A 243,793-nucleotide genomic window follows, 5' to 3' on the forward strand; every position below is an offset into this window, starting at 1 on the left:
TACTCTCAAAATTTTACTTTGAAGGCCTCCCACTTACCAAGTACACCTTTGTCAGAAAACCATCTGTCCCAAACCTCTCTTGCCAGATCCTTTCTGGTACTGAAATTCCTCCAATTCAGAACTTCAACCTGTGGACCAAACCTATCTTTTCCATATTTACGTTGAAGCTAATGGAATTATGATCACCAGATGCATTGTGTTCCCCTGCACAAACATCTGTCACCTGCTCTGTCTCATTCCCTAATAGGAGATCTAGTATCGGATGGTCTCTCGTTAGGGTCTCTATGTACTGATTAAGGAAACTTTCCTGAACATATTTAACAAACTCTATCCCATCTAATCATTTTACAGTATGGGAGTCCCAGTTAAAATCCCCTCCTATAACAACCTTGTGTTCCTTGCAAATCTGTGATCTGGTGGGTGGTCTATAATAAAGCTCCATTAACGTGATCATACCGTTCTTATTTCACAGTTCCACTCACAAAGCCTCACTAGGCCAGCTCTGCGGTCTGTCTTAACAACATCTGGCTCCACAACCTCTCCACTCTCTGTTCTGGCACTCTGGTTCCCATCTCCCTGCAACCCTAGTGTAAACCACCCCCACCCTGTGCAACACTAGCAAACCTTCCAACTAAGATATTAGTCCCCCTCCAATTCAGGTGCAAACTATCTCTTCTGTACAGGTCCCACCTTCACTGGAAAAGAGTCCAATGATCCAAAAATCTTATGCCCTCCCTCCTACACCAGCTCCTTAGCTGTATGTTAAGCTGTATGATATTCATAATTCAGGTCTCACTAGCATGTGACACAGGTAGAAATGTAGAGATCACAACGCTGGAGGTCTTGTCCTTTAACTTAGCACTTATCCCCCTGAACTCACTTTGCAGAACCTCATCACTCTTCCTACTTATGTCATTGGTACCTACATGGACTACGACTTCCAGCTGTTCACCTTCCTACTTACGAATGTTGAGAACTCAATCCAAGATGTCCCAGACCTCAGCTCCCAGGAGGCAACATATCATCCCAGAAACCCATTCTCATCCACAGAACCTCCTTTCTGTTTCCCTAGGTGGCAAATCTTCTATCACCAAAGCTCGCCTCTTCATCTCACTTCCCTTCTGATTCACAGAGCCAAACTCAGGGCCAGAGACCGCTGTGACTTTTCTGTGCTAATTCATCTGCCCCTCCCACCCTCACAACAAATGTAAACCCCTTTCCCCTTCCAATCATGCAGTCTCCTGTGTCCTGCACTTTGGGTGTAACTATCACTCTATATGTCCTATGTATCAACACTTCAACCTCCCAAGTGATCTGAAGTTCATCCAGTTTTAGCTCCAGCTCCTTAACGCAGAGTGTTGGAAGCTGCACCTGGGTCCACTTCTTGCAGATTAAGTCAGCAGGGACACTGGAGATCTCCCTGCCTTCCATATCCCGCAAGAGGACAATTCAACTAACCTGCTTGGCATCCCTAATGTTCTAAATGTACAAGTATAAAGAAGGAAGCAATAAATAATCTAGAAGAAAATCTACCTACAGCTTTTTGACTTCTCTCACACATGCCTCTTCTTGCCGAAGCCTCAAAGAATTCAAACCTCAAATAACTACTCTAATACTGTCCACCCTAACAATGCCACTCCACTTGCCCTGGCCTTATTTTTATTTTTTCTTGCCAATCAATCCTGATCACTGATTGGCAGCTGTTCAAACAACAAACTGCCATGAATGGATGCCTTATGTACTCATTTGGTGAACCTGAGTGAGTTAAGTCTTCTCATGTTTCCAATTGCTGATTGGCCTCTGTTCAACACAGCACCTTACCGAAAAAAAAAGGAAACCCAAATAGACAATTATCCTGGATCCTGTATTTTTCTTTTCAATTATCTTCTGGACTATCAAAACTTAACAGTGATGACAAGGAAATTTTAAAGTAGACCCAAAATGTTGAAGTGCAACATGTTTCTCTTTGGATGGGAGAGAGATTTTTGAGTTTAAAAAAAAACAAGCAGAAATTGGGCGAAATTAGCAAGCAATGAGTACAACCATGGGTTCATAAGCAGTGAGTACTGGGTGTTATTTAATAAATAAATAGAAAGCAGAAATGGCCAGCTACATTGGAAAGATAGATGTGTTTGATTGCACAACGGATCACTGGATGATGTATACCGAACAAAATGGACAGTATTTCGAAGCAAATTGAATAGCCGATGAAAGCAAGTGCCAGTGTTGCTGAGTACAAAACATTGAAAATATACAGTTTGCTTAGAGTTTGAACTGCTCCTACTAAACCAGCAAAATGAATTTTGCTGATATTGTGAACTTAATGCAGGAACATTTAGAACCAAAACCATTGTTGGTTACAGAATGCTTTAGGTTTCATAAGCAGAATCAAAAGGAAGGGGAGTCCATTGCAGCTTACATGGCTGAATTGAGAAAATTGTCTGAGCATTGTCAGTTCAGTGATGGGCTTAATGATGGACTGAGAGATTGTTTAGTTTGTGGAATATTTCAAGAAAGTATTCAAAACTGGTTCCAAATTGAAGCTCAACTCACATTTAAAAGATCAGCTAAAATCACTATAGCAATGGAAACAGCTTCCAGATGTGGAACTAGTTACAGTCAGGAATGAAAGTGATCATAAGTAAAATTGCAATGTCTGAACAGAACCCTGTCTGTCAAAAAAATATTGTTACTGTTATGGCAGGGGAACACATACATCAGATCATTGTGGGTTTAAAGGCGAAACTTGCAGAAAATGCAAGGAGGAAGGACACCTACAAACAGCATGTTGGGAAGACAAAAATAAAGACCCTGCTCAGGGAAGAGAAAAAGATAAAAAGTCAAGTTGCAGTTTAAAATAGGGCACTAATCTGCATGCTGTTGATGAAAAATATGATAATGATGAGAGCGACACAGAACTGAGTAACCTTGAGATTTACAGTGTGAAAACTAATGTAGCCCCCGGCCACCCTCAGGGTCGCTCGGCTCGCTGTCGTCTAGGGAAACAGCCTCGGCCCTGCCAAACTGGGTAATCAGTTTGTGTGGATACTGTGTGATGTACCCCACCCTGCCCAAATAACAGACAATACACCGGATACGATTAAATGATTTACAGTTTATAGATATTACTGGAACTATATAATTAATAGAGAATAAAATATAAAAGGTAAACAAAAGGCGCCACACTTATCAAAGTTCAATCTCTTCGTGCAAAAACAGTTGGAGCTCAGGACCCTTCTTCCGGGTTCCCGATTTTCGTGTCCATGTCCTTGCCCTCAGCCTGTATCCTAGTCCTGTCCCTAGTACCTCAGTGTCTGTGTCTTGCACTTGGGTCTGTTCCCAGCCATCGCCCGATGACAGAACAATCCAGCCAACCATGGACCCAGCAACACAGACACTCTCGTTTTCTTTGTGCTCCCTGGGGTTCCTTTCTGTTAAATACCCTCCCACCCGCCCAGCTCGTCCACAGTCTGGATACCCTGTTTGGTCGCCAGGAGGTTCCCGTGGGGGGGCGGGGGGTGGGGTGTACTGTCATAGTCCAGTCCGTGAAGTCCGTATTCTGGGTCACAGACCCTTGCTCCTGGTTTTCCTGTCTACCCTGTTTCTGTTCTTGTTGAGCTCTAATTGTGTCACCTGATGCTCATTGGGGCTGGCTGCATAAATACCTTCAGAGACCAGGGCGTGGCTGCTGGATTGTTCTTGTCCTTACTCCTTGTATCCCTGCCTTTGCCTTCTGTTTCCTTGCCTGAAGCCTTGTCTTGTCTTGCCGGTAACTCTCGCCTCATCTGAAGTTCTCGTCTCGCCTTGGATTGCCTGAAGCCTTGCCTTGTCTTGCTGGTAACTCTCACCTCGTCTTGCATGCAGTCTTGTCCTGGAGCCACCCTGTGCCTAGCTCCCTTCCTGTCCCTTGCCTCTGCCCAGGTAAGCCAAGCTGTCTTGCCATTACCTGTGGTTGGTTCTGTCCCTTCCTGTCCCTTGCCTCCGTCGGGTAAGCCAGGCTGTCTTGCCGTTACCTGCCGTTGGTTCTGTCCCTTCCTGTTCCATGCTTCCGTCGGTTGGTGATCCGCGCCCTGCCCAGGAGTACTGCGCCCTGCCCGGGAGTACTGCGCCCTGCCCAGGAGGAGCCTCAAGCCTGAAGACTCCAGCCTCCTACCTAGCCTCAAGCCTGAAGACTCCTGCCTCCTGCCTCCTGCCAAGCCTCACCTCAAGTCTCTAGCCTCTAGCCTCAAGCCTGAAGACCACAGCCTCCTGCCTCCTGCCAAGCCTCATCTCTAGCCTCTAGCCTCAAGCTTGAAGACTCCAGCCTCCTGTCTCCTGCCAAGCCTCGTCTCTAGCCTCTAGCCTGAAGACCCCAGCTTCCTGCCTCCTGCCAAGCCTCGTCTCTAGCCTCTAGCCTCAAGCCTGAAGACTCCAACCTCCTGCCTCCTGCCAAGCCTCGTCCTTGCCTAGTTCTGGGGTCCGAGCCAGAGGCAAGACCCAGATACTGGGTCCTTGTTCAGTCTCTGGCTTGGAGCCCAAGCCCGGGCTCCTAGTTCTCTTGTCCAGTCCTGTTCCGGGTTCCCGGTTTTCATGTCGATGTCCTTGCCCTCAGCCTGTATCCTAGTCCTGTCCCTAGCACTTCAGTGTCTGTGTCTTGCACTTGGGTCTGTTCCCAGCCATCTCCGTATGACACTTTCTCAGCATTTAACATAACAAAGAAGCATTCCCAAGTATAACATAAGAAAGCAGCCATTTTAATTAGCTTACGCAGTAACATAAAAGACGAAACCCCCTTTCACTCTCCCCCCGCCAAACAAAGTCATGTCCTCTTGACTTCTAAATAACTCGCCAACCAGTTCTGCAGACACACAACACACACATACACAAATACACACAGTGACAGTCCTCCCCAAACAGTGGACCTTACTCCCGTCCCATGGGCGCTACATAGGCCAACCTATCTGGGAGCTTCCTAATCCTCCGAGACCTCCGTACCCCCTCACCTAAACCTTAAAGGCTCAGACACACTACTAGAGATACCTCGGGCCTGCTTGCCAACTCCTCTCTCACTCAGGCCACCATTACAACTCGGAGCCCCCTGTCCCGTGTCTGGGGCCCACTTCTTTTCCTTCCTGGTCCTGCCACAATTCAGACTGCCCACAGCTAGCCCTCCCCACTACACCTGACTCAGTGGGAGAAGGGCCAAATGTCTCTTCCTCAATCACAGGGAAGATAGCGAAAGGCAGCATGTACCACATGTCCAGCACATCATCCTTCGAATCCATATTCTTCCTCATTCCCTCGATTGGTAGCTGCTGTTTAAGTTTCTCCGAACTGAAACATTTAGCCGGGGCTACCCCTTCAGCCTCCTGCAGTCAAGACGTCAGCTTCTTCGGGGACTCCTTCAACTCTCGCCACAGCCTCCGCAGCTCTGACTCAGGGTTCTTGGCCATCTCAATCTGGGATGCAGTTACCCCACCAGCTTCTCCCACCCTGACCTGAAAAGCAGCAAATAAAGGATGTTCAGCCTCCAATTTTTTCTTCCTGATGACGTCTTCCAGGTCAACTTTCAGTTTTTCCACTTCATTTAAACTCGCGATAGTCATCTTCGGGTTCCTTTCAAGCGTCCGCCTCCCTTTTCCGAGATTTGTCCTTTATTTCTTCACCTCCTCGGGAATCTAGTCAAACTCCCCTCCCTGGGCTCTTGGTTTTCTGTTGGTCTTAGTCAGAATACTTCCTTGATCTTCCCCAACTTGTAAGTCTTTCAATCTTTTCTGGATCGATGTCTTGAGTTTCTGCTGATCCCTTCGCAGGTGGGTCATTGTTTCTTCTTGTTGGATTAATTCATCAGTACATAACCGCAGTGTCGACTTGGAATTCCGTTGCTCCTTCTCCACGTTGACCAGCGTGAATTCCAAGTCTGCAATGGTCGTCCCACAAGTGCGGCACTCAGTCTCCGGCCGGCTTTTCCGAGCACTAAGTTCAGTGGTGCAAATCCCCTCTTTCCCCTGTGTCTCATTCAGATTGACGACCTGAGTTTCCATCCCCAGGTCCACCACCGTCTGTTCCAACACCAGGAAGTTCAACTGGTACGTCGGGTCGTTTTTCTCACATTGCACCAAACTCCTCCGGGCAAAAACTCCTCCACATTTGACACTTCGCTTCGGTCGCCCGGGCTCAGCCACTCGCCTCGCCTCATAGTCCCCCCAGGCGAATCCAAGCTCTAGGCAGTCATCCACATACATCAAAACTCCACACACCTTCACTTCCCCCATGGTCTTCCTCATGCCCCACGGGAAGGATGCAGGGGCTCCGGATATGCCCTTGGGCATCTTTTCGGATCGGAAGAATCCTAAGGAACTAGTAACAGCCGCCTTCAGCTCAACAGCCGCACTCCTCAGGATCTGGCAACATCCACCCCTCAGATGCAGCACATTAAACCACATCGCATAATCCACACACACGCTGCCTTCATCTTCCACGCCGCCAGGGTCCAGTTGTCGCGACCTCTCTCTCACTGAGGCATCTTCAGCAGTCAACTCCCCTCCCTCGTGGTAGTTCAGAGCGTCTACTAAGGAAGGTCTCACCCTCAGCTACTTTCCCCAAGCCGTACCACCGCTGGGTCTCGTTTAAATTCAGTATCGGCTCAAGGCTGCTACACACGTCCTCAGAAGCAACTCGACACGCTGGGTGCCCAGAAAATGCTCCCATGAACTCCAGGGTCATTAACCAATCATCGTCACTGGATAACTACTGCCACTGGTACCCAAAGTCTCCGGTGCCCTTGCGGTTGTCAAGGATAAATGCTTCAGACACCGGTTGTAAAACGAACTGTCCAACAACTTGACCTGCGCCCCGGGGTCGAGGATAGCTTTAGCGTTGCTTCCCTCTATCCATAGCGACACCCTGGGGCGTGGCCCCTCTAAGCCTTCAGGAATAGGGTCTTTTCCTTTCGGAAGTTCATTGGTACATTGCTGAGAATGTGCTTCCCCAGAGATCCCAAGCCGTTCCCCCACTGGGCCTCCACTAAGTTTCCCGACACCTCTCTGATCAGCTGAACAACTGAAGGAGGGGTCGACCCCCTGAAATGATCCCCTGGCACTGCAAGCAATTTAGCTGCCCTCCTCACCAGAGAAGACACACTGAAAACTTTCCCCTCACTTTCAAATAACTGACAGCTGTCACTCCGGTGTAAGTGAACCTGACAGCTCTAACACCGTCACCAGCCTGCCTACTCAAACTTTCAACCAATCCCTGTCGCTCTCCCTCAACCGAGCACTGCCACTCATCTAACAACTGAGAGATCCGCTCCGCCCATGTCTTGCACGTCTCCGCCCCCTTAGGGTGGACATTATCCCAAACGCCAGGCGGAGCCTGTCAGAGCTAGAACATTTATTCGCACACGCTACCTCCAAATCTTTCCTCTCTCTCCCAACAGCATGGACAGCCCCAAGTTCCACCTCCAACTTGTCAATGCTAGTCTGAACTTGAACAAAGACCTTACCCACCACGCATACAGCAATAACCAGCAAATAACCCACAGAGACACACATTACTGATTTAAACAGGGCACCCACACAGCATACCAGTAGATCCAATCCCGGACAAAAGCCCCCACAATGCTGCCCCCCCAGCCAGCCTCAGGGGCGCTCGGCTCGCTGTCGTCTAGGGAAACTGCCCTCGGCCCCGCCAAACTGGGTAATTAGTTTGTGTGGATGCTGTGTGATGTACCCCACCCCGCCCAAATAACAGACAATACACCAGATATGATTAAATGATTTACAGTTTATAGATATTACTGGAACTGCATAATTAATAGAGAATAAAATATAAAAGGAAAATAAAAGGCGCCACACTTATCAAAGTTCAATCTCTTCGTGCACAAACAGTTGGAGTTCAGGACTCTTCTTCTTCACCCTGCGACCACTTGGACCACCTCGACCGACCACCTGGGACCAACAACTGTGGTCGACCAGCCTCTCCACACGAGTCTGCCTCTGTCTCCTCTCCTCGCCGAACGTCCCGCTCGGGGTCCGACCCCGTTAGCAGACATCACGGCACCTGGTCCATCCTCTGTCTCTCTCCCGCCTTCTGCCCCAAAACCCCGCGCATACAGTATCTTCAAATACACCAAAAACATAACAACTATCCCAATTGGTTCGTAACATATTCTTATCACACTCTAACCCAAAACAAACTGCTAGCGCAAGAACTTTCTCAGCGTTTAACATCACAAAGAAGCGTTCCCAAGTATAACATAACAAAGAAGACATTTTAATTAGCCTACACAGTAACATAAAAGATGAAACCCCCTTACACTAACAAGAGACAAGCAATAGGGTTTATACCAGAAGAGAACAGCAAATTAACTGAAATGGAATTGGATACTGGCTTAGCTGTTACAATCATTCCACAAAATGAGCTTGAATGGCATTTCATAGCAATGAAATACAACAATGAGCAAGCTTGCACATAGGAAAAACAGGAGGGCCAGCATTATGGAGCCACGATTAACTGAGGCAACTACTGCTTAACTGGAGATCCATCTACTATTTGCAGGCCACATCCCTGCAACAGGGTCAACTGAAAGTGAATTATGAAAAGTACTGGATAATGCTTTACTTCCAGCTATGCTATGCTAAACTATTTTCACTAATCCAGCACCATTGGGACCTGAGGAGTGCCGGATTAGTGAAAAGGCCGAACTACAGAAGGATCACATTAAGCATAATCAGTGTCGGATTATCAAAGGAACCCGATTACTCGGATTAGTGCAAGTCGACCTGTATAACACACACACACACACATTACATATCTGAGTTGAGATACATTCTATATTGAGTTGGAATCTAATCTATAGCTACTATAGCTAAGCAGGGAAGATTGTAGTGTATTTAATATATCAGTAGCATTTGAAAAATATTGTGAATATGTTGCTGATTAAGCATTTCTTTATTTATATAATTCATTATGGGTTATATGTAGGAAGTACATGATGCCACCACATCATATGTGAGTGCCTCACAAAAAAAAAGGAAAGAAAAATTAAGAAGACAGTTATCCCAGTTCCTCTGTTTTTCTTTTGATTCATTTCTGGTGTACCAAGACATAACAGGTGCTATATGATTTTATTCTGTTGGTATGTGAGTCCATTGGCTGTGGGAATATTTCAATGAGGAGGTAAGTGAAGATGACTGAAGTTATCACCTTTGGTTCAAGAGCATGATGATTGAGGGGTAGTGACTATTCCTCAGCCCTGTGGTGTGAGTCCTGAGGCTCTTGTGCCTTCATTTAAAACAGCATTATGGAGTGTTTCAAATCCATCTGGATCAGAATATCATTGGCTTCCTCAGTGATTCACATGGTGAGCCCACGACTTTGCTTATATTTGTCATGGTTAGAGTCAATGAGATGAAATTGAAGGTGCAATCCTTTGTCTCCTATGAGGGCCAAAAGGTATCAACCTAGATTGAAAAGCGTGGAGTGCTGGACTGTGGCAATAGGAAAGTTTCATCGAATTACAATCAGAATCATAATCAAGTAAATTGTCACTGACATAACTTGAAAAAAATTGCTGTTTTGTAGCAGCAGTACTGTGCAGGCATAGCAAAGTACTGTAAGTTAGAATAATGCATAGTAAAGAAGTGTTCATGGGTTCATGGACCATTCAGAAGTCTGATGGCAGAGGGGAAGAAGCTGTCCCTAAATTTTTGAGTGTGTGGGTCTTCAAGCTCCTGTGCCTGCTCCAATTGTAGTGATGAGAAGAAGGCATGTCCTGGATAGTGAGTTGCTTAATAATGCATGTTTTCTTCCTGAGATACCACCTTTGGAAAATGTCCTCGAAGGCAGGGGGACTGGTGCCTCTAATGGAGTTGGTTGAGTCTACAACCCTCTGATGCTTCTTCTGATCCTATGCATTAGCACCTCCATACCAGATGGTTATTCGGCCAGTCAGAATACTCACCACTGTACATTTGCAGAAATTTTCTAGAGTCTTTGGTGACACACAAATTCTCCTCAAATTCCTATTTAAGTATTGCCACAGACATGTCTTTATGGTGACTGTGGGCACAGATAGATCCTCTGAGATGTTGACACATATGAACTTGAAGCTGCCCACCTTTTCCACCTCTGACTCCTCAATGAAGGCTGGTGAGTTTTCTACCAAATTCCCCTTCCTGAATCCATAATCAATTCCCTGGTCTTGCTGATGTTGTTGCAACACCACCCAACCAGTTGATCTCTTTCACTCCTGTACACTTCTTCACTGCCATCCAAGACACTGCCAATGACAGGGGTGTCATTAGCAAATTTATAGATGGCATTTGAGCTGTGCCTAGCCACACAGTCATGAGTGTAGAGAGTAGAGCATTGGGCTAAGTGCTGATCCTTAAGGTATGTCTGTATTGATTGGCAGTGAGGAGGAAATGTTATCACCAATCCATACTGATTGTGCTCTCCTGATCCAGTTGCAAAGGGAGATACAGAGGCCCAGGTTTTTAACCTGGTTGATTAGTTGTGAGGGGATGATGGTGTTGAATGCCAAGCTGTAATCAATAAACAGGAGCCTGAGTTAAGTATTGTTGTTGTCCAGGTGAAGAGCCAGTGTGACTGCATCCACTGTAGACACGTTGTAGTAGTAGCTAAATTACAGTAGGTCTGGGTCCTTGCTTAATAGGAGTTAATTCTAGCCAACCTTGCAAAACACTTCATAACAGTGGAAGTCTTTGAGGCAGCTCAACCTGCTTTTCCTGGGCATTGGTATGATTGATGCCCTTTTGAAACAGGTTTTCGGTACAGGTACACCATTGGGGCTGGAAATCTCACAAGGGTTCACCCTCTTGAAAAATGCAGTTTTTGTGTTCTGGGTTTTTTGTGGTCTGGCACCAATCAGTCCCAAAGGGTTCCAGAAAATGGTGTTTCAAATTGAAATTTTAATCTAGAATTTTGAAGTATGCAACTGATTTTACTCATGATGACCACACTGTTGCTGGATTGTCATAAACACCTGGCTTACTATTGCTTTTCATGGAAGAAATCTCCCATATAATCCTCCATGACACCAGACCCACCAAGGTAGTTGATTCTTAAATGGTTTAACCATCAGCTGCATCATAAAAGCAAGATTAAAACAGAAACTAAAGCCAGACAGATCACTCTGCATCAACCTATGTATTGAATTCAGACATGGCAAAATTGCTCCCAGTTCAATAGATCTTGCAAAGCTTTTTACACAAAAACCAGAGAATTGCAGCCAAATTTGGTGAGCTCCTGCCTACAGCCTTGACAAGCTACAGTCTGATATAGTCATACTCAAAGAATCACAGTACAGTGAAAGTCCAGCAGGAAATACCAACCAGAGAGGGATGCTGCACAGTGGTATACCGGTGTAAGGGAGAAGCCCTTGGAAATCTCTTACATTTACTGCAGACTCCTTGCAGGTGTCATGTGTTCCACTTACTCCAACAGCACCCTTTAAACCTGAGACCTCTATCTCCAAGACTAGAGCTGCAAGTGCATGGGAATGCCAAAACCTACACTTCCCCTTCCAGTCTCATTCCTGACTTGGCACCTACTACTTTCTGTGTAAAACCTTGCCTTGTTCATCTCCTTTAAACTTACCTCCTCTCACTTTAAAGCCACGACCATGAGTATTTGACTATCCCACCTTGGGAAAAATACTCTGACCATGTCTATGCTTATCATGCATATCAAAATTTTACATCACCCATCAACTTCTGATACTCAAAAAAAAACACATTCCAAGTTTATCCAGCCTTTCCTTATAGCTAATTTCCTCTAGCCCAGGCAACATCCTGGTAAAGCCCTTTGGCACCCTCTCCAAAGCCTCCACACCATTGCTGAACAAGTGGCCTAACCAAAATTTTGTACAGCTGCAACATGACTTGTCAATGTTTATACTCTGTCATGTGATGGGTCGAGGCAAAGAGGCTGTATGCATTCCTTAATACCCTGTCCTCTTGTGATTCCACTTTCAAGTCTGCCACACTAAGATCCCTTTGAAAATAAATGCCCTAAGGATCCTGTCATTTACTTTAGGTTTTCCTCTTGCATTTGACTTCCCACAGTGCAGCATCTTATATTTGCCTGGATTAAACTCCATTTGCCATTTTCCTGACATTTAATTTCCAAACTGTATCTTTTGACAACCTTCCTCACAGTGCCATAATTCTACAAATTTTTGTACCTTCTGCAAACTTACTAACCATACTACCTACTTTATCATCCAAATCAGATTCAGATTTAATATCACTGGCATATGTCATGAAACTTTTTGTTTGGCAGCAGCAGCACATTGCAATACATAATAATAAAAACTATAAATTACAATATGAATACATAATTAAATTAAATAAGTAGAGAAAAAAAGAGAGGGAAAAATACTGAGATTATAGGTTCATTGTCCATTCAGAAATCTGATGGTGAAGGGGAAGAAGCTGTTCCTGAAATGCTGTGTGTGTGTTTTTAGGCTCCTATACCTCCTCCTTGATGGTAGCAATGAGAAGAAGGCATGTCCTGGATGATGTGGTCCTTAATGATGGATGCCGTCTTTTTGAGGCATCATCTTTTGAAGATGACCTCAATGCTGGGGAAGTTAGTGCCCATGATGGTGCTGGCTGAGTTTACAACTCTCTGCATCTTGTTCCACTCCTGTGGATTGGCCCTCTTCTTACCAGACAATAGTCAACAGAGGTCCTAGTGCTGACCCCTGTGGAACGGTCTGGTGTGGGGAACTCATTGGACTCATCTTTCAGTCAGAATGACATTTCTCCACCATTACCTTCTGTCTTCTATAGAAAAGACAAATGTGAATCCAATAGAACAATTCACTATTAACCCTATGTAACTTAACTTTCTGCTGCCCTACTCTCGTGACCATCTTTATCAGCTCCTCAAAGTACTTGATCAAATTCATAAGACATGACCTCCCCTGCACAAAGCCACCTATTCCTAATTGTCCCCATTTTTCCAAGTTTGAGCAAATCCTATCCAAGATGATCTTCTCCAATAATTTCCTTACCCGTAGTTAAGGCTTACCAGCTTGTAATTTACTAGATTATCCCTATTGCCTTTCTATAAAGGAACAACATTAGCTATTTTCCAGTCCTCTGGGACCTCACCATGGCTAAAGAGGATACAAGCACTTATGTCAAGTCCCCAGCAATTTCCTAACTTTCCTTTCTCAATAATGTGGGATAAACTCCATAAGGCCTGGGGACTTGCCTACTTTAATGTTCTTTGAGAGGACCAACACCTCCTCTTTATTCCCTAGAGTATCAGCATACCTTCCTTGATCTTACTATCTTCTGCATCCTTATCCTTAATGAATATTGATACTTATTTAGAAACTTATTCACTTCCACTAGGTCCAGACATAAATTTCCTCATTTGTCCTTGAGTGGTCCTATACTTTCCCTAGCTACCCTCTTGTTTTTAATATATGTATAAAAAGCCTTGCAATTTTCCTCCATTCTCCTTACTAAAGACATTTCATACCAACTTTTGGCTCCTTGTTTAAGTCCTTTCCTGCTTCTGGGAATTGGAATTTATTTATTATTACATGTACTGAAGTACAGTGACAATGATAAACCTTTACATCATTTATGTTCCTCAAGGACCCTGTCCAATTTCAACTTAAGCTCTACATACACTTCCTGGTTCTTTGTGACTAAGTTTACATCTCTAGTCATGCAAGTTTCCCAAACTTTGACATGCTTGTCTTTCTTCTTCTTCTGAGTTTTTATGGTAGTTGGCAATCCAACTTAAAGGTGCATTATCGCCACCAATTGGACTGGAGTGTGATGTTGAGAATTGGGAAAAAAATCCTTACTACTTCTCCTTCAAATGAAAGCTAAATGACCCCAAAAGAGCTCTATAGATTGTAAGTAACGAAAGATTATACTATGAATTAAATTATAACTTAAAGTTTTAAAATGAAAACTATCAGTTATTTGTCCTTCTTCTGATCAGTTTCTCTTTAAACAATTCTCACATCAGATGTGAATTTACCAATAGCAGCTACTCCCAAGCTACTTGGCCTAGTGCCTTCCTGATGCTGTGATATTTAGACTTCACCCAAATTAGCACTTCCACAAAAGTCCAATTTTATCCTTATTTATAACTATCTGAAAACTTCGAGAGTTATGATAATCGTTCTCTAAATGCTCTCTCACTGAAACTCCAAATCGCCGGCCAGGCTCTTTTCTTCTATAGATGATGCCTGACCAATTGAGTTCCTCCAGTGGTTTTTGTATTGGTTTCCAATTCCAGCATTTTAAATCTCTTGTGTCGCCTCTATATTTTAAGCCTATTTTGTTGTTGTTATATCTAATTGAATTTTGTTCTTTACTCACTAAGCTTGTAGTTTGGATAATGACTTGCCAATACTTATATTCTGTTAATGTACATGACTTTGATTTCATGGAATATAGTATTTAAAACCTCTTCTTTCTAAATGTTTTTTTCCTAAATAAAGTTCTGTGGCCATGAAGGAAAAGCCAGGCCAATGTATTCCTCCCAGGTGCTTGGATCCAGGATGCCTCAGACCAACGAAAGATTCTCAAGAGAGAGAGAGTGAGTAGCCAGAGGGCATGGTGTATATTGTCTTGAAAGACATAGATAGAAAAGGGAGAAAAGGTCCTGCATAGTGAGTATAGTGAGTTAGGAATGAGGAAAAAGAGCAGGACCTTCAAGGAAGTAATCTCTGAGTTACTCCCGGTACTATGTGCCAGTCAGGTCAGGAATAGGATGATAGCATAGATGAATGAGTGGCCGACGAAATGGTGAAGGAGGTAGGGTTTCAGATTTCTGGATCATTGGGATCTCTTCTGGAGAAGTTGTGACCTTTACAAAAAGAATGGGTTTCCATTGAACCCAAGGAGACCAATGTCTTTGCAGAAAGGTTTGGTAGATCTATTGGAAAGAGTTTAAACTAATTTGGCAAGGCAAAGGAACAGGAGTGATAGGGCTGAGGGTGGGGCAGTTGGTATACAAGTTGATGCAGTGTGTAGTGAGATTGTGCGGAAGGACAGGTAGATGATAGGGTCGATACAGTCAGTGGGATGATGTGAAGTATAACATGGGAGAAGATCAGTAAGGGTAATAAATACAGACTGAAGGTGTTGTATTTGAATGAACACAGTATACAGAATAAGGTAAATGGTCTTGTAGCGCAGTTAGTGATTGGCAGCTATGATGTTGTGGGCATCACTGAGTTGCAACTAAAACAAGATCATAATTGGGAGCTTAACATCCAAGGATAGATCTTGTATTGAAAGGACAGGTTGGTGAGTAGAGGGGATGTGGTGGCCCTGTTGGTAAAAAATCAAATCAAATTTAGAAAGAGGTGAAGTAGGACTGGAAGACGTAGAATCCTTGTGGGTCAGTTAAGAAACTGAAGGAGCAAAAAGATGCTGATGGGAGTCATATACAGGCCCCCAAAACAATAATCAGGATACAAGATATAAATTTCAACAGGAAATAGAAAAGGCATATAATACAGATTACGTTATGGTAAGTCATGGGGAATTTCAATATGCATGCATTATATTTGTGCTGGATCCCAAGAGAGGGACTTTGTAGAATGCCTGAGCCCACTAGGGGTCACGCAGTTGTGGACTGAGTGTTGTGTAACGAAATAGATTTGATTAGGGAGTTTAAGGTTAAGGAACCCTTTGTAGGCAGTGATCATAATATTGTGGTAAGCATTTGGTCCATGATAACAGAGGAGAAAGGCTCATCTATCTCAACTGACATCTTTATTGCGACAAGCACAAAAACCAACTGCATGCTGTGATTCGAGGAGTGAGCCAGTGCAGTCACATCCAGTTTGGGGAGGTGATTATTACACACTCTGCCCAGTTACAGTCAGGGTGTCCCACAAAGACACAAGTGAGTAACTGTATAACCCAAACTAAAATGTAATAGCAAATGAACTTGAACATCCCACCATAAACCCACAAATGCATTTTAAAACAAGAACAGTAAATAGTTCTGGCCACTAGTGAATGCTGGGGTGGGCTGTCAACCATGCCTCTGGAGCACCACACTGCCCCAACCTGAGAGGTCAGCCGTCCCCAGCAACCCGAGAGTCCACAACAAAGTCCAAGAATCCCAGCAGTGGTTGAAGCCCCCCGCCAAGGGAGGCACTGTTTGGTGAGACAAGAGGCAGGGCACCCAGAGTGTCACTTCTTTCCTTCAGCCTCAATGGGCCGGTGGTGGCCAAGGGCCAATATGGAGCCAGCCGATCGTCGTGTAGCGCGACTGCCTTCCACTGTTCAGGCAACCGCACCCGGTATACCACATCGGAGATGCGGTCGAGCATCTCCACCGGCCCCTCCCAGTGGCTTACTAGCTTGGGGAATAGTCCCTTCCTCCAGGTGGGGCAGTAAATCCATACTCCATCCCCGCACATTAAACTCCTGTCTCTGGCTACGGGCATCGTAAGCCTGTGTTTGATGGCTGATGGCTGCGCTTTGCTTCTGCCGAGTCACATCGCGAACAGCCCACAGGCACCCCCTGAGGTGCTGCAGTTACTCCAACCCGGCCTCCCCAGGAAGCTCTGGCCTGGGGGAGTGGGGGACAAACTCCAGATCCATCGACGTGCACAGCGCCTGTCCGAGCATGAGCACAGCTGGTGTACACCTGGCAGTCTCCTGAACTGCAGTCCGGAATGCCTACACTACTAGGGGTAGGTGGCGATCCCAGTTGTACTGGTGTCAGCATAGCCAAGATGTGGTTAAAGCACTCCTCCACCCTATCATTTTGCAAGTGAAGGGAAAGTGGTCAACGTTTTGGTGATTCCTAGCCACCCGCAGAACTAACCAGACTCCTGCACCTCAAAGTTGTGTCCCTAGTCACTGAGAAGTTCCTCAGAGGCGGCAAAATGGCAGAACTCCTCCACGAGTCACTCAGTGGTGGTGGTGCATTGGTCCAGGACCACGTACGCCTCTGGCCACTTCGTGAAGTTTCCATGGCCGCGAGAACATAGTGGTTCCCATCATCAGTGTGAGGGAAGGGGCCCAGGATGTCCACCCCTACGTGCTCCACTGGGGACACCCCCAGGTACTGCTGCATTGGCACCCTAGACTGGCCGCCCAGCCCCTCCTGGGACATGCAAGCGTCACAGCAGTGCACGAACAGTTCCACATCCTGCCTGTACCCAGGCCAATAGAAGCATTCGCACAGATTGTCCAATGTCTTTGCAACCCGAAATGGCCGGCCCTCACCAGCCCACGCACTGACCACAGCACCGTGGTGTGGAGCCCTGGCAGATCGCCAACTGCGGGAGATGTCGCGCACCTCCACTGTGCCCCACTGAGAGTATAGGGCTTTGGTTTGTGGATCCAGGGTGAAGACCTCTGGCCATTCTGGCTGCCACCCCACGCTCAGCCATCCCCTCTCCTGGGGCAGCACAGGACCTCTCCCCTCTTCGCTGCCCAGCTGCTGGTGGGCAATGGTGGGGAGGTTGCTGCCTGCTGCCATCTGAACTGCCGCCACCGCCACTTGCCCCTGGCTCCATTCCTCGAGGTGGTGAAGTGCAAACGAACTTGGAGGTCCCCGTTCAGGATTCCCTGAATGTTGAGTCAATGGTAAGAAAAGCAAGTACAAAATTAGCATTCATTTTGAGAGGACTGAAATATAAGGGCAAAGATGTGATTTTGAGCCTTTATAAGGCATTTTACAATACCAGCTCAAGTACAGCCTCTCCTCTTGTAGGCTTATTTACATATTGTGTCAAGAAACCTTCTTGAACCCAGCTAACAAGCTCCACCCCATCTAAACCCCCCTCTCTAGGGAAATGCCAATCAATATTTGGGAAATTAAAATCTCCCCTGTCATTAAATCAACCCTGTTATTATTACACCTTTGCAGAATCTGTCTCCCGATCTGCTCTTCGATGTCCCTGTTACTAATGGATGGTCTACAAAAAAACACCCAGAAGAGTTATTGACCCCCTTCCTATTCCTAACTTCCACCCACAGAGACTCCATAGACATCCCCTCCATGACTTCCTCATTTTCTGCAGCCGTGACACTATCCCTGATCACAGTGCTACACCCCCACCTCTTTTGCTTCCCTCCCTGTCCTAAAGCCTGGCTCTTGAAGTAGCCATTCCTGCCCCTGCACCATCCAAGTCTCTGTAATGGCCACAACATCATAGCTCCAAGTGCTGATCCATGCTCTAAGCTTGTTCATAATACTCCTTGCATTAAAATAGACACATCTCAAACCATGGGTCTGAGCGTATCCCTTCTCTATCACCTGCCTATCCTCCCTTTCACATTGTCTCCAAGCTTTCTCTATTTGTGAGCCAACCTCCCTTTCCTCCGTCACTTCAGTTTGGTTCCCATCCCGCAGCAATTCTAGTTTAAACTCTCCCCAGTAGCCTTAGTAAACCTCCCCGCCTGGATATTGGTCCCCCTGGGATTCAAGTGCAACCCGTCCTTTTTGTACAGGCCACTCCTGCCCCACAAGAGGTCCCAATGATCCAGAAATCTGAATCCCTGCCCCCTGCTCCAATCCCTCAGCCACACATTTATCCTCCACCTCACTCTATTCCTATACTCATTGTCGCGTGGCACAGACAGTAATCCTGAGATTACTATGTTTGAGGTCCTGCTTCTCAACTTCCTTCCTAACTCCCTGTAGTCTGTTTTCAGGACCTCCTCCCATTTCCTACGTACTTCGTTGGTACCAATATGTACCACAACATCTGGCTGTTCTCCTTCCCACTTCAAGATATCGTAGACACCATCAGAAACATCCCGAAACCTGGCACCTGGGAGACAAACTACCATCCACGTTTCTTTCTTGCATCCACAGAATCACCTGTCTGACCCCCTATCTATAGAGTCCCCTATCACTGCTGTCATCCTCTTCCTTTCCCTACCCTTCTGAGCCACAGGGCCAGACTCTGTGCCAGAGGCGTGACCACTCGTGCTTCCCCCAGGTAGTCCATTTCCCCAACAGTACTCAAACAGGAGTATTTATTGTTCAGGGGGACAGCCACAAGGACACACTCTAGCATCTGCCTCTTGCCCTTCCCTCTCCTGACTGTTGCCCACTTATCTGTCTCCCCAGGCCCCGGAGTGACTACCAGCCTATAACTCTTCTTATCACCTCCTTCCTGACCAGATGAAGGTCATCGAGCTGCATCTCCAGCTCCCTAATGCAGTCCCTAAGGAGCTGCAGCCCCACGCACCTGGTGCAGATGTGGCCGTCCGGGAGGCAAGGAGTCCCTAGGACCCTCGACATCTGACACCGAGCACAGAAAACTGGCCTGACATACGTACTGTCTGTATTCTACACTGATAACCTATCTCGCCAAAGCCCTGTTGAGCCAAAGCCTTCCTACTCTGTCTTCCTCTACTCTGATGCCCGCTGTATAAATCTGTCTTCTTTTTAAATTCTTCTTGCTGTACTCACTGGCTGACCTCCACGTGCTTGCACAGTCACGCCCCGTTCAAACCACAGAAGAAATAACCGTCACCTTTTGAACTCCTCTCACTGTTCTCACAGGCTGACCTCCACACACTTGCGCAGTCGTGCCCTGCTCAAACCGCTGAAGAAATAATAAATGTGCGGGGTATCTTTTTATAAAGTTGTGCCATTTTATTTGAGCTGCTGTAAAGTGCAAGGGGACAGCTGACAAATGTTTGTCCCATCGACGTGCAGATTCTTGCATTGGTTTAGAAAAGTCATTTTGTTTGTGGCCCACCTAAACAATCCAGGAGGGTCAAGTGTTTGATTGTATGCCTGTGCTGAGTTAGTTTAGCCCTTCTGAAGTACCTGGAATGGTAAATGTAATTGGACTCAGTCTCCTTGGGTTGTAGGGTACAGATCACAATCTTGTTTGTTATTTAATTATTTCAGCTATGAATCATAAAAGTCTGATATTAGGAGAAGATTGGATTCCTTCAGTTTATCAACTTCTCAGTCAAATTAATGTGCTTCTCTCTGTAAAGGATCATATTAGGATAAAGATTATTTGAATGAAGGGAAAATATTTTATACAAATAAATACTAACCAGACACAGCGATCGGCTTTGTAACTGTTGGATGTGGAGATTCCACCCTCACCAAATCAGAATATGATGCAGCAAATTGTTACTTTCACATTTGAACTATCAAGAAACTACTCCACTGTATGGATTATGTTTTTGGATGGCTGACATCTCCTTCTTTACATCCTTTATGGCCAGAGCTTTGCTCTTCCTGAACTAGGCCCGCCCACCTAAACTGAGAGCGAGGTTTGATCAACCTTAGCACCAGGCTGATGTGGAACGGTTGCGAGGAATGACCCGATGTTTGGGCGATTCAAACACCAAGCCAGAAGGTAGAGTGTCGGGACAAGAGGCAAGGGTCAGTCAGCCCTGTTCTGCTCACTCTGCTCCGTAATGTCTACTTGGCTCTGCTCTGAACAGAAGCTGCGACTGTGACCAGCTCCAGTTGCTCTAGGCTTCATGTCCTTGGGCTCACCTTTGTTCTGAACGTTATTTGCTTACTTTTATTAGTTGTATGATTTGTTTCTTTCCTCTCTCTGCACATTGGGTATTTGAAGGTCTTCTTTTTTATGGGTTCTTTTGAGATTCTTTGTTTTGTGGCTGCCTGTAAGGAGACGAATCTGAAGGTTGTATAGTGTATACATACTTTGATAATAAATGAACTTTGAACTTTGAACTTTGAATTAGTGCTTACAAGGTACTTTGGTTGTTTATTTCTTATTTTTTCATACTTTGGTGTCAACTTGAATGACATTATTTCACAGATACTAATCTCTGGCATTTTGACATTAGCCATACATCTCAAACAATTAGCAGCCCCATTAACGGAGCAGAAAGGAATTTAACAAAAGATTTCCAGAATTGGTATGATAAACTCCCACAGAATACACTTCAGCTTTAGAAATCAAACAGCTTCTGATGAATCAAAGACAGTGGTGTGTTGTTGATAATCATTGCATCAAATCTGTAATGTAATCTTCCCTTTGAAAATACCAAACTGTGAACTTCACAACTCTGATACTTCCCAACAAAAGATGTAACACAAGTCAGGCTAAACGTAACAAATTATACCACAAATCACAGAAGGATCTTCCAAATTGAAACATGTATAATCATACACCTGCCACCATCCACAAACAACTTGGAATGTGGTAAAGAAAATTAGCATTCATTATGAATGTTTGTGTATATGAAATCCCTGAATCATTCCCCTAAGCTTTCAAAAATCACTAAGTACATGAAATGTCAGTACAAGGAGTTAGTCTGTGTTTCCATGTTTTGATATATTACTATAACAAATAGATGTGACCTTAATCAATAAGGTGGCTTCCTTTCCAAAGTAGATCCTCCTAATCTAATATATTTTAAATAATCAATACTAAACAAACATATGTAATATTGCATTGTCAGTAGGTTAAATCTTTCCGTTCCCTTATGTTCAACCTGCATTAGCACTGAAACAGTCTGTCAGTAATTGACTTATCACCATTCATGTTGTGTAATAATAATATGCTGAGCTAGTTTTATCAGCTCTGATTTACTACCGGCCACATTGGGCATCATGCAGTGGACCGTGAAACCAAGAAAACTTCACGTGAATCCAAAAGTTTTTGAGGAGCAGATGAAGGAGGTATAAATGGAGATCAGCTGGCCACAGCTCTCTGGTGTGTGCCAAGCTGTCTGATTGGCTGGAGGGCTACATAGCCATCTTGTCATTCTGGCAGGCAATACTCTGACAGTTTGAGGTAAAAATAGAGCTGCTGAGATTGGCATAGAGAGTAAAAGAGAGAGATAAATAGTGGAGAACAGGAGCAATAATATGGCTTAATAATTTTGGCCAGTAAAGCTGAGTTAATATGTCCTTTTGTGCCAGCACAATGAAAGATACGTGTATATACCAACTGCAGGAACATTCCTCATTCTCAGGATGAAAAAGTTATTTCACAATCTTCACATCTGAATTACAAGTCGATCTTAATTGCTGGTTGCTTCAAATACAGATATTGAATTTATTTTATAGAAAAACACATTGAAAATCACTTCAGGATGAATATGACTCTGAATATCGCATTGAAAGTGATATCATATGAATATCACATTGAACATCACTCTGTCACAGCGAGAGGGAAAAAGACAAAGTTCCTTGGTGTACGCATAATGAACAATCTAACCTGGACCCACACCACCTCGTCACTAGTCAAGAAGGCAAAGCAGAGTCCACACTTTCTGAGGATACTGAGGGGTACAGGGCTCCCTGTTCCCATTCTAACCACTTTCTACAGGAGCACCATCGCGAGTGTCCTGTCTGGCTGCATCATTGTGTGGTACAGAAACAGCAAACCATTGCACCGCAAGACCCAACAGAGGATGATGAGGTTCTCCCTCTCAACTATTTGTGATATCCACCGGCAGCGTTGTATTCAAAGGACCTGAAGCATTCTTGAGGATCTCTACCAACCATCCCACAATCTCTTTAACTCACTAACGTCAGGGAGAAGGTACAGGTTCAGGACTAGGACTGCCAGACTGGGTAACAGCTTTTTCCCTCAGGCTGTGAGACTGATGAATACCCTGCCACCACCAAGGTCTCACCACGAGAACAGCGAGCTGTTTACTGTTTACCTGTGCTGCACACTACATGCACTTTGGATTATATTTTATTAACTTACTGTGGTAATATTTTGTTTTATGTGCTGTGTGTGATATATGTTTTGTGGGTGCACCACATTGATTCGTTTCATTGTATATACGTACAGCTAGATGACAATTCTAAGGGTAGAAAGACCTTAATGGGAGTTATCTACAGGCCCCCAAACAGTAGTCTGGATGTAGGGTGTAAGTTGAATCAAGAGTTAAAATTGGCATGTCGCTAAGGTAATGCTACAGTTGTTATGGGGGATTTCAACATGCAGGTAGACTGGAGGAATCAGGTTGGTACTGGAAAGGGAGTTTGTGGAGTCCCTCCGAGATCAATTCTTATAACAGCTTGTACTGGAGCCTACCAGAGAGAACGCAATTCTAGATTTAGTGTTGTGCAATGAACCGGATTTGATCAGGGACCTCGAGGTAAAGGAGCCATTAGGAGGTGGTGACCATAATACGATAAGTTTTAATCTACAATTTGAGAGGGAGAAGGGAAACCCGGAAGTGTCAGTATTACAGTTGAACAAAGGGAACTATGGTGCTATGAGGGAGGAGCTGGGCAAAGTTCAATGGCACAATACCCTAGCAGGGATGACAGTGGAACAGCAATGGCAAGTGTTTCTGGGAATAATGTGGAAGGTGCAGGATCAGTTCGTTCCAAAGAGGAAGAAAGATCCTAAGGGGAGTAAGGGGAGGCCGTGGCTGACAAGGGAAGTAATAGACAGTATAAAAATAACAGAGAAGAAGTATAACATAGCAAAGACGAGTGGGAAGCTGGAGGATTGGGAAACTTTTAAAGAGCAACAGAAGGTAACTAAAAAGGTAATACGCGGAGAAAAAATGAGGCACGAAGGTAAACTAGCCAAGAATATAAAGGAGGATAGTAAAAGCTTCTTTAGGTATGTGAAAAGGAAAAAAATAATTAAGACCAAAATTGGGCCCTTGAAGATAGAAGCAGGTGAATTTATTATGGGGAACAAGGAAATGGCAGCCGAGTTGAACAGGTACTTGGGATCTGTCTTCACTAGGGAAGACACAAACAATCTCCCAGATGTAATAGTGGCCAAAGGACCTAGGGTAATGGATAAATCAAAGGAAATTTATATTAGGCAGGAAATGGTGTTGGATAGGCTGTTGGGTATGAAGGCTGATAAGTCCCCGGGACCTAATGGTCTGCATCCCAGGGTACTAAAGGAGGTGGCTTTAGAAATCGTGGACGCATTGGTAATCATTTTCCAATGTTCTATACATTCAGGATCAGTTCCTGTGGATTGGAGGGTGGCTAATGTTGTCCCTCTCTTCAAGAAGGGAGGAAGAGAGAAAACAGGGAATTATAGACCGGTTAGCCTGATGGCAGTGGTGGGAAAGATGCTGGAGTCAATTATAAAAGATGAAATTACAACACATCTGGATAGCAGTAACAGGATTGGTCCGAGTCAGCATGGATTTACGAAGGGAAAATCGTGCTTGACTAACCTTCTGGAATTTTTTGAGGATGTAACTATGAAAATGGACAAGGGAGAGCCAGTGGATGTAGTGTACCTGGACTTTCAGAAAGTCTTTGATAAAGTCCCACATAGGAGATTTGTGGGCAAAATTAGGGCACATGGTATTGGGGGCAGAGTACTGACATGGATTGAAAATTGGCTCGCTGACAGAAAACAAAGAGTAGTGATTAACAGGTCCCTTTCAGAATGGCAGGCAGTGACCAGTGGGGTACCGCAGGGTTCAGTGCTGGGACCGCAGCTGTTTACAATATATATTAATGATTTAGATGAGGGAATTAAAAGTAACATTAGCAAATTTGCCGATGACACAAAGCTGGGTGGCAGTGTGAAATGTGAGGAGGATGTTATGAGAATGCAGGGTGAATTGGACAGGCTGGGTGAGTGGGCAGATGCAGTTTAATGTGGATAAATGTGAGGTTATCCACTTTGGTGGTAAGAACAGGAAGGCAGATTATTATCTAAATGGAGTCAAGTTAGGAAAAGGGGAAGCACAACGAGATATAGGTGTTCTTGTACGTCAGTCACTGAAAGCAAGCATACAAGTACAGCAGGCAGTGAAGAAAGCTAATGGCATGCTAGCCTTCATAACAAGGGGGATTGAGTATAAGAGCAAAGAGGTCCTTCTGCAGCTGTACAGGGCCCTGGTGAGACCACACCTGGAGTACTGTGTGCAGTTTTTGTCTTCAGATTTGAGGAAGGACATTCTTGCTATTGAGGGAGTGCAGCGTAGGTTCACAAGGTTAATTCCCGAGATGGCGGGATTGTCATATGTTGAAAGATTGGAGCGATTGTGCTTGTATACTCTGGAATTTAGAAGGCTGAGAGGGGATCTTATTGAAACATATAAGATTATTAAGGGATTGGACATGCTGGAGGCAGGAAGCATGTTCCCGCTGATGGGTGAGTCCAGAACCAGAGGCCACAGTTTAAGAATAAGGGGTAGGCCATTTCGAATGGAGTTGAGGAAAAACTTTTTCACCCAGGGAGTGGTGGATATATGGAATGCTCTGCCCCAGAAGGCTGTGGAGGCCAAGTCTCTGGATGCTTTCAAGAAAGAGATGGATAGAGCTCTTAAAGATAGCGGAATCAAAGGCTATGGGGATAAGGCAGGAACTGGATACTGATTGTGGATGATCAGCCATGATCACAGTGAATGGCGGTGCTGGCTCGAAGGGCTGAATGGCCTACTCCTGGACCTATTGTCTATTGTCTATTGTCTGTTGTCTAATTGCTTTGTGGCTGCCCGTAAGCAGACAGATCTCAATGTTGTATAGTTTATTCATACTTTGATAATAAATGTACTTTGAACTTTGAACAGTAAACCTGAACTTGAACTTGTACTTGAAGGGTAAGCAATGAAAAAAGAACAGCTCTTTTATAGAACTTTTCTTTCTGCCATTTTAATGCTCAAATTTATTCTTTAGTTATAAAGATCATAACGTTACTTCTGTTTTACTCATATTGCACAGCACACTTGCAATGTTTTCCAAAACTGGTGCATGCTATTAGTTTTTCCTGATATTGGTGCAGGGAATGACCACTGGGCTTGTCCAATGCTTTCTCATGGGCCATGTAACTGAGCCATTTATTTTCCTGAATCTAGCAAGAACTGACAACAAAAGTTCTGACTGAAATATTCTCCAGTATTTTAAGTGTTGCACAATGTTCAATGATATACCTTTTAGTAAAATGTGGAATAAAGCACTCTCTACCTTCTAAGGGTGTGAAATTGAATAGTGCTGGAAAATAAATGCTTGGGATCATAATGCACATTTGGTTAGGTCCTGAGCATCCACAAGATTCCTCCTGCCTGTTCATTTTCATGTTGCACCAGCCCTGTTGCTTATTACCTCACCATCACCACATGGCCCAATTTCACAACTGACTGGCACTAGTTCATGCTCACTAGAGCTGATTGAAACTATCCAGTATGGCCTCAAGGCAAACTGTTCTGTGGCCAGAAGCAGAGTGGGGGTCATTCCTGAAGTCTCAGCAGTTTGATTGGCTGAATGGATAACAGCAGATGCCCAAATAACGTGACCACTTGTGAGAGTCCTTAAGGAATGAGGGGAAAGCAGGAGGGAATATAAGAACATAAGACATTCCTCCTCATCTCAGTTCTTAATGGTACAATTACTTATTCTGAAACATTGATAGCTGACTCTGGACACTCCAGTCAGGCATTTTGCAGATGCTAGCAATCTTGAACAACACACACACAAAATGTTGGAGGAGCTCAGCAGGTCCAGCTTCTACGGACATGAATAAAGTCAACATTTCAGGTAAAGTCCCTTCATCAGGACTTCAATAATCTCTATCAATCTTGTATCAAACTTCATATGCTCTATTCCTTATAGGGCCAAAGCTTGGGACCACATATCACCCAGCTCAAGGACAGTTTGTATCCCAATATTATCTGATTCTTGAACTGATGAACGGTTTATATCATTCTAGGGTAAGGAAATTATGGATTTACTAAATTGAGAACCAGTCATCAGGAAATAAAGCCTGTACACAATTTAACTTCCAGCTTTGTGGCTAGTGAAACCAGTTATGTGGATGTTGGATATTCTGAATTTGTCCCATTGAAATTATACAAGGGAATGCGAATAGATGAATGTTCTTGTTATTAGCACATTGGTAATGGTGTACCGTATCACTTAACGCACAGTTCAGGAGAGATCTGTTTTAAGACTTCACCTTCTGATTTACTCATCTTTCAATATTGTATTCATTATTCATTGTATAGTAATGAATAGTACAGTAAAGGCCAGCAATATCATGAAGGATTCCACCTGCCCAGCTCAAGGACAGCTTGTCTTACTCCCATCAGGGACAAGGCTACGTAGCATCCAGCCAGGACCAGATTCTGAAACAGTTACTTTCCCCAAGCAGTAATACTGGTCAACACCTCCATCTACTAACCCACCCCACTACACACCCAGCACCACTAATTTATCATTTCCTGTCAGAGTCACCTTGTGTACAGACACTCCTATGTCCAGTGTCACTTTATTGACACTCAATCAATCTATGTATATAAGGTACCATATCTCATGTACATATATTTATTGTGTTTTAAGTTTTTGTGTTCTTTATCATACAGTGGTTTTTGTGTTGCCTTAGATCTGGAGTAACAATTAATTTGGTCTGCTCTATGCTTGTGTACTGGAAATTACATTAAACAATCTTGAATCTTGATATTGAAAGGGGTTCTGCTAGTTGGGATGTGCTACCATTATAAACATGTAACACTTTAAATGTAGCTAACTATATCCAAAATGTTAAAGTTAAGTAGGTGATTATAGCAATTAAAACTTATTGTTATCTTTGTGTTGAAGAAGTATAAAAGTCATGTCAGAAGGGTGAGATTCTTTTGATTGTGTTGAATGCTGAGCTGTAATCAATAAACAGCAGCCTAATGTAGGTATTATTATTGTCCCGGTGATTAGAGAGCTAGTGAGACTGCATCCGCAGTCGACCTATTGTGATAGACAAATTGCAGCAGGTCCAGGTCCTTGCTGAGGTAAAAGTTGATTCTAGCCATGACCAATCTCACAAAGCACTTCATGACAGTAGTTGTGAGTCCCACTGAAGCAAGTCATCCCGTTCTTCTTGGGCACTGGTATGAATGTTGCCCTTTTGAAGCAGGTGGCAACCTCCAAATGTAGCAGCATGCAAGCCATTTCCACTTTGGTGCTTGCAGGACCATGTATCTTGGAACATACAGGCATCTCCCTTTGTTGCACAAAGAGAATCTAACAAGTATCTTAATACTTTTGTGAAAACAAGATTTTTATCACACAAGCTCAGTTAATGCTGTTCATTCTAAACTACTGCCATTACAGCTGCAGTTATACATATATATATGTAACACTCCACTCTTAAAAAATCCTTCCTATTGCCTTTTAGCTAGATGCCCCAGGCTCTGTCCACTCATGGCAACAGTCCACAACTACTCATATGGCACATTGTGGGAGCTTTATGTGGACACCAGGACAAGCAAAGACAGGCACAATAGGAAAACTCAAGGACGATTAGTTGATGTCTGCATAGTGTTATGTTTGTCAGAATATTGTCATTTTCAATATTGCTAATCTTTGCAAGGCCATTTTGGACAAATGGATACAGTGATAATCACCAATGGGGAAGATAACAGGGGATTTGAGGTTATGATGACAGAAAATGTACTTTTATTGGTTGCTTTAGGACAGTCCAGTTAGGCTCCGATACCCACCACCTTTCTTATTGTTCTCTTATCTTCTATCCTCCTCCTTCCTCTTCCTCACTTTCATCCTTCTATTTAATTAATGATTGGCCTGGCAAGTGCTAGCTTTACTGTGGTAGTTTGAAAGTATTTGATAATCCCAAACAATTTCAGAGAATAGCTTCTGCCAGCTTCACCATGGAAGGCTTTCAACTTATGTTGTGGATAATCTTTATTGGACAAAGGACTCCTTCTTAAGGCATCAGGTCTTTGATGTGTACCAATGAAGCATCCTTCTGTATCAAGGATTGTCTACTGGTAGTGAGATGCCAAGATTGTCTTCCAAAGTTTTGTGGACTTAGCATTTAGCACATCAAATAATAAGAGTGGCTGTAAGGTCAGCATTTTGAAACAGTTACCAACATTTAGCTCCCTCAGTTGTTGGGGAAGCTTGTCAGCATTGTTGGTTCATTAGTGTTCCGCAGATGCATCTATATCTCCTGTTATCTATAGTTTATGTACTTATGAACTTACATGAGCTTTTAGAAAAATTGAAATATAATTCACCTTGTATGTATGAAGAAAATTTTCTTCTGCTAAACACTAGATCCTCACGTGTATTGTACTCACAGCATTACCTTCAATGCAGTGTGGTCCAATTTGGCAACACTGCTGTCTCATCAATCGACATGGAATCAGCCAATTCCGCATACCTCCAGTGTGTGTGTGTGTTTCACATCCAAATGCCCTTCTCAAAATGGCAGACAGTGTGAATCATGCCACTATGTGCATTTTGCATTGTTAATTGGCACCCAGTAAAGCTGAAAACAGGTGTTAAGGTCCTAATTATTTAAAGGGACCCTTCTTTCCAAGGATCTTTAGTAGCTATTGTAGTTAGCTCTCCATTATCTTTCTACCTTTCAAGAGAATATATGAAGCATCCTGCTCAAAGTCAGTTCTTCAATAAAATGAATGACTAATCTATCTTCAATTTTTTTGTTAGGTCATTGGAATTAAAATAGAGCGAATCAGTTGACCGGCAAGGTCAAAGTTTTCAGGTATTCAAAGATTCAAGATTCAAGATTCAAAAAACTTTATTGTCATTCTAACTGTACATCAGCTCTGCAGGGCAGAATGCGGTGGCGTTTCTCAGCGTATTGTAGCGTATCAACCTCAGCCTCAGTCAGAAGCAAATGCTCCTGCTGCAATAAATTCTAGCAGCATGAACATGAGTTCTAGTTCCTGCTAAATGCCTCTGTTCATGCTCCAACTATTGGATTTTAATATTTCTTATTCTATTTAGCACAGAATAGGTCCTTCCGGCTATTTGAGCCACACTGCTCCAGCGACCCCTGACAACCCTGATTAAGCCTTACCTAATCATGAGACAAGTTAGAATGACCAACTAAACTACCTAGTACATCTTTAGACTGTGAGAGGAAACTGGAGCACAAAACAACAAAACACACGCATTCCGTGGGGAGGGGAGGTGGTTACATACATAATCTCCTTACAGGGTGGCACTGGAATTAAAGTCTAAACTCCAAAGCTGTAATAGTGTCATACTGACCACTACACCGCGAGATGCCTCATTCATTCCCACTCTGGGACATAATGTCTTATATAGGTCAGTAGAATCGGATTAAAGATCAGTGTGTATGAAGACAAGTATTGCTTTAGAACCGTTTTTTTAAGGTATCTCACTAGTGTTTCAGGTTGTGTATTAAACTCATGGTATGATCTTGTCCATGGTCAACACGACCAGAAACCAGTTTAGATTTGGCTATGCAGAGAGAAGTTTGGAGCTGTTTACATTCTCTAGGTGCTCTCATGAGCCTCTAACAGCAAGGTTCAACTTATATAGAGTCCAATGATCAGATTACTGCAGAAACCCTCTCAGTCAAGCTACAATGATACATAAAATAAGTACAAAATAAAGTCCAAAATACATCTTTTAAAAGATATAACCTCAGATTCTGTCGGATCACGGTTTCCCCTTCGCCAGTCGTCCTTCGGTCCCCCAGCCTTCGTCGGGTCATGGCCTTGCTCCAGTGTCTTCTCTCTTCAATCACTCATCGAACCAAAGACCCAGATCACCCTGGTGTCAGGCACATGGCACGAAAACAGCCTCCCATCATTGGACAGTTCACATTCCAAGGCACCTGTTATCCCTAACCATAACCCAAACACTGCTTCTACAGAAAGACCATTACATTAGCAGTGAAACCTTTCCCAGGGTGTTACACTCTCCCCACAACAAATTTAGTCATGTCCTCATGACATTGAGATAACTTGCCAACCTTTCATACAAAGCACAAAGTCCAACGCAGGTGTAAAAGGCAGTGACATAGCTCCCCAAGGCAATAGGTGCCACACTCTGCTCCCCCAGTGTTACTTAGGCCAGTCTATCTGGTGGTCTCCTGATTCCTGTTCCTTACCCCCTCACCTACTTCTTCATGTTCAGACACTCCTTGGGATACTTCTGGTCTACCTGGCGAGGACTCCCCCGGTCTATCACTCGTGCCCTCCTGCAACTCAGACCCCTCTGTCCCTTGGCTGAGCCCCTCTTCACCCCTTGCCGGGTCCCGCTCAAATTTTCAACCAATCACTGTCGTTTTATGTCATCAGAGCACTGCCACTCATCTAACAACTGAAAAGTCTGCCCACCGAAGTCTCATACTCCTCTTCCCCTTTAGTGGTGGGTTTCCTGCCTGAGAACAGGTGGAGCCTACCATAGTTAGGACTTTGAAACTGGGCATTTTTCCATTTATTCGCCAGGGAACTTACTCTTCGCTTGGGGGGGGAGGGAGGGCACTACTTAGACATTCCAAATCAGGCCACTCCTTCCCTTCGCTACACAGAAACGAGAGAACCCTGCCTTTGAAGTCTCTGCTCCTGGAGACTCGACTCAGCTATGGGAGACTCGACTTCCGATTCGGCCTAAGGGAGACTCAGTCTACGGGAGACTCAGTCTATGGGAGACTCAACCACAGGAGACTCGGTCTACAGGAGACTCAGCTACAGGAGACTCAGCTACGGGAGACTCAGTCTACGGGAGACTCAGCTACGGGAGACTCAACTTGCAATTCTGCCCACTCCCGTACACTCTTCTTTTCCAGAAAGTATGGACAGCCCACGGCCCCCACTCTCCTGGGGCCCCAATAGTACCAGGCATTTCCACTGCTGTTACGTCAGCGCTAGTCTGGACTAAAACGAAGTCTGTACCCGCCTTTTTATCAAACCTCCACCCCACAATCGTAACTTTGCCTACAGCTTTAACAGTACTTCAAAGTCAAATTAACAATTCATCAAGAGTATGAATATCTACCCTACTCAACATGCACTCAATCGTCACCAGTAACCCCGCGGATTCACACCACCACTCAACCCCGGCAGCATCCATACCCATGTATTGTAATCACTTTACCGGACAACAGTTTAGCACAGACTTAAACACACAACCCACTGGTTCAATGCTCAGGGCAATCACACAGCATCCAATGAAATCAATCCCGGACAAGCCCCCACAATTGTAACCCTCCAGTTCTGTCGGCTGTTTAAGTCTAGGGAAGACAATCTCTGGCACCACCAAATGGGTGAGATTGAGAAGTGAGTCCACCCCAAAACCCCCATTTGTGTGGATGCTGTGTGATGTGTTACCCTGTTACAAATCAGTACCACGAGAAAACAGACAGTTCACCGCATACAATTAAATGATTTTGCTCTGTAATTCTTAATTTGACGACAGGGTTAGTGAAGTAAAAGCAAAAAAAGATAGGGCCCATTTTAATGAAAATAATGTGCACAAGTTGGAGCTCAGGGTTTCCTCTTCGCCGCTCCTCCTTCGATCTCCCCAGGCTTTGTCTAATCATGGCTCCACTCTGGCGTCTTCTCTCTTCATCTCCCGCTGAACAAAAGACCCAGATCACCCTGGTGTCAGGCACACAGCACAAAAACACCCTCCCGTCATTAGACGACTCACATTCCAAAGCAGTCGTTATCTCTAACCATAACCCAAACACTGCTTCCACAGAAAGACCATTATATTAGCAGTGAAGCCTTTCCCAGCGTGTTACAAAGTTATGATTTGAAACATAAAATCCAACAAATGATCCGTTGGTCTATTTCACATGTTAAATGAGTTATTATGGGAAAGCTGCTGTATCATTTCTGGGTTCTTAGTTGGGATGCATCCAGGAGAACTGAGTACCATTTAACACAGATCCCATTTGGGAATATTGTTTAGACCATAAGACATAGGAGCAGGGTCTACTCCATCAAAGGAGATAAACTAGATCAGACGACCCATATCCAGAGCATAAACCATCCTTTGCTCTGTGGTAGGATTTCTCAATGATGAGTTGGAAATTTGTTTGACCAAAGTACCACTCAAAGATAATCCAGGTTTATCCACTTGCTGAAGGTGCCACATTTAAGTTTGGGGTTCTTCAAAGAAAAGCAGCTGACTTCTCAACACAAAAAGTGAAACCAAATATAGAATAATGCAGATCCTGAAATACGAAAAAAACGTAACATTTCTGCAGTGCTCAGCAGATTCACAACTGAATCAAATAGTAGCTAAGACTCTATGTACATTAAATTGCCAGTGAATTATGCTAGGTTTTCTTTAGGTGTTCCATAAGATAGTGCAAATAAAGCTGCTCCCAGCTTCCTTTTAACAAATCCAAATTGATTAATTTAGAATTTAGTATGTTAATATAAATACAAAGTGTTCGTTACCTGCTATTTCTTCTTTATTTTCAAGTTGTCTGCTATTTTACTCATTAACTTTTTTCTCAAAATATCTTTTAAGACTACTTCAAATGCCAGCGTCATAAGTCTCTATCCTGCTTTAGGGACAAGAAGATGGAAAGAAAATCAGGTGATCTCATCATAGCTACACTAAACTGGAAAACAGACAGTGAGGCAAGAACATGGAGTTGTTGGTCTCTTGCCCAGAATGTTGAAGATGTCGGAGCTGGCAAGACAGGAAGTGATACATTGATCCTGTTCCCTATGGTGTTTTTGTTTCTTTTACAAATACTGCGTCTTGGGCAAGAATCTTTAATACAAGAAAATTTAATTTTGGAAATTATTTGTTTTCCTGAAACTGTGGGAAGTAAACAAAGTGTAGCAGAACTGTTTTTCATTTCCAGCCAGGATATAGTTGCTGAAGAAACTATTATTCTTTGCTCCAAACCAGCTGCATCCAAATCTGTTCCGTGGGCTGTGCCTCATGTAGGGGCAGATGCAATATTTTCATTATTGCATTGGTCAGAGTACCTGACGAGCAGAAAGCATGGCTACTAATGGATCGTTTGCACAATGGGTGCAATATTTACAATGCAGTTTTCAACTGACTAATAATAATACACAAATATTTCTTGAAATGCATGATGGTAATACAGTATTTTAAAATGTAACAAAGCTTTATAAAAAGAACAGGTGAATGGTGTAGTGTGCAGTGCTTGGAAACATCACATCATAGAAACAAGGGGTCATATCCACAAGCCTCTGAGTTATGGTCTCTGTTGCTATGTATTATGCAAAGTATTAGAAAAGTCAAAGGTTATTCCTAACGTAGGAAAAGTAAAATAATGCTGAAGCCATTCTTCTGCATTTTCCCAAATGTCACTTTCCTGTTCACACTTTTCTTTCGAGATGTCATATGTTGCAAGGCAAAGTCTGAACCAGAGAAGAAGGCAATAATATAAAGACAATATTTCCATTTTGAGTTATCTGAATTATAAAATTTAAGAGAGAGAAAGATCCCTTTGTGACAATTTTTAACACAAGGCTCAGTATACTCTTGCTGTCCTCTATTTTTGTAATAAGCTTGAATTAAGTCATGTATTGGAAAACTCTACTAGGTAAAGGTAGTACTATTTGTTGGTACTTTGACAGCAGAACAGGAGATGCCAGCAAATGAGAGAAATACATGAAGAAGTTCAAGTCAAAGGTAAGAGGACTGAGAGACAGAGCAGACAAGGTAAATAATTAACATCTTATATCACCATCTAGTGTTCAGGAGTTAGAAAAACAAGCAACACATCTCAAAGTAGTACTTAGGAAACTACAGTTCAACCAATAAACTTAACATTCTAATTTAACATTAGTAAAATCCTCCAAGTTGCTGAAAAGAAAATATGGGATGGTTGGTTGGGCTGGAAGAAATTAGAAGTATTGAACCCTGGCATAAGCACTAACTTTTGGTCCTGGTGTTGAGGTATTGAGGATACAATCCCAAAACAATTTAGTAACCATGCATAATAACCAGGAGATCAGTGGAAGACCCAGGAATACTGATAGGTCGGTGGAAGTGGAGGACATTTTTCAGGAACAACTTCATATTACTTCACATCAGGTTGTTCAAATGAAAAAGTAAGATAAGGAATAAAGATACACAATCAAGGGAAGGATGGTGAAGAGTGTGACTGAATGGTAAGCTTCTGGGTTTCAAATATAGATTTTTTTCTGGAAGTGCAAATACAGACTAGGTAAAACATATAAGTGGCCTATAGCCTTTTTTTTCTTCACTGCCTGGTATAACTTGTATATAGTTTATGTTCTGAGTGTTATCTGATCCTACATGCCTGTGATGCTGCTGCAAGCAATATTTTCATTGTACCTATACTTATGCAAACAACAATAAACCTGGCTTGAAATTGAGGTTTTATAAGTAGAAGCATTGAATAGTTAATTGATGACAAATATTTTCATTAGATGAAAATTAGAATATTACACACAAGTTGGACATTCCAGTATAGGAAAGTGGGTAAGGTTTTCAAGGTATATTCACCCTGATATGTTGAGAAAGAGCAACTGTTGTTATGGGGGGGGGGGGGGGGATCTACAATTGGGACTATTTCCATTGTAATTGGTAGGGCTTAGGGAGATATTTTTAGTTCCAGCAGCATATTGCAGGTCTCAAAAGAGAAAAGTTGTTTTCTTGGGTTTGGGAATTTACGCTGTTGTGGTGAGTAACTACTTTTTATACTGTACTTTTCATTATAGTGTCATTGCCAGCAATTTAATCACCGAACTATTAAAACCATGATACAGATTGACTTTCAATTGACCTCATGTCTATATGTGAGAGTTTATATGGAAATCATCTGCCCATTTTGCCTAAATTATTAACCTGAGGAGGTGAAGGGAATTACTTCCTTCTTATTCCTTCAGCCATGCCTACAAATACTTGGCCTGTCCCTTTTCAGGTTTTTAAAAAACATTGTTATTTCCATAAATTAACAATTCCACAGAAGTAAAATGCTGATGTACTTGTTGGTCCTTCAGCTTCGTCCTTCCATCACAACATTCAACATGTTTCACCATCCTTGAAAATCATTAAACGATTAAACTGCTCTTGTCATAAGGAGGTGGCTAGGATCGGACCCAAGTGCAAGACACAGACACTGAAGTACTAGGGACAGGACTAGGATACAGGGTGAGGGCAAGGACATGGACATGAAAACTGAGAACCTGGAACAGGACTGGACAAGAGAGCTAGGAGCCTGGGCTTGGACTCCGAGCCAGAGACTGGACAAGGACCCAGTACCTGGGTCTTGCCTCTGGCTCAGATCCCAGAACTAGGCAAGGACGAGGCTTGGCTGGCAGGCAAGATGCGGCTACGGTCTTCAGGCTTGAGGCTAGAGACTAGAGGCGAGGCTTGGCAGGAGGCAGGAGGCTGGGGTCTTCAGGCTTGAGGCTAGAGGCTAGAGGCTGGAGTCTTCAGGCTTGAGGCTAGAGGCTTGAGGCTAGAGGCTGGAGTCTTCAGGCTGGAGTCTTCAGGCTTGAGGCTAGAGGTGAGGCTGGGTAGGAGGCAGGAGGCTGGCGTCTTCAGGCTTGAGGCTAGAGGCTGGAGTTTTCAGGCTGGAGTCCAGGCTTGAGGCTAGAGGCTGGAGTCTTCAGGCTTGAGGCTAGAGACTAGAGGCAAGGGTTGGCAGGAGGCAGGAGGCTGAAGTCTTCAGGCTTGGGGCTAGAAGCTAGAGACTAGAGGCGAGGTTTGACAGGAGGCAAGGCGCAGTACTCCTGGGCAGGGTGCGGTACTTCTGGGCAGGGCGCAAATCAACACCCGACGGAGGCAAGGGACAGGAAGGGACAGAACCAACCGCAGGTAACGGCAAGACGGCCTGGCTTACCCAACGGATGCAAGGGTTAGGAAGGGACAGAACCAACCATAGATAACGGCAATACAGCCTGGCTTGCCCGACAGAAGCAAGGGTTAGGAAGGGACAGAACCAACCATAGGTAACAGCAATATGGCCTGACTTACCCGACGGAAACTAGGGACAGGAATGGAGCTAGGTACGGGTTGGCTCCAGGACAAGACTGGAGGTGAGACGAGGCGAGAGTTACCAGCAAGACCAGGCAAGGCTTCAGGCAATGCAAGGTGAAACAAGAACTTCAGGCGAGGCGAGAGTTACCGGCAAGACAAGGCAAGGAAACAGAAGGCAGAGGAAGAGATACGAGGAGTAAGGACAAGAACAATCCAGCCGCCATGCCCTGGTCTCTGAAGGTATTTATGCAGCCAGCCCCAACGAGCATCAGCTGCCTCAATTAGAGCTCAACAAGAACAGAAACAGGGTAGACAGGAAAACCTGGAGCAAGGGTCGACGGACCGGACTATGAACCGGAATATGGAGTTCACAGACCGGACCATGACAGCTCTATTCTACAAATGTGTAATATTAGTAGTTCCAAAATCAAACACATTCATTAATTCTCTCACTCAACTTTCATCTTGGATATACAGTATTTGCCATCTAAGACATATTGATTGTGTGCACATTCCTTGAAAGACTCATACTGATCCAATTAACCTATTAATGAAGGACCTCTTCATTAACATCAACCCATTTATTGCTCAAAGCCCCAGACACTCTTTAATTTGAAGTAGTTTGTGAATTGTTGTCCATCTATATTCCTTAACTGTTCATAGCAAAATCTTTTTCACATTAAAGAGAACATTTGTAGATTTACTGACAATATCAACCATATTTTGTCAATCAACATGATTCTAATTTCATGCAACATACCATAGGGAACATAATGAGAATATTTGCCCTAACATACAAAGTTTTGCCCATCTTAAGAGCTACACACTGATCAATGTCTTTGATTCTCCTTTTCAAGGTGGAGAGGAAGCAGGGAGTCAAATATTTGGCTACTTCAGACATGATGGCAAAAGGCAAAAGAGTTCTCTTTATGGTATCTGCTCAGAAAGGAGGTAAACCTTTCTTGAGGAACTGCCGAGGGGATGATGAGCCTTTCATTCACTCTTCCAGCAACCGCAACACTGATTACTTCTAATGTAAATCTTCCTCTCTCAGCTGGACAGGAATTGTGAGAGGTTCCTCCACGAAATAAATACTCTTTGCCAAAAGTTCCTTCAAGGACCACAAAAATATATTTATGCTTTACAAGTAAAATCTCTCCCAGAATGTTCCACTATTGAATATTCCATCATTGAAGATCCCTTTATTTATAGCTAGAAATGTCTGCCCTTAGCTTATTGGTCAGTATCAAGAGCTTGTGACACTGATACAGCAAAGAAAAGGTGACATTGCAGGTCCTGTGTGGATCATCCAGCCTCAGTCAAAAGGATTTTGCCATCTTCATCTGATAGAACTTGTTGCCCATGCCATGGAGACATAGACATTGGAAATAATCAGTTATTTGTATCTCTGGAGGCCTTGGAGTTGCTTGTGCCATATATCCAAGCACTAATGGGATGGCATCAAGACAGGAGTTGTCTCCATTGATTGTAACAGTGCCAGGCCTCAGCAGCACTTACTATTTCCTTTCCAGTTGATTGAATTGGCAGGGCATTTTTTCTAATCACTTGCCATGATCATTCTTGTGCATCTGAGCAGCCTAGCTGAGATGAAATACTTCCTTCAGCACACCTTCTCTTCTTCTTCTTTCTTCATTGTTTCAGTCAATCTTCCAAAGTGCATTTATAAAGTAACAAAAACTGCAGAACATTTTAGGCCACACTGCCATTTTTTCCTCACTACAGCCCCCTTGGTCTTCATCACCGACATTCCTTTTATACTTTCCATCCTTCCCCTTTCTCTGCAACTCAAAACATGTTAAATATCTGAACTTTTTTAGTTGTGATGCAAGGTCATTAAGCTTGCATGTCAATTTGGTCTCTCTCCTCACAAGTATTACCTGCTGAGTATTTTCAGCGTTATCTGCTTTATTTCTAAAGAATTGGACTTCCCTTTCTTTCTTTAACCAGCTGTCTAGGAAGCAGACAGCCAAATAGAGGTTTTCATTATTCTATTGAGAAAAGTGTATTAGCCAAGAACTGGAGATAGATCAAGATGTATGAATAGGCTCAGTGAAAATTGCACAACAAAATGAATCAAAGAACTTGGTCAAACCAAAGAGTGGAGGAAACAGAACTGAAAGCAAAATACTGTGGCAACTTCTCTTAATGAAAGTAGTGTAGGGCATTTCTTCAGGGGAATTATAGCGAATGTGAAGATTGTTAAATACAACTTAGAAGGTAATATCAGTTTCACTGACATATATAGACAGGGAGTTATTAATTATCTCCATTCTGACTGGGAATAGCATTGTCAACAAGTGAATCTATAGTATATCTCTAATTAACAAATATCTAAATGTGACCAAACTATTTGCCCAAAAGCCATCCGGTGTACTAAATTAATTACAGAATTGCCTCAGAGGATCAAGGTCTTCTGTTTCCTAATTTCAATGCACCAAATCAGAAACCGTAAAGAGGGAACTCCATTATAAATTTCCATCCACAGTAAATTAATCAATGCAAAAAATATTTATTTCTATATATAATACTCTTCCTTTATTCCTTTCCTTGTACAGATTTGAATTAAGAAACTCTTTAGTTTTCCCACTCTGCAATCACTTGAATGCAGGAAATAACTTTGATGTGGGGCAGTTTGATGACCAGAAGCCCCACTAGTGCCAGCTAGTGTATTTACCTGGTGTATTTGGAGGTGGGCTCTCATTTCATTGGCACCAGCAGCCTCCAGGCATCAAATGGAATTTGCACAGCAGTTTGCAGTGTTGAAGCCGTTGCCGTATCAGCAAACCAGAATCCCACTTTGACTGCAGAAGGTTAGTCCATTGCAAAATGAGTGAGGGTTGTTGGTTGCAGCCAATTTAAGGCAGTGCTCTTACTGTTTCATACCCTGCACTGATGTGGCATCTTTAGTGCTCTTCAAACACATTGCCAGGAAAGCTGAGCAGAGTGGGCATAATCAGACTATATGTAGCCCTTCAGTGTATACGTAGAGCACAGCACTAGGATTTTCACAGTGATGGAATACTGATTCGAACCAGCAAGTACCTCAGTGGTAAGGTGCTTTAACAATTTCATCCGCAGAAGCCAGAACTGCAATGTATGTTTATGCTCATAGTCTACTGGACACTTCTTCCCTCTTTTCTGGCCAGCAAATCCAGTGAAATATCTCCCTCAACATTTGCTTTCTGGCTGTCTTGCGAAATACCACATTAAGGTTGATTGGTTCTTACTATTTTAAGAGACTATTTTTTGCTGCAATGTTTTCCTCTTCTTTCCTGTTCTTTGAAACCAACTGTCATGAATAATTGTCACATGTTCACTTAATGTTTTAGTCATAAGTATAATTCCTATAATCCACTGCCCTATCATTCTGAAATACCCATGGGGCCCCAAGTGATATTTTCAGTTTCAGTTTTCAAATACCTGAGGTCCTGGATTTCATGCACCCTTCAATTCACCAGGACCCCGGTTTCAGCACTCCCTTATAATGCAGGATGTTGAGGCTTTGGAGAGGGTGCAGAAGATGTTAACTGGATACTGCCTGGTTTCGAGGGCATGTGTTATCGTGAGAGGCTGGACATAATTGTTTTCTTTTCCTCTGGAGCGGCAGAGCCTGAGGGGAGATATGAAGGAAGTTTATAAAATCATGAGAGGCACAGATGGAGTAGACAGGAAGTATCTGCTCCCCAGGGTAGAATACCTCTGGTCTAATACCAGAGAACATGCATTGAAGGTGAGAGGGGAGTAGGTTCAAAGGGGATGTGAGGGGTATGTCTTTTACTCAGAATGGTAGATGCCTGAAATGCACTGCCCGGTATGATGATAGAGGCAAATACGTTAGAGGCCTTTAAGAAACATTTAGATAGGCACATTAATCTGAGGAGGAGAGAGGGATACGGACATTGTGTAGGTAGGAGGGGATAGTTTTTGTTTTTTTTTATTCTTTAGCTGGTGCAGCACAACATTGTGCATTGAAGGGCCTGTCCCTGTGCTGTATGGTTCTATGTTCTAACTCAACAAGCCCTGAGATTCCAGGCCTCCTCCCCGTTTGCCAGGGACCCATTTTCTGCACTGTCTTTACTCACCTGCTTCTGCAGGCTGTGCTCCCTTGACATTGATCTGCTTCTGTTTCCCACATTTTCCTGAAACTAACAGTGATACATCAAAGTGATACCATGTAGCACCTTCTTGCAAAAAGTGAGATAAAAGCATACGAATATTAATAAAATAACATCTGCTCCACTAAAGTCCCAAGCTTGCCAGATGAACAGAATGTTTGTAAGTTCAACTAAACCTCAAATATAGAAAGCAAGACCTCGCAATAAATGACATACAGGCGTTCTCCTGGATATAGCAAGAAACCTGTGACACTGGATAAAATCTATGAGAAAATCCCTTGGCCTAAATTTACATGTGTGAAGATTGGGGAAAGATTGAAAGTACAATGGCGCAAGTTATTATAGACAAACCCTACCATTCTCATCAGATGGAAGAGTTTCTACTGCAGCCCTGATCCCCAGAAGAAGCCCACATGATTTTAGAGCTGGTGCACATGATAAGTACAAGAAATGCCGTCAGATTAACGTTTAGTGAGTCTGCTGGCTTGACAGAAATAATCTTCTCTGTGTACATATATTATTTTTTGATTTCATGCTTACATGGACAAATGCAAGCACAATTCTTCACTGGAAATGACAGCTAATCATTTCACCTTTAATGTTATCTGATATCTATTAATGCAGTATTTAAGGATAAAGGTTTCCAATAAATATAAAGTGCCTGCCCAATCTATATTTTTAAATTAATTGAATATAGGTGTCAAGTCTTGTAGGGTTCACTTAAAACTTTCTGGTCACTACTGTTCTGTCTTGTAACTCCAAAACATAAAACTAATCAAAATAAAAACAAGGAGCCAGGAACAACATTTCAAACCTCGTTTTTGCTTTAAGTGAGGTAGGTGCATGCATATGATGTGGCAACATAATGACATATGCCATTTATGTACTTTTATAGATGACCCATAAGGCACTATGTAAACAACAAAGAAAGCTTCATCTAACAATATATTTACAATATTACTGAAATATGAAATATAAAACAATGATCAACATTCTTTACTGCCAACTTTTAATAAATTTCACATAATGATCACTATGAAAATACATCACGGCAAAATGCTGCAATGGAACAAATGTAAATTATAATGCAACACAAAAACTATGAAGCATTCACAAACAATTTATTTTTTCACACCATGGATACTAGGGAAGATTAAAGACAAAACTAGACCACTCTCCTACACAGTGAAGATTGTGTCTCATGTCATCTGAAGACCACACATTGATCAGATGAGGAGAGCAGAGTCATGTTTTAGAGAAGGAAGTTTGTCCAGAGCTGTCAGAACCATTTCCTGTAGTCTCAGATTCAATTCCTACAACCACCACAGAGGAGGCCCCAGAGCCTGAGATTGTTCACAGCCATGAGTCTCACCGCCAAGCACAGTGACACCCCACCCCCACCCCCACCTTTTCAGGAAAGACGGTTTTGCACAAGAGTAAGAAATCCTCTACAGCGATTGTTTTTTTAGGCCTGAATGGGACAATTTAAAATTTACTATGCTGTGGGTATCTATATAGGAGTTGTACTATATGGTATACTGTGTATATAATTGAGATGCATTCTATATTGAGTTGGAGTTAATAGCTAAGCAGGGAGGAGTGTTGTGTATTTAATATTTCAGTAATATTTGAGTTTCATTTGAACTGTTGAATCCTAATAGGCATTCAGATTACTGGAAGAAGTTTCTTTGGAAATGATTATATTTATGTTTCTTTACTGAAGCACCGAGGAGTCAGGCACATCTGGACAACTACACTACACACCTACTCAGATTCTTTTTTTTCTCATGCCACCTAACTGATTTGCTATGAACCTTTCCCTTTGTAACTAGTTGTCCTCTTGAATTTGATCTTGTAATGGTGTCCTCCAAGGAAGAGAGCCCATCTCTGAATTTATGCAGCTGCTGTTAGTGAAAATCCCTTCTGTGGGTTGAAAACGGACACTAGTGGTTGATGAGCAGTAATGAGGTAAACTCTCTGCTACACAATACTGGTTGAAACATTTCACATCCCAAATCAGATTCAGGGCCTCTCTGCCAATCTGTGGCAATTTTTCTCTGCAGTGGTAAAGGAACATGATGCAAAGGCTATGAAGCATTCAGTACCATCACTCATAACATGTGACATGTCTGCACCTATACCATAAGGTGAGGTGTTACAGGCAAGCTTCACTGGAAAATATAGATCATAATGTCTGAGTACAGTCTCTGACATCACCACTTCCTTTACCTTTTGGAGAGCCACCACACAGCTTTGTCCATTGACATTTTTTCCCAATCTGTAGTAATGTATTCAAGGGGTGGAGCACAGTAGCCAGGTTTGGCAGGAACCTACTATAGTAATTGACAAATCCTAAAAAGGACCACAAATGTGACATGTCCTTTGACCTTGGGGCATCCACCACTGCTTAAATATTCTCAGCACACATGTGTAATACTTGTGAATCAATGGTGTGACCACAGTAAGTGATGCTTGGTTTAAAGAATTCACACCTCTGAGCCCATAATCTTCTAATCTTTTAAATACTGTTTTGAAATTTTGGAGATGTTCTTGTCATCCTTACTGGTTACAATGATCCATCCAGGCAATACTGCATGCCTGCATAGCCTTGCAGCAGGTGGTGATCCATAGCTTCCTGCCAGAGTGCAGGTGCAGATTCTACTCCAAAAATAAGCCTTTTATATCAATTAAAAGCCATTTGTGAGTGTTTATGGTGAGAAACACTTTACACTCTTTTTACATCTCCATCTTCTGGTAGGCCACAACTAAGGTTACTTTGCTGAAGCGTTCCCCTCCAGAAACATTTGCAAAGATATCCTCTATCTTGAGCAAAGTGTATTGATCTACTTGCAGTACGATGTTGATGGTAACCTTAAATTCACCACAGATCCTGACAGACCCATCCTTCTTGGCTACTGGGACCAGTGACATTGCTCAAGGCTCGATTCACCCTTGGAAAGAATTCCTTCAGCCTCCATGCAATCTAACTCACTGACTATTTATCATGGATAGTATAAAGAACCAGACAGTCTATGTAAGACTTGGTGTGGTATTTTCATTCAACACTATTTTATCCTTGATATGTTTGAGTTACCAATGCCATCCTTGAAATTTGCTGTGGCACCATCCAGTACCTTTCTTAATTCACTTACGTTTGACTCTATTGCAGGGGATGGGGAATGCAATTGGTGGATGGCTGTCCAATCAAGTTGTAGCTGTCTCAGCCAATCACACGCCTGTAATTCTGGTCCTCCTATTTTTAGCACATAAAAGTCCAATGTGGCATATTGATTGTTGTATTTCACTGTTACAAATGTCACTTCCACAGGAGTTATCTTTTCTCCAGTATAAGTTCTTAATTGGATATCTGAAGGCTTCAGTTCAGTATCTTTGAAACTCATTTTGTGGAATGACTGAAGTAGCTGATCTAGTGTCCCATTCTATTTTAATTAATTTGCCATTTATTTCAGGCGTAAGCCATATTGCTTGTCTCTAGTTCATTTTCATATTGTAAATCTCAAAGCTACTCTGTCCTGTGTCCCTCTCATCATTATCATAGTTTTCATTAACAGCATGCAGATTAGTGCTCTTTTTGAAATTGCAACTTGACTTTTTATCTTTCTTACCCTGTGCAGTCCATTCATTTTGTCTGTCCAACATTTTCTTTGTTGTATTTTTTTGCAAATATCACCGTTAAATCTGCATTGGTCTGGTGTATGTGTGCCCCTGACAAAATGTTAATACAATTTGTTCGGCCAGGCAGGTTTCTGTTTAGATGTTACAATTTTGTTCATGTTCACCTTCAATCCTGACAGTGACTCAATTTCATCTGTCTGCTCTTTCCATTGATACAGCTATTTTAACTGCTCTTTTAAATGTGTGTTGTGCTTTAGTTAAGAGCCTGTTTGACTGCTTTCTTGTAAGATTCCTCAAATTAAACATTCTCTTAGTGCATCATTAACCCCATCACTGAACTGACAATCCTCAGACAATTTCTTCAATTCAAGTACATAAACTGAAATGGACTCCTCTTCCTTATAATTCCGCTTGTGTGTCCTAAAGGGTTCTGAAATCAACAATCATTTTAATTCTAAATGATTCTGCGTTACTTTTATGAAATTGGCATAGCTCACTTTGGCTGGTTTGGCTGGAGCAGTCAAACTTCTAAGCAAACGGTATGCTTTTTCACTTAGCAAAACTGGCACTCACTTTTAATTGACTATTTGTTTCAAAGTACTGTTCAATTCACTCAGTATACAATATCCATTACCTCTTATGCAATCAAATGTGTCTATCTTTCCAATGTAGCCGGCCGTTTCTGCTTTTTTTTAATTAATGATTGTTATCACCCTGTACTCATTGTTTATGATCCCTTGAATTTGTCTATTTTAGACCATAAGACAAAGGAGCAGAAGTCGGCCATTCGGCCCATCGAGTCTGCTCCGCCATTTTATCATGAGCTGATCCATTCTCCCATTTAGTCCCACTCCCCCACCTTCTCACCATAACCATATTTTCTGCCTTTACCATATTTTCTTACCATATTTTCTGCCTTTATCATATTTTCTTACCATATTTTCTACCTTTTTTAAAACTTGACCATGTCTATCCCTTCCTGAAGAAGTACTTTAACAGGTAGGTAGTTGTCTTAAGTTTGTCTGAATCATCGTTGTTGCCATTGCTATGGTTTGTAACTGCACAACATAAAGGAAATGTTGGACTATTGCAAGCAATAGAGAGGTTTCCTGACTAAGCAATGGCTGTTCTAGTAAGACCAGTTGATGGTTGATATGGAATATTTTAAAATGGTTCCTATTAATTTCCATGAGGATGGAAATCAATGTGAAAACAATGTAGCAAATGGGATTGTGTACTGATGAGGACTTTGAGAATCACAAAATATCCCACAAAGCAGATCAATGACTCCTTTTTAATGTTCATAGCAAATTGCCAATAGGGATTGTAAAAGATCTTTTGAGGTTATTAAAATGACATTTCACCTGTAAAGTGGAAATCAACTCTTTGCAACAATAATGGGACAGTGGAGGTATAATTTGTCCATCTGTGCTGATCACCCCATCCTTGACTAAGCTGTTCCACCGTGAACACAATCAACATGATGGTTTCAGATCAGGTCATGCATAGCACATACCTCCGCCATACTCTTCAGATGTGTTTCTGGGGTACAGGGCCTGGCGACCCTTGTGCCTGTTCTATGTACTTGACATATGATTTTTTTGTGTTCTATCCCGGAGCAGCAGTGAACCATCTGATTGGCCTATCAGAGTTCTCTTTGGGAACTAGTTGACTTGATCAGCATTTCTGATCTGGCTATTGTTCACGATTGCACTTAATAAAAAAAAATGAAAGTTTCCTGAAAACATCCACGTGCATAAAATTCTGTGGAACTCATTTAGCAGCTATCTTCTGACAAGCTTCTACTGCCTGGTCTTTTCCCATAGTTAACCTCACTAACATCTGGGAACTTGCTGCAGTCACTCAAGCACATGGAGGGTAGGGTCAATCAAACTGGATTAAGGACACCATGGGGAGACAGTAAACTACTGCCCTGCCCACCGTAAATTTCTATTTTTAAAGACAATTTAGATAATTTACCCACAAAGTAGCAGTAGAAACAGCAATTACTTTGGCACTCCATTTTTATTCATCCAAAGCCAGTTAACATGCAGTATTTAGTGTATTTCTAAGCTTCATAGGCTATCAGAATACCACATTTCAGGATATTCAGATGATTTTAACATCACGGTTTGAATTCCCTATTACTTTTTATCAGAAGCATGAATGTGCTCTTTGACTACGTTTCTAACTTCGAGATTAAAAGCTGACAATTTTTTTCTATTTTATTCAGCTGCCTCCTATTCATTGCAAAATCTAATCTGTCTCCTTAGAATTGTAATTCCATTCTTTTTTTGACTAGAATAGGAACAAAATCCTGATGACAGAAGTCAATCTAACGACAGGAAGAAAATAGTAGTTTTGAAAAATAGAATGTTATCACCTGCTTTGAACAAGAGGAAAGTAACACCAACTGTTATATAAATAATCCACCCAAATATGTGTTGCAGGCCCACAGAATCTTGCAAGTGAATTTTGAGCAAATAATTTGAGTGTTTTTTTTTTAGCTAGGGGTCCAATTTGATACTTCCCTTCGAAGTCGAAAAGGATTAAAACTTCTATTCTCCTTTATCATAATCATCTTCATCCTCATGTCACTGGATAGAAAACTGACAACTGTAAGAAAATGAGCATTTAATTTTGTCTGCATATTATATTAATACCTCTCAGCTCAACTCGTTCATTTGTCAGCCTTTCACAGATCCCTGTCTTTTTACACCCTGACCTTTTGGTCTGATTAAAAATGATCAATGCACACATTTACAATGGTGTTGCTTTACGCTCACATCTGAAGCCTCAGTTTCAGTCGCTCATGCAGATAATAACAGTGGTCAAGTCACTTACCGATTCAGAGCTTCATTACATCCAGGGGCTGTCAGCAAAATCCTTTTAACAGTCTTTGTCATTCGTGAGGAAAATTGACAGCAAATAGAAATAGGATTAGCAATGTAAATAAAGTGTAACATAGATACTAATTCCATTTCAGGGCCACCTCACACAATAAGACACGGCTAACATTTACTAATTTATTCTAGGAACAGCAATAATAAAATTGGTTTTGTGTTCCAGTCGGCATTTTGATTTTGCCTTATAATATTCATATTAATAACTTTACATACTAAAATAATACTGCATCAATTATAACTGGAGTAATTTTTTAAATCTGTAATGAACAACATTAAGAATGAAGAAGATACAAAATTTCTTTCTTTGCAACATGATCATGAAATTTCCATTAAATTAATTGTGTGTTGGTTGTCACAAACAGAAGTTTGGCTAAAAGGGCTATAAACCTTCTATGAATATGTAGAAAAGCTTCCAAAGCTAACCTAATGCACTATTGAGACCAAAGAGCTATTCATTTTTCCTGTACTGTTAATGTCAAGGTATGCTCAAGGTTAAAACAAAATCTAACTGAATAGATACAGCACGGCATTGTTTCAACACCATGCTGGGGCATGAATAGAAACTTAACCTATATTTTAATAAATCTGTTATTCTAAAATAACTTAATTTCTATTCACTTTCCAACTATTCATTTCATGGCATTTTCTGCTACTCCAAGTCCCACTAATAGCATTTCTTTGTTCCATAATGTAACAATTAATTCAGTTAACACATAAATCACAATAGATACTAATGTATATAATTACTTTGATTGGTAACAAAGTAAATAAATTAGGGAATTCTAAATTCTACATTCCGTAAAATCAGAACTACCACAACATTCAATAAATCTATTTTAATGATATATAATAATGTAAATAAGATAATTGAGTAAATGTACATTTATAGTGAGGTTTCTTTTTGCTAGTTGCTTTAATAAAATCATTATAAGAAAATAGGATAATATCAAAATAATGACATTAAGACATTTGAGAAAGCCTGATCATTTTGAAAACATTATTTTCAGCATCAAATATGTAAAGCCCAGAACTGGATTGCAAACAGATTTGCACGTAAATTGTGGTTCACTGAAAAATGATTGAAACTAAAACACCAAGGCCCAAAAAACCTGAAACAAAATCAAGTTTGATGCATGTTAGTGTGGGGTTTACAATCAGAAAGAAGTGCCAAGGCTGAACCTGCATGCTGTCAGATTTGACATCACTTAACTTTGCATCGTCTTCATCACTTTTCTGAACAACAATTGGATAAGTGTATCACCTCCATAAGGCCATGCTTCCCTGTCAGCCAAGCGTATTATGGAGATAGAAAAAAGCTGCATGAGAAAGGGAGGCAGAGTCTATAAGCAGTCAGACGTGCATGAATATCCTGGTTGATATATGCATGCCGGGAAGAAGATCGTGTGTGCTGGGAGCCAGAAAACTCCCGGGCCTGACAAAAGAAAATGCTGGCAGAAGGTGGCTATAGTTACCTCCTTCAGCAGAGAGAAACCATCGGGGAAATTCTATGAAAGTAAAAATCTCCTCTCACACTGATTGCATCACTAGTTATACTTGCTGAGTGGAGATCTCACAGAGTCTGTTTTATACGGGTAACTGCTCTTTGAGCAAGGTGTCACTCATCAGGGCACACAGAGATGTTCCAAAATTTGGAGTGAAGATTCAGTTACTTGAGTGTTATATTTAGTGCAGATGGACCTGCAACGCAGTATTACCAGGCCTCAAATGCCTGATTGATGGTGTACTGTGTTGGTACTGGGATTATTTGTTGGTAAAGCCCCTCCCCGCGCCTCGCTTGTCACATTGTGTGGCAACCTTGCCATTTCTTTAGCATTTGTCTGTTTTACAAGGGCCAGTTGCTAGCTCGATGCTCAACCTAGCACGGATGAAAGTGTGCAAGGAGCTGACTGGATTCGAGCCTGGGATCTCCTGTTGCGGTCCAGGTGCAGATACCACTACACCACCGGCACAGACAACTGTGTGCAGGGAGTCTCTCTATTTGAATTGGGAGATTTAATGTTGCAGGTTCATAATGAGCATCATCTCTCTATCAGAGAAACTGTTATTACTCTTGCAGCTCTGTATCCATCCTTTGCTCATTTGTGAGATGAAGCTGTGGAAATTAAGCAGATTCACCTCCTGGAAGATTCCCACTCTGCTCTCCTTTCCTCCTGTTGGTTCTGCCTCCATGGCCCCAGGCTCTGAGTCTCTTCACTGGCCCTCCTCTGGCACTAGCTGCTATCTTCAGTTTCAAAGATTATGCAGCTCATTTCAAGTGACAATGCAGTGTCAAATATATACTGCAGGGTTGATGAAAATAAAAGAAATCTCATCATGAGGAGATCTACATAGTTACTGATTAACTGTAGGTCTCCTGTATCTTTTCTTAGCTCTTGTGACTGGACAGTGCCCTATTTAAATGAGATAAAGAAGCAAGGGTTGGCTCTCCACTTTCCTGTCCCCTCACCCCATATTCATCTATCTGAAAATGACTCACACTTCAGATTCTGTTAGAATGAAGGAGTCATATCCTGGAAGCATTCCCCTGGGAAATCCTTGTTATCCACAACAATTTACAATGAGAGAGTGGAAACGTTTCCTTTTCTTGAAAAGGCTCGGGTCAATTTGTTTCGCCAATGCCTCTCTGTACATGTTTGCAAATCCCAGTGGCCAAGATGGCACCTGTTCTTCCCTGAAATCAGAGTGGATGAAATTATTTCTCTGCAAATACAGCACCTAGTGACCTTTCTGATTCAGGGCTGAGCAGCAGTGGGAGATGTAGCTGGGACCTACTATAACCAATGAAAAGATCACAAGAAGAAATCAAGAATCATTATAACCTTCATCTGCTTCATAAACAGCTGGACCTGATGTCCTTGCATAAAATGACACATAACTCAGCAAATTCTTCACTGACGAACATTACTCTTGCCCAAAGTTTTCTGAACACCAAGTCAAGTCAAGTGTATTGTCATTTAACTATATACATGTGTATAACATATATAACCATATAATTTATATAGAAGTGAGGCAACATTTCTCCGACCCAGGATGTAAAGCACAGTAGCACACATAACACACACAGCACACGATAACTTAGAAGACTGGCCAATGTACAATTTGGCTGCTGAATTTCCTACACTGCAAAACAATGATTGCACTTCAAAAGTGCTTCATCAGCTTTGAAGCACTAAGGAGAATAAAAAGGTGCTATTTCAATGTGGGTCTTCCTCTTGCAATGTTTAGTTCTCGGTCAGTACGGCTTGCTCCCAAGCATTTTTCAGTTCCTTGTGTTATCATACTGCATGGAGCTAGCAGAAAACACACACTTCCTGTCGGTATCTTGTTCTACTTACGAAATACATGTGGAAATTTACGATACAAAAAAACCACTGTCATCACTTGATCTCAGCATAAATCAGCTGCATATAATCTGGCATCTAAGAACAACGTAATAATTTTGCATATTATCAGACTGACTTAAATTTTGCTGTAACTGAGTTTATTTGGCCACAGCAAGGAACTCTGGCATTTTGATGCCCTTAGTATATGTGCTTCTTGATAAGTACTTCCTGAATTAATCCAAAATGATTCCTTTACATCCATGTCCTAATGTTTTGAAACACGTAACTCCCTGTTATTTTGAATCCATGATTCATGATCAGACCATGATCCCCTGTCTGAGTTCTAGCCCTAGCTATGTGTAACATTGTCGGAAATCGATAATTGTCTCTGCCCTGCCCTGTGCACAGGCTGCAGAAAGATACAAAGAAAGAAAGTGTTAAAATATATATGAAAATGAGAAGAAATCAAGAGAGGTCTAAGTACAGAAATCAAAAAAAGATCATAGCGAAGATCAGACTGCATTTTACATCTTGCTGAAGTACAGTTCAAATGACAGATTTCATTGCCAATAAGCTATTTGTTTAAGCTGTTGGGAAAAGAAACCACATGGTTGGCTCTTGCTAGCAAAACTGTTCTTAATCAGGTCATTTAAAGCCTCAGTCAGATTCTCCATCAGGTGCTTCCTTATATAAATGTGCTGATCCAATATACTAATCCACCTAGGGTGACTTGGGCAATATATCAATGTAATTGCCATATTAGGCTGCAAATTGGAGCTAAAATAACCAGATGCAAAAGAGATGGCCATATCACACTCTCTGGATAGATCTTAAAAGTTCAAGGAGAGTTCAGGCATGGAAAAGGCAATGGAAAGGGGTCAAGTGTAAGGAAATTGTTCATGTTCAGGAGGAATAATCTTTACAAATATGTGATTTTAAAGGTGGTAATTTTCTAGTGTCACACAGCTCTTCATACTTCATTTAATTTTTCATAAGTCTTTTCCATCTTCCTGCCCGTGTAAGGAGATGTTCACATTTAGAGATGTGAGATTTAAACAGATGGCAAGCCCTATTTAACATTTGCACAGTCTATTTAAAATTTAAGATTGTTCTTGCTACTTGCACAAACAAAATTTTACAATGGTGTTGAAATAAATAATTTTATTCTTGCAACTAATTTCCCCATAACCCCACTTAATACAACAAATAAGCAATTATAAGATCTGGATTACCATAGTATGTAATGCCAAACTGGAGTCATTTTGACAGATTTCTACCCATTACTATAACTGAACTTGTGAGGTATGGCATCAACTGTGATGAAGAGAAGGTGATGGTTATTAACAAATTGGAATATCAGTGTGAAGTCCAGAGAGCACAAGGCCACTGTCCATTTCTCTGACACCTCTCTGGATATCCTGAGGATTCACTGGGAGATATCAGTGACGGAACAAGGCAGAGCTGGAAATAGCAAAGGAGCCAAGAACCTAGATACAATGCAGAGGATACATTAATGATTCTCTCAGGAACTCGAATGTGATTAAACCAGCATATTCATCTCTACCAACCTAATGTGACAATTAAATTAAAAAAACACCCACGCATGAGGCTCCTTTTCATGCTGACCTAGTTTCAACAGAAAGTGAAAAATAATCAGTTTCCTAAAATAACCTGCCTCGACTACATGTTCTGTTGCTGTTTATTTGATTACAGGAGTCCACTGTTACACTCCATAATTGGTATCAAGCTAACTTGTCCATAGTTTCCTGTTTCACTATCCCTGTCATCCTTCTTGATAGTGAGGTTACATTCGCTATCTTCAAATCCATGCATACTGCCTGAATCTAAGGAAGCTGAATGATTAAAACCAATGCATCTATTACCTCTACTACCCACTTCCTTCTGAAATTTGGAATGAGGACCATGCCATCCAGAATGTTGGTTATCTTTTCCATTCATTAATATCACTGGAACCTTTTCATCAATATTACTAATTGCTTTAAATTAGATGCACAATTCCAAATTCTGGTATGGTTGGGGAAGGGAATAGCATTCTAATTTGAAAACACACAAAATACCCAATTTACATCTGTTTCATTTCTTTGTAATGTAATTTCTCCTTTCTCGCTGTACTGTGCTTTACTTCCTTTTGAGTACCTTGCAGATGGTCCTTCAATTGTGTTTCTTTTTCATGTGTGTTTTCTGTCACACTGATCTATTTATTTTATTGATTTAATGAGCGATGTAGGGCAGTTCTTCCAACCCTTTGAGACACTCTGTCCCAGCAACCCCACAACCTTGCTTTTGCCCTAACCTGTGTTTTACAATGACCAATTAACCTACGCAGTCCATCTTTGGACTGTAGGAGGAAACCGGAGCACCTGGGGAAAGCCCACGGATCCCATACAGAGACTCCATAAACAGTGGCACCGGAACCGAAGTTCAAACTCAGGAACACCCCAAGCCGTACTAGTGTTGCGTTAACCACTACACTACCGTGGCGCCCAACCAAACCTTTTGCCATTGATTTATCTATTTGTTTGTTGATTGATTGATTGATACAGTGTGAGGTAGGCTCTTCTGGCCCTTTGAGTCACACCACCTGACAATCCCCCAATTTAATGCTAGCATGATCACAGGACAGTTTACAATTCCCACCGCTGCCTGTAAGGCGTTCTTCCTGTGACTAACCGGTACATCTTTGGACTGTGGGAGGAAACCCAGTCTGTCACGGGGAGAACATACAAACTCCTCTCAGGCAGTGGTGGGAATTGAACCCTGGTCACCTGCACTCTAAAGCATTGTGCTCACTATTATACTACTGTGCAGCCCTTGTGCCATATTTGTAAGACTCTAAAATTTCATGCTTACTATCAACTCTGTTAATTTTTTTGATCTAATATTACATCTAACTTTTCCATGTAGCTCCTTTTGCAGTGGTATTTCTATTCGGGGTTCTATGTTCCGAATTAGAAATTATTTCTTTAACTGTTTGGCATTGCTCATCTAATTTCTCAACTGTTTTACCAGTTCAGTCATCTGTCCCTTACACGTACAATACTTGCTTTGCTTGCATCATACACTGGGGTTCTCTCTGCACTTACCTGATGAGGTAATTGTAGCTTTTGGTCAGGACCAGATGTCGTCAGGTGGTGCCCAACCTTCACTCCCAAACTGAAAAAGAAAGTATATCATTCTTCACCAACTGTTCGCAGAGAAAGCTTCAGTGTGGGATTAGTAATGAACCTTATCATATTACATGATGCTAGATACACAATAATCTGTTCCCAGTTGGCTCTTCAATATACAGTATATTCACCTAGAAAACTATTTCAAATAATTATCATGAATTCATTCTCTAAGCTACTTTTGCCTGCTTGTTTTGGCCAGTCTACTTGAACATTAAAGCCTCCCACAAAGATTGCATTGCTCTTATCATATTTTTGAATCTCCTGATTTATAATTTAAAACAGCAATTGTCATTGGTGGCGTGGTTCAGTGGTGGGTGTAGTAGTTATATTTATATTTTGAAATATACTTTATTTATAAAGAATCAATTGTATAGAATAGAAAGCATTCAAGTCAACAGAAGTCTTATTTCTTCAGTTGCTTAATATTAGCACATCAGTTTACTATTTACTTACAACCACTTCGCAATTTGTCCAGAGGGTTTTAGCACTGAATACAACTCATGGAGGGGGGGATGCCCTAAGCTGTGATTCTACCCCCACAGTGCCTTTGTAGTGTCTGCATCCAGCTTCAATACTTCCTTCAGAAAATGGTCCTGAGACTTAAGAGTTTGCAATAATCACTCATGGCCACCAGCTTGTTCTGAACAGCCTGTGAGTTTAGGGCACACCAGAGGGCATCCTTCACCACATTGATGATTTTCCGGCAGCAGTTGACAGGTCAGTGAGTGCCCCGAGAGCAACACAAAATCCTTTGGCATTGCTTAGCTAAAACCACAATAAGATCATTTTTAGAAAAGTCTGAATTGAGTAGAATGCAATGGGAATGCTAATGAACAACCTCAGCTTGTACTCTTTGGCTCAGACCTTCTGAAAACTATTGGGCAGTCCAGCTTTACCATTAAAAGCACTCAATACCTTTCTTGCAAGTTCTCAGGAGACAAGGTCCCAGCCTTGCCATCCTGAATGTAAGTTGACAAGGTCCCAGCCCGATACCAGTCAGCTCCACCCCCAGCCATGATAAAGTGCCCACCATTTAACTGGCGGGTACCTACTTCCCATGATTTCTGGGATTCCTCTTTTCCACCGAGGTTTGACTCTCACTAGAAACTTTGGAATTCAAATTAGTGTTAATTTTAAACTTCAGATATGCTGAGATGCATATGACAGAATTGCTACTGCAATAACAAGGTGTAGGAAAACTTTGGCCTTGGTACAACCTCCTTTCTTTTGTCTGGACCACAAAGAGATTGCAAGCTTAACGCTAAAACAAACTGGTGTTTAAAACTGGAAGCAAATCTCAGGAAAACAAATGCAGTTCTTTTCTATGATCCCCAAAATGTTGCTGAATCTGTGTATAGTAGGGGGTAAGAAAGGAAGAATTTACTTACAAGTTGTGAGTATCCCTGCTCACCACTACAGAATAGCAACCAGCACAGGGTTAGACCCAGTACAAAGAATGAGAGATTTTACTTGACACTCAGCACTATAGAAAACCCAACCTCACAGTAATAGCTCTTGTGGTCCATGGGACAATGTGCCAGACCGTCTCATTGATGTTTTTGTTGTCCTGAGGTAGTGCTGCAACGATGCCTGGGCTGCATCTTCTGTAGAACCATGAATGAATACAATCATTGGAATATTTTCCCCTTAATAGCCATTGATTATCAATGGTATTTAATAATATCCTTAGTGTCTAAAGTTCAGAGTAACTTACCTCTTTTCTAACATTTAACCTCAGTGTACATGTCCAACTTGATAATATATGCATAACTCTGTTTCTATCTCTACAGATGCTGCCTGACCTGCTGAGTCTATCTAACATGTTCTGTTATTATTTCAAGATTTAAACATCTTCAATATTTTGGCTTTAAGCATGTGCTGTGAATGTTATTGGCCCATTACAAAGCACTTCCAGTTGATGGAAGTCCAGCAAAACACCCTCATAATTTTGAACTTGTTATTCCACAAATATTTCACTAGAACGTAGCAAAGAATCCTGCAGCTTTTTCTATGACACAACTTTAGTAATATGAAAACTAAGCAGATGAAATAATGCTTTTCTCCAAGGTATAAAATATTTAGATTTTTTTTGTATTTTTATTCCCATGGTTAGCTGTATTGACATAAAGTGCTCTGGGAACTTCAAAAATCCCCTGTCAACGTTACTGCTGCAGAATCACAGATTCACTGAGCTTTGCTGCCATTACTATGGTATTAATTTACTATTGTTTTAATGATATGCTGATAAAGTGAATTAATTACAGGGATTCCACTTAGTCGGGACACATCGGGACACATCGGGACACATCGGGACCAGTACATTTGGCCCAAATAATTGGCTGCCCCAATCAGCCGAAGTTTCATGGAAGTATTAAAAAGATATACATATATTAAAAAAAACAAATTACCTTTTAACTGGGTATTTATGTATTTAAATTTTCTTTCTTTTTCAATCTTTTTATTAATTTCAAAATATAGAAACAAAACATAGCAATAATACAGATAATATGAGATGTATTGTTACATTTAAAAAAAGAGTAATTGCAAAACCAAATAGTGGAAATTACCAAAACTCCCATACATGTAGAACTGATCACGGATAATATAAAGCAAAAAAAAAGGAAAAAGACAAAAAAAAGAAAAAAAAACCCATCCCAAAAGAAAAAAAAACAACTAAACTAAACTAAAAGACTTGGGCAAAACTAACAACTTAAAAATGGAAAAGAAGAAAACCTCAGCATCCACGCCTCCATTCCCCTCCAACAACAGTACAAAGAAATAAAGCCAGTTTGGAAATGATCAAATTACATCAAATGAAAATGCTGAATAAATGGCCTCCAAATTTTTTCAAACTTAATAGAAGGGTCATAAACTGCACTTCTAATTTTCTCCAAATTCAGACACACCATAGTTTGTGAAAACCAATGAAATACTGTAGGAGGGTTGATCTCTTTCCAATTCAACAAGATGGACCTTCTAGCTATTAAAGTAAGAAATGCAATCATCCTTCGTGATGAAGAGGTTAAATTATTTGAGTCTATCATTGGTAGTCCAAAGATAGCAGTAATTGGATGAGGTTGTAAGTCTATATTTAGGACCGTTGAAATAATATCAAAAATATCTTTCCAATATTTCTCCAACAAGGGACATGACCAAAACATGTGAGTTAAAGAAGCAATCTCAGACTGGCATCTGTCACATATTGGATTAATATAAGAGTAATAACGAGGTAGTTTATCTTTGGACATATGAGCCCTGTGAACTACTTTAAACTGTATCAACCTATGCTTAGCACATACAGAGGATGAATTCACCAACTGAAGAATTTTTTCCCATTTTTCAGTCGGTATATTAATCTCAAGTTCTCTTTCCCAGTCAGCTTTAATTTTATTAGAGGCATCAGGACATAAATTCATAATTATATTATATACAATTGCTATTACACCTTTCTGAGAAAGATTTAAGTCTAAGATTTTTTCCAAAGTGTCCATTTGATATGGGTGTGGAAAATTAGGAGAGACAGTAATTAAAAAGTTTCTAATCTGTAAATATCTAAAAAAGTGAGATCTGGGTAAGTTATATTTATTAGAGAGTTGATCAAAAGACATAAAACAGTTATCCAAGAATAAATCGCGAAAAGATATTATACCTTTGGTTTTCCAATCAAAGTAAGCTTGATCCATCATGGAAGGTTGAAAAAGAAAATTTGATATAATGGGACTTGCTAGAATGAATTGATTAAACCCAAAAAATCTTCGGAATTGAAACCATATACGTAAAGTATGTTTAACTATTGGGTTATTCATTTGTTTATATGATTTAAAAGAAGTAAAAGGAAGTAAAGTTCCTAAAACCGAACCCAAGGAAAACCCCTGTAATGAATTAGATTCAAGATTTACCCAATGAGGGTTTAAAGATGCGTCCAAATCTTGTAGCCAAAATTTTAAATATCGAATATTAATTGCCCAATAATAGAATCTAAAATTTGGGAGGGCAAGTCCCCCCTCCTTCTTGGATTTCTGTAAATATCTCTTAACTAACCTAGGATTTTTATTCTGCCAAATATATGAGGAAATTTTTGAATCTACGTTATCAAAAAAAGATTTTGGGATAAAAATTGGAACCGATTGAAATATATACAAAAATTTAGGCAAAATGATCATCTTAATAGCATTAATCCAACCAATCAAAGACAAAGAGATTGGGGACCATTTGGTAAATAAAAGTTTAATCTGATCAATTAAAGGTAAAAAATTAGCTTTAAATAAATCTTTATATTTTTTGGTAATTGTTATCCTTAAGTATATAAATGAATCAGTAACCAATTTAAATGGTAAACGTCCATAAATAGGTACATGCTTATTTAAAGGGAATAATTCACTCTTACTAAGATTCAATTTGTAACCAGAAAAGTTACTTAAAGTTATTTAAATTTTAAAAACAGAACAATTTAGAATACTATAAAACTGTGTATTATTTCCTAAATGTATTGATAGAAAATTTAATCCCCTGTACACTGTCACTTTCTTTTGGTTGACTGTAAAAGAACAAAATCAACACAGACACCTCGCGTGGATAATGGATTGCCTTCATACATCTTTTCAATCAATGCATCCTCCAAATCTTCACTTTTATTGTAACATTCAAGATGATTTTCATTACCTTCATATTCTCATAGCTCCTAACTTGTTAAAATAGTGTAATAGTTTCATTTTCACTCCTGGCCATTGCTGGCATCTCAAAACCTGAATCCTTGAAACTGCAGTGAGCAAAACAGTTCTAAAATGTCTCACTGCAACTCTCAGTGACAAAACTCACTCACCTTTGATCACAAACAAATGCAAATGATGCTATTTAAAAATTGTTTGCTCTAAGCTTGTTGTATAGTCCAACAGCCACACGAGTGCACGCAACTCACAAAAGTTATAAACTGTTTGGCAACAGTCTCCTGCCCCAATTAAGTGCCATAGTGTCCCAAATAAACAAAGGGAATCCTGGCTATTTTCTCAATTAGTTTTTGTCCCTTAAGAGTTGCCCCAAGTAAGCAGCTACCCCAATTAACTGATGGTCCATTTAACTGGAATGCACTATTCTCCAAAGCATCAGTAATTCTATTGTAAGGAGGGAAGTTGTGCATTAGCTTTGCAGACCATAAAGCTATGCAAATCCTAATCATATCATTTATTTTTGTATTTACTGTAACTTTTGCAGAATCACTGAAATCTTATCATAGATTGTTCAATGTATTTTGCATGCGTTCACTTGTGGCTATCTTTGCTAATGTAATTTCCGTGGTTATTGCTGATACATTTCAATATAATCTTATAATTCTGCATGCTTTTCCCTTCAGGATCAGAAATCCAGCTAAACTCATAAAAATCAGTTAGCTTTTTCAGTAATTAAGACAAGTTTAGTTAGTTATATTTTGAGGCATGTGTTCCCAAATTACTTTACAGCTCTGATTTTTTAGCATGTTCATCAGTTGCAAATCATTTGTGATACCCAGCTTTAAATATACATGTAAGTGATTCCGAAGAAATGATGAATCAGTCTCAAACTTTGTATGCATTAACTCATAATTAATTGCATAATTGAAATTTACCCTTCTGTTTATTCAGAAGGACAATTTAAAAATTCATTAATTTGTAATAAAAGCTAGTTTTTCACAACACAGATAACCTCATTAAAATCTTACTGAACTTAAAAAGATTTGGAGCTCTTCCAACACTTTGACCGGATACACATCAAGCTTTTTGTGTATTTCTTTCTGAATGTGAAGAAGCACACAGCATTTAACCATACATTGTCTCATTTGAATTTAACAGTAGTGGGAGGAGTTGAAGTGTAACATGGGGACAAAATCGAAAAGGGTGATGAAAACAGGACTGATAGTGTTATACTTAAATGCATGTAATATGTAATATGCTAGATGATTTTGTAGTGCAAGTATGACTTTGTGGGCATCACTGAGTCATGGCTGAAAGAAGATCATAGTTGGGAGTTTACTATCCAAAGATTCACCTTGAATTGAAATGACTGGCAGGAAGGCAGAGGGGTGGGGTGGATCTATTGGTAAAAAAGAAATGATGATGATAATAATAATAATAAAAAAAAATAATAATAATAATAAGTGCTTTATTGATCCTGTGGGAAATTATTTCATTACAGCAGCAACATTTAAAAACACATTTAGCAATAATAAATAATAATAATAATATATTAATGTTGGCGCGTAACCAAGTGGTTAAGGCGTCAGTCTAGTGATCTGAAGGTCACTAGTTCAAGCCTCAGCTGAGGCAGCATGTTGTGTCCTTGAGCAAGGCACTTAACCACACATTGCTCTGCGACAACACCGGTGCCAAGCTATATGGCCCTAGTGCTCTTCCCTTGGACAACGTCAGTGGCGCAGAGAAGGGAGACTTGCAGCATGGGCAACTGCCGGTCTTCCATACAACCTTGCCCAGGCCTACGCCCTGGAAACCTTCCAAGGTGCAAATCCATGGTCTCACGAGACTAACGGATGCCTATATAATATATAATAATAATATTAACCCATAATAAAGTACAGAATAATAACATACCAAGCAGCAATAATGTGCAATGCTGTTCAATAATAATATACAAAATAATAAAACTGAGATTATTGCACTGTGATATGTGTTCTCCCGTCACACAACGATGAACTGCTTTATATGCTTTTTGCATTTGGTAGGAAAGATTTTCTGTAACAAACCTTGTGACAATGGAGCTGAACGAGTCTGTTTGAAAGGGTGCTCCACTGCTTGTTCAGTAGGTCATGGAGAGGATGTGCCTGTTTGTCCATAATGGATAACAGTTTGTTTAGTGACCTCCTCTCCATCACCAACTCAAAAGAGTCCGGGTTGTAGCCAAGGATGGATCCAGCCTTTTTGCAGAGTTTACCGATGCTGCTCCCCCAACATAAAGCCACAAAGAAGACTGCACTTTCTACAACAGACTGGTAAAAGATCTCCAACATCCTGCTGCACACATTGAAGGATCTCAGCTTCCTTAGAAAATGGAGCCTGCTCTTCCCCTTCCTGGAACCAGTATTGGTCTTAGCTTTCCAGTGAAGCCTGTTGTTGAGGTGAATATGCAAGTATTTGTACTCCTCCACCACCACAACTTCTTCTCCCAGAACGTATACAGGACTCATCACAGTCCTCTTCCTCCTAAACTCAATCACCATCTCCCTGGTTCTGGTCACATTCACCCCGCACCACCCCACAAACTTGTCCACCAGTCCTCTGATACATCCAATCACCGCAGTGTCATCAGAGAACTTCTGCAAGTGACAGGCTCAGATTTGTACTGAAAGTCTGAGGTGTGCAGTGTAAACAGAAACAGAGACAGGGCAGTCCCTTGTGGAGCTCCAGTGTCACTCACCAACACCACTAACAGAGAAAAAATTGTGGTCTATCTGTCAGGTCGTCCGCAATCCAGGAGATAGTGGATTTGTCTATGCCCATCCTTTGCAGCTTCTCACTCACAAGAAGTGGCTGGATTGTATTGAAGGCACTAGAGAAATCAAAAAAATGTGATTCTCACAATGCCACCAGCATCATCCAGGTGGGAGTGAGTTCTCTGCAACAGGTAGGTGATGGTATCATCTACTCCCACATGAGGTTGGGAGGCAAATGGTAGAGTCCAATGAAAATCTCACCTGCAGTCCAAGGTAAGTCAGGACCAGCCTCTCCAGCACCTTCAATCATCACATGAGGTGTGAGGACAATTGGTCTGCCGTCATTAAGTTCAGATGGAATCATTTTCCTGAGTACAGGAACCAAACCAGAAATCTTCCATAGCACCGGCATCTTTTCCTGACTCCGGATCAGATTGTAAAGGTGCTGCAAAATACCAGACAGCTGGCTCACACAGGCCTTCGGTCCCCTGGGGCTGATACCGTCCAGGCCAGCAGCCTTGCCATGGTGTAGTCTCTCCTGCTGCCTCTTAATCTGACCTGCAGACACAGTCTGCCGGGACATAGAAAAGAGATAGAAAGAAGTCACATGCGATTGGAAGATGTACAATCCTTTTGGGTAAAGTTAATAAACTGAAAGGATAAAAAGACCCTGATGGGAGTTATATACAGTAGCCAGAAAATGGATCGATGCAAAATGCGTGGATCTGAACGGGATATAGGAAAGGCATGGAATAAGGGCAATGTTATAACAGTCATGATGGGATTTCAATACACAGGTAGATTGGTAAAATTACTTTGGTGCTGGATACCAAGAAAGGGTATTTGTAGAATGCCTATGAGATGGAAATTTAGAATAGCTTGTGGTTGAACCTACTAGGGGAAAGACAGTTCTAGATTGGGTAATGAACAAAATTTGAATAAGTTAATTAAGTTAAAGGAACCTTTAGGAGTCAGTGATCATAATATGGGAGAATTCACCTTGTAGCTTGATTATTACAGTGGAGAAAAGGGAATTACAGAGGCATGAGAGAGGAGCTGACCAAAGTTGATCAAAAGGGGACACTATCAGGGATGATGGCAGAACAGCAATGGTTGGAGTTTCTAGGAGCAATTCAGAAGACACAGGATTGATACAGCCCAAAGATTTAGATTTGTTTCAGATTTAGATTATGAGAACACTCAGTCCTCATTTATTGTCATTTAGAAATGCATGCATGCATTAAGAAATGATACAATGTTTCTCCAGAGTGATATCACGAAAAACAGGACAAACCAAAGACTAACATTGACAGAACCACATGATTATAACATATAGTTACAGCAGAGCAAAACAATACCAAGATTTGATAAAGAACAGACCATGGGCACAGTAAAAAAATAGTCTCAAAGTCCTGAGTCAATCGACTCCCGAGTCCCCGATAGCGGCAGCAAAGGGAGAAACTCCCTGCCATAAACACCCAGGCACCAACAACTGCCGATGCATTGGAAGCACCTGACAACAGCCGACACTGAGTCCGTCCGTCCGAAAACTTCGAGCCTCCAACCAGCCCCTCTGATACATCCTCCCGAGCGCCATCCTCTACCAAGCGCCTTCGACCTTGCCCGGCCGCCGAAACAAGCAAAGCCGAGGATTTGGGGCCTTCTCCTCCGGAGATTCCAGACCACACAGTAACAGTGGCAGCAAAACGGCATTTCAAAAGTTTCTCCAGATGTTCCTCCGTACTCTCACATCTGTCTCCATCAAATCAGAATTGTGCACAGTCCTCTACTTGACAAATAACAGACATCACCACACTGCAACGTGCTGTCATCTTCTCCTCCTCCTAAAGTGAGGATAAGGCAACAGTGGCTGACAAGGGAAGTCAATGACAGGACCAAGCCTTTTTGATATGGAAAATGAAAGGTATAATAAGTTTTCATGATCTATTTTTGAATAACTGCTTTATGTCTTTTGAGCAGTTATCTGGGAAATTTGATTTGCCTAGATCCCATTTTTTGAGAGACTTACAAATAAGAAATTTTTTAAATACTACGTTGTCTACCTTTCCAACTTCAAATCCTTCTGGCATTTTTGATAAAATTTTAGGTTTTAATCCTTTGCAGAAGGGATTAATAGCAATAAATTATGATATAATTATGAAATTACAGCCAGATATATTTGATAAAATTAAAAATGAATGGGAAAGGGAACTTCAACTTTCCCTACCTATACAGAAATGGGAAAAAAGTTTTCAATTAGTTAGTACTTCTTCTATATTTGCTAAACATACATCAATACAATTTAAAGTGGTACACAGAACTCATATGTCCAAAGATAAACTAGCCCATTTTTAATCCCATATAAACCCAACTTGTGATAGATGTCACTCTGAAGTGGCTTCTTTAACTCATATGTTTTGGTCCTGTCCTCTTTTGGAAAAATATTGGAAAGATATTTTTGATATTATTTCAAGAGTTCTATGCTTTGATTTAAAACCCCATCCTATTACGGCAATCTTTGGATTGCCAATGGTAGAACATAGATCTTTGTCTTCTTCAGCCTCTCAAATGATAGCTTTTGTTACTTTAATGGCAAGAAGATCTATTTTGTTGAACTGGAAGGAAACTAATCCTCCAACTACATTCCAATGGTTTTCTCAAACCATATTAAGTTTAAATTTAGAAAAAAATTAGAAGTGATATTTCTGACCCTTCAGTTAAATTTGAAGATACTTGGAAACCTTTTATGCAACATTTTCATATGATGTAATCTGACCTTTTGGAATCTTTTTTCTAAAATTATATGATGAGAGGAGCAGAGTTAACGACATTATTGAACGTGTCTGACACAAGCTGTTGGTCTAGCCCTGTTTTGCCTTTTTTTGGGGGGGGGGTCTCTTTTTCTTTTGGGATTTATTTTGTTTTTTTTACTTTTTATTTCTTTGTTAATGTTTAATCTCATTATGAGTTTGGAAGTCTTTTATTTCTATGTTACTTAAAATTCATTTTATATATGCTGATGAACATTTTTCCAATCTCTTTGTACCAACTTTGTTATTGAGTTTATAATTTTGAAAAATTAATAAAAAGATTTAAAAAGAAAGAAAGGGGAAGTCAATGACAGTATAAAAACAAAAGAGAAGGCATATAATATAGCAAAAATTAGTGGGAAGTTGGAGGATTGGAAGCATTTAAAACCAACAGAAAGTAACTAAAAAACCTATAATGAGAGAAAATATGAAATATGAAGGTAAGCTAGCCAATAATATCAAAAAGGATACCTAAAGTTTTTAGAGATATGTAAAAATTAAAAGAGAGGTGAAAGAAAATATTGGACAACTGGAAAAGTAGTAGCATGACAAAGAAATGGAGGAAGAACTTAATAATTATTTTGCATCAGTCTTCACTGTGGAAGACATGAGCAGTATACCAGAAATTCGAGAGTGTTGGGGGCAGAAGTGAATGTAGTTGCTATTACTAAGAAGGTGCTTGAAAGCTGAAAGGCGTGAAGGTAGATAATTCACTTGATGAGATAGACTACACCTCAGGATTTTGAAGGAGGAATTGTGGATGCAATAGTAGAGCACAGGAACACCACAGGGATGTGTAGTTACCCCCTGCTCTACTCCCTTTACACCTATAATTGTGTGCCTAATACAGCTCCAACACCATATACAAGTTTGCTGATGACACTATTGTTGTGGGCTGTATCAAAGGAGGTGATGAATACAGAAGGAAGATTGAAATTTGCCTGAATGGAGTAACAACAACAACATCTTACTCAATGTCAATAAGACCAAGGAACTGATTGTAGACTTCAGGAGAGGGAAACCAGAGGTCCATGAGCCAGTAATCATCGGAGGATCAGAGGTGGAGAAGGTCAGTAACTTTAAGTTCCTGGGTGTTACTGTCTCAGAAGACCTGCCCTGGACCCATCATATAAATATTATTGTGAAGAAAGCATAACAGTGCCTCTACTCCCTCAGGAGTCTGCAGAGATTCAGCATGTCATCAAAAACCTTGGCTAAATGTGGTGACTGGCTGCATTACGGCCTGGTATGGGAACACCAATGCCTTTGAGCGGAAAATCCTACAAAAGGTAGTGGATTCAGCCCAGTACATCACAGGCAAAACCGTCCCAACCATTGAGCACATCTACATGAAACTTTGCATCCATCATCAATGTTGCATCCATAGAAAAGCAGCATCCATCATCAAAGAAACTCACCATTCAGGCCATGCTCTTTTCTCGCTGCTGCCATCAGGTAGAAGGTACAAGTGCCTCAGGACTCACACCACCTGGTTTGAGAATAGTTACTACCCCCCAACCATCAGGCTCTTGAACAAAAAGGGGATAGCTACACTCATTTAAGGACTCTGTTATCTTGTTATTTTATGCTCATTATTTACTGTTATATATATGTGCATTTTCACAGTTTGTTTATAATTTATATTTCCTGATGTTTACAATTTACAGTTATTGTTCTATTGATTTGCTAAGTATGCCTGCAGAAAAAGAATCTCAGTGCTGTATGTGGTGGCATGTAGGTACTCTGATAATAAATTTTACTTTGAACTTTGATTAGTAATGATCTTTCAAGGATCACTAGATTCTGGAATGGCTCTGGAGGACTGGAAATTTGCAAATGTCACTCCACTCTTCAAGAAGGGAGGGAGGCAGAAGGAAGAAAATTATGGACCAGTCAGCCTGACTTCAGTGATTGGGAAGATATTGGAGTCCATTATTAAGGATGTGGTTTTGGGGTACTTGGAGGCACATGATAAAAATAGACCAAATTCAACATGGTTTCCTTAAGGGGAAATTTTGCCTAACTTGGAATTTTTCGAGGAAATATCAGGCAGGATAGACAAAGGTGAGCCAGTGGATGTTATTTACCTGGATTTTCAGAAGGTCTTTCACAAGGTGCCATACATGAGCCTACTTAACAAGACAGAAGCCCTTGGTGTTGAAGGAAAGATACTGGAATGTACAGAAAATTGGCTGACTGGCAGGAAGCAAAGGGTGAGAATAAAGGGGCCTATTCTGTTGACTAGTGGTGTTCCACAGGGGTCAGTATTGGGACCAATTATTTTCATATTATAGGTCAATGATTTGGATGACAGAATTTATAGCATTGTGGCCATATTTTCAGACAATACGAAGATAGGTGAAGTGGCAGGTAGTTTTGAGGAAGCAAGGAGACTGCAGAAGGACTTAGACAGATTGGGAGAACGGGCAAAGAAGTGGAAGATGGAAGATCATGTAGGAAATTGTACGGTCGTGCACAACAGTAGAAGAAATAAAGGTGTGGACTATTTTCTAAATGGGGAGAAAATTCAAAATTTCAGAGGTCCAAAGGGACTTGGGAATCATTGTGTAGGATTTCGGAAAGGTTAACTTTCAGGTTGAGTCATTGGTGAGGAAGGCAGATGCAATGTTAGCAATCGTTTCAAGAGGACTAGAATATAAGAACAAGGATGTGATGCTCAGACTTTATAAATTACTGGTTAGACTACACTTGGAATATTGTGAGCAGTTTTGGGCCCCTTATCTAAGATATGTTTTGCTGACATTGGGGAGGGTTCAGAAGAGTTTCATGAGAATGATTACAGAAATAAAAGAGTTAACAGCTCTGGCCCTGTACTTGCTGGAGTTTAGAAGAATGGGGGTGGGATCTCATTGAAATCTATCGAATATTGAATGGCTTTGATAGAGTGGATGTGGAAAGGGTGTTTCCATAGTAGAGAGTCAAGGACCAGAGGATACAGCCCTCTGAATAGAGGGATGCCAATTTAAAGCAGAGATGAGGAGGAATTTCTTTAGCCAGAAGGTGGTGAATCTGTGTAATTTTTTGCCACGGACAACTGTGGAGGCTAATCATTAAGTATATTTAAAGCAGAGCTTGATAGGTTATTGATTAGTCAGGGCATCAAAGGTTATGGAGAGAAGGCCGGTGAATGGGGTTGAGAGGGATAATAAATCAGCCATGATGGACTGGTGGGCCAGACTCAGTGGGTCAAGTGGCCTAATTCTACTTCCATATCTTATAGTCTTGCGGTTTTATAATGATTTGGGATGGAAAAATATCTCCATTGTTTCCATTCATCATGTTTTCTATTTGGAAATTAACTTTTGAGAAGACAAAAGTTGTTACTTTTTGTGGTGCAGCATGGTCGTGAAAAAAAAACAATTCTGCTGCAGCTTTGAATTCCGACCATCTGCGCCCCCAGCTGGAGTGCCAGCACTGGTCTGGCACTTGAACCAGACCATATTTACAGATCTAAACACAAATGGCTATTGCCTGATTGTTTCACGATTCATTAGTCAGACAAGCTCTCCTACCCCACCAGCACAGCTGTTACAGAATAAACCTTTGTCACTTAATAGGTCTGATTATTACTTCCCATGAAATGTATTGATCTGTGTCAGGTTTCTTTAAGAGGAAATGACAGCGATACACCACGCAAAACAAAGGTGAAATATCTGTTTAGACTTGTAACATTTGTCTGCAATTTGAATATGGATCCACCATCCAAAGTGAAACAGCAGGATTAAAGAAGGAACAATTATTGAATGCACTGAGTCCACAAGAACTGCTTGTTCTCAAATGCATTTCAATTCCAAGTCCCTTCAAAGGAATGCAACTGCCAAAATAAAATATCATTGTGTAATGCTACAGAGTTGGGTGCTGATATGCTGTCGAGTTCTTTGCTTGCCAATGTCATATTGTGACTCAGCACATTATATGAGAAGTTACTGATGCAGCCACCCACTCCTGAGCCTCACAGAATATATAAGGCCTCCGTGCTAATGTCCGTTGAGCGTTCTTAATTTTTTTTTAAAAAGCTACAAAGATATTTGCCAGAACTCTAGTGAGTAGGAAGACCAAGCGGAGGACAGAAGAAAATTAATTATAATGCCTTGGAATTCTGACAATTAATCCTGTGTAGTGGAGGATGCCTCGGGATAACAGATTGCATGAAAGTAACGGAAAATTACAAGCAGGTTTAAAACCGCCACTAAAGAGCATCCATAACTGGCTATTAATATTCAGAGGTTATTGATTTTGCATTCTGTAGCATGCATTGCAGGACCATTCAAAAATAATTCACTGACCATTTGAAGCATAGAGATCATTTATTGGCTCCTGCCGTGGCACTGTTATTCCTCAGTACCATCTTTCATAGCACTATGTTCATCTTAACTCTTCCTTAATGTCATCATAAACATCATTTTTATTTGAACTGATAATAAATAATTGGATAGATAAAAATTCTCAAATGATGTTTATATCCTACTTGAACTCAATAACCAAATTGTTAAGTGAATTAAAATTAAGTTGACATGGCAAAGTGCATTGTTAAAATAAAGCAAAGTCAAAAAATTGATCTTCCTATTAAAGCATGAATAGCAGAAATGTAAAATCTCTGCATTTGTAACTGATAATCCAGAAATGTGGTAGAATATTAGTACGTTCCTTTCTTTGACCTGTTTCTGGCCTGAATTAAGACAGTGATGTGCCATGTGTGCTTTGTAAGTCATAGGGAGTCAGTGAGCAGTTCTGCCAGTACAAACAAAATATACTAGCAAGTGATGGTAAGTGACTTCTGAGGTTCTGAGGTGACCTAAACTTCTGGTTATATTTTGTTAGTAGGTGGGGTTCATCATTTATCATTACCAATGGCTAACTGAGAAATTAAACCTTATGGAATGCACACTGAGCATCTAATGTAAGTTGAAAATAGCCAGCAAATTCAGTCGTCTCTTCCATTACTGCAGTTATTCTGCACCCTTTTGATTGCAGGGAATAAGTGGATCATAATTATCGAAAAATAGCTTCATAAGAGAAATCAAAATGTTCTACACACCAGTGTAGTTGCTATTATCCTGTGCCAATAATTTTGAGCAGATGTATCTTCAAGTAGCTTGAGATGAATCAAAAATATGATCAGTGTTTGAAAGTTCAAGGTTAATTTGGTGCTGAAGAAGAAGGGCTCTGTGGGCACATCTAAATCCTTTGTCCCTTGATGAGAAATATTCATAATACTTTGGCAGCAAAAGATTCCTTTCAGGTTTAGTAAGGTGTTTTTTGCCCTGCTTGTGATTTCCATTTCATTTGTTGTTTCACTGTCTGCACAGCTAAAATTAGGTAAACCTTAGTTCATCCAAGTGGATAAAACCTTCACTATCCTCCTGATTATTTTTAAATACAGTTATTGAAGTGTTTTTTCCAGATTGTTTAATCATGTATCGTACCTCAAAACAACAAAATCCCAAGTTTTAGCTTAAAAGATATGTAGTTACCTTTAGTGTTGTATTAATCTATGATGTTTGTTCTGAAATTATGTACATCAATACTTAAACTAGATTCTCTTGTGGCTTTCAGTATTTCTACATGTTCAATCATACCTCAACTGTAAAAATTATTTCCTTCAAAATTTGAAATAGATACAGGACCACATAGATTTTCTGGACATTGCAAAAGCAAACTAATGCCAAGGTTGGCCTGAATATGGTTTATCTATACTTCTTTCACTTTTTTATTATTGGAATTTATATTTTTTCATTAAATTGTCCATTAACATTTTGATACGAAAATCATTCATGCAGGCTCAACAGGCCAGAGGGTCTCCTCCTGCTCATATTTTTGTTATTTGTTACCAAAAAGTTGTATTTATTTATCAACCATGCATTTTGCTAGTTAACTTGGGTGAACCATCAATGATGATAACATATTTATTAATACCGAAGAAAATACATATACTGATATTGACAATAAAAGTACATCCTTAATTCATGTTTAACTATTATTGGTAAAGAGCTTTTTAAAAAAGTTTAAATATTGTTAGCCAGCACCAGAGAAAAAAAACACAGTTAGAAACAATGTCCTTCAATATTACATCATGTTCAGGCTGGATGACTGGGGAATATCATTGCTGTCTTTAAATATGGTATGTAGGTCACAAACCAAAGTTGGCCCACATCATAAATAAGCAATAACTAACTTTGAATTCTCACCCTGAGAAGAGTTAATTAGACCTGTGAAAAATATTTTTAGAAGGCACCCATTTTAAAATGAATACGATGAGAAAGGAAGAAGTCATGGTCCCTTCTAGCAATCCCCCACTATGCCATTTACCTCAGGAATTGGGCCTCAATCACCTTATTTAAATTCCAATCATTCCCAGGTACCACTAACTACACACACCTGCTTCCCACCAGAAACTACAGGATAAAGACCCTGTGACCACAGCAAGGAGTTGCTAGTTTGTTGGTCAACTCTTGTATGAGTAACCTCGTTCCATGGTTCTTAGGACTATCAGTTCTAAGTCTAGCATCATTCCTGAATTCTCTACTAAAACCAAGACTTCAGTTAAAGACTCTCTCTGGACACCAATTCCACGCTCTCTACGACCATAACACCTCCCGACTCGGCCTCCGTGCCTGGGTTCAGCACTTGCATTCGTACTACCGCCATGTCTTTGCAACAAGACGTGCTGGGAACAAAAAAGCCAAACTCCCCAAAGTGGTTAATGGGGTGGAAAAAGATTCAGGAATATAAATGGCATAGAATGCCACACAAAAGGTATGCAGGAAAGAGAGGAGATAAATCTGGATACCAATGGGGAGACCTAGAGAAACAATGGGTGGTGTTGTGGGTCCCATCTCTTCATTAGTCACGAAGGCAAAACAGCATCTACACGTTGTGAAGAGGCTGAGGAGTGGGAGGCTCCCTACCCCCATTCTAACAATTTTGTACATGAGTGTCATTGAGAGAGTTCTGTCTGGCACCTAAAGCTAAGCTGCCAGGCATCGGACTGCAAGACCCTACCGAGGATAGTAAAAACTGGTGAGAGGATTATCGGGGACTCTCTTACAACTATTTGTGACATTTACTGGGAGCGTTGTATCCGAAAGGGCTTCTTGAGGACCCCTACCAAACATCACACAATTTCTTAGAACCACGACCATCAGGGAGGAGGTATAGGAACATCATAACTAGGACTACTAGACTGGGTAACTCTGCCTACTAGGATAGTAAACTATTTACTGTTTATTGTTTACCTATGCAGCACACTACATGCATTTTGAATTGTGCTTTATTAACTGATTTGTGGTATTCTTTTGTTTTATGTGCGGTACGTGATATACGTATTGTGGTGCACTGTGGTCCAGAGGAAAATTACTTCGTTTGGTTGTATATGTAGACAGTATGATGACAATAAACTTGAACTTGAAAAATCACTGAGATCACAAAGCATGATTATGCCAAGCTCTATTGTACAGACTAGAAAGAAAATATCCACTGGAATCTCATTAAAAAGAAACCTTCCAACATTAGCCGCATTGTTATTAGCCCAAGTTTTTAACCACAAAGCTCAAATTCTTGAGTGGAAAAGACCAATTCAAGCAAGGAAGCACTGCTTGAAGCCAAACTAATCTTCTTAAAGTGGGAGGAGTTCTGCAACTGGACTAGTGGTAGACATTATTCTGAGGATCCTTGGAATGTCCTTGAAGCCTTGGCTAAATATAGGCAAGAACAGGCACCCAGATTTTCTTCCATGTTTCAGTGAGCTTGGTAAATGAGGCAAACCACAGTAGAATTATCAGCCCACACACAAGGGTCAGTAAAACTGCAGTAGAATGAGACTGAAATCTTCACCTCACTCCCTGGACTAGTCTGGAAAGGAACTGATAATTTCAATGACCCTTTTCACCAACTGTGATTCCAGTCTGGATCTGGAATTCCAATCAGACACTGTGCAAATTGAGTCTCCTGGTGAAAATCTTTCTGCTCCACTTCCCTCATCCAGCAGGTTGCCATTATAAGACCATAAGGCATAGGAGCAGAATTAGGTCATCTGACCCATCGAGTCTGCTCCGCCATTCGTCACGGATGATCATTTCTGTCGATCTCATCCTCAACCCCAGTTCCCAGCCTTCTCCCCCTAACCTTTGGTGCCATATCCAATTAAGAACCTATCAATTTCTGCCTTAAATACACCCAACGACCTGGCCTCCACAGCTGCATGTCGCAACAAATTCCACAAATTCACCACCCTTTGGCTAAAGAAATTTTTCCGCATCTCTGTTTTGAAAGGGCGTCCCTCTATCCTGAGGCGGTGCCCTCTTGTCCTAGAATCTCCCACCATGGGAAACATTCTTTCCACATCTACTCTGTCTAAGCCTTTGAATATTTGAAAGGTTTCAATGAGATCCCCCCTCATCCTTCTAAATTCCACTGAGTACAGACCCAGAGCCATTTAACGTTCCTCGTATGATAACCCTGGAATCATCCTTGTGAACCTCCTCTGGACCCTCTCCAATGCCAGCACATCTTTTCTAAGATGAGGGGCCCAAAACTGTTCACAATACTCAAGGTTATTCTTCTGTCAAGTTGACCATTCAGAGGAATGATAAATGAAGTACCGATATCCAGGAGCTGCAGAGTACGACTGATCTTTTATTCCTGCCACACCTTCCTATAAGCCTCAGGATTTGTCCTAAGGACTGCAAACATGAACCTGTGCAGCTGCAAAACTATAAACAACTAACTTCCAATTATTATTCAACCTTAGACCAACATCTTCCACATTTGCAACCAAGCGCCAATGATCATTGCCAAGAGAAAAATTGACAGTTTAGATAATTAAATCTAGGATGGAGGGACTGACTTAAAACCTTGCCTGTCTTCCCCGCTACACTGTATACATCACCACCTGAGTAAATCATTATCATTATGCAATAACCTCAATGCTGAGAAACATGATAAATTTTTAAATCATTTGCGTCAAGCACCCATAACATGGGAAATTAATTTCACTTCAATATAATTTCAAAATATTTTCTTCACTTCTTTAACCTACTTTATTTGTGGAGTATGAAATCGGATCTTTCCTCTGGAATTACTGTATTTACAATCTATAGAAGCTGCTTTGTGAGTAAAGCTCATTATCCAAAAAATTTCATATTTCAACAGATTTTGCTTGTCAGTTTAGAGTAATTGAAAAATGCTGAACATCTAGCATTATTCCGATGCAGAATCCCATGCCCAATATGTTAACAGGCATGTGACACATTGCCATTAACATTATAGAGTTTTTGAATTGCTGAGCCGGGAGTTAATGTTATAGCTCTATAAAACCCTTGTCAGACCACACTTGGAATATTGAGTTCAGTTCTGGTCACCTCACGATAGGAAAGATGTGGAAGCTTTCGAGAGGATGCAGAGGATATTTGCCGGAATGCTGTCTGCCTTATGAGGATCGGTTGAGCAAGCTAGGGCTTTTTCTCTTGGGAATGAAGGAGGATGAGAGGTGATTTGAAAGAAATGTACAAGATAATACGAGGCGTAGATCGAGTGGATGACCAGAGACATGAACCTGGGTGGAAATAGCTAATAAGAGAGGGGCATAATTTTAAGGTGATTGGAGGAAAGTAAAGGGGGAGTGTCAGACATAGTTTTATTTTACTACTTGTTCAAGTGGTGCATGTGGGCTGGGTTTCAACGTTTAAGAGAGGTTTGGATAGGTACATGCATGGTAAGGGTATGGAGGGTTATAGTCCCAGTGCAGTTGATGGGAGTAAGCAGCTTAGATGGTTTGACACAGACTAGATGGGCTGAAAGGCCTGTTTCTGTGCTGTACATTTCTATGACTCTACACAGAGAGTATATAAAATTTTTTTTTAAATTTTAAAAATTTGAAAAGAGAGTGGTGGGTGCGAGGAACACACTGCGGGTAGTTGTGGTACAGGCAGATACGCTTGTGACTTTTAAGAAACTCTTAGATAAACACACAAATGATAGTAAAATAGAGGGCTATGTGGGATGGAATGTTAGTTTGATCTTAGGCTACATCCATACTAGACCGGATAATTTTGAAAACGCCGGTTTCACGTAAAAACGATAGGCGTCCACACCAGGTGTTTCTCATAATATCTCCGTCCACATTAGAACGGATATTTGGTCAAATCTCCTCCTACTGGGCATGCACAGGACACACAGAAAGCAAGCAAAGAGGAAATGGTATACTTAGTGTGCGTTTGTTCAGTTACGGAGTAGAAAAACTTAAAAGGAATTGCTCTTGGCTCTCACGCAGGAGGACAAAACTAAAAATAAACAAATACTGGAGTGTATGGAGGCAACCAACAGGGAGTTCACAGACAGTATGACCCGGCTGACGATGAACATTGAAAAACTGACTAACTCTGTTGCATTAATAAAGCACCTTGTTAAATGTATAAAACATGTCTGCATCAGTGTTATCTTGTATTTCCATACAATGTTACATTAGGCTGTTACCCATCTATTGTCAGAGAAGAACTTGCATAAGTAGGTAAACCACCTTCATACAAGCAAGGACAGAAAATAGGGCAAAGTGACTATACTTATTTATTCAGTAAGCTATGGGTCAAAGTATTTGGTGAGTACATTTCTAACTCTTCTGGCTTCAGTCTCGTTACCATCTGTTCTGAAATTGTTAGGTTGTGCATTCAAGAAAACAATGAAATGCCATGCTGCCGCCATCTGTTCCAGCACGTCATGACAGCGGTTTTAACAAGCTCCGGTTACCCCGTCCACATTGCAATGGATATTAGGCATTTTCAGACTTATTCACTCTGGAGACCATTTCTGAAAATCTCCATTTTCGGGGGATGAAAATGCCGTTTTAGTGTGGACGGAGGGTTAAAACGAAGAGAAAAAGCTTTGGTTACGGATTTATCTGGTCTAGTGTGGACATAGCCTTAGAATTGGTTAAGAGGTCAGCACAACAGCACAGGTTGACGGGCTTGTACTATGCTGTGATGTTCTATGTTTTATATTCTATGTTCTACATAGCATGGAAACAGATCATTGATCCCACTGAATCTGAATTGCCGATCAAGCACTAATTCCATTTTATTCTCCCCATATCCTTATATCACCTCTCCCCAGACTGTAACTCTCTCCAGCACACTGAGGGCTATTTTACAGTGGCCAGTAGATGTACAACCAGCACATTTTTGGGAACAACCAGAACACCATGTTTGCCAACACTGCAACTAAGGGACGTTGCAAGACCAGGAGCCAGAGACAAGACATGACTTGCTCAATGGATGGCTTTGAACCTGCCAAGAATAGGTCAAAGCAAACTGATAATGTGACTAACCATCAAATAGTAATCAGTGTTAAATGCCAAGGGTAAGTGTCCCCTTGGAAAAAAAAAGCAATAGCTGGGAGCTGATGAAAGGAGCACAGAAACAGCCTGCTCAGTCCATCAGTCTCTTCGGGAAGAACTTTCAACACAACTCAAGATTTACATAATCAGGCCTTTATCTTGTAACTATGACACATTGTTGTGACTTTCCAACTATTGAAAACATATCATACCTACTCTGCGAAACCCCTTTATAGTATCTTTCATGTTTGAATGAAGTCACGTTCATTCTCCAAGGAATACAGACATAAACTATTTGGTCTCTGTTGATATGACAACCCTCAGGAAATGGTCAAGGGATGGAGAGCTCAGAAGCAGAATCACTCGGAGGGGCGGAGCAAAGGCAAAATGGCGCTAAACGGCAACTCCTTTGTTTGCATCTTCAGAAACAGCTCTATTTCTATCTTTGATATCTATTTTTTCCCTTTTCAAGGTTCTCTTGAAGACCCTGACTTGGAGTTACACATGGATTTTGGTTCTTTGCAGGAATGGGACCCGCTCTCAGGGCCATGTGATCAGCCACTTTTTGATATCCCAAGGATGTGGCCTAGAAGACTAGTGCACCTTCAGGGTTCCAGATTTTCGTGGCTCTGGAAACTTGCTGATTCTAGGCCGGTGCCCCTGACCAAGGCGTCGCGGGAGAACACGGAACATTGGAAGCAGCGGGTTAACTGCTGTGGGTTGTGTGCCCGGAGATTTGCACCTTTCTGGGGTCGACTCTCGCCCAGCAGAGCTCAGAAAAAGTGACGCAACAGACTTTTAACTTCGTAAATCAGCAGGTTGTTTGTTATGTCTCCCCTCTCAGTTTGAAACGGGAACACCTCTTTTTCCCTTATTAGAGACAGAGAGAGTCTGTGGTATGTCAAATTACCGGGTGAACGAGTAGTCTTTGGCGTACCGTAAATCTCTGTTTTTATTAGTGCTTGCTGCACACTTGAGTGCTCAGTGGAGGGTGCTGAAGCTTTTTGCTGGTGGGCGTGGGGGGGTATTTGCCTTGCTGGTGGGAGTGTTTTGGGGTTCTAACGTTTAACTGTCATTCATTCTTTGAGGCACTCCTCTATTTTGTGCATGTTTGTGAAGTAAAAGGATTTCAGGATGTATAATGTATACATTTCTCTGACATTAAATTTACCTACTGAAACCTATTATCATTGACATCTGTCATAAAATTTGTTGTTTGTACCAGCAGTACAGAAAATTACTACAAATTATAATAAGAAGGTATAAAATAGAAATAAATAGGGCAAAAAGAGAGCAAAGTAGGGAGGTAGTCTTCATGAGTTCATGGACCATTCAGAAGATGTTGAACCTGAAATGTTGAGTATGCAACTTCAGTCTCCTGTACGTCTTCCTTGCTGGTAGTAATGAGAAGTGGGCATGTTCTGAATGTTAAGAGTCCTTCAAGATGGATGCTGCCTTCCTGACACATCACTTTTTGAAGATGTCCTTGTTGGTGGGGAGGTAGTACCCATGATGGAACCGACTGAGTTTGCAATTTCCTGCAGCTTTTTCTGATTCTGTGCAGTGATATCTCCATAGCAGACAGTGATGCAACAAGTTAGAATGCTCTCCATCTGTAGAAATTTGTTAGTCTTTGGTGATGTACTGAATCTCTTCAAACTCCTAATGAAATATAACCACTGGCAATCGTTCTTCATGATTGAATTAATATTTTGGGCCCAGTTTAGATATGAGATTATGGCACTTAGGAACTTGAAGCTGCTCAGCCTTTCCACTGCTGACTTTTCAATGAGGACCAGTGTATGTTGTCCCAGCTTCCTCTTCCTTATGTCCGTAATCAATTCCTTGTTGTTACTGATGTTGAGTGCAAGGTGTTGTTTCAACACCACTCAACCAGCTGATCTATCTCACTCCTGTATGCCTCTTCATCACCATCTAAGATTCTGCAAGCAGTTGTGTCATGGGCAAACTTATAGATGATGTTTCATTATTCAATTCTAAATTCCATATCCTGAGTCATACCCTTTTTATTCCAGAGCCCACGGGTAGAGAAAGCATAGTTACTCTATGGCTTATGATATCTCTCTGCACTCTTTCATGTAATTGCAGAAAGCTTACAGAATTTAAACTATATCAACATTTAATTTGCCAAAATCATGTGAAGCTTTGAAGTTGTACGGATAGCAGGCAGCTGCTGGTGTAATCTTGGTCACATTTGATATCATATTTCTGGGAGTAGACTCTGAACCAATATTCTAACTCAATACCAGGACATCCATGAAGAGTTGTGGATCATCAGCTGTGGAAATGTCCCTTACTCCATCGTTAGCATCATGCCAGGGAATTTCCCTCTTCAAAGATGAACGTGGAGAAACATGTAACCTTTGTGACTGTACAACACAAGCTAAAAAAAAAGAGGTTTGATTTAATCAGAGATAACCCAAAATGTAAGTCACATTGGTATCAGGTCAAGTCACTGCAATACTGTCATATCCATTAGAAGTTTGCACATATCCATGTGCAGGAAGTTTAAAACTACCAGAAGAGGGTCATGAACTCCATTCTTGGGTGGATTTCAAACAGAGAAAATGATGAAATGCTCACAATCATGATTAACACAAGGGATTCTGCAGATGCTGGAAATCCAGAGCAACGTACAATATGTTTGAGTTCCTCATTTGTTAGATGTGCAAAATGGATGACCCTTTTTTTTATCCTCCAGAGGTCCGGACAATCACTGATATAAAACCTTCAATCAATTTATTTCATTCCTCATAATATGAGGGAAGAGAGTGCACAGAATTTTACAAAGACTGTAAGCTTCAGAGAACTGATCCCCATTATCATCTTCTCTTTTGTCAGGCATGACTCAAATCAAATGTAAGAAATCTTACTGATCACAAATGATTTTAATTTTATTCCTTGATAGTACAGAGTCAAATGCTGCCAGGATGCTATGGGCTGTCACTCTAATCTCACCTCTGGATTTTATTACATTGGTCCCTGTTGGTGCTGATGATGTCTGGAGCTGGCCCTGGTCAAACCCGGACTCAGTTTCAGTGTTAGGTTCAGTGGTGATTAAGGTGAGGCCCAAGGCATTGATGTTCGTGGGAACAGCTTCTTAGGCTCAACCATCTTCAGCTTTTTCATTAGTGACCTGCTTCCATCATTAGGTCAGAGTAAGGAGGTTTACTGATGTTCAATTCCCTTAAAACTCACAACACCTTGAAAACATATAGGAATGGGCTAACTTAGGCAAATAAAATTCATGCCATGTAAATATCATGCAAAGACCACTTCCATCAACAAGAGAGTCTTACCACTTCCCTCTGAAGTTCAACATTTTAATATTAAACCATAAAACAGAGGAGCAGAATCAGGCCATTTGGCCCATCTAGTCTTGTCCTCCAATCAATCATGGTTGATCCTATTTTCCCCTCCCCAGCCCCACTCCCTGGCCTTCTCCCCATAACTTTTGATGCCATGTCCTATCAAGAACCTATCAAGTTCTGTCTTAAATACAGCCAACAACCTGACCACCACAGCTGCCTGTGGTAACAAATTATACAAATTCACCACCCTCTGGCTAAAGAAATTTCTCTGCTCTGTTTTAAATGGACGTCGCTTTATCCTGAGGCTGTGCCCTCTTGTCCTAGACTCCCCCACTATGGGAAACATCTTTTACTTACCTACTCTGTCTAGGCCTTTCAACATTCAAAAGGTTTCAATGAGATCCCCCCTCATCTTTCTAAATTCTAGCGAGTGCAGACCCAAAGCTATCAAACAGTCCTCATATGATAACCTTTTCATTCCTGGAACCATCTTTATGAACCTCCTCTGAATCCTCGCCAATGCCAACACATCTCTTCTTAGATGAGGAGACCAAAACTGTTCACAAAATGCAAGGTGCGGCCTCACCAGTGCCTTATAAAGCCTCAGCATCACATCCCTGCTCTTGTATTCTAGACTTCTTGAAATGAATGCTAACATTGCATTTGCCTTTCTCACCACCAACTCTACCTGCAAGTTAACCTTCAGGGTGTTCTGCACTAGGACTCCCAAGTCCCTCTGCATCTCAGATTTCTGGACTTTCTCCCCATTTAAAAAATAGTCTGCACATTTATTTCTACCACCGAAATACATGACTATGCATTTTCCAACATTTTATTTGATTTTCCACTTTCTTGCCCATTCTCCTAATCTGTCTAAGTCCTTCTGCAGCCTTCTTGTTTCCTCAACACTACCTGCCCCTCCACCAATCTTCGTATCATCTGCAAACTTGGCAACAAAGCCATCAATTCCATCATCTAAATCCATCTTATGTTACATAGCATAAATAGAAGCGGTCCCAATACCAACCACTGTGGAACACCACTAGTCACTGGCAGCCAACCAGAAAAGGATCCTTTTATTTCCACTTGCTGCCTCCTACCAATCAGCCAATGCTCTAACCATGCCAGCAACTTTCCTGTAATACTATGGGCTCTTAACTTGGTAAGCAGTCTCATGTATTGCACCTTGTCAAAGGCCTTCTGAAAGTCCAAATATACAACATCCACTGCATCCCCTTTATCTGTCCTATTTGTAATCTCCTCAAAGAATTCCAACAGATTTGTCAGGCAGGATTTTCCCTAAAGGAAACCATGCTGACTTTGTACTATCTTGTCCTGTGTCACCAAGCACTCCTTCACCTCATCCTTAACAATTTACTTTAACATCTTCCCAATCACTGAGGTCAGGCTAACTGGTCTATAATTTCCTTTCTGCTGCCTTCCTCCTTTCTTAATGAATGGAGTGACATAAGCAATTTTCCATTCCTCTGGCACCATGCCACAGTACAATGCTTCTTGTAAGATCATTACCATTACTAATGCCTCCACAATCTCTAACACTACTTCTTTCAGAACCCTAGGGTGCACTTCCTCTGGCTGGGGACTTATGAAACTTTAGGTCTTTCAGCTTTTTGAGCACCTTCTCCTTTGTAATAGTAACTGCACAAACTTCTCTTCCATCACACCCTTCAGCACCTGGCACACTAGTAGTGTCTTCCTCAGTGAATACTGATGCTAAATACTCATTTAGTTCATCAGTCAAATGTTTGTCCCCCATTATTATCTCTCCGGCCTCATTTTCTAGCGGTCCTATATCCACTCTCATTTCTCCTTTTTTTTTACATACTTTAAAAAGCTTTTACTATCCACTTTGATATTGTTTGTTAGCTTGCTTTCATATTGCACCTTTTCCCACCTAATATTTCTGAAACTTGACCATCAACATGCTACAGATCACTATTAACCAGAAACTCGATGACAATGTAAATACTTTAAGCCGAAAGAGGAGATTAGAGACTGAATATCCTGTGGTGAGTGACCCAATTCTTGAATCTCCAAAGCATGTTTGCAATCAACAAGGTAAAGGTCAGGAGTTTATAAAATAATTTCTATTTACCTGGATGAGAACAGCTTCAACATCTTTCCAGCAGCCAACCACCACTCTAAACATGTATTCCCTCTAATACTGGCACACAGTGACTGCAGTGCTTACCATTTACAAAGTGTACTATAGTTATTCGGCTAGGCTACTCCCATAGCATCTTACAAAGCCATGACTTCCTACCATGAGGAAGGACAGGATTTGAAGCATCCCTACTTGCATATTCCCCTCCAAATCAAACACCACCCTGACTTTCACCAGTCCTTCATTTTCGCTAGATTAGGATCACAGAATTAAGCTTGCAATTGCAATGCATGAATAACGGCATCTTGAGGGCTAAAGTAATTCAGCTCAGCACCATCTTGTCGAGAGCAATTAAGTATGAGCAATAAATACTGGTCTTGCCAGCAATGTCCACATCTCACAGGTGGCTAAAATAAACTGGAGTTTTCCATTATTGGACTGGATCTTAGACTGTATGGTCATGTTTCATTTCCTGCATATGCTTTACTTTTCTGCTCTTAGATAACAGAGCAAAACTTGTGTCAATTGGACAACTGCAAGTTTCTGCTGGAACCCAAACAAGATGCAAGTTATTAAGATGAAATTTTTTATCTATCACTTGATATGCAGTCTCTGTTAGCCCTGTACTACAAAACTGGCCCAGGAAATTGAAGCTTAGAAACATAGAGCTGCCTCTCAGATTCTCAGTAGCTGCAAATTCTTCAGGGGTCATCGCTCGAACAGAACATCCATCCAGCTTAACACACCTCCTGGCATCAGAGAGAATGCTGTGACCAATGAGCTGGATACCGGGTGCTTTAAGCTAACAAGGGTTTTCACTGAACTGAAGAAATAGTGAAGAGATGAGCCCATTTCTACTGCGCACAAGCAGACCAACATACAGAGAAAAGTTGCAATTCTTATAGGGATACATACTAAATATTAAATAATCCATAAACCTTACATAAATTGTCACACAATTGCTGGTGGATGTTTCAGATGTTCCATTAAAAATGTGCAGCTTTAACCTACCTCTCTGTCACCTCTGTTGCTGCAGTAATTACATTATCCCGGGCTGGGTGGCAGCCACACCAATACTCAGTTTGGCGCCAACTAAATTAATATTTGAGATCACATGACATGTATTGTTTCCCCTGTTCACAATGCTGGATTGAATTGCACAGTGTGTGTCCAATCAGTATGAGTTAACAGACAACAGAAGAGAATGATGAGTCATAATCATAGTCATAGTCATATTCATACTTTATTGATCCCAGGGGAAATTGGTTTTTTGTTACAGTTGCAGCATAAATAATTAAATAGTAATAAAACCATAAATAATTAAATAGTAATATATAAATTATGCCAGGAAAAAGTCCAGGACCAGCCAATTGGCTCAGGGTGTCTGACCCTCTAAAGGAGGAGTTGTAAAGTTTGATGGCCACAGGCAGGAATGACTTCCTATGACGCTCTGTGTTGCATCTCGGTGGAATGAGTCTCTGGCTGAATGTACTCCTGTGCCCAACCAGTACATTATGTAGTGGATGGGAGACACTGGCCAAGATGGCATGCAACTTGGACAGCATCTCCCAAGGATCAGCAGGATCTCCCAAGGATCCAAGTGACACCCTACCATTATTTCACCTCACTTAGGAAATCCATGTCAACTCTGTGGTCCCATCTTCTTATAGGACACTAAGCATTTATGGGGTCCTGCCATCTAGATGGATACAAATAATTTAAACTGTGATGTTTATGTTGTGTATTTAATATTTCAATAATATTCAAGCAACACTGCAACTATATTGTTTGATTAAATATTCTTTGTTGTTGTGGGTTGTATGGTAGAACTGTGTGAATGGCATATGTCATCACGCCACCACATCATCAGTACATGCCTTGCTAAAAAGTAAAGACAAATTTTATTTGCATCCCTTGGGCTCTCCTGTTTTTCGTTCAATTAGTTTTGTTTTGGAGTTACAGATCCTAACAATGGCAACAACTAAATTTAAAAAAAACCCAGGATGACTAACTACCTGTTGCAGAGGAGAGACTCATTCAAGTTAAAAAAAAAGGTGCAACTAAACGTTCAATATTAAAAAAAAAACAGCATGTGCTTCCTTGGGAAGGAACAAAGTCAGTTGAGTTAAAAAAAAGCAAATTACGGACAAATTCACAGGTTCATAAAGAGTGAGCAGCAGCTGATAATAAGCATAAATAAAAAAAAGCAGAAATGGCAGGCTACATCGGAAAATAGATGTGTTCGTTTCACAACAGGCTGCTGTATACAGAACAAATTGAGCGGTGGTTTGGAGCAAATGAAATAGCCAGCAAGTGCAAGTTTTGCTGAGTGCATTGGGTGGGAGTGTAGAGTATACTTAGAAGTATGACTGCTCTAACTGATCCAGCTGAAATTAGCTTTGCTGATATCGTGAAAGTAATGCAGGAACATTTAGAACCTAAACCACTGTTGAATGCAGAATGCATGAGGTTTCATAAGCAGAATCAAAAAGAAGGGGAGACTCTTTCAGTGTACATGACTGAATTGAAGAGATTGTCTGAGCAAAGTCGGTTCAGTGATGGGCTTAATGATGCACTGAGAGATTGCTTAGTTTGTGAAATCTTGGATATGTTTTTATCAAGGGAAACAGCAGAGAGAGAGTCAACTGAGTTGCAGTCAGGAATGAAAGTGAGCATGAATATAATTACAACATCAAAACAGAAACCTGTGTGGCCAAACAAATTGTCTTACTGTTGTGGCAGGGGCTCACATATACCAGAACAATGCAGGTTTAAAGGTGAAACTTGCAGAAAATGTAACAAAGTAGGACATATACAAAGAGCATGTCAGGCAGACAAAAGTACATGGACGACACAGAGAAGAAAAAAGATAGAAAATCGAGTTTTAGTTTCAAAAAGAGCAATAATCTACATGGTGTTGATGAAAAATCTGATAATTATAAGAGTGATTAGCCTTATAGGACTGATTAGCCTTAAGATTTATAATGTAAAAACCAACAAGAGACAAGCAATATGGCTTACCCCAGAAGTGAACAGCAAATTAATTAAAATAGAATTTGATACTGGCTTGGCTGTTTCAGTCATTCTACAAAGTGAGTTTGAATGGCATTTCAAGTATACTGAACTGAAGCCTATAGATATCCAACTAAGAACTTGCACTGGAGAAAAGATAACTCCTGTGGGAATGACATTCATATCAGTGAAATGCAACAGCCAACAAGTCACATTGGGCTTTTATGTGGTAAAAACAGAACGGGTAGCATTGTGGGGCCATGAGTAGCTAACATAACTACAATTTGATTGGAGATCCATCCACAATTTGCATGCCACATCACCTGTAGCAGAGTCAACTAAAAGAAAATTAAGAAAGGTACTGGATGGTGTCACAGCAGTGTGCAAGGGTGGCATTGGAAAACTCATCATATCAAGAGTAAAATAGTGTGAAATGAAAACACCACACTCAAGTTTTATAAAGCCTGTCCGATTCCTTATACCATCTGTGATAAAGTAGCCAGTGAGCTAGATCATATGGTGGCTGAAGGAATTCCTTCCAAGTTTGAGAGGAGCCCACAGGCAATGGTAGTGGCCCCAGTAACCAAGACGAATGGGTCTGTCAGGATCTGCTGGGAATTTAAGGTCACCATCAACCCAGTACTGTAAGTAGATCAATTCTTCTGACCAGGATAGAGGATGTCTTTCCAAACATCTCTGGAGGGAAACACTTCAGCAAAGCGGACTTAGCTGAGACCTACCTACAGATGGAGATGGAAGAAGAGTCCAAAGTGTTTGTCACCATAAACACTCACAAATGGTTTTATTACCATAATAGGCTTATTTTTGGAGCAGCATCTGCACCTGCACCCAAGTGCTCAGTATTACCAGGATGACATCTTTGTTACTAGTAGGAATGACAAAGAACATATTAAAATTCTCAAGGAAGGGTTAAAAAGATCAGAAGATTATGGGGTCAGAGCATTAAGCAAGAAATGTGAATTCTTTAAAGCGAGTATCATTTACTGTGGTCACACTATTGACACACAAGGGTTACACAAGTGTACAGAGAAAATTCAAGCAGTATTAGATGCCAGAAGCCCAAAGGACGTGTCACAATTGCGGTCCTTCTTAGGAGTTGCCCATTACTGTAACAGCTTACTGCCAAACCTGTCTACTTTGCTCTATCTCTTGAAGTAATTTCAACAAATCGGGAAGAAATGGCAATGGACAAAGCAGTGTGAGATGGCTTTCCAAAAGGTAAGGGAAACGGTGATGTTCAACATTGTGCTCACACGTTATGATCCACATCATCCAGTGAAGCTTGCCTGTGACGACTCACCTTACGGTATAAGTGCAGTCAGGTCACATGTTATGAGCAATGGAAGTGAGTGCCCCATAGCCTTTGCATCACATCCCCTTACTGCTGCAGAGAAAAACTATGCACAGATTGACAGAGAAGCCTAAAATTTGCTTTGGGGTATAAAACTTTTCAACCAGTACTTCTATGGGAGAGAGTTTATCCTTATTACTGATCATCAACCACTGTGTCCATTTTCAACCCACAGAAGAGTGTTTCACTAACAGTAGCAACACAAATGCAGGGATGGGCTCTGTTTCTTGGAGCACACAATTACAAGATCAAATTCAAGTGGAGAACTAATCATGAAAATGCTGATAGATTGCCCTGTTTACTCTTGGAAAAAGAAATACTTGAAACATTTATAAATACGTTTACAAATCCTCTTGCTATATTCTCCCTAAAGCAAATCGAAATTCTCCCTATTATGACAGAGATGATCTAAAGAACAAACATGCCCTTGTTGGGAGTTGCTTTATAAGGGGATTGGGAGTTGTTGTAACAATCAGGCTGAGAGCTAAAGAGCTGAAGAGCTGGAGGACCTGCATGCTGGTCATTTAGGTGTGGTCAAAATGAAAGCTTTTTCTAGTGCCCTGGGATAGATCAGCAAATCAAGCATCTTGCCATACATTGTTCAGAATGTCAGTACATCTAGAAGATCCAAGAGCATCCAGGAGAAGAAAGGTGTCCAGAGCTGTCAGAACCACTTCCTGCAGTCCCAGAGTCAACTCCTACAACCATCATGGAGGAGGCCTCAGAAACTGAGATTGTTTTGCAGTTACATGACTCACCTACCAAGTAGAGTGATGCCCCTTGTTAAGAAAGACATTATCTTAGAAGAGTAAGAAACCCTCCACGTTGATTAAACTTTTAGTCTGAATATATATAACTTGATATGATTTCTATATTGAGTTGGAGTTTATAGTTAAGCAGGGAGGAGTGTCATGTATTTAATATTTCAGTAACATTTGAGTACTATTGTAAAAATATTTTTGATAAAGACTTTTTTGTTGATTACATAATTCATCGCAGGTTATATGTAAAAGTATGTGAATGGCATATGTCATCACACCACCACATCACAAACGCACGTGTTGTTAAAAAGTTAAAATGAAGTTTACACTCATCTCTCGGGATCCCTTGATTTTCTTTTGAATAATTTTATGTTTTGGAGTTACAAAATATCACAGTTCATTCAAGAGAAGCTGAAGAGAAGTGGCTGGAATGTCAGGCATGAAGTTTAGGTTCATCACTCGTCCCCCGATGAGGGGATCACTGCTGAAAATGGTGCCAGGATATAGTGAACTCTATTAGAACAATTAGGAATCAAGCCTATAAACTATCAATGCAAACCCATTTTTACGATATTAACATTGCCAGAATTGGCAGATGTATGAATCCATGATGAAAACAAAATGCTTCTGTTATTTTTTTTATTTTTATTTTGGTGATAGTGATGGTTCAAATATATTCTATGGGTTGCATTGTTCCAGCTGTAGCCTGTGGATGTTCAGACACACAGCTAAGTCCTAGTTTGCTGCAAAGCTGCTGAAAATCCAGTACATGCTGACAAGTTGGATTGCATGCATGTGTGTGTTTGTCTGCAGATACATTTTTTGGTGCATGATTGTACGTTTGCTTGCTAACTTGAACGTGCTGTGTGTGCTTTGTGCTGTGATGTGATGTGCTGTGTATATTTTGCTCCTTGGCCCCAGAGGAGCACTGTTTCAATCGGCTGTATTCATGTTTGGTTGAATGATAATTAAACTTGAACTTAATTAAACTTGAATGGCTGTGGCGCTTCCCTCCCAGATGAGCTCAATGTTTTCATGCACACTTTGAAAAGGAGAATAATACTACACCTGTGTGAATCCCCACAGCATCTAGTGACCCTGTGATCCCTGTCACAGAGGCGAACGCCAGAATACATATCAAGAGGGTGAACCCTCACAAGGTGTCAGGCCCCGATGATGCATCTTGATTGTATCACTGAAAACCTGTGTCAACCAACTGGTGGGGTATTCGAGGACCTCTTCAATCCCTCTCTGCTGCAGGTGGAGGTGCCCACCGGCTTTAAAAGTATGACAATCATGTCAGTGCCCAAGAAGAGCAAGGTGATCTGCCTCAATGGCTATCACCCAGTTGCACTCACACCTACTGTGATGAAGTGCTTTGAGAGGTTGTTGTGGCCAGAATCAACTCCTGCTAAAGCAAGCACCTGGACCCGTTGCTATTTGCCTATTGCCACAATAGGTCTACAGTGCATGCTTCTCACCGGCTCTATACTCAGCCTTAGATCACCTGGATGATAGCAACACTTATGTCAGGCTGCTGTTTATTGATTTCAGCTTAGTATTGAATACAATCATACCCTACATTCTAATCAACAAGCTCTCAAACCTGGGCTTCTGTACCCACCCCCCACAACTGGTTACTTGACTTCCTCGACAGAAGACCGCAATCGGTGTGGATCAGAAATAACATCTCGTTCTGAACCGATAATCAGGAAGGGGAAGTTGAGGGAACACACCCCAGTCCTCAACGAGGGATCAGCAGTGAAAAGAATGAGCAGTTTCAAGGGTGAAATTATCTCTGGAGATCTATCCTGGGCCCAACATATTGATGCAGTTACAAAGAAGGCACAACAGTGGCTATATCTCATTAAGAGTTTGAGTAGAGTTAGTATGCCACCAAAGACACTCACAAACTTCTACTGATTGCTTGTTGCATCACCATCTAGTATGGAGGGGCCACAGTACAGGATCGGAAAAAGGTGCAGAAACTTGCAGATTCAGCCAGCTCCATCATGGGCACCAGCCTCCCCAGCCTCCCCATCTTCAATAGGCAATGCCTCAGAAAGGCAGCATCCATCATGAAGGACATCCATCACCCAGGACCTGCCCTCTTCTGATTGCTACCATCAAGGAAGAAGTACAGGAGCATGAAGGCACACACTCAACATTTCAGAAACAGCCTCTTTCCCTCCACCATCAGATTTCTGAATAGACAATGAACCATGAATACTACCTCACTATTTTTCTGTTTTTTTTTTCTCCCAGTTACATTACCCTACAAAGGTCCTCACAGAATTCATTAAAAACAGCATTGAGAGCTTGCCTGGAGCCTGGATGAGTAGCTGGGTTTGTGTCCTGTGTTCCACGGGTGGAAGAATCACAGGTGCCTCTGGTTTGTCCAGCGGTGCGTAGTCACGCTCATGGTATGATGCCAGGGACATGGCAGCAGATACTCCAAATCTTATTGGGCTGGTCTAAGGTGATCCACCAAAATACATTCAGGTTTACTTCTCTTACCTATGGTAAAAGTCTTTTCTTCCTGTTCCAAAACATGGAACGGACCGTCATAAGGGGCCGTAAGGGGTTGTTGGTGTGCATCATGGCAGCTGAAAACAAACAAGGTGGAATGCAGGTCAACAGGAACCCAAGGTGCTGTATGCCATGATGGGAGGCAGGAATAGGTGAAAAGGAATTGAATTTACTGAGGAGGGTAGATCACTGTTGAGAGGCTGACTAGGTGATCGTAGCATCAGGAATGAAATCACCTGGCACTTGTAATGACTGTCTATATATCGTCAGCTGCGGACGTCTGCAGGTCCTCTTTTGGAGCTGTTCTGAGACGCAGTAGGATTCATGGGAGCTGATCATGCCAAAACTCATCCATCAGGGAAGCTCTCAGAGCAGCCTTTAAGAAGGAGTGAAACCGCTCGCATAGGCCATTGGACTGTGGGTGATACGCCTGGTGTGATGTATCCTAACATTGACGTTCTGGGCCATCACAGCCCAGAGGTCTGAAATGAATTAGGGAACATGACGGTTAATTTTTGCCCATTGGCACTCCACACAAACTGCAGTCCAGTCATGCACATCCTTTCTAAGGCCGTGCCAAACAAACTTTTGTGCAACCAGTTTCAGAAAGGTATACCAGCCCAGATGCAAGAGAGCATGAATGGAATTGAAAACAGTCCATCTCCAGTTTGCAGGCACAATGGGGTGAGGACAACTGGTTGAGCCATCAAACAGGAAAGAAATCTCAGCTTCTCCGAACTTAATGTCAGCCAATCTCAGGCCTGTGATTGTTCTTCAGTAAGCCTGGACCTCTGGGTCAGTAACTTGGTCGGCTGTCATGCCGGCATAGTCAACCCCTATGCGTACGGCCTCCACAGCGGGCCATGAGAAGCAATCGGCCACGGCATTATTTTTAACCCTGATACGTTGTATATCCATTGTGAACTCAGATATGTAGGCCAGGTGGCATCACTGCCGTGCAGACAAAGGGTCTGATATTCTGGCCATCGTGTACATGAGTAGTTTGTGGTTAACAAACACTGTGAAATGGCAGTCCTCTAGAGGAAAGCCAGACAGCCAGATTGAGACCAAGAAACTCACAAACATGCTGTACTTCCTTCCAGGGGGACGGAGCTGGCGACTCAAGCAGGTGTATGGCTGCCACATGCTTCTGACCAGCTGTTGGTGCACAGTACCCATAGCATCGTATGAGGCGTCTGTTGTAATGGCTACGGGTGCATTGGGGAGCGGGTGACCAATAGGGTCACGTTAGAAAGAGCTTGTTTAATATCATCAAATGCCCTGATCATGTCCGCTGACCAGTCAAGCACATGATCAGGGGTATTGCCTCTAAGCACACTCTGCAGGGGGAGCATAAGTTCAGCAGCTCATGAATGAAGTGGTAATAGAAATTCAGCCTGTGTATTGTGACTGTAGCGGAGAACGTGGATTTGGTGAGGTCTGGGAATTCACCCAGAAGTCGAGTAAACACACATGCGGGGAGTTTATGCACTTGACAAGAGTCATTGTGAGGAACTTACTGGGGGAGCAGGGTAACGACCCAACATCCATGACATCCACAAGCTGGCAGTTCTTAAGATTGACTAACAGTCCTTGGGCACACAGGCAATCTGCACCAAGCAGAGGTCTAGCCACTTTAGCCAGGACAATCTCCCATGTGTAATGTCGCCCACTAAAGCAGAGTGTCATCCATTGTGTCCTGTAAGTCTGAATCCTGCCGCCATTGTCGGCCTACAGTGAGGTTTTGTTGCTCTTTGCCTTCTCATCAACAGGCAATGCTGGCAGCACACTCACTTGAACACCCCTGTCACACAGGAAGCATCATCCTGAAAGGGTGTCCATAATGAACAGTAGACGACCCTGGCAGCTGGAGCCCACAGTGTTCATGGACCTCTGATGTCCGATGGGCTGGCACTGCCGAAGCTGCAAGGTGGTCGGCACTTTCTAGTGTTCTTACCGAAGCGAGCGTGGTAAAAGCTCAGGCCTGGCATCATCTATTTCACAGCCGTAGGTGTCTTCATGTTGAGGGCCTTGCTGACTGAACTTATTGAGGTAGAAAGGAGAAATGATGCATCACTGTCTAGCTAAGAGCAGACTATCAACCATCTTAGCAAGCTCCCCGTAGTCCCTCCCAGGTGCATTAGCAAGGGCAATGTGGACTGACTTGGGCATTTGCTGTATGATGAGTTCTTTAAAAATACAACAAGGCTGATGATTTCCCAGGAGGGGCAGCATGTGGTCCATTAGCTCCAAGGGCCTAGCATCACCGAGACTGGGTAAGGAGAGCAACTACTTGGCGTGCTCAGACTCTGACAGTCCAAACATGTGTAAAAGGTGAATTTTCTAGCGGGTATTCAAACAAACTCACCACTCTCATAATCATGGAGTTGCTGAGCGACACTACCAAGCAGTAAAATTTTGTGGTGTCGGCGGAGATTTCTCTCAGATCAAACAAGGCCTCAGCTTGTACAAACCAAGCAATAGCATTTTGCTCCAAAAGCTCCAACAGTTTCAAAAGTGACTGCGTTGGCCAACGTGCTTAATAACTCCGGAATCATCCTAGAGCATCCGGGTCACCAATGTAGGTTTTCACAAATAAAATGAAGTGAGGCATTTATGTTTAACAAAACCCATAACAGGTTTTATTGAACTCCAAAATCTAAAACACAAAAGTGCGCTAAAAATTCTTATGTAACCATGTCATCACGTCCAACCAGCCTCTTAAGGCGAAACACCCACACAATGTCAGTGGTTGTGAATTATGTACATTTCTCCCAATGATATTACCCTACAATATCATTTGTGAAGCAGGATTATCCTTGTCCAATATTAATCCAGTTTTTCTTTACCCACAAACACTGGTTAATCTGCTGAGGCTTCCCAGTGCCCTCCTTTTAGTTCCACATCATCTCTGACCTGCTTTGCACATTTTTAGCACATCTTTCTGTTTATCTTCTATCTCTCCAGAAGTCATCATAGATCTATTAACTAGATAGACGGCTCCATGAATATTAACATCAGCCACTCAGCTACTCAAACAGAGATCTGCTCTTTGACCTCTACATCCCTCCACTGCTCCACCCCATCCCATCCGACAATACATTTTTCCATTTTCAATTCCATATGCCAGATGTATACAATTGCCCAATTACTACTGGATCTGCCAGAAATACTTTGTTTTTCATCCAAGCTCCTTACCTCCAAACACACCTTGTACTTTCTGAAATGCTTAGGCGATCACTTCAAAAGCTTTCCTGGAGATCTACCCAAAGTTTCCCCATTAGTCCCAGAGGCCCAACCCTTATTTAGAGAGCCATTATGTCAAAGCAACATGCACCACTGGTGGGCATAATTCACACAGGTACAAACTATTTAATCAGCTATTAACAATCTGTCAGTGGCTAGGGTACAGTGCATTGAGAAAAGAGACAGGATCAGAAAAGAACTAAAGCATTCCTGTCTATGTTAGATGTATATTTATAATTCCTACCACTTTACTCATCAGCAATAATGAAATGAGTGGTGTTGATGTGTGAGGCAAAACTTCCCTTCTTTGTGCTATACATTGTGACATGAATGAAACAAGGTGGTTGTAATTTCAAAACCTAATGATAAGCAGCTAATGAAAACAAGTTCTACATGTTTACATAAAATACTGTTGTGGTGTGAAATTACATGCCTCATCAGGCATGAAAGTACATATGGCATTGCATGTTACATTTTAAGGTTACATGACGTCACTAATGATACCCAATGTTTCCACAACACATTTTGTGGATAAGGTCTGAGCTATGTTTACAACGCAACTCAAGCCTGCAATTATACACACATATTCTTAGGCTTCTGCTAGGGAATGGGAGAAGTGCTCGACTGATAACAATTTATGACTTCTAGCCCATTTTCAATAGGAATCTTCAATGTTAGTTCAATGTTGCGAGACAAATTAGATGCTGAGGTGCCTGGCAAATAGGTAGCGATTTACATTGCTTTAGTAATTATTAGCCTTTTTTGTGATCAAGTCTATAAGATGTGTTATGAATCATGTACAGAACACAAGTATAATTTGTGTTTTATTTTTGAATTCTGGCTGTATATAGTGACTGAAGTGAAGTGGCTACTTTAAATGCTGAAGCATTATACATTCTATTTACCTTCCTGCCTTTCGGAGTAATCTCTCTCCTTCACTTCACTGTTAAATATGTCCTACATTTACCAAGCTGAATGCAAATTTCTCTCCATCTCATCAAGCTCTCAGTGTTTGCCTTTTTTGACTGATATTGGATCATCATACTTAATCTAGGGTGAAATTTCCTAGTCTGAGCTAAATTACTCGTAGCCATCAACAGGGAGATATTTATTTTTTGCAGGACTAATGATCTGTCCTCCAGACCCACCCACTGATGGTTATTTACTAGGACCCAGATGCTGGGGCTCAAAATGACTGGTAATGTCAGCAGGTGCCATCCCTCATTGTGGTCACTGATTGAATTGAAGCTATCCCATTGACATTGACTCGGTGACTTTTAAGGCCATTACCCTGGGTGAGAGATGATCATCTCATCATCGCTCTAAACTGACAGCTGATTAGCAACAAATTACAGGCAGGAAGATGCTCAGCCATCAGGACAGAGAGGGGAAAAAAAAGAGCAGAGCGCAGCTTTCTGTATATATCACCACTTGACAGAAGAGAAAGGCCTGAATGTTAGGCAGCGAGACAACTGTCAGGCCACCTCTTTGCTATAATTTATTTAGGGCAGCAAAAACAGACTTACACCATCTGCGCGGCATATCCCAAGATGCACAGCATTATGGAAAAATGAGGAGCCAGTTTTAAAAAGCTGCCAGATTATTTTAAATGCCATCGAGTTTACAGTTCAACCAAGATATATAAAGAGCTGCCAGATTATTTTAAATGCCATCGAGCTTACAGTTCAACCAAGATATAGTCTTGGACTTAGAGGGCAGTTAGAATCTGGAGATTTATGGCACTATCACACTTTTTGCTCAGAGCAGCATTCATTTACATAAACAGATAATACGAGATAAAAAATTCCATTAGACAAAGGTGAAATGGATCAATTTTCTCCAGCAAAATAAATCTTAAACAGGCAGGATCATTACACCAGCCACAATTCAGAAATAATGTATTTAAAATCACCAGATAGCAGCAGTTTTCAGGGTTTCCAATTATCTTTAAGAAAAGCTTATTCTGTGGACAATAAAACACATTACTGCACAATATGATACAGTCCATAAAGATGATGATATTTTATGAAAGGTTGTCAAAAAGCTCTTTTAAAGGAATGCTTATTGACAAAAAGATAGAATAACATTTAAAAAAGCAGAAAGATTCAGTTATAATTGTCCTTCCACCTTTGTAAATTTAAGCCTCATTTTCTTATTTCAGGTAATAACTCCTTTGATTCAAAAATTCATTTTCTACTTTTTTTTCTTTTTTCTTCATGTTTTTGGTAGCCATTTCTGTTTCAGCAAAGGTAAGATACGAATATTTATAGTGGATTCTCCAGACCACCTGTGGACTAACTTCTGATACATACAGTGAAAGTTAACAGTTAACATCCATTCTATCAATATGTTACCTGTTTAGTCTGAGTTGCACCAATTGTCCTCTGCATTACAATTATGGTCTAAGTTGTACTCCAATTAGTACGGTCAGTGAGTATTCCACAAGTTCTCTACTGCGTTGCCCTCAGGCAGAATAGGACTTTTATCTGTTTATATATAAACTCATAGCAAGATTTAATGTTAGTATGGAGATGATTATCCCTATAATTTTTTGTAATTACTAAAAATCTAAAAATGTCTTGAGAAATTATCTCTGAACTAGAGTCTAAGCAGTTGTGTAATGCAAGTAGTGTAAAATTAGTTCTACGTGTTCCTGTAATCCTGCTAGCCAAAACTAACAAATTCAAACTTGGAATCAGTCTCTGTTGCCAGCACCAAAACTGTTCTCATTGCATTGATGTGCTTATTGCAAGATAACTAACTTACTGGCCAGTGTCAAAACATTCTCAGACTCCTCATTAAGCAGGCTTAACAGAGTGCAGTTATTAATATCTTACATTTGTTATCAGCCCTGCAGTGTAAGCTATGTAGAAACAGATTATAATTGTTGTATTGATTTTATTAATATTTCTATTCCAAAATGAAAGTTTAAAGGAATACCATAAGACCATGAGATATAGGAGCAGAATAAGGCCATTTGTCCCATTGAGTCTGCTCCGCTATTTCATCATGGCTGATCCATTTCCCTTTCAGCCCCAATCTCCCACAAGGGTCTAACCCTTAGAAATAATGATCAGAGAGGCGCAGAGAGAATTGGTAATTACCGACAGGTACCTTTATTGTCTCAATGGAAGAGTTCATGAACTTACACAACCGAATACTGTGTGCACACCTACTATGTCTCCCTGACTCTCTATGAACATTCAAAGAATAGAAAGGGTAATACCAGAAAAAGAGGTCTATGCTGGCCACGTGTTCCTCAAGGTCCCACTCCAACTTCCACATGTCCATGGGGTACTCCACGTCTGCAATTTTGGGTCTCTGGTGGATGCTTTTTGCAACCAAAGCATTTGCTTTTATATTCAGTCCTTACCAGCTTAAATGTTCTATTTCAGTGTTATTGGCTACAGGTCATCTGACTGACCTTTAATTCCTTCTTATTGGACCTGATCCAAGCCAGCATCCATTTGTTGCCCTTCTTGCACAAGTGAAAATTGGTAACTTATGGCTCTTTGTTCAAAGTCTGTTACCAAACCAGTAACTAGCTTGAATCACTCAGGGGGAGACACAGACCCCACCATTCACAAACCTGCATGTTACACTGCATCTAACCAAAGAAAACCTTACAAATAGTTTCTTCTTTTGGAAATTATCTCTAGTCCAGCAGATTACTTGGAGCATCATTGTGTCTACTTTTAAACACTGATCAAGCCAAGCAACTGTAGTTCACAAAATGGAGAATGAAGAGCAACTTCACAAATGGCAACCTCCATCTCCTTCAAGCTCATGGCAAGAACAAAGAGAATAGGTCTGTCTACTGCCATTGTCCTTGATTCATTCAAATTCACAAATTTGTAAACTGTAGCTCTTTTTGGCCAACACCTTCAAACCCTGATTAATGAGGAAGCTAATAACCTCTGCCTTAAATATACCCAAGGACTAGGCCCCCACAGCTTCCTGTGGCAACGAATTCCACAGATTCACCACCCTCTGGCTAAAGAAATTCCTCCTCATCTCCATTCTAAATGGACATCCCTCTATTCTGAGGCTGTGTCCTCTGGTCTTAGACTCTCCCACTATAGGAAGCATCCTCTCCCAAATCTACTATATTGAGGCCTTTCAACATTCAATAGGCTTCAGTGAGATTCCCCCATCCCCCATTCTTCTGAATTCAAGTGAGTACAGACCCAGAGCCATAAAATGCTCCTCATATGAAACATAGAAACATAGAAAAACCTACAGCACAATACAGGCCCTTCAGCCCACAATGCTGTGCCAAACATGTACTTACTTTAGAAATTACCAGGGTTACCCATAGCCCTCTATTTCTCTAAGCTCCATGTACCTATCCAGGAATCTCTTAAAAGACCCTATCGTATCCACCTCCACCACTGTCGCCGGCAGCCCATTCCACGCACTCACCACTCTCTGTATAAAAAACCTACCCAACATCTCCTCTGTACCTACTTCCAAGCACCTTAAAACTGTGCCCTCTCGGTTTAGCCATTTCAGCCCTGGGAAAAAACCTCTGATTATCCAAACCATCAATGACTCAAATGATAAACCCGGAATTATTTTCATGAACCTCCTTTGAACCCTCTCCAATTAAGCACATCCTTTCTTGAATAAGGGGCCCAAAACTGCTCACAATACTCCAAATGAGGCCTCACCAGTGCCTTATAAAGCTTTAACATGACATCCTTGTTTTTATATACTAGTCCTCTTGAAATGAATGATAACATCACACTTGCCTTCCTCACCACCAACTCAACCTGAAAATTAACCATTAGGGAATCCCGCACAAGGACTCCAAAGTCCCTTTGCACCTCTCCATTTAGAAAATAGTCTATGGTTTTATTGTTTCTACTAAAGTGCATAACCATACACTTCCTGACAATGCATTCCATCTGCCTCTTCTTTGCCCATTCTCCTAATCTGTCTAAGTCCTTCTGCAGCTTCTCTACTTCCTCAAAACTACCTGCCCCTCCACCTATCTTTGTATTGTCTGCAAACTTGGCCACAAAGCCCCGAATTCCATCATCCAAATCATTGACATACGTAATGTAAAAAGAATCAGTTCCAACACAGTCCCCTGTGGAACTCCACCGGTCACCAGCAGCCAACCACAGAAGACTCCCTTTATTCCCAATCTTTGCTTCCTGGCAATCAGCCAATGCTCTCTCCACGCTAGTACTTTTCCTGCAATACCATGGGCTTTTGACAGGCTCTATGTGTTAAATTATTATTGCATCAAAAATAGGAAAACATGAAAGATAGAACAGGAGTCAAATTCAAAATAAAACAAATAAGAGCAAAAATGTTAAGTTGTATTTATCAGTATTTCCTGAACAATCATCTATATTCCCATCAGCATTCATTGTATGAATATTTTTCAACATCAGAACTACATGAAAAATTGATACATTACAACATCAGGTAGCAAATTTAGTTCATGCTGATAGTCCCATTACTGATATCCTAACATCGACATGGAAGTCATTTTATAGTTTTTACACCAATTATCTATGTATCTAGTTATATCTGATTGTGCATGACTGTGCAAACAATCAAATTTCACGAACTCTCAGCTGTTACCATTTCCTTAAACAGATTACTCATTGAGAATAATTCAGATTCTCTTATTATAAAACAAGAATTCTCAGGATGGCACCTTGCTAGTAAAATTATGTTTTAATATTTAACATGCTCAAAAAATATAACTGCAGTAGATTTGAGCCAACCAGAAAAATTGTTGCAGTAAACAACAGAAATACTTAGGGAGGCATCATGGCAACAGTATTTCAAGATTACATAATTGCAGTAGGCACCATATTACAGTATTGTTATTCATTCATCACAGTGACATGGTGTGGCAAGGAAATTATGACATTCTTCAAAACAGCAACACACAGAAAATACTGGAGGAACTCAGCAGGCCAGGCAGCATCTACAGAAAAAAGTACAGTCGACGTTTCAGACCGAGACCCTGTGGCAGGATTCTTCAAAAAGGCATGTTTCAACTGAGGAACAACTGAATTTTTGCTGAAAGAGTAAAATGCATTTTCAGCAGTAAAGTAATTTGAGAAAATCTTTTTGCTGCTTTTTATTGACTTTTCTCCTCCCATCTGTCAAGATGAAGGGTCTCAGTCTAAATTTCAACTGTTCATTTCCCACCACAGATGCTGCCTGACCCAGTGGGTTCCTGCAGCAAATTGTTTGTTGCTCTAGATTGCAGTGTCTGTAAACTCCAGAAAACATTAGTTCTATAATGAGATTTCTATGAGCTGACATTGACTTAATGGGCTCAAATTACCTCTTCATATGTCATAAGGAACAATGGAAATAAATTAACTCAGAGCATGCTATCAGACATCATTTTTAGCACATTTTTTAAAGATGTTACTTGAGCAGAAGATCAAAATCTTTCGTTGTGTATCTAAGAGAAAAGAGAGCTTGAGAGTTTGAAGATTTAGGGAAGGAATTAAAGAGTTTAAAGTTCTAGCAGCTGAAGGCACAGCTGCCCATAGTAGAGGGGAAAATACTGATGATGCTGAGGCCAGCGGCAATGACAGAGCTAAAATAATGTTTGAGTGCTCAGACTGGTGGAGATCACTGAGCTAAGGCTTTGTTTTATAGACAACCAATCTATGTCAAAAGTGCAGAGGTTCAGAGTAAGCAGGACCTAGTGCATGTTAGAACACAACCATGGAGTTTTTGCAAAGCTCCAGATTAATAAAGGATTAAAAGAGAAAGGGCATTAAATGTTTGACATGGACAGATATATAAGCAAAACATCTACATTGAGAATTGTAATTGAAAATATTAAGTATACCACTCTGGATACTGTTGAAGGTGGAGGGGGGAGGAGGTCAAGCTCCCAGGAGGAAGTCACAACAACCTGATCCCTCGCACTTCCATCAGTCTCTGTGGCTCGGAAGAGAGGGGCAGAGAAGAGAAGTGCAGTAGTGATAGGGAAATCCATAACTAAAGGAGCAAACATCAGATTATGGGGACAGGAAAGAGACACCCAGATGGTATGTTGCCACCCAGGTGCCAGGGTCAGGGATGGTTCCATTCAGGTCCACAGCATTCTAAGGTGGGAGGTGAAAGTCATGCTACATATTGGTACCAATGACAGAGATAGGAATAGGGAGAAAGTTCTGACAAGAGAATTTAGGGAGTTCAGTAGAAAGCTGAAAAGCAGGACTTCCATCATAGTAATCTCTGGATTGCTGCCAATGAGGCTAAGACTAGGATGATTAGGCAGATGAGTATGTGGCTGAAGAGTTGGTGCAGAGGGCAGGGTTTCAGATTTCTGGATCATTGTGATCTCTTCTGGGGTAAATATGACCTATACAAAAAGAATGGTTTATAGCTGAATCCAGGGGGTCAAATAACCTTTCAGACAGGTTTACTAGAGCTGTATGGGAGGGTTTAAACTAATTTGGCAGGGGGAGCGGGACCAGAGTTTTGGGCTGAGGATGTGACGGTTAGTATACAAACAGAGGCAGTGTGTAGTAAGACTGTGAGGATAGACAAGCAGATGACAGGGCAAAATTGCAGTCACTAACACGATTTAAAGAGTAAAGGGGGCCAGTATTGAAAAGGGTGATAAATTCAGGACCGAAAGTGTCATATTTGAATGCACACAGTATGCAGAATAAAGCAGATGATTTTGTTAGAATAGAGACTGGCAGGTATGACGTTGTGGGCATCACCGAGTCGTGGCTGAAAGAAAATCATAGTTGGAAGCTTAACATCCAAGGATACACCTTGTATTGAAAGGACAGGCAGAGACGCTGGGGTGGGTCTATCGGTAAAAAATAAATTAAATCTTTAGAAAGAAGTGGCATAGGACTGGAAGATTTGGAATCCTTGTGGGTAGAGTTAAGAAACTGCAAGGATAAAAAGACTAACAAGACTCTGATGGTAGTTACATTCAGAACTTCACATAGTAGCTAGGATGTGAGCTACAAATTACAATGGGAGATAGAAAAGGCATGTAAAAAGGGCAATGTTGCGATAGTCATGGGGGATTTCAATATGCAGGTAGATTAGGAAAATCACTTTGGTGCTGGATCCAAAGAGAGGGAATATGTGGAATGCAACAAGATAGCTTTTTACAGCAGCTTGTAGTTGAGTTCATTAGGGGAAGAGCATTTCTGGATTGGGTGTTAGGTAATGACCCGGATTTGATTAGGGAATTTAAGGTTAAGGAACCCTTAGGAGCCAGTGATCATAATATGATAGAACTCACTCTGCACTTTGAGAAGGAGAAGCTAAAATTTGACCTATCAGTATTACAATGAAGTAAAGGGAATTACAGAGGCATGAAAGAGGAGCTGGCCAAAATTGATTGGAAAGGATCACTAGCAGGGATGATGACAAAACAGCAGTAGCTGGATTTTATAGGAGCAAATCGAAAGATGCAGGAAAGATACATCCCAAAGATGAAGTATTCTAAAGGAGGGATGAGGTGTCTCTAGCTGACAAGTGAAGTCACAGACTGCACAAAACCAAAAAAGATGGTATATAATCTCTTATATACCATATAGGGCAGCTAGAGGATTAGGAAGCTTCTAAAAACCAACAGAAGACAATTAAAAAACCGTAAGGAGAGAAAAGAAGAAATATGCAGGTAAGTTAGCCAATAATATGAACGAGAATGCAAAAGGATTTTTCAGATATAGAAAGAGTAAAAGAGAGTGGATATCAGACTGCTGGAAAATAGTGCTGGAGAGGGTGATAGTTGCATCAGTCTTCACTAGCACTATGGCAGAAATTCCAGGTGTCATGAATCATGAAGTGTGTGAAGTTATTGTTAATAGAGAGAAGGTTCTTGGGAAATACCAGCAATGGAGGAGTGTCAAGGGGCAGAAGTGAGTGTCATTGCTATTACTAACGAGAAGGTGCTTGGGAAGCTGATAAGTCACCTGGACCAGATTGACTACACCCCAGAGCTGTGAAAGAGATAGCTGAAGTGATTATGGAGGATTTAGTAATAATCTTTCAAGAATCTCTAGGTTCGGGAATAGTTCCGGAGGATAGGAAAATTCCAAATGTTACTCCACTCTTTAAGAATGGAGGAAGGCAGAAGAAAGCCTAACTTCAGTGGGTTGTAAAGATGTTGGAATCTATTATTAAGGATAGGTTTTGTGGTACTTGGAGGCACATGGTTTCCTTACGGGGAAATCTTGCCTGACAAATCTGTTGGAATCCCTTAAGAAAATAACAGGCAGGACAGACAAAGGAGGGTCAGTGGACATTGATTACTTGGATTTTCAGAAGGCTTTTGACAAGGTGCCATACATGAGTCTGCTTAACAAGAGCCCATGGTATTAGAGGAAAGCTACTTGCATGGATAGAAGATTGGCTGACCAGCAGGAGGCAAAGAGTAGGAATAAAGAGGGCCTTTAATGTTGGCTACCGGTAACTAGTGGTGTTATGCAGAGGATGGTATTGGGACCACTTCTTTTCATGTTTTATGTCAATAATTTGGATGAAGGAATTAATGGCTTTGTGGCCAAGTTTGCAGCTGATATGAAGATAGGTGGAGGGACAGGTGGTGTTGAGGAAGCAGGGTGTTTGCAGAAGGATTTAGACAGATTGGGCGAATGAGCAAATATGGAATATAGTGCAGGGAAGTGTATCGTCATGTAGATTAGTAGAAGGAATAAAGGCATGGACTGTTTTCTAAATGTGGAGAAAATTCAAAATTCAGAGGTGCTAAGGGACTTGGGGACTTGGGAGTTGGCATACAGGATTCCCAAAAGGTTAGCTTGTAGTGGCAAGTCAGTGGTAAGGAAGGCAAATGCAATGTTAGTATCCCACACCCACTCTAACTTCTGTGTCTTTGACCTCTTACAATATTCCAATGAAACTTAGCATCAAGTCAGGGAATGACATCTTATCTTCCAACTAGACATGTGACAGCAATTCAGACTCAACAATAAATTCAACATTTTCAGATCACTTTAATGTCAAAACCAGATATTTCTTCAAAAACATTTGTGATATTAATTCAGTTTTTCTATCTTCATAAATTCTGCCTGATCTGGCATTTCCAGCATTCTCTTTCATTTCATATCTCCAGCAATTGCAAAGGTTTGTATTCCACAGCTCGAGAGTACTCTTTTAATTTGATTGTCTTTCTCTCCTTTATCCTCATTCTGATTAACAACCCACTCTTTCAGCTAACACTGGTAACACTCAGACTTCCTCCATCTCCATTTATCACAGACAATACACTTGTTCTCTCCAAAACTCCCCGTTCTCTGCAACTTAACATAATTTTGATTTCCATTTTCCTTATTCCAATCAAAATGTATTGATCTGAAATATTAACTTTTCTTTTCTCCCTCTGCAAATGTTGTTGAGTAGGCCCAGCTGTTTGTTTTTCTCAAATTATTTATTGAGACACAGCAATTAACCTACCAACCAGTATGTCTTTGGACCGTGAGGAGAAACCGGATCACTGGGAGGAAAACCATGTGCTCATGTGGGGAATGTACAAACTCCTTATAGGCTGCAGCAGGAATTGAACTCGGGCTGCTGGTATTGTAAACTGTTGTGGTAAACACTATGCTGTATTTTTCCATGTTGTGAACAGAACAAGATCATTGAACTCAGAGCAAACAATGCAGCACACAAAAATAATGCAGCTGTTGATAAAATTTTAAATCTGTGTAAAGAGATGGCAATTATTTTTATATTTTAATTAATTTTGTTCCTTGCTTCTCAGTTTTATCTTTACTATAATGACAAAATGTTAATTCATTGCAGAGAAAATTAAAATGATAATTCAGTGTAGCAAAATAACACTTGGCACACAATGCCAGCTAACTACAGAAACCTTGCCAGCAGTTAAAAACCACTTTATCAGAGGTTAGATTGAGATTTTCTGGCATTGTGAGATGGTTACAATTGCAATATTTCTGTCAGCTTCTGAAATAAATAATAAAATCCATCTTTGATTTTATTGTGGAAAGAAATAACAAAGAGGAAGTCAAAATATGATTGCATTTGAATGACAAACTCATTTTATTGAATATTATGTAAAGCTCACTGTTAACTGTGCAACATACTGTTAGTTGTCAGTCTTACCTTTATTTCAAGTAAAAAATAAAATCAATATATACACAGTAAATATTTTTGAAAGACTATTTTAGAAATTATGTTGTTGTGTACAATCATTCTTAAGAATTTCATAATTCTGGGAGTGAGAATAGAAATGATGAGCAGAGCAAGACCTTATACCAACTTTTTTTTTCAGTTACTATAAATAGATTGAGGCTCACTGGAAAGCTGAAATAGAACAAGGTGATGCAGAACTACTGTTTTTACAAAGAACTGACATCATTTCGGGGACAAGTAATGGGACGATCTAAAGCATGTTAAAGTTGTATACTGTATTTCTCTTCTACTTTTGAATATTTTGTGCTGCTGTGTGAAACCAAAGGACATAAAAATAAGAGAAGAGTGAATTAAATGTTCTTGTTATGCCACCTTACAATATGCTCTGTACGCTCTTGTATTTTGCTACAGGTAAAATACATTCCATACCAATAGATCCATCAGAGGATTTACTTTAAAGTTCCAACAAACACAAAAGCTATCAAATTAATCAATTTACATTTGTAGTTAACTTAATTACGATAAAGTGATATTTATGTTTCTAGTCCTTTAATCTTGTACATTCTTATTGTTGCTTTCAGTGCATTTAAAATGACAGAACACATTTAGTGTCAGCTGATGTCTTTGGAGCCGTACTTTCAAATTTTGCAACAAATAACTCCTCTGCTGCTATTTATTTTTCTGGTTAGTTTATTTCAATTAAATCTGTTGTGTTACAAAAAATTTATAAGAAAATGATATGATAGCCTCAGATGGCATGTTACAATTAAAGTCTCACCCTTTCCGTATTGATTCTCATATATTGAAAAAGTAAGGGACATTTGGGAGTGGGGGTGGGGGTGGGGGTGGAGGGATATTAGCAGAACAGCAGAAGAGTGACATCTTCAGGACAGCATGAACATTACAGCTGCATGTGACGTACTGACAAAAGCAAATGAATACATGTATAGCAAATACATAAGAGAATATATTGAAGATGAAGAGTGATGTTTTATCTGACAGATATTTTGATGCAGCTATTAATGTTAATATTAATAATATAGTTACACCTTATCTCTGTATGAAATGTCTTCTAATTTTCCATCTAAATTTTGACAGAATAGCAGGGAAGAATTGACTGAAATTCTGTGGCTCTGAGCTGCAAAAGAATTCTTTCTCAATGACACACATGAAATGTTGGATGAGACCGATTTCAGAAGTTAAAAAGCCTGAAATCATGTGCTACCAGGCTCGCGGACAGCTTCTACCATGCTGTTATCTTCTTATTCTTAAGCCCTTATCTCCCAGAGGCCATTGACGACCTCCAGCCTCCCGTTTCTCAAAGGTAGACCAGGAATGTCCCCATCATCTATTTTCGGCATCGACATCCCTTCTCCATGTGTTCTTCAGACGTCCATTTTTCCTCTTTCCTTGGGGACTCCATTTTAATGCCTGTCAGTTGATGTTGTAGGTTGGCTTCCTCAAGGTGTGGCCAATCCATCCCCATTTCTGTTTGCGTATTTGTCATCTCATTTGCTATGATGGTGGATTTTTCCTACCTCGTACATGGTTCTCACATTCCAGGTACCCAGAAGAGTTGTTGGTTGTGCTGGATCCTGATGACTTTACCTGTGCTGTGTCATACTCTCACTCGATAATGGGCTTCTTCTCACAAAGTTGATGGTATGGTTGGAGTTCATCAATGTTTCTATAATCTATTCTATCCACTGTACAGGAGATTGGCCTATACAGCTTCATCAGAGCCCTGTTGGCTGGCCTTCTCCATTTCCACTTCTCACGACAGGGACGTAGGGTTTGATTTTGAGAGGTATCATGCTGTTATAAGACTATTGAATGGGCCCCTTATACGCTGAAATGTACTATTGACCTCACAATCCACCTCGTTACATTCTTGCACCTTATTGTCTACCTGCATGGCACTTTCTCCAATGCTGTTGCACTTAATTCTGCATTCTGCTATTGTTTTACTTTGTACTACCTCAATGCACCCTGTAATTAATTGACCTGTGTGACAAGCTTTTCACTATTCCTCAGTACATGTGGCAATATCAAATCAATACCAATTCCAGTGGGTTTGAAACTCTAGCCAGAGTTGATGAGAATGTGGGATGAATAAAAGAAGGAATTGATATGAATGGGTGCTTGGAAAGGCCTGTTTCTTTGCTATATGTCTCTATGGCATTAGTAAATTCAATATCCACACAGTGGGCAGAAACTCTACCTCATCCTGGCATTGTACCAAATGACCACTTCAAGCATGCTGAAGATTAGAACATTGAACATAGAAACATGCAACCTATTCTAGAATCTGCCTAGTATTACCCAACATAGCCAGCGTAGCCCTCTATTTGTTTAAGCTCCATGTACCTAAGAGTCACTTAAAAGACCCTATTGTATCCGCCTCTACCACCTTCGCCAGCAGTGCATTCCATGCACCCAGCAGTGAAAAACTTAGCCCTAACATCCCCTCTGTACCTACTTCCAAACACCTAAAAACTATGTCACCTCATGTTAGCCATTTCAGCCCTGGGAAAGAGCCATGCAATCAATTCGAGAGGGATTCAGGTCCTTATGGGCTAAATGGCTGAAATTATGGTTGGAGGTGGAGGGCTATGACCAAGAGGTCAAACTGGCATTGTGAACTTCAGTTCTGAATGCTGTATGCTTGCACTTTTTGTCCCCCCCCCCCCCCCGCATATTGGGTGTTTGATGTTTTTAAGGGTTCTATTGTGGTTCTTTGTTTCATGCCTGCCTGTAAGGAAACAAATCTCAAAGTATACATACTTTGATAATATATGTACTTTGAAATTGGGAACAACACATTCTTGGAGTGATGAGGAATAACTGAAGTGGTTGTGGAGAAAATGAAGAGTGTAGATAAAAGTATCTGAGGACAAGGATACGCTTTATTAAAATAAAAGATGTTGGGAAACTAGAACCCATTGATATGCATTGTCCAACAGAGTAATAGCTGAACAGCCTGAGCAGTTTAGGATAAAGGTAGCAGAGCCGGGGATGAGTTGACATTTACGTACATAAAATGGTTAGCCGGGAAACTGCTTTGGAAAAGCTGAACCTAGTGATGACAAAAGTATAATTAGCCAAATAAACTGACAGTGAGTGAAAGGTTGGTGGTATTAATTATTTAATGTCTATCATGAATTCAATATCTCAAAGTCCTTTATTTTTTGCAGAGTTGTTCAGTATTATAATTTAAGAAACATAGCAATTAATATGTACACAGAAAGCTCCTACAAAAAAACAATGTGATAAGGATTAAATTATTGGAGGTAATCCCCAGCTTTATGTGCCATTATGTGCCCCTGCAAGGGCAATCAGGGTGCCAGTCTGATCTGAAAGCCAGCATCTTCAACAGTGCTGCACTTCCCTGGTACTATTTGATCTTCCATCCCTAAAGCAGCCACCTTCAGAAAACGTGACAGTTATTTTACAGCGAGTTGCAGAATGTTGGGGCTCCACAGCTGCCATTTCCAGCCAGTGTCTCCATTTCCAGGAAAAGAGTCAATAACCAGCCTTTCCTGTTGTGGCACAACCAATGGTTTTCCCACAAGATCAACCATCGTCAACGTTAACCCAGGTTTTTTTCTCTTTCTGCTTATGCTGATCTGTTAAGTATTAAGCATTCTCTTTTCAAATTTCCAACAGCTTCTGTGATCTGCACCTCAGCTCCGGCACTTTTTCCCTCTATTATCTTCACTCACCTTCCTCCAATGAAATCTGCAACATATTTTCTAAGTTTGGTAGCATAAAGACATGCTTATGCTATTTAGGGGGTACTTAAACTGACATTTAAATAGGCCAGACAGAGAAGGATATGGTCCTAATGCAGAAATTGGGATTAGTGAAGATGGATGGGCAAAATGGGCAGCATTGATGTAGTGGAACATGGGGTTGATTTTGTACCATGCAACCCTGTGGTACTCTTTCAAATAGATCTACTATGATTCACAAACATTTGTTTCCCTCTCCTAGTGGACCGCTAAATGCAGTCGTACAACTTGATCAATCTTGGTCTGCACCATCTTACAGATACATTGTGTCCTCCTCCTCTCTCTCTCTGCACTTAAATCATGTTTTTATTTTTCTCATTGTTCCAATACTGATGAAGAGCTGTCAACTCAAAACATTAATTTTCTCTTTAAAGGAGCTGCCCAACCTACTGAGTATTTGCAGGATTTTCAGTTTTTATTTCATCTGGAAAAATTCACTTATAAACTTGTGTATATGCTCTTCCCTCCACATCTGCTCTTCCGCAGTCAAGGGTGATGGTTTAAAGGGTACACTAATTAGCTACAAAAACAAGGAGGATGCTTCATCTGAACAAAGACATGTCAACTATTGGCCCTAAATGTTGTGGCTTGTCTAAAACTGTCAAGCATAAGGCCAAATCACAGCTTTCCAATGGTTGTTTATTGTTCAGGGAAAGGAATGTTGCCAATAAGCAACAGGACATATAAATAAAAATATTTTTTAAAATGCAGATCTGGAAAGCTAAAATAAAGTGGAAATTAGTAGATACACACAACAGATCAAACAGCCTCTGCAGAATGAGAATCCAAGCTAATGTCTCAGTTCCTATGCTGACATCAGCAAAGAGTGTCTATTATTACCAAGATAGTGGAGATTGTGATGCAAGGCCCAACATCAGTCCAGCATTGTCACTTCATAAGGACAGATGCTGACAGCACAAAATATTTTATTCATAAAATTACAGACAAGAAATACAGAACTGCACACATCTTTCTTTACATTCACAGTGTTGTCATGCCTGTACATATATAATCTCATCAAGTCAATACATTCTACGTCCAAGCACCACTGCATGTGACTTCTTTGAAAGATATACCCTTCAGGTGTGCACGGTGCTATTATACAGCGTCCAGCAGTGGCAAGCCCTTAAAACAAGGCTGTTCAACGATACCAGCAAGGCACCCAAGCATTTCTGCACAAGGAAGAAATGGCAACAGGTGGCAGCCCCCACACACATGATGATCTGTTGCTCTGGCATTTTTTTTAGCATCTTTGCTGAACAAAAATCCATCAGTATGAATTTTGTAATTTTCACGATCAGTCTTTGCTTTCTAATGATGACGACAGATTTTAAGGAAAGTTGTGAGGGAGAAATATCTGATGAGGAAAAGCAATTAATAAGATTAAAGAAGAGCAGAAACCAGAGTTTATGGTCCACAGTTTGGAGTGAATAAGATTAAGGCAACTTGTAATGGGTCTCAACCAAGATGAGCTTGGAAATCAGAAAGATTCAAGGAAAAGAATTGGGTCTCTCCAAGAGAAAGGAAGCAATCAAAGCAGCTGATTTCTGAATTGAGGTAAAATTATGATACGAGATTATTCCAGTTGAGAAAGAGTTCTCTAGCCAAATCTCCCTTCTAGTCAAAGCACGTCCAAGTACTTTTTAAAATACTGTATATTGAGGGTTTCTGCCCTCGCCTCCCATTCTTCCAGGAGGTGAGATCCTGATCTCAGCTATACTCTGATCAGAGTGAAAATGCTTGCTTCACCAATGCATCTTTTCTATAAAGCATTGGTTAGAACTGTCACAAGAAACAAGAGATACAGTTCTAGCAATAACCTGCCCAACTGTAACACTGAATTAGGTTCGTGGGTGTGGCACAGTGAGACAGAAAATTCTGACAGCAAATTAGAATATTAATCATTTATTTTACAAACAGTAAAAAAAATCAACCAAACATTCATGTTCCCCAAGTTACAGAAACTACAAAGCTGAATGTTCAACAAGCAAACTTAAGACCATAAAACATAGTAGAATTAGGCCATTCAGCCCATCGAGTCTACTCCATTTCATCACGGCTGATCGCAGATCCCACTCAACTCCATACACCCGTCTTCTCACCATATCCTTTGATGTCCTGACCGATCAGGAAACTATCACCTTCTGCCATAAATATAGACACAAACTTGGCCTCCACCACAGTCTGTGACAGAGTATACCACTGGCTCACTACTCTCTGGCTAAAAAAAATTCCTCCTTACATCTGTTCTAAAGGGTTGCCCCTCAATTTTCAGGCTGTGCCCTTTAGTTCTGGATACCCCCAACATAGGAAACATCCTCTCCATGTCAGCTTTATCTAGTCCTTTCAACATTCGGTAGGTTTCAATGAGATCCCCCTGCATTCTTCTAAATTCCAGTGAGTACAGGCCCAAAGCTGCCAAACGTGCCTCATATGTTAACCCCTTCATTCCTGGAATCATCCTTGTGAACCTCCTCTGGACCCTTTCCAATGACAATACATCCTTTCTGAGATATGGGGCCCAAAACTGATGACAATACTCCAAGTGCGGCCTGACTAGTGTCTTAGGAAGGCTCAGCATTATCTCCTTGCTTTTATATTCTATTCCCCTTGAAACAAATGCCAACATTGTATTTGCCTTCTTTACCACAGAAACAACCTGTAAATTAACCTTCTGAGTGTCTTGTACAAGAACTCCTATATCCCTCTGTACCTACGATGTTTGAACCTTCTCCCCGATTAGCTAATAGTCCACACTATTGTTCCTTTTACCAAACTGCATTATCATTGATTTTCCAGCACTGAATTCCATCTGCCACTTTTTTGCCCATTCTTCCAATTTGTCTAAGTCCTGCTGCAATCACATTGCTTCCTCACACTACCTACCGCTCCACCTATCTTTGTATCATCCACAAACTTTGCCACAATGCCATCAATTCCATTATCTAAATCACTGACAATGTGAAAAGCAGCTGTCCCAATACTGATCTGAAGCATCTTCAATAACTCCAAAAGACTGAGGTTTGGTAAAATACTGAAAGGCTTTTATTCACTGGACAATACAACCTCCACGGTGAGTGTCGGCCCCCGGACAGAGGGGGAGGGGCAAGGCGAAACACCTTTATACAGGACTTTGTGGAAGGAGCCACAGGGGCAGTCAGCAGAGGGGCGGATCCAGACAGTTAACCCAGTTACAACATATATATATGGTTTACCACATGATCCCTGAAGAATACCACTCATCACTGGCAGCCAACTAGAAAAGGTTCCTTTTATTCCCACTCACTGCCTCCTGCCTGTCAGCCATTCCGCATTGCTGTATCTTTTCTGTAATGCCACAGGATTTTATCTTGTCAAGCAGCCACATGTGTGGCACCTTATCAGATGCTTTCTGAAAATCCAAGTAAATGACATCCACTGCTTCTCCTTCCTCCACCCTGCTTGTTACTTCCTCCAGGGACTCCAACACATTTGTCAGGCAAGATTGCCCTTGATAGAAACCATGCTGACTTTTACATATTTTATCATTAGTCTCCAAGTACTCGAAACATCATCCTAAATAATAGATTCCAACACTTTCCCTACCACTGAGCTTAAGCAAACCTCCTATAATTTCTTTTCTTTTGTCTTCCTCCCTTCTTAAAGGCTGGAGTGACATTTGATATCTTCCAGTCCTCTGGGACCAGGCCAGAATCAAGTGATACTTGAAAGATTATGACCAACGCATCCATTATCTCTTCAGCAACCTCTCTCAAGGCTCTGGGATGCAGTCCATCTGGCCCAGGTGACTTATCCACGGTAAGACCTTTGGGTTTGTCAAGCATTTTTTCCTTTTTAATAGCAATGGCACTCATTCCTGCTCCCTGACACTCACGAACCGCTGGCACAATGCTAGTATTTTCCACAGTTAAGACAGATGTAAAGTACCCATTAGGTTCATCTGCTATTTCTTTGTTCCCCATAACTACCTCACCAGCATCATTTTCCAGTGGTCCAATATCAACTCTCACCTCCCTTTTATTCTTTACATAGCTGAAAACACTTTTGGTATCCAGCTTGAAAAAATTATTAGCTACTCTGTCCTCATACAAGGGGTGATTGATAAGTTTGTGGCCTGAGGTACAAGGAGTCAATTTTAGAAAACCAAGCACATTTATTTTTCAACGTAGTCCTCTCCTACATTTACACACTTAGTCCAGTGGTCTTGGAGCATACGGATCTTGGACCTCCAGAAAGTGTCCACAGCAGGGGTGATTGATAAGTTCGTGGCCTACAGTAGAAGGAGATGAGTTATACAGTTCTCGTTACATGCACATGCAGTTCAACTCTTTGAGTGATTATGCAGAAAGTTTGAGGTTAATAACTCATCAAGGGTGATTGATAAGTTCGTGGCCTTGGGTAGAAGGCAATGAGTTATACAGTTCTCATTACATGCAAATGCAGTTCAACTCTTTGAGTGATTATGCAGAAAGTTTGAGGTTAATAACTCATCAGGGGTGATTGATAAGTTCGTGGCCTAAGGTAGACGTTGTGGTTGATGATCACTAATAAGGGTAAACTCTCTCCCACAGAAGTACTGGTTGAAACATTTTACATGCCAAACTAGACTTAAGGCTCCTTTGTCAATCTGTACATATATTTTTCTCTGCAGTGGTAAGGGAACATGATACAAAGGCTATAGGGTGGTCACTTCCATTACTCATGTCACATGACATGACAACACCCATATCATAAGGCGAGGCATCAGTCAAGCTTCACAGGATGAGGTGAATCATAATGTGTGACTACAGTGTCTGACATCACCATTTCCTTTACCTTTTGGAAAGCAACCTCACACAGCTTTCTCCATTGCCATTTCTTCCTGATCTGTAGTAATGAGTTCAAGGGGTGGAGTACAGTAGCCAGCTTTGGCAGGAACCTATTATAATAGATTACAGATCTTAAAAGGGACTGCAATTATGATACGTTCTTTGGTCTTGGGGCATTCACCACAGCTTGAATTTTCTCAGTACACTTATGTAATCTTGCGTGTCAATGGTGCGACCACTGTAAGTAATGCCTGGGTTAAAGAATTCACACCTGTTGCACCATGCTTTAAGCCCATAATCTTTCAATCTTTTCAACAGTGTTTTGAGATTTTAGAGCTGTTCTCTGTCATTTTCTATGGCAACAATGGTATCATCCAAATAACACTGAGTGCCTAGACAGCTGTGCAGGTGCAGATGCTATTCCAAAAGTAGGGCTATTATAGTGATAAATCCCTGAGTGTTGATTGGGAGAAACACTTTGGACACTTCTTCCATTTACATCTGTAGGTAAGCCTCAGTTAAGTCCACTTTGCTGAAGTGTTTTCCTTCCAGAAAGGTTTGGAAAATATATCCACTATCCTAGGTAGAGTGTATTAATGTACTTTTGTACTGGGTTGATGTTGACCTTAACTTCACCACAGATTCTGACAGACCCATCCTTCTTGGCTACTGGAACTACCGGTGCTGTTCATGGACTGCATTCAACCTTGCAAAGAATTCCTTCAGCCACTGTGCAATCTAGCTCATCGGCTACTTTATCACAGATATCACAGTTGGCATAAGTAACCAGGCTGGATTGTAAAACTTGAGCATGACATTTTCATTTACTACCATTTTACCCTTGATATGTTTTGAGTTTTCCAAATCCATCCTTAAACACTGCTGTGGCATTATCCAGTCCCTTTATAAATTGCTTTCAGTTGATTTTACTGCAGGAGATGTAGCAAGAAAATGGTAGATGAATCTCCAGTCAAGTTGTAGCTGCCTCAGCCAATCATGTTCCCACAATGTTGGCCCTCCTGTTTTTACCACATACAAGTCCATTGTGACTTGTTGGTTGTTGTATTTCACTATTACAAATGGCATTCCCACAGGAATGATCTTTTCTCCTGTATAAATTCTGAGTTGGATATCTGCAGGCTTCAGTTCATTATCTTTGGAATACCATTCTAACCCATTTTGTGGAATGACTGAAACAGCTGAGCAAGTGTCAAATTCCATTTTAATTAATTTGCCATTGACTTCTGGTGTAAGCCATATTGCTTGCCTCTTGTCAGCTTTCACAGTAAATCTCAAGATTACTATGTCCTGTAGCACTCTCATCATCAGATTTCTCATCAACAACATGCAGATTAGTGCTCCTTTTGAAACCGTAACTTATCTTTTTCTCTTCCCTATGCAGTCGATTTATTTTTGTTTGCTTGACATGCTCATTGTATGTGTCCTACTTTGTTGCATTTTCTGCAAGTTTCTCCTTTAAACCTCCATTGATCTCATTTATGTGAGCCCCAGCCACAATGGTAACACAATTTTTTTGTCCAGGCGGGTTTCTGTTGATATGTTGTGCTTACTTTCGTTCCTGACTGCAACTCAGTTTCATCTCTGGCTGCGTTTCCATCGATATAGTGATTTCAACTGCTCTTTCAAATGTGTGTTGTGCTTCAGTCAGCTGCCATTTTTTAAAAGGTTTCTTCTAAGATTCCACAAACTAAACGATCTCTCAGTGCATCATTAAGCCCATCATTGAATTGAAAATGCTCGGACAAATTCTTCAATTCAACCACATAAGCTTGTGAAACCTAGTGTTCTGCACTCAACAATAGTTTTGGTTCTAAATGTTCCTGCATTATGTTTGCAATATCAGCAAAGCTCATTTCAGCTGGTTTGGGTTGGTTTGGAGCAGTTAAACTTCCAAGCAAAAATGGTACACTCTTCCACCTATGGCACTCAACAACACTGGCATGCCTAACTAAAGAAAAGGAAACTAATCACATGTATCCCATGTTTTCTTTCAGCCAGTGTGTCTAGAGTTACAAAACATAACAGTGGCGATGAGGAAGTTTTAAAATGAACCTAAGATGACTACCTACCTGCCAAAGCACAGCACTTTTTTTTTGCTGTAAGGGGAAATGTTTGTGTTAAAAAAAAAGCTAAACACATTTCTTTGGAAGGGGAGAGAAAGAGACAGTCAAGTTAAAAAAAGGGCAGAAAATGGACAAAATTAACAAGCATCAAATACAACCACCAGCTCATAAACAGTGAGTGCCGGCTTTAGTGAGGTGTGCAGGTATGATGTGGTGGTGTATCGATGCACTTCTTACAACTAACCTGTAATGAATTACGCAAACAAAAAAGAATGCTTAATCAAACAATATATTTACAATATTACTTAAATATTGCTGAAGAAAGAAACACAGAGCAACCACTTTATTAGGTACAACTGTTCGTTAATGCAAATGTCTAATCAGCCAGTTATGCGGCAACAATAAAAGCATCAGCTGCTGTTCAGACCAAACATCAGAATGGGGATATGTGATCTAAGTGACTTTGATCATGGAATGATTGTTGGTGCAGACAGGGTAGTTTGAGTATCCCAGAAGCTGCTGATCCCCTAGGATTTTCACGCAAAACTAAATCGACAGTTCGCAGAGAACAGTGAGAAAAACAAAAAAAAAACATCCAGTGAGTGGCAGTTCTGTGGGAAAAAATGCCTTGTCAATGAGAGAGGTCAGAGAAATGGTAAGACTGGTTCATGCTGTCAAGAATGCAACAGTAACTCAGATAACCATGTTATCAGAGTGGTGTGCAGAGGAGCATCTCCGAATGCACATCACATCAAACTTTGAAGTTAGTGGGCTTCAGCAGCGAAAGACCACAACCATACACTCAGTGGTCACTTTATTAAGTACAGGAGTTACCTAACAAAGAGGCCACGGAGTGTATCATCTGTCCTCAGAACTGTGATTGCCGCCTCTCAGGTTTTCCCCCCTCTCTCTCACCTGAACTGTTAATCTGTCATTCTGGTGAATCTTCTCCATTTTTAATTCATACATTTGACAGCATCTTCAGCTCCTCTGCCTTGTTCCCGAAATTCTTTGCATTTAGATACTGCGCACATAAAAAGTATTCACTCACCCCTTGGAAGTTTTCATATTTTATTGTTCCACAACACTGAATCACGGTGGATTTAATTTGGCTGTTTTTTACACTCATCAACAGAAAAAGACTCTTTTGTGTCAAAGTGAAAACAGATCTATACAACGTGATCTCAATTATTTACAGATATAAAACACAAAATAATTGATTGTGTAAGTATTCACCCCCTTCAAGTCAGTATTTAGTAGATGCACCTTTGGCAGCAATTACAGCCTTGAGTCTGTGTGGATAGACCTCCACCAGCATTGCGCATCTGGACACTGCCGTTATTCCCCATTCTTCTTTAGAAAACTGCTCAGGCTCTGTCAGATTGCATGGCGATTGAGTGAACAGCTCTTTTCAAGTCCAGCCACAAATTCTCAACTAGATTGAGCTCTGGATTCTGACTTGGCCACTCCAGGACATTAACTTGATTGTTCTTAAGCCATTCCTGTGTAGCTTTGGCTTTATGCTTGGGTTTATTGTCTTGCTAGAAAACAAATCTTCTCCCAAGTCGCTGTTCTCTTGCAGACTGCATCAGGTTTTCCTCCAGTATTTCCCTGTATTTTGCTGCATTCATTTTCCCCTCTACCTTCACAAGCCTTTCGGGGCCTGCTGCAGTGAAGCATCCCCACAGCATGATGCAGCCACCACCATGCTTCACAGTGTAGGGATGGTGTGCTATTGATGATGTGCAGTGTTTGGTTTACACCAGTGTTTTGTCTGATGGCAAAAAAGCTCAATTTTTGTTTCATAAGACAATAGAACCTTCTTCCAGGTGACTTCAGAATCCCCCACAAGTCTTCCAGCAAACTCTAACCAAGGTTTCATCTGAGATTTATCAACAGTGACTTTCTCTTTGCCACTCTCTCATTAAAGTTGTGACTAGTGAAGCACCCAGCCAACAGTTGTTGTATGCCATCTCTCCCATCTCAGCCACTGAAGTTTGTAACTCTTCCAGAGTTGTCACAGGACCTTTGGTGGTTTCCCTCACCAGTCCCCTTCTTGCAGTCACTCAGTTTCTGAGGACAGCCTGCTCTAAGCAGATTTACAGCTGTGCCATATTCTTTCCATCTTTTGATGATTGACTTAACTGAACTCCAAGAGATGTTCAGTGACTTGGAAATTTTCTTGTACCGATCTCCTGACTTGTGCTTTTCAATAACCTTTTTGTGGAGTTGCTTGAAGTGTTCCTTTGTCTTCATGTTGTAGTTTTTACCAGGATACTGACTCACCAGCAGCTGGACCTTCTCCTTCTTCTTCTTCTTCCGAGTTTTTACGGCAGTTGGCATCCACACTGTTGCATTACTGCCATCTTCAGGATTTATTGTCCTTCATTGTCCATTCACTTTAAAGCCGTCTTTCCAGTCCCGTCGCCCTTAAAAAACTAAACAACCATTTCCTCCCCTGATCACTCTCCCCACATTCCAATAAACCTTTAACACTGTTCTCTACCAGTCCTAGTTTGTGTAATTGTTGTAACATTTGTTGCATTTCCTGTGCAAATTTCTGGCATGAAATAAGGATATGCTCTACTGTTTCAGTCTCCTGACATAGATCGCAAAAACCTGTTGGATGCTTATTTATGATGGCCAGAGTGCCATTAAGGTTGCCGTGCCCAATTCTCAGTCTACTTATAATTACTTGCTCCTTCCGTTTTACTCCCCTACTTCTTCCCATATCCACTCTGTTCTGAATTGAATGTAAATGTCTTTCTTTTATTGCTCTGTCCCAATGCTGCTGCCACTGTTGATTTATCCTTCTCCACACTATGCTCTTCCCCTCTGATTTTGATAGTTTAATATTGACCTCTATAGATCCTTTTTTGACTGCTGCTTTTGTCAGCCTGTCTGCTGTCTCATTTCCCATAATACCTGAATGTGCTGGAACCCACATGAATGCGATATTTTTGCCTTGTCTAGCCAGTCTTGAGTTTGCAAACAGGACTTCATAAAGCAGATCCTGGTGACCTCTAGCTGTACCCGCCTTAATGCTTGCAAGGGCCAGCAGCTGGTCCTTCCAGGTACAGATGTATTTTTACCACACTCAATTGAAACACCTTGACTGCCACAGGTGATTTCCATTTAACTAACTGTGTGACCTCTAAAACCAATTGGCTACACCAGTGAAGATTTGGTGTATCATATTAAAAGGGCAGGGGGTGAATACTTACACAATCAATTACGTGTTTGATATTTGTAATTAACTTACATCACCTTGTACAGATCTGTTTTTGCTTTGACACGAAAGTCTTTTTTTGTTGAACAGTGTAAAAAAAAAAGGCCCTTCGTCAGAGGAAAGACAGTGGTTGGGTCTCTGGCACTGTGACTCACAAGGGAAGGGAGGAGAAAAGGCACGTTGTGGTGACAGGGGATTTGTAGTTAGAGGAACGGACAGGAGGTTCTGTGGGCAGGAACAAAATTACCAGATGTTATGTTGCCTCCTGGGTGCCAGGGCCCAGGACATCTCGGATCAAATCCTCAGCATTCTTAAGTGGGAGGGTGAACATCCAGAGGTTGTGGTCCATGCAGGTACAAATGATATGAGTAGGACCAGTGACAAGGTTCTGCATAGGGAGTTCAGGGAGTTAGGTACTAAGGTAAATGACAGGACCTCCAAGGTTGTGTTCTCAGGGTTGCTACACATGCCATGTGCCAGTGAGGCCAGAACTAGGAAGATTATACAGTTTAATGTCACTACATTAGTAGGGAGGGCATAAGATTTTTAGATCATTGGGCTCTCTTCCAAGGAAGATAGGATCTGAACTGGAGGGGGGCTAATATCCTAGCAGGAAGGTTTATTAATGCAGCACAGTGGGATTTAAACAAGAGTTGCAGGGGGATGGGACACAGAGTGCCAGAACAATTAGTGGAGAGGTTGTGGAGGCAGATGTTAGTAAGACTTCAGACAAAGTTAGGAATCAAAAGGTCGAGCATGGTATGACTAGTATCCCGTGCAGTGTATATCTCAATGCAAGAGGTAACTTAGGAATGGCAGATGATACTGCTGAAGATGAGATAGCTGGTTTACAAACAGAAGCAATGTGTAGTGAGGGGAGGCTGTTGATAGAGCAAAATTGCAGATAACAGGATGAGTTGCAACGTAAAAGTCGGGCAAAATCGAAAAGGGTGAATACAGGACTGGAGATGTTATATTCAAATGTGCACAGTATATGGAATAAGGTAGATGAGCTTGTAGCACAGTTGCAGAATGGCATGTATGATATTGTAGGCATCACTGAATCATAGCTGAAAGAAGATTACAGCTGGGAGCTTATTGTTCAAGAATATACATTGTACCAAATGGACAGGCAAGAATGCAGAAGGTGCAGCATTGTTCTGTTGGTAAAAAAATGAAACAAATTATTAGAAAGAGGTAACATAGGGTTGTAAGGTGTTGAATTACTGTGGATAGAACTATAGGCCATTTAGTCTGGCCTCAGTGGTTGGGAAGATGTTGGAGTCTATTATTAAGGTTGAGGTCTCAGGGTACTTGGAAGGCATGTGATAAAATAGGACGTAGTCAGCATGGTTTCAAGGGAAAATCTTGTCTGACAAATTTGTTGGAATTCTTTGAAGAAATAACAAGCAGGATAGACAAAGGAGAATTGGTTGATGTTGTGTACTTGGATTTTCCAAAGGCATTTGACAAGGTGCCACACATGAGGCTGCTAAACAAACCACAAGCACATGGCATTACATGAAATATCCTAGCATGGATAAAGCAGTGGCTGATTGGCAGGAGGCAAAGAGTGGGGATAAAGGGAGCCTTTTCTGATTGGCTGCCAGTGACTAATAGTGTCCCATAGGGGTCTGTGTTGAGAGGATGTTTCCCACGGTGAGAGAGTCACAACCTCAGAATGGAGGGGTGTTCTTTAAAATGGAAATAAGGAGGAATTTTTGAGTGATGAATCTGTGGAATTCTTTGCATTATGTACATTTATGACAGAGGTTGATAAGATTCTTGATTGGACAGGGTATGAAGGGATACAGGGAGAAGGCAGGAGACTGGGGTTGAGAAGAAAATTGGATCAGCCATGATGAAATGGAGGAGCACTCGATGGGCCAAATGGCCTAATTGGGCTCCAATATCTTATGGCCTCATGAGGACTGGAAAGGAAGGGGAAAAGTAAGATTTAAGCTTTATCAGGGTAGGCATCCCTCAAAGAGACTTTGCAGTAGTAGTCATACCACGAACACCAGAAAATCTGAGTTCCTCCAGCATTTTGCGCGTGTTCCTTTGGATTTCCAGCATCTGCACATTTTCTCATGTTTTTGTCCAAAAGATGTTTCACCGGGATGGAACTAATTTTCAGAAAAAATAATCAGGAAGTTGTTCAACCTACAGCAACTGCACTCTATAACCAAAGTCAATGAAACTCTGCAAACATGCAGACGACACTTATGGCTGTGGATACTCAAAGTTCCAAGGCAGCATTAACTCATACACTGTAGAACGAGAGAGAGTTAGCTTTACACTGAACAACTGCAAGCATACAACCACTGCATCAGAATGCCTTCTAATGATAAAAGTTGCATGGTGAGATCCCAGAAAATGTGGGCCACACTTGCACAGGCACAGATCAATGGTGAAATTCATCATTACCTTCAATACACCAGCACGTGCTTTGATTGATTAAGGGAAAAGGCATTTGGGGATTTGATTGTATATGATCACATGACATTTGATTTTGAAATAACTTTAATGAAACAGTCATGACACGTAATCATCTGACTTGTTATTTCATGCTACACCAGCTATCACACATCATTTCAATTTCTTGTATCACTTTCAATTCTCCTGAGTCCTCCAAGAGTACTAAATTGTCAGGCAACACACACACAAAATGCTGGTGAACGCAGCAGGCCGGGCAGCAGCTATAGGAAGAGGTACAGTCGACGTTTCGGGCCGAGACCCTTCGTCAGGACTAAATTGTCAGTAAGCTTTTTTGAAAGAAAACTTCCTATTTACATATAAGTGCAACGTCAATTTCCTTAAATGTACCTCTCCACTAATCATAACAATTCTGCAATATCTGCATTTCTCAACCACATTCCTAATTTCAGCTTTGAACTTCTGCATTATCAAACCCGTTACCCTTTAATGGGCAGCTCCCGGGATGGTAACTCGCTTTCACCGGTTGTGCGGGTTCTCGGATGACCGATGCGGGAGGAAAGGGCAATTGTTGGTCCCTGTCTCTTCCCCCTCACCCCAGGGTGCCGATCTCTCGCCTCCTCGCCCCAATCTACACGCCTTTCCGCCGGTCTCCGTCCTCTCTCCTCTCCCCGGCCCGGGCCCGGCCGGGCCCCTCCTCCCGGAAACCACTTGGTGACCACATCCGCCGCGGGCTCGGGCGGAAAGGCCATCTGTGGAGCCTCGGGCTCTGTTGTCCTAGCCTGTCACCTTCTGCCTGCGGGGGCGGGAGCGGCGGTGGCACACGTTCTGAGGCCCGAGGTGATGGTTCGCCAACTGACCGGGTCAGGTGGTTGCTTATCTGCTTAACGGGCGTGTTGTGCGACCAGGAGTCGGGCCCGAGAAACCACACCGCCGTTGCTGGGTGGGGCGGAGCTGGTTTTCATTGGCTGGGCACCGAGGTTCTGACAGCAGCGACAGTGCCCGGTGTTTACCTGGACGGGTATGGCACCGGAGCACGCACCTATCTTCGGCTGCTTTAATTTAACGACCCATTCTGCTGGTGCCTCTTTCAGTAGGGGTTTGATGACTCCCAGTGTCTCCAGGCTGTTGTTCTCGTCTTAGGTAATAGTTGCGAACTGGTTTTGGATTGCATTTAGAATTATTTTGGCGGATTTGAGTATTCGAATAACGTATAGAACTGGGTTTTACTGACCATCTATTTTTTGTATAAATTGACCATTATTTATAAAGTCCTGCCTTGTTTTTTTATTTCTTCATTTGCAGCACCATGCCTCAGAAGTTACTCAAAAATACCCACTTCATTGAATTAGGAAATTACCACTATTGGCCTGTGCTTGTGCCACGAGGTATCCGTCTGTATACCTATGAACAAATTCCATCTTTTCTTAAGGATAATCCTTATATTACAGATGGATACAGAGCTTACCTACCTTCAAAATTGTGCTTAAAGAGGTGGGTTATAGAATTTTTAAAAGTCACATTCCTCTTCATATTAGTTCTTAGTGTATTTTTCAAGTACAGTAAAACTATTAATCCAGTACACTTTGAGGTTGTGCTGATGGGTAGTTTTTTCAATATAATTGAATGTTATTCTATCAGTAATCTTAACATTTAATTTATTTTTTATAGCTATGACACTTTTTCCAGTTTAACTGGCAAGTAAAGGGGGTTGTGGGGAAATGGAAGCTTGGTAGGTCTGAAGGGAAGGTAGCAAACATGTAAATAAATTTAAACAGACATCAGGCCCTGGTAAGTGAGAAGGAACCACAAGATGCCCTTTGCTCACATAAATGAGTATTACAACTAGGGATTTCGATCAATTTAACGGAGAATTTTTATTTGTGTATCATATGCTTTTTACACAGTAGAGTCCAAAAAACAGCAAAAACTGTAAGGCATGAAAAACTTTTTTTTTAAAAATCTAAAATGTTTGCAGTTCAAAGGTATTCACCCCCCTTTGCTTAGTTGAACTACCTTTTGCAACTATTGCAGCCATCTATCTTTTTGTGCAAAGCTAATAGAGATTTACCCAATGTGATGGAGCAAGAGTTGCTCATTCTTCCTTGCAAAATTGCTCAAGCTATGCCAGTTTAGTTGAGGAATGGCGGTGGACAGCAACCTTGAGGTCTTGCCAGAGATGTTCAATCCGGTTAAGGTCAGGAGTCTGACTGGGCCACTTAAGGACATCAATTTTCTTCATTTGAAGCTACTCTATGATTGCTCTGGCAGTGTACTATGGGTCGTTGTCCTGCAGAAAGGTGAACTTATTCCATATTTTAAGCTTTCTGGCAGAGGTTAGCAGGGTTTTTTTAAATCCAGGATCTCTCTCTATTTAGCAGCATTCATCTTACCATCAGTCCTGACCAGATTTCCAGTCCCTACTGCTGAAAAGTATCCCCATAACATGACGCAACCTCCACCATGTTTTATAGTCAGTCAGTGTTACTTGGCTGATGCACTGTATTAGATTTACGCCACACATATCACTTAGTGTTGAGGCCAAAAAGTTCCACTTTAGTCTCACCCAATCACAAGACCTTCCACATCTTTATAGGATATTCTAAGTGATGCTTTGCAAAGTCTTTATGGGCAAGGATATGCTTTTTTTTTAGCCAGGGCTTCCTTGCCTCTCTTCCATAAATACTCTTTTTATGCAAGGCTTTAGAGATAGTGGAGCCATGAAATTCATCTCATGTTGCAGTCACTGACTTCTACAGCGTACTCAGATTGACTTGTTAGCATCACTGTAGCCTCTCTTAGGAGTGCTGTTCTTCTCTGGCGCCTTAAGTTTAGAGGGTGGCCTGACCTAGGCACTGTGGCTGTAGTTTCATTTTTTTTTCACTTCTTCGTAAATTGTTGACAAGTTTTGGAATTTTTCTCTTGATTTGACAAGATGCACAATGTTTTGTAGGTTAGCTCAAAAAATCCTTCTTCAGTATATTTTAAAGTTCGGAAGATGAGACAGTAAAATGTGAAAATACCCGTGAGGTCTGAGTACTCTTTCAAGGCACTGGAACGGCTGAGCCATTGGAATTTCAAAATTCATATGAATTATAATTGGAGATTGGTGTTAATATTCGGGGTGGCAAACTGAAGAAGTTCAAAGTAAATTTATTAACAAAATACATATGTCACCATATACAACCCTGAGATTCATTTTCTTGTGGGCATTCATGGCAAATACAAAGAAACATAATAAAGACTGCACAAGACTGACGAACAACCAATGGGCAACAGAATGTCAAACTCTGCAAATACAAAAAGAAACATAAATAAATAAATATGCAATAAATATCAACACCATTAGACAAAAAGTCCTTGAAAATGAGCCCATAGGTTATGGAAACATTTTGGTGTTAGGGTGAGTGAAGAGCCTGTTGGTTGAGGGGTAATAGCTGTTCCTGAACCTGGCAGTGTGCGTCCTGAGGCTCTGGTACCCTAGTCCTAATGGCAGCAGCAAGAAGAGAGCAGGCCTGGATGGTGTGGGGTCCTTGATGGAATCTTCTTTCTTGTGAGAGCACTTCATGTGGATGTGCTTGATGGTGGGGAGGGCTTTACTTGAGATAGGCAGAGTTGTATCCACTACTTTTTGTAAGATTTTCTGTTCAAGGGCATTGGTGTTTCCAGACGAAGCCATGATGCAGCCAGTCAATACACTCTACTGTATATCTATAGAAGTTTGTCAAAGTTTTAGATGACATGCCTAATCTTTGCAAACTTCTAGGAAGTAGAGGCGCTGCCATGCTATCTTTGTCATGGCGCTCAAGACAGAAGCTCTGAAAACACCAAGGAATTTAAAGTTGCTGACCCTCACTACCAGTTTCACCCATGTGATTAATTAACCTACTAATCTGTATGCCTTTGGAATGTGGGAGGAAACTGGAGCATCCGCGTGGTCACAGGAGAACTTTTCATGTTCTGTTCTAACAGATTCAGAGATTTTGTATTCTTCATCAGAAGACTTGGCATCTAGTCTGAAACATAAATAGATATCCTTGTACTTTTGCTGTGTAATAATAGGCATTTTTCCTTACAGTCTATTCGTCCTTTCTAATGAGACGGTGAATATCTGGAGTCACCTTCTTGGATTTTTCCTGTTCTTTGGTCTTGGTATTTATGATATGACCATTGTACTTCCTGAAGCAAATGCCTCCAGGGATGATTATGTTATATATTCTATCTGTCTCTTCTGCTTTCAGGTAAGTGATTTACAGTAGATCAATTCTTTATTTGAACAAGGATCATTTTATATCTTGCTTATTTTGGCAGCACTTGAATAAAGCAACATTTGTCAACCTTTTTGTTATTGCTCCATATTGTCTGTATTCTCCTTTCCACTTTGCTTAAAGCTGACAAAGGTGACAATTTTTTTCTAACCTAATATATTTTGGTCAAATATTGAAATATGGAATGTTTTTAATGAGTGAAATTGATTTATAATGTTATCCCAACATTGCAGAAGCATTGGGGAGAAGGAAATACTGACCACAGTCTTCAGTTGGTTAGTGTCATATTGTGAGGAAAAGAATGTCATCAGTATGACAAAGTGCAGTATAATAAACATCTCAAGAATATAATATCTAAGTTACTTACAGAAATTTTCAGGTTGATTTGAAAAAGATAATTGGTTCCTATTGATTAGGTTCAAAGCATTGATTTGCAGTAATAGTTCTAATTGAGCATGTGCAGGATTTAATAGGATTATCTATGAATATTCTCTTGCTAATGGAAACTTCCTTATTTTGCTCTTTCTGTAACTACAGTTCTTTAATTTTGAGAGTGGTGTAATTGCAGGACAAGTATTGCTTGAGATATACCATATTTGAGATGAGTATGCAAATATTATTCTAAAATTTGTTTAAAAGCTGAAGACTATCTGGGCTTGTACTCGTTGGAAGTTAGAAGATTGAGGGGGGATCTGATTGAAACGTATAAGATCCTAAAGGGATTGGACAGGCTAGATGCAGGAAGATTGTTCCCGATGTTGGGGAAGTCCAGAACGAGGGGCCACAGTTTGAGGATAGAGGGGAAGCCTTTTAGGACCGAGATTAGGAAAAACTTCTTCACACAGAGAGTGGTGAATCTGTGGAATTCTCTGCCACAGGAAACAGTTGAGGCCAGTTCATTGGCTATATTTAAGAGGGAGTTAGATATGGCCCTTGTGGCTACGGGGGTCAGGGGGTATGGAGGGAAGGCTGGGGCGGGGTTCTGAGTTGGATGATCAGCCATAATCATAATAAATGGCAGTGCAGGCTTGAAGGGCAGAATGGCCTACTCCTGCACCTATTTTCTATGTTTCTATGTTTTGTCTTGGGCATTAGAATGTGAATTTTTACAATTTGTATTTATACATTTTCTATAAATTGGTGATTTTGCTTTTGCAGGTTTGCATGCTCTGTTCAGTGGGATATCACCTATTTTGCTGTCATCGCTCTGAGAAAGCAAATCGTCGCTGGATGGCCCTTGATTATGCTGGCATTGCCATAGGGATTTTGGGCTGTTACGTTCCTGCAGTGTTCTATGCCTTTTACTGTAATGAGGTGAATCAATTTCTTTTTCTTCTACTGTCTATTTAAACTACTATACAAGATATCTTTTTAAAAGAACACCTAAAACTTGGCATTTTATTAACCAAAATGTTAAATTTGAATTGGAATTCTATACACAAACAACATGCACATGTGTGCATATGGAGCAGGATCAGACCACTTGCTTGACTCCACCAGATGAAATCTTGGCTGAATTGAGTGTATCCTTGTTCCGCTCTTCCTTTTGACCTTTGGTAATCTCAGTGCCTTTGTTTATCTCTTATGTTCAAACCTCTGCTTATTGTGTATTTATTTCGTACTGCAAAAAAAAAACAAATTGTGTTACCTCTACCACTTGAGGGAGAGACCACAAATTTTGTGATATTTTGAGAATAGGTGGAGGAATTTTGCTTTGTTTGTCTTAAGTTGGTAATTACTAGTTCTAGATTCTCTCAGAGGAAACATCCTTTCCTATTCATCCTCTGTTTTGAAGTCACTGCTCGCTTTTCTAAATTCCAGCAAATACAAGCCTAGCTTGTGCATCCTTTCCTAATGAGAGATAACTGATTGTTTAAGATGTGTCTGGTCAGAGCATCCTACCCTGTGGAACTCTTTCAAAGGCATTTCTGAAGTTCGTATAAACTATGTATACTTCCTTGTCTTCATTGACTTTTTGGTTACTACTTCAAACAAAAACAATGTGAGAAGTGATTTTCCTTTGCACAAAGCTATGCTAACAAGTTTTGTCTTTTCCAAATGTTTTCATTATCTTGTCCCATAGAATTCCCTCCACAGATGTTAGGCTTGCTGGCCTATTGTCACCAGGTTTTTCTTTGCAGTCTTTTTAAACAAAAGCATTACATTAGCCATCCTCCACTCTTCTGGTGCCTTTCCTCTCACAGTGATGCATTGATCTCAGCCAGGACTCTTGCAATTTCTTCTCTAGCTTCCCAGTGTTTTTGGTTGTATCTAGTCAGGCCCAGGAGATTTATCTACCTACATACATATTCAGATATCTAACACCACCACTGTTATATGGATTATCTTCATGACATTCTCAGTAATTTTCCTAAGTTCTCTAGACTTCATGTCTTCACTATAAAAACAAATATTCATTGAGGATTTTGCCTTACATCTGTAGCTCCACACATACGGTAGATGTTCTCTCTGGTCTTTGAGGAGTCCTGTATTCTCCATAGCTATTCTTCACATTTCATTTAAGCTTACAATTATTTATTCCATGTTGCCATTCAATTTCTGGTAAGGCAGGCACTTAAAAATATAAAAGGTAATTTGGCAAAGGAAACATGTTTTTCTAAAATGGAAGTCATATTTAATCCATCTATTGTTCTTTGGGAAAAATACCATACTCTAGATAAAGGGGAACTAGTGAAAAGGACTAAGATTTCCAGAAGGCATTTGATAAATTGCTGTATCAAAGATTGTTGCAGAAAATAAAACAATGGAGTAAGACGGCAACATATTAATGTGCATTGAAGTCTGACTTCAATGCACATTAATATGTTGCCGTCTTACTCCATTGTTTTATTTTCTGCAACAATCTTTGATACAGCAATTTATCAAATGCCTTCTGGAAATCTTAGTCCTTTTCACTAGTTCCCCTTTATCTAGAGTATGGTATTTTTCCCAAAGAACAATAGATGGATTAAATATGACTTCCATTTTAGAAAAACATGTTTCCTTTGCCAAATTACCTTTTATATTTTTAAGTGCCCTTCCAAAACAGAGCTAACATTTTCCCTTTTACATATAAGCCAACTGACTTTACCTCATCTTCCTTTTTTGAATAAAAGAATTGCATTTGCTTTTTTCCAGTTCAGTGGAATCTTCCACTAATCTATATTGAAATTTAAAACCAATCCATCATTTACCTCACCAGCCACTTCTCAAGATCTTATGATCAACTCTTATTAGGACTCGATTACCCCAGAACTTCAGGAATTTGCTCAGTACATCTACCCTGGTCACTGTAACCTTCCTGAGTTCCTCTCCTGCATTGAATTCTGGGAGTACAGCTATTGCTGAGGCTACTGGCAAGCTTCTGGTAAGATAGTGGTACGCTCAATGCGGCGTCCACTATGGGTCCAATCAAAGGTGTCTGTGTTCATCTTACAGTCACAAGTCACTGCTGGATTTGCAGAACTATCCCATCAGCAAGTTGCTCAATAGCGATGGAGCTGGACTTAGTACTGTTGTGTTGTCACCTGGCCTTGTGTATCATTGGACAGTGCGCAATCCAAAAAGAAAGGTGCAAGGGATTGTCTTGGGCATTTTCATTGTGATCGCAGACCCCATTGGACATTAGTACTGTAGAATACTGCAAGTGCAGTTTATTGACAAGACAGTCGAGGGAGCTGTATTGCTCCTTTTGTGGTGCAGTCACCTGATGTAGCTGACTAGGAGAGGAAACTCTGAGGCAGTAAGAGCCTTCGTGGAGCGTGCTGAAATTCGTTCTAGACTTGGAGGGGATGGTGCTGTCCCCTAGTGTTCATTTAGTGGAAAAAGTGGATACTCAGGGACTTGAACTATTTTTTTCTTTGTGGGGTGCTCTTCTAAAATTGTAAATACTTGTGCTATGTTCTGTGTGCTGTTGGTAATGTGTTTTCCACCTTGGCCCCAGAGAAATGCTGTTTCATTTGGCTACATTCATGTTTGCTTGAATGATAATTTAACTTGAACTTGCAGGTGAATCTTGCCTCTTTCAAATTTGCTTCAAGATGTGGGAAGAGGCCAATATAACAGTAAATTATCGCCATTAAAGACAAGGACCTACATAGAGTAATAATCGTAGAGCACTACAACAGAGGAGCAGGACCTTTGGTACATCCAGTCTGTGCCAAACTGATATTCTGCCTCGTCCCATTGATCTGCACATGGAACATAGCTCTGCCTATCCCACATATCCATGTATTTATTCAAATTTCTCAAAGGTTGAAATAGAAACTCTAGCCACCATTTCTACTGGCAGCTTGATCCACACTCTCATCACCCTCTGTATGAAGTTGTTCCCCTTAAATATTTCACATTCGCCATTAACATCTGACCACCGGTTCTAGTCACACCTAACCTCAGTGGGAAAAAGTCTGCTTGCATTTACCCTATCTGCGCCCCTCATCTGAAAACTGTACTTCTGTCTCTAGTCACTTAATTGGGTACAGAACCCAACTAATACTTCCAGAAATACTATTGGTCAATTATCAGAATTTCAGATAATTGAAATAACAACCTACCAATATAGCAGTTTTTCTAAGCATAAACCCGTTTCTGGAATTAATATGTTATATTTTTGTCTTATTTAGTTTTGGCGACAAGTGTACTTAATAATGGTGCTGGCTATGATATTGGCAGTATTTTTTGCACAAATACATCCATATTACATCACTCAGCGGTGGTACAGCTTGCGTACAGTCATTTTCTGCTGTGTTTCTGCATATGGGCTGATCCCAGCAATTCATTGGATTTGGCAGAATGGAGGGATGAGTGCACCCATAGTTCAGGTACGTGCAACATCATCTGTAAACGGTAGTACAAACCTGATACAATTGATACGTTTAAAATTAACAAAACTTGATGCTGGATTTGGCTTTCAAATATTGTATTCTGCCTAACATGTCAAAAGCTCAGTATGCTTAATTTAATAACTTTCATGATACAATCTACTCCATAGTTCAGATTTATTTTACCTTTGGCCCAAAATATTTAATGCCAACTTTAGTAGTTAATCAACTACAGTTTTCTCCCACAGTCCAATGGTGTACCAGGTCATTGTGGGGTGTCCTGTGGCTATGATTAAATAGGCTTGTTGGGCTGGAAGGGACTATTCCATGCTGTATCTCTAAATAAAAAATAAACAAGTAAAAACTAAATATTGTAAGCTCCAGGGTCATTCTACATCTTGAAGGGAGAAGCAGTTAACTTTGCAAAAGGAAAAGCAGACTAATTTTCAGTTGTACAGAAGGTGGGGAGGAAGGGTAGGGTGAAGGTAATATGTGATGGAGATAAGACCAGAAATGCTAGAGTAATAATTTAATGTTATTGAAAATACCAGGAGATAGTAAATTGTGCAATATTCTGTTAATCCAAATGACCACTACTCCTAGTCTAAATTTACTATTTTTTTTCTTTACTTTCCCCACACAACCAAACCCCTTTCTTTCTGCCTCTTTTTGACACTTTTGACTGGCTATCTGGAACCTGCACTCCAGCTGTCCTTGCCTGAAACCTAACCACTCTGACCTAATTCAACCTTTTAAGCTCCTATTTCAACTTCATCTGTGTGGTCTGAGATGTTGTTGGGGACATTTTCTACATCTGGAGCAGAAAATTATAGCTGTTAGGCCCTTCAGTCCATGTGCACAGACACTTCAACCTACTCTGATCAACCCAATACTTCCCTCCCACATTGGCACAAGGATGAAAGAAAAACGGAGGGCTAAGAGTCTCTTAAATGTTCCTAATGTATTTGCTGCACACTCCACACACCACCACTCTGACACTGACACTGTGTGTGTGTGTATATATATATATATATATATATATATATATAATTATTTTTTTTTTTTTTTTTTTAAAAAGTACTCTGATATCCCACCTATATTTTCCTCTATTCACCTTGAAATTATGCCCTTTCCACCATGGGATACACCTCTTACACTCCATCATTCCAAAGTGAAAATTCCCTGCTGACTTCACCTAAGGCATGCTATCTAATTCAGGCAGTATCCTGATAAATCTCCTCTGCACCTTCTCGACAGCTTCTGTACCCTTTCTATAATAACGGGACCGGAACAAAACATGATACTCAAGTATGATCTAGTTTTGTAGAGTTGCAACATTACCCTGCAGCTCTTGAACTCAATTCCCCGATTAATGAAGGCCAACACAATACATGCTTTCTTAACCACCTTATCAACTTGCGCAGCAACTTGGATGCACCTATGAGTATGGATCCCAAGTTCCCTCTGTTCGTCTACACTGCCAAGAATCCTGACTTGTAAATGCAGGCTATTCTTAAATATGGAGAATTTTGATTTTTTTTTAAAAAAAGTTAACACCAACTAACAATTTTTGTGGAAAAGGTGAATAAGAATTCATTTTTTCTTTTACTGCATCTCAGGCACTTGTTCCACGCATATTTGTGATGTATTTCATCGGTGCAGTAGCTTTTTTTCTCTATATCACAAAAATCCCGGAAAGATACTTCCCAGGTGAGTATGAACAGAAGTTTTTTTTTCCCACACTATACCCAAGTTTAGTGGCAAGAAAAGTTTGTTACCATCTTGGTTTTCACATAACTTATATCCATGGTGCATTTAGATGGGGGGATGGGTTAATTTTATAATTAATCAGCTTTTTAATTAGTAGAATTACCTGAAACAGGTGTAGACTGGGACACATGGAGCTTAATTACACCAATGCATGTTCCACATGCATATGAATAGGGTACAGTATTCAGAAGAGTAGTTCAGAATCACAGTAGTTATGAGTTTTATTATCTGTTTATTATCCATCAGATTTGACGATTCATATTCAACAAGTTTATTTTCCATGTTTACCCATTCCACTCCATTTCTTCCATCTCTAAATTATCCTCTTCATAGTTGACTCTGCATCACAAGTTCTGTTATCAGTGTATTTGGAAATTTCACCCTGTATACTCAAGGCATTATAGCATAGATCCGAACAGTAAACCCTGGAGACTTATCATCTGAAAAAGAACTACAACAACAACTACAGTTTCCTGTTACTTGGTAACTTTTCTATCCATGTTGTTACATTCACTGCACACATCATGTCCTAGTTAACTTCCCAAAATGCTTCACCTCACCTTTGTCTGAATTAAATTCCAGCTGACTTTTCCTTGCCCATTTTTCCAGATGATCTAGATGGTATTGAAACTTTAGACAAGAGGTCCATGGACCCCTCGGTTAATGATCGGGCTGTCTGGCATTAAAAGGGTTGGGAACTCCTGCTTCAGACAATCACCTTCGCTATACCAGCTCATCAATTTTGATGGCATACATAAACTTAAAAATGCTACATCTCATCCAAATTATTAACATATTGCAAACAGAGGACCCACAGCAACAGTTTTGCCGTTAGGTAGACAATTAATTTAGCACAGTAATACTACCTAGCAACTCAATTTTTTGAAGTATACTCCTTTAGTGTATTTAAATAAAGTTATGGCTGCTGACTACAATAATCCTTTCAGCAATGCCTACACTAAGGTAAACTAAAACTAAGTAAGAAAGATCTTAAATGTGTGAGGAATACTTGGGATGTATGTTTAGAAAATATTTGGCATTTATCTAATCCCTTACCAGGATCTTCCACTTTGAATTGTAGAGCAGCGTGTTCCATGTTTAAAGCTTCAATAAGTAGGAATTAAAGTTTTATGTTGGAGATCAAGACCTTAGAATGTAGTAATATAGTAAATTGGTTTTCCACTAATGACACTTTGTTCTGTCTAATGCTTTTTTACAGGACAGGTGAACTACCTGGGTTCCAGTCATCAGTGTTGGCATGTCCTTGTTGTCCTGATGTTTTATTGGTGGCACCAAACTGGAGTGTATATTACACAATATAGACACAACCAACCCTGTTCTGAATTAATCAATACATAACAGTAGCGTTTTGTGAGAAATTTCCTTAAGTGCCTATTGAGTTTGTAATAGTACACTGAGCAGGGGAAGTCAGCAATTTTTAATTGTTGATTTGATAAGTGTTCACTACTTGTATAGATATTTAAACATATTGATATTTGGCTTTTGACTTGAGCAGTAAAACATGAACTGTTTTTGCAGTAGCCTTTTAAGGTGTACCCACATGGAGAATTTAGTTAGAATAATTCTTGAAATGTCAATAATTGGAAAATCAGTGGACACATTAATGGCTAAGACATAGTTTTTTTAAGAACTGGCAAGTTGCTGGTCACAGCCATGTGGATCTCAGATTATTTAGATGTTGTTTTAAACCTGTGATGCACTGTATTTTATTAACCCTTGCTTGGGAGTCCAAGGATTCTAAGAGGTTCAGTAATTATCTTGTACATTTGGTTAACAAGCAACCAAAACTGAACTTCATTAACATTTTAGTATTCATGCAGATTTGAAGCCAGCAATAAGTGAACTGTTTTTGAACTAGTTAGTTGAGTTTGTGAGAAGACAGGCATATTCCTATTTCCACATGTGAAAAATGAGAAAGGGCAAACTTCTTTAAATTAAAGCATGCATAATACTTGGAGGATATAGTACTGTCCTAAGGAATAGAAATGGGAAGAGAATGGGCAGTTATTTAAAATTAACTAGTCTACAGTGCTAGGAGAAACAATTAAAACCTTAAGTTACAGCATTTTCAAAGAATACTATTATGGCTGGCACTGGCTTGAAGTGACTCAACTGTACCACAATTACTTCAGTGTTTTTAAGTGAAAATCTAAATGGGATTGCACTACAGCTGTAAAGCATGTCCAGTACTTTGTGCAGTATAATTCATGTGAGGTCAAGAAGAAACGTGGTTACAACCCACCTTTCTACAAGGGGTCAAGTAGAGATCGTTGTAAACTAAGGCCGGCAGATTATTAGAGCAGACCAAGAATATAGCTGTCTGTCAAAGTTACCAAAATACAAATTTAGATAACCATGCAGTTAAAGCATTACTACTGAACACTAATTTGTACATTTTGTTTTTTATGAAAAGTACTCAGAGCATCAGATTGAATTATAAAATTCAGAGGGTTAAGTGCAATTTTTTAAAAAAACATTCTTGCATTGAAAAAAAAATTTACCAAAACAGCTACCACTCTTCAAGATCAGTTTTAAAAAATTACCATCTGTCTTGTTTTCACTCTTACATTTTTACTACTTGCCCTTAAAGGGACAAGCTGGTCTTGTGGTGCTTAGATTTATGGATTGTATTCATGTTGGAAAATGTAGCTTTTTTTGTTGCAGAAAAAGTGTTTTGGGTTCATGTTAATATTTGAACTCTGCTTTTCCTGTAATTCAGTGCTGGTCTTGTCAAATAAAATCTTTTTTCAACAAAGCTGAATTATTGATTTGCATCAGTTCTTTCAAAATCCACAAATTACAAAGTATCTATAAAGTCCAAGGCGTCATTTGGGGCTAGGCAGCAATGTTCTTAATAATTTTCTTTTAAAAACAAGGCCTGAGAATGCACAGCACTTTAATAAAACATTATATGAAAGAGAATTCCATCTGCAAGGCAACAAAGGCTATGCTACATGCGCGGGAGCATTTCAGTTACTGCAGGACCATGCACCCATGCAGCTTAGTGGAACAGTGCTAGACAATTTATCTCACTTGATTAACTCAATCCAGTGACCCTTATGACATTGTATAGGGCTTCCAGGCAGGTTCTAATATAGAATGAAATTTTCTCTCTTCCCCTGCACTCTATCCCCCAAGCCCCTAGAAAAAAAACAAAGCACATTTTAAATGTTTCTGCGTGAAGTCAATATCTATTGGTCAAAGCAGGCAAGTTGCTCAGATACACACAGTCAATTGGTTATTTTGCATTACATTTCCAAAGTTAAACTTCAGTCAGTAATAACTTAACAAAATTCCACAATTACTCTATAAACCAATGAACTAAGCACTCTAGGTGCCCAAAATAAATCTTTCTTACTCAAAACATTGTAACCATAATTTCAAGTGGAATTTATTGCAGGTATCAATGAATAAAGGGAGTGTGGCAATCCAATCCCTTCAACTGTTAAATATTCATTTAACAATACAGTTTGCAAAAAAAAAATGTAAAATGAGCAAAGCTCCCCATGTATTACACAGTGGAAAGAAAACCACTAAATGTAAATGATAGATGTAACAAATTTTAAACTATTAATACAAAAAAAGAGACTTGCTCACTTTCAAGTCTCCAAGTCTCAAAAGTGCACTTTAACTGTATCGCAGCAATACAAAGACTATGTACTAGATGTCTGAGTTCCATTCACACAAAAGCAACTTGGCTGAATGCAAGCATTAAAATATGACAGACTTAATACAAGGGTATTAAAACTCCAGTTTTAAGCATATAGTTGTTTGGCTTAACTGGCTGCATATTATGATCACGTTACAAACAGCAAAACATGTGGCATGATACTTTGCTAGCCTGAGGATTATTCTGCAGAGGAAATCATTGAATCTGCCTCAGAAAAAGCAAACTGCAGAGTCTATAATCAGGTCCAATTCTTCCGCTTGGTGATTTCAAATGCTAGCTGTTTTTAGTTCTGCAAGCTCACATTATTGATTTTCACAAAAATTTTTCCAAGATAAAATTAGGAATTACAGTAGGAAGTTATAAATCCCTTAAAATATGAAAGCCGGAATGGAATGGATTGCACACAGTCTATTTCCACAGATTATTTTTGAGAATAAGTGTAAGCTGGGAGCTCCCCCCTCTACAATCGCTCAGAGGTATTGAGTAGCATGGGGAAGAAGCCCTGCTCATAAGGCCTTGTGGTGGAAAATTAGTTTTAACAAAGCATATAGTCTTTTCTATTGGAAGACTATTGTTTGGAAGGAAATGGTGCTGCACCAAATGGATCAAAATCACCATGTTGAGGTGCAACACTGTGTAAAACTAGTTCAGTAAAGGGCACTGCACCAAAATCATCAGTTTTTAGCCCATCTCCACCATGAAATGTGCCATGTACAGAACTAGGTCTGGATCTGTTAGCAACAGGATTGTGGTCTCCTCGATCACTTAGACATTGGTATTGAGAGTTTCTGGCAAGGTCTTGGGGGTGGAATGGCTTGGCACCAAATAGGTCAAGAAGGCTTTCATCAGTAGCCAATAAATGGCATTGCTCCTTTCCATCTGTAAGTGCCACTCCAATATTCTCCTTAGAATCAGAAATATTCAAGAATTCATTGCTACTTTGTGAATCACGTCTCCCTACTTTTTTGTGCCTGCGTACTCGCTCCGGAGTTCTATAGTTGGGTTTAGTAGATTTTCTTGTAGATGTTGGTGTGCCATGGTGGCGTTTTCCATTACCACTAGAAGCTTCCTGTTTGGTGCGACGTTGTCGAGAAGAAAGTTTCTGTAAACTGCGCTGCTTTAATCTGTGCTGCTGAGTGGTGACCTCCTCAAAAGGAACATGTCCAAAAGCATCCTCTTTGCTCTCCTCTCTATGCTGAGCAGGCTGAAGTGGCTGAAATGGAGTAGATCCAAACATGTCCACATCATTAGGCGAAACAGGTGGTGTTTGTGTCAGAGTACCTTCAACGCAGTAAGTGGGATGAGGTAATTTTCTGGTAAATGGTGCATTACTAAATACATCAAACTCTTCCTGCTCCTTAACAGCAATTGTTTTGAAGGGTGCTTTTGGAATACTCTCTTTATTCTGCATTATTTTATCAAGTTGCATATGCTGCTGCAAACCCACAAATGGCACAGCACCAAACATATCTACTTCATCTTGAGTTTTGACACCTTTGATTCGAGGCGAGTCTGGAGGGGTGATAAGTGCTGCTGCTGACTCTAAACTTGCAATACTTTCACCGTCAGCATTGTATTCTGAACCTTGTTCTGTTACCGAAGATCTTTCTCTATTCTGATCAAAATCAGAATCAGAGCTATGCTTTTCTTCTTCACCCGCTTCATCTTCATCAGATTCCATTAACAGAGGCCTCTGCCCAAATGTTTCTGCTTCCGGATCATTGAACTCTCCATGTTCACTGTGGAACTCATCCTCCTCTTGTTCTTCCTCTTCACTACTCTGAGGAGAAGGTGGGTCAGACTCAAAATCACTGTCCGAGTCTTCTCCATTTTTTTTGTTCTGTAAGATATTTGGGTCATTTTTCTCCTCTTTGCTCTGGTCACTGAGTGGAAGTGTATAACCTTGCGTTCTGGATTTAAATGCACTGCCTGAATTTTCCACGTTTTCTTCACTTCTTGTACTTGTTCCTAAGGAGAAATAACATTTGTACAATAATTAAATTGTAAAAAGACACAAACATTTAGGGAAATAAACAAGAATATGATAAGTTAATCTTCTTAATGTCTTGAAACACTGTTGTGCTGAAATCTAGCTCAACTGAACAGAACAAGTTTTAACCGCTAGCGGTAAGGATCTTGTTCAAAATTAGTTTGATTCCAGTGGCAAATATGTCTTAGAGACAGAGAGAACAGTTGCATACAAGAGGCATTTATTGCAATAAATTCAGAAATGTTGTTGGGTTCTAAACATGCAATTGTTTGGAAGTTTTGTTTTAAAGTCTAATAGCTAAAGATTACAGTGAAAGGACACAGGTTAAGATACCAGATAATAATTTACAGGCATATTCAATTCCCACCAAAAAGGGGGAACATAATTCTGTAGAATGAAATCAAAGATTGGAAATGGTAACCATGAATCTACAGAACGGTTGCAAAATTCCTCGTTCATTAATGTTGCTAAGGAAAATAAATTTGTTATAATTATCCACTCCTATCCATTTGTGACTCGAGGCACAAATTTAAACCTATTACTTAATGAACGAGTTTAATAAACCATGCAGTTGTATATCTTAGAAAAAAAATCTAAAAAATAAAGTCAGACAATCCACCCAGCATTAACTAATCAATCTGAGTCCAGTTGATCCACTAACCTCTGGGCTCTGATTATTATCAGTTAGATGTACTGCTCTACAGTCTGGTCAAGCACAACAAAAACAAATCAGATGCTTGCATTTGCAAAATTCCAGTACAGATAGAGCAATGATGGGCAACCGAGGGGCTTCTCCATTGCTCAGAAGGGACAGCAAACCACGCCAATTCAATCCACTATCCTACTGTGAAGGAGAAGTCACTCAACAGTATTAAATAGATATTTCCTAAAGGTCTACAGGTGAGGTGCCGGAGGATTGGAGAGTGGCTCATGTTGTTCTGTTGCTTAGAAAAGGATTGAAAAGTAATCCGGGAAATTATAGGCCGGTAAGTTTAACGTCGGTAGTAGGTAAGTTATTGGAGGGAGTACTAAGAGACAGAATCTACAAGCATTTGGATAGACAGGGACTTATTAGGGAGAGTCAACATGGCTTTGTGCGTGGCAGGTCATATTTGACCAATCTATTGGAGTTTTTCCGAGGAGGTTACCAGGAAAGTGGATGAAGGGAAGGCAGTGGATATTGTCTACATGGACTTCAGTAAAGCCTTTGACAAGGTCCCGCATGGGAGGTTAGTTAGGAAAATTCAGTGGCTAGGTATACATGGAGAGGTGGTAAATTGGATCAGACATTGGCTCAATGGAAGAAGTCAAAGAGTGGTAGTAGAGAATTGCTTCTCCGAGTGGAGGCCTGTGACTAGTAGTGTGCCACAGGGATCAGTGTTGGGTCCATTGTTATTTGTCATCCATATCTGGATGATAATGTGGTAAATTGGATCAGCAAATTTGCTGATGATACAAAGATTGGAGTAGACAGTGAGGAAGGTTTTCAGAGCCTGCAGAGGGACTTGGACCAGCTGGAAAAATGGGCTGAAAAATGGCAGATGGAGTTTAATGCAGACAAGTGTGAGGTATTGCACGTTGGAAGGACAAACCAAGGTAGAACATACAGGGTTAATGGTAAGGCACTGAGGAGTGCAATGGAACAGAGGGATCTGGGAATACAGATACAAAATTCCCTAAAAGTGTCGTCACAGGTAGATAGGGTCGTAAAGAGAGCTTTTGGTACATTGGCCTTTATTAATCGAAGTATTGAGTATAAGAGCTGGAATGTTATGATGAGGTTGTATAAGGCATTGGTGAGGCCGAATCTGGAGTATTGTGTTCAGTTTTGGTCACCAAATTACAGGAAGGATATAAATAAGGTTGAAAGAGTGCAGAGGAGGTTTACAAGGATGTTGCCAGGACTTGAGAAACTCAGTTACAGAGAAAGGTTGAATAGGTTAGGACTTTATTCCCTGGAACGTAGAAGAATGAGGGGAGATTTGATAGAGGTATATAAAATTATGATGGGTATAGATAGAGTGAATACAAGCAGGCTTTTTCCACTGAGGCAAGGGGAGAAAAAAACCAGAGGACATGGGTTAAGGGTGAGGGGGAGGAAGTTTAAAGGGAACATTAGGGGAGGCTTCTACACACAAAGTGGTGGGAGTATGGAATGAGCTGCCAGACGAGGTGGTAAATGCAGGTTCTTTTTTAAGATTTAAGAATAAATTGGACAGATACATGGATGGGAGGTGTATGGAGGGATATGGTCCGTGTGCAGGTCAGTGGGACTAGGCAGAAAATGGTTCGGCACAGCCAAGAAGGACCAAAAGGCCTGTTTCTGTGCTGTAGTTTCTATGGTTCTATGGTTCTATGATGGAATGCATGGGGGAAAGGAGGAAAGTGTGAGAGGAAAGTGTTGAAGTGAAAGGGTGGGGGGGGGAGGTGTCAGAGCAAATTCATTTAGATCCACAGACGAATACACCACTATTGTCACAGACTTCATAAAGAGCCCCCCTACAAAATCATTGTCTTCCCCAACCAAGCCCTCGATGAACCATGAAATCTGCAAAATGCTGAGTGCCAGATCAGAGACACAAGAACATAAGAAATAGGAGCAGGTGTAGGCCATCTGGCCTATCGAGCCTGCTCCGCCATTCAATAAGATCATGGCTGATCTGACCATGGACTCATCTCCAACTACCTGCCTTTCTCCCATAACCCTTAATTCCCCTACTATGCAAAAATCTATCCAACCTTGTCTTAAATATATTTACTGAGGTAGCCTCCACTGCCACCAGTGCTTAGCCAGCGCCTCTTCCCCAGGGCAGCACTGCTCAATACAAGAGGACGTGGCTTTAAGGTATGGGTTGGGAAGTTCAAGGGGGATATTAGAGGAAGGTTTTTTACTCAGAGAGTGGTTGGTGTGTGGAATGCACTGCCTGAGTCAATGATGGAGGCAGATACACTCGTGAAGTTTAAGAGACTACTAGACAGGTATATGGAGAAATTTAAGGTGGGGGGTTACAAGGGAGGCAGGGTTTGAGGGTCAACAAAACATTGTGGGCTGAAGGGCCTGTAATGTGCTGTACTGTTCTATGTTCTATGCTTCATTGAGCAGAGAATTCCACAGGTTTACCATTCTTTGGGAAAAGCAGATCCTCCTCATCTCAGTCCTAAATTTACTCCCCCAAATCTGGAGGCTATGTTCTAGTCTCAAGTCTGGTGACCAAGGAAGTTAAAAGAGGTCCAAGTAAGTTCTCCAGAAAGCTATCTCATGGGCGAAGTTGCACCAATTCCAGACCACACTTGAATCAATGAAGGATGCTCGACAGCTGTGGCAGGGCTGGAATGCTAACACTTCTTACAAAGGGAAATCAAGTGACATAGGTGACAACAGGGCTTTGCTTCCAGATGAGCTCAATGTTTTCTGTGCTTGCTTTGACCATCAAAACATGGGGGAACCATTATGAACTTCCATAGCCCCCAATGCCTGTAAATTCAGTCTCAGGGGCTGACGTGAGAGCATCGACAAGGAGGGTGAACCCATGGAAAGCATTCCGCCCAGATGGGGTACCTGGCCAAGCACTAAAGATCTGAATATGCGGAACAGTCCAGGTTCCAAGCCTACATCAGCATTGCTCCCCAACTCTTCCTATGCTACATCATTGACTGCACTAGTGCTACTTCCTGTACCCATGCTGAGGACTGCTACCCTGACATTCTCTTGTAAAATATTTTGATACAATTTTGAATTAATTGCTCCCTCAACAATTGCAAGCTGTCCAGGCCCTAAGGCAGCAAAGCAGCCTAAATCATGATACTCCTTCCACCATGCTTCATAGTTGGGATGAGGTTTTGGTGTTGGTGTACGGTACCCGTTTTCCTCCAAACATAGCAGTGTGCATTTCTGCCAAAAAGTTCAACTTTTGTCTCATCTGTCCACAGAATATTGTCCCAGAAGCATAGTGGAACATCCAGGTGGTTTTCTGCAAACTTGGGACGTACAATTATTTTTTTTGGAGAGCAGTGGTTTCCTCTGTGGTGCCCTTCCACGAACACCATTCTTGTTCAGTGTTTTTTCTTATAGCGGATACATGAACAAAGTCTTTAGCAAGTTCTAGAGATTTCTGCATGTCTTTTGCTGTTACCCTTGGGTTCTTTCCACTTCCTTCAGCACTGTATGTTGGGCTCTTGGTTTGACCTTTGCAGTACACCCACTCCTAGGGACAGTGGCAACAGTACTGAATTTTCTCCACTTGCAGGCAACTTTTCTTACTGTGGACTGATGAACACTGGTCTAGAAGTGCTTAAGCAGCTTTTTCCAGCTTCATGCATCTCTACAATTCTTCTTTTAAGGTCCTCTGAAAGTTGTTCTGGTCGATGCATGGTGCACATAAACAGATCTTTCTTGAGAAAAGCAGGCTCTGTTAGTAACCTGACTTTGTGCGTTTTTTTTTAATATATAGGGCAGAGATCCTCCACAACCCCCACCTCCAGTCTCATCTCATTGTTTGGAACACCTGGCTCCAAATAGCTTTTGTTGAAGTCATTATCCCAGAGGTTCACATCGTATAACTGTGATTGTTTTAATGTGAACTCAGTATCAATGAGAAGTAGTACAATTGTTTGCATGTATCTAGTTTAGGCCGATTGTCTATTATTATGACTCAGATACAGTTCAGACCACATTTTATGAATAACTAATGCAGAAAATCAGGTAATTGCAAAGCGTTCACAAACCTCTTCTCGCATCTGTATATGCACTTTGATAATAAATTTACTTTGAACTTTGATGCTGGAGTTTAGGGCTGGTTGACACTCTGAAAGATAGAAGATTCAGAATGGGGAGGTTTGAAAGGTCAAGTGGATGAAGAGCAGGAAAAGCCAGATGGCTGAAATGGACAAGGTCATCTGTACACCGTCTATGTGAGCTTACACATTTGCTGATGTGCATTTGTATGTTAATGTATATTACACAAAGCCTAGTCTCTGGCCTTTGTCAATAATCTTACATCATCACATTCTTGCTTTGTCACACTCAGGTGGCAGCTAGTATGCAGTAAAGCCCTATCCACAATGAGAAATCACATGCGGGCAACCTCCACTTAAATGTGAGTTTCAGGAACAGGAATGTCAGAACCCTCAGATGTATCAACAACAGCCCTGAATGTTATTGTGCTATCACAGTATGGGAGCTCACTTTGATATCGCATCACTGCCATGCTTGAGAGAATAGGAATTTGGACAGCACACACAGCAAGGCCAGAACATATCGTGAGAAACCCCAGTGCTCCCCTATGGAATGGGAACAATTCATGACTCTCTAAACTCATTCTGAAACAGAACCAGCATGGTTTGGTCATTGGCAAACCCGCTACAACCCTAGAGCCCAGATGAGCTAAAGACCTTTGGATAAATTTTGTTCTAACTTCCATGGTGAAATAAACTGGCCACCTGAACAACTTCAATGCCAGGGCCAGGAAACATCAATTACTACTTTCCAGAGAACTGCTTAAACAAGAGTAGAGAAGCCATCTCTAATGGAATTGTTTTGGTAGCAAAATGCTCGTAGGATAGCTTTGTCCTAGAGAGAAAAAGAACAAGACCTCATGGCAACATCCTTAATCCAAGAGCTGTTGTCATCTATTCATACTCTGGACCACAGAAAAATGGCTTTATATATAATACCCATAAAATAAAAAGGTATACTATCAGCCTATCACTCCACTGTTCAAGCCACTGTCACTAAAATCTGCAATGAGACCTGGAAAATGCAAACCATTTCCCCCACTTCATAAGCTACCTCTCAATAAAAGCAGGTACAGAAGAAATTCACTATTGCCATTAGATCACCAGACACAGGATTCAGCTCTAAGAGTCTGCTCTGCCCTTTCATCAACACTGCTTTATCATCTCTCAACCCCATTCTCCTGCCTTCTCCCTGTAACCTTTGACATCCATACTACGAATCTCTTAAACTCTGGTTTAAATCTATCCAATGAATTGGTGTCAAAAATCAATGCTGGCATTGCATTTAATAGAACCATTCTTTACAAACTTTGTTTCCTCTATTAAACGAAGATGTTAGGTAAGGCTCTATTCCAGAGTGCTACAAAGTAGCCAGGAAGGAACTTAAAAATGGACTTTGGGGTGCTAGAACGGGACACGAGAACGCCTGGGCGAGTAGTATTAAGGAAAGCCCCAAGGGATTCTACACATACGCAAAGACTTGAGGCTCACATTGCCATGGATTCAAAATCTATGTTTTGAAAACAAAAGACAGTCAGAATGTAAATAAACTGATATCATTCAAGGTAAATTTATATGTATATTATAAAGCACGCTGTCACAAAAATGCACAAATTTGACAGAAATCCTATACATCAGAGTTACATATACTCCCTTTTTGGCAAAGCTTACTCAGCAAGCTGGCAATAAAATGATTTAAAAAATGGATGCTGAAGCATTATTTTTTACCAAAGAACATCAATTTGTTTCTGAACAAAATCAGGCTTGAAATTATTAATCCATTTGATAACATCTGAAAAAATAAATCTACATAAATCACTAAAAGAAATATAGATTTTAACTTTTCTGTAATGTACAAAGGATTATTACAAATTGCAACCAATGTTAAAACCTCTCCAAGTAACAGGACACAAAAACATATTTAATCACATATGATGATCCAAATCTTTTAAAAAAAAAATTGATGTTCTTTTTCCAGACAACAGATTAAAACTGATGAATGTCTCGTAACTCGTAATTACATGCTTTGCACTGCTGTATCAGTAAGAATATTCAGGCAAGGACTGAATTAGAAACACACTTCCATTGTCAAACCAAAGCTACCTGCAACACTTTTTTTATTAAAAAAAAAAGAGTACATCTTGTAAGGCAAGTCCCTCCTAGTCTGTTTGTACTGCTTAATTAAAATGTCAAAGTTGAGGGTGGAGAATGAGTGGATTGAGCATATTCTGGTTTGTTAAAATCTGAACTGGTCTTAAAACTAAACTGCTCTCTAAAGAAAAATAACACCATTTCAGAAGCAATTCACCAGAATGTCTTCAACATTTAAAAGCTTATTTACTCTAATGCAATTACAACAAATTAGGTTTCCAACCCCAAAATTTTTGTCAATGCTCATCTACAAGTGAGTATCTTTGAGATGTTTATATTTAATGGTACACAGGGTGCCAGAAGCACCCTGTTGTAATGGCATGTTGTTGTAGAAGCTAACATTAGTATTATTTCAATAAAGTCTGTTGTATTAATCTGGGTTGTTTGTTTGAACAAAGCTATTTAATATCAAATTTTAAGAATGCAATGACTTGCCTATTTGACTTCCTAACTGAAACACTTTCCTGTTGTTAACTTGCTGTGCATCTTGTGTAAAAGGCCATACAGTCTGTTATACGATGAGCAACTAATGACCATTTTTCAAACAATACACCCCTGAAATCATTTGATTTTCAAGTTCCAATGATAAATTTGCCCAAAACTAAAAGTGAACTAGGACCATATACACAGAGTGAAGTGGAATCTAACAAGGTGAAATTATTGGTCTCCGATTTCGCAGATGTCTTGCCTAAATGTACTATTGCAGTAACAATCAAAAACAAAGATGAACTATGGTAACATCCCCTGAGAAACTACCACTCCTTGCACCTTCCTAACACTATCAATATCTTCTTCATAGGATAAATGTTAATATTTCATGTTGTTAACCCATACCAACTAAGCATGAGTGCCCACTAGACCAATTATAAGGTGTCCCTCATCACTGAACTAGAAAGAAATAGAAAATGGTAAAAGCTTATTTCATTTAGGAATGCAGGAGTAACAAGACAATTCACTATTGTAAAGAGATCTACCAGAGATCCATCAGCCAGTCATATCAAAGGAGGCTGCAAACTAAGCTGGAGAGACTTAGAGTTAATCCCATAAATCACTGAAGGCAGTGATCTTGTTTTAATTTAAAGACAGCTCCCACAAATATTTATCAGTGAATGACAGGGCTCTAAACTATATTTTTTAAAGGTAAACCTCAAACTGGAAACTGGCATCTACCACAGGGAAAAAGCAGAGTTAGAGTTAACTAGAACTTTTGCCAGAATGGCAGTTAATAAAACATCGGCAAAAGAGTTAAATCAACTTTTGAACCCAATCTTTCTCAAGACGTTCATTTATGTTGAGTGGTACGTAAGCCTATAATAAAAGATATATTTTTCAATTTGTGCACTGAAATAATTAATTTGTGAATAGAAAATAGCCAAGTAGATGCTAATAAGAGAAAAACAAGTTTTTTTTTTAATGAACAATAAGGAAACATGCTCAAGGAGACATCAAAGACGCTGCCGAGACATTCGACCATTTGTCCAATGAATCAAAGCAAATTCCAACTGAAGAGGCAAAGAATTATTAATTACAGCAGCTGATTACCCACCAAGATCCATATAGATTTGCTTGCAGCTATGCCCATAACTGGGGTATTCTCAAATAGAGGCCAGCTTTGGGCATATCAGCTAGCAAATTGATGTTGACAGCTGTGGACAGAATCGAAAAGAGCTGTGCAAACCTTTGCAGGTTCCCAGATCTCAGACTAGAAAACTTCCAGAAAGCACAACAAAATTAGATGAATGTTAAACTAACCTGTTTGTGAAACAAATGGAACACATCCAAACAAGTCTTCCTTAACTGGAGTTTGCTGAATGGAACGTGGTTCAGTCTCATTCTCTATGGATGTCCCTCTCTGCTCTGGTTTACCTGTAGAAAGGACAAAAATATTCCCTGTCTGAAAACTATAGCTCAACTTACACAAATCATACCTCAATGAGCAAGAAATAGTACAAAAATTAGTATAAAGGTTCATTATTGTTTAGCATATGACAATGATTGAGGAACAGGTCCTTGGCCTCTGGCATCAGATTTCTGAAGGGACCCATGAACACTACCTTACTGCTTTTTTTAACCTTCATTTATTCTGATTCTGAGCTGGTGCCAAACCGAGTGAATCAGGGTTATTTAAAAGAAAATTAAATGTGGATTTTAGCTAAGTCAGAAAGAGCTTCTTGATTACAGATTTTCCAGTTAGGCAGCTGCACCATTTGCTTCCATCTTTTGGACCATGATTTGTATATTTTCAACTAGCAGGCAACAGTAAGAGGGGGAAAAGTTTCCCTGATACTTAGTTTGCCTTAATAGCTATTTTCACCATTTGAGAGTAGGTAGGCAGCCTAATTTACATGAAGATTATTTCTGTGTTACAATAATGTTCTTCTTAAGTTATCAGGCAATTCAGTACATGGAGATATCACTAAATTACTTATTTTCATAGGTAGATGGTTAAAATCACAGACATGCCACAAGAATTTTCTGCAGAAAACCAAGGACAGGTCTGCATTAGGTTCTACAGTTATGAGGCAGGAGGGAGCAACCTTAGCATCCCACTTCATCTTAGGATGTGACAGTTGAAAGAATATCATGGCCAAACTTAATAGCATTTGTATGATATCAAGGCAAAAGGCATGCAAGCGAAATAGGTCATCAGAATCTGATCTCTCAGGTTAAAACGGCATTCAGGAATTAATATAACCTGGTTATCAACAAGATTGAGTAATACTTAGATCTAAAATTTATAGCATCTTACAAGATCTCTTCTGACCTTGCATTATTCTGTAACCAGTATAACTTCTGTTATTCTCACTTAAAAATATCCCAACCTCATTTTAAGGACCAATTTTCAGTGGGCGGCTATCCATGCACTGCACTGCTAACCTTTGAACTATATTCTGACTTGCCTTGTACAGTTCCCATCAAGAGAACTTCCAAAAGGCCAATGGAACCATCCTTCGTTAAAAAAAAACACCAAAAAAAGGCCCTGTGCTTCAACTGGAACCTCAGCAATTAAAATACTACTTGGTCATTACATAGGGTACTTGGGAATTTCCAAAGTAAAATGCCTGCAGAAGTGGTTGACATTCAGCTCAGAAAACTGCAAAAAATAATGATTTTAAGAAACATTAAATCTTTAAGAACACAAATGCAGAAGGAAATAAGTTTAATTCTCTAGTTTATTTATAATTTCATGCATTTACCCCCCCCCCCACTGAAATAATAGGAGCATTGCTGCATTTATTCTAATCTGCCTCCGGCTGCTCAAATATTCCCCGACAAGATGTAAGGATTTCAAAGAAGACCACAGCCTTGTCATCGGGTTTGGAGGCTTGCATACCCCAATGACCAGGAAAGCTATGTTAGCTGGAGTCAGAGTTTTATGCTTTGGCTCTTGGTAAGGTCACTCATACCAAAAAAAAGGTCAGAGAGTAGAGGTCAGACTAAAATTGGTCCACTGGTCCTCCAGGTTCAGGGGTTCATCTCAGGGTTAACAACCCTGACTGGTAAAACAAAATTCTTACGAAAACATCAATGAAGAATCCTTCGACATGTTCCCTAGTCTCCACCTGGCACTTGCATGAAAACTGAGCTACTGATACGATGAACATCGCTGGAGTTAAAGCAACTTCATTTCTTCCCTAACTGCCAGGGGTGTAACAGGCAGTAGAGTAGAAAGAGACAAATTTACGGCTTCCAAGCAAGGAAATCCCAAGGTATCCGATAGTTATGCAAAAATATCAGTTTCCCACAAAATTCAAACCAGTGAGTTTTTTTTTAAAAAACATAATAAATGCAAAAAATCACCATACTTAACACCATGTAACTGCTTTATATGAATTATATTTAGTGGTACAAAAGCATATGAATGGTGCCGTTATCGGATTATAAATTGGATTTTAAAGAATTGTTAGTAAATTTCAAGCATGAATAAAACAAGCTGATCAATAACATTTTCTTTGTTCATAAGATTTCAGCAATATTTATAAATGTAAAAATATGTAATGTAATCTTTATAGCTAATCAGATACTTTTTTCCTTAATAGCTCAAACATTACGACTACTATTAGTTAATTATGTTGCTAATTATTTTAAATCATGTACAACTTTAACAATAACAGTAATTTTAGCTGGGAAAGGAAGATAAAATCTTTATCTCTTACATGATCTGAGCTGATCAAATTCCCGATCAAGTAATTCTTCTTCAGTTAATTTTGAGAAGTTGTCTTCTCCAAATGGATTCCATCCAGACATATCAGGAGGGTTACTGATATTTTGTGGAGAATATTTGGAAACTCCATCTAAATCTAAAGATGGTGGCCTATAAAATGGAAAATTCACTTAATATAAAGCAAAAGAATCCCAAGTATTTCATGTAAAAACAAATTCAAGACAAGTTAAATACATAAATATCCTAGTCTGCCATTTGTTGTATTCTTAATTTCCTTCACAGGAAATATTCCAAAATATTTTAGTGTTATTAAGCAAACTTAAAATAATGCACATACAAATACTAATCTCTAGAAAAACATTTCACTGGTAATGTAAGATATGTCACACTAGGGAGATATTCAAAGCAAATTAAATTGAATCATAAATAATTGAATTAATCTAAACAAAACAATGATCAAATGTAGCATACTTCAGGTGATTTTGGACCCAAGCTTCCCAAAACTTTTCAACATCTTTTCCCCCTTCTCTAATGTTTGGGTGTATTTGTCAGGACTGTGTAAGAAATTAAAAATGGAAGAAAACATTCAGTGATAATTCTAATTTGGATAACATCATAAGACATTCAGTAGCATTAAACTCCCTTCTTCCATGCCTCTTTGTTAGTCATAAGGTCACATTGGAATTTGATCTTATTACCATATTGCTCAATACATTGCAGGAGGAATGAAGCAACATTAGAAGTAGCATTTTTCATCTTAGAAAATCTTGAAAAAGTTTGAGTGATTCTATCAACTGCAGACATTACGTATTTGTCACAACAGTTTACGCAGTGAGTTGACCAACTCACTCTTTGCAGTTAATTTAGAGCAAATTTGCAAAATCCTCAATTAATATTACTAATATGTTCCTCTTCCCACAGTACTTACCTAACTGAATTGTTAGCAGGTTCTGTCATTAGTCCAACAGGCTGCATTGAACTAATTCCAGTGACCACAAACGATGCACCATATGAGACATCATTCTGAATCCTATGATGGCCGGCAGTTTGATGAGAAGTTGGGGAGGTTGGAGAAACAAAAGGTCTTAAAGGAGCTTGGCAGTCATGTGGTGATGGCTGAAACTGTGGGTGCTGGTGCACAGCAACCTGAGATTGCACAAAAGCCTGTGGGTACTGCTGTACCTATTAAATTTAAACATTACACATTGAATACAATCACAATTAGATAAAAGATAGTGCAATGTTTTACCTTATCCAAAACCGGCTCTTTAAAATAAACTCAATGGCAATCACACCTTTAACAGACTGATGTATTAAAAGATGCTTTCCAAAAAACAGAGCTGGAAGAGTTGAAAAGGTGATAGAAAATGATGAAATAATCAATTTGAAAAATCAAAATGTAGCTTTAGAATAAAGAAACTCTCCAGGAATATAACTGCACATGGATTTACCAAGCATTAAGTGAAGACAAAGCTGGGGAAGGATGCAAAGGCACAAAAGGGCATACAATCATGAACACTGCAATGAAATGCCATTTATCAAGCTCATGAACTCTTGCACATTCACCTAGCCCATTTCCTTACTACATTCCAAACTAGGGCTTAGTAAAGTCTGCTGACAGGAGGTTAATGAAGTGGAGCAACAGATGTAGAAGACTCAAAGCAGCATTTTAGGAAAGAGTAATGAAAGGTACTTTAACATAAGACCTCTAGCAAAGAAAACAGAGTCCCACATTTCAGGAAAGTTTTGTTAAATTATCAGAAAACTAAAAAAATTCACTCGGCACAGATTTACCCAACCTACCAAGTATTGGCAATATTTTCTATTTCTGTTATTAATTTGGTCACAGTTGGAACACTGCAATCCAAGGAACACCCTTACAGGAATACATTGCTTCATATTTTGCAATCAGGGAAAAGAAAGAACACTGCATGGCATTCATTTTGACAAATGTTTCCACAAAGATTTAGCAAATGCTGCAGCACACTTCCCTAGTTCAATCATTACTTTGTTTTCAGCAGCCCAAATGGGAAATTTATAGTTGACTGATGATGGCAACTTAAACAGATTGAGGAATTTTGTCAGATGTGTTACATACCCCATGGGTATCTTGTGACTGTCTTATGAGCATGATGTAATGGGCTTGTGGAGGTCACATGATGTAATTTTCCCATCAGTGTGAGGTCACATGATGACCTGTTTTCAGCAGGTATAAAGGATACTCCTGGTGTGACGTAGTTAGTTTCAGTTTAGCTTTGTGTTAGTTCGTCAGCTACTCTGTTATGCTGCATAGTTGTCTCATGACACAGTTTCGTTTTAAAACGGAGTTTTCCTTTCTATTTCAAGGTGCAAAGATTGGTGCTGGCAGTTTCGCTAATTGCTGCCAGGTTTGTGTGTTGCATCTATAATTTTTCCTTTACAGTAGTATTGGAGAGTGAAGACCTTACTAAAGGATGGGAACCTGAAAGATCGAATAAAGTTGGAGTCGTTCAGCAGTTTTATAGAGGATCGACCATACCTAGCATTCATTCAGAAGTGGTGACCTGTATCTGAGATAATTCTTGCAAGAGCAGGGAAGTTTGTACAGTATCCCCTCGCCAGGAAAAGATCAGTTCCTTTAAGCTGTATTACAAACGTTTGTATTTCCTTCGTCATGAATCCTTTGGAGAATCAGCAGTAACATCACATCTTTGAAGAAATCTGTTTCCAGAGAAGTCTTTCCTTATTGACTGTGTAAATCACTTGGACTTTCAAATTTACCATTTTGAGAACTGTTTTCACATTTATCCTTTTAAGAACTGTTCCAGAGTCGCCGTATAGCAGTTAACTTCCAGTTAATTGTTTGAATACTTTTCACTACTGTTGAGCAGAGTTTTATAAATGTTTGTTTTTATGAAACCTGCCTCAATTGATAATTCATTGTTGCCGGTCACGTGACAGATGGCAATGTAGGAAAATACACTTAATTACAGAAATAATAAAACTTTGGTACATTCTTGCAATAAAGTGAGAAATAAATTTTAAAACGTTAAAAAGGAAATTTGAAAAGTGATTATTTATTTTCTTGAAAGAATGTAACTACACTTCGACGATAATTTTTTTTCCACAAAAATGTTTAGCAAACATGTTGTTAAAAAGTTGCTCCCCACAGAACAACCCATAAACAGGAAGAATACCCTGCTCCAGACACATGCTTTAAAACACAATGAATGGAAACTGCTGTCAGACATACTGTTCTTCTAAGCTACTTTATGCCGTCTATGGCAGCAGCATGTGGAGAAATCCCACCAATTATACAAAAGAGTGATGATAACAGCTTCAGTTCCTGTCACAAATTCTAACCCCTAAACACTAACTTCACTATTCAATGCAGTCTAGCTAAACTAAATACAGCTTAAGTGTGAGAAAAACTTCAATAAGATATTCGTTTCATCCCCTCTGATTTTTACTCTGTTCAATCCAAAATTCTGCTCATCTAGAACCACATCCTTTTGAATCACACTCTATGCTTGCTGACCTACCTTGACTTCTGTTCTGTGAAAAGTATGATTTTTTTTAATCTCACTGTAGACTTACTTTACCCATTTCCATAACTTTGCCCATTACAAAATATTCTGTCCCTTTGCAAACCCTAGATTAAAAAAATCACTCTATCCTAGATGGTTATATTTTCTGCTGCCTAACAGCACTCACGTCAGTCTTAAGCCACATCAAAAAACGAGTGGCAAAGTCAGGTTCACCTGTTCAAAGTCATTGCTTGCATTCAAATTTGATAACATTCCCACAAAATCCTGAGTAATGTTAGGCAAAAGGTATAAATTTTGTTCCCTCACAATTTAATCAGAACTTTCAAGAATGAAGGAGACCCCAAAAAATATTTCCACAGAAGGGATATTAGAATTTGAAAAGTTCAACAAAAAAAGTTCATAGTTCATGAGGCAACATTTTAAAAGACCTGCACTTGAAAATAAAAGGCAAGAACATTTGATTGGAACTCAGAGCTACTGTTAAATAAATTAAGATTCTGAAATGCACTCAAATTTGATTTACGCAGTCCATATGAAGCTAAGATTAGCCATGGAGCAATTTACAAATTGGAAAAATATATAAAACTGCTAGAAAATGGATAAAATTCATTGGAGATAAGCATAAAATTTATCTGATAGAAGGAAGGAAAACAGACCAAGAGCGTACTCCATCACTCTTGCTGAAATAGCTTAAGCTGCTGAAGCTGAAAGGATGAAGGAGCTTTAAAACAGTAAATCAAAAAGTCTTTGGAGAGAGAAATAAAGTACAATCTCAGGTCAGGTCTAATGGTAGATTCCAAGCCAGCAGAATAGAAAAAAAGGCAAAAGTTTGTAATACATAGTATAGACAGAGCTTAAATGACAACTGTGATGTTGCTAGGCAAATGGAATGGCATCAAAAATGAAGAAACAAAGAACATCCCAGAGAGATAAATGGAAATAGCAGAAATTCCAGCACAAAATGCTCAGTGATCAACACATTTAAAGCCACAAGCAGGGCCAATTTCAACCAAAACAACAGAATATTCTCAGAGACAACCAAACAACTTTCTGATCAGACCACACTTGGAGTTATGGTCATTCAGATAAATTGTGGGGGTGGGGTGATGGGGGAGAAAATCTTCTGAGATCTTGCCAAAATACCCTTGCAACTCATTCCTGCTTTAATTAGTCTCAGCTACACCAAAAATATGGTGACAAAATGTAATAGCAGGAATCAAACTGAGAATCTCTTTAAATTAGCCTGCAATAGAAGGTCAAGAGATCATAAAAATAAATTAATAATGGTGAGTCAGCCAGATGGCTAGAGATCAAGAGATGTGACCTGTGGATTTAAATTCCTGGGATACGCCAGGGCCTGATCAATCCTGGCTAGGCCACCTGCACGAGTGTCTGATGTTGAAAGACATGAAACACCTGATGACCCCAGGTTACATCACTGATGTGTCCCAGCGCATCCTAGGATGTATCTCAGCATCAGTAAATGGTGAATTTAGGATAGAAATCAAAATTTTATCCTTGAAGTAATTAACAAGGAGTGAATTTTCAGTGGTAGTGGATGCAAAATCCTTAAAGGGACTGTGACACTACCAATCTAAGCCTCATTCTAACAAAACAGAGTTACTCAGTTAACTGATCCAGTTGACAGTAGCAACTTTATCCACCCAGAGGGCTCTACTTACCATGGAGTAGTGAGGCAACTGTTGTTGGTAATACACTGGCTGTATTAATTGATGTTGTTGTAACTGCTGCTGATGTATTGATGACTGCAAAGCCTGTTGATACTAGGAAAAATATTAGAATAAGTTATGTATAGAGCAGTAGAAACCATACTTGTATTACCAAACCCATAAATATAGCAGTGTTACAAAGATACAAAAAGTAGCAATCTATTGGAAACAAAAAGGAAACCTATATTTATGTTGTATTTTATACCAAATCATGTGATATCAATATGCTGACATCTTACAGTTGATGAAAAACTGACAGAATGGACAAGAGATACTTCACAAAAAATATTATTCCACAGGCAGAAAAAATAAATAAGTAGTTTGAAGTAGAAAATGCTGGAAATATTTCGGTCAGGCCACATTGATTTGCAGACAAGTAGTGTTTCACGTCAGAGATCTTTTCTCAGCACTAGAAAAAAGAAAAAAGCTTGCTAAGTTGAGGGGTGAAGTGTGGGGGAGGGGGGGGTTCAGGGATGTGTCTGATGAGATCAGGACGACCACAGAATTAACTTGTAAGAAAGCTTAACTGTTTAATGACTGCAGGGGAGTACTCAGAGCAAGAACACAGACACAGAACACATGACAAAAGAACGCAAGAGTTGCAAAATCCAGAATAGGAAAACACATGCACAATTGATGCAGACTGTGCAATCGAGTTACTTGAAGCTGCGGAATTCAACAGGGTCCAGAAGGCTGCAACATGCCCAGGTAGAAGGTGGTACTGTTTGTCAAGCTTACAATGGGCCTCATTAAACACAGGACACAGACAGATTATCAGAACAGCTATGGAGTGGAGATTAAAGAGGCAGGCAACAAGATGTCAAGGTCAATCCTATGACTGAAAACATACATCATATGGTCCCATAGCTACCATAGTTTTACTACATCAGAAACACTCCTTGCAGCTACTTCCTATATGACAAAGGGTTTTTAATCCGAAACGTCAACCACTTTTCTTTCCAGTGGTGCAGCATAACCTGGTTTGAGTATGTCCAGCATGTGCAGTTTTTTTTCCTATCTTGGAGATAGGAAATACCACCCTGACAGTAGAAGCCAAACACTCTGGCCTAGACACCTTGAAAGACAAAAGCAAATCAATGCACCCAAAACTGATCTATGTTAACCTTAGGTAGTGATCAGTACTACAGCTCCCACAATGTCTGAAATAACAATATATTTCACACTATGACCAAGATAAATTGAAAAATTTAGACTAATTAGAAATGTCCAGCACATAAATTAAAATCAGATTTACAAAATAAGGTTGTAGGACTAATTAAGAAGGTAACCAAAGTTTAAAGCACGATGAAATAGGGGACAGATTCAGTTTCTTTCCTCAGTAACTTGGGAGTAAGATTTTTTTTGTATTTTTGGGGCATGTGAACACATAAGAACAAATCCAATATGAAACAACTGATTAAAACAAAACATACCAATACAGACTAAAATACAAATTATCCACAAATCCCGATGGTTTGGTACTTGGCATAGCAGGGAAAGGTCCCTGTCCTACCTTCAAGCTTACTTGCTTCACTGGATAATTCAATATAAGTGAATCAAAAAGTACCTAGGGATATTAATAGAAATGACACCCAAAAATCTTTCAGTCCAACACCAAAATCTTGAGTGCCACATTATAAATTTTACTGTACACAGCCACAATTCGCTCAGAATGTATTGCCACTTCAAAACTGATAATTTGCTGAACCTGTACCCTGGTGTTCTACAATGCAAGTGATATGAAAATAATACTTGGGAAATTATATTTTTAAATCTTTGACTACCTTTTGAGCCTGACTAATCTGTTGCTGTTGTTGCTGCAATTGTTGAAGATGGTGATGCTTCAAGTCTCCCTGCTGAATCTGCTGAAGGACTCTATGTTGCTGTTGACTGGTCCCCTGAGCCATATGAATTAAATGTCCATTTCCAGCTAGTGTAACAGCTGTGAAGAAATTACGCAAATTAATAGCAAGCTACCAAGCTTACTGCTAAAGTTAAACTATACCCAAAACTGATAAATTACTAAAACAAATTTTGATCTATTCCCACAAGTATTAAATCCCAGATCTATAACTTGACTTTTTTCACTAATTTGTGGTGTCCAGATAATTATGGTTTACTGCATGGCCTTTACTTTAACTTGGTAAGCCCTGTGAAGATTGATACATTTGACTAGCCATTCCACATTTAAAATTAACACTAGAGATTCTGCAGATGCTGGAAATCCACAGCAACACACACAAAACTCAGCAGGTCAGGTACCATCTATGAAAATGAATAAACAGTCGATAATTAGGGCAGAGACCCTTCAATAGGAGAAGTGGAAGGAGGGCAAGGAGGACAAGCTAGAAGATGATAGGTGAAGCCAGGTATGTGGAGAAGGGGGAGGAACTTAAGAAGCTGGGAGGTGATAGGTGGAAAAGGCAGTGGGCTAGAGGAGGAGAGTGGTCTATGGGAGAAAGGAAAGGAGGAAGTGCACTGAGGAGGGGGGGGGTGAGGAGATAGAGAAGAGGTAGGATGCCAGAGTGGGAAACAGAAGAGGGAAAAATACTGGAAGGAGAAATCAAAGTTCATGCCAACAGGTTGGAGGCTACCCTGATGGAATATGAGATGATGCTGCTCCAACCTGAGAGTGGCCTCATCATGGTAGAAGAGGTGGCCATGGACCAACATTTCGGAATGGGAATGGGAAATAGGAATTAAAATGATTGGTCACCAGGAAACATTGCTTTTTGCAGATGGAGCAGAGGTGCTTGACAAAGTAGCCTTCCAGTTGATGTCAGGCCTCACCAATGCAGAGGAGGCCGCATCGGGAGCACCATATACAATAGTTGACCCCAACAGATTTGCAGGTTGAAGTGTTGCCTCATCTGAAAGGACTATCTGGGGCTCTGAATAGAGATTAGGGAGGAGGTGAATGGACAGGTGTAACATTTCTGTCACTTGCAGGGATATGTGCCAGGAGGCACATTAGTGAGGAGGGACGAATGAACAAAGGAATCACAGAGGGAGTGATCCTTGCAGAAACTTTGGGTGGGGGGGGGCCGGGGGCAGGTAAATTAAAATATTAACTCCTTAAGTTAAGGATTGCATAATAGCCTGACATCAGATACTCACCACCAAGCTCAAAGCAAACCATCTTGTAACTTGTCAGCAATTCCAAGCTCACAGACTCAATATAGATACATCTAATGAGACAAGTATCTGCCTGTGTAAGATAAAGTTCCTCAAATACTGAAGGTTTTAAAGCAGCCTTCCAACCAAGGAGATTGCAGTTATATGCCTCATCTCTCTGCAGATAAACTTTTCAGTGTCTTCACTGGTCAGTGATCCAAGATGGATCTCTAACAATATGGGTCCTTGCCACTGCAAATTAAAGTCTGTCGGGGATCATTTCAAGCAGGATCTTTCAATGTTTATACTGGGAAATGTTAGCCATGTGTTTTTATTCCACCCGCCCCCACCCCCACAACCTTACCTTCCAATCCCCATTTTTTTTCCTGGCCTTCATTTTAATGGACTAATTTACAAGCATACCATAAATGCCTTTCTAAACAGAAGTATCCACAAATATCACTGAATTTAAATTGTGATGCACATTTCCCCAAACAAAACTAATAGAAGGGTCACTAAATCCAAAATCACGAATATCCTCATCTAAATAATTATGCAATAAGGTACAATTCAAAATATTTAAAAGGTTATACTGCCTCAATTCCAAATGCAATATTGAAATGTTACATATTAATTGAAACAGTTTTCCTTCACTGAGGAATTACCTTTTAGTCCAGGATTTCCAGAGTCACTTGAAATTGATCTTTTTAATGGAGTTACCGTGCTCTGAATTGGTAAAACACTTGCATTTACAGCACTGGTGTTGGCTTTTGGTCTTCGTCTTGGTGCTATTGATGTCTCTGTTGGCCCTACTGCCTCACTTAGTCTGTGGAAAATATAGGTACTTTAACACTAAGGAATAATGTCCAATAATAATGAAGTAAATCATTTTCACAAGACCATCTAATAAACACAACTATTTATTCAGCTTGTATTCGACTAACAAATTCTGCATTTACCAAAATGTATGGGTTACTGTACTGGAAATATCAATAAATTGTAATGTGAACAGCTACAGATTGAACAAAGTGCTAAGAGCCCAATACTCTCTGGATCTGCTCCATTGATGGGAGAGGATATTTCCTTTGTAACAGATTTCTTCATGAGAAATGAGCCTGATCAACTTTCTGGTTGGCAGGAGTTAGTCCCCAGATGAGACTGCTACAGTAGGTACACTACAGAAGAAGAGTGGGGTAGGGGAATTACTGGGAAGTTTGCGATTGAAATTTAACATAGCACTGATCCACGACTCATATAATTTTGAATATTTAAATTCATCCTTCTGTTTTTAAAAGATTTACACACATTCACAATTGTACAGAAATGTATTTACTTGTAAAATTCTACTTCACTGCAAAAAAGATTAGTGAAAAAACATTAATTTAACAACACTTACAATCTAGGGGCTCATCCCACTCAGAACTCTACATTCAGGGCTTCACCACAATTTAAGCTTTATTAGTTTATTCCTCAATCACTTTACTGTGTAAAAGATTGTTTGCACTGATCGATAAGCATGGAACAAGGAAGACACTAGCAGTATGCTAGATATTTGAGAGTGTCGGGGTAGAAGTGAGTATAGTTGCTATTACTAAGGAGAAGCTGCTTGGGAAGCTGAAAGCTCTGAAAGGAAGTAAGTCAACTGGACCAGCGAGAATACACCCCAGGGTATTGAAAAAAGTAGCTGAAGAGATTGTGGATATCTTTCAAAGATCACTGGAGTCTAGAATGGTTCAGAATCAGGTTTAATATCAAAAGCATAAGTCATGAAATTTATTGTTTTGCAGCAGCAAGACATTGCAATACGTAGTAATAAAAACTAAATCACAATAAGTATATATTAAAAAAGTTAGATAAGTAGTGCAAAAAGTGTGAAAAAATACTGAGGAAGTGTTCATGGGTTCATTGCCCACTCATAAATATGATGACGGGGGAGAGAAGAGGCTGTTCGTGAAAGGTTGAATATGCATCTTCAGATTTGTGTACCTCCTCCCTGATGGTAACAATGAATACAAGGCTTGTCCTGGGTGATGGGGATGGTTAATGATGGATGCTGCCTTTTTAAGGGATCACCTTTTGAAGATGTCCTCAATGCTGGGGATGCTCACGGCCATGATGGAGCCAGCCAAGTTTACAACTTTTTCAGCTTTTTTCAATCCTATGCAGTGCTCCTCCATACCAGACTCTGAAGCAACCAGTTTAAATGCTCTCCACTCTACATTTGCAGAAATTTGTGTCTTTGCTGGACATACCAATTCTTCTTAAAACTCCTAATGGAATATAACCGTTTTTATGCCTTCTTTGTAACTGCATTAAGATATTGGGTCCATGATAGTTCTTCAGAGATGTTGACACAGGAACTTGAAACTGCCTACCCTTTCCAATTCTGACCCCTCGATGTGTTCCCTCGACACCCCTTCCTGAAGTCCACCATCAGTTCTTTGGTCTTACTGATGCTGAGTGTAAGGTTGTTGTTTCGACACCACTCAAGCAAATCTTCCTCATTCCTGTATGCCTCCTCGCCACCATCCGAAATTCTGCCTACAGCAGATGTGTCACCAGCAAATTTATAGATGGCATTCGAGCTGTGCCTGCTTGTGTGACAAATTCTCTGACCTTGTTACGAATACTACAGGCATTCAGATAAAGTGCCCTTACACTCACTGGGCCTTGAAAATCCAGTAATCTTTGTCTCTTATGCACTCGACTTTTCTGCACTCCACCCCTACTTTTCTCTTTTTCAACTTTTGCTTTTACTTTTGCTTTTACTTTATCTTTATCCACACTTTTCTCTTTTACTTTATCCATACTTCTCCAGTCTGTTGAACCCAATTATGTTTCCTAAAGGTTAACTTGCAAGTTGAGTTAGTGGCAAGGAAGGCAAATATAAGAGGCCAAGAACATAAAAGGAAAGGATGTCACGCTGAGGCTTTCTAAGGCATCAGGCAGACCACACCAGGAGTATCACGAGCAATTCTGGGCACTTTTATCTAATAAAAGAGGTAGTTCACAAAAAGAGTCCAGGAATGAAAGGGTTAACATACGAGGACTTTTGATGGCTGTGAAGAATGGGGGGGGGGGTTCATTAAAACCTACATAATTTTTAACAGCCTAGACAAACTGGACATGGGGAGGATGTTTCCTATAGTTGATGAGTCTAGGGCTCAGCCTCAGACTAGAGCGATGTCCATTTAGAGCAGAGATAAGGAGGAATTTCTTTAGCCATACTATGGTGAAACTGTGGAATTTATTCCCATGAACAGCTGTAGAGGCCAAATCATTGAGTATAGTTAAAGCCGAGGTTTGCTCGGCTTCATTCTTGACTTACTAAGGCAAAGATTTCGGGGAGAAGGCAGGAGAATGGAGTTAAGAGGAATAATAAATTACCCATGATTGAATGGTGGATCAGGCTTGATGGGCCTAATTCTGCTTATGGTCTTAAATAAACCAATTCAAATTAGACCGATAATGAAGGAAATGTCTATTCAGTATGCATTGCACAATTTTATCAGAGTCACTACTATTCGGTAATAGAATCAAAAATTCACCGTTTCTAAGTTTAAAGCCCCTATGGATTTATTTCTGAAGCCAAGACACAAGATACTATCAAAATGCTTAGGCATATTTATACATCTAATGCAACCAAACATCAATGATCATGTCATGTAGATCTGAAGAAAAAAAATTCTAGCCAAATTTGGTTACAACTGGAGCAGAATTTGAAGGGAGGACAAGTATACAGACTATAGCACAGGACTTTAGAAACAAGAAATTAGAAAAGCAGAAGCAAAATATTGAAGATGTAAGAAACCTGAAATGAACCAGAAAATGGCACTTGGGTCAGGCACCACATTAATGGTCAATTCAAATTTTAGCTCATTCTCTGCAGATGCTCAGAATCAGATACTGGACATGAAACTTGCTGTTCTGCAGCAGTACAGTTCAAAGACTTAAAAATCTATAAATTACATAATTAATGCATAAAAGTAATAGCGAGTTAGTTCTCATGGATCGTCCTGAAATTTGGAGGAAAAGAGGCTGTTCCTCAGACACTGATTGTGTTCATACTTCTCTACCACCTTCTCCTCCTTGGTGATAGTAACAAGAAGACAACATCTGATAGATGCTGCGTTCCTGCAGAGCCGCCTCCTGAAGATGCCCTCAATATTGGGAGAGTTGTGCCCATGAAGAAGCAGGCCAAGCCTATAATCCTCTGCAGCCTCTTGCGATCCTGTGCATTGATGGCTCAATACCAGGCTATGATGCAATCAGTCAGAATGCTCTCCACTGAACACTTACAGAAATTTGTAAGCGTCTTTGTTGACATACAAATCTCCTCAAACTTCAAAATGAAGTAGAGCTACTGACACGACTTCTTCACGATTGCATCAATGTGTTAATCCTGAGATACAGATGCCCAAACACTTGAAGCTGCTCACCATTTTCACTGATGATCCCTCAATGAGGACTGGTGCATTCTTTCGACATCCCCTTCCTGAAGTCCGCAACCAGTCCCTTGGTCTTGCTGATGTTGAGTACAAGTTTGCTGTTGTGACACCACTCAAGCAGTCAATCTATCTCATCCCTGTAAGCCTTGTCATCATCATGCTGTCTGATTAGCTAAGGTTTTTTTTCCATTACAAAACCAAACCTGTGTTGCCAAACTGCAGGTTTCCAACAGTGCTTTGAATCTGCAGACCTGGATTGTACACAATGATGGAAAAAGCTCTTAAAGGAATTAAACGATCCCGTTTTCTCAACTGCAGCAGTTGCAAAATAGTAATCAATGTATTAAATGTTAAAAGTGCTGCCTACTGGCATTGCAGAAGTAATGTCAATGGGACAGTAAATATTTTGTGGGGAGTGAAGAATTCCATAGGAAACGATAATTTTTGACTTGCGTTCCCTGCATGCAATATCACTGCAGGAGGTTTTAAGGCAATTGGATTAAGTGCATAAGGCAACTGGATGAGGCTCCTGGAGTTTAACAAGTTTTCAGTGGAGGAGGTACCAAGATTTAGATTACTTATTAAAAATAGAAGAGAAGTTTAGAGCTCAGGGAAGAGGAAGACCCCAGTTTACAGAACTTCAGGGATGGTGAGATCATGCAAAGCTACTGCTGAATTTCCATTCACCTATAACTGTATCTGATTCTAGGATATTTATTCAACTCTGCAAACTGTCAATTTGCAATATTTATTTATCAGTGTGTAAGGAACTTACTTTTCTTCCAGTCTTGTTTCTGATTTACCTTTGTGATGAAGCTACATTACAGGAATTATAGATGTGTACAAGCAAACAAAATCTTTTCAAAGAATAACTAAATTATTTCTACAATGAAGTGTAATATGGTGCCTTTTCCAAATTTTTACTTCTTCATAGATAATCAAAATACTGTTCTAGCCCCGATCATTTTCAAAAGTGTCACAGAGTCAAGCCCATTTAGTCCATGTCAAACTATTTCAACTGCCTACTCCCATCAACCTATCCAAACTTCTCAAACTTTGAAATTGCGCTTGCATGCATCACTTACACTGGCAGCTCATTCCACATTCTCATGACCCTCCGTGTGAAGGAAGTTTCTCCTCATGTTCTCCTCAAACTTTTCACCTTTCATCCTTACCAATGACCTCGAGTTGTAGTCCCACCCAATCTCAGTGGAAAAAGCCTGCTTGCATTTACCCTATCTATACCCCTCATAATTTTGTGTACCTCTATTAAATCTCCCATCAGTTTTCTACATTCCAAGGAATAAAGTCATAAACTATTCCATCTTCCCTTTTAACTCAGTTCCTCGAGACTTGCAACATCTGTATTCTTTCAACCTTATTTACATCTTTCCTGAAAGTAGGTGACCAAAACCGCACACAATACTCCAAATTGGACCTCACCAACATCTTATACAACTTCAACATACACCCCATCTCCTGTACTCAATACTTTGAATTATGAAGGCTAGTGTGCCAAAAGCTTTCTTTATGTCCCTATTAACCTATGATGCCACTTTCAATTAATTATGGTCCTGTATTGACAGATTTGTTTGTTCTACCACACTCCTCAATGACTTACAGTTCACCGTTGGGTAACCCACAGCTTTTAATTAGGTACACTACATTACTGTTGGAACAACAAGTAAAATAGATTTAATATCAGAACATGACTACATCCTAAACGGCTGCACGTGGATCTAATTAAATTATAAATGAAATTAGTGAATATTTGTTGTTGGCAGATTTAACTTGGGCATACCTACCTAGCTTTCGTTTGACTTTTCCTGGCCGCTGCTTCACTGGCAGTCATGGGTTCAGGGAATACTGTAGGAATTGAAGCATTCTACAGAATAGAATTACAACAAATTTAGTAACAAAGATTTTTCATTCAAAACAAACATTAAACAAAGCCCAATGTAGATTTCTGTAAACTTCAAATGAATAAATACTGAATTATCAACAATGCACTAACATTCATAAGTAATGGAACAGGAAGTTGGAGACAAAGCAGGGTATGGATAACATCAGATTATGTCTAATCAGATGTGATAAACTAATTTACTCAGGACCATATATCAGAGCACAGACTTTCCACTATATTTATTAATAATTGCAATGAAGCTATAGGTAGCCAATTCGTTGTTGACACTAATTAGACTATAAATTCGAACAATAATTTGCATAGTGCCATTAGATCCAAGAGATCAGAGAGTTCCAAATAATAAGAAGCTAGACACTACAGAGCCATGTAAATGAGCCACCTACTACTGGATAAGTACAAAAAGAGAATCTGAAAGGATATATAGAATCCTTTATCTCAAGGGTATAGGAAAACAAATACACATTTTAATTCCCTGTTCCACTTCTACTGAAGTGCTCAGCCTCCTACACAATTCCACTTCATAGCAAGCTCAAGGACCAATTCTATATCTTTCAAATAGCTTCTTGAACTCAATACTGGAAAAAAAAATCATGGTTCTACATCCACCCAATGTTTCTTGTTACTTCTACTCTTGACTTGCATCATCAGTTTTGAATTTAACCACTCTTGCCTTTTATCCCATCACAGACCTCTTTTGTTCTTTTCCCCTCAACCACATCCCCACCCCCACAATCATTTCACTACATATCAAAACCGGTTCATTTTTTTTCCTGTCCTGAAGCACAAAGAAAAACAAAACACTAAAATATTTACAGTTTTTTTTCCCTCTCCAGAGCCATTAATCGAACCTGGTACTAAAACTTTACACCAATACATAAAATAAAAACACAGGCCACATGGACTGTTATAGCCCTGAACCTATATCAGGATTTTTATATAAGTAATGGAGTTAATAACAGGTTAAGATAAAACAACTAGTGGGGAATTCTACAGAGTAAGTGGTTCTTCACAAAAAGTGGTGTTCCTAAGCACTTAGAAGAGTGGAAAATTGGAAATCTGTTTTTCTCCCCACTGCTGCAACACAAAAAAAAATTTCAAAACACAATAGATTTTTTAAATACGTTGTCAAGGGATATAGTTTCAGGACAGCTAATTGAGAATCCAAGATCTTCCACGAAGGATAGGTTTAAGTGATATCCTGTTCCCTCACCCTAAAGAGCAGCTGGTTTAGTCTGATGAAAGGAAGGTTTCTTTGAATCATTTTGACAACTGTTGAGAAGAGTATTAAGATTTTCTTTTTAGGGCACCTTTGACATTTCTATTTTCTGGCAAGCAAAATGTAGAAATTTCAATGCAACCACAGGTTTGAAGGGGATTGTTACACATATATTTTTAACACTGGGATGGTCCTACTGCCAATAGATCAAAAACCTAGATGTCACAAATGCTTAGTGTGGGAGACATGAAGAAGTAAGTCCAAAATGCAACACTTTCTTGCCTTCAGGCTCACCTCCAAATTCGTGACAGACATTTTTAACTGACATTCAATAATGAATTGTCCAATTATCATTGACACTATAATGTGCACAAAGTCCTTCGTGCTTAGTTAATAAAGTTGCAACCAACTTGTTGACAGCAGATAGAAATCCACTCATCAGCACAATATAAAAATAACAAACTTGCCCATCTGTTTACCACCACTCTTCGGTGATAATTGCATATGGACAAAATAGTTTTTAAAAAATACATACTTCAACTTCCTGCCCAGTTCTTTGCAATATCTAAACTACAGCTCTGCTGCTGTACTAAAAATGTACCTCATAATCCACAATAATGATGGGGTGAAAGCTGATTTCAACATACCCTTCACAGCTTCCAGTAAACACAGTTGTGAAAGAACTGACTCCTACTTAGATCTATGCGTTCTACTCCAGCATTTCAAATAGCTTTAACGGTATGAAAAATACAAAATCATCTTAGACCTTCTTTAGATTACATAACTGCACCAAAATCTGTATATAACTTCATTACCCGTGTTATAGTTTTTAGTGAAGTTCATAATTGTTAAGTATTCAATGCAAACAAATTACCATAGGCACAGTGCATTTTCCAGGTACCACAACATTTCTCTCATTTTATTTCAAAAATATGAAGTCTTTACAATGAACTTTCTTAGAGTAAATACAGCAAAAAGAAAACATACACTCACATTTATATTTGGCAGGGGACATGCTTTCCCAATCAATTTGAAAGCAAAATCTGAAACTTGGTAAATATCGGGTCTCTTGTCTGGGCATGGTTCAAGCATATAACCTTTTGAATAAAGGTGTAAAGATACTAATAAAATGCATTGTACGTTGAACATCTAAAACAGTCTTCTTTAAAAAATGGATCCTAGGATTTTTTTTCCCCGCAATATCCACAATATAATCATCAAATCTGTAGCTATGGACTTGAGATACAACATTGAAATTACACAAGGCAAATTGCAAAATTAACGCAGATTGTAAAATATACCTTTAAAGAACCTAACAGATAAAAACAATAAACTGGCCAGTTTCTTGCAACTGTTCTGAGAACTTCCAAGATGTTAAATATTAATCAAGACATTGGAATCAACTTAAATTGAAGACTATAGGTAATGATGATTACATACATTCCAGTTTATAACACTTCACTAGTTCTTCAAAATTTAGATTTGCCACATTTAATCCAGTAAATCTGAGTATTGGCTCCTTATGCTTAATTAGTTTAGTTTTCTGTGGCCGAGAAGGTTAAACTGCTTTTGAGTTCTATGTACTCTAACTCACTTGGATCAAAAAGCAGATTTTCCTGATTCTGCTTATCTGCTGGAAATTACTTGAAATATTGAACACGATCCTTACCTACAAGTACCAAAATAGAATCTATAACATTTACCTAAAGGTACGGATTTTTATTTTATTTATGTCTGGTTATGGCACAAGAATATCATTCCACATCTCCCTGCTCCACTCTTTGTCCGAGGTTCTGAAGTTCAACAAAACTAAGTGCTTTCATAATATTTTCAGTGTGCTCAGTAGGCAGGTCGGTGTTCAGCACTGATACCTGCAATTGACCGGTTTCCCTCTCCCTCGCTGCTGCTGGAAGAAGCTGTAGAGGTCTTGGTCAACGTTTGATTGCTGCGGTTTGTGGCTTGGACTTATTTTTAAGAGGACTCTGCAGTTCACGATACATGCGTTTCTGATTTCCAGTTACCTTTTTATTGCTATTTTGCGCAATCTTGATCGGGGCAGTCAAATTGAACTGAATTGAACTAAACTGAATATCCTAGGCTGTTTCAAGGACTCTATGGTTTGATATTTAATATTCTGTGTGTTATTTGCTCATATTTTGCCATTTGTGAGTTTTTGCATGTTGGGTGTTTGAATGGGTTCCATGGTGTTTCTTTGTTTCATGGCTGCCTGTAGGAAGATTAATCTCAAGGTTGTACACTGCATACGTACTTTAATAAGAAATGTATTTTGAATATGATCGGGAATATTTATAGGGAGCTTTTGGAAAGTAGCAATGTGCTCAGGTGCTATTGTAACTTTTAAACAGAATGTTTCCTTCCAAGAACTGGACTTCAATCTTTCGAAGAAATTTCCCCAAGCTGACTTCTAACAATCTCCCCACATGTCAAAACATAGGAGCATAAAAACAAAATAAAAATCTAGATGTTGAGACACTTTTGGAAATAAACATTTTCACTGAAAATTAAGAATAAAAATGCAATGATTTTGAGTCACTGTACATACGTATTAAACTGTGCAATTTCTGAGAGTACTTAGAGGTGTCTGGCACCGTAAAATTCCCATCACAGATTGCAACCTGACTTTCTCCAAAGGGTAGAGTGAAGAAACAAAGTTTGTAGAGTAAGCATCCAAGTGCCTAAATAGAGAAAATGTTACATCATTATTTTTAAAACCAGCATATTCAACAGTTAACAAACTAGTATATTAAAATAGAATTCATTATTAGCAGTTAAAATATTCAAATGCCACAGAATATTCAATATTCAAAGCCACCAAGATTAGTTCAGCAAAGCATGTCAACAGGGGAAAAAAAACATTTTACATTGCAATGACCAGCTACAACAAACTAAGTGATTGAATATCCCTTATTCGTTAATTTGATTGCACATTTGATAAAATTTACAACTGCTCAATAGAAACAATGCTATCAAGGTGCAGTTCTGATCAATCTTGAATAATGGGGAGCTTAACTGTGCTGTCCTTAGACTAATGAAAGACCCAAATCCACAAAGCTCGATGGGTCAGGCTTTCAGTCTTAGCTCACAGGTTACTGACCGCATACAGGCCTATTAACCAATGATTGAACACTCGACATAAGCTTCAATCTGGAGGAAGAGAAACAATGACAAAAAAGCAGATGGAATGGTGTCTCAGTTTCCTGACTCTACTATTTGGAGGAGTGCACTGAATGCTTCCCTCAAATTGATTATCTTTTAAAGTGAATAACAGTAGCCTTTCCACTTTGCCAACCAATTGGTAAAGCTACCAGAGTAATACCCAAATAAAATGGTGAAAGATGTGAGATTTTCTATGGACAAAGATGACCAGTGAAAGTAGAGCAGTTTACATTCATTTTCACGAGGCATTCAACAAGGTCTCTTATGGTAAGCTCATCCAAAAGATTAAGCTGCACAGGACCCACAGTGACTCATTTGGATTCAGAATCAGCTTGTCCATACAAAACTCAGTTTAGTAACTGATAGGTCTTATTCAGGCTCAAAGTTCATGACTAATTACATCCACTGGAGTCTGTATTGGAATGGCTGTTATTGTACAAATACACATGACGTGGATAAAAACATGGATGGGTGGGTGGATTAGTAAGTTTGTATAATACAGAAGGATTTGTGGCATTGTGAGTAATGTAGAAGAATGCGAAAGGTGATGGTGAAATAAGGATTAGCTGCAGATATGGGCCAAAAAATGGCAGATGTTGTTTAATCTGGGCAAGGCGAGGTGCTGCACTTTTGGAGATCAAATGACAAGAAGTAGTACACCATTAACGAGAAGATCCTTAACGTCATTGATGAACAGGAAGCTAAGGTTCCAAGCCTATAGCTTCCCGAGAGTGGCTGCACAGGGTGATTGGGGGTGGGAGGTAAGAGCAGGAAGTAGCATGCATACCTTTATTAGTTAAATCAATGAGTTTAAGAGCAAGAAAATTATATTACAACTTTATAACACTCTGGAGAATAGCGTTCAATTCTGCCCACTGCATAACAGGAACAATGTGGAGGCTATGGAGAGAGTGTGAAGAAATTCACTAGGATGCTGCCTGCAATAGAGGTTCAGCAAACTGGGCTTTCTTCTCTGGAGCAAAGGCAGGAGGAGGAAAATCTGATACAAGTATATAAAAATATAAAAGGTAGAAACAGACAGCCGATATCTTTCCCTCAGGGTCAAACGTCTAACGTGAGGGAGCATGATTTAAACTGAGAGAAGTTTAAAGATGTGCAGAGCATGTTTTTAGTTTTTCCACAGTGGTGAGTGCATGGAATGCACGATCAGGGGCGGTGGTGATAGGATACAGGGACATGAATATGCAGAGAATGAAGGGATATTGATCACATGCAGGCAATAGAGATGAGGTGTTATTAGCATAATTAGTTTCTCTGCTGTACTGTTCTATGCGCAAAGAAAATTTTTGAATGACAAAATATTGTGCCACTGGAGGGCGATAGTTATCTATATAAACACTCAATGCAATTCTACACACAATAATTGAGGTACGCTAAAGGTTGAAGACCCCTCCCATACAGTGGTATTACATGCAATACTCCAGCAGATTCCATGTTTTTGCTCACCCATATATCAGCCTTTGTTGTAATTGCGTTCCCACCATAAAGATTAATCATTTCAGGAGCTCTATAAGATAATGTTGTATATCTAAAAAAATAAATGACAAATATTTACTTCTGTGAAATCCTGTTCCTTTGCACTTCTAATATAGCAGTTCACACTTGCATTCACTGGCGCTCTGAACAAATGGCATCAGCAAAAGCAAAAGTATACTTAGTTTAATAAAAATAAATCGCAAAAGTAGTAAAATTTTCACAAAATAACTTAAGTATGAGAAATTAAGGATTATGAATTATTGCTTTTAAAACAAAACATTATTTTTAAATCCTATATTTAATAAAACTTGCTAGAATCTAAAAAAGTTCAAAAATTGAACACATTTTAAAATCTTGCGAAATTCATTCAAAAATGGCACCCGTTTCACAAAGTTTTATTTTTCTTACACCTATGTTATACTGCAGATATCATAGCTTAAAAACTAGAATGTGAAATAGGGAACTCCTTTTTCCTAATCTGCCATGGAAAAAAGTCAAGCTGAATGGTCTTCTGCCCTCTCCTTCCAATCAATTGATGACTTGATGATCAGTTTCCAGTCTCCTGCAAACTATTTTTCAGACTTTGATATATTCTGACCAACATAATTCAGGTAACCAAGGAAATAAAACGTATACATTTTCAACTCATGCAAGTTATTTCCAGCAGTGTTAATGTGCCAAACATAATGTTTATGTGTCCAGCAATAATGTATTTGCATATGACACCAAGACTATAATGAATAATCGTGCTGTAAACAAGACCAAATGAAGTATGTACAGCTGTATGCTTTGGAAACTACTATAATTAATTTCTACCCATACCTTCAACTATCATTAATTTCGGACAGCAAAATTGCACATCTGCACAGGTCAGACTTCAACATTAATAAAGTTAATTCCTGACATACGATCAAGCCAAAATACAATGTCAAGAGCCATCATATTCAAAACTATAAATTTGTTAATAGCATTGTGGTAATTGTTATGGAAAGGATCTAAGCTTTGGAAAATATGTAAAGGTTTATGCACAAAAGAAAAAGAAAAATAAGAAATGTAGAAGCCAGCTAACAAGAGGAAAAAAGCCAAATTGTGCTAGATCCTGCCCACTTATTCAGACTCACCATCTCTCCTCATACTAGATGTGAATACACATATAACCTTGCTTGGCCCTCCATTCCTGGAAATATCTGACATGATGCAGTGGGGTCTCAGAGGCAAGCCCACAACATCCAAAGACTTACAGAAGCAATATCTGGAAGTAAAGTTTGGTTGCAAAGCTGTCAGGGAATTTAAATAGCTATTAATTATCTCTGACCAGATATTTAAAAACTATTAGAACTGCCACGCATTACAATCAGATTATTAGAAAAATTCTATTAGAAATTGTAAATATTAAATAAAATTTATTACTTTTAATCATTTACCTTATTGCCATCTGGTCAATTTTGACACAGGTAATTCTGATGCTGGCAAATGTGGCCACACCTGACATTCAATAAATCTGAGGCTGATAGCTGATTGGCACAAATCCAGAAGATTTTAAGTGTGACAGCAACATGAAATGCCATGGCAGCCTTCAGACTAGTCTAAAATTCAGAAGTTTTAAAGGACTGAATGAAACAGAACTTACTTTTTGATTTCATCCTCTACGGAACTGACACCATGTACTTGAGGACTGAGAATTTTATGAGTTGCACTTCCAAAATCACACAGGACATAGTTTCCATCATTATTTAGCAAAATATTTTCAACCTGCAAAAAAAAAAGTGCAAGTTACCAAACTAAAAGTATCAGTAAACAGAATACAAAAAGACACTAAGTCAAATCATTCTTTATAGTTTGGCCTTGTTCTTTATAATTTTTCCCCAAATTAACAGGCTTTGTACAAGAGTCACTTAGATAATTATGGGAATTATTTGTTGTCAGCATGTTACACAATGAGACTAACTTCATGCTTAACCACATTACACACTGATCAAAAGCAAAAAGTATACAAAAGTAATAAATTATAAACACAAGGACAGATAAGCACTATATGGCTTACATCCATTAAAAATGCTCAGTTATCACCACTTCCTTCATTTCATATTTACAATGTTTCCAGATACAAAAGACTGCCAAGCTACACAATACAAGTGGAAGGGTAAATTATAATAATTTTATGACACTGCAACAAGATATAATAGATTGAGAGAATGGGTGAAAAGTGGGCAAATAGCATTGTGTGTGAAAAAGCGAGGTTGTGCACTTCAGTAAGAGGAACTAAAAGATAGATTATCGAACTTTTTAAAAATTGCAAATAAGCACCAAGAGATCCAAGTTCTCATCCACGAGTGACAAAAAGTAGCAGGCAAGTACAGGAAGTAAGAAGGCAAATACTGTGTTGGATTTTATTGCTAAGGGGTTAGTGTTCACAGAAAGGGAAGTTTTGTTACAATTGTACAGGGCATCGACTTGCAAACCTGAAGTATTGGCTCTCTTAAGCAAGAAAGGTATGGTAGCTTTGGAGGACGTTTTAAGAGAGATTTACTAGACAAATTTCTGGAATGGGAGAACTGTACTGATCAAGAAGCTTCTACATTTAAATAACTTGGGATAATAAAAGGTGGTGATGAATCAGCATATAGGATTGAAAATCTAACTGAGTGGTGTCATACTAACAACCTCTCACTCAACATCAGCAAGACTAAACAAGTAGCATTGATTTCAGGAGGAGGAAACCAGAGGGCCATGGACCAGTCCTCATTGGAGGATCACAGATGGAGAGGGTCAGCAACTTTAAATTTCCCAGTGTAATTTTGGAATACTATCTTGCGCCCAGCATAGTGACATTATAAAGAAAGCAAGCCAGTGTCCCTAATTCCTTAGGAGTTTGCAAAGATTCAGCATGACATCTAAAACTTCGTCAAGCTTCTATAGATGTACAGTGAACAACATCACAGTCTGGTATGAGAACACCAATGTCCTTGAACACAGCATCCTATAAGTAGCAGATGTGGCCCAGTTCATCACAGGTAAAGCCCTCCCCACCACTAAGCAGATCTATATGGACCATTATCGCAGGGAGGCAGCATCCATCATCGGGGACCCCCTAACACCCAGATCATGCTTTCTTGATGGCAACAGTGAGGTGGTAGTACAAGAGCATCAGGGGTCACATCAGTAGGGTGAGAAGTTAATACTCCTCAGCCATCAGGTTCTTGAACTAGTGGGGCTAACTTGACTCAGTTGCACTTGCCCCATTACTGAAGTGCTCTCACAACCTATGGACACATTTCAAAAACTCTCCATGTCATGTACTCAGTATTGATTGCTTATTATTTGTTTTAGTATTTGCACCGTTTGTTGTCTTTTGCACGTTATTTGAACCACAAGGTGCGGTTTTTCATTAATTCGATAATGGTTATTATTCTCCGGATTTATTGCGAATGCCCACAAGACGATGAATCTCAAGAGTTGTATATAGTGACATACAGTATATGTAATTTGATAATATATTTACTTCAAACTTTGAACCTAGGAATTATAGACCAGTGAGTGTTATGTCAATGGTGGGCAAACTATTGGAGAGAATTCTCAGAGACAGGATTAAAGAACATTGAGAGAGGCATAGTCTGATTAGGGATAGTCAACATAGCTTTGTGAGGGTCAAGTCATGTGTCATGAGACTGTTTAAATTCTTTAAGTAACAAAAGATTAGTGAAGGCAGTACAGTGGATGCAGAGCATATGGATTTTTGCCAAGATTCCCCATCATAGCCTCATTCAGAAAGTATGGGCTCCAAGGATACTTGGCTAAATGGATTCAAAACTGGCTTGCCTACAGAAGGTAGAGGCTGGTAGTAAGATGGAGCATATTATTACTCCACAGGGATCTGTTCGGGGACCATGCTTTTTGTGATTTATAAAAAAACTTGGACGAGGAAGCGTGGGTTAGTAAGTTTGTAGATGAAATGGAGTTTGGTGGTATTGTGGATTGTGTAGAAAGAGGATGTAGGTTACAACAGGACACTGATAGGATGCAGAGCTAGGCTGAGAAGAAGATGATTGAGTTCAGTCTGGAAAAGTGCGAAATGATTCACTTTGGAAGGTTAAACTTGAAGGCTGAATTCAGGGTTAACGGCAGGATTCTTAACAATGTGGAGGACAAAAAGGTTCTTGAGATTCATGTCAATAGATCCATCAAAGTTGCAGCACAAAGTGATACTAGTGGTTAAGACATATAGTATGTTGGTCTTCATTTAGTCAGTGGAAGGAGTTCAAGAGGCACAAGGTAATGCTGCTGCTTTATTAAACTGGTTAGACCACATTTGGAGTGTTGAGTTCAATTCTGGTTGCTTCATTATAAGGAGGACCATCTTTAGAGAGTATGCAGAGGAGAATTACAAGGATGCTGCCTAGACTAGAGGGCATGTATTATGAGAATAAGTTGAGTAAGCTAGGGCTTTTCTCTTTGGAGAGAAGGGTGAGAGGTGACTTGACAGATGTGTATAAGGTGGTAAGAGACACAGAAAGAGTGGACAACTTGAGACATTTCCCAGGGCAGAACAGTGGAGCAGATTTGAGGGGCTGACTAGTCTACCCACTCTTACTTTCTTGTATTCAAATACCAACACTAAAACTAGCTTGCTTGAAAACCAAAACAATTTCTATATTATTGCAATTAAGAAAGTTCTGTATGCCCAAGGATTTGAATAGGATATCAATAAAGTAAACCTGGCTATATTTCAGATGATTTAACAATTCTGATTTGTGGTAATTTCTTTTCATGCTGTTACTCCCTTACACATTTTGGTCTTTTTCTTCTTCTTGAATATCATTCATTAACATACTCCTCTCGCATCAGCTATGTTTATAAACAATTTTACTCTTCCTCAGCCTTCAATGACTCAAATAATTCAACAGAAAAAGCAGATAACATAGGAAGACTTAAAGGTGGCATGCTGCAGTTGGCAGTATGTGCTAAGTAAAGAAAATGTATCTTTGGTTTATAAAGCTGGCAGTATTTAACAAGTTACTTTAGCTACCATGCCATTGAAGGAATTCTCATGTGCAATGGAGAAGAGACAAGGCGCAATAAAGCGATTAAAGGTATTAAAGTTTCTGTTCCACAATTTGGAAATACAAGGGTAAATCAAATACTGTACCAGCTGGACTCAAAAGGGCATATGTTTAGCTTTACAAAGCTTATGGTGCAATCAGATGAGCTGGAGGCAGCACAGCAAGTGAACAATACACATTTACAAATCAAATTGGAACAGGTGTGCAGAAGCTAATCTTAAATATGAGAGATCTTAAAGCAGTTAAGGCAGCAGCAATTGGCACACTATTCAGAGTGACAATTCTGGAGGGTGGCTACATAAAGAATAGGTTCCTTCAGCAGACCAGAAGCAAGTCTTTGTGGGAAGTCAGAGGACATGTGCTGTCCTCAATACATAATTTACATTAGTATTCACCCAGGGAAGAAATTGACCATGGAGGGGTATGGGAGATATACAGTTGTTAGAAAATGTTTGTGTGCCTTTTGCAGTTTCTTGGTTTTGTGCATTAAGTATCAAAATGTGGTCTGATCTCCATCCAATTCACAAACAGACAAACACAATCTGCCTATACTAACACACAAACAACTGCACTTCTCGTCAATAATGAGTACACCATTTAAACAATCACTGTCTAGGTTTAAAAGAAAGTATGTGAACCTCTAGGGTAAGGACTTCAACAAAAGCTATTTGGAGTCAAGTGTTCCAATCAATGAGATGAGATTGAAGGTGTGGGTTGTAAAGAAAGACACACAAAGTCAGATTACTGACAGAGTCTGCTCTTCTCAAGAAAGATCTGTTTAATTGGAGTAAGGGGAAATATGAAGCTATCAGGCAGGAACTTGGAAGCATAAATTGGGAACAGATGTTGTCAGGAAGATGTATGGTAGAAATGTGGTAAATGTTCAGGGGATATTTGCGTAGTGTTCTACATAGGCACATTCCAATGAGACAAGGAAAAGATGGTAGGGTACAGGAACTATGGTGTACAAAGGCTGTTGAAAATCTAGTCAGGAACAGCTTACAAAAAGTTCAAAAATCTAGGTAATGATAGAGATCTAGAAGATTATAAGGCTAGCAGGAAGGAGCTAAATTGAAATTAGGAGAGCCAGAAGGGGTCATGAGAAAGCCTTGGTGAGCAGGATTAAAGAAAACCCCAAGGCATTCTACAAGTATGTGAAAAGCAAGAGGATAAGACATAACAGAATAGGACCAATCAAGTGTAACTGTGGAAAAGTGTGAATGGAACCGGAGGAGATAGCAGAGGTACTTAATGAATACTTTGCTTCAGTATTCACTATGGAAAAGGATCTTGTCGATTGTTGGGATGATTTACAGTAGACTGAAAAGCTTGAGCATATAGACATTAAGAAAGAGGATGTGCTGGAGCTTTTGGAAAGCATCAAGCTAGATAAGTCTCCGGGACTGGACGAGATATACCCCAGGGTACAGTGGGAGGTGAGGGAGGAGATTGCTGAGCTTCTGGCAATGATCTTTGCATCATCAATGGGGACAGGAGAGGTTCCAGAGGATTGGAGGGTTGCAGATGTTGTTCCCTTATTCAAGGAAGGGAGCAGAGATAGCCTGGGAAAGTATAGGCCAGTGAGTCTTACTTCAGTGGTTGGTAAGTTGATGGAGAAGATCCTGAGAGGCAGGATTTATAAACATCTGGAGAGGCATAATATGATTAGGAATAGTCAGCATGGCTTTGTCAAAGGCAGGTCATGCCTTACGAGTCTGATTCAATTTTTTGAAGATGTGACTAAACACATTGATGAAGGTAGAGCAGCAGATGTAGAGTATATGGATTTCAGCAAGGCATTTAATAAAGTACCCCATTGCAAGGCTTATTGAGAAAGTAAGGAGGCATGAGATCCAAGGGGACCTTGCTTTGTGGACCCAGAACTGGCTTGCCCACAGAAGGCAAAGAGGGGTGTAGATGGGTCATATTCTACATGGAGGTCAGTGATCAGCGATGTGCCTCAGGGATTTGTTCTGGGACCCCTACTCTTCATGGTTTTTATAAATGACCTGCATGAGGAAGTGGAAGGATGGGTTAGTAAATTTGCTGATGACACAAAGGTTGGTGTTGTGAATAGTGTGGAGGGCTGCCAGAGGTTACAGCAGGACACCAATAGGATGCAAAACTGGGCTGGGAAGTGGCAGTTGGAGTTCAACCCAGGTAAGTGTGAGGTGGCTCATTTTGGTAGGTCAAATATGATGGCAGAATATAGCATTAATGGTAATATGGGGTCCGAGTCCATAGGACGGTCAAAGCTGCTGCACAGGTTGACTGCGTGTTTAAGGAGGCATACGGTACATGGCTATCAACCGAGGGATTGAGTTCAAGAGTCAAGAGGTAATGTTGCAGCTATAGAGGACTCTGGTCAGACCCCACTTGGAGTACTGTGCTCAGTTCTGGTCACCTCAAACAGGAAGGCTATGGAAACAGTGCAGAGGAGATTTACAAGGATTGGAGAGCATGCCTTATGAGAATAGGTTGAGTGAACTCGGCCTTTTCTCCTTGGAGCGGCGGAGGATGAGAGGTGACCTAATAAGAGGCGTACAAGATGATGAGAGACATTGATTGTGAGGATAGTCAGACGCTTCTTCCCCAGGGCTGAAACGGCTAATACGAGAGGACGAGAGGGCACAGTTTTAAGGTGCCTGGAAGCAGGTACAGAGGAGATGTCAGGGGTAAGTTGTTGTTGGTGTGTGTGTGTGTGCATTGAATGGGCTGCCAGCAATGGTGGGGGAGGCAGATACGATAGGGTCTTTTAAGAGACTCTTGGACAGATACATGGAGCTCAGAAAAATAGAGGGCTATGGGTAACCCTAGGTAATTTCTAAAGTAAGTACATGTTCGGCACAGCATGTGGGTCATTGTGCTGTCGGTTTTCTATGTTCTATGCGCACCATGCCTCGATCAAAACAACTTTGAGGACTTGAGATGAATTGTAGAGATGCACAAAGCTGGAAAAGGCTACAAAAGCACTTCTAAAGACCTGAGTACTCATCAGTCCACAGAGAGAGAAACTGTCTACAAATGGAGGAAAATCAGTACTGTTGCTACTCTCCCTAGGAGTTGGCATCCTGCAAAGATCACACCAAGAGCACAATCTGCAATGCTGAAGGAGATGAAAAAGAACACAAGGGCAACAGCAAAAGACCTGCAGAAATCTCTAGAACTTGCTAATGTCTCTGTTCACGTGTCCAATATAAGAAAAACACTGAACAAGAATAGTGTTCATGGAAGGACACAACAGAGGAAACTACTGCTCTCCAAAATAAAGCATTGCTGCATATCTCAAATTTGGAAAAAAGACCAACTTGAAGTTCCACAATGCTTCTGGGATAATGTTCTGTGGACAGATGACACAGAAGTTGATCTTTTTTGACAGAAATGCACACCATTACATTTGAAGGAAAAGGGCACTGCACACCAACACCAAAACCTCATTCCAACTGTAAAGCATGGTGGAAGGAGCACAATGGTTCGAGGCTTCCTTGCTTCCTCCAGGGCCTGGACAACTTGCAATCGTTGAGAGAACAGTGAATTCAAAATTGTATCAAGACTTTTTACAAGAGAATGTCAGGGTAGTGATCCATCTGAAGCTTAGTAGAAGTTGGATGATGCATCAAGACAATGATCCTAAAAACTAGAGTAAACCAACAATGGTTTAAAAAGAAGAAAATCTGTGTTTTGGAATAGCCAGTTCAGTATCTTAGCCCAATTGAGATACTGTGGCATAACCTGAAGAGGCTGTTCATGCAAATTATCCCAGAAATATTGATAAACTGAAACAGTTTTTTTAAATGGAGGAATGGTCTAAAATTCCTCCTCACCATTGTGCAAGTCTGATCAGCAGCTACAGGAAACATTTGGTGGAGGTTACTGTCCTACCGGTTATTAAATACAAAGGTTCACATACTTTTTCCAGCCTGGACTGTGAATGATTAATCAATGTGTTCAATAAAGACATGAAAAATACAATTGTGTGTTATTAGTTTAGACAGATTGTGTTGGTCCAGTATAGTGAGTTAGATGAAGATCAGACCACATTTTAAAAGTAATTAATGCAGAAAAACAGGCAATTGCAAAGAGTTCACAAACCTCCTTGCAACTCTGCATTCTATATTAGGAAAGAGAATATGTTAGAGATATTATTATGCATTAGGTTAAGTAAATGCCCACAGCCTGATGAAATCTGTCCACTGTGTTATAGGAAGCAAGGGAGCAGATCACTAGAGCCTTGTCAGAGAAAGTCTAAGATTTAAGATGCAAAATTGTTTATTGTCATACTTCAGTACGAGAGTAAAGGATTGTTGCTCCAGATCCAATGCAGCATAAAAAAAACACAAAAAGCATAAAGAACACAATAAAAAAAAACAAAAAACACAGTAAATACAAATATAAAAGCAATCCTATGAAACACAAGTAACAAGTTCAAAGAAAATTTTATTAACGAAGTGCATATACGTCACCATATGCAACCCTAAGATTCTCTCTTGTGGGTATACTCAACAAATCAATAGCATAACTATAACAGAATCATAACAGTCACTTATCAGGCAGGAGTTGATATGTTGATCTGTTTCATCACCAATTCCTCAAAATACTTCACCATTGTGGAGGTAAATGCTACTGGGAAAAAGTCATTGAGGCAGGTCACCACATTCTTCTCAGTAAAACTAAAACTTGCTTGAAGCAGGTAGGTTTATCACACTGCTGAAGCAAGAGTTTAAAGATCTCGGCAAACACCACAGCCAGTTGATCAGCAGGTCTTTAGTACATGGCCAGGAACCCCACTTGGACCAGATGCTTTTCATGGGTTCGCCCTCCTGAAGGCAGCTCACGTCTGCTTTAGAGACTGGAATCATATGACTAGGGGATGAGAGAGTTCATGATGGTTCCTCCATGTTTTGATAGTTAAAGTGACCATAGAAGGCACTGAACTCATCTGGAAACAAAGCCTGCTATCTCCCATGTTGCTTGATTTAACTTTATAGGAGGTGATAGTTTTCAAGTCCAGCCACAACTCTTGAACATCCGTCACTCATTCAAGTTTGGTCTGGAATTTCCACTTCACTTATGAGATGGCTTTCCAGAGATCATACCTGGACCTCTTGCACCTTTCTTAGTCACAAGATTTGAATGCTGAGAGCCAGATCAGAGGCAATGTACAAGTAACATACATACAGTCAGAGTCATAAAGTACGGCAGAGAAAAAGGCCCTTCTCGTCCATATTGAAACCATTTAAACTGCCTATTCCCATCGATCTCCACCGGGACCATATCCTTCCATTCCTTACTATCCAGGTACCTAACCAAACTTCTTAAACGTTGGAATCGAGCTTGCATGCATCACTTTCCATACTCTCACAACCCTCTGATTGAAGTTTTCCCTTATGTTCCCCTTAAACTTCTCACCTTTAACCTTTAACCCATAACTTCTGGTCGTAGTCCCGCCCAACCTCAGGTATCGATACCGCTCAACTTTCTATAAGTCCATCAAATCTTCTGTCAAATTTCCACATTCTAAAGAATACAGTCCTAAGCTATTAAATCTTTCCTTACATCTCGGGTCCTCCAGACCCAGCATCATTGTAAATTTTCCTCTGTACACTCTCCTGCAGACAGATGACCAAAACTGGACAGAATGCTCCAAATTAGGCCTCACCAACATCTTATAACAACCTCAACATAACATCCCATCGCCTATACTCAATGCTTTGATTTATGAAGACCAATGTGCCAAAAGCTTTCTTTATAACCCTCTCCACCTGTGACACCATGTTCAATGAATTATAGACCTGTATTCCCAGATCCCTCTGTTCTGCAACACTCCTCAGTGCCCTCCCGCTCACTGTGTAAGACCTACCCTGAATGGTACTACCAAAGTGCAAAACTTTGCACTTGCCTGCATTAAATTCTATCTGCCACTTTTCTAGCTGATGCAAATCCCTCTACAAGCCATGACAGCCTTCCTCACTGTCCACTACACTCACAATCTTAAGTGTCGTCTGCAAATTTGCTGATCCAGTTAACCATATTATCATCCTGATCATTGATATAGATGACAAACAACAAAGATCCAGCACCGACCCCTGTGCACACCACTACTCACAGACCTCTAGTCAGAGAGGCAACCCTCTACTACACTCTCTGGCTTCTCCCACAGAGCCAAAGCTCGCTAGCTGAACCTTCTTGACCAGCCTCCCATGCGGGACCTTGACAAATGCCTTACCAAAGTCCTGCAGGCAACATTCACTGCCTTGCCTTCATTCACTTTCCTGGTAATTTCCATGAAAAACTCCGTAAGATTGGTTAGAGATGACCTACCACACACGAAGCCATGTTGACTATCCCTTAATCAGTCCATATCTATCCAAATACTTATGTATCTCTCCCTTAGAATACCTTCCAATAATTTTCCCCACAACTGATTTCAGACTCACCGGTCTATAACTTCCTGGTTTATGTTTAGAGCCTTTTTAAACAGCAGAACAACATTGGATATCCTCCAATCCTCTGCTATCTCTACTGTCACTAAGGATGATTTAAATATTTCTGCTAGAGCCCTGGTAATTTCTGCACTTGACTCCCGTAGGGTCCAAGGTAACACCTTGTCAGGCCTTGGGGATTTATCCACCCTGATTTGCCCAAGGGTAGCAAACACCTCCTCCTCTGTAATCTGTAAAGGGTCCATGAAGTTGATGCCACTTTGTCTCACCTCTACTGACTCTGGATGTCTCCCGACTAAGCATGCAAAGAATTTATTTAAAATCTCCCCTGTCTGTTTTGGCTCCACACATGAATTATCATTCTGATCTTCCAGAGGACCAATTTTGTCCCTTGCAATTATTTGCATTTATCTTATCTGTAGAATCCCTTTGGATTCTCCTTCAACTTGTCTGCTAGAGCAACTTCAGGCCTCCTTTTAGCCTTCCTGATTTCGTTAAGTGTTCTTTTGCATTTCTTATACTCCATAAGCACCTCATTTGTTCCCACTTGCTTATATACCTGTTATGCACCTCATTTTTTTTTTCTTAACCAGGGCCTCAAAACCTCAAAACAAAGGTTCACTACAGTTGTTATCTTTACCCTTTATTCTGACAGACATATACAATCATTGTACTATCAAAATTTCATTTTTGAAGACTTCCCATTTTCCAAATACATCTTTGCCAGAAAACAACCTGTCCCAATCCACACTTGCCAGATCATTTCTGATACCATCAAAATTGCCCTTTCTCTGATTTAGAATCTCAACCTGCAGTACAGGCCCATCTGTTTGCATATTTACTTTGAAACTAATGGCATTGTGGTCAATAGATGCAAAGTGTTCCCCTACACAAACTGTCATCTGCACAGTCTCATTCCCCAATAGCAGAATCAGTATTGCACACTATCTCACTGGGACTTCTACATCCTGATGAAGGAAACTTTCCTGAACAATTTTATCAAGTTTTGTCCCATCTAGTCTTTTTTACAGTTTAGGATTCCCAGTCAATATGTGGAAAGTTAAAATCACCTACTATAACAACCTTATGTTTCCGGCAACAGTCTGCAAGCTCCTTATAAATTTGTTCCTCTAAATCCCCCGGACTGTTAAGTGGTCTGCAATATAGCTGCATTAACTTATTTTTCAGTTCCACCCTCACTAGTCAAATTCTCCAGTCTGTAACATTTCCCTTGACTAGTAAAGCCAACCCTCATCTTTTTATCTCTCCTGCTCTGTCACGTCTAGAACTATGGAATCCCACTATGTGGAGCTGCCAGTCCTAACCCTCCTGCAACCAAGTCTCACTAATGGCTACCAAATCATAATTCCAGGGATTGATCCATTCTCTGAGCTCACCTTCAGCACTATTATCGCCTTTTCTACGATACTTCTTGCACTGAAATATACGCAGCTTCGGACACCAGTCACACCACGCTCAACCTTTTGATTCCTGACTTTGAGGTCTTACCAACATTTTGTGTGTGTGTGTTGCTTAGATTTCCAGCATCTGCAGATTTTCTGTCACCCAGTTTCCTGTGTCCTGCACCTTGAGTGTAACTACCTTTCTATATGTCCTATCTATCACCCTCTCAGCCTCCCAAATGATCCAGAGTTCATCCAGTTCCTGCTCCTTCTCAATAGATTGATTGTATGTATATAAAGTAACACTAGTGAATGCGTATGCAGTGGTGGTGATTGTTAATGGGTGGAGTATTGATCAGCCTGTCGGCATAGGGGGAAGTAACTGTTTTTGAGTCTAGTGGAAATAGCTGGATACCGTGTAGCCTCTTACTGGATGGGAGTGGGACAAACAGTCCATGAAGAGGGTGTGTGGGATACTTCATTATATTATTGACCTTTTACCTGGACCTTTCTGTATGTATGTCCTTGATAGCAGGTAGCATTGTGTCAGTGATGCAATGGGCAGTTTTTACTACCCATTGTGGAGCCCTCCTGTCCTGTCCTCAGTGCAGTTTCCATACCACACAGTTACACAGCATGTTCAGATGCTCTCCGCTGCACATCTATAGAAGGTCATGAGTATTTGTGTGCATAGATTAGCTCTCCAGCCTCCTTAGAAAGTAGAGGTGTTAGTGAGTTTTCTTGACTGTGGATAGGTGTTGTGTAACCATGAGAGGTTGTGCAAAATATACACTCCCAGGAGTTTGAAATTGTTCACAGTTTCCACTGCTATACCACAAATTTGAAGAGGGGTTCAGGTTTTTCTAATGTCATTAACTGTCTCCTTTGTCTTGCTGATATTGAGGAAAAGGTTATTTGCCTGGCACCAAGTCTTGATCTCTTCCATCTCCACTCTGTACCCTGTCTTAACATTGTTGATGAACCCCACCACTACCATATCGTCAACAAACCTGACAATGTGATTGCTTGGGTGTTTGGCCGTGCAGCCATGTATGAATAGCTTGCAACACCTTTGGTTGTGGGTGAGGTGCAGGAAGACTGGATACCAGCTACTGATGATTCCATATTCTAGGGTAAAAGGGGTAAGCTACAGTCTACTGAACCTTATATCAATGGTAGGAAAACCATTGAAAAATACTCCGTTATAGGCTTATGAGCAGTCAGAAAGGTAAGGACTCGTTAAAGGGAAGTCAACATGGTTTTCTGCATAGGAAATCTTGTGTCACAAATCTGGTGAGTTTTTGAGGTTACTAAGAAACTTGATGAAATCAAGACAGATGATATAGAGACTGTAACAAAGCTTTTGAAGAAACCCTGCATGTCAAGGAATCAGTAGTGGAACCTTCGTTCTTTGTCACAGAACTGACATGAGAAGGCCTGTGGTCTGACAAGTTTGTCAACAACTTGAAGATCAGTGGGGTTGTAGACAATGAGGATAATTGCCTTTGTATACAAAGGGGCATAGATCAAAAGGAAAGTTCAGAGAGCAGTGATAGGGAAAAAATTATCTGATAAGTGTGAGGTAATGCATTATGGGTCACCTATGATCCAGACACGTACAGCAAATGACAGGGTCCCTAGCAGTGTACATACATATAACTGAGACCTAGTTGTGCAAGTTCTTACGTCCCTGAAAGTGGTGTGACAAGTGGATAGGACAATGCTTTTCTTCATAGGCTGATGCATTAAAGCATAGGAGATGCAATGTCATACTGCAGCTGGATAAAACATTGGCTAGGGAGCACTTGGAGTATTGTGATGGTTCTGGTCACCACACTATAGGAAGAAAGTGGTAGCATTCAATAGAGTAAAGATTAGATTCATCAAGATATTACCTAGAATGGGTGGCCTTAGTTACAAAAAGAGACTGATAGGCTGGGACTGTTCTCACTGAAATGCAGGGGTTGAGGGATGATCTCAGAGAATTACAAGATGATGAAAGGGTTGATAGCTGTTCTTCCCCCACCAAAAGGATAGGGGAATATAAAACTAGATGACAAAGGTTTAAAATGAGGTGGGGAGGAACATTTAAAGTGGATCAGAAGGCAGGTTCCTCCGCTCACACACACATACACAGAGCAGTATGTTATGAATATAATGCAGGATGTCATATTTGGATGCACGTGGTATATGGAATAAGGTAGATGATCTTGACATGCAGTTAGTTTTTGGCAGGTATGACATTGTGGGCATCACTGGGTTGTGACTGAAAGGAGATTATAGTTGAGGGCTTAACATTCAAGGATACACTTTGTATCGAAAGGACAGGCAGGTAAGGCAGAGGGGGTGGCGTAGGTCTGTTAGTAAAGTATGAAATCAAATCCCTAGAAAATGGTGACATAGGATTAGAAGATTTAGAATCCTTGTGGATTGAGTTACGAAACTGCAAGGGTAAAAGGACCCCAATGAGAGCTCTATACAGGCTCCAAACAGTTGTCAGGATGTGGACAACAAAATACAATAGGAGATAGAAAAGGTATGTTAAAAGGACAAAGTTTACGACAGCCATAAGGGATGTTAATATTCAGGTCATTTCAGGTTGGTGCTGGATCCCAAGAGAAGGAACTTGTAGAATGCCCACAAGATGACTTTTTAGAGCAGCTTGTGGTTGAGCCCACTAGGGATCAGCTATTCTAGATTGGGTATTGTGCAATGAACCTGATTTCATTAAGGAACTTAAGGTAAAGGAACCCTTAAGGAGGCCATGATCATAACATGATAGAATTCACCCTGCAGTTTGAGAAGGAGAAGCTGATGTTAGATGTAATCGTATTATAGTGGAGTAAAGGGAATTATAGGAGCTGGCCAAAGTTGATTAGAAGGGGACACTAACAGGGATGACGGCAGAGCAGCAATGGCTAGAGTTTCTGAGAGCAATTCAAAAAGAGCAGGATAGATACATCACAAAAAAAAGTAGTAATATTTTAAAGGCAGGATAACACAATCATGGCCCACAAGAGAAGTGAAAGTCAATAAAAAAAAAGCAAAAAAAAAGTGTCATATAATAGAGGAAAAATTAGTGGGAAGCTATAGGATTGGGAAATTTAAAAACCAACAGAAAAGCCATGGGGGTGGGGGGGGGGCAGATGAAATATGAAGATAATCGGGCCAAAAACATCAAAGAGAATACCTAAAGGTTTTTCAGATATATAAAAAGAGTAAAAGAGAGCCAAAACTAGATAATGAATGACTGGAAACACGAGGAAATCTGCAGATGCAGATGAATGACTGGAAAATGCTCCTGGAGAGGTAGTAATGGGGGACAAGAAAATAGCACGCAAACTGAATAAGCACTTGCATTAGTTTTCACTGCGGAAGACTCGTGCAGTATGCCGTAAGTTCGAGCATGTCAGGGTGACAGAAGTGAGTGCAGTTGCTATTACGAGGAAGAAGGTGTTTACAGAACTGAAAGGTTTGAGATAGACAAGTCACTTCGACCAGATGGACTACACTGCAGGGTTCTGAAAAAACTGAAGAGATTATGGAGGCATTAGTATTGATGTTTCAAGAATCAATAGATTCTGGCATAGTTCGAAGGACTGGAACATCTCCCTCCACTCTTTCAAAAGGAAGGGAGTCAGAAGAAAGGAAATTATAGGTCAGTTAGCCTGATCTCAGTGGTTGGGAAGATTTTGAAGGCAATTGCTTTTGGAGTACTTGGAGGCAAAAAGATAAAGCAGGTCAAAGTCAGCATGGTTTTCTTAAGGAAAAATTTTGCCTAACAAATCCATTGGAATTCTTTGAAGTTATAACAAGCAGGATAGACAAAGCAGGAGAATTGGTGAATTTTGTGTACTTGGATTTTCAGAAGCTCTTTGACAAGGTGCTGCACAGGAGACTGCTTAACAACAGCCTATGGCACTACAGGAAAGATATTAGCATTGGCTGATTGGCAAGAGGAATGAGAGGGAATAGAGGGAATCACTTCTGATTGGCTGCTGGTGAATAAGTGGTGTTCTGCTGTGGTCGATGTTCAGACCGCTGTTTTTTTTTACATTGTATGTTAATGATATAGATGATGGAATTGATGGCTTTGTGGTCAAGTTTGCAGACGATATAAAGATATGTGGAGGGACAGGTAGTGTTGAGGAAACAGGGATGCTGGAGAAAGACTTGGACAGATTAGGAAAAAGGCCAAAGAAGTGGCAGATGAAATTCATTGTTACGAATTGTATGGTCATGCACTTTGGTACAAGAAATAAAAGTGTAGACTATTTTCTAAGGGGGAGAGAAAATTCAAAAATCTGAGGTGTAAAGGGACTTAGGAGTCCTCATGCAAGGCTCCCTAAAGGTTAATTTGCAGGTTGAGTTGGTGGTGAGGAAGGCAAATGTGATGTTAGCATTCATTTCTAGAGTTCTAGAATATAGAAACAAGGATGCCAGATTGAAGCTTTATAAGGCACTGCTGAGGTATTGAGAGCAGATTTGGTCTCCTTGTCTAAGGATGGATGTCCGGACATTGGAGAGTATTCAAACGAGGTTCATGAAAATGATTCCACGATTGAAAGGCTTTATCATATGATGAATGTTTGATGGCTATAGGCCTGTACTTGCTGGAATTCAAAAGAACGAGGGGGGACCGTATTGAAATTTAGTAAATGTTGAAAGGCCTCACTAGAGTGGATGCCAACAGGATGGTTCCTAAGGTGAGGGAGTCTAAGACTAGAGGACATAGATCAGAACAGAGGGATAACCATTTAGATTGATGAGGAACCTTCTGTAGCAAGAGTGATGAATTTGAGGAACTCATTGCCACAGGCCACTGTGGAGGTCAAGGCATTGGGTATATTTAAGGCAGAGGTTGATTATATTCTTGATTAATCAGGGCATGAAGGGATATGGTGAGAAGGCAGGAGAGCGCAATTTATCAGCCATGTCGAAATAGTGGAGTAGACTCAATGGGCCAAGTGCCCTAATTTTGTTCCTATATCTTATGGTCTTACACAGGGATAGGCAAGGAATACAGAAACATGGGACAATCTCAGGAAGATAGGATTTTTTGTAGAAGACATCGGCGCTGGCTGAGATGAATCTCTTTCCATGCAGTATAACTATGACTTATATAGTACCTTCAATATTGCAAAATTACAAACAATTTGACATCAAAACAAAATTGTGTTTAGTGCCTCAGCAGCTAAAATTGTGCCTGCCAATTATGGAGAGACTAAACAATAAGAAAATTTGGAAATGGTGATTTCAGAGGGATATTAGGCAGAAAGTATCAAAAATAAAAAACAGCCTCACAGATATCTAAAAATAGGAGAGAGAAGTATAAAACTGAGCTTCTGATTAAAGTCAATATTGGTCAACAATTGGCATAAGCAATGAACGAAGCTTGGTGGAAGTTAGAATGAAGGATTAGAGCTTGGATGACTTCAAACTACCAAAATAGAAAAGCTAACGTTACCTTATTATTGAAATGAATTTATCAACCCTTTAACATCATCTTAATTCAAGTTTGCTTTGGTCTGTTTCCAATCCTAAAGAACCCCTTCATTTTTCTCCAAAAGTTATTACTTCAAACATATCAGTTTAAATTAATTTCCTAGTCCCTTGAAAAATGCAGGGCTTCCTATTTAAGTCAGTAGGTCACAGTAACACTCACACCAAGGCTCATTTTTTCCTCTCAATTTTCTACATTTAGTTTTGCCCTGCAGGCACCCAGGATACAGAGTTCCAAGAATGTAGCAATCCAATCTTCCTCAAAATTTTGAACTACAAATTGGATTAAACTTTAGAAAGTTTTTGCTTTAAGAGCTACTGTAGTCAAGCCTAATCTCATCTGAATATGCATAGCCTTGCTTAAAAGCAAGCAATAAAGGGGACAATACATATTGAACTATTCTCTAACCTTGCAAGTGCTAGAACCAAGTATTTGTTCTACAATTGCCTTCAATCAGTTAACAGCACTGAGAGTCAAATCAGTTCTTGTACACAAAAGTATAATATGAAGAGGATTATAACCATAGTGTAGGTATGACTCTCATATCTAAAATATGATAGGTTAAGAGATCAGCATCACAAGCTGAAGCAGGAAAACCAATGCCCAAGAATGGAAAAGACTACAGAAAGTGGTGGATACAGCCCAGTCCATCACAGGCAAAACCTTCTCCACCACTGAGCACATTTTCATAGACTGGTGCCGTAGAAAGCAACATCAAACATCGAAGACCTTCAAACATCCAGGCCATACTGTCTTCTCGCAACCACCATCAGTCGGGGAGTACAGAAGCCTTTAGTCCCACACCACCAGGTTCAGAAATAGTTATTATCCTGCAGCCATCATGCTGCTGAACCAGTGAGGATAATTTCACTCACCATAACTCTGAAGTGATTCTAGAACCTACAGGCTCACTTTCAAGGACTGTACAAATCACATTCTGAGCATTTTTTTTTAATTTGAACAATCTGTCTTCTATTGTACATTGGTTGTTTGTCAGATCTTATCTACAGCTTTTTTTTGTTCTATTGCATTTCTCTATTCTCTAGTAACTGCCTGCAAGAAAATGAATCTTAAGGTATTTAGTAACATATACATACTTGGGTAATAAATTTTATTTTGACTTTGATGAAACTTCAGTTTTATACAATGCACCGTGATTTTTCACCACTGAACAGAACGTTTACCACAAAGCATTTCTTACCCTAGGTCCCTGTGGATGATTGGGGTTTTATACAATGCACTGTGATTTTTCACCACTGAACAGAACGCTTACCACAAAGCATTCCTTACCTTCAGGTCCCGATGGATGATCGGGGTTTTGCACTGGTGCAGCCTTGCAACGGCTTCACAGGTATCACAGAAAATTTGCAGAATTTCATTTTCAGTAAAACCTTTCTGTAGTCTCTGGTTCATTTGGTTCACTACTTGACCCGCTATCAAATAAATATCAAGCTTAATTGAGAGTTCTGCAAAAATTAGTGACTTCAAATTCAAAACAGTACACATCAAGTTTTTATGTCAAACACACATAATGAAGTTGCACAATATCATTGGAAAAGCAAAACAAAATACTGCACAAAAGCAAATTTTAATACAACAATGTTCATCATGTATAATTATCACTTAGTTTTTAAAGATATTGAAGTTTTTAATATTCAGTGCTGACATTCTTCAAAATCAACTAAAGATAGTAGAGAAATTATAACAACATTAGGACCTGCAGCTTGTGCAGACAGATACAGCTCAAAGTCTTGGGCAGTAGTAAAGCATTTGTCATTAACCTCAAAGAAAGCTGCCTACAAAAATGTAATTGAAATCCCTTCTCAACTTTGAATATCATCATGGCGTCAGTACACAGGAGCTCTAATATCCAACGTCATAAATGTTATCAAACCAGTTGCGGAATCAATTACTTTGAAAAATTCTCATGCAACAATAACTTGGTAACTGGAGAGCAGAACATGAGACTAACTTACCAGCCAAGGTGTCATCAAACATTAACATTCATGGAGTTGTGAAATAAAACTAAGGAATAGATCCCATGCTGAATTGGATTTTCAAAGCCAGCAATATTTTGAGTTGTAGATATACATTTTAAATGTTCAAGAGATATGGCTTTATACGTGAGCTAACATTTAATCATGGCTTAGGGTAGCTTTTGAAAGTTCATTTATGCTTCATTCAAATTCTCTGATCTATAAAGTTTTTACAGAACAAATAAAAAGTTAAAGCATTTATCTATTCAATAACTTTAATAAGATTCCCAGCTGCAATGGTAAAGGAATAGAGGATTCAAGGAATACACAGCTACAAATTAGAATCATGCTTACAGATTGAATGGTATTATGTAGTATCAAAATCATGAACTACATCGAGTCTCTCCCAAACATCACGCACACCAGCACATACAACATACTAAACTCAGGACATATAAAGACAATTATTGTTTCACCTGGGAAATATGCTTGGGCAATGAGTAAAAGATCCAGTTTTGGGCAGTTACACAGAAAAGTACCATGGAAGGAGAAAATGAATTGGGGGAGTAGCAAATCAGAACTTTATGGAAGAATGTGTTTTTCGCGAATGAGAAGCAGAAAGGAAAATAGAAGGCAGGCTGGGGTGCAAATTAGACAACAATGGTTATGACCATGTGATACACCCTTTTGGATTCACTGAATTCAGCTGATGAATTTTCACAGAATGGCAAGCATTAGGTACCATGACAGTTTTCAGTTCTGAAATCTTTTTGGATGAGTGCAGACATGCTCACAAAAAAAATTGAGATGAAATTTGCCTATGTATGGTCCACTGAGACAGTTGACGAAAATCAAAAATATTGGTAGTTCATTGCTATGTCTCACTAAGCTTCTAATGAACAGTCTAAAGAACAAAAGGAACACAATTAAAGTAATGAAATTGATAACAAATGTATCAAACTATTGAAAAGCAAAACTTTCATGAGGAGACAACTCATTCTTACCTCTGCAGTATTCCATTAGAATAAGCACTTCCCAGACGTTATCTCCAATTGACGTAATTCCACAATCCAAATAACCCACAATATTTTTATGGCCTGAAAGCTCTTTCTAAAGGATTTTAAAAAGATAAGCTAATTACACTAAAAGGTATTACAGGTTTATCTGTGTTACACACTTATATTCTAATTAAAACATCACACAGCACTTCATAACACAATGTAGTGAATTCCCCAACCACAACCAAAATCACAGATCAAACCCAAGTCAAAAGTATTTTTCTTTTAAAACATCTCAAGTGAAATCAAAGTTTGGATAAACTCAAATCATCCATTTGAGGCCAGGTAAGCAATCTTACTCAAACAAGAAGCCATCCAAAAGGTTATTGCCCAGGGTAATGCGAGCAGTCCCAAAGAAAACAACTGACAGTTTAGGCATCTCCACAAATCAAAGACTTACATTCTACAGCACGCATGTAGGCATCCCAAAATTTACAGCTTTTAAAACTATACAGGAGATTTGAAGGTATCACAAGAACCTCAAGACTAATTGCAATTTATTTCAATGTTTTGCCCCAGAATTTTAAAAGAACATACCATAATAGTAACCTCTCTTTTACAGACATTCAAGTCGTGTGCATCGTTAACATACATGCGTTTCAGGGCACAGCGAACACCGCCATGAGTTCGAACTAAGAACACAATAGAAAATCCACCTGCAACACAATTAAACAAAGATATACATTTTTATAGCTCAAAACAGTTACTTTACCTCTGAATTATAGAAATTTTAATTGTCTTTCGCGCCCTAATTGGATAATTCTCAAGATATGTATGGATTTTTTTGTTTTTAAATCTCATTTAAAAGAATCCCAATGCAATATAAATATTCTTTGATGAAATCAAAAATGCTAAGTTCTTATAACATTCAATGGCAAATCTAAATTCAACTTCCTCAGAGATTATTTTTCACCATCTCTTAGCTACATCCATTTTTAAAACACTACCCCCATCGCTATTTCACCAAATCTGGTGAACAAGTCCAGATTTGAACATTTCTATGACTACATGTGGCCCAGATGTTAATGTTCAGGACAGACTAATAAACCAGTCAGTTTTAGGGCAATATACTGCACTAGATCGAACAGATGCAAATCCAGAGATGGAATGGTTTCCACCAGTCCTGCTATCACAGCCTTGTCCTAAGCCAGGAGGCAGGTTACCAAAGCAGATAATAGCTTTTTATGAAAGAAGCCAACTTTAATTTTATACCTGTGAGACATCACGACTATACTGCAATCACACAATCCCATGTCTACCCAAACACCTCGCTACCTCTCCTTCAAGGGTCCTGTATATTTCATAACATCAAGGATGGAGGTGATAGGGATCATTCATAATCAACTGACCACATGAAGTCACAATCCAATGAACATGAGATCAGAGGATCTCTTGCCTTCACTCCTATGCCTCATTATTATCTTCATAATACCACAGCAATGATGGAGGGGAGAGGACTTGAGAGGAAGGACTTGGTTGTTCTAAAGTAACAGCGCTAAGATTCAACATCTGAGCAAATGTGTATGGAGACAGGATTTTTTTTCAACATCCAGAACAACAGAACGGCACCAGTTTAAAAAATTCTTAAAAATAGTAAGTTTTTTTTTGGAAGAACAGTGAGGTCACAAGCCTAAGTGGGATGAAAGAATAAAGTGAACGTGGAACCAAGAATCACTTGGTCATGCCAGATGATCGTAAGTCAAAAAAAAGGTACAGACGATGCACTAGGATTGACTTGTACTGGAAAAGCATTGAAATAACAAAGTCAAATCTACACTGAAACATGGTTAAACGACATTTAGAAAAGTGCACCAAGTCTGATCATCAGGTTGTAAAAGAACAGAGAATCTGGAGAAGACACCAAAAAGAATGACACAGAAGATATGAGAAAGGCAAGGAAAATACACATTCAGGAAAGATACAAAGTGCTGAGTCTCTTTGCCCTTGAGAAAAGGTAGCTAAGAAATGATGCAAGAGATCTATAAGAGTATGAAATGTTCTTGTACTGCTACAAAGTAAAGCCCTAGACTATACTAAGATGATAGTTCACTATATAGAGGAGAATTTGGAAGTTTCATTACTCAAAGCATTGTGGGAATGCAAAACACAGTCATAGCCAGCAGCTGAAGAAAGTGGAATATACACATTTAAAATAATCTGTGCAAGGAAGAAATTGAAAGTTACAATGATATACAGTACTTAGATATGGAATGACGGAAAGTGGAGCACAATTGCTGGTATTAATTGATTGGGCCAAATGACAGCGTATGGCATAACTGCAGAGAAAATGAGTATAACCTAAAATTCTGCCCCCCCCCCCACAATCAATCAGCTTTAAAACAATTAACAATCCATGCTCTACTGTAATCACAACAGTAATTAATCAGAATCAAGTTTAATATCACTGGCATAAGTTGTAAAATTCATTGGTTTGCAGCATTAAACAATAATAAAAAAAGTACAATACTATATTTTTATAATTACATTAAACCAGCAGTGCAAAACGAGCAAAATATGAAAAAATAGTGAGGTAGTGTTCATGGATTCATTGCCCATTTAGAAATCTGATGGCAATGGGGAAAAAACTGTTCATGAAACATTGAGTGTGTATCTTCAGGCTCTTGTACCTCCTCCACAATGATAGCAATGAGAAGAGGGTATGTCCTGAGTGATGGGAGTCTTTAATGATGGATGCTGCCTTTTTGAGGCATTGCCTCTTGAAGATCTCCTCAATGCTGGGGACACTAGTGCCCATGATGGAGCTGGCTGAACTTCTGCAGCTTTTTCCAATCCTGTGCAGTGGTGATGCAACAGTTAGAGAGCTCTCCACGGTATATCTGCAGAAATTTGCAAGTCTTTGGTGACATACTAATTCTCCTCAGACTCCGAATGAGATACAACTGCCGTCATGCCTTCTTTGTAATTGCATCAATACTGGATCCAGATAGATCTTCAGAGATGGTGACACCCAAAAATGCTCACCCTTTCCACTGCTGATCCCTCAATGAGGACTGGTATGTGTTCCTCAACTTCCCCTTCCTCAAGTCCACATTAAGTGTAAGGTTGTTGTTGTGACACCACTTAACCTGCTCACCTATCATGTGTGCCTCATCACCATATGAAATTCTGCCAACAATAATTGTGTCATCGGAAAGTTTATAGATGGTGTTTGAGCTGTATGTAGCCACAAAGCTGTGAGTAGAGCAGTGGCTAAGCAAGCATCCTTGGGTTGCATGCTTAATAGTTTTAAAACAACCTACATGCATTAATTCATAAGTTATGCTGAAAATCCAAATGTAAACTTTCCATGCCAATCATTCAGAAAATGTGGAAAATACACAAAGCAGTCAAGGCAAGAAAAATTCCATGTTCATCAAGAAAGGTCCACTTGCAACTGTAGAAGAGCAACACTGAGTTGTGTAGTTCAACATTGAAGTTAACAGTGCTGGCTTACCCAGTGGAGGAAAAGCAGGAGCAGGGTAGGAGTGAAACAAAAGATGGCCACAAGCAAATAGATAAAGCATGTGCAAAATGTGTGACACATTTATCAAGATTAATGGCAATACATTGAAGCCATCTTGACCCAGGTAGTGCAAAACGTTGTCCCACAGATTTTGGGGTAAGCAATTCAGCCACAACATTTTCTTTAACTGCAGAGCAATAAGTGTTAACACTTGGGCAGCTATCATAATTTTTGATATCTAAAGGCTTTAATTCTTACTTTGAATGTGCTAAAAACTGGATAGTGGCAAATACCATTGTAAATAGGAAAAAGGTAAAGATATTTAGCCATGTTGGGCCCTAAAACCTGGATTATATTACCTGCTGCATGGTTGATATCCAGATTTCAGCATCTATATAACAAATCATATCACAACCCCAGAAATAATCATGTCCAGATTGTAGATAACAGACTGGGTTTGTACTCGTGGAATTTAGAAGATTGAGGGGGGATCTGATTGAAACGTATAAAATCCTAAAGGGATTGGACAGGCTAGATGCAGGAAGATTGTTCCCGATGTTGGGGAAGTCCAGAACAAGGGGTCACAGTTTGAGGATAGAGGGGAAGCCTTTTAGGACCGAGATTAGGAAAAACTTTTTCACTCAGAGAGTGGTGAATCTGTGGAATTCTCTGCCACAGGAAGCAGTTGAGGCCAGTACATTGGCTATATTTAAGAGGGAGTTAGATATGGCCCTTGTGGCTACGGGGATTGGGGGGTATGGAGGGAAGGCTGGGGCGGGGTTCTGAGTTGGATGATCAGCCATGATCATAATAAATGGCGGTGCAGGCTCGAAGGGCCGAATGGCCTACTCCTGCACCTATTTTCTATGTTTCTATTCAGTAAGTATATCAAACAGTAAATTGCTGTAAAGATCATGGACTGCCAAAGCTATTAGTAGAGGAGAGCTACTAGGACTTGATGTTTCAATCCCTATGGTAAATTGGCACTCTCGATGTTGGCAGTGGGTTTGGAGTGGTGACAAAGGAGGGAGGGTAGGTACGTCATCAGGATCATCAGGTGGGCACCCTCCTTTGACGTTTCATTGATAAGCCTACGACGTCTCCAGAGGGCTCAACGGTGCTACCTGGCGTCCCAGATACACCCCCTCAGTTCCATACCCTCCTGTTTTCATCTTGCAGCTCAGTTGTCTTTCCTTTTAATCCAAATCCAATTGCTGCTTTCTTCTGCTGCATTTGACAAGGACTTGATTGCTTGTTGGAGGGAGTGACCCTTCACCCCCATCTTCTTCAATAGACTGGTCGTAGATGTAGCAACGAATCCCCTGCATCCCACTTCTACAGGGAAAATCTTAAATTGACAGGCATGGTCTGTATTTTACTAACAAAGTGAATGCTATTGTTATCACACCAGCACCAACCAAAATGGCAGAGTGGGTCATTCTTGGGTTTGCCAAATGATAAAGCACATTTCCTCACCACCCAGTCAGCTTTGATGCATCAATCTAAGAGGCCAAACAGAATTGTCCACAAAGTGAAGATGCACTTCAGCAATGCAAACACCAACTTCCAAATACCCAGTGATTTTCACACTACTATTCATAAAAGATTAAACACAAGAGATTCTGCAGATGTTGGAAATCTTGAGCAACACACAAAATGCTGGAGGAATTCAGCAAATTCCAAAGCATCTACGGAGGGAAATAACAGTCAATGTTTAAGGTCATAATATCGACTGTTTATTCCCCTCCACTGATGTTGCCTGACTTGAAGTCTTCCACCATTTTGTGTGTGTAACTGAGACCCTGTTTGCTATTCTTCTCTACATGGAATCAGTAAAGCCATCTTGCATCTATTATCTCTGGGCATAGAATATTCAATTGTCTTACCCCTCCAGAATCCTGGCATCCAAGTGAATGAAGTCATGTTTAAATTAGAAAAAGAGAAAAAAAACACTTTGGGAGTGAAGAAATTTCACATTATATTGCTACGATTACAATTTGCTGACATCATGAACCTCTATTGACCATTGTTAAGCTGAAGTCAGCAAATGTCAAAAATTGCAGTATTGTGAATCCAGTGGAGGACAATGACTTTGCTAGCACACAGCTATGTAATCACATACATTCTCAGGACTATGCACCATCTTGGTTACCATGCAAACAGAAACACAAATGGACAATGATGGAGCAATATTGCAAGTGTCACAATTTGGAGGTGTACTTATGTCAACCAGTAGGGATACTGAATTAAGACAGGATCTTGTTCTTTTCAAAGTCCATGGACTTAACTGTGATTGGCCAACTTTGAGATGTAACATTATATCCTGTTAAAAATGATCCATAGATCACAACTCCTGTGCTGTTCTAGAGTCATAACAAAGCCCACAAACTAGGTATGATCTGATCTATCTGAAAGCCATCTGGAATTTTTCCATAAGTTTTAGACCTCTGGCTATTCTAGAAGCCAAGAATGCATCAAAAGCTTCAGAATTTTGAGAAATAGCTAACATCCTATAAGTATGCTTGATAGACAATAGACAATAGGTGCAGGAGTCAGCCATTCGGCCCTTCGAGCCAGCACCACCATTCACTGTGATCATGGCTGATCATCCACAATCAGTATCCAGTTCCTGCCTTATCCTCATAACCTTTGATTCCGCTATCTTTAAGAGCTCTATCCATCTCTTTCTTAAAAGCATCCCGAGATTTGGCCTCCACAGCCTTCTGGGGCAGAGCATTCCATACATCCACCACTCTCTGGGTGAAAAAGTTTTTCCTCAACTCCATTCTAAATGGCCCGCCCCTTATTCTTAAACTGTGGCCTCTGGTTCTGGACTCACCCATCAGCAGGAACATGCTTCCTGCCTGCAGCGTGTCCAATCCCTTAATAATCTTGCAGGTGTGGTCTCACCAGGGCCCTGTACAGCTGCAGAAGGACCTCTTTGCTCTTATATTCAATTCCCCTTGTTATAAAGGCCAGCATGCCATTAGCTTTCTTCACTGCCTGCTGTACTTGCATGCTTGCTTTCAGTGACTGATGTACAAGAACACCTAGATCTCGTTGTGCTTCCCCTTTTCCTAACTTGACTCCATTTAGATAATAATCTGCCTTCCTGTTCTTACCACCAAAGTGGATGACCTCACATTTATCCACATTAAACTGCATCTGCCATGCATCTGCCCACTCACCCAGCCTGTCCAAGTCACCCTGCATTCTCATAACATCCTCCTCACATTTCACACTGCCACCCAGCTTTGTGTTATCGGCAAATTTGCTAATGTTACTTTTAATTCCCCCATCTAAATCATTAATATATATTGTAAACAGCTGCGGTCCCAGCACTGAACCCTGCGGTACCCCACTGGTCACCGCCTGCCATTCCAAAAGGGACCCGTTAATCGCTACTCTTTGTTTCCTGTCAGCCAACCAATTTTCAATCCATGTCAGTATTCTCCCCCAATACCATGTGCCCTAATTTTGCCCTCAAATCTCCTATGTGGGACTTTATCAAAGGCTTTCTGAAAGCCCAGGTACACTACATCCACTGGCTCTCCCTTGTCCATTTTCATAGTTACATCCTCAAAAAATTCCAGATGATTAGTCAAGCACGATTTCCCCTTCGTAAATCCATGCTGACTCGGACCGATCCTGTTACTGCTATCCAGATGTGTCGTAATTTCATCTTTTATAATTGACTCCAGCATCTTTCCCACCACCGACGTCAGGCTAACCGGTCTATAATTCCCTGTTTTCTCTCTTCCTCGCTTCTTGAAGAGAGGAACAACATTAGCCACCTCCAATCCACAGGAACTGATCCTGAATCTATAGAACATTGGAAAATGATTACCAATGCGTCCACAATTTCTAAAGCCACCTCCTTAAGTACCCTGGGATGCAGACCATCAGGTCCCGGGGACTTATCAGCCTTCAGACCCAACAGCCTATCCAACACCATTTCCCGCCTAATATAAATTTCCTTCAATTCATCCATTACCCTTGGACCTTTGGCCACTATTACATCTGGGAGATTGTTTCTGTTTTCCCTAGTGAAGACAGATCCAAAGTACCTGTTCAACTCGTCTGCCATTTCCTTGTTCCCCATAATAAATTCACCCGCTTCTGTCTACAAGGGCCCAATTTTGGTCTTAACTACTTTTTTTCCTTTTCACATACCTAAAGAAGCTTTTACTATTCTCCTTTATATTCTTGGCTAGTTTACCTTCGTACCTCATTTTTTCTCCGCGTATTGCCTTTTTAGTTACCTTCTGTTGCTCTTTAAAAGTTTCCCAATTCTCCAGCTTCCCACTCACCTTTGCTATGTTATACTTCTCTTTTATTTTTATACTGTCCATTACTCCCCTTGTCAGCCACGGCCTCCCCTTACTCCCCTTAGGATCTTTCTTCCTCTTTGGAATGAATTGATCCTGCACCTTCCGCATTATTCGCAGAAACACTTGTCATTGCTGTTCCACTGTCATCCCTGCTAGGGTATTGTTTCATTGAACTTTGGCCAGCTCCTCCCTCATAGCACCATAGTTCCCTTTGTTCAACTGTAATACTGACACTTCCAAGTTTCCACTTCTCCCTCTCAAATTGTAGATTAAAACTTATCATATTATGGTCACTACCTCCTAATGGCTCCTTTACCTCGAGGTCCCTGATCAAATCTGGTTCATTGCACAACACTAAATCTAGAATTGCGTTCTCTCTGGTAGGCTCCAGTACAAGCTGTTCTAAGAATCCATCTCGGAGGGACTCCACAAACTCCCTTTCTTGGGGTCCAGTACCAACCTGATTCCTCCAGTCTACCTGCATGTTGAAGTCCCCCATAACAACTGTAGCATTACTTTTACAACATGCCAATTTTAACTCTTGATTCAACTTAGACCCTACATCCAGACTACTGTTTGGGGACCTGTAGATAACTCCATTAGGGTCTTTCTACCCTTAGAATTTCTCAGTTCTATCCATACTGACTCTACGTCTCCCGATTCTATATCCCCCCTCACAAGGGACTGAATATCATTCCTCACCAACAGAGCCACCCCACCCCCTCTGCCCATCAGTCTGTCCTTTCAATAGGACGTATATACTTGAGTATTCATTTCCCAGGCCCTGTCCACTTGAAGCCATGTCTCTGTTATTCCCACAACATCCTGAACCATTACATCCGTGATTCTGAGTTATTACACCAAAGACAGCAATTCTTGTGCACTACGCTAAAGTGAACTAAGTTTATGTTCTTTAGGTGATTAACATCTAATCAAAATGACTAAAGTGCTTCCAACACAACTCCCTTACTTATAAGACTGAATCATCTGAGGCATTGTTATGCATCCCATGGATCACAGACAGCTTCTGTCAGATAACAGTCCTCAACTTTTTGTAAGCAAGTCTGAGCACTTCCCGTAACAAAGTAGGTTCTAGCACATTTTGCATGTGCTATATTATCCTTCACCTAAATGGTGCAACTATGAAGGATGTACTAACTTTTGAGGAAGTCTAGATGAAAAAAAGAATTATTAGCCAATATTTGCTTCAACTCTTATTTACATACCAGACTTCACACCACAAATGAAATAAAGTCTGCCAACATAAAATGCCGTAGGAACTCAGCAAGACCTATGAAGGGTCTCAACAAGAAACTTTGACTGTTTACTCTTTACCATAGATGCTACCTGACCTGCAGAGTTCCTCCAGCACTTTGTGTGTGTTGCTTTGGAATTCCAGCATCTGCAGAATTTCTCTTGTTTGCAAAGTCTGCCAAGATATTTTAAAATATTAGCCTTGCATTCAACTAGTCTCAAGGCTGATTTTTTTTTCTCTGGAATTTCCAAACAACTGGAGCAAATACAAGCTACAATAACATGATCAGACCTGTCCAGATGTTCTATCAAGAGTGAGGTAATGGTCTGGGATTTCAGACATCCAAAGCTCCAGCAGACATCTGGAGAGGCAGCCAACCACAAGGAACCTTTGACCAAAACAAAGGAAATAGACACAGTCACAAAGAAGACCTCTCACCATCACAAGTTCTAAATGCTAGATCTTCCAGATGATGTCAGAAAATTTTGTTCTTGCTCACAAGGCCACACCAGTCTGTTCTAGCTACTAATGATCATTTCTGTCTCAACAGATTCCATTACTTCAAATGAACTTACGTGGCAATGCAAGATGCCAGAGATATATATGATCTCATTTATACAGAAGTGGCTACATTTTATCATTTGGTAACAAATTTCTCAACCCAGGAGCATAATCCACTGAATTTATTCTGAGTTTGAAGAATCAACTTTAGCCCAGGAGCTAGTAATTATGCTGTGTCAATGACCTGTTTGTCAGTGGACCTGCACCTGCAGCTATCTTGAAGTTGCAACTGTGTGTCACTTCAAATTGCCCTTCCTCATGTCCTCAGTTTTCTCCACTGCCATGGTGAAGCTAAATCCTAACTAAAAGAAAGTACATTATATTCCATTTGGATAGCCTACATTCCAAAGGTATCAACATCAAATTTTTCAATTTCTAGTAATCCACTGCGTCCATTTCACATTCTTATTTGTCCACTGAGGTTCCCTCTGTGTCAAATTTCCCATGTCCATCTACTAACCTAGCCATCTAGGTCTTTTCTCTGTCCTATCCTCCCTACCTACACCCTCCATCTGGTTCCAACTGTTCATCATTTCCCACCCAAGGCAAATAATAAATTCTGAGTCTGCCTTTCATCTACCAGCCCCATCTCAGCTGTCTTTTGCTTTCCCTCTTACAGTCTACTTTCCCTCTCAGTCACAACTCAACATGTTGTATGTGCATCCACAGATGTGGTTTGACCTTCTGAGTTCTTCCATCAGTTGCTTCTTTACCTCCAATGACCTGTATTCAGTTATATCTAGTTGTTCAATTCACTATACTTGGGGACCATGGGCTGGTGCAGTGCTGATTCATCAACCATTAACCAGCAAAGAGCCAGTATAAGAAAAGGGATTACCATCACCGCCTGAATTAGTGCATAGACGTGAGAAAAATCTGCAGATGCAGGGAACCCAAAGCAACACGCACAAAATGTTGGAGGAACTCAGCAGGCCAGGCAGCATCCATGGAAAAGAGTAAACAGTCGACGCTTTGGGCAGAGATTCTTCAGGACTCATAATCAGGACCTCCTCAGTCCTGATGAAAGGTCTTGGTCTGAGACATTAACACTTTACTCTGTTCCATTAGTTGCTGGTGGCCTACTAAATTCCTGTGTGTTGAACTGGTGCAAGTCCTTAAAACCATACATGTAGCAATTAGGATAGGATTATGATAGTAGAACTTAAGGAAATAACTCCCATGATTCCATTCCAATTAAAATACTCATTACAGATAAGCCAATTCAGGAGACTACCAAGTAAGAGTGCGCACCAAGACTGTCTACAGCATGAAAATCCATTCAAAGATAATTCTAAAAAATATGCTAACCAAAATACTGAACTGTCATATAAAATGATAGCATAACTGAACATCTTAGATCATGGGTCCCCAACCTTTTTGGCACCGTGGACCGGTTTAATATTGACAATATTATTCCGGACCGGCCGAGCAGGTGGGAGTGGGGGGGGGTATTCAAGTAGGGTTAAACTCACCTCAACATGTCTTTTACAGTTATGGTTGTCAACTTTCTCACTCCCAAATAAGGGACAAAAGTAGCAGTCAAATCCCGGGACACTTTACCCCAGGAAAGACTACCATGACCATGAAGCCTTGTGCGGGCACCTGTGTGCGCATCCGTGACGTGCGCATGCGCGCGTACGTGCCGATTTTTCCCCCCACAAATCGGTTTTGCCTTCATCTTCCCAACTATACTGTACATACATTATTTCTACTTTATATAGGCTGTGTACTTATCATATCATTCCTGCTTTTACTATATGTTAGAGTTATCTATTTTCGGTTGTATGTGTTATTTGGTATGATTTGGTAGGTTACTTTTTGGGTCTGGGAACGCTCAAAAATTTTTCCCATATAAATTAATGGAAATTGCTTCTTCGCTTCACGCTATTTCGGCACAAAAGGTTTCATAGGAACGCTCTACCTTAGCAGGGGAAATACGGGACAAACCAATTTAGCCCAATATACAGGATGCCCCAGCAAATATGGGACAGTTGGCAACCCTATGCTCAAGTTCAACAGTGTGCGACAGGGAATGAGGAAAGGTGCAGCCTACTCATATCGTTTCCTCACGGCCCGGTAGCACATGCTTTGAGGTCCGGTACCGGTCCGCGGCTGGTACATTCATCACTAACCCAATAACGTTTAAACTTGAAAACTAAGTGTTAACTAAGGAACTTAGAAGACCTCAAAGGCACTATGCATGCAATGAGATTCCGATCTGATATTACAAAATACTTGAATGTTAGGAACACTGATCAAAAGTTGGAACTAAATGGCTCCACAACTGCCTCAAAATTGTGCAATACCACACACAGTCAAGAGAGATGCAGCAACTGAACAGAAAAGCTTCAAACAACCACATTAGATCCCATTGTAGAAACTCAGTTTGGTTTTCAGCCAAACTGCTAGGTGGATGTTCCTATATAGTGCTTCTTTCAGATTTTGATCACACAAGTGACTACAAACTTGCCATGTTGCACAGTAGTTGAACACAAACTACAGACCAGTGCAAGAGTCTTACGCACATGAAAAAAATCTGTAAAGCAAAGATGTTTCAAAAATAATGAAATGAAAAGTTTCTAAATATCAAAAAACACACTTTAAAGAACAGTAAACAGTAAAATAACTAAATCAAATCAGTATTTATTGTGACCACCCTGCATCAATTCTCTTATGTACACTGTTGTGCAGTTTTGTAAGAAAATTGGCTGGTAAGTTGTTCCAAGCATCTTGGAGAACTTGCCACAGTTCTCTGCAGACCTTAGCTGTCTCACTTGCATCTGTCTCTCTAAATAGTCCCAGACAGCCTCAACAATGTTTGAGATCAAGGTTCTGTGGAGGCCATACCATCTGCTGCAGAACTCCTTGTTCTTTTCACTGAAGATAGTTCTTTATGATCTTGGCCTTGCATTGGGGGTCATTGTCCTGCTGCAGAATGAAGTTGGGACCGATCAGACACCTCCCTGATGGCATTGAATGATGAATGAGAATCTGTTTGTACTTCTCAACATTGAAGATTCCATTAATTCTGACGAGGTCACCAACTCCATTAGCAGAAATGCAGCCCAAACCTGCAGGCAATCTCCGCCGTGCTTCACTGTTGGCTACAGACACAACCGTGTAATGCTCTCCAGTTCTTTTACAGCAAACTGCCTCCTGTTTGAGCCAGAATTTTCAAGCTGTGACTCATTGGAACAGAGCTCTTGCTGCCATTGTTCAGCACCCCAGTCCTTGTGTTTTTGTGTATAGGTGAGTCTCTTGGCTTTGTTTCCATTTCAGAGGAATGGTTTTTTGGCAGCAACTCTTGCATGAAGACTTCTGACAAGGCACCTCCAGACTGCAGAGGAGTATTCCAGTGGTCTCTGAGTTCAGAGCTGACAGCAGTGTTGGACTTCTTCCAATTTAGAAGAGACGATAGTTTGATGCATCTCTTATTTGCTGCACCCAGTTTCCATGGCTGACCACTGTGTTTTGGTCCTCAACCTTACCCATTTCTTTGCGCTTCTTCCAGGAAAGCAAGGCCAGCACATCTTGAAACTCCTGTCTGTCATGAAATTTCTGCTTGGGTGAGACTTTGCTGATGCAGGATCTTGTTGCTGTGCTCACTCCTGCCATGGTGTAAGAATTGATGTCTTTGTTTCATTGCACTGTGGTATATACCTACAGAGTAATCCAAGTTTTTAATTTGAAAAGTGGTCTATTACTTAATGTTACTTTCTTTAATGAAATACAAAAATCTCTAACATTTAATATTTTGGAAAATGAATGTGCAGAAATCTAAAATTTGCTCTTTTCTACAACACACTAAGAGACAAAAAATGTCTATTTAAACAAAATATATAAAATATCCAGGCTGCCCAATGTACTGTGTAAATTCCCAAATTATTCATTTTATGGAATTGATGGTATATTCACTGAATCCAAACATGTATCAAGACAAACAAGCACTATGTCATCACCTGTTACTGTCCCATAAGCATTCAATCAACCAGTAAACTTGTGTTTCCTGATTCTCACTTTGACTTCCACTAGAATTGGGCTCCAAGCAGTCATGATTCAGAAACACAATTAAATCTACATAGAGTGAAGCAAAGCCCAACTTGAAAGAAATTAAATCTAATATGAATAACCAAACATGAATGTGTTTTTTTTTCCTGCATACTTGAAATTCTTTAACCAGCTGTATTAAAAAATAATCCAGAACTTGCAGTTGGTATGGTGGTCTTTCTGAAAGATGCAGTCCTGCTAGCAAAGTTCACCAAATACATAAATTTAACCTATGACCGCTAACAGTTTTTCCAAACATGCAAACTCACAGGATTCCTCTAAAGCCCAGCACATATCCCAACAGGATAGGAGAACCTCTAATTTAAGGTCAATGTCCTCAGATATAGCATCAAAAATCCTAATCAGGAGAAAACATTGTTTTGCACTAAAATACTTTTCTTCTTCTAAGTGCATTGTTTTGTAAAATAAATGCATGCAAGTTATGGTATATTTATGTTTTTCTTGCTTATATGATGCAATCTGGCTGTGATACTGCAGTAACTAAGTTTTTCATTGCACCTGCACGTACTCACGCAAATGACAAAGTAGACTGACACTTTGCTTAATCCTCTCTCATAACATTGGATAACATCCTATTTTCCTTCCAAATTACTTGCCGTACTTGCATGCCAAAATAATGTGTTACAAATCTTGCACATTAAGGACCTGCAATACCAAACATTGGAAACTGAGAATGCGATCTTGAAATTGTTAACGAGACTAAATAACTCAGTTTCTACCATCATAGGATGGGTGAACATGATGAATGAAGAGATGAAAGTTTAGTTATAATGATCAGGGATTCACTGGCTGCGTAGCCAATGGAATAGTAGCTTCAAAATAAATTAGACATGCATGAAACAGCACATCCTAATGTCTTCACCATTGTTTTGGGAGATTTTAATCAGGCCAGTCTGAAAATAAACCACTAAGCAATTACCATCAACAGATCACTTGCAATACCAGAGGAAACAACACACTGGACCATTGCTACACCACCATCAAGAATGCCTATTGTGCTATTCCAGTCTCTCACTTCAGGAAGTCTGATCACCTAACTGTACTTCTACTTCCTGAGTATAGGCAGAGACTGAAGACTGCAGCACCAGTAGTGGGGACCAAGAAGGTACGGACAAGGGAAGCGCAGGAATGCCTACAGGACTGCTTTGAATCAGTGGACTGGACCATATTGGGATTCATCTTTGAACCTGGAGGAGTATGCTGCAGTTGTTACCAACTTCATTAAAACCTGTGTGGATGAGTGTGTGTCTACAAAGACTTACTGCACATTCCCAAACCAAAAGCCATGGATGAACCAGCAGGTACATCGTCTGCTGAAGACTAGATCTATGGCATTCAAGTCTGGTAATCCAGGCCTGTGCCAGAAAACCAGGTAGATTTGCAGAGGGCTATTTCAAGGCAAAGAGACAATTTCAAACAAGGTTGAAGGTGACATCGGATGCACAACAACTCCGGCAGGGTTTGCAAGACATTACTTCCTACAAAGCGAAACCCAATAGCATGAATGGCAGCGATGCTTCACTACCAGGTGAACTATGCCCCCTTTGAAATGAAGAACACAACCACAGCTGTGAAGGTCCCTGTTGCACCTGGTGACCTTGTGACCTCTGTCTCAGAGGTCGATGTTAGGTTGTCTTTAAAGTGAACCCTCGCAAGGCGGAAGCTCCAGATGGAGTACCTGGTAAGGCTCTGAAAATCTGTGCCAACCAACTGGCTGGAATATCCAAGGACATTTTCAACCTCTCCCTGCTACGGGCGGAAGTTCCTACTTGCCTTCAAAAAAGGCAACAATTATACCAGTGCCTAAAAAGAATAATGTGAGCTGCCCTAATGACCATCACCCAGTAGCAGTCACATCGACAGTGATGAAATGCTTCGAGAGGATGGTCATGACTAGACTGAACTCCTGCCTCAGCAAGGACCTGGACCCATTGCAATTTGCCTATCACCACAATAGGTCAACAGCAGACGCAATCTCAATTGCTCTTCACACGGCTTTAGATCACCTCAGCAACACAAACACCTACATCAGGATGCTGTTCAGCCCAGCATTTAATACTATCATTCCCAAAATCCTGATTGAGAAGTTGCAGAACCTGGGCCTCTGTACCTCCCTCTGCAATTGGATCTTCAACTTCCTAACCGGAAGACCACAATCTGTGCGCATTGGTGATACCATATCCTCCTCGCTGACAATCAGCACTGGCGCACCTCAGGGTTGTGTGCTTAGCCCACTGCTCTACTCTCTATATACACATGACTGTGTGGCTAGGGATAGCTCAAGTATTATCTATAAATTAGCTGACGATACAACCACTGTTGGTAGAATCTCAGGTGGTGACGAAAGGGTGTACAGCAGTGAGATATGCCAACTCGTGGAATGGTGCCGCAGCAACAACCTGGCACTCAACGTCAGTAAAATGAAAGAGCTGATTGTGGACTTCAAGAAGGGTAAGACAAAGGAACACATACCAATCCTCATAGAGGGATCAGAAGTGGAGAGAGTGAGCAGCTTCATATTCCTAGGTGTCAAGATCTCTGAGGATCTAACCTGGTCCCGACATATAGTTTGTGGTTATAAAGAAGTTAAGGCAGCAGCTATACTTCATTAGGAGTTTGAAGAGATTTGGTATGTCAACAAATACACTCAAAAACTTCTATAGATGTACTGTGGAGAGCATTCTGACAGGCTGCATCACTGTCTAGTATGGAGCGGCTACTGCACCTGCAAAAGAACCTGCAAAGGGTTGTAAATTTAGTTTACTCCATCTTGGATACTAGCCCACAAAGAATCCAGGACATCATCAAGGAGCGGTGTCTCAGAAAGGCAGCATCCATTATTAAAGACCTCCAGCACCCAGGGCATGCCCTTTTCTCACTGTCACCATCAGGTAGGAGGTACAGAAGCCTGAAGGCACACACTCAGTGATTCAGGAACAGCTTCTTCCCCTCTGCCATCCGATTCCTAAATGGACATTGAACCCTTAGACACTACCTCACATTTTTTTCCCCAATATATAGCATTTCTGTTTTATGCATGATTTTTAATCTATTCAATACAAGTATACTGTATAAAGTATACTGAATAAGATTTACTTATTTATTATTTTTTCCTTCTTCTATATTATGTATTGCATTGAACTGCTGCTGTTAAGTTAACAAATTTCATGTCACATGCCAGTGATAATAAACCTGATTCTGATATAGACTTTAAAAAGGTAAAGTTTGAAAGAGTGGAGAAGAAAAGGACAAGCTGCAGATTTCTACCATTCCAATGTGGTCACCTTGCACTTTAAATGCACATGAATATAGGAGCAAAACATTCAACTATTTATCACAAGACAGCAACCATCTCATGAATCAACCCAGCGAAACTTGTCTGAACTACCTCCACTATAGGTACATCCCTCAAAACCACATAGTACACTAAATGTGGTCTTGCTCTGAAGTTAAAGCAAGACTTTTTTACTTTTATATTTAATCTGACCACCCCACTCCTCAAAACTTGAGAGAATAATCTAATATTCTCATAATTACTTGCTCTACCTGCAATCAAGGACACCCAAATGGCTCTGTAGAACAATTTTGTTATTCAGGCTAATATACTATAGCTAATGCATGAGCTCTTATCTTGTACAGGAAGCCATGGCACCTTATTTTTTCCTTCAGAAATCCAAAGGCCCTGAGTGCACACATTTTTTTTTAAATCTAACCTGCGTGATACATCAAAGAATTTGAATTAACTTGTCAAGCATGCCATCCTTTTCATAAAACTAAACTGATTTTCTAAACTTTGTTATTCAAGGGAATCCAGCATCTTCTCACTGACAGATGATAGGCCAACTGGCCTAGTTTTCTGATGTCCCCTGCGTTTACAGTTTTCTGATGTCCCCTGCGTTTACAGTTTTCCATTCTGCTAGGATAACTCCAGAATCTTGGGAATTCTGGCAAAACCACAACTAAGGACATCTCAAACAAAAGGTAAAGCAGGTTTTTATCATCAGCTTCGTATCTACATGCAAAAGTAATGCCGTTTCACTGTAGTTACAAAAAGATTTCAGGAGATTAATGTATCAACTAATTCTACAGGAGGTACAGAATGAAGAACTTGATGGATTTATAGAGGATTTTATACAATAAAGCATTACTTTTGAAGCTAACATCTGGTGTTAATTTTATACAGCAAAAGATATCTGATTATATTATTTGATCATAGCTTGATAGAACAAGGTTTCTCAGGGCAATGATCCAGGAACTAACTAAAGAGCATAAATCATATTACAGATCTTTTAATCCACTTAACATACTGTGGATATTTTAAATATTACCTGAAGTAGACATGTTTATATGCTTGAAACTTATACTCTCTGGAGTACTGAACTCCATCAACATTCAAATGGAATAATCACCAGGAATTCAATAACGAGCTGCTTAACCTTTATAAAATGGGCCAAACACAATAATAATGTAACCATGAAAATGCACAAACTGGAGAATCACTCCTCAGACATGATTGCACCTTCCTACATTCAACCACATCCTTCAAAAAAAATAATAATAATAATTGCAAGCTTAAGACAAGTTTTCTCCTACCCTGGAGAGTCCAGACCATCGGGTTCAATCGATGGTGGAATAAGTTGGCTGCACTACCTTCTGACCACAACTCATCCAAATTTTCCACTGCCCAAAGACTACATTTTGGAGCAAAAATCCAAGATTTCATGCCTAGGCTTAATGGCGCCAAATATTTTTTTTTCTTCTGAAATGGCAAATTACTTCTTTAGTAGAATTTAAATTCCTCAGCTGGCATTATGGCATATGGATACAAAGCACCAGAGGTACAGCATATGACTCAATGTTACTAGTTCAGAATTTTAAACCATTACTATACCATTTTATTGATCTGTACTACCCTGCCTATATACTGTTATTTTAATTATGGTAAAAATAAATACAAAATCTTAATGAGATGCTTGCAAACAGAGTTCTAAAGGTCCTTTGGCCAATGTTTGGCAAGTATAAAACTATCAATAACTGTATGTGAAACAACCTGACAGCCCACTTACAGCACCTTCAAAACCATTCATGATCGCCTAAATGGTGCTAGAAAGTTTGTGAACCCTGTGGAATTTTTTCTGTTTCTGCATAAATATGACCTAAAGTGTGATCAGATCTTCATCTGATCACACCTAAAAGTAGATTAAGGGAACCCAATTTAATAAATAACCCAAAAAACATTATACGTTCATTTATATAGAGAAAAATGATCCAACATTACATGCATTTATTGGAAAAAGTATGTAAACCTCTGGGGTAATGCATTCTACAAAAGCTATTTGGAGTCAAGTGTTCCAATCTATGCGATGAGATTGGAGGTGTGGGTTGCAGAGGTGCCCTGCCTTATAAAGATATACAAAGTCAGGTTACTGACAGAACCTTTTCCTCTCAAGATAGATCTGTTTATGCATATCACGCCTCAATCAAAACAACTTTCAGAGGACCTTAGAATTGTAGAGATGCCTGAAGCTGGAAAAGGCTACAAAAGCATTTCTGAAGACCCAAGTGTTCATCAGTCCACAGTGAGAGAAATTGCCTACAAATGAAGGAAACTCAGCACTGTTGTTACTCTCCCTAGGAGTGGGTGTCCTGCAAAGATTACACCAAGAGCACAACGTGCAGTGCTGAAGGAGGTGAAAAAGAACCCAAAGGTAGTAACAAAAGATCTGCAGAAATCTCTAGAACTCGCTCAAGTCTCTGTTCATGTGTCCACTATAAGAAAAACACTGAATAGAATGATCTTCATGGAAGGACACCACTGCTCTCCAAAAAAAATATTGCTGACATCTCGAGTTTGCAAGACTACCTAGTTGTTCTAAAATGCTTTTGGTACAATGTTCTGTGGACAGATGAGACAAAAGTTAAACTTTTTGGCAGTAATGCACATTGCTATGTTTGGAGGGAAAAGGGCACTGCACACCAAAAGTAAAACCTCATCCCGACTGTGAAGCATGGTGCAAGGAGCATCATGGTTTGGGGATGCTTTGCTGCTTCAGGCCTGGACAGCTTACAATTAAGGGAACAATGTAATCAAAATTGTATCTAGACATTTTACAGGAGAATGCCAAGGTAGCAGTTTGTCACCTGAAGCTTAACAGAAGTGGAATAATGCAACAAGACAATGATCTGAAAGACAAGAGTATATCAAATACAGAATGGTTTTTAAAAATAATAATTTGTGTTTCAGAATGGCCCCGTCAAAATCCTGACCTTAATTCTATAGAAATGTTGTGGAAGGATCTGAAGCAAGCAGTTCAAGCAAGGAAGCCCATAAACAGAGTTGAAGCAGTTTTATAAGGAGGAATGGCCTAAAATTCCTCCAAGCCCATGTGCAGGACTGATCAACAGTTTCCAGAAACATTTGGTTGAACAAGAGGGTCACACCAGTTACTGAAAGCAAAGGTTCACATTGTTTTCCCAACAAATATATCTAATATTGAATAATTTTTCTCAATAAATAAATTAACGAGTATAATGTCTTTGTGTTACTTATTTAATTGGGTTCTCTATCTAGTTTTAGGACTTACGTGAAGATCTCATCACATTTTAGGTCATATTTGTGCAGAAACAAAATTCTACAGGGTTCAAACTTTCTAGTACCACTGCACATAGAAACAAAAAAGCAAATTTGAAATAAGAATTACAGACATTGTAAATGTTATTGGAGTTATTCTTAAACATGGGTACAATAGTGTAGTGGTCAAGTTATTGATATGGTAAACAAACTTCTGATTACTCCTCCAGAATCAGAAGTCTGAATTCGATCATGAGATACAAAATAAAACAAACCTGCCTTCTTATACATTAGAAACCAATCTTAATCCTACCCAATGCAAGAACAAGAAATGCTCTCGACTCTTACATGCCTATCTTGGGGCAATTCACTCTGGACAACAAATGCCAGTGCTGTCAACCCCCTCATGAATGAATGCAGTGATAACATTAAGTGATCTGATTGACTAAAAGTATGTATCTTTTCCACAAGTAAGCCTTTGTTTCATTTATCCATTCGATTATGCAAAAAGTCAGTAGAATGATGACATTCAGATATAATCTAGCTGGTTCCAGTACTTGGACAGAAGATTTGGTACAATGCCTTACACTTATCTTGCTGACAAATCAAGATTTTTAATCAGGAGATGACTCCCATTAGAGTTAGTCTTCACTACTCCATCCTTGCCAATTATGCTTAGCCATAGTTTATATTCGTATTCTGTCCACTGCCTATAAGGCTCAGTTTATGTCTCTCTGGGATACAGACAAGCTATCTTTTCCTAAGCTAGAAAGATTTTGGAGTTTCCTCTTTGCTCCCAGTCACGTCCTAGCTCACAGAATCAAGATGGAAGCAAGGAGAAACACAAAGAGATCATTGACTTTGTATGTCAAAATAATTAAAATTCTGATGTGGATTTTTCCAGAAATACAATCATATCATTCAACAAGCTTCACTCAATGCCGCAATAGCAATGAAGTAAAATCAATAAAGCTGTACGTAAAAGCCAATTTAGAATTAATAGTTCAATCACTAATATTAATTCCTTTGATGACAATATATACTTACTCAGCAAATATAACAGTCATCGTCTGCAAATGAACAAATTAAGTCTGGGGAAAAAAAGTCAATTCTATTATTATTATGGGTGATCCCCACATTACGATTATTATGGGATTCATCTTCAACAAATTCAGAAATCATAACCTAAAGATTCTAAACTGAATAAAATTGGTTTTCACTAAACACAAATGAACAAAATGTGAAATAAACAAATATAATTTTTTATTTCATTCACTCAATCTCGTGAAACAACAAGACTTGGATATGATGTCACCACATTGGCCAGTCAAAGCCAAGTCCTCCTCTACCATACCCTCTGCAGTCTAAGGATATGCAAGTAGATATCTCAGAATCCAGCAGTGGTACACACTTAATCCAGGAGGTATTTTTTCTGACAGGCTGCATTGTAGCGAGCATCAACCACAGCCAGCTTATCTAAATATCCCTCAACCTTTAATCCACCTCTACAAAGTTACCGAGATTTAACCCATTACTCCATTGGACATCTTGTACACCACCTTTTTCCATGAACCTTGATCTTTGTATCTCATCACATTCCCTGGTATCCCCATCCCTGCACATGCCCTGGGACTAGATAGGGCATGACAAAGGAGGGACTCTGCAGTGACTACAAACACAACTGACAAGAGACGTATCCAAATCTTATCATCACACATTAATGACCAAATATAAAAATTGACAAATTGTTTCTTTCAGACAAGCCTTGTCCATTTGTATTACCCTCCCCACCAAACACAAGAGAAAAACAACCCATAAGAACTCATCTCTGCTTATAGGACAGGATTCAATGTGAAAGGAGGATTCACACTACAGCAAATCGCATTTTGAATGCTGCTCTAGGAACATAAATCCTCTATCGTGGGGCCCTACTGTATCAAATCAACCAATAATATTCTCATTCCAGATTCTTATCATCGGTACAGCAAGGCTCAATTCAGTGGTGTTACTACTGGAGCTCTTTTTTTTAAAAAAAAGACAGAATTTGAAAGGCATGGACAGAGTGGATGTGGCAAAGTTGTTTCCCATGATGGGGGAGTCTAGTACAAGAGGGCATGACTTAAGGATTGAAGGGCGCCCATTCAGAACAGAAATGCGAAGACATTTTTTTAGTCAGAGGGTGGTGAATCTATGGAATTTGTTGCCACGGGCAACAAATACATTGGGTGTATTTAAGGCAGAGATTGATAGGTAACTGAGTAGCCAGGGCATCAAAGGTTATGGTGAGAAGGCGGGGGAGTGGGACTAGATGGGAGAATGGATCAGCTCATGATTAAATGGCGGAGCAGACTCGATGGGCCGAATGGCCGACTTCTGCTCCTTTGTCTTATGGTCTAATTTGCAAATGGACACCACTCAGAATTAGAATCTGCACCAACAGCTTCAGTAAACGTGGTTAATTTCTACTCAGGATAGTTACATACAAGTTATATGCAAAATTTTCAATCTCATACAGCAATATGGTCAGCATAATTGACAGGACAGAAGGATCCAATGTGTACTCTAGCTGGCTACTGGAATGTTATTACACATGGACTAAAAGTAAAGGCAAAGATCACAGTACTCTTTGAGAACAATATAAATGGGTACAATAACTGAGCTACATCATTAAAGGAAGCCCATTGCACTGCAGCCCATAACATGGGACGAAATAAATAACACAGTATAGTTTATTTTGTTGTGCAAACAAAACTTAGGGAGTTGGAAATAGGACAAAAGGTTATGATCACTGTACATCACCCTTTACATCTCTGAGATTGTAGGGCTATATTCCATTGAGAGTCCATTAGCATATTGAATTCAGATTGGCATCACATTGTCCAACTTAAACCCTTCGGACTCACTGGACAGAGGCTAATCTGATAAATCAGAACCAACAGCATAAAAATGTAACAGTGGAGAACCAATAAGAGAAAAAATAACAGTTTCAGGGGTAGAGCAGCAAACTCCAGTGACTTACTATCACAAGGAAGGTCCTCAAGTCTGGGGCAGAGAGCAGGATTAATTGTTTGACCAACAGGAAGTCCCCTCTTTCAGTGTTGCAAGTTGAAAAATTAGTTTGAGTGAGTAATGGTAGGAGGGGAACAATAGCATTCAGGAATTGTTGACCTGGGGGTCAACATAACTTGCTTCCATTGATACACTAAGTTGATGCAAGTAGTTTGAATTAATTAGGATTTGTGTGGTCATTTACCCAAGTTCCAAGTAAGGGTGAACAAATGCAAGATAGTAGAACTTGGACAATTTGATGTAGGTACTACATGAGAAGCCAGCAGTACCACTAAAAGAGGCAAATTTGATTTTACAAGTGTAGATATTTGCTTTAACCATAGGACAACTTTAAAACTAAGCACTTTGAAACACTGTATCCCTTAAAACTTGAGAGTCACATCCAAGTTATCTAAATTTTAGTAATTCGATCAGTACACAAAAATTACCATGTTCCTTTAGGAATTAAAGCATTTTATTGTTACAAGAGGGCCTAATTAAAACAATATCTGAGCTGTCTTGTGCTATTCCTCAAACACAAAATACTGTATGACTTCTGGAGGCATTTGTCTCTTTTGTAAACATACTGCACTTCAAGAGATTTCATTGCATGAGAGATTTTTTAGATGCAGTGATGCAATGCAGCAATGCACAAATACAAAGTGTTACATTTTGCTTCCATTAAGGCACAACTTTCTGTAGACGCTGACCCATATCCTTCCATTTTTTAAGGGTTGAAAATAAGAAAATGCTACAAGCAAGCCAAAGTGGGATGTCTAATTTGTTATTAACCTCAGTTTGCTTGTGCAGATTTAGAGTATGATCAACGTGATTATTAACTACCATTTAGCATATACTTGTTTAGGTTGTCCAGTCAATGATTCAAAACCAGGAGATAGCTTTTCAGTGAGGGAATGTGATACAGGTGATCAGGGATACCTCCAAGAGGACCACAATCTAGTTGTGGTTTGGAGGCTAGCAAACCTCAGTGACCCAGAGGACTATGTTGGTTGGAGTCAGGGTTTATGCTTTAGCTCTTGATAGGGTCACCATGCCAAAGAGGTCAAAGGGTAGAATCCAGACCAAGAGGTTCAAGGTTTGAGCTCAGGACTAATAGCCCTGACTGGTCAACAAAACTGTTACAGAAACAGTAATGAAGAATCTTTCTACATCTGTGTGCGATGGTATTCCTGACCCTCCACCCAGAATTTGCCTGAATGACAGTATATCAAAGGAAGCTATTGGAACAATGAAGGGTCTGATGAAGGGTCTCGGCCTGAAACGTCGACTGCACCTCTTCCTAAAGATGTTGCCTGGCCTGCTGCGTCACCAGCAACTTTTAAGTGTGTTTCATGAAAGTAATTCTGGAATTGAAAGACATGTCATTTGAAGAGTGTTTGATAGCTCTGGGCCACCACTCACTGGAATTCAGAAGAATGAAGGGTGACTCAATGGAACCTATCAAATATTGAAAGGCCTCAATGGAGTGGATGTGGAGAGGATGTTTCCTATGATGGGAGAGTTGAAGACCAGAGGACACTGCCTCAAAATAGAGGAATGTCTGTTTAGAATGGAGATGAGAAGGAATTTGTTTAGCCAGAGAGTGGAGAGTCTGTGGAGTTCGTTACCACAAGTGGCGATGGAGGCCAAGTCATTGGGTGCATTTAAGGCAGTGGTTGATAGATTCTTGATCAGTCAGGATGTGAAGGGATACAGGCAGAAGTCAGGAGATTGGGGCTGAGAGGGAAAATGGATCAACCATGATGAAATGGCAGAGCAGACTCGATGGGCCAAATGGCTTAATTCTGCTCCTATATCTTACGGTCTTATGGATTCACTCTCATTGGTTTGGTTTTTGCCACTGAGATATGAAACCAGCAAGTAGAAAACATCATCCTCTATGGTTTAAAATGATTCTATTAACGGCGACTTCAATTAAGATTAATTATTTACAATAGCAGCAGGAAAAACACTACTTATAACCAGCAGCTATATTGTCAGCCAAATAAACATTACAGGCTTCAAAAGTAGTTATGATGACTATACTAAGTTATGTAGCGGAAGTAATTTGTGTACACACCTATAAATCCAAACACATCTATCAGGAAAATAATTAAGTTCCAAAGCGTCTTTCAAATTCAGGCTTTCAATCGATTAGTAAAACATTTAAAAAAACTGATGCATTTGAAACGGCTTCATGTTCATCTGCCTGTGGGATAAACTGATCTTGAAGCAACTTACTATACCATACACAAAAGGCTAATATTTTTAACTAATGGGTTGTTGAAAATGAGGAGTGAAAAATATTGGACAATTAGAAAACACAACGAGTTGAGGAAAACTTCCCAATAGCATCTACGGAAACCACAAGGTTGATAAGTTTATAAAGAAAATGCACATCAGCTGTAGGATCAAGAAACCTGATGACCCTCATTCAATTTTCTGTTTGAATCGACCAGGTTTGAAGGAATTTGTGGAAAACTTGCTTGTAAGCTTATTTCAAGTGTACAGAATGTGTCAGTCCTGGGTATGACTCTATACTGCAACCGGTGATAAGGCTCTGATTGGGGACTTTCAGAGCTTTGGGGAAAGTGGAGTTACCCCTTAGTCATTCATTGCTCCCAGGGCCGCTCTGACCCGGAACGGTAGCACCTGCAAGGGTTCCTGCTCAGGATACGAGCGAAGGCCATCGGCAGATCCGGCAGGTTCAGCAACTGAACTTATGACGGAGAAGGCAGATGAGCTAGGGCCTCAAATGTCAATGGCTACAGTACAAGCTAAAATAGGTAAACAACAATATGGTTTTGTGAAAGACAAAGGTACAAGAATCATGATATTGATGTTAAGGATACTATCAGAACGAGCTATTCAAATGCAAAAAGATTTGTTTGTTTTATCATCTACACAAAAGCATTTGATAAAGTGAAGCATAATTTATTTGAAATATTACAGAAAACTCTAGATCTAGATTCAAAAGACCTCAGCCTAATCAGAGATATGTACTGGGAACAAACTGCCACTGTAAGAATAGATGGAGAAGTGAGTCAGTTTACGAAAATCAAGAGAGGCATTAGATAAGGGTGTGTTTTCTCCCCTAATTTATTTAATGTGTACAGTGAAACAATATTACAAAAAATAAGAGACATTTTGGGAATCAAAGTTGGCAGTGAAAACATCAATAATTTCAGATATGCAGATGACGCTGTGTTAATTGCAAGTTCGGTAGAAGAACTACAAAACTTAATTGATATAATTGTTGAAGGAAGTGCAAAAATGGGTCTATCTATCAATTGCAAAAAGACAGAATGTATGGTGATATCCTAAAAGAAAGAGAATCCTATCTGCAGGCTGAGAATAAACGGGAAAGACATAAAACAAGTACAGAACTTTTGCTACTTAAGAAGCTGGGTGACATCAGATGGCAGGTGCGACATGGATGTCAAAAGAAGAATAGGGATGGCAAAAGACACCTTTACGATAATGAAGAGTATACTGACCAATACTACACTAGGCATGACAACCTGCCTCAGAGTACTGAAATGTTATCTTTATCCAGTTATGTTATATGGCTCAAAATGTTGGACAATATCTCGTAACATGACGAAACAAATTGAAGCAGCAGAGATGTGGTTTTTGAGGAGGACGCAAAGAATATCATGGACGAAATGAATATCTAATAAGGATATCATGAACAGAGCAAACACAAAAAGAGAAATAATGTATGAGATCACGAAAAGGCAACGTAACGTCATTAGACATGTGATTAGGAAAGAGGAGTTAGAATGCACGGTAGTTATGGGAAAGATTGAAGAGAACCAAGAGGAAGACAGACAAATGATGATGGAGACAGCAGCCAGAGAACTGGAAATGAATACCAATGAATTGATCCACTTGACCCGAAACAGGAGTGAGTGGGCCATGGCAGTCAAAGCTCAAACTGGTACGGCACCTGAAGAGCGTTGCGCATCTATCTCTGGTTACAATGTAATCCTCACCACCCAGGCCCTGCTCTTCTCTCACAGCTGGCATCAAGTAGAAGGTACAAGAGCTTCAGGACTCACACCACCAGGTTCAAAAACTGTTACTAACCCTCAAACATCAGGCTCTTGAACAAAAGAGGATAACTACACATTCTATCAAGATGTTCCCACAACCACTGATCTCACTTTAAGGAGTCTACCTTGTTATTCCATGCCCTTATTATTTATACAACCAACACACATCAAAGTTGCTGATGAACGCAGCAGGCCAGGCAGCATCTCTAGGAAGAGGTACAGTCGATGTTTCAGGCCGAGACCCTTCGTCAGGACTAACTGAAGGAAGAGTGAGTAAGGGATTTGAAAGTTGGAAGGGGGAGGGGGAGATCCAAAATGATAGGAGAAGACAGGAGGGGGAGGGATGGAGCCAAGAGCTGGACAGGTGATTGGCAAAGGAAAGACGGGGGGGGGGGGGGCCCCAGAGGATGGGCAAGGGGTATATTCAGAGGGACAGAGGGAGAAAAAGGAGAGTGAGAGAAAGAATGTGTGTATAAAAATAAATAACAGATGGGGTACGAGGGGGAGGTGGGGCATTAGCAGAAGTTAGAGAAGTCGATGTTCATGCCATCAGGTTGGAGGCTACCCAGACGGAATATAAGGTGTTGTTCCTCCAACCTGAGTGTGGCTTCATCTTTACAGTAGAGGAGGCCGTGGATAGACATGTCAGAATAGGAATGGGATGTGGAATTAAAATGTGTGGCCACCGGGAGATCCTGCTTACTCTGGCAGACAGAGCGTAGGTGTTCAGCAAAGCGGTCTCCCAGTCTGCGTCGGGTCTCGCCACTATATAAAAGGCCACATCGCGAGCACCGGACGCAGTATATCACCCCAGCTGACTCACAGGTGAAGTGTCGCCTCACCTGGAAGGACTGTTTGGGGCTCTGAATGGTGGTAAGGGAGGAAGTGTAGGGGCATGTGTAGCACTTGTTCCGCTTACAAGGATAAGTGCCAGGAGGGAGATCAGTGGGGAGGGATGGGGGGGACGAATGGACAAGGGAGTTGTGTAGGGAGCGATCCCTGCGGAATGCAGAGGGGGGGGGAGGGAAAGATGTGCTTAGTGGTGGGATCCCGTTGGAGGTGGCGGAAGTTACGGAGAATAATATGTTGGACCCGGAGGCTGGTGGGGTGGTAGGTGAGGACCAGGGGAACCCTATTCCTAGTGGGGTGGCGGGAGGATGGAGTGGAGCAGATGTACGTGAAATGGGGGAGATGCGTTTAAGAGCAGAGTTGATAGTGGAGGAAGGGAAGCCCCTTTCTTTAAAAAAGGGGGACATCTCCCTCGTCCTAGAATGAAAAGCCTTATTATTTATTTCTATCTATATATGCATTTGCAGTTTGTTGCCTTCTATGCTCTTGCTCTGTCATTGATCCTGTTTACAATCACTATTTTGTACATTTGCTGAGTATGCCCGCAGGAAAAAGAGTCTCAGGATTGCATATGGTGACATGCATGTCCTCAAATTTTGCTTTGAACATTGAAGACAGACCTCAAGGAATATGCCTCATCTGTCACTGGCTACATCAGTAAGTGTGCAGATGATGTAGGTACATCAAGAATGGCCATCTCACAGCCCAACTAGACATGCATACTGAAGACAGTGCACTCCCAAATAAAATAAAACCCATTGCTGCCTTCAAACTGGTGACAGAGCAGTTCTCTCAGCAGCCAGGAGAGAACTCAATTTAGGCGTTAAGGGGACAAAGACCATCTGTGCAATATAAAATTCAGGAACACTTGTCCAATAATGATTCTTGGTGTATGTGGCTGGGCATCAAGGACATTACTAACTATGCAAGGAAAAACAGCATCAACTGCACCAGTGATACCTCTGCCCTGATGCTCCAAACAAACTTTATGCACACTTCGAGGCATGCAACACAATGCTAGCCATGAAAGCTACTCCTCTCCTGTGTGAGCAGCCATTATCTGTAACAGAACTATGCAGAGTCCTTCCCATGTCTTCTACTGTTACAGACAGTGCTGTTCACCCTGTAAGGTGGACGGGCTAGACAACATCCCAGGCCAAGGGCTCAGAGAGCATGCACACCTGCTCAATGACATCTTCAAAACTTCTCATCTGGGCTGCTGTCCCCACATGCTTCAAATCAGCTACATTCATTCCCTGTACCAAAGGATTCTGGAACTAAACGACTACTGCCTGGTGGCACTAACACCAATCACCATGAAGTGCTTGAAATTACTAAAAATAGCACAGATCAAAAACTCCATTCCTGCCAGTCTGGACATTCAACATGCTCACTGACAGGACCACTCTACAATAGATGCCATAGGCCTGGCACACCTAGAATACAAGGACACTTATGTCAGAATGCTGTTTCTGGCTTTCAGTTTGAGATTCAATGCTATTGTCCCACAGACATTGGTGAACAAGCTCCTACTCCACCGACTAAATACACCAGTGTGTGGCTGAGTGTTAAATCTGCAAACGAACAGACCTCGGCCAGGATGCACAACTGCTCCTCCCTGCCCATCATCCACAACACAGGTACTTCCCCAGGGGCTGTGTGCTGAGCCCACTGCAATAGATTCTGCTCACACATGGCTGCACGGCCAAACACCCAAGTAATCACATTGTCAAGTTCACCGATGACACTACAGTGGTGGGCCTCATCACCAACAATGATGACACGACCCACAGACAAGAGGTGGAAGTGCTCGAGGCCTTGTGCCAGGCAAATAATCTCTTCCTAATGTCACCACACCAAAGGAGATGTTTATCGAATTTAGCAGAAGTTGCATCACCACACCCTGCCCCTTTACATCAGCAGTGCACATCCATACTCCATTAATCTACAGATGTGCAGTACAGAGCTGCGTCACTGCTTGGTTCAGAAATTCAACTACGGTGGAGAGGAAGGCTCTACAACAGATAGTCAGAACTGCCCAATGCATCATCAGCACCAGCCTACTCGTCATCATGGACATGTATACAGAAAGGTGCCAGAACAGGGTCAGTAACATCATGTAGGATCTCACCGACCCTGCTCAAGGACTGTTTGTCCCTCTTCCATCAGGGAGGAGGTTACATGGCATCCACACTCAAAAAGAGTTACTTTCCCCAAAAGGCAAGGCTGATCAACATTTCCACCCACTAACCCACACCTCCACATCCCCAACAATAACACTTTGTCATCTTATAGAAACATAGAAAATAGGTGCAGGAGTAGGCCATTCGGCCCTTCGAGCCTGCACCGCCATTTATTATGATCATGGCTGATCATCCAACTCAGAACCCCGCCCCAGCCTTCCCTCCATACCCCCTGACCCCCGTAGCCACAAGGGCCATATCTAACTCCCTCTTAAATATAGCCAATGAACTGGCCTCAACTCTTTCCTGTGGCAGAGAATTCCACAGATTCACCACTCTCTGTGTGAAGAAGTTTTTCCTAATCTCGGTCCTAAAAGGCTTCCCCTCTATCCTCAAACTGTGGCCCCTCGTTCTGGACTTCCCCAACATCGGGAACAATCTTCCTGCATCTAGCCTGTCCAATCCCTTTAGGATCTTATACGTTTCAATCAGATCCCCCCTCAATCTTCTAAATTCCAACGAGTACAAGCCCAGTTCATCCAGTCTTTCTTCATATGAAAGTCCTGCCATCCCAGGAATCAATCTGGTGAACCTTCTTTGTACTTCCTCTATGGCAAGGATGTCTTTCCTCAGATTAGGGGACCAAAACTGCACACAATACTCCAGGTGTGGTCTCACCAAGGCCTTGTACAACTGCAGTAGTACCTCCCTGCTCCTGTACTCGAATCCTCTCGCTATAAATGCCAGCAGACACTCCTGTGTCTTTGTCACTTTCAGGACATACAATCAATGTATACAAGCTATCTTATGGATGTACATTTAATTTATTTTATTGTGTTATCTTTGTGGTTTTTTTGCACCACATCTGATCCGGAGTAACAAATTCATTCTCCACATGCACAGGAAACAACATATGCCTTCTCATCTTTGCAATTCCAAATTAACTAACTTCTAAATTAATAATCTACTGATTTCATTCTCAGTCTAGAAAAAGTCTATGTGGGTAATCCAAGTAAGCAAGCAGTTTCAAACTGACTCCATACAAGTCGGCATAGGGGAATTGCCAGAGAAAAAAAATCACATTATATTTGCTGGTTAATGTTGCTTGCCATCAAACATTACTACGTAGCCCAGTGTTACTTTACATAGATACTCTGAAATTTTATAATGAGCAAATCCATTTTTGATTTTAACAATGTAACAATTTAAAGATACATCTGAGGGGGGGGGGAACAACATGAAAGAAACACTACCAAAGATCTGCAAAAGACATTTAAAATGGAAATAACAAAGGAAAAAAAAATGGTGACAAACTAAAACTGAAATAGAAAACAAAAGCAGTTTCGTACCAGTTGTATAGTGTGTATACAAAGTAATAAAGTTTCACAACTACAAAAATTACATACAGAAGTAAATTTCATTAAAAACATACACTGCTACTCCCTCATAATAGCAAATGAATGCAGTCAAATTCTGTACAAATCTTTACAGTAAAAGATAAAAGTTGGCAGGAAACATTTCTGGCAGATGACTTAAGAGGTACACACGAAAAGAAACCACTCCATTTTGCTACAACTCCTTCTTTCATTCTGACACACATCAGAAACCCTGCAGTAGCACTGATCTCAGGATTTAACATGGGTGCCATCTACAAGCATAATATAGAAAACATGACTGTTGAAGTTTAGGACCATGCGACAAGCAATTTACTTGGGAGGGCAAGTGTCTGGTGTAAGAAGGAAAGCAGTGAGGCAAGGAATCTAGCAGAATTGGGAAGTTATTGAGCAGTAGGAGACTTTGCAAAGTTCTTGTTTTTTTTTTTTAAATCATTTATTGCATCTGTACAATACCTAGTAGTAATTCATAGTAGCAGCAATGTAAGAGCTAAATTTCATGTCTGCATTATGATAGCAAATGGTGACTTGGGTGACACAGAGAATACATGGTGCTGTAAAAAATGATCCAATTGTTTTAGTTAGAACTACAGCACAGAAACAGTCACGTACTACGGTCCATAGACCTCCATCCATGTACCTATCCAAATTTCTCTTTAATATGACAACTGAACCCATATCTATCAGTTCTGCTGGCAGCTCATTCCACACTTGCACCACCGCAACTGAAAAAGCTGCCACTCAAATTTGCCTTAAATATTTAATCTTTCACCCTAAACCTATAACCTCTAGCTCTAGTCTTGCCCAACCTGAGGGGAAATAGCTGTATGTTTTACCTATCTGTACCGCTCATTATTTTTGTACATCCCTATTAAGATCTTCCCCTATTCCCCTGCACTTCAGGGAATAAGGTCCTAACCTATTGAACCCTTCCCTATAATTCAGGTTCTCAAGCACATGCAACATCCTGGTAAATATTCTCCGTCCTCTTTCAATACTCCAAAATTGGCCTCAGCAACATTTTGTACAACTTCCAACATAACATCCCTACTCCCACAATCAAAGCCTTAACATATGGAGGTTAATGCCCCAGAAGATCATAGCAAACCGCTTCTGTAGAAACACTCATGGTCATGAAGACCATCATTGCCCTCGTTACACAACGCAGCACATAACAATGATGAAGAATGTGCCACAAGTTCACTTCACTACCCTACAACCGATAATGCCATTTTCAATGGATCTGTATTCCCAGGTCCCTGTGTTCTTCTGCACACCTCAGAGCCATACCCCTCATTGTGCAAGTCTTTCCCTGGCCTGTGTTCCCCAAGTGCAACAGCTCACCTCTGCATTTAACCATACCCACCATTTTTCAGCCCTTCTTCCAAGTTGGTCAAGATCACATGGCAACCTTTAATAGCCTCCCTCACTGCCCACTATGCTCCACAGTCTTGGTGTTAACTTCAAATTTATCAGGTACCTGTCAAGCATTAAATGCTCACTAATAGCCAGCAATCCCTATAGTAGTAATTGTAAGTTTCCAGTTTAGTCAGTCTGTCTGCCTTGTTCTTTTACTTCTCAGAATACATTGTCATGTGTCATCAATAATATCAAAATTCTGTTTACTCTCAATGAGAGCCAAACTCATTCTGAAACATTTTGTTATACTTAACCAGAGAAAAACAAATATCTAGGTCCTTTGTATGTGCTGAACAAAAATGCACAAAAGGAGACAGCGACCAAAATCAAAACTTAAACTCTTTAAGACTCGCCCAATGAGGCAACAAATAAACAGATGTCATACCTGATGAATGGATATTCAAAGTTGAGCTTGGCTGATGCAAGGGATTTTCCCCCTTCACAGAAAAATGCAAATAACAGGCTATATCATCAACCACAAATTTCCATTGAAGCTTTGCGTTTTTCAAGCTAAAGCTTCTAAAATCTAGGTAGATCACTTTGGGAAAATTACTAAGTTTTTTTTAAAACAGGTTCTTATCAAGGTGTGGAAACCAGGTCATCTCATTATAACACTAATACCCTGTATTAAAACAGTACGGTTAATATAAAAATTTCAAGATACACAAAAAGAGCTAAGAAACCAACATCTAGTAAACAAAGGATAGTGTAACAGAATTTGGTCAAGATCTTGAAAAGAGCATGGGGTTTGTGGAAGGGATTTCAGAACTTTTCCTGGATAGCTTAACATAACTGACTGCGGGACTACAATCAAGACTGAAAATTTCATCTAACTGATTGGGCAAAATTAACAGAGTAGTGAATTCCGGTTAATTAGGACACATTGGGGCCAGAACACTTATTCTCAATTAAGCAGCTGCTCCAATGAGACAAAGTATCACGGAAATAGTTTAAAAAATATTTAAATAAATCACCAGAAAAGACAAATTATGTATTTAAACAAAATACAGCACAAATTAGAGTACTAACAATACCTGTACTACTACAGTACTATAAAACTGTATTAGTTCCAAATAGTTATAGATGGAAGCATTCACTCAGAGTACACTACAAGCTCTTTTGATTGCTGTAAATGAACAAAATCAGTGCAGACACCTAATGTAGATAATGGATGCTTTCATACAAACCCATCGACATTTACATCATCTAAATCTTCATTTTCATTGTAACATTCAAGCTGACTGCGGATACCTTCAAATTCTTAGATCTTAACCTGAAGTAGTGAAATTGATTCATTAGCCATTTCGAGGCATTGCTGACATCACCAAGCTTAAATGCTTGAAACCACAGTGAGCAAGACAGTTCTGTATTGTCTTACTGCTTATTTCTCACTAACTACCTGTGATGCTTTATGAGCACAAACACATGCAACCGAAGCTATTTAAAAACTGTTCACTCAAAGCACGGTGTAGTGTCTAACAGCCACACTAGTGCACACAACTGACATTAGTTAGAAACAGTTTGGCAACGGTCTCCTGATGTAAGTGATGTAATGTCCCAAATAAACAAAGGGAATCCTTACTACTTTCTTTTTTAGTTTTTGTTCTTAGAGTTGTCCCAAATGAGCTACTGTCCCAATTAACCAGAATCCACTTATGATGATGATTATGAAGACACGTAGTCCTCTTCTATTGTCATTTAGTAATGCATGCATTAAGAAATGATACATTATTTCCTCCGGTGTGATATCACAAAACGCAGTACAAACCAAGACTGAAAAAAACTGACAAAACCACATAATTATAACATATAGTTACAAACAGTGTAACAATACCATAACTTGATGAAGAAGTCCATGAGCACAGTAAAGTTCAAAGTTTCTCAAATGTCCCACATCTCACGCAGACGGAAGAAGGAAGAAAAACTCTCCCTGCCATGCCTACCACAATCCAACACTTGTATACATTACTAAGGTGTTGTGGTCAAGTATGCAGGCAGGTAGGTGAACTGCAACTCAAGTGCGTGGATAGTGGTCAACCAGCCAGTAAAGCTTGAGGAGAAATCAGTTGAGGGGACTAATGTGGTATCATGAGGCAAATATGCCAACGCTAGTCACAACTACATTTATGCTGCAACAAAAACAAGCAACATGGAATTAAGAAATAAAGTCAAAAGTTTAAGATTGAATAACACGGCAGGTTTTCACAGTAGTTTGTTAACTATAAACTAAATGCTGTATCAAATAAAGGTAGTACTGAAACCACTTTAATCCAAAACAAAGCTCAGCCACATTATGCAGCAGGGTGCCAAAATGGTGCACAAAAGCATTTTTTTGTGTCCGTACGGTTGGGGTGACATTTCTTATGAACAGCTCTTGCATTTAATTGAAACACAATGTTACATACACTTTGTCACTGTATGTATTGTGACAATGTACCAAAATGCAGTAACAGCTATAATTCTACAAAAGCAATTATTTCACAGAAGAAATCACACTTTCTGCATAGCTCCTTGACACAAAAGTGCCAACACAAACTTAGTCAATTTCTGGTTGTTGGATAATGCAATTAAATTCTCCGGGAGGAAAGTGTACAAACTCTTCTAAAGTAAATTTAATGGGCTTCAGAACAAATAACGTAAAAAGAAACACCCAAAGCATTTTCCCACCTAATAGTATTATTGTATTGACTGACACATCAGCCACCCACCCCCAACACACAATCCAGAAATGGGTGAAAGTTTTTCTAAGTTTTATTTGCACGTGAGGGTATGCAAGAAAAAACTGAGGACAGCATTAAAATAACATTTCACACAAAAGCAAAGCGGCAAAATGCTACCAAGAAGAAGAGGAAGAGATGACAGACATGTTGAAGAATCTGAAGTTCAGAGTAACTGTACCGTCAGCTATTGCCCCAATTTAAACTCCGGCTGACCTTAAGAGGAACTCGTTAGCAAGTAAATAAATAAAGGTTGGGAATAAAAATGGGAAATTTGGGAGTGCAACGAGGTGAACGGGAGGAGATGAGGCGCTGCCTGGTAAAGGCCGAGGGTCAGTTTAGTGACAGGGGCTGAGTCACCACCCCCTCCAAAACAAGCCTGGACCACACTCAATCAGCCCGCCCATACACCGACCCACTCCCCCCAAGCCGCCCGGCGCTGGCTCGCCCCGACCCACCTTCGGCGATCAACTCCTCCACGGTCACCTGGTAACGTCCCACGCTGAACACCCTGCCCACGTAGTTGCCGGTGCTCCCCGCCGAGCCGCCGCCGCCTCCTCCTCCTCCTCCTCCTCCAGCACCCACATATCCCGCTCCCTCAGGCTTCGAGATGCGTGAGAATTTCTTCATGGTTCAAGAAGCAACTTCTTGCCGCGGTACGACGCCAGTCCGATGCTGTTGCTGCCCCTCGTCCGCCCCGGGCCGGCGGCAAATGCGCAGGAGACGTGCTTCCACCGCCTAGCACCCCCTAGCACCCCAACTGCATTGCGTTCGCGCACTTCAGATGATTCCAGATTTCATCCTGTTTAAAAACTTCGGACCGAGCTCGGGCGGGGCGTGCGCTGCCGAACAAGGGAGGGCTTCGCCCGGGCCGTCCGTTCTCCTGATTACCCAGCGTATTCTCACCCACAATTGGCCCAGCCTGCCGAGCTCCCACCATCACCCTGCGTCCATTGGTGGGCATCTCCTTTCCGCTCCCACCCCCTTGCGGACATCTTTGACGCTGATTGGATCGGGTCACTGTCCGTCGCACAATGTGTCGGGCTTGTTCCGCTGTCAAGTCTGTCGTGACGCGGAAGAAGGCGGGCCTTGCCGTGCTGCGGGGGTTAAAACGAAGGGAGCTAATGTTGCAAGTTGTTGAAACAAACAAAAGTTCATTACAAAACCAAAGAAGTAAGTCATTAGAATTCTTGTAACCACACGAGATGATGTCTTAAGAAACATGATGGGTGTTTATTGCACCAGGCACCCATTCAATATCGCCAAGGAAATTTTTTATAACTTATTTCAAGTTGTGATTTAAAGCTATTTTTATAAAACACTCATTTTATTTTTCTAAAGCTTTGCTGACTTTCAAGTACTGGCCAAAAGAAAGTGAAACTTAAGTATTTATGAAGAAATTTGGATTTAATCTGTGTTTATTTTAGCCAAGGGATTTCAGTTGGGCATTTGTGGGAAGACACAGGAACATGTGTGCTGATTCCTGTCTACCATAGTTACAGTAGTAGTTGCTTTCAAAATTCTTTTGTAATATCTATGGCAAATCACAGGCCTGCTGGAAAAGATGGAATTACATTTGCTGGCAGTATAACTTAGAAATCGGACTGACATGGGAAACAAGTATCCATCACCATTTAATTAAATTAATGGCTGAATGTTAATTCCACATTCTTTAATACCATGGGAGACTCTTCATCCCTTTGCTTATCAAACATCTGCTTACAAATATCCAAAGACTGCTTCAACCCCCTTTGAATTAAGAGCCCTAACCCTCCTTACACTGTGAAAAAAAACTGCTCATCTGTGTTATATGGGTGCTTCCTAGTTTTTAAACAGTGATCCTGTTCTAGTTTCTCCCACAAGAGGAAACATACTCTCCACATTCATCCAATCAAGATCGCTATGGATCTTAAATATTTCAGTCATCCTCTTCATATTCTTTCAAATTCCTACCAATACAAGCTAAACCTATTTCATCTTTCCAATCTACCCTATCCAAGTATTGGGCAAGCAAAGCTTCTGTGAAGTGCTTCAATGCATTAATGGCCACCTTTAAATAAAAAGACTAATGCTGTTCTTTATACTCCAGATGTGATCTTGCCACTGTCTGTATAACTGAACCGTTATTTCTGAATGTTTGTATTCAATGCTCAATTAATAAACAGTAACATACAAGGGCTTCTTTAATTAAACCATACTGTAAATCGGGTGGCGGGATGTAAATAGGTCTCTACTAAAGGAGGTGTAAGGCACTCCTTCCCCCTGTTAGCCTATAAGTCACCCTTGGGCAAGGTGTAACGCCTGCTTAGTCCCCCAGTCAGGGTCACATGAAGCCATGAGAGCAGGTGGTGGATGGTCGTATGACAGCTGGTGCATATCGCAAGTCCTGGTTATGCGACCACTGACGCCAGGCAGACAGAATCTGAAGAGTATTGATAATGTTTGGGCTCACCCATCTTGTAAGGACACCACCCAGAACAATGTAATGTCAAGCCACATCTGTAGAAAAACTTGCCAAGAACAATCATGGTCATGGGATTCTGATCAGCAACATCATACAACACGGAACATAATGAATGACCGAGGTAATCAAAATTATATGAAAGTTATGCAAATAAATGGCAAACATAATTTCATTTTTTCCTGTCAGTCTCTGTGTGGGTTAATCAATTTCTCAGCATGGCAAGGAGAACAAGTGAACACTTTGTCACTACAGACTATTCAAAGGGAATCATATGTTTAGAAGCTCAGTGCTGTAAGGTATCTCTGAGCCTTGAGGTGGGTGGGCTACAGCAGCAAAAGACCATGAACATTCACTCACTGGATATTTCATTAGATACTGGAGGCACCTAATGCAGTGGCTACTGAGTGTAAGTAGCCTCAAGTGGTCTGCTACTGAGGCCAAGCCTAGAGCAGTTTAACAGCTTTCAGTGTTCCTAATGTTGAAGATATTTCAAGTACTTTAAATATCTTACAACCATTTAAAAATAATTGCATATAAAAGAATTATCTTTAAATGATTATGAGATATTTAAGAATCAAAAAATAATGTTTAATTAAAAATGCCTCCAAACACTAACAGATGATTACAATCATTAAAATGAATTAAGTTAAATATTTGTCTGCACTTAAATTTTCCCACAGGTTTGGCATTCCCCATTCAAGAGAGATTTGTTTGCAACCTTCCCCGATGTAAAGTCTTCAAGGGCGCTGCACTGCTGGACTCATTTGTGAGTATGGTATTAAAGCAGGAGGTAATCTATACGGATGACTGACCTTCAGGTTGTCTCAACCTCCATGTTTGGCCGAGTATAGACAAATCGCTAAGAAAGGCCAGAGTAAAAGCAGACCGAGCCAAATCAATTAAGTCCTTGAATTTCTTTTCTTTTGTTATCAGAATGGCATATTCTGTTACTAGCTGAAACTTTCACTTTTCCAATCTCTTCTGAGATGGACTGAAACAATTAGGAAAATTATTTAATAGTACACTAGAAAATGTATAGTTTAACATATAATCAAATTTGATGTTCTATCATATAACTGTAGACCCCCTCCCTTTCAAAGCAAGAAAAATATGAAAAACACAAATGCCTATTTTTCTGCTTACAGTTAGCAATAAGCTTGCGATGATGGGGTTTCCCTTCTTAGTCCAATGTTCCTTATTTTTACTCATATTTGGAGGGAAGTCCCTTTGAGCAGTTCAGAGCACATCAATAGAACAATTGCAACTTTTCTATGCTGGGTGCAGTTTTATGGAAAGCACCTGACAAGAATAGATACGTTATTGACTTTCATAGTCTGGATGAGAAAATATACCGTCACTTATTGAGTTTATGTCAAACAGTGAACAAAACATTTAGACTCATGCAGCAATCTTCAAAAATGCAATCTAAGGCTAGCGTTAAACATATTAATTCAGTTTCCTTTGAACCATAACAGCTAGACAGTACTCAATCAAAATCACTTTTGTGAAGAAACAAATTATTAAAACTTCCAGTACCGTAACTGGAAAAATATGCAAATATAATTCTGAAGAAGAAAATTAGCAATTATCTCATACATACCAGATACAGTGGATTCTGGTTAATTGGACCATCGGCTACTTGGGGCTACTGCTCAATGGGGACAACACTTAACAAACAAAAGCTAATCAAGAAAATAGCTGGGATTCATTTTGGTTATTTGGGACACTATGCCATTTAATTGGGACAGGAGACTGTTGCCAAACAGTTTCTAGTTAGCGGTCAGTTGTGTGCACTTGTGTAACCGTTAGACACTACACTGGCTGAGAGCAAACAGTTTTTAAATAGTGTTTGTGTCAAAAAGCAGTGAGTTTTATTCCTGATAGTTAGCAAGAAATAAGCAGTAAGACAATACAGAAATATTTCACTCATTGTGGTTTCAAGCATTCAGGCTTTGTGATGCTAGAAACAACCAGGACTGAAAATGAAACAATTTCACTACTTCAACAAGTTAGGAACTTTGAAGATTTTGACAACCATCTTGAATGTTACAATGAAAATGAAGATTTGGAGCAGGGCTTCCCAACCTTTAATATGCTATGGACCAATGCCATTAAGCAAGGGGTGCGTGGACCTCAGGTTGTGAATCCCTGGTTTGGAGGGCGCAGTCATCAAAAGTATTGTATGTTGGCAAATCCGTTATCTACACTAGGTGCCTGTGCTGATTTTGTTCATTTACAGTCAATCAAAAGAACACAACTATGTAAACTGGAAGAGTTCCTCTATCAATAACTATTTGGAACTAACACACAGTTTTATAGTACTGTAGTGGCATTATTAGGGTTTTAATTTGTTCTGTATTTCATTCAAATACATAACTTGTTACTCAGTTAAACTGTAGTTTGTTTTTTATATACCTTTTAAACTATTTTCATGAAACTTTAGTTAATTGGCACAGCCACTTAATTGGGCCAAAATGTACTAGACCTGATGTGCCCCAATTAAATGGAATCCACTGTATATGTTTCTTTCCCCCTGTGGATTTTCCATCAGAATAAAGCAAAGCTAAGATCTGTCCTACTGACAGAGCCGCTTTGAAGCCAGCAATCAGATGAAAACTGTGTATCTCAGTAATTAGAATATATTTTGTGAAGCAAAATGTTTCCTAATATTTCACATAACATCAGGGGAGGGCTTCCCAGCTCATATCAGGGAAAGCTGGTAAATTAACATTGATACTTTTCATTTATATAGTATCACCTGCCCTGAGAGAAGGCAACCCTGGGCCACTTCATACATATTCGGAAGACTGTTGAGGCTGCTGTATTATCTTGGAATTTTTGTAAAACGCTTTCTGAAAACTGCTGTAAACTTAAGAGCAAAGTCATTCAAAAATGTGTTCTAGTAATTTTAAAAATATGTTGTAAGCGAAGGTGTCTAAGACAGCACTGGAAAACAATTCAAATCAGGAGCCCTGATGAAGGGTGTCAGCATGAAATGTCAGTTGTTTACTCTTTTCAATAGATGCTGCCTGACCTTCTGAGTTCTTCCAACATTTTGTGTGTGTTGACTGAAAAACAATTGTTCTCCTAATGCAACCTCCATGAATTCATTCAACTAATGACAGTGACTTCTGAAACAGGACTCACGATTTACCATTGAGAAGAACAGAGAATGTGAAATAGAATGCATAAGAAGGATGTTGAAAAAAATAGGCTGGAACATTGAGCGAACTGTAGACAAGACCAAGGACCCGAAAACAGCATTTAAGCAGTTAAGTGTCCATGAAAGTCAATGGGATGGAATGCTACAGCAGGGAACTTTGTAAGGGTTTCTGTTGCTTTAGGATACAATGTAAAACTCTGAAGCAAGAATATGGAACAAGGAGTTTAGACATTCAAACTTGGTTATTAATATTCAATGTTAATATGAACGTTAAGTTCACACATTGCACCCACACACGCACAGGTTGTTTTTATTTTTACATAGAACTAATGCAGTAATCTCCTTGTGAATACTTATATCTGACCACAAAGACTAAATTACATTTTTAGTTTTCATTAAAAGCATTCTTTGTGTTATGCAAAAGATAGATAAGGTGGTAAGAATCTTTACAATCCTTATCTGTTATGGGGCCACATAACCATTATTACCATTTGAAGCTATGCAATTATTACCATTTGAAGCTATGCAATAGGGAACAGGAAGTGACTTTGGGATTACGAGGAGATTTAACAGCAGTGGGGCCAGAGGATGGGCAGTAACAATCGGCATGTGTTAAACCCGAGTCTGATTCTCCATGTCATTAGGTAGAAACTACTGTGATTTGTGGCATCCTCCTTGTGGGTCAACTGGCTTTTGATTCCTATCTGTATATTTTACCTTTCATGTCTCCCACTCAGTAATGCATTCATCCACCAAGTCCAGAGGTGAAAAAGAAATTTCAACTGCGAGGCTGAATGCATCTCACTCCTTAAGCCCATGAACGTTTGCCAATTAAGGCTGGTGTAAGAAGACCCAACCCACTCTTTTGTATGTGTCACCAATCTTGTTACAAATGAAATTGCATGTTAATGGCTTCTTAGCTTTTCTTTATATGCTTTATCTTTATGTCTTTATTTAAAGCCTAACTGATGAAAGTATTTAAGAGCATATTTATTAACTTTATTTCCTATTTTGTTAATAATTATTTACTTTAGTTATTTGAACTCTTTTCATGTGTCTCTCTCTATCAGAGACAGTCAATTTTCAAAAGACCTTTGACAGCAGTAAGCAGTCAATAAATAAGCCGGGTGCTGAGGGAGCATTGCTCAAGTTTAAGCTTCCTCTCATGGTCTTCCTCCAACTTACAGGAGAGCTGCAATATCCAATTCTTGGCTTCAGTCAGTCCCACAAACCCACAATAGGTATCTGCTTCTTACCGAAGAAAACGTGATGTTGGGAGCAGGGTGTAGGAAGCAGGAACTAATGCAGGCAGCGGCTTGATCGAGCATGGTTTGTCCTATAAAGTTAGTAGATAAAGAGATTTTATAAAAATTAGGTTTATTTGACACATATATATTAAAACATACAATGAAATGTGTCATTTGCGCCAGTATGCAACACAGTCCGAGGATATACTGGACTATTGGTGGATATGTTGCCATGTTTCCAGTTCCAACACAGCATGCCCAGAATTTATTCACCTTAACCTGTTGGTCTTTGGTATGTGGGAAGAAACTGGAGTGCATGTAAGAAACCCACGTGGTCAAGGAGAGAATGTACACAGCACCAGGAACTGAACCACTATCACTGATCACTGGTGTTGGTGCTCTAATGCATCATACCAACTGCTATGCTACTCTGCCACCCTATCACTTAGGCTCAAAAAATAAACAAAATAATAATAGATCAATAAATAAATAAGAAAGATTGAGAACATGAGTTGTAGAGTCCATAGGTTGTGTAATCAGTTCAGTGTTGGGGTGAGTGAAGTTATCCACTCTGGTTCAAGAGCCTGATGTTTGAGAGGTAATAACTGTTCATGAACTTGGTAGTGTGGGACCGAATACTTGTCTATCTCCTTCGTGGTGGGACCTAACGCTGCTGTATCTTCTTCCTGATGGTCGCCACAGGAAGAGTGCATGGCCTGGATGGCATGGGTCCTTGATGTTGGATACTGCTTTCCTGAAACAGCACTCCTTGTAAATGAGTTCAGTGGTGGGGCCGGCTTTTAACTATGTTGGACTTGGCTGTGTACACTACTTTATGTGGGCATTTCTAATCAAGGGCATTAGAGTTTCCATACAAGCCCATGATGCAACCAGTCAGTGCATTCTCTACCATGCATCTATAGAAGTTTGTCAATGTTTTAGATGATATGCTGAATCTTTGCAAACCTCTAAGAAAGTAGAGGTGCTGCAATTCCATTCTTTGTAATGGCACTTATGTGCTGAACCCAGGGCAGATCCTGTGAAATGAAAATGTGCAATTTAAAGTTGCTGACCCTCACCACCAATAATTTTCTGAAGAGCGCTATAGTCAATAACTAACTCAGCGGTTTTGATGACGTTGAGTGAGAGGTTGATGTTGCACCACTCAGCCAGATTTTCAATCTCCCCTCCTATATGCTGATTCATCACCACCTTTGACTTGGCCAATAATAGTGGTGTCATCAGCAAACTTAAATATGGAGTTGTGCTTAGCCTTACAGTCATAAATCGTTGTCGTCATCGTCGTCGTGGCTATCCCTCGAGGTCGAGGATAATGGTCTTCATTCTGAAGAAGTGGCCAAAAGAGTGAAGACACCTATGCGTGTATTTGTTTAACGTGTACTTGAGGTTGCACTCCAATAAGCACACGATACTTCACAAATCAGCCAACTGATTCCAAAGGCATGGAAACCACAATGATTAGAGCTGATGGATTTGTTGCAGCCTTCATCCGCCTTCACAGCCGTTGAGTTCGAAGTAACTTCGTCCACCTGTTCCACCATTGAGGTCTTAGTTGGATTGTTCTTTGTCAGGGACCTCACTCTCAACCTTACCGCCATGGGTGACCCTACCAGGAGCATAGCTCCAGACGGCATTGCTCTCAGGATCACAGGACCACACAAGCTTCTCCACCACGACAAGGTGACAATCCACGGAGAAGAGTCATAAGTATAAGGCGAGTAGAGCAGGGGGCTAAGCACACAGTCTTGTGCTGTACCCGTACTGATGGAGATTGGGGAGATGTTTTTGCCAATCCAAAGTAACTGGGGTCTGTAAGTGAGGAAATCGAGGCTCCAGTTGCACAAGGAGTCCTAGTTTTGAGAGGATGATAGTATTAAATGCATAGCAGTAGTCAATCAATATCATCTTGATATATGCATCTTCACTATCCAGATATTCCAGGGTTGAAGAGGCAATGAAATGACATCTGCTGTTGACCTGTTGTGACAGTCGGCAAATTAGTGCAGGTCACTGTTCAGGCAGGAGTTAGTATGTTTCATCACCAAGCTCTCAAAGCACTTCATTGCTGTGGATGTAGGTGCTACTGGATAATAGTCATTGAGGTAGTTACCACATTCTTCTTGGACACTGGTATAATTGAAGCCTGCTTGAAGCAGGTGGGTACCTCAGTTTGCCAAAGCAAGAGGTTTTACCAAAATGTATCATTTTGGTGAAGGGTATATTTGGTAAATGTATCATTTTGGTAAAGGCACAGAAAGAGCTTCTTCCCTGAGGCTATAACCCTGCTGAGCCTCACATCACAGCGCTAAGCAGTATTGTACCCATATTGTACTGTCTCAGTACTTTTATATTTGTGTGCTGTAGCACTTACTTTTTATTCACAGTTATTTTGTAAATAACACTATTCTTTGCATTTCTGGTTAGATGCTAACTGCATTTCATTGGCTTTATATTTGTACTCAGCACAATGACAACAAAGTTGAATCTAATCTAATCTAATTAAAGATCTCAATGAACACTCCAGCCAGTTGATTAGTACAGTTCTTCAGAACTCTGCCAGGTATAGTGTCTGGGCCAGATGCTTTCTGTGGGTTCACCTTCCTGAAGGGTGTTCTCATGTCGGCCTCAGAGACTGAAATCACAGGGTCTTTGGGATTTGTGGGAGTTCACGAAGATGTCTCCATGTGTTGTCAGTTAAAGTGAGCATTAAAGGTATTGAGCGCACCTGGGACAAAAGCTTACTGTCACATATATTGTTTGGTTTTACTTTGTAGGAGACGATAGCTTTCAGGCCCTGTTACCGCTGTCACGCATCTTTCTGTGATTCAAGTTTGGTCCAAAATTGCCACTTTGCATATAATTTGACTATCTGGAAGTCATACATGAATGTCCTGAACTTTCTTTGGTCACCAGACATGAACACCACCATTATAGCTCTCAGAAGATCGTAGATCTCTTGATTCATCCAAGGCTTCTGTTTGGGGAAGACACTAAATGATTTTGTGAGGACACACTCGTCCCCATGTGTATTTATAAAATCCATGATAACTGTATTCATTCAAGTCCTCTGATGAATCCTTGAACATGGCCCAGTCCACCATCTTGAAGCAATCCTGTAGCTGCTCCTTTACCTCTCACAACCATTGTTTTATTGTCCTTACACCTGGCTCCTTGCTCTTTAGCCTTCACCTATAAGCAGGTAGGAGGAAGACAGGCAAGTAATCAGATTTCTCAAAATGCTGTCTAGGGATGGAACAGTAGGCACCCCTGATTGTAGTGTTACGTGATTGAGTGTGTTGGGACCCCCGGTCCTACAGATAGTATGTTGATGATAACTGGGCAGAGATTTCTTCAAGCAAGCCTGACTGAAGTCCCCAGCTATGACTTAAAAGTGTCACGGCAGGCTGTTTCTTGTTCACTAATCTCAACACTCAATGAATTCAGTGGTTAGTTAACATCTGCCCTTGGTGCTACATAAACTGTGGTCAGGATCACCAAGAAGAACTCTCTCAGTAAATAGAATGGACAGTAATTAATCATTAGATGTTCCAGGTCGTGAGAACAGGAGTGCAACAAGACCACTACGTCTGAGCACCACATCTTGCCCTCTCTGAATCAGCAGGTTGCTCCATCCAGTGGATTGAAAAACCCTCTGTCTGGAGCACTGTATCTGGCATGTCCAGATTGAGCCATGAGAATGCAGTAATCCCTCGTTTTCCTCTGATACAGCAATCTCGCCCTTAGGTCCTCTATTTTATTCTCCAGAACAAAATAGAGTAGAGGATGTTCTACACCCCAACAGTTTAGTCCGGCTTGGAGTCCTCCCTTGCTCCCGGTCATGGCAATTGACTTTTGTCTGCTTAAAGACACCATACCTTCATTACTGAGATTCAAGCCCGCCAAGAGGTCATAAAATTGCTAGTTTGTTTAGGTGGTTCAAAAGTGCATTCGCTAATGGAAAATTACAGGTGCAGATTGCAGTGATAGTAGAAGAAGTGTCTAGAAGTTTTGTGAACTAGCCACAAAACATCGCCATGTATTGCCATCTTAGATTTTCCAACCATAAGTTGTACATTCAAATAAATGCTACAAACACTTCTGCACCATGAACTACATAAAATAAGGTTGTTTGCCACAAGTCATGGTTTTATTATAGGAAGTGGCAATTGTATGTTGTTTGCTCTGAAACTCTCTATTAGCAGTTTGGAAATTTAGTAATACATTTGTCCCTGATTTCTCAAGTTTAAATTGTATGATCAAATAAATGCTACCAATCGCTTCACTGACATGAACTAAATAAAATAAGGTAAGAAAAGGAGAACATATATTTATGAGACATACTTTAATATTATTAAACATTGCAATATTGAAATAAACCATTCAGTCCATCAGGCCTCAGCTAACAGTCTACAAGAGGAATTCAGTCAGTCCTTCTCCACCGTCATTTCCCTTCATCCCAGTAACTTCTCTTCTCTCAAATATTTATGCAACTTTTTTGGCTACTGTTGTGTATTTAATATTTCACTAATATTTGAGTGATCTTGTGTGTGTGTGTGTATATACTGTATATATTGTTTCATTAAGCATTCTTGTTCCCTTAAATAATTATGGGTTATATGTAAAAATCATGAATTACATATGTCATCATGCTACCACGTGATGCAGATATGCCTCACTGAAAGTAAACTTCAAGTTAGACCCACATTACGGACTCCGGTGTCTTCCATTTAATTAGTTTAATGTTTTGAAGTTACAAAACATAACAGCTACTAAATGTACTTCTATCATCCTTGTGTGATTACTTTTTCTTTACATGGTATCTTTTACCTATCACCATAAAACTCTTTCTCAATTTTTTCAATAGCAACAGTTAATGATGGCCATTCTGCTGATTGTTAGTTAAGTAATGCGATTCTATCTAAAGATTGAACTGGAAATCTTCTAGCACAAGTTTAGTCTGTATTTGGTCCACATCATTTGTAGATTACTTTATTCATTTTCATTCATATTCTTTATAATCTGACCTGATCGATAGACAACTGATGCAGAAGAGTTTAAAAACATTTTTAAATTAATTACAAAACATCTTGAACTGTTGACAAATAATTCAAAAGATTATCATAAAGTAAAATTCACGTACCTTTTGCCAAAGGGCTGATGAACACATTCTACTGACTGTTCCTATGTGAGCCCTCCCTGGAGAAAAATTTATTTATTTATTGCGATGCAGCATAGAACAAACCCCTCCAGTCCTTTGAGCCGCACCTCCCAGCAGTCCCTGGTTTAACCAAATGATGAGACAATTTACAATGATCAATTAACCTACCAACTGGTCCATCTTCGGACTGTGAAAGGAAACCAGAGCACCCAGAAGAAACTGATGTGGTCACAGGGAGAACATACAAACTCCTTACAGGCAGGGGCGGGAATTGAACCTGGGTCGCTGGTATTGTAAAGTGTTGTGCTCACCAGTACACTACCATGCAGCACAAGTTCAAAAGACATCCATCCACTTGCGTCAGCTCATCACTGCTCCATTGCCTGAGTTAGTGACAAGTCAAATACGGTGCAGGAAGTTAGTTGTCTGGGTCCCTGACCTCCAACTCATCTCCAGCTTCTATATTTCACTGGAGACTTGTGCCAAAATTCAGAAAGATTATAAACCGTGAGCAGGAATTAGCAAGCTGTTATCTACAGGGAAAAAAATGCAAACATGGTCAAGTTCATTATTTTCTCCCCCACAATTAAATGTAATTATCTTTTGTATTTCGATAATGTACACGCTTGCGATATATTAACTGTGTTTGGTAATAAGCAGTGATCTTTTATACATGGTGGTTTTGCTCATTAACTGTTTGATAAGACATAGGAAATGTGCAAACATATTAACGGTCTTAGCCAGCCAGTGGTGTCGTGGCATCCGCACGGGACTTCGAGGCGACTGGTCCCAGGTTTGAATCCAGCCAGCCCCTTGCATGCTTTCCATCCATGGTGTGTTAAGCGCCAAGCTAGCAACTCGGCGTCATAAAAAAGACAAATGCTAAAGAAACAGCAAGGTTGCCACTCAGTGCACAACAAGGCACGGAAAGGAACAACGATAATGGTCATGAAGGAATTCAGTAGACTGTGTGGCGCTGCTTGCTGCTTACTTATGAGTAGAGAATTATGAAGAAAGGAGATTGGCCTCAAGACAAATCACTAACCAAATAAAGATCAGCCCTGTCAGAGTTATTTACATGGTTTTAGCTGACAACATCAATTTCTGCTCAGTTAGTTGCAAATGTATCCCTGAATCAGAAGGTTGCGGATTCAATTCCCACTTGAGACATAAGCATAAGAATCTAGCTACCACTCAAGGGTAGTGCTGAGGAAATGTTGCACTGTCAGAAGTGAAATTTTTCTGATTGGAAATTAATCCATTGCCCATCTGCACTGTCAAGCTGACATAAAAGATCCCAAGGCATTATTTCCCAGAAGAGTAGGAGAGATATCCTTAGTGTATTTTCAATGTTTATTCCTCACTCAGTCCAACCAGGAACAGATTATCTGATTATTATCACCTTGCTGTTTGTGTTGTTGAATTTCTCTGTGCACAGAGTGGCTGCCATATTGCTTACGTCACTGTGGGAAATATACATCAGAAATAATTCCATTGCCTGTAACTGGATTTAGGGTATCCTGAAGTCAAGAAGGGCATAATTTAAATTAAACTTTTCTTTCATCAATCAATATTGCGCACAGAGGATTCATTTCAACAGTAATGCTGAAAAAATATACTGGTCACCTCACTACAGGAAGGATTTGGAAGCCATAGAAAAGATGCAGAGCAGATTTACAAGGACGTTGCCTGGATTGGGGAGCATACCTTATGAGAATAGGTTGAGTGAACTCGGCCTTTTCTCCTTGGAACGACGGAGGATGAGAGGTGACCTGATAGAGGTGTATAAGATGATGAGAGGCATTGATCGTGTGGATAGTCAGAGGCTTTTTCCCAGGGCTGAAATGGTTGCCACAAGAGGACACAGGTTTAAGGTGCTGGGGAGTAGGTACAGAGGAGATGTCAGGGGTAAGTTTTTTACTCAGAGAGTGTTGAGTGCATGGAATGGGCTGCCGGCAACGGTGGTGGAGGAGGATATGATAGGGTCTTTTAAGAGACTTTTGGATAGGTACATGGAGCTTAGAAAAATGGAGGGCTATGGGTAAGCCTAGTTATTTCTAAGGTAGGGACATGTTTGGCACAACTCTGTGAGCTGAAGGGCCTGTATTGTGCTGTAGGTTTTCTATGTTTCTATGTTTCTAGAAGTAAAAGTACTCAATGTATTCAACTCAACATTAGCGGCTCAATGATAGAATTCACTATAGGGTCACATTGTTCACCAATGTTTCTGCATGGTAAGATAGGCATGCAGATTCACCCTGAAATGACAGTATATCTAATTGATTCATAATGATATTTCCTGACCATCGTAATATACAAGTTTGTGTACAGAATATGTTAGTGGCTTTGAACACAACACACTTTGCATTTACCAATAAAATCAATAACTGCATGTTTTCCAGCAGTTGAAAGAGTTTCCCAGTAGATTGAGTCAGAAATTGATGCATGCACTTTAAATTTTCCACCTCAGTATGATGTGTAAATATGAATTCCTATGTAGAATGGCAGAGCCATTCTAGACATTTGGGATGCAAAACTTGTCATTGTTCACGTAATGATGCTGAGGTACCTGCTCGGATGTGCTGGGACACATCATCAGAGCTGTAACCTGGAGTCATTGGGCTTTTAGAGTCTTTCAACATCAGGCACTCCCATCTAGGCAACACAGCCACGGCTGATCAGGCCCTGATTTGTGTCCCAGCAGCATAGGTTCATAAGTCACCTCTCGATCCATAGCCACCTGAAGGCTCACTCAGCAGTCTCTGTGACGGTCCTGACGGCCTCCTTAATTCCAAGGAGAGAGTAGGTTTTGCAGGGTGAGCAGCCAGTAAAAACTCTGCATCCCACCTCTATAGGCTCACATCGTGCCCTCCACCCGCCTCTGGCACTGCACTACCAGCTCCTGGTATTTGGCTTTCATACGCTCACACACCTCCTCAATCCGGGCTTCACCAAGAACTGTCAGTAACAAATGTTGACTTATACATATGGTACTCCATGGAAATCTACAGCATGAGCTAAACCCTAAAAGGTGGTGAGGTGTAGCAGGAAGACAAGGATGGAAAGATTGCAGACTGGGAAAGTGCAAAGCTCCGAGTATAGTCTGTCCAGCAACCTTCTGCAAACTACAGGCCGTGATTAAGACTATTGTAAATATACTTTAATAAAAATTGTTGTGCCCTGTTATTTCTGGTTAATATTTGGACTACTTAAAAGTATGTTTAAATGATTCTCAAAAGAATTCCAATAAACCTGTTTATGATTGTGATTCCTGTCTAAATTTGAACTTATTTTGTTTGTGAGGCCTAACGGTTTCAGGAGCCTGGTTGTACAATTTGCTCAGAGGTAAGTGCCATCAATATAAGTGGCAGCAATTTAAATAGAAGCTGAAATAAAAACAAAAATTTTGAAAAGACAGCTCAAATCAGCCTGCACTCTGCAGCGTGAGAGAAACACAGAAGTGTCCTTTCAGGTCTATGAACCTTTATCAGTTCTGTTGAAGGGTCAATGACTTAAAAGATGAAGTCCAATTTTCTGTCTACAGAATGCAGCATGACCTGCTGAGCGTTTCCAGCACTTTTTAATTTAATTTCCAGCATCCAGAAACTCTGTATTTCAATTTTATGGCAGCTACATGTTTTGCTGAAAGGACGCTCACTTTGTTGTTATCTAACTCCCTGAGAAAATCAAGGCACTTGTGCAGATCTCAATTTAATCACCATTGCTATTTATATCCTCAGGTTTATTTGGACCATTTTTGACATTTCTCTCCATGTTCTGGATCTTCTGGTCAAATTACCCACTGACAATAACTGTAGACCCACTGAATCCACAGCTATCTCGACTTCCTTCCACCCAGTCTTCGGTAAGGGTGACATCCCTTTCTCTCAATTTCTCTGTTGCTGCTGATTCTGTTCTTAAGATGAAGCTTAGTTTTTCAGAAAACATGGCTTCTCCTGTAACGTTGCTGATGCAGCCCTCACCTGCATTTCCTCCATTTCCTGGGATTTGCTCTACCTTTCTTCCCACCCAGACAGAACAGAGGCAGGAGCACCCAGAAACAGAAGAAAATCTGCAGATGCTGGAAATCCAGAGCAACACACACAAAATGCCAGAGGAACTCAGCCTGGTTCCCACTCCCTTCCTTTCCAGTCCTGATGAAGGATCTCGGCCTGCAACATCAACAGTTTATTAGTTTCCATTAATGCTGCCTGACCTGCTGAGAACAGACATAATATTTCCATGTCCTCATTTTTCACTGTGCCAACCTCTGCATCCAGTATATGAGCCTTATCTTTTCCACTAGCTGCAATAGGATCCCAACACTGGTTCCCTTCTTTCCATTACTACCTTTCCAGCATCATTTTTCAGTAGTTCAATATCCACTCTCACCCCTCTTTAATTTTGTGCTGTCTTTGACCTCCTTTGTCAACCATGGTTGACTGTTCCTGCCTTTAGAATGCTTCTTCTCTTTCCATAGCAACTACTGTCTACATGACATACTGTTATGCGCAAACTTCTCTATCCATCCTCCCCATCCCCTGTAACTATAGGAGTTGCAACACTTGTTCCTACACTTCCCCATTTAACACCATCCAAGGATGTATAAAGCCCATCTAAGTAAGACAGAGATTCACATGCAGTTCCTCCAACCTTTGTCCCTGCATTTGGTGCTGTCAAATTGGCCTTATCTACATCAACAAGACCAATTGCAGGCTAGGTGACCATTTTGCAGAACATAACAACCAAGCCAAGTTTCCACTAATGAGTCATTTCAATGCCTCTTCCCATTCCCACACTAGATGTCTGCCCTCAGCCTTTGCCAGTTCCAGAGTGAGACCAAATACAGACTTGAAGAACAACACCTCATCACTTGACTAGTCCGCAACCAAATGGAATGACCATTGAATGTTCCATTTTCAGTTAACTCACCCTCCCAGTGTCATGGTCCGGTCTGTGAAGTCCGCATTCCGGTTCACGGTCCAGTCCGTGGACTCAGGACTTCGGGTCATCCAGCTGTCCCTTGTTTGGTTGAGTTTATCGTAGGCACCTGATTCCTATTTTTGGGCTTGGAATATAAGTAACCTTGGGGTTGAGTGTGGTTTGCTGGTTTGCCTTGTCAGTTCCCCTGGGAGCAACCTGCCGGTGGTAGGCTAATGTGGCCTCTTGCCATCTCTAGGCCACATTGGAGAACCATCGATTCATGGAGCCTTGCTGTCGGTAGTCAGAGCTGTCTTTGTGGTATGGATTCGGCTGTTTCCCAGGCCAGCTGAGTGGCTGCCAGCTACTCCAAGATAGGTAGGGATCTGGCTGTTTCCGTAGCCAGCTGAGGTTGCTGGCTGAACTGAGACTCGGAGCTACCACCGGAGCAGAGATTGAACTGTCTGTCGTTCTTTGGTGTTGTCTCTTCTTGTCCTCGCCTCCGCGGGGTAAGCCATGCCATTCTGCTGTTGCCCTGTGGGGGGTCTTGTCTTGTCCTTGCCTCCGTGGGGTAAGTCAGGCCATTTCACCGTTGCCCTGCAGAGGAATCTGTCTTGTCTTGTCTTTGCCTCTGTTGGGTAAGTCTGGTCATTCTGCAGTTACCCAACGGATGGTCCTGTCCCACCTTGGTGTGGAGAAGTAGAGTCCCGGCTTGTCTAAGTATAAGTCCCAGCTCTATGTCTATGTACTGTCCTGTCTCATGTTGGTGTCGTGTTAAAGGTGAGTCCTGGCTTTTCGAAGGATAAGTCCCAGCTGTATGTTAATGTACAGTTCCCAGTCTGTCTCCAAGTTCCAGCCTCCGAGTTATCAGCCTCCGCAAGCTCAGGATCCCAGACCCCAGCCGGCAGCCAGGCTCAAGATCCCAAACCCCAGCCGGCAGCCAAGCTCAAGATCCCAGACCCCAGTTGGCAGCCAAGCTCAAGATCCCAGACCCCAGCCGGCAGCCAAGCTCAAGGTCCCAAGCCAAGCTCCAAGAACCCAAGCCTCGAGGATCCCAAGCCAAGCTCCAAGGACCCAAGCCTCGAGGATCCCAAGCCAAGCTCCAAGAACCCAAGCCTCGATCCCAAGCCAAGCTCCAAGAACCCAAGCCTCGAGGACCCCAAGCCAAGCTGCAAGAGCCCAAGCCTCGAGGACCCCAAGCCAAGTTCCAAGAACTCAAGCCTCAAGGACCCCAAGCCAAGCTGCAAGAACCCAAGCCTCGAGGACCCCAAGCCAAGCTCCAAGAACCCAAGCCTCGAGGACCCCAAGCCAAGCTCCAAGAACCCAAGCCTGAAGTTCCCAGCCTCCAAGCTCAAGACCCAAGATCCCAGCCTGCAGCCAAGCTCAAGACCCAGGACCCCAGCCTCAAGAGCAAAGACCCCAGCCTGTCTCCAAGCTCAGGCCTCTAGACCCCAGCCATGTCATGTCTTTGCCTGGTTCTGGGGTCCGAGCCCGAGGGAAGACCCAGGTTTTGGGTCCTTGTCCAGTCTCGGGCTCGGAGTCAAAGCCTTGTCTCCTAGTCCATGGTTTATAGCCCTGGTCCCGCTTTCCCTAGCCCAATTCTGCGTTCTTGTCCCTGCTCCTGGTCTGAATCCTGTCACGTCCCTACTCTAGTCAAGTCCTGTTCCTTGTACTTCAGTGTCTGTGTCTTGCATTTGGGTCTGTCCCCAATGCTCCTTTGTGACACCCAGTGTTTCTTACATAGACCTACTGGTCTACTTAAGAAATCTATCCTTTTTGTTTGCCTACTGCATTATCTAAATCCATTACCCTCTCTCACTTGCTCCATCTGCCCATCATCTCCCTCCTCACATTGTTCTACCTATTACTAGCCCTGCCCTCCCTCACCCTTCTCTCTCAATTCTTTCCTCTACACTCTCAGTCCTAATGCAGGGTTTCAACCCAGAAT

General features: G+C 40.4%; 2 protein-coding genes and 1 long non-coding RNA gene across 6 annotated transcripts; 2 read left to right on the plus strand and 1 right to left on the minus strand.

Moving 5' to 3' along the window:
- The first annotated feature begins 119,994 nt into the window (after positions 1-119,994).
- paqr3a (progestin and adipoQ receptor family member IIIa) lies at positions 119,995-132,927 on the plus strand. 3 transcript variants are annotated; one of them, XM_072253141.1, is made up of 7 exons: positions 119,995-120,133; positions 120,599-120,787; positions 123,372-123,534; positions 124,720-124,875; positions 128,184-128,381; positions 130,001-130,091; positions 131,371-132,927. In XM_072253141.1, the coding sequence occupies exons 2-7, from the start codon at positions 120,603-120,605 to the stop codon at positions 131,508-131,510; spliced, it is 933 nt and encodes a 310-aa protein (XP_072109242.1). In that variant the 5' UTR covers positions 119,995-120,133; positions 120,599-120,602; the 3' UTR covers positions 131,511-132,927. The 3 variants fall into 3 exon arrangements, with proteins under 3 accessions (XP_072109242.1, XP_072109241.1, XP_072109243.1); XM_072253140.1 differs by having other exon boundaries at positions 119,996-120,436; XM_072253142.1 differs by lacking the exon at positions 120,599-120,787 and having other exon boundaries at positions 119,997-120,436.
- Positions 132,928-133,538: 611 nt separating this feature from the next.
- On the minus strand, positions 133,539-225,794 carry bmp2k (BMP2 inducible kinase). Its single transcript, XM_072253139.1, has 16 exons — positions 225,331-225,794; positions 189,496-189,614; positions 188,905-189,010; positions 187,215-187,357; positions 169,146-169,267; positions 167,486-167,567; positions 165,405-165,537; positions 163,835-163,938; positions 161,507-161,586; positions 155,919-156,079; positions 153,924-154,081; positions 152,092-152,193; positions 147,811-148,064; positions 146,875-147,032; positions 144,470-144,583; positions 133,539-135,810 (listed from the first exon to the last, which is right to left on the minus strand). Exons 1-16 carry the CDS (start codon positions 225,500-225,502, stop codon positions 134,411-134,413), a joined length of 3,408 nt encoding a protein of 1,135 aa, XP_072109240.1. The 5' UTR covers positions 225,503-225,794; the 3' UTR covers positions 133,539-134,410.
- Positions 225,795-225,913: 119 nt separating this feature from the next.
- Positions 225,914-236,459, plus strand: LOC140195203 (uncharacterized). Of its 2 annotated transcripts, none has more exons than XR_011885386.1 (3): positions 225,914-226,045; positions 228,017-228,102; positions 230,359-236,459. It is a non-coding gene; the product is annotated as an uncharacterized lncRNA (long non-coding RNA). The 2 variants fall into 2 exon arrangements; XR_011885387.1 differs by having other exon boundaries at positions 230,477-236,459.
- Positions 236,460-243,793: the final 7,334 nt, after the last annotated feature.

This window comes from Mobula birostris, chromosome 3 (assembly GCF_030028105.1).
Source record: "Mobula birostris isolate sMobBir1 chromosome 3, sMobBir1.hap1, whole genome shotgun sequence".
Classification (NCBI taxonomy): Eukaryota; Metazoa; Chordata; class Chondrichthyes; order Myliobatiformes; family Myliobatidae; genus Mobula; species Mobula birostris.

What these genes read in the sequence shown, in the direction of transcription:
- paqr3a (XM_072253141.1), top strand. Translation starts at nt 120,603, where the DNA reads ATGCCTCAGAAGTTACTCAAAAATACCCACTTCATTGAATTAGGAAAT. An exon ending in TCAAAATTGTGCTTAAAGAG is followed by an intron (nt 120,788 to 123,371) that starts GTGGGTTATAGA and finishes TTTTCCTTACAG; the next exon opens with TCTATTCGTCCTTTCTAATG. An exon ending in TGAGTGCACCCATAGTTCAG is followed by an intron (nt 128,382 to 130,000) that starts GTACGTGCAACA and finishes ACTGCATCTCAG; the next exon opens with GCACTTGTTCCACGCATATT.
- bmp2k (XM_072253139.1), bottom strand. Translation starts at nt 225,502, where the DNA reads ATGAAGAAATTCTCACGCATCTCGAAGCCTGAGGGAGCGGGATATGTG. An exon ending in GAAATTGCACAGTTTAATAC is followed by an intron (nt 163,939 to 165,404) that starts GTATGTACAGTG and finishes TTTATTCAAAAG; the next exon opens with GTTATATGCTTGAACCATGC. An exon ending in ATTTGATCAGCTCAGATCAT is followed by an intron (nt 144,584 to 146,874) that starts GTAAGAGATAAA and finishes TCCTTTCTACAG; the next exon opens with GTAAACCAGAGCAGAGAGGG.